Source organism: Neovison vison, chromosome 6 (assembly GCF_020171115.1).
Source record: "Neovison vison isolate M4711 chromosome 6, ASM_NN_V1, whole genome shotgun sequence".
Lineage (NCBI taxonomy): Eukaryota > Metazoa > Chordata > Mammalia > Carnivora > Mustelidae > Neogale > Neogale vison.
The window spans coordinates 12,125,978-12,413,221 of record NC_058096.1 but is presented as its reverse complement, the minus strand read 5'-3'; the positions used below and the strand labels follow the sequence as shown (position 1 = coordinate 12,413,221).

General features: G+C 48.2%; 4 protein-coding genes, 1 long non-coding RNA gene and 1 pseudogene across 6 annotated transcripts; 3 read left to right on the top strand and 3 right to left on the bottom strand.

Moving 5' to 3' along the window:
- Positions 1-58,512: 58,512 nt before the first annotated feature.
- MIS18A (MIS18 kinetochore protein A) lies at positions 58,513-70,071 on the bottom strand. Its single transcript, XM_044251025.1, has 5 exons — positions 69,709-70,071; positions 67,136-67,202; positions 62,414-62,536; positions 59,866-59,962; positions 58,513-58,795 (listed from the first exon to the last, which is right to left on the bottom strand). The coding sequence occupies exons 1-5, from the start codon at positions 70,052-70,054 to the stop codon at positions 58,715-58,717; spliced, it is 714 nt and encodes a 237-aa protein (XP_044106960.1). The 5' UTR covers positions 70,055-70,071; the 3' UTR covers positions 58,513-58,714.
- Positions 70,072-72,698: 2,627 nt separating this feature from the next.
- Positions 72,699-76,553, top strand: LOC122909996 (annotated as a pseudogene).
- Positions 76,554-86,347: 9,794 nt separating this feature from the next.
- LOC122910309 (melanocortin 2 receptor accessory protein) lies at positions 86,348-103,176 on the top strand. The gene is made up of 3 exons (XM_044254957.1): positions 86,348-86,631; positions 102,171-102,270; positions 102,621-103,176. Exons 1-3 carry the CDS (start codon positions 86,445-86,447, stop codon positions 102,748-102,750), a joined length of 417 nt encoding a protein of 138 aa, XP_044110892.1. The 5' UTR covers positions 86,348-86,444; the 3' UTR covers positions 102,751-103,176.
- Positions 103,177-104,466: 1,290 nt separating this feature from the next.
- On the bottom strand, positions 104,467-172,791 carry URB1 (URB1 ribosome biogenesis homolog). The gene is made up of 39 exons (XM_044251024.1): positions 172,564-172,791; positions 169,491-169,630; positions 168,517-168,668; positions 167,411-167,543; positions 162,108-162,204; positions 160,010-160,095; positions 158,238-158,363; positions 156,177-156,301; positions 152,659-152,854; positions 151,175-151,312; positions 148,596-148,769; positions 147,833-147,962; positions 147,139-147,255; positions 145,569-145,681; positions 143,831-143,950; positions 142,239-142,355; positions 141,640-141,778; positions 140,717-140,887; positions 139,537-139,730; positions 136,956-137,174; positions 136,025-136,204; positions 133,958-134,813; positions 132,617-132,818; positions 131,765-131,951; positions 129,853-129,911; positions 128,103-128,296; positions 126,972-127,082; positions 126,546-126,609; positions 124,676-124,847; positions 124,099-124,201; positions 113,655-113,815; positions 113,010-113,121; positions 111,601-111,707; positions 110,919-111,062; positions 109,364-109,473; positions 108,756-108,953; positions 107,312-107,553; positions 106,313-106,879; positions 104,467-105,240 (listed from the first exon to the last, which is right to left on the bottom strand). The coding sequence occupies exons 1-39, from the start codon at positions 172,703-172,705 to the stop codon at positions 105,059-105,061; spliced, it is 6,780 nt and encodes a 2,259-aa protein (XP_044106959.1). The 5' UTR covers positions 172,706-172,791; the 3' UTR covers positions 104,467-105,058.
- Positions 172,792-175,406: 2,615 nt separating this feature from the next.
- Positions 175,407-186,397, bottom strand: LOC122908339. Its single transcript, XR_006384956.1, has 3 exons — positions 185,524-186,397; positions 175,889-176,071; positions 175,407-175,750 (listed from the first exon to the last, which is right to left on the bottom strand). It is a non-coding gene; the product is annotated as an uncharacterized LOC122908339 (long non-coding RNA).
- A 6,275-nt stretch (positions 186,398-192,672) lies between these two features.
- EVA1C (eva-1 homolog C) lies at positions 192,673-261,828 on the top strand. Of its 2 annotated transcripts, XM_044251022.1 has the most exons (8): positions 192,673-193,122; positions 224,987-225,183; positions 227,973-228,096; positions 235,570-235,722; positions 246,875-247,018; positions 255,101-255,181; positions 256,539-256,628; positions 261,258-261,828. In XM_044251022.1, exons 1-8 carry the CDS (start codon positions 192,963-192,965, stop codon positions 261,632-261,634), a joined length of 1,326 nt encoding a protein of 441 aa, XP_044106957.1. In that variant the 5' UTR covers positions 192,673-192,962; the 3' UTR covers positions 261,635-261,828. The 2 variants fall into 2 exon arrangements, with proteins under 2 accessions (XP_044106957.1, XP_044106958.1); XM_044251023.1 differs by lacking the exons at positions 224,987-225,183; positions 227,973-228,096 and having other exon boundaries at positions 192,674-193,122.
- The last annotated feature ends 25,416 nt before the right edge of the window (positions 261,829-287,244 follow it).

Here is a 287,244-nt window from a genome sequence, read left to right as displayed (position 1 = left end):
TGACTCAGCACTAAGGTCTGCAGAAAATGGGAGAAGACAGAGATTTCAGGAGTTTGAGTGTGGAGTTGCCCTCCTCCTTCTTCTTCTTCTTCTTTTTTTTTTTTAAAAGATTTTATCTATTTGACAGACAGAGATCACAAGTAGGCAGAGAGGCAGGCAGAGAGAGAGGAAGGGAAGCAGGCTCCCTGCTGAGCAGAGAGCCTGACACGGGGCTCGATCCCAGGACCCTGAGACCATGACCTGAGCTGAAGGCAGAGGCTTTAACCCACTGAGCCACCCAGGTGCCCCTGGAGTTGCCCTTCTTGAAGTCATCCTGGGACCAGAGGAGTAGGGGAAAATCACCTCTTGATTACTATCTCTTTTCAGAACCAGTATGCGTAGTCTCTGCCTCAATCGAATCCAACACACATTTGCCAATTATCCACTATGTACCCCCAAAGTATCAGACGTTCTGGGACATACAAACAAAACTATTTAAGATGCAGTCCATCCCCTTAAAGTCAAAACTGACAGGCCAGCAGAAGAGACCCTCACACAATAAATCTCAATAACAGGACTCGAGCTATAAGAGGAATAAACATAGACAGCCACGGGGTCAGAGATGAGGGGGTAACTCCTTCTCCCTTGGAAAAAGCTTCCCAGAACTGTGATGGGTCTAAGGTTTTTCTGTTTCCAAGAACAGGTTAGCTGGTGTTATGAAGTGAATGTTTGTATCTCCTCCAAATTCACATGTTGAAGCCCTCATCCCCAACATGATGGTGTCTGGAGGTGTGACCTGCAAGAGGTAATTAAGTTTAGATGAGGTCATGAGAGTAGAACTCTCATCATGAGATCAGTGTCTTTATAATAACAGACCAGAGCTTTCCCTCTCCACCACGTGAGCACACAGCAAGAAGGCAGGCATCTACAAGCCAGGAAGTTGCTCTCACCAGGATCCAACCATGCTGGCACCTTGATCTCGGACCTCCAGCCTCCAGAACTGTGAGAAATAAATGTCTGTTGTCTAAGCTACCCAGTCTATGGTCTTTTTGTTATGGCTGATTGAGCTGATGAAGACAGCTGGCCAGTTTCATGGATGCTGCCCAAAGACACAAAACTCCTGAGTCAGAGACAAAAGATTTCCATCACTCACAGCAATAGCAGTGTTGGCTTCGATGAAGTTTCGCCAAACCCAGTCCCCACAGAGTGACACAAAGGAGGCCAAGCAGCCCTGGTACACATAAGAGAGTTACATTGCAAGAGAGGAACCCTGAGCTTAGGGAATCTGAAGCTTTTATAATGGGTAGTAAGTACACCTGGACTTTGCCCCAGAAAAAGTCATCCACTCTGACTCCCAAGGTTATTCACTCAATAAATATCCCCAAAAAGAGGGTCTAGAAAAAAAGATAGTGAGTGCCTCATTCACAGATGTGCAAAATTACACAAGAACTCTCCTGGGAAGAACTGACTCCCAACAGAGGCCATCAAACCCATGAATGTCAGTTGTCCACCAAATGATTTTCTAAAGCCAAAGACATGTTCAAAGAAAGAAACAGAAATTTCCTCAAGGTTGCATTTCTCTCACTTGGGCTAACTATAGGATCCCCTTGAAATACAATCCATGGTGAGACTTCTGGGATAAACCCTTGACTGTAACCCTATGAAATGTAGAAGGAGCCATGGAAAAGCAGGTGCAGAAAGCCACGTGGCTCAGCGTGCATGTGCAGAAGAAGTGAGACAGAAAGAGGCATTGCAGACCTTCATGAACTGCTCTTTGTCCAACTCCCCAGCCATATGTCTGGCAGCTTACTGCCTCATCCTCATACTGCAAGAGCTTTCCACTGCTGTGGTCTTGCTTCCAGACCTTGCTGTTTCTCTCACCCCTTGACCTTTTATCATGCAGTCCTTCTTGTCTTTCTTACCTCAAAACTCAGTTCCCTTGATTCACTCCTCCTTCTTTCAGACCCGGCTCCAGTGCTGTCACCTATCGGCAGCCCTCCTAAATCATCTCAGGCCTGTGAAGTGTCCTTCCCTGTGCTTCCTGGAATCCTCTGTGTCTACCTTTCTCACTGCCCTTCCACACCACTCTTGATTATCTGTGTCCTTCCCCCACATCGAATTCAGAGACACGTGGAACAAGGTAGTTTCCCTTTTGTGCCCCCATCATGGCCAGTAGTTAATCAACAAACCTTCACCAAAAATGACTCTCACTTTCACTTCTACTCTGTCCTTGACATCACAGGTCTGAGTCCACAAAGGTCTAAGATCATTAGCGAATGTGAATCTTACAGAACTCAACCACGTGCTACAGAAAATTCTATTTTTAAGGAGCCCCCCAAGTGTCATGAGGTAGTGAAATTTAGTTCTCTCCACTATTGTTCTTTTACTATTTCCCCTTCTTCCTCTCCTGAAAAGCAATCTTCAGTTATACCATCCCCCTCTCTGTGTCTCTCTTTTTCCTTTATTCCCTCTTCCCTGCGTGTGCACAATCATACCAGTTATATGCAACAGTATTGCATAATCCCCTGGAGGCATAAAGGAACCACCCACCTCTGCTGTACAGAAGAAAATATGAGAAGTGAAAGATGCTCGGTTGTCTGTCTGGTGGTTCCAAAGCTTTGTTTTTGTTTTCAGAGGTGATGGGCACTGGTGATAGAGAATCTGATGAATACACAGACCTTCTCTTCACCTGAATTTACATACCCACCTACCCTTAAAATTTTGCCAACAATTGCCTTGATAGAAGCCCATGGTCCCCTGGTTAAAAAAAAATAACAACAACAGCACTAAATAAAGTGCTCAGATTATGCCCCTTACTACTTTAATTTTCCTCGGCCCTGTGCCTCTGAAGAGACAGAACACAGAGCACACGTTCTCAGATGAGGGCTCAGGTCCTGTAGCTCTTTGTAAAGTAAACCAACCATAGGATATGACAGAAGCGACCAAGTAGCAGATGGTGTGTGACCTCTTGACAACTTTAGTCTCAGTGCATGAGGGTAATAAATAGGCAGAGAAGCCATGAAAATAATTTTCCATAATCTTTTGCTCTATGGAGGTTGGGCTTGACCTAGAAATTCTGCATTCATTAATTCTACCTCCTGCTCCTGGCCATTTTGGGGTTCTTCTGCTACTGTAAGTCTTACTGAGCCAGCAAAATTGAGCGATACGTGGCATATTCCCTGTGTGAGCCCCCAACCTCCAAAACACACAGATTTTTCTGAAAATAAAACAGGACAAATGTAGAATGAAGGAACTAGGCATCTTGTGTGTTGGATTTACAATCTGAGTTCAGCCAAAGGCACCTATCCAGCCCATGGGCTGTGAACCCTCTGAAGGTAGGGACCACCTTCATGTTCATGTCTGCATCCCCAGACCCAACATATAATAGATGTTCAACAAATAAGTGCCTGGTAAATGAATAAACAAGTGAAAGGATGTTTACAGTCTAAAGTTTACCATAAATTGCTGGGGTCACCAATGTCTTTTCTCTTCAAAGGTGCAAAAATTGACTATATTCCACAGCCCCAAATTCATCTCACATTTTCAACAAAAAAGCTCACACCACTCTTTTATCTATGCTCTTTCTTCCCAATTTAAGGGGGATACAAATGTTTGGGGACAACAGCAAAGCAAAACCCATCAGAGGAAAGTGAGACCATCAACAATGGCTGATGGACTGAATGTCCATCGGTCTGCTAAATCTTAACCCCTAATATGATGGCATTAGGAGGTGGGGCTTCAGGAGGTGATTAGATCATGAGGGTGGAGCCCTTATGATGGGATTAGTGCCCTTATAACAGAGACCCTAGAGAGCTCTTCACCCCTTTTGCCATGTGAGGACACAGAGAGAAGTTGGTCATCCATGAACAAGGAGTTGGGTTCTCATCAGACACCAAATCTACTGGCAACTTAATCTTGGGCTTTCCAGCCTACAGAATTGTGAGAAATAAATTCCTGTTATTTATAAGCCACTCAGTCTGTGGTATTTTTCCTTCAACCTTAACAGGCTAAGACACTGGTACTGATAGCACCTAGTTCATATTCTGCTTTCTGGGCTCTGTTGACTTCTACACCTGAACCCTCCTCTGCTCAGGGGCCCTGCGAGTCCCCCAGTCCTATCAGCCAGCCCAGATGGGATGAGCCATCCTGCACATGCATGTCCTAGATGGTCCTCCGTCCTAGACGCCCATGTACTCTAGTGACCTTCCTCCCAAATCTTCCACTTGACTGCACACGGGCAACAGCACCCCAGGCCTGCCCTGGGATCTCCCTGGGGTGTCTGACTTCTGCTCATGAACAATTTCATATCAGGCCTCCTTCATGTCTGTTCTGCCCTCTTTGACCCCATCCAGAGCTTGGCCAATTCTGCAGGGGACCCCAGACTCCCAGGGCTCTGAAGCCACCCTGGAGCTGTGGGAGAAGGACCAACCCCCTCCCCAACTCCCTCTGGACATGCTACAGTCTCACATTGTCTTTCCTGACTCACCTCCTTGGGCCCTTGCCCTAACTCCATGGCCCAAGAGATGTCAGGCCACATATCAGTGCAGAGTGGGGCATATGATGGAAATGCTAACACGTCCTTCTTCTCCGTGCACTCATGGTCCACGGGTCTCCCCTCCGCCCACCCAGGTGCCCCTTTGCTCTTCAGTCCTCTGAGAATCCAAAGAGCATGTCGGCTGAATAACCTCCTAAGAGGAAGAAGAGTCACCTGTCAGCCCACCTGAGCAGTGGGAGGTCGTTACCCGGCGCAGCTTGAAGGGTGCTTGAAGGGCCCCTAGGAACACGAGGCAGGCACCTGCAACTGCTTCCAGGTGGGCCCCCGCCCCTCTCTTGTTTACCTGATTAGGTCAGAGTAAATCAACATCAAGGGCTCCCCCTGGGCATATGAGAAAATAAGAGGAGCCGTACTTTGCTTTCATGATAATGAAAATGAGGGAAGACAGCAAAGGTCCTATGCCCAGAATCCGTCTCGGATTTTTGACTTTGATTTGTTTTATTTTAACATGAGCTGAAAGGGGCCCCTGGCTGCCTCCGCCCCGGGAGTGATCAGCACCATTTGGGAGAGAGCAGAGGAGGGCCAGGCCTGGGGCTGTGTGTGCTGGTCCATCCTTAACATCAGGGAGAAAAGGTCTCCCAAACCCTGAAGCATTCATGGCATAGATTTACATTCATCAGTGCTTCCAGCCACTGGAGCTGAGAGTCTGAGATCCACAGCTGGACGCTGCCCTGGCCATGGGAATAGGAGCCCACTGGTTTGGGCCCAGAGGGAAAGTATCTCGTTCCTTGTTACCAAAGTTCCCAGCAGTTGGTTCCTGACATGATAGACAGATGTTAGATGATACACAGGGGGTAAATAATAGTAATAATGATGATGATGATGATAGATAAAAGAGATTGATAGATGGATGGATGATAGACGGGGTTGCCTGAACGGTTCAGTCAGTTAAACGTCCAAGTCTTGATATTGGCTCAGGTCATGATCTTACGGTTGTGAAATCAAGTCCTGTGTTGTGTCAGCCTCTGTGCTGAGCACAGAGCTTGCTTGCAATTCTCTTTTTTCTCCCTTTGCCCCTCCTCCTGCTCAGGTGCTCACTCTCTCTCTCTTTCTCAAATAAAAAATAAATCTTTTTTTAAACAAAGATAGATAGATAGGTAGGTACCAACGTGCACTCAAGCTGAAACCATAGAGAACTCTGGAACTGCATGAATAACTTCAAGAGAACAATCTGGAGGAAGAAATGATCTCTGTTTCGCATCTTCCCTCCCTCAGCCCCCATTCCCTTCCTTTAAGACATGTCTTCTATTTAAGAAGGCTGCTGCTTCCAATGGTAATCTGTTAAACTCTCTTCTTTTGAGACAGCAGTGTTCATCACTGCTTTGGTCCTATTTTATTTTTCTGATGTTTGAGCACACGCCTTTGCAAATGGCCCAGGAAAGAGTTGGTGACAAATTTTGGCCTAAAATTCAGCAATGGTTTCTCAGGGTCAGCTCTCCTGATGTCTGGGACCCTGAGAGCTCACTGCCGTGGGGCTGTTCTGGGCTTGGCGGGATGTTCATCTCCACCCCTCACCTCCACCCACCAGAGGCCAGGAGTACCCTGCCTTGCCAGATGTGACAACCGACAGCAAGACTCCAGGGGGCACATAAATGTCTAAGGAGAAGAGCTTCCATACTGAAGGGACTTTGAGTCATCTGTCCACAAGCACAGTCTGAGGAGAGCAGGGTGCCTTCATTCAACCAGCATCCAACCAGCATGGAGATCAGCACCTTGCCCAGACGTGGATGCAGATGGATTATTCTACAAGGACAGGGAGGATCAAAGCAACGCATGAACGCTCATATCCGGCCAATGGGAACGGAGGCATCTGCTCTCTGTCTTACCTGCCCCATGACTCCTCTTGGCAGGAACTCTCTTTCCCTCCATGGGACTCCTTCAGTCTCCTGCCCTCTGGCGAAGCCTCTGGACCCCGCCTCAGAAAAATGTTTTAAAGTTTCTAAAATAAGGTTTTCCTTATAAGTTTCCCTTTGTAAACATAAGGTTGCAAAGGGAACTAATTATATCAAAAGACAGTTACCAAAAAGATTATAATCCATTGATAGAGTTCTATCCTTGTGTCTTTATCAATGCATTAGCTCACAGGGTCTGGGGACAGACCTAATAATTCTGGCACTTTTAGAGTGGTGAGGAGCACTCCTGATAGTTGGAGGCATCTGCCCTAATTGTAATGGGATACCAAATATGCCTGTGATTTCTCTTGTTTCAAAGTTGCAGGCACTCCTAATACTACCGGCCTATGTTTGTGGTTAAAAGAAACATTCCATTTCAGTTCAAGCATGGTTCAAAATGCAAGATCTCGGTTCAAGTTCACCAAACTCTCAGAATTCAGAGGCCCAAGGATTCCAGTGGGTTCTCTACGCTCGTGTAGGAGTTTGCCTCCCTCATTGCAGGGACCACCTGGTGCTCCACGCCGGCCCGTCGGATGTCCCCTCCCTTTGGACCTAGTGAGTTTCTCAGGGGCAGGTACCTGACCCAAACCAAGCCAACCAGAGACCTCTCTAGAACTTCCCTGGCAAAATTCTCAAGGAAGATTCTGTACATGGGGGATATTGAGGGTGTATTTATGTATTTTTTAATATGGATTTTGTGCTCCAGGGAAGCCTAGAAGAATGGAGGAAGGAGGGGGGTGCCTTACGATTCCATCCATCTGTGATGGTGAATGGTATGTGTCAATTTTCCTGGCCCATGGGAACCCAGATATTTGGCCAAATATTCTGAGTGTGTCTGTGAGGGTGTTTCTGAGTGAGATTAACGCTTGAAATGGTGTGACGCGTAGAGCGTAGAGCGGGGTCCTCCCCAGTATGGATGGCCTCATCCAAACCAGAAAAAAGACTGACGGAGGGAGGATTCATTCTCTCTGCCTGCCTTTTTTTTTTTTTTTTAAAGATTTATTTATTTGAGAGAGAGAGAGAGAGAGAGAGCGCAAGCACAAGCAGGGGGAGGGGCAAAAGAGAAGGAGAGAATCTGAAGCAGGAGATTGTCCTGCTGAGCAAGGAGCTGCACGCAGGGCTGCATTCCAGGACCGTGAAATCATGACCTGAGCGGAAACCTAGAGCCGCTGTTTAACTGACTACCTCACGCCGGCAGCTCCTCTGCCTGACTGTCTGAATGCTGGGGCCATCGATCGCCCTTGCCATCCGACTCGACTTGGACTGGAACTCCACCTTTAGCTCCTGGGTCCCCAGCTTGGACTTCGCAACCTCCATAATCACGTGAGCCAATTCCTTATAAGAAATCTCTAGATCTCTTAGGATATACATACATACATCTTATCGATTCTGTTTCTCTGAAGAACCCTGAGGAACAGACCAGTTGAGCCTAAAGTCCATGATACAAACGTGCTTGGTTAAGATGCCGTGAACATACACGGAAATGGGCTACAGGTTCACTTCTTAGGGTAGAGACCTATTCTTTATAATATCTTAACCCCAGGGCAGTAGGATTTCAAAAAGCAAACAAATAACCTTGCTGAGGACAACTGAACCCACCCTATGGAATGAACTAATGCGGATTTACCACGTGGCAAAGACATAATCCCATAAACTGAGAACAACCTACAGAGAGGTCCCAGGGTTAAGGACCAATCCCTTCATGTTATCGTGCTAGAAAATGTCTCAATCAGAGTAGCTAAGAAGCATGACTTGCCTGGTTCTGGAGAGATCCCTTGCCTCTTTCAGCCCCTGATCCTGACTCCCTGGCCCCCAGGAGAGATCCCAGCTTTCCCAGAGAGGGGCCATGGGGCTGCAGCTGAGGGTTTCTTTTGGGGGGGAGGGTATCTTGTCTGTAGGGAGCCAAGGCTGGTGGCCCAGATAAGGGGGAAGAGGAAGGCCAGAAGCAGGCATCATAAACTGGAGGGCAGATTCAGGGGCCAAAGGCTCGGAGAAGCTGCAGAGAAGGTCCAGGGGTCAAAAGAGTGAATGGGAGAGGTCCTGGGGGAGTCCTGTGATGCAGCTGCCATCTGGGTACCATCTATCATCCCAGCACAGAACGATGTGGAACACGGGACAACAGCTAGGAGTCAAGGGCCAGGCACTGGGGCACTGGGCTCAGGTGTGGACCCCACCCAACGCCCTGACCTGGAGCCATTTCGGGATCCAGCACTTTCTTCTCTCATGGTTGTCACCCAGAGAATAGAAATGCTTTGTCTCCCTATTGGTAATGAATCCCAACTCGGACTCAAGTCATGGGCTTGTCGTCTGCCATGTTTTTACAGCCCCCCTGAGCTTGGAATTCCCATCTGCGGCTGCACGACTCTGCACACTCAGGTGTGAGCCCCCCAGACAGCATTTGGGCAGTGCCTCACTTCTGTCTGAAACATAACGTTAAAAAATTAAAATAAAATAAAACCCTCCCAGCTCTGATGTAGTCCCCCGACACCTCATTTTCATTTTGTAAGTGAATAACAAGTTGTACAGTGTTTCAGGAGGGTCAGGACAGGAAAGTCCCCATTTAAGGACGTATGCTAACGTGACAATCTAAAAAAAAAAAAAATGACCTACTACGACTTCCTGTTTGTATCCAGGATTAGCATCTCTGCACTGTGTTAGACTCTCGGGGACTTTGGCCTTAGGACGGCTTTTGGAAAGAAGAAAATTTCTGAACCAAGCCCTCTCTTCACATTCTCTGTCCTCATTATTTCAAAGAAGACATTGCCTTGTGATTTCTTATGTCACCCCATGCAATTTCTCTCCATCGCTATTGCTCCCTGAGGTTCTCCTACCTGTTTCCCACCGACCCACTTTCGCCGTCCATCTGTGGGTGTTGTGTGATGCATAGGTTTGCGTCCCACCTCCATCAGTCAGGTCTAGCCACTGCCAAACAGATGATAAAGCCCAAGGACCAAAAAAAAAAAAAAAAAAAGTGTTGGTGGTGGTCGCTGCTTTGTCCTGTTTTCTGATCATTCCTGTCTCTACTAATGTCTGGCGAATTACATGGCCAGTAGACAGCTTCGGGTTATCTTCTGGAGATATCAATGATATGACAACACTGGGGATGGCTTGCCAGGAACAGTGACAAGATGCTAAGAGCCTCTCTACTGACATCATGATTATGTAATGTTCAGCTTGTGCCAAAAACTTTTAATGCTGATGAATGAGTTCTGAGCAGTTAGAAGGGAATGCGTTATCTGAGCTTGTTTTTTTTTTTTTTAAGATTTTATTTATTTATTTGACACAGAGAGAGAGAGAGATCACAAGGAGGCAGAGAGGCAGGCAGAGAGTGGGGAAGCAGGCTCCCTGCTGAGCAGAGAGCCCAATGAGGGGCTCAATCCCAGGACCCTGAGATCATGACCTGAGCCGAAGACAGCGGCTTGACCCACTGAGCCACCCAGGCGCCCCAGTTACCTGAACTTTTGCATAGACTCTGACATATGCATCAGGAAAGACATTTCTTGGGCCCAGAGGAGCTTGATAGTTGGTAAGACTTCTTCAAAAGGACAATGCTTCCCAGGTAGACAAAGGTTTCTCTACCACTTGATGGGACTGAGTCAGGGGTTATTTTGCAAGGAAACTGGGTTAAAGTGGCACCTGTGTGTACAAACGGCCAATCCTGCTGACCCCATGGGAGAGGTGAGCTCCACTTCTAGAACGCACATGGACCCTTAAGAAGGATGGGCCAAGAAAAGAAAGTTTTCGACTGATTCAGTATTGCCAGTTTGCTTGCGGCATCTAAGAAAAGGTCTCGGGATCCATAAGGCTGAAACTGCTTATTTGGGGCAACTTCACACAAAGGAAATAATCAAATCAAAATTAGAACTGTTTAGCTCATTCTGTAAAAGCCGTCTGCTGACTGTCTGATGAAAGCCCCACAGAGGAGAGTTTCCTGGTAATCTCCTCCCCTTTTCACCGGAGGGCGGGAAACACTTTTCAAAGATGTCTGGGGGCTGGAAGTCAAGGGAAGGACAGCGGTCGGGCACCTGAGGTCTAGGATGCACCTCCCAGCCGCAGAGCTGCCTCCCCCACTAGTGCCTCACGCTTGGCCCAAACCAGGCAGCCGTTGTTTCTAGTCCCTTGTCATGCTTCTAATTCCAAAGAAATGGCTATTTTGTTTGGCTTTTGCCCCATTTCTCATGCAGTGCAACATGTCTGTGTAGCCACATGTCCAAGAAAGTGAAATGGAAGAGATTAAAAACAGATTTGTCTGGTGAACAGGTGTTGAGCATTATCTAATAGCAAACTAAATATAAAAAGGGAGACTAATTAGAGTTCTGGCATCTCTCCGGCTGTTGGTTTCATAGCTCGTTAACTCTTGAAATGCTCCTCAGATGAGAAGACCAGAAAAGGAGACAGTGACTCACACTCCTGTATTTGGGGTGTGGAAGGGGTGAGGGGGGGGTCTGTGTCAGGGAAGGAAGAGGGTCAGGGAGGGTCAGCCTGATGATGCTAAACAATGAGGAACCCTGGTAAGAAGTTGCTGTTCTAGGGAGGAGAAGCCACTCTTCTAGAACCTTCCTCCTGAAGTACGGTCCTCCGACTAGCAGCACTGAATGCCCCAGGAGCCTGGGAAATGTAGTCTTGGCCCCATCCTAGAGGTACTGGATCAGAACCTGTATTTCCAACAACTGATTGCCAGTTGACTCATATGAATGTTAAAGTTTCCAGGAACTGAAATGGAGCTCATGGCGGGATGGGGATGGGGTAAGGCAAAGGAAGTGTTTCCTAAAGGCGCAGACCTGGGTGGGATTCTTGGTGGTTGTTAAGGCAGGGGTTCGCAAACTTCTTCTGTAAAGTCCAGAGGGTAATATGTAAACTTTGCTGGTCATACTTTCTCTATCACAACTATTCAGCTATATCACTGTGGGGCAAAAAAACAAAACAAAACAAACAAAAATGTCGGTCATGGACACTATGTAAACAAATGGGCATAACGGTGTTCCAGTGAAACTTTACAAAAATAGGAGCTGGGTCCAATTTGGTTCACGGGCAGTACTTTGTTGATCCCCGATCTAAGGGAACAAGTGTGCCTTCATACAGTATGGAATACTCTAGACCAGTTACAGGTTAGATTACATTTGATCCTTAAACTTGGGTTCTCACTAGGTTCTGAACACAGCTTTGTCAGTGAGACAGAATACTTAAATTGGACTTTTTGGGACACCTGGGTAGTTCAGTCAGTTAAGTGTCTGCCTTCAGCTCAGGTCATGGTCCCAGGGTCCTAGGATCAAGTCCCACATCAGGCTCCTTGCTCAGTGGAGAGCCTGCTTCTCCCTCTGCCTATTGCTCCCCTTGTGTGTGCTCTCTCTCTCACACACAAATAAATAAACAAAATTGTTTTAAAAAAGTCTCAAATTAAAAAAAAAAAGGCTTTTTCTTGAAAATTAGGAACATATGATCTAGCCCTGTTCCTCAAATATACTTCTTTTTTTAAATATATGTTTTAAGATTTTATCTATTTCTTTGAAAGAGGGAGAGAGAGCATAAGCAGGGGGAAGGGCAGAGGGAGAATCAGACTCCTTGCTGAGTAAAGAGCCTGACACAGGGCTCAATTCCAGGACCCTAAGATCATGACCTGAGCTGAAGCCAGATGCTTAACCAACTGAGCCACCCAGGCATCCCTCAAATATGCTTCTTATTGTAAGAAATGCTAAAAACTCAGATTATTGCACTGGCTGCTTGGTGCCCTTGTACTTATCTCCTGATATGACCCTCAGTACAGGAAGAAACCAGTTACCTAAGGTAAACCCCACTTAACTCACCAGAGCTTATAAACATTTTTATCCAGCTGTAAATTAGAGCTGGGGTTGATGTCCTTCCCATTCGCCTTTCATGGCCAACCTATTGGCTGTCCACAGCAACCCCCATCAAGATGTCTGCCGAGCTGGGTCTAATCCTGTTTCCTCCTTCTTAGCCTGCCACACGGAGGTCTAGATCACAGAGAGCTGTAGAAGAGGAAAATAATCACCAAAAAAAGACTGACAACCAGAAACTCTTTGATGTTGGGTTAGGCACCATCACCTAACATCATACTGCAAAGACTGATTTAGTTTTAGGCAAAGGGCCCACAAATACTTCTGGGCTTCTTTAACTTTCATGACCTCAAAACAACCCATGTAAAATTCCATTTCCTTGGTTTGGGTTCCCCCAGGAGCAAACGTCAAGACAGAGATTCTAGTGCAGGTAGTTTGTTTGTGAGGTGATCCCAGAAGACCCCAATAGGAGAGTGTGGAAGTGAGACAGTGAAGGGAAGGAAGCCACAAATGTACATGCTACCAAGACAGTTACTACTGAGGCTCAAATCTGAAATCCATGGGCTTCCTGGGAGCCGGTATGGAAACTGATTCAGAATCATCTCACCTGAGGGGCAAGGGAGCTGGGGTATTTATACACCAACCCCATCAGCCACTCATTGGAGGATACTCCCAAATGGTGAGAATGAAGGGAACATTAATTCCCTGCAACATCCTTCCAGACTGTCTCAGGTATAAACAGAACAGGGTCCAGTGGCTGGAGGAAGCCCTCAGGCAAAGTTGTGCTGGCCAGATGGAAATCAGGCTGCTCTACAGAGAAATGGCAAGCCCCGAGGGTGGCATCTGGGGCACCAACAGCATCTGCCAGGTCATGATAAACCACCACTTCTATATCACACTCTCTGAACATATAACTGAGCACAGATTCCTACCAACAAAGAAAACTGGCATCTGTGTGGGCTGCATTCAGTGGAAAAAAAAACAGAAAATGTGACTAAATAGAAGTTTTAATGTATTAGAGGTTTTGTTTTCTCACATAACAAGAAGTTCCTGAATCCATCAGATCTAACATGGCGACCCCCACAACGCCATCAGAGACCCAGCCTCCCTCCACCCTACTGTCAATCATCCTTATTGTATGACTGATCTCCTGTGGGTCAACTAATAGCTGCAAGATGGCAACTCCAGCCTTAGCACCCTGTCCATGGTGGAGGCAAGAATCAGGGAAATGGCAGAGGTCAAGGTCATGCCAGCTGACTGATCTCCATTTTGAATAGCTTTTCTACGAGTCCCACCCATTTGCATCCTATCCATCAGAAATCTCTTATCTGTAAAGGAGACTGGGAGATGGAGGTTTAATTTTATATAATTGCTGTCTGAAACAAAATTGAGGTTCTGTTGGTAGAGATGTAGAGGCCACATGTTGGGTAGGAAATTAACAGTTAGTGCCACAAAGTGTTTCCTGCACATACATCACGATGTTGATATTCTACGAACCTGAGGTTGGAGGTGGGAGGGAAAATAGATATCCTAGATATATCCTATATCCTTGAAAACTATGGACATTTTGGACTGAGGATAAAGAGAAGGGAAACTCATCTACACAAGACAAAATTCAAAAATCCTTAGGGCAGACAGCTAACTAGGGCAGGTTCTGTTACTGCAAATGTCATACCATTTGTTTGGTCACTTAAATGACTTACTTTGCAAGTTTGGCCCAACATTTGAATAAAGATGGCCAGTTTCTGTGAAATGGGGTGTGATGAATCCTAGTCAACGAATCACAAGCAAGAATGACATTGCTCTACTAATGCGGATGGTTTTTTAAGTCAATAGTTGTAACCTTTAGTTACACAGATTAACCTTGCAGATGATTCTTCTCTTGTTTCCAAAACTCCAAAAATGGCAGTAAAGGAAAAATTTTAATTGTAAACCACAAAGATTAAAAAGAATGGGGCAAGAGCCCAGATAATAGATTACGAAGTAGAAGGAGGGAGTTAAGCAATGAATACAGCTACCAAAGCTCCAGAAGACGTACAGAGAAGTAAGCCAACCCCATCTCATGAGCCATGGTGAATCCCAGGAAATGGAGACCCCCAAAGACACAGAGTGAAAGAGTCCGAAAGAGGAGGGCAGTCCAAAAGTACACACAGGATAGCTGCGTCTCTATTTTCCCACACTTATCGCTTAGAATGGATACAGGAAACTTGTTCTGTAGAGACATTGAACTGAAGAGGATGTCAACTCGAGCAAGCAGGAGGCAGATGGAGAAACACAGTTAAAAATATGAGACTTAAGTGAAAGTTTATTTACAAAGTGGGGGAATCCTTGTACCCTCCCCGACTCGGAACTCTGGTCGGCAATTATGCTTTCCTCTTGAGTGTCTGAAAAACACCAGAATAAAGACCTCCAGATGTTGACATTTTGGGATCCCCAACTGAAATAACTGCCTCGCTGTTCCCCGATTCTCTGGCGAAAACTGCCGATCAAAAATCACAGAAATTTCCGTTCAGTTTTGCATTACCTCACTCATATATGAATAGAAAGCTGGATGTTACCTGATATTCCAGGAAAGCCCTCGACATTAAAGACAAATAATACAACAAACTAGGGATTTAAAAACCCCAAGTTCTAGAGATACTGTTGGAAACAGAATATTATTTTTTTAAAGATTTTATTTATTTGACAGAGAGAGAGAGAGAGAGATGCTGAGAGAGGGAACATAAGCACAGAGAGTGGGAAAGGAGAAGCAGGCTTCCCACAGAGCAGGGAGCCTGATGGGGCTCGATCCCAGGACCCTGGGATCATGACCTGAGCTGAAGGCACTTGCTTAATGACTGAGCCACCCAGGCACTCCAGAATATTATTTTTTAATTTTTAATTTTAAGTAGGCTCCACACCCAGCATAGTGTCCAACACAGAGCCTCTCTCTGTGTGTCAAATAAATAAGTATTTTTTTAAAAAATAAAATAAAATAGCAGCAACCCTAAAGTACAACTTTTGATGGACAACAAGGGCTGATAGATAAATGACATTGCTTTCCATGCACTTGACAACCAATTCTGGGAGCCATTTTGTACATGATTCAGAAGCCCTGGAAGAATTAAGTCACCCTTGCTACCCCAATGACTTAACTAACACACCTTTACATGGGCTTATCCTTCTTCTGGGTAATTCTCCCCACTCCATCACTCTTGGTTTCTGGTATTGCATCCGAAAACAAACCCCACTTTCTTCTTCTTCCCCCACCCCTTACTTAAATCCACTCTACAGAAGCTAGTTTCTGTCCCACCATTTGAATGAAATCTAGAGCTGGTCCTCTGATTTGTATGCGTTTGGAGAAAGATGTCCCTATTAAGTGATATATAAGCTTTCTGGTCATCTATAATCATAAAAACATTTCATTTCAGTAATTGAAATTTCCAGACCTATCTAATGGTATGGCAGTCACTTAAATTGAAAGCTATGCCTCGTTGACTATTCGGGTCTATGATAGGTTGTCGGTCACAGGGGGTGGACACCCCAAGCTTAGGCTTCACCTCTCTGTTTTCAGTTTGCTAAGCAAGAGTTCTAGCCTTTTCAGGGTGGGAACAAGCGGAAGAAGAGAGAGATAAGAGGATAAGAAGGTCTCCCTTGGGGCACCTGGGTGGCTCAGTGGGTTAAGCCGCTGCCTTCGGCTCAGGTCATGATCTCAGGGTCCTGGGATCGAGTCCCGCATCGGGCTCTCTGCTCAGCAGGGAGCCTGCTTCCTCCTCTCTCTCTCTGCCTGCCTCTCTGCCTACTTATAATCTCTCTCTGTCAAATAAATAAATAAAATCTTTAAAAAAAAAAAAAGAAGGTCTCCCTTTCTTTTATTGTGATGGGTGATATCATGAGATGGTAAAGCTATTTCTGAGCTGGGTGTGCATTTAGAGATGATGCCTTCCTTTATGGGACACTTTGGTTGAGAGCAGAGATATCCCCACCCCAATAATTCTTGGGAGTTTCTCATCTGTAATTCTCTTGACAGAGGCAAATGACTTTCCCTGGCTGGCCACCTACTGTTTCCCCTTCATCTCCTGGGAATCCAGTGGTCTACCCGCTTTCAGGATCAAAATGCTCTTCCTCTTGGACGTAGGTGACCTCTCTTGTATGGGCCATCTGACCCAAGTGACATGTCCTTCTGCTTTTGCTCTGACAAACTCTGGGAGTGCAGGGAATCCTCAATGATGTCACCTTTTTTGTCCCTACCACCAAAACCACAAGGTCGCATCTTCAGATTTTTCAGGAGTGTTTCAGACACTAATAGGTGCCCTCAAGATCTTGGAGCCTCGGAACAGGCTCTGAGGGGACCCACAGAAGCTCCTTCTCTAGGCTGCAGTGAGGGGGAAAGTACCACCCATCACTCCCATATGTGTTGGTGTGGGATGGGGCTGGGTGACTGCTGGTGTTACAGTTCTCAACATTCTGATGGCTTGCCCCCAAAATACTCATTTAATTCCCAACTTCCTAGGTTTCTACAGCCCCTTTTCATGGACTAGAGCAGGGTGTCAGCTAAGGGCAAAATTTAGTTACTCGATTCTCCATTGTAATTCCTACTTAGGGGACCCCATGCCCCATTTTGAAAAGTGGGAATCATTATTATCCACTGCCTTGCAGATGTAGCCTAAATTTGAAGAAGAAAAGGGCGGGGGGCTTTTTAACATCCTATCTCACATCATATGCAAATTGGCTCAATAGTAAGTAATATTTACAAGGTCCTAATAATGTAAATGCTGAAGACTGATTTAACCAAAAATGATGATGGGAACATAATGGGAGTTGGGGAACAGACTCAGAGAGCTATTTCATCCACAAAGTGTGTAAGTCAAGGCTCCTAGATGCAAAGAACGGGCTTCACTCTGGCTTGTTGAAGCAGGAAATGAGGTTATCCGAGGATATAGCAGGTGAACTCCATAACCCCTGGAAGCCATGTCTGCCATACTACAGACTGCCCTGGCGGGCGCTCCATTCTCCAGGACCTGGCACCCAAGCTGCAGCCAGAACATCACACCACTGACACCCTGAACCATGTGTCCAAGCCCCTGCTGCTTTGGCCTCCCCAAAACCAGACCTACACGTCCATGGACGCCAGAAGACTCCTTCCTCTGCACGTCTTTTTCCTCATGTGCTCGCTTCCGAATCAAAATTTGAGCAGGTGCATATCATTGACGACGTCTAAATTACATTCCTGCACCCAGCTGTCAGGCAGCCTGAGAATGCGATTCTTATGGCTTCTATCTTGGGAATGCAGGAAATGCCCAACAGACGAGAAGTCTTCCGAAAACACCATGCCTGTACAAATGACAAATGCCTACTTTCAGAAGTCAACAGATAATGAAGAAAACTGATAAAGTCAAAAATTGCAGACAGGCATCTTATCCAGAAAAAAATGGTAGTCCACGCCACAAGAAACAACTTGAGCTGAAAGTCCTGGAAAGAAGGACGGGAAGTAAAAGGCAGTAGGTTAAGGGATAGCTGTTTTCTCATACCAGTCGTTGGGAAATGTGAATTTGCTTTATAGTATGTGTTTGTGATAGTTTGATCAATGTAGAACTGTTAAAGGGTCACATTTTATAAGCACCCGAATTTAAAGGTGACGCATCTCAGCTAGCCCAGGGCAGCTGGCTTGTAGAATCACACACTGCCAAAAACTGTTTGCTGCTAATCTGTCCCCAGTTATCAGCTGTGGACCATGCTCATGGATCTCTTACTAACAGTTCAGGGTTCGCATCAGAGGGGAAACAGATTGGCTCTCGCTGGATTTTTTTCATCCACAATACATAGGAAGACCATATTAAAGTTTAAAGAAAATTATAATACCAAGCTCACCAAACGTTTCTCAGTGCAGGGTATTACATTTTACAAGGCTATGGTTTCAAAGCCAGACCAGGAGAGCCCAAAGAGTCTCTTTGCCTCTCGTGCCCTGGGCCAGCTTCACAGGTGCACTAGCCGTGAACAAGGGCCTTACACTTGGTTTAATGGTCTGCTGCTGCAGTCTCAAAATCCTTAGTAAGTTTTTGACAGGAAGCCCCTGTATTTTCATCTGGCACTCAGTCCTGCAAACTCTGTAGCCAGTCCTGCACGTGCCTTAAAGTCCAAGACTAAATTTAAGGGTTGAACAAAGAAGACACATTAGTTGACGTTTTAATGTATTTCTATCTCTCTCATCTCTCTTTCTCTCTCTCTGCGATTCTTAATCTAAGGGCCCCTGAAATGGCACACAAACCTTTCCATATACTTGTAGACACACATACATGATTTTTCTCAAGTCTTCCTAGTCTTTATCAGATTCCCAAAAATTCCATGACTCCCAACAGCCTAAGAATCACCAAGATCATTTGACCTTCCAGTTCCTCTTTAACAATGCAGGATAAATGTGTAGTTCATCCTAAGTCATCTCTCAGTTTTGTTGACAATAGGTGGCGTGTAGATCATAATGACATAATGTGTTCATTCTGTAGGCTAAGCCATTCTGTAGGCTAAGAGATGCCATCATTACCAGGCATCTCTTCCAATGCAGGAGACAGTGCCAACAATGGGCAACCTTCCCTTGTTTAAAGTGGTTGGAAATGGCACAGCTGTTAGTCAGATTCTCTTCTCAGGCAAAAATTCAGGTGCTTAAAAAGCAAAGTTGTCTGTCTGGAAGGAGTCACTTTATATATGCAAGGCAGCCCATCAAAAGGAAAATTCATCTGATACAGTGTGGCTTTAAGAGTTACTTGCTTTTCATAGAATCCTCTTGATAATAATAAACTCAGAAAAAATAGAATCAAAGCATGTTAAAACTGGATGGGCTCCTAGAGACGGATGGGAGCTGCTCACACAAAAACTGAGCGTATGTTAAAGCATTTTAGGGACAGTTTGCCAAAGTTTACTTAGTCTTGTGATTTTGACAGGTTAAATGGACCTTTGAGATCTTTCTTCATCAAACACACAGGCTCACTTGCATCATTAACAGAGTCCCAGACGAGCAGGGGGTGGAGTTTCAGCTCCAACATCTTGCCTAGGATTCTAGGATAAACAGAGGGTTTTTGTATACCCAGATTACTATATTCCATCTTTTTGATACTCCTTGGGGTAAGAAACATCATTGCTGTTGTTCAGGTAAAGAAATCAAAACCCAGAGAAGTTGCATAACATGCCCAAGGCCATAGAATGGGGAGTGGTGTTGCTGACTCCCAACAAAATTCTCCTTCCCCGACCTCTCCAGCTTTGGGAGACATCCAGGCAGTGACACCTCCCCAGATGGGTTCTCCGCAAAGTTTTGGACTTTGCAGTTGAAAGCTGGGGGCCCTTCTTTTCACAACATCTGCATCATTGGTGTAAATACCCAGTAGTGCAATTGCAGGGTCATAGGGAAGCTCTATTTTTAATTTTTTGAGGAATCTCCACACTGTTTTCCAAAGTGGCTGCACTTACTTGCATTCCTACCAACAGTGTAAGAGGGTTCCCCTTTCTCCACATCCTTTCCAACACATGTTGTTTACTGTCTTGTTGATTTTGGCCATTCTAACTGGTATAAGGTGTGATCTCAATGTGGTTTTGATTTGAATCTCCCTGATGGCTAATGATGATGAACATTTTTTCATGTGTCTGTTAGCCATTTGTATGTCTTCTTTGGAGAAGTGTCTGTTCATGTCTTCTGCCCATTTTTTGATGTGATTATCTGTTTTGTGTGTGCTCAGTTTGAGGAGTTCTTTATGGATCTTGGATATCAGTCTTTTTTCTGTAGTTCCATTTGCAAATATGTTCTCCCATTCTGTGGGTTGCCTCTTTGACTGATTCCTTTGCTGTGCAGAAGCTTTTTTATCTTGATGAAGCCCCAAAAGTTCATTTTCGTTTTTGTTTCCCTTGCCTTTGGAGACATGTCTTGAAAGAAGTTGCTGTGGCCAATGTCGCAGGGGTTACTGCCTATGTGTTTCTCTAGGATTTTGATGGATTTCTGTCCCACATTGAGGTCCTTCAAACATTTTGAGTTTCTCTTTGTGTATGGTTTAAGAGAATGATCGAGTTTCATTCTTCTATACATGGTTCTCCAATTTTCCTAACACCATTTATTGAAGAGACAGTCTTTTTTCGAGTGGATATTTTTTCCTACTTTGTTGAAGATTAATTGACCATGAAGTTGAGGGTCCATACCTGGGCCGTCTACTCTCTTCCATTGATCTATGTGTCTATTTTTGTGCCAGTACTATGCTGTCTTGGTGATCACAGCTTTGTAATAAAGCTTGAAATCAGGCAACATGATGTCCTCAGCTTTGTTTTTCTTTTTAAACATTTACTTGGTGAGAAGAAGGGCCATATGTATTCCCAGTGTTCATAGCAGTAATGTCCACAATAACCAAACTGTGTAAAGAGCCGAGATACCTTTCAATGGACGAATGAATAAAGAAGATGTGGCCCATATATACAATGGAATATTACTCAGCCATCAGAAAGGATGAATCCCCAGATTTTGCATCAACATGGATGGGACCGAAGGAGATTATGCTGAATGAAATAAGCAAAGAAAATCATTTGTCGTGTGGTTTCACTTACTTGTGGAACATAAGGAATAACATGGAGGACATTAGGAGAAGGAAGGGAAAAGTGAAGGAGGGGGGAAATTGGAGGGGGAGAAGAACCATGAGAGACTGTGGACAACAAGAAACAAACTGAGGGTTTTAGAGGAGAAAGGGGTAGGAGGATGAGTGAGCCTGGTGGTGGGTATTAAGGAGGGCACATATTGCATGGAGCACTGGGTGTTGTATGTAAATAATCAATCTTGGGACACTACATCAAAAACTAACGATGTATGGTAACTAATATAACACAATAAAAATTTTTTTAAGAAGTTGGGTGTCTCTGAAGGTTCTAGTAGATGTCTCTGGCTCCCACTTCTTAGTTCTGTGACCTTAGGCAGGTCACTTAACCTCCCCATGCCTCAGTCTCTTTAACCTTATAATTGGAATAATAACACTACCCATCTCATAGAGTTTCCGTGAGAATTAAGTGAGTTTTTGTTTGTAAAGTGTTTTTTAAAAGTCCTAGCTCATAAGAAGCATCATGGTGTTCACTGATACTATTTGTGATAATATTTTAATAATTATTTTTTCATGTCACCAATATTGGAAATTATTTTTAAATAGCTTCCACAATTTGGAGACAAAAATGATGAGGAGACAAAAAAGAAGAATCTTCGTGTTGTTTCGATGCTACACTTGGAGACCTAGAGAGATGAACTCTTCTCTATTTGCCATTTATATTTATTTTGTGCATGGCCTAACTGTTTTTTCACGCATTTTTTTCCAAGATTTTACTTATTCATTTGAGAGAGAAAGCAAGAGAGCATGAATGGGGGAGGGGCAGAAGGAGAAGCAGATTCCCTGCTGAGCAGGGAGCCCGACGCAGGGCTAGATCCCAGGATGCTGGGATCATGAGCTGAGCTGAAGGCAGACGCTTAACTGACTGAGCCACAAGGTGCCTGTGCTCATGCATTTTTAATGAGCCAAGAAGGGCATTGGGTTGACAGTGTTGATTGAATGGGATTGGTATGTTTTAACGTGCCTGCTTCCTCCTCATTCTGTACATTGAACCGTGACACTAGGCTGTCATGAACACAAAGGTCTCCTGAAAATTAATTTCATTGTTCACTTGGAACAAAGTTTGAGGAGCAGAAATGCTGTCTCTGATAACTCAGATAAGCATTCCATGGTTGGGGAGAAGATGAACAATATGACCCATTCATTTCCCATCGAGGCATCAAGAGTGGATTGATTTTTATTTCTTCAAAAATGACTTTTAAAGTCACATGAAATCTGCTGTCCCTTTTTTGTCCAACCAGGCAGCAGTTCACACAAGCCAAGCAATGGGCAGGACTTTTAACTGGAAGAATGACAGAGTCGATGTATAACTGTTCAAGCAAATCACATCTCTCTCTTTCCCTTTACCAATTTCAATCAAGAAATTAAACGTGCCCCCTGCCAGCTGTGTTCTTTAACAGGAACCTCAGACCCCCAACTCCTAAAAACAGGATCTGTTCTTAGAGACGACTTACCCCTCGCTCTGACCCTGTTTGCAAGGTGCCTGGGAGATCCATATGCTCAGCAGCCCCTTGGCGACCTTTGAGCTTTGCTCTTAGGGACATCCTAGCAGGCAACCAACCCATGATGGAAGCCTGAGGGGAGGATCCAGTTTAGATGGGGGATTTGAAACTTCTCTTTATGGATTTCCCATTCTTATTGCTGATCCTTCGGTCAGACATTTTTCTGATGGACTTCAAAATAATGCAATTTTTGCAATAACAAAAAAAAAAAAAAGGAAAAAAAGATGAGGAGAATAGTATGTACAAAGAATGTAGCCTGAACTACATGATTTCATCCCCATCTGTATCGACAGCATCACTCTATATTTTGCAGAGACAAAGTATCTGGTAAGACCCGAGACTCCTTTTTCTCCTCTGCCCACCCCTCCCTATCTCCATAACCAACAACAGACTCCCCAGCTGCACTCCATCTCCCCATATACACTCCGATGTCAGCATAACAGATAGGGAACTATTGGCAAATAAGAACTCTTTGGTAAGAGAGGAGGTCTAAGAAGACTAATGCCTTTTAACCAAAGTGCGAATATGGGCTGATGACGGTACTCACGAAATAAACCTGCTGGGGACAGGACAGGAGGGAGGCAAGTCAGGCAAGAAGGCTAGCATCAAGGCAACCCGGGGTGCTTTTGGTCTGAGTAGCTCGTTGATCTTCCCTTATATAAAGTTGTTATTCAGATTACTAGGAGAGGTTTGATAAGTGTCAAATGCTAGGCAATCAGAAGACATGGCTTTAATGCATCCTGAAAATGCAGTCATGCCTTCATCCTTCTATATTCCAGGATTCACAGGAACACACAGCAGCTCACTGCCATTGTCCTGTCCCTGAGTGCCCTGGGCTTTGCTTCTCAGCTGCAAGGCCCTAAATTTTATCAAGCCATAACAGACGCTGGTCCAGAAAGAGCTGGAGAAGTCAGGCTCTCACACCCCCATCACCAGGAGATCTGAAAGCCAAGTGGGGAAGAGAGAGTGATGGCCTGCATCCAGAGGCCCCCATGGTCTAGGTAGGTGTGCAGCTTCCGGGGACACTGGGTAGGAGGCTCCCAGGCTGGGGCATTGGTGCCTCGCCCAGAGACCCAGTTCCTTTCTAGACCCACTCCCAGAGCTGCTCAAGGTCTCACAGTCCCACCTGTCAAGTTGTTAGAGAACATCATGTCAGATAACACACTGTGTCGCCAGGGCTTGGGAGATGCACACTTCCAAACACTGCTGCTGGGAGCGTGAATTACTACTATCTTGAAGGTGGGCATCTCAGCCATATCCAGCCAAATTAAAAAAAAAAAATGCAGCCACCCCTTGGGAGAGCCATCCCACATATACAACGTACAATATCACCAGGCTACCCACTACCATGCCATCTAAACTAGGAAGAAATCGCAAACATCCTAAATGTATCACTACATGACCGGTTGTGTAAATGACGACGCACATACAAAGGAAATCGACACTGTCATTACAAACAAGAATCACACCCTACACTCAATCCTTGATATGGGATTAGCTCCACAACACCACAAAGCAGGAAGAGAAAGGGCACGATACGGTGTATAACACGCTACTATTCGCCCACAGCGTACCTTTGTGCACGAACATGCTTGCGTGTGCACGGAATTAGGCTGGAAGTGTCCACAAGAAACAGACTGTCTGCAGTTCCTTCTAAGGAGAAGTCTGGGGTGCCTGGGAGACTGCAGAGGAGAGAGACTTTCTTTGCATTATGTATCCTTTTCCACCGTTCAGGTGTGGACCATAGTCAAATATTTTTTTTTTTTTTTTTTTTTTTTTTTTTTTTTTTTTAGCAAAACCCCTCACATTTAGCTATAAAAGGCATTATGATGGTGTCAGGAATTCTCCTAACATTCTCAAGTCAGAAGTCCAAAATTAGTCTCACTGGGCCACGGTCAAGGTAGGAGCAGGACTGGTTCTTTTCCAGAATCTCTGGAGGAGAATCCCTTTCCTGGCTTTTTGCAGCCTCGAGAGGCTGCCTGCCTTTCTTGGTCTGTGGCCATCTCCTCTCTGGCCTCTGCTTCCCTGGTCACATCTCCGGTCCGACTCAGACCCTCCCGACTCCCTCCTAGAAGGACACTTGTAATTAAATGGAGCCCAGGATTGTCCACAACAGTTCACAGGTTCTGGGGATCCGGACATGGACATCGCTGCCGTCCATTCTTCAGTCCAGGGCAGGGAGCATGGGAAAATGGGGGAAAAAAACCCACTCTGTTCTCTCTTCGTTATGTTTTGCACCTGTTCTCTTAGAAACGGGAGTGAGCACTCTGGTGAGCCTGGGCCGTTCACCAGCGGGTTCACTGCGTTAAAGACCTTGCCCTCTCACGCCCTTGGGTGCCTGTGTTCTTGACCCTTCGCTCCGCCACGTTTCTTCTCTGATGAGCACAACAGTCGGGTCCACCTGCAGGGCCCGGCAGCCTCCACCCTGAGACGGGACATTCGAGAATGTACTGCGTTCCCCTGGTGGTTTGCTCAGAGCTCCGCACCTCGGCAGCTGGTGAGGCCTCACCTGGATCATCCATTGCATCTGGGCCCTTGACGTTTCTGACAATGTCCGCTGCCCTGGCCAGAGCCCCCGAGGGTGAGACAGCTAGGATTTAGACAAGTCATAAGGGTCGCAGTACAGGCAATTTTGTGCCGCACTTTCCACCTTATTTTTTTTATTTTTTATTTTTTTTAAGGTATAAAAGGTTGACCAGTGACCCTTTTATTAATTTTCTTCTATCAGCTCTTGAGTTTTAAAAGCTTTCTTCTTCCAAACAATTTACATTTACTAAGTAGCAGCCCATGCATTTACTCACAAACTAAGGCATAATTTCCATTAAGCTTTCAAAAATATCCAAGAGTGGGGGCGCCTGGGTGGCTCAGTCAGTTAAGTGTCTGCCTTCGGCTCAGGTCATGATCTCAGGGTCTTAGGATGGAGCCCCTCATTGGGCTCTCTGCTCAGCAGGAGCCTGCTTCTCCTTCCCTCTCTGCCCCTCCACCTGCTCATTCTCTCTCTCTCTCTCCCATGTAAGTGAAATCTTAACAAACAAACAAACAAAAAGAAAACCACCCGACAGAAACACATAAACCTCCATTAACATATCTAAGTCCAAGAGTCTGGATGGGGAAGCAGCAGGTACAGAAACAACACAGAAGACAAGAGCAATGCTGGCTAATGGTAGTACCAAGAGCCCTGGGCAAGGGGGGGTGGGGAGTCAGGACGCCCAAAGCAGTCTTGGCTCTGGCCACCCACTAGCTGTGCAAAGTGGGGAAGTCACTTTCCGGTTCACGGCCTCGGGCTCCTTGCCCAAAATTCACCTCTTCCCAAGGCTCTGATTTAATTGGCCCAGAGTGGGATTCAGGCCTTGGTGTTCTTTAATGTTTCCCCAATGGTGGGAACATGAAGCCAGGGCTGAGACCACTGGCTGAACACCCCAGTCCCTGTCTGATAGCTGCTCCAGGATGCCTCGGACCTGGGGGCAGGGAAACAGTTGGGAAGGCGGGGGTGGGGGGTTCAGTCTCAGGGAGCAAAGCAGGCCACACAACACCTAGAGGCTGCAAACATTGACTCCCAGGGGCCTTGGGCCACCTGGTGAGGCCAAGCAGAAGCGCCCTTGGCAGTTCTGACATAGCTCATCAAGTCAGCAAGGGCCAGAGCCTAATGTGATTTGAAAGCTTCTGAAGGAGACATTGCAAATCAGGGTCACAGCCAGGGCCAGGAAGCAGGCTGCTGCCCAGGCTTGCCCTGCTGTTCCTCCCAAGGGGACATCTTCTGCCTGCACTCACCTTGTCTGAGCTGAATCATCTTTCCATCGAAACTTACAGGGGCAGCACTGGGGGGCAACATTTAGGAGAGAGCTCTGGCGCTGGCCTGGGTATTAACAGCTTCTCTGCTAGCTGTTCCTAAACAGGAAAGATAATGGCTTCCCCGCAAGGCTGATTTCCCAGACAGTGGGAGCCTGGTAGGCCCAGAGGCAAGGGACAGAGGTGGGTAGTGGGTTGTGTCTTGCGCAAATGTCAACTAGAGAACTTAAGCCTAGGACTTAAATGAGGCCGAGGTAGGGCGCAGTATGTCACCCTCGCTGAGACTGCAGAGGAAGCTGGTGTCCATCTCCGATGGAGATCTAGGGGGGAGGCAGAAGCAGGCTGGATGTAGAGCCTTTTTGTTGGGACACAAAATCAACTGCTGTCTTTCTTCTTTGCCCTGTTACTTATGCCCTTTGCCCTGTAAAGGCTCTGGAGGAGCCTCCCAGCTTATTTGGAGTCACCATTAGCCCCCTGATTCTCTGGCATATGATGGTTTTGTCCCATGATTACAGATTACAGTGATCTGATTTCTGAACCCAAAACTGAGAGACAGTTTGGTACACGTTGGTTTGATGGTAGGTTTTCTCATTATTTGAAATTCCATGTAAACAGAAAGATAGCAAGATAGAACACCAAAATCTAGACCATGACCAAAAAAAAAAAAAAATCTAACGTTCGAAGATGAGGTCCCAAGACTTTGTGGTGCCATTACCACAAAGGGGCACTGGAGCGGGGGGAATGTCAGCAAAAATGGTGGAATGCTACTGATGGTGCCCTGAGCGATAGGCCAGCCAAGAAGCGAGAAAGAAATAGCTAGGGAATGAGTGATTCAAGGGAGGTTTGAAAAGCTCCAGTGTTCCTGGGCTTCTAGAAAGCCACACAAACGCGTAGGATGGTAGCCATGCCCCACACTGTGTCACACTCAGAAAAGACTGAGGAGACCTTGTGCTCTCACCTCCGACTGACCTTGACGCTCTGTACAAGCAGGATGTGAAGGCTAAGGCAAAGCTGTAAACAGCTTGTCTGAGTGTTGAAGGGCTGCCCCCCCATACACGCACAGAGCTCCCCACCAAGTTTGAGAGACTCCCTGGTTCTAGACATTCAAGGAATCTCTGTCCCATCATGAGACTATCACCAAGCTAAATGCACACAGACGTCATGGCCATCTGTGATGGAGAATACAAACTTTACAGGATCCATTCAGAAAAGCCGCTAAAACAGCGCAACAATCCCTGGAGAGGGGCAAGAGTCTGATGCCCAGAGTTGGCACATGGTATTATCTAAAAGGTCCAGTGTGACTTATGCTACATCAACTCCTAGATATATATTCAAGGGAAATGAACATGTTCACTTAAAAACATATACACAAATGTTCCCTGCAGCCTCTTCATAATGAGTAAGAAGGAAGGAAGGAAGAAGGGAGTAAGGAAAAGAAGGAAAGAATGAATGAATTAAAGGAAGGAAGGAAAGGAAGAAAGGACCCAAATGTCCATCGATGGATGAATGGATAAATAAAATGTCATATATAAACACTATGAAATACTACTTGGCAGGAAAAAGGGAGGGAGCACAATCTCTATAACATGGATTAACCTCGAAAATACTATGCTAAAGAAAAGAGACAACCACAAAAACAGTGGCCTCAAAACTTTGCTCTTCCTCCCTTTTTCTCTGCAGGGTATTAGAGACCAGAAGAGTCATTGGGAACTTGGGAATCATCGTTTTCTCTCTCTTGTTCTGCTCTGACGTACCCAGCAAGACTGTTCCTTTATGACTATGTGATGTAGCCACAAAGAGGCAAGTGTCTAAGCTTCCTTAACCTTTCCAACCTATGCAAACAAATAATAGTCCGGCTTACAAAAGAGCAACAGGTTTCTTGAAATAGGCCAGAGTTTAACTGCTTTCCCGGATAAATTCTTTGTTTTCTAAATAAAGGCAAGAGTCAATGAATTCAATGAGTTCAGCTCAGTTCAGCAAGCACAGCTGTTTGCTGTGCAAATGACCTATTTAGAGATGAATTGAATTTCTGAATTTTCTTCAGTCGTTTTTAACCAAGGGTCTGGCACATCCGTTGTTCTGTAATCTTCGGGATGGAGGTGGGGGAGAAAAACAAAAGAAGTAACAAATTAATTGTATCTTGTAATCGGGAGGAAACTACCGTTTGGGGGTTTGCTATTTTGTTTACAGGCAAAAATTGCTATGTGCCATGACACGGTAATCAAAATGCCTAGTGATGGGGAAGGAATTTCGGGCGTACTGGCTTTTTTTAAAGCTTAGGCACGGAATAAAGTCTGTAAAAGCCATATATTTGGTTCTGGTCAGAATAACTCAGGTTTTTTCTCCGTAATTACCTGACCCTGGCCATCAGTTCTGTGCAGCTTCTTATTTTACTATTTGGGACACAGGCAATCATCTTGCTGGGAGTTGTAATTCGTGTCAGCTAATTTTGTAGAGAGAGGACCCTAATTAGATCACCAGGTTGCAGGCAGAGGCTTGGTGGCTGGGATTCACAAAGAACCCCCTCCCCCGCACCCCTACCTCCACTCCCATGTGCAGGTCTGCTTGCACCTTGCCCCTGGCGGTGGGCAGTTGGTCCAAGGAGGGAGGTGCTGGACTCAAACTGGGCCAAAATTTGAAAAGACACAAAGTGTAAGATGTGCTACAGAATACTTGACCGGAAGTAGACCTTCCAAGACCGGAAGTATTCCTCCAAACCATCAAAGTCATCAAAAACAAGGAAAGACTGAAAATCTTAGAGTGTAGAGGATCCTAAGATTTATACTACTAAATGTAATACAGTGTCCTAGAAAGGATCCTGGGACAGAAAAATGTCATTCGGTAAAAATATGGTTAAGTAAGGGGCACCTAGGTGGCTCAGTGGGTTAAGCGTCTGTCTTCTGGCTCAGGTAATGATCTCTGGATTGTGGGATCCATCCCCGCTTTGGGGTCCCTGCTCAGTGGAGAGTCTGCTTCTCCCTCTGCCCCTCCACCCCACTTGTGTGTGTGCTTGCTCTCTCAAATAAATAAACTCTTTTTAAAAAGTAATGTTGGGTAAAAAATAAGGAAATTTGAATAAACTATGGAGTTTTGTTAGCAGCAGGCTGTCAATATTGGTTCATTAGTTGTGACAAATGCACCATAGTCGTGTCAACAATAAGGAGATTGGATATGGGAACCCTTTCTAATGCTCTTACAACTTTTCAGTAAATCTGAATATATTCTAAGATCAAAAGTTGATTAAAAAGACAGAGAGACCAAAAGTGGTTGGAGCCGAGTGTTGCGAGTCCATCCTGAGCTGTCCATATGGTTCTGCAGTTGAGGAATAGCCCTAAATTCCTGGCCAGCCTTATGATTGTTCTCTGATTCCCCAAGTTCTTTCAGTTTCTTTCCCATATTCCGAACATACTGAAGTTAGCCAGGATGAATTCTGTTGCTCGCAACCAAAGGATCTTGCTATCCGTTCCTGCTTCTTAGTCCTCAGGAAAGAGGGAGTGCCGGTTCTCAATTTAGAAGGCAATGGTTGGGCCATAACATGAATCACGTTCTATCATTTCCACATAATTTCCTCCTGACTGAACTCTGTAGTAGTTTGACATGGAGCAGCACCTAGTTTAGCCCTTCCTCTTTTCACAGCATGAGACCTCTACACACTTCTCTACAGAAATGGTGCCTGTGCCCATGGCAGACATCACTAACACTCATTCTTGGAGCATGAACACAGAGTGATAGATGTTGGGGATGTTCCACCCAGAACCACTTCATCAGCGAGGATCCTTGTCCTTCTCCCAGCTGCCTTGAATGTCACCTACTAGAGGCTCACAGCTGCCCTCATCTCCAGAGAATTGCCCTCAACAAAATGAGAGGTGCCTCATCTGAGATAGCTTACCACCAACAACTGACAAGGGGCTAGGGACGTCCAGCCCTCTTGGTGGGACCAACTCTGAGATGTGAGTCATGTGCCTCGGGCCCCCCGTAGATCACACTGAAGCTAGGCTGCTGCTGAGAATCCATCTTCATGTAACTCCTTCCACTCACTATCTGGCTTCCTTTGCTCCCTTTCTCTGGAAATTCCTCCCCCAATAAACCCAGAGCATCGGAATCCTGTGTCAGTTTCTGCTTCAGGGAACCCACCAGGACATACGATGCAGAATCCTTCTCAACATCGTGGCCATGCTGCCAGTACCAAGATAGGAGTTGACATGCGAGGCTAAACCTATGGGACATCTTGGCCGGGAATATTATTAACAAACAGGAGAAATTATGCCAGCACAAAAGAAAACAATGACAAAGATGCCAGGAACCTAGATGAACTGTCAGTTTAACCACTGGCCTCTGCAAAGACAAAGGAGAGCCTACAGCCTGCAGAATGAACAGCCTGTGACTTTGTTGTTGAGATACAGGGCTTGGGTAAGGTTTGGAGACCTGTCCACCCATATTTCTTCTTCTTCAGTCCATCGCTCAGGACAAGTTTTTCTACAGAAAGGGGGTCTGCAAGACAAAGTTGGGAAAGGTGGTATTAAGGAGATAAGAGTCCTTATTGCAAGAAGCTGTCATGTTTAATAGCAGGAGACATTTCTCACTCTCTTTGGCCAAGCATTATAGTTAAGGAGCAGGTGTACTGTCTTAAGAGCATTCCTACAAATGGCATTGGGGAAGCATCACATGTGGGCATCGTTATTACTAAATATAACCTTGCTTTTTTCCATTCTATTGTTTAATGCCAGCTGAGTCTTACAAAAACGGAATGTATTGGGTAGGAAATGGGTAAGACTGCTAAAATACAAACCTAAAATAACAGTGGTGAAAAATAAATAAAAATCTATTTATCTCACATGCGGAAGGCCAGGCTGGTATGGTGGCTCAAGATCAAAAGATCTCCGGGGGGTACAAACTCCTTGTACTTTGCAGATCTGTCATCCCCTGGAATGTCCCTCCTGCCCACGGAGTATCCAACACAGTTCTAAATTTCAGACACCAGGAAGTGGCCAAGGGTAGAGGAGAGGGCATCTGTCTCTTCCTTGTAAGGGAATGATCTGGATTGCATATCACGGTGGCTCATTTTCTGTGGATTCAAGAGTTTGATAGACAACCACACCTAAAACCATGGGAAACTGGGGAAGAAAGGGTTTATACTTCTAGAGTCCAGCTAGAACTGAGCATTATTTTTACTGTGCAAGGAAAGAGAGTGGACATTAGGGGACAGTGAGCGAGGTGGTAAGATGTCAGGAACACAGGCAGTGACCTCAGGAACGAATGGCATCATCTTAGGGAAAGCAGGCTGACTGATGGTCGCGAATGCTTCAGGCCAGTGCCGCAGGCCACCAAATTCTGCTTTCCTCTCCTTCCACATCAACGTGCTTTGGCCAATGAAATGTGGACAGAAGTGATGTGTGTCACTTTCAGGCAGAAGCTTTAAAGGCCAGCACACCGTTCATGGTGTCTCTCTTCCCTCTACCATGAGACTGACTAGGGATGTTCTAGACAGAGGCTGCTGATGTGAACAGAGCCCCAGCTTCCCCAACGTGGGTTTATCCCATGAAAGAGAAATAAACCTCTATGTTTCTGGGAGCCAATGAGATTGCCAGGGTGCTGGTTATGGCAGCACAGCCCAGCCTAGCGGGACAGATTCAGCACCTGTGCCTTCCTGCCAGTGGATCTACAGTGGAATCCTTGTTCAAAAAATACAGCCCATTGATAGAACCATCATAGTACAAATGGATGCCTTTTATGGAACACTTACAATGAGCTAAGCCCAACAACATTATCATTAAACTTCGCTTGGTGTTGATAATCAGTTTACAGATGGCTCCTTCTGCTTGCACTTTGTAATTCATCACTTAAAGGTATACAGGTTACTGCTACTGGAAACGACCCTACTGGATGAATCATTTTATAAAACAAGTATCTTTGGGGAATAAGTTCTGCCCTTAAATACCTTTTCTGAGTTCAGCTTTTCACAAATGGCAAGACTATAAAATTCTATTTTCTGTAATTAGGAGAAAATGATGATATTAATGATTTTATTATGGATGGCTAGGATATTAGGACTGCAAGCAGGGGAAGAACCTGCTAAAAGTGGTTGAAATGAAAAGGAAAACTAATTCCATCAAAAGCAAAGAGGCAGGGAAGCTCCAGGGTTGGTTCACTGGCTCTGTGGTGTCATTGAGGTCTGAGATGCTTCCCATATTTTTGTTCTGCATCCTCAGAGTGTCAGTGATGTCTCCCCTCATGGCCCAACGAGGCTGCCACAGTCCCAAGCACCATATCCACTTACGAAAACCTCTGGCAAGAAAAGAGGGGAGAAAGGCAGCGTTGCCTCACTCGTCTTTTTTCCTAAGGCAGGAAAGCCATTTTCTGAAGCCCCACAGGAGATCCCCACCTGTGCTACACAGGCACATTGCCCACGCCAAGCCACAGACAAGATCAGGAAAGCAAAGTTCTGGTACGGTCAGCCTCTGCAGTGGGCACCTGCCGGGCTAGAGAGTCAGGACAGGATAGGTGTACCTGTGGTAACAACCACCCCCAAATCTCAATGACTTAATACAACTCACATTTGTTTCATACACTTACACTGAACGTCCGTGGAGTTTCTCAAGGATCCAGGGTGCACCGTTTGTAATGCAAGGGCTCCTTGCTCCCTACAGCAGAGGGAGAGGCAGCTGGAGTTACACACCAGCTCTCCTTTCCTTCAGTCTGAAAGTAATTCATGCTACTTCCACCTTCTTTAATCACACCTTGTCCTATGGCCCCACCTTGCTGCAAGCAAACAGGAATGTGTACAGGGGTGCATGAAACCCCATCTCTGCCACACGGGCATTTTCTTATTATCACCTCTCCCTTTCTTACTCTCTTACCCCTTCCTCAATCAACCCCAATACTAGCGCCCTTGTTTCTCTGGCCCATGTTATCTCTCCCTTCCTCAGATATCCTTGCGTCCAAGTTCTTCCTGAATCTTAACGACGTCTACTAAGTCAAAGCATTTGTTCTTATACGTGTTGTTGCTGTGGAGAAGAGGGAGGGATGGGACTAGGGCGGGTATGGATTGAAAACAAAGCACATCAGGAGTCTCCCATTTCAAGGTGAGGTTCACTTTTTCTTAAAATGTCTAAAGTGTCGTTCCAACCTCATACCACAAAGATTCATTTCCTGGAAAAAACAAACAAACAAACAACAACAACAAAAACCTTTCTCAGCTCTATGCAAGAGATGCAGATGCCCTCCTGTTGACATAACATCAACTTTATAATTTCAGTTGTATGAAAAAAAAACAAACCCTACATGTGCACTGGAGAGAAATCTTAGTAAAATATGGATAGCGTTTAAACCTATGCAATGGGATTATCAGTCATTTTAATTTTCTTCTTAACATACAAATGTAACCCTTTAATGATAGGAACAGGGGAGGGACTTTTTTTTTTTTTTTTTTAAAGAAGTCAAGATTCCTTCAGCATCAGGTGTTTCTTCCATACAGTTGTGCTCAGGGTGACCAGGAAAAGTTAATTCCCAGCACAGACATCCAGGAGTATAATTCTCAGGGATTCGTTGTCTGATGGGGAAGTAGGAGACAGGGACGGGGGAAGGGTATATTACCTAAACTTAAAGTTGAAACCACCTTCCAGCCTGTCTCAAAAATCTTCAGAGCCTAGCTGATACTAGTAAAGTTTGACAGAAAATCAAATTCCAGTCATTTTTGCCCCAAAATGTTGGCAAGAAAGCTGAAGAGGGTCAAGAATCTGCATCACCACAGGCTTTCTTGAGCGAGGTGTTTATAAGACTCTCACCCGGAAAAGGGGTCGACTCTCACCCCACGAAGGGGTAGATACAGGCAGGCACGTGTGAGCTGCCTTGGAAGAGAAATGAGATCTCTGACAGACTCCGGGCCATGGGAGGGAGGCTTTCATAATATTCTGGCCACAGAGAAGCCACGAGAAAGAAAAACAGAATGGGAGAAAGACTCAGATGAGATCCAACTTCTGGTTCCGTGTTTGCTGCTGCAAATAATAAAAGCTCACACTCCTGTCTCCGTGGAGGAAAAGTGCTATGGGACTGGCACATTTATGACACACTGGGGGCCCTTCTCCCAGGACAAAATCCTTCGTGGTTTGAAAGAAAAATACGGTGCAGTTCCTGGGTTCTTTGCGATCACATTTCCTCAACCACAGGCTTCTGCTTCTTTTTGATCCTGCAGAAACAAAGGCAGTTCTAACTAAAGAAACAGGGACCTTTGATGTTGGAATTGAATCTTAGTTGCTGGGAATCACGTAGAAATCAGAAGCCCATGTCTGAGGCGGGGGAGCAGTCAGTGACATCAGGGTCAGTGTGCCAGGAGGTTCTCGAAGCAAGCAGGACCAACACTGACCCGTTACGTGGCACTGGGCAAAATCAAGGTATAGAGCCAGACTCTGTTTTAATGTCTGTAAGATGGGGATAATAACAGCCCATGACATTGTTGTCAGGATTAAGTAAGGCTTGGGTATGCAGTATAAGTCGACTCCCTTTCCCTCCACAACAGATGCACATTTCCTCTCTCTACCTGGGATCCTGTCTTTGTATGTGCTATACATACAAACTGCCACAATCCTCGACGTCCCAGAGATTTACTCTTGTATCTATTACTATTATTATTATTCTTTTTTTATGTTTTTATTTATTTGAGAGAGAGAGAGAGAGAGACCATGTGAGCGTGGGGGAGGAGCAGAGGGAGACAGACAAACAGACTCCTAACTGAGTGTGGAGCCTGATGCAGGGCTCGAGCCAATGACCTTGAAATCCTGATCCAAAACCAAGAGTCAGACACTTAATCAACTGAACCATCCAGGCGCCCCATTATTATTTATTCTTAACGTCACAGTTTCATTGCTATTTTGGAGCATTGGTTTGTTTTCTTTTTTAATTTCTTACTCAAGAAAATTTATCCAGCAGTCACTTCTCAGTGAATTATTACTGCCAAGTCCATCTACACGCCTCCTCCCTGGGTTTATTTATTTGTGGTTTATTTTCCCAGCAGTTACTACAATGCCAGAACACAGGGAGTCTCGTTTGTGGCTCACTTCTGGGAGACTTGACAGAAGCTAGTTAAATATTTCAGAAATTTCTCTTTAAAGAAAGGAGCTAAAAAGAATGAGGTCACTCGAGCTGCTAAAATGTGGTCCTACATCTCAAAGTCACACTTAAATGTCAAGGTTGTATTTGGCTTTCAGTGTTTTTGGAGGAGCCACAGTAATTTTATATTTATGGTTTTCTTCAAGTCAGTACTATGCTCTTACCTATTCACAACCTTCATAAATAAGTTCATGGCTCTGAAAATCAAACATATAACTATTCACTTTCCAGTTCAAGTAGATCATTAGGTGTGGTTATCATGAAAGTGGGACTTCAAATTCTTCACCAACCAAAGAAAATACAATCACAATCCAAGCAACATTTCAGAAGAGCGCTGCTTTATCTGAAGAAGCAAAATGTCAGGCTGATGGTGAGATACACGCAAGAAGGGGAGAAGACCAGTTCCCATAGGTATGACACCACTGTGGTGCCTCGAAAGTGATCATTCACAGCAGTTCCCCATCAGGGAAGACGGTACACCAGCACAATGCATTAGATCCTGAGGATTTCCCTTTTTGCAGAAAGAAGAAACAGGGAGTCCTTGAGAAGTTAGAGAGTTTCCAAGCCAACCCCTCCAGGCTTGTCACTTGTCTCCTGGAGTTGACTGAAACATCGGAGAAGGAGAGGGAATTCTCAGGCTGGGTTTCTGACCCTCCCTGACCCCTGACACCAGTATGAAAATGGTCTTATCAAGTCATTTCCATGTCCCACAGAAGGCTGAAAGAAATTTTCTTTGTTGATCTCTTGGCGATCGATTGCTTACTAGAAAAACTCTTTACAATGGTAGGAAACAGCCTGACGCTGGTTTCCCAATATGAGCCACAACCCACTCTAGGATGAAGGAGGGTAAGTCTTCCAAAGACTGTCACTTCTCAGATATACCTGGATGTGGATGTTTGAGATAAAAAGCAGAGCCCATATGCTCGTCCACATTATTTTATTGAATAAAATAAGTAATATAAATACTAAAAAAATCATTTTCCCCCTCAGGATTTAATATAACCATTTCATTTTGATTGAAAAAAAAGTCATAAGCCATAAATATATTTCTTGATTGACTTGAATTGGGCTATCCTGCAACAAAAGCAAAAATAATTCTCACCACTGCAACACAGTAGAATGTCTGTCTGTTCCTCATTTGTGATAGCTCCCCTGTGAACAAAAAGCCTCCCTCTGAAGGTGACCTCTGGTCTGTCCTCTCGAATCCAGACGGCACTCAGCCCATCCAGGGTTAGTCATTTTATTCAACAAATGTCATTGAACACTGCTATATGACGGGTCCTGTACTGGGCTGATATAAAGGAATGCCACCATCCCTGACCTCAAGAAGCTCACAGGGGCTGGGGTGCCTGGTGCCTCTGTTGGTTAACCATCGGGCTCATAATTTCAGCTCAGGTCCTGATCTCAGTGTCAGGAGATCAAGGGCAGAGTTGGACTCCGTGCTGAGGATGAAGACTGCTGAAGAGTCTCTCTCTCCCTCTCCCTCTCCCTCTTCCCCTCCTCTATTCTCTGTCTCTCTCTTTCTCAGAAAAAAAAAAAAAAATTGAAGCTCACCAGGCTGTGGGCCTGAGTAGAGGGACCAGGGTTGCAAAGAGGCAAATGTGGAGAAGCCAGCTCTACCTGGTAAGGTTTCAAGAGAATTATTCCAATAAAAGTGTGAGCTCAGGCCTAACAAATGAGTGAACTCTCTTCATTCATCCATCTCCCCAAGACAGTGTGGTAGTAGTAGAACAAAACAGAGGAACTATACATAGACCCACATAAATATGACCAAGTGATTTTTTACAAAAGTGCAAAAGCAATTCAAAGGAAGAAGGGTGACCTTTTCAACAGACGGCACTGGAGAAACTGGATGTCCATAAACACCACAACAACAAAATCATAACTTCAGTATAAACCACTTACTTTCTACAAAAAAAATATTCAAATAGATGGTAACTCAAAATGAAAAATATAAAACTTTAAACTGTTAAGAAGAAAACATAGCAGAAAATCTTTGGGATCTGGGGTTAGCAAACCATTCTTAGGACACCAAAGAAAATAAAGTTGTTAAATTGGGCTTTAAAAGTTAAAATTAATTTTAAAATTTAAAAGTTCTGATCTGTGGGGTGCCTGGGTGGCTCAGTCATTAAGTGGCTGTCTTCGGCTCAAGATCGCAAGGTCCTGGGATTGGGTCCGCAGTCAGGCTTCCTGCTCAGTGGGAAGCCTGCTTCTCCTTTTCCACTCCCCCTGCTTGTGTTCCTTCTCTCACTCTGTCTCTCCTTGTCAAATAAATAAATAAAATCTTTTAAAAAAGTTTTAAAAGTCTGTGGAAACAGTTAAGCTACATATTTGAAAATCGCTTAATTGATCAAGGGGACTTGTATCTAGAATATATCAAGAACTCCTAAGAATCAGTAAGGAAACAAACAACTTTTAAAAAAATCAAAAAGCCTAAATAGACATTTTACCAAAAAATAATACAGGTGACAGATGAGTGCATGAACAGGTCTTCACCATTTGTCCTCAGGCAAATGTAAACACAAATGCCCACAAGGCACCACCACACACCTATTAAAAATCTGATAATAGCAAGTACTGGTGAAGATGTAGAGAAACCAGAACACACAAACATTTCTTATAAAGGTGAACATAAACTTCCCATATGACAATGACCCAGCAATCCAGACCTTAGGAATTTACCCACATTCCTAACCCAATTCCCAGACCCATAGGTCTACCCACAGATTTGTATAGAAATGTTAATCTGAAAAGGCTTGTTTGTTTTTATTTCTTTTTAAGATTTTATTTACTTATTTATTTGAGAGAGAGAGAAAGAGCAAGTGAGGAGAGGCAGAGGGAGATGAAGAAAGAATCAAGCAGGCTCTGCGCTCATCTCACGACCCTGAGATTAGGACCTGAGCCGAAACCAGGAGTCCTACGCTAACTGGCTGAGCCACCCAGGGACCCCTGAAGGTTTCTATTCATAACAGTTAGAAGCAGGAGACAGCCCAAAGGTGCTTCCAGCAGTGGATGGGAAACAAGGTGCAACAGTCACACAATGGTCATCACCAGCAGGAAAGAGGAACAGCCATGGCTTCCTACAGGGACATGGGTGATCCCAAAAGCATTACGCTAAGTGAAAAAAAGTCTGAGACTGAAGACGACAACCTGTAGGATTCCTTTACTACAAAATGCCAGAAAAGTACAAAACCCCACAGTGACAGAAGGAGGAAGAGCAAGCCAGGGGCCCGAGGTGAGGAGGGGATTGGTTGCCAAAGGGCACAAGGGAAGTTTTGGAGTAATAAAATATTCTTTATCATAACTAAAGGTAGTCACATGACTGTATCTATTTGTCAAAACTCTTCGAATTGTACAGTAACTTTAATCCCTCCAATTTTATTGCACTTAAGTTATACCTCAATAAGGCTGATCACAAAAAAAAAATCAATGGGAGGCAAAAACCCATAGGTGAAGCCAGAAGAGGTTAGAAAAGGCTTGCAATGGAAGAATGTGCTCTAAGAGATACCAAAGTACACCATAAGATGATCATCATTTTCAAAGTGTGCTATTGATACAGCACAAATAATCAACTGACATAGGTTCCAAAACCTGTACCATCCAGGTCAGCGTGCATTTCTAGTAAATACTTTGGAAGCAATTTAAATTAGTGGGGAAAGAATGGACTATTGAATAAGTTGAGTTAGAATCTGGATTCCATTTGGAAAAAGAATGAAGTTTGCTCCATAATTCACACCATTCTCAAAACTTAAATCATAATTGGTTGATTGGCCCTTGACTTAGCTTACAGGCTCACTTCATTGATCTCATTACCCTGTTAAATGCAGAGAGACCACTTAGCGCATTATGATAAGGTCTTACCGTAAATAAAAAGGATTCTACCAAACACCCACACTAACTGTAGGCACTTCTGCCTTCTGATGGGAGGTGGCATCCATCATCACAGTGGGAAAGTAATGATCTACGATTGTTCCCAGCCACCTGCCCAGACAAAGGACAGAAAAAGGGCAAAGTTCCTGGTAGTCCTTCTGAGATGCCAAAGGGTGAAATTCCAAGGAGACAGATGATCTCAGGTCACTCTGATGCTCCTTGGATGTCCAGGGAAGGGGGTGAACAGCTAAAATTCTCTCTGTGTAACAAAAGGAATTTTACAGAAGTCTCCTCAAAGAGCAGGGGGGCTGTAGTGTGGCGAGGAGGAAAGCAGGGAAGAATTCCTGGTGACGGGCTAGCCAAAGGACTTCCAAAGACAAAGCGGGCTAGCGGCTGATACGCAGTGTTAAGTTGTCGGCGTCCTGCAGTGCAACCTCCCTTCTGTCACATCAAGTGTCAGAAAGTCTTCTCACCCTGCATAGCTTGGGTGAGTGATCTTGGGGAGAGCAACAGGGTGGAGAAGGTTTTCTTCCTTATTCCTGTTTTTTCCTTTCGTGAGGCAGGCCATCCATCAGCAGAAGGCTCCTCCATCATTTGTTGGAAAGAGTTACGGGGTCATCACTCAGACCCTGGCTCCCTCTGTCATCCTTCAGAGCTGGCCAGATCGAGATCCGAGACACAGGGCGTTTGGTCTGTACCTCCTTACCATCCGTCTCATAGGCTTGTGTATGATTCTATCATTAATGTGCTCCTGGAGCACACGATCCTTCCCTTTTTCCTTATCCTCGGTTATTTCTGGATGCAGGCGAAGAGGGGAGGAGGAAATCCCTTGAGATCTCAAACTCCACCAAGAAATTCTGTGTGAAGTGAAAGCTCCAAGAGTCATCCAATTAAACAGTGAACCCAGGGCAGGCTCCTCGTGGGAACATTCCAGAACACAGAGTTGAGGAGATCTTCCTGGGGTTATCTTGGTCTGACTCCCATTCTAACTCCCTCACTTTGTTGCCAGCACCCTGGCAGACCCTTTCCAGAACCTTCTTTCCAGTAATTGGCCTTCAGAGTTTCCAGGGCACCATGTGGAGCTGCACTAAGACATCCCAGCTGTGTCGGTCACAGCTAGAGCCTGGCAGGCAGGATGATGACTGAGGGGAACAAGCTGAAACTGACTTTCTCTAAGACTTCCCCCCAAAGCATGTGCTGCTTTGGCTCCAAAGGGCAGAGTTTCTTTGTTTGGTTTTGAGGGTTGGGGGAGAAGCATGGAAGAAAAGGAGATGGGTTCCTTTTGACCAAAAAAGTCAGCCAGTCGTGGAGGATGGCTGGCTCCAACCCAGACTAAGATTATGGGAACCACCCAGTTCTGAGCAAGTACAAATGTTTTTTCAGTGACTCTAGCCAACACCAGTCACCACTCCTCACTTTGGCACCCTGCCCTTAACCACTGCAGGGTTCGGAGTCAACAAGCCCTTGCATCATGGAGTCTACTCACTTCTATTGACCCTCCCTATTTTACACCCAAGGAACTGACTTGAAATATAACATCTCGTACCCACTTGGTGAGCAGTGGCACAGCCCAGACTGAGAACCTGAACCCCTGAGTTCCAAGTCTGTGTCCTTCCCGTGGCTTGAGATTTCATGACTCCCCAGAGGAGGAGGAGCCCTGTGATAACAGATATCTCATGTTTTGCCCAGAAGAGAGGAGACAACTGACGTTTGAAAAGCGCCTACTACATTCTGGTCACTAGGGTAGGGGCGTTACTGAGTATACACTTTTGGACACGTCTCCCCAGGTCCCAGCAAGCCTCTTTGCTGGAGTGCATTGTTATGGGCTGAATTGTGTATGGTAAAAAGTTCACATATTGGAGTCCTAACCCCCAGTACCTCAGAATGTGACTATTTGGACAAAGGGTCTTTAAAGGGGTCGTTAAGTCAGAATGAAGGCATTTTATGGGCCCTGATCCAATATGACTGGTGTCCTCATAAGAGGAGATCAGGACACAGACACAACAGAAAAAAGACCACGGGGAGACACAGGGAGAGGACGGCCATCTACAAGCCACGGAGAGAGTCCTCAGAAAAAAACTGACTCAGGAAACAAACTGAGGGTTGCAGAAAGAGAGGTCCATGGGTGGATGGGGTAACTCAGTGATGGTCAATAAGGCGGGCACGTGATGTGACGAGCACTGGGTGTTATATGCAGCTGATGAGTCACTGAGCTTTATATCAAAAACTAATGATGTACTATACGTTGCCTAATTGAATTTAAATAAAAAATAAAAACCAAAAAGTTTTGGCATACTGGACTCCAATTCCAGAGGAGAACATATATGTACAGAGCAAAAAAATTATTAAATTTGCAAAAACAAAACAAAAACAAAAAAACCAAAACCCAAAAATCTACCAACATCTTGATCCCAGGCCTCTAGAATTGTGAGAAGGAATAAAGTTCGGTTGCGTACCCCACCCAGTCTGGTAATTTATCGTGACAGCGGTAGCAGACTAAGACTGGCATCCACTTCCCATCCTCCCCGAGCTCCTGGACTGGGACTCTGTCCTCCAGGCTGTAGCTAACTGAGCCAGGCAGACCCTTCACATTGAAGTGAGGATGAAGACAGTCGCTGACAGCAGCAGCCGGAGCAGAACCTTGAATATACTCCTGCTGCCAAGACCCCCACAACAGCCTGGGTCCCTGCCCTCTGTGCAGCCCCCCTGCTTTACCTTTCAGCAAATTCCAGAAGAGACCTCAATACCCTTCTATCACCCGACTCCCTTTCTTGGTTAAACATTTCCAGAGTGGGTTGTGTTCCTTGCTACCCAAAGCACTTTAACCATGATATTTACATATATTGTCTCATGTGGTTTAGTTTCTCCCATAGGTGTACCTGCCCCATCTTCCAGACAAAGGAACTGAGGTCCAGCACAGTAAATATCAGGTCATGGCCACAAGGTGGTGGAAATGGAGTTTGTGGTACTCATGCTCCTTCCACTGTCCACACTATGCTTGATGGCACATCCCCTCCATGTTCCCCCTGCAGGTATGCAGTAGGTGCTCAAAAAAAACCCTGTTAATCAGGGGCGCCTGGGTGGCTCAATCTGTTAAGCATCTGCCTTTGGGTCAGGTCATGATCCCAGGGTCCTGGGATGGAGCCCTGCATCAGGCTCCCTGCTCAGCGGGGGAGTCTGCTTCTCCTTCTCCCTCTGCCCCTCCCCTAGCTTGTGCGCATGCTCTAATAAATAAATAAAATCTTTTTTTTTAAGTCTTGTAATTAAATACACGGACTTCCGTTCTGTTCATACACCAAAGGATAGGTAAATATACAGTATGTTCAAACAATGAGAGCCAAAGGGAAATAAAACTCATGTGAGAATTTCATCCATCCTTCTACCCTTCTGCTCCGTTCAGGCTGAATGAGGTTGGAGATTATAAACTAGGTTTTCTGTGGAACTCTAACTCACTCGGGAAGACCCAGACAGTTTTGTCCCCACTGACCCCACGAGTCCTCTCTACTTCTTCCCCTACGTGGGATGTTTCTTCTTCTATGGACCAGGGCAGCTACTCCAGCAGTAGGATTTCAAATTCTCTAGAAGAAATCTCTGAACCCTGAGTCTCTCTTGCTTCCTGCTCCTGTCCCATTTGTCTTGTAGAAAAAAGATACACACCACCCTTTGTCCAGGACTGTAAACTTGCCTCTCATGGGGCTTGGGAAGTCAGAGGAATCAAGAAGATAGAACGAAAAAAGAAGAAGAAGAAGAAGAGGGAGAAGAAGAAGAAGAAGAAGAGGGAGAAGAAGAAGAAGAAGAGGGAGAAGGAGAAAGAGGAGGAGGAGGAGGAGAAAAAGAAGAAAGCTCTGGGTTGGCAAAGGATTTCTGGGCATTTTCCTCATCTTTATAAAAATAAAATTACTTTCCCCCCTCTTGCTTTGGAAAACCCCCAAAACAAATCCAAGATCACTTATATAGCTGTCACTAAACTTCCCTGGCAGACAAAGACTCCGAAGTTGGCTGGCAGGCAGAAGGATGGTGGATATGGCCTTGCCATCTTGTATTTCAACGGGGATGCCTGAAGTTCAGGAGGGGGCCCTGGCCCCTCACCACAGCCTCGTGGGGCCATGAGGGAGCTGTTCAGGATCCTCTGACATTTTGTAGACCAGGGGAGAAAGGCTGAGGGCGGGGGTCCTTTCCTCCATGGAGCTCTGTCCCAGGCCCCCCAGACCCGCTGCCTGGGCCTCCTGGTGGCCCACACTCTAACACAGGGTCTCAGAGTAAGAAAGGCAGCAGAAATGCAGTAAAACACTGAGCAGGTGCTCATTGACAATATTTGTGTTTCCGTTATCCAGAAGCCATAATTAACTGTGTAGGGATGACGGTTAATGGAAACACAAATGAAAGAATGAAGAATGATGAATAGTCCATCCTCAGCAGGGAGAAAAACACACGGGCGTGTGGGTCCGCGCGCTGCATTTATGTGGCAATTTACAAAGAGCAGTGTTTCTGGAGAGTTTTCTTAGCCTCTCAACCACTCTGTCGGGTGCCACGTAAACCTCTCAACCACCCCATTTTGCAGAGGGGAACACTGAGGCTCAGGAGACCGCTGCTGCCTGACAGAAAGGAGCAGGGCAGAAGCAAAAGCTCCTGTCTTCTGACTTCAAACTCAACCATCTCTCCCTTGCCTTCTGCCCAGCCTGGGAGCCGACCACCAGCAGAGGTCACACCAAGCCCCCAACCTCTGAACCTTATTAAGCCTTGATTCTTGCCCCCAACTTTCTTTTTCCAAAATGAAAATATCTGTAGTGGGTTTGTTTGTTTGTTTGTTTGTTTCCCGTAATTGTAAAATAAACACTTGCAAAAAAAATTGTTTTGAACGATATAGATGTTCTATACCAACCAAGCTTCCCCTGTCCCATAGCAAATCCCTAAATCCATCCACATTAGGAGGACCTCAGGTCTCTCCCGCTGTCCCCCTAGTTACTTCTCAGAGGTCCCCAGAGTACACACACGCATAGGCTGCCCCCCACCAAGGCCCACGGGACAGCGCCTGTCCCAACTCTCCAGCTCTGGTTCCTCCGGCCCACTGGGGTCCAGAGAAGCCCTTAGAGCTTCCAGAAAGCAGGCCTGAGCTTCTCGTAGGCTGACTGGATGGTGTAAAGTCTTAGCTCTCGCTAGATGTCCCATTTCTCTTGGCTGGGCCACTCTGGCACAAACCCTTGGGCAACCCCCTTCCTCATACTTCTTTCTCAGTTGAGAAAACCCCATTGAATTAAGAGCCCTGGATGAGACCAAGAAGGGAAAAGAAGGGCTTTAATCAGTTTCCTCCAAGGCTGTCCCTTAAGAGGTGACAAAGGACTATCAGTGAGCCTCTTTCTACCAGCATGAAAACTGCACTGAGGGACAATTTTCTAGGATGATTTTTGTGGCTCCTAAAGGTGCTACATCAGCTCACAGTCCCCTTCCCTCCCTCTATCACTCTCTCTCTCGTGCACTGTCTCTCTCTCCCTCTCCCTCTCTCTCACTTTCTCTTCCTTTCTTCCACACTCCCTGTCTTCAAGATGGCTGACCGCAAATCCTTAGGTCCCTAACTACCACCTCCCTTCAGAAACCACTCCCTTTAAGCACCTGATGCCCAGGTAGAGGCAGCTCCCAACATGACCTCTAATCTCTCACCCCCTACCTGGAGCTTCCGTATATCTCTTCTCCAACTTATCAGTAAAGAGAAGAAACCCACATAATATCTGTCCCTCTCCTAACGATTTGTTAACAACTGAAAAATGAAGTCAGCAAACAAAGACAGGAACTTGATCTTGGACAGTCACCCAAAAAGTGACCTATTTACTCCAAAGGAAGGCTTTTCCCAAACTCCACTGAAGGCAGGAGACCAGAGACCAGCTCTGTACAGGGGGATTAATCGCTCTCAGAAGCGCTTGTATTCTTCTGCCCATGGTTCACAGCAGAACCTTGCCTTTTCTGTTTATCAGGGACTACCAGCCTTTCTTTGCACTTAAATAGCAACTAAAGTAAAAGCCAGTCGTACCGGTACGCTTCCCCTCCTTACCCGTTCTCATCAGTAGTTTTGAAGACCCGGGGAAGCACGCTGCTACATTTACTCGGTCAGCATTATATACCGTATTTAAAACAGCTGGGAGAACTTAAAATAACTGCAGTGGAGATATTAGAGTTAGGCAAAGAAAGGGCTTCTAGAAGCCTGGCACTTGCCCGTCTCCACTCAAGCGGGATGGGGTGCTCCCGTCCCTTGGCCCCAGCACACGCGCTACCAGAAATGCCCTTCCCGCTGTGCTCCCCCTCTTGATTCCGTTGGCCGCCTGCTACATGGGACTCCTGTTTTTGAGTCATCTCCGGGGAAGAAAAGTATGTTCGCTTTACAACACACCTTTCAGTGAACTCGAAAATGTTGTCTTTACAGCGGGGCGTTTACCGTTTTCTCCCAAGGCAAGATGTCTTCCTGTGGGAGAGGGAGTGAACGTTGCTTTCTTTAGGGACCCTGAGAATTAAGGTGGAGCTCCCGCAAGCTACCTGGTGGGTGGGCTGGGTGGGAGACCCTCGGGCCCCCCCCCGACCCCCCCACCCCCGCTCTGGGGCCTCTACTGTTGGCTCAACCGTTCGGAGAGCGCCATGAGCACGTGCTCTGTGCTCCCTTTCCCCTAGCAGAGGCCCTTGGAGAAGGTGCTCACAGAACACCGTGTGAAGGGTGCCCCACCACAACCACCCCCACCGGTGTTGTGCACCCATGGCCTGTGGGGGAGGGTCGGAGGGAGGGAAGGTTCTGGGAATCCCCCCCCCCCTTCCTTTCCATCCCCTGGGTGAATGGCTGGTATGTGGGAGGCATACTTGGTTTCCAGCCGTAGTATTGCCTCTTTGGGGTTAAGTGAGGCTGCAAATTTCCATTCATGCTCCCCCCCCACTTGCCCCCGGGGGGCCCTCTCCAACTGGAGCTGGAATTCCCAGGATTCTTTGTTAAAATATTTCCCCCAGACTTCCCTTCCAACAGCCACTGTTATCTCTGACAGCAGGCTGGCCTCTGTCTCTCTCAGGCTGGACAGGATCAGCCCCAAACCACTCTCCAGTTTCAGAGCAGTCTCCGCACTGATGGGAGGGGGAGGCAGCGAGGGAGGTAGCTACTCATGCCTCCCCTCCCCATCGCCCCAACCCCAGATGGTGCACTAAAGGTTACTTCTTCCCAAAGCCTGTGCTCCCTCTGCCTTTGGTTCACGATCATTATCTGAAATGCGGGCAGGCAGGTGTCTGATTAGCCTGAGTTTCTAGTAGCTTCTCCCTGGAAGCGGTCATTCAGGCGCAGCAGCTTCTACATTTTGCGATGCTTGTCGGTTGGTTCATAAAAATCAGTTTTCCTAGAGAACTGGAAATAGTTTAAGTCGATGTAAATAGATTTTTTTAAAATAACATTTTGAAAAGAAAATAACAAATCTCTGTAAGTAAACTGCTTAAAGATTTTATTTACTTATTTGACAGAGCACACAAGCCGGGAGGAGGGGCAGAGGGAGAGAGGGAGAAGCAGGCTCCCCGCTGAGCCGGGAACCCAAAGTGGGGCTCGATCCCAGGACACTGGGATCATGACCTGAGCCAAAGGCAGACACTTACCTGGCTGAGCCACCCAGGCACCCCTTTATAACTTAAAATGGTTTTTCACAGGCACTTGCTGGATCAAATCCTTACAGTAACCCAGTTCAAGAAACAGGTGCATTGATAAGGTCTAATCTTTGCGCTGTTACAAAGCGGAACCCTGACACAGAGAGATGAAGGTGTGCACTCAGGTTATGCGCCTGGGCAGGACCGAGAACCCATGTCCCCTCCCTGTTTTTGTGGCGTGGGCATTCCACAAATCAGATCGTACACAGAGCCCAGAGTTAACGGGTCTCACACCGCCCACTGAAGTCACTCGTTCCAGAGTCACTCATTATATGTGCCCAGAGACATTCTACCAGAAGATGTTCCATACCCTGTTGTTTGTCATACAGAAAGTCTGGACACAGCCTCACACCTAACGCCAAGAATTTGGGTAAATGAACGATTTAATACTGTGAAATATTATCTAGTCTTTAAAACAATGGTGTATAAAGTACATTTGCTGATACGGAAAACTGTTCATAATGTGATCATTATTATTATTACAGCTATTGTTTAAATAATTATAGCTATAAATAAAATGCGTAACAAATGGTGTGCAAGGATACATACTAAAATCTGAATAATGCTTGGATTAAAGATGATTTTATTGTCTTCATTTCATTTATCCGCATCTGCTAATTTTTCTACAGCAGAAGTACATTTCTTGAGTACTTTGCAATGGACCGAAAGTTCTGTCACTCCCCAAATTCATGTTGAAATCATTTTTTTTTTTTTTTAAGGAGGCTTATGCCCAGCCTGGAGCCCAGTATGGTGCTTGAACTCAAGACCTTGTGATCAAAACCTGAGCTGAAACCAAGACTCGGGCCCTTAACCAACTGAGCCACCCCCAGGCGCCCCTAAAACACCCCTTTTAAAGTTTTAAGACGATTTCATCAGGAAAGCCCATCTGATTAAAGAACAAACATGAACGCTTTCACCCGAGGTAAGTATATTTAATATTATAAAAATATTTCAGTTTATTTTCAGTTTATTTTCTCCTATCATTAGCTTGCTATGTATGGTAAACTCAGTTTACCTTTCTGAGGGTAATAATAAACATATTTCATAAGCTTAGTGATGTCTACCGTTAGTGAATTTCTTTAGGAAAACAGGACAAATCATAAACCACATTGTTTTCATATGTATTGTGTTGGGATTTTTTTTCTTCCCAGAAATGTTATGTATTTCTGTTCAAACATAAATCGTAATTACTATACTCTTTACTGGACAAAGTCACCGAACTGCTGACTGAGGCCACCCCGAAGTGTGCTCCCTCGGATCCCACCTCAATGTCCTTTTTGTTCACTTCTGTTTGACTCCCTGTCCCCTTTCCCCAAATCGCCGCTGTCCAAGCCCTCGGACATTTCTCGGCTCCCCTATTCTGCTCCCACCAGACTGATCTCATCAGATGACCAGGATTCTCTATCTCTGGGGCCTGGTGAGTTTCCATCTCCACGGGCTGGAGGGATCTGCGTTTCCAAGGACTTCTAACCACGCAGCACACAAAGTAGGGTGACGTGCGCTGACTTGCCTCAGATGGTTTACGTCTGTCATCCCGGCTTCATTGTGAAATCTCTCCCTGTCCCTCTCTAACGCGCCCTGGTTTGGACAATACATCGTACAATCTCACCAACGATGGGAAAAACGGTACAAGACAGGAGCTGCTCTGGTCGGGGGCCATCGCCAGCCCTTTCTCCATGTCTTGGCTTCCCCACTCTTCCTTCCCTCCAAGCAGGGACAAAAATTATTTCTTTTTCCTGCCTCCATTACTTCCTCGCTGTTGGAAGGTCATCTAGGGATTCTCAGACCGGTGGTCTGTGTATATTTTTAAATCTGTTCTCGGCGGCTCCCCCCTGAAACAGTTCAATTCAAATTCAAGTCCTCCTTCCAGAACTGGAGCAAATAAATGTGAGTCAGCCTTCTCCTTCCAGAGGAAAATCAAAAACCGGACTGGAACCAGAGTCCAAGTCCACGGATTGTCTGGTCCTGCGTTGGTTCTCTCCAGAGCCTTGTCAGGGTACACTCTGGAAGACTCCCCTCCAGCCTGGGGAGAGAGACGGCAGGGGTTGCCTTGGAAACTGCGGGGTGGGCTGGCATCACGGGGTTTTCTGCTGGGCTTGCTCTGTGGCTGATATCCAGCCCTGACTAATTTTGGTTCTGGTTGGCTCTGGCTTGGAGAAGGGGATCCAGTAATGGGGGTCGGAGGGGAGACAGGAGAACAGGCACAAGGAAAATGACTCCAGCAGAGCATACGTCTTTTCCCTGCAAAGCAACTCAAGCAACGCCAAAGGAATCGCTCGTGTATTTTAAAGATTAATATTCTTGGAGCTCCTAGGGGCCTCAGTTGGTTGGGTGCCTGATTCATGGTCTCGGCTCAGGTCTTGATCTCAGGGCCGTGAGCTCAAGCCCTTCGTTGAGCTCCACGTTGGGCATGGAGCCTGATTAGGAAAAAAAAAAAAAAAAAAAGATGAATCTTCTTAATGAAATGGTGGTGACCAGAGATGCTGCTGTTAAATGAAGTGTTCACGTGCCATGTGTTAATTCTATTCAGAATTCTACGAGCTGATTCAAGAACATCTTCAAGACGCGCCACCTGCCAGCCACCTACGTCGGACTAAGCCGCAGTCTCGGCAAAGGTGGGCAGCGCTTCCATAGTGGTCTTGGTTCTCCAAAAGGCAGAGTCATTGCCGATGTCTGTCTGATTCCGGATGCTTAGTGTGCGCCACCAGGCATGGGCCTTGTTTGCCTTTTCAAGTCGATGCTTAATTAGAACAACAAAACACTTCTGATTGCTTTTACTAGATCAATGAAAGCAAGAACCTTACCAATCATTCTAGGCCAGCCTCCTCATTAGATGGGTGAGGAAACCAAGGCTAGGAGACGGGAAGCCAGGACAAGGCTTGCTCTGATAGCTGGACCCAGACCTCCAGGCTCTAGGCTGCCCAGTCTGCCTACCTTCTGTGGGGTAAAATAATTGAATGCTCGAGTATATACACACACATGCCTAAAAACGCCCGTTTCAGGTCTGACTTCAAATGGGATTTCCGAATTTACGTTAAGGTCTTGGAAAATGTATGAATCTGAATGAAATGCTTTGGATGCCTCATCCCGTAAAAAGATAATAGCATCCGTTCTTGTTTCCGGAGCAACGGACGGCATTAATACAGGCTGAGATTCCTGGGAAGTCCTGTGAGTCAGATCAGCCCAGTGACCAGAAGCGTGCTTTTTCAGGAAAGCCGACTCCTCTCGCTCGACAATTCCAAAGGGCTCTGGGAAACACCCCATTTAAGGACTGAGGCAACCTCGGGGGAGGGGGTTTAGTAATGAACCGGAGTCATGGAAACTCCAGAAGTGACTGTAAGAGAAAACATGATTAACTTCTCAGTGTAAAACTTCGGTGTCCTGGGGAAAATGCTCCTGTGAGTGTAGGTGTAGACGATTTCAGGAATGAAGACTGAGTAACCCAAGCTGGTGGCAATCTGGTGGCGGTTCACGGGGGTGGGTGGGGGGCCTTGAATGTGATTATAATTAAGGGGCTCCGTTAGGAAAGGGATTAGACTCCAGGTGGAGATGAGGGTACCCACCTGGGGAAGGGACCTCCTGCAGCCGCTCCGCCCCCGCGGGCCTGCGGGCCAGACGGGAGGAGTATTTATTTGGTGAAATGCGGCCCCTTGTGGTCAGATTGGGGGAAAATCCAACTCCAACAGGACAGTCCTAGGAACCCACTTCAACAGGGTGTCAGGAGGCCCAGCGAAAACAGCTATGGGATTCAGCGAACTTAATAATCGTGACAAAATACCACTAATGAGGTGTTTTATTCACTCTAAACCAACACATCCCCCATCCCAGCGTGCGCGGGGTTGTCCCCGGGCCAGGGGGTGGTGGCGGTGTCTTGCTGAACTTGGGTTCTGGGGCCCAGCAGACTAATGAGCTCCCCAGCAATGCCCCCGCTGTGAGTCTCCAGGGGCTGGAGAGAAGGCCCCTGCCCTCGGGTGGGCCAGGCCCGCACCATCGGACTCCGCTGCAGGGACCACAGGCCCCCGGAGAGCGTCCCCCGGGGGTCCCAACTCCCTGCCGCCCCAGACACCAGCACACCAGGACGACCACTTTTCTTTGGCCTCTGCAACCTCAACGGCCTGTCTACCCCAGTTCCCTGGTTATCCTCCCCCCACCCCCGCCCCCAGGAAAGGGTGTCCTGAGGCAAAGCCCACTCCTCAGCACCCTCCTATCTTATCAGAGAAAGCAGCTCTTTCAGGGTGGCCTAGGACCGTGCCTGTTGGATGTTCACGGGATTAAAAGCCAAGGTTTTCTTTCCTGGCTTTCCCGATCTCCGAACATCCCCGGCAGGATGTTTCCAGTGCCACCAATGTCCAAGTCTTCTTGCGATCTATGAGCGGGACTCCCCACCCGCCCAGCTTGCACCCCAGGGCGGGGTGTGTGTGGGGGGGTGCACCGCGAGTCCCACATTTTGTTTCAGGAGCAGGGTGGTCTTTGCACAGACAGGGTTCCAGGAATTCATTGTATTAGGTTAGGGAGAAAATGTTTGATACAAAGTATTTTTAACTTTGATGTGGGAGGAGAAAGAAGGAATAGGTAAGGCAGGAGAATGACCACAGGTGGGTAATTACACATGTAAATGAGCTCAATTTGCTAATTTCCCCTTGAATTCCTATTTACATGGTTAACGGGGAGTTCCAACCCCACCCCAGCACTGCATTTTGGGGTAGTTTCCTTTTATTCTTTTTTCTTTTTTTTTAGAGATTTTATTTATTTGAGAGGGAGAGAACGGGAGCACAAGCAGGGGCAGGGGGAGAGGGAGAAGCAAACTCCCCACTGAGCACAGAGCACAGGCTGGATCCCAGTATCCCTGGATGAGGGCCCCAGTGGAAGGCACATGCTTAATGGACCGAGCCACCCAGGCGCCCAGTTTGTTTTTATTCTCATACGTCACTTCTGAAATATTGAAAGCAATTTAGAATGCTTTGGCATAAACATTTTTCTCAGCTTAGTTTTTTTCTTTTCAGATTTTTTCAACTTATCATCACAACTGTACAAAGTAGACAGGGGATGAAAATTCTCTCTACATTTAACAGGTAAGTATTAATTACCTTCAGCATACAAGACCTGACAACGTGCTGGGCCTCTGGGGAAAAAAAAAAAAAAAAAAAAGAAGTTAGTCTTGCAGGAAAGTTACACACATAACTCTAGTCGAAATCAAAGGAGGCAAGAAAACATCCTTAAGTAATTTAGGAATGATGAAGTGGGAGAAATTACTTCTGAAAGAAATCAAGAAGGGCTTCCTGGAGGAAGTAACATCTCAGCAGGACCTTGAAGGACAAGTAAAAACTGTGGGTGTGTGGGTGTGTGGGTGTGGTTGTGTGTATGAGAGAGAGAGAGAGAGAGAGAGTTTTAATGTTTTATTTATCTGAGAGAGAGGGAGAGAGAGAGAGAGAGGGGCATAAGCATAAGCATAGGCATAAGCAGAGGGGCAGAGAGAGGCAGAGGAAGAAGCAGACTCCCTGCTGAGCAGGGAGCTGGACACGGGACTCGATCCCAGGACCCCAAGATCATGACCTGAGCTGAAGTAAGACACCCAACCAACGAAGCCATTCAGGCAACCCAAAACTGTATATATTTTTTAAATGGCATATGCGAGACATAGGAGTGTTCAGACTGGCAAAAGCTCAGAGTCCCCGGTAAGAAAAATGGGAGATAGAGACTGGAAGCCATCCGAGGCTCAGATGCCCATAAAGCTGGAGCGTGAGAGCACCCTGGTGTTTGGTTTGACAAGAACTTGCAAACGTGCACAGAAGCAAAGTCATCGTGAAGTCTCCATACCCCATCAAAGATGAGCATCAGTGATCAGTGACGTTGGCCACGCGCCCCCCACTTGCTGTGTGGCGACTTCCCTGGTCCATCGCGAAGCAGTTCCCCAGCCCCGTGGCATTTCAGCTTTGTTTCATCCCGCGCTGCTAAGAAACACGGGCAACTGAAAAGAGAATTCTAAAGGGGAGGGTGATTTTTTTTTTTTTTTAAGATTTTATTTGTTCATTTGAGAGACACAGAGAGCACAGAGAGACAGAGAGAGCACAGCACGGGGAGAGGCAGAGGGAGAGGGAAGCAGACTCCGGCTGAGCTGAGAGCCTGACGAGGGGCTCGATCCCAGGGCTTGGAGATCCTGACCTGAGCCAAGGCAGAGACCTTTAACCGCCTGAACCACCCAGGCACCCCAAGGTGGGAGGGGGGATTTAAAATGGTAAGTTTTGGGGATTTCAGACCAACAGGAACACTTGGTGGGAACACTGACTGGCAGCCCTCAAGAGACGGGTTTCGGCAAAACGTTCGCCATGGGCGACCAAAAGGCTTGTCGCCAGCCTGCACGGTTAGGGGTGGGGCGGCGGCTCCGGGAGCTGGCCGGGCCGCAGGGAGGCTGCTCGCCGCCAGACAGACGCCCGAGCGCCCTGTGCCGAGTCCGTGGCTAGAGGCACGAGGAAGCGGGTGGGCGACGCAGCGACAGGCGCCCCGCGGGGTGCTCAGAGCACCTGCCGAGCGGCCGCGTCCCTTCCGGCAGAGGCCACAGGACTGTGGGGATGACCGTGCGACAGAAAGACGATGGAGGGACGCACAAATGTAAAATAAAATCTGATGTGGGGGGCAGAGGGGTAAGCACAGTAAAGCAGAGAAACGACACAAAGGAGGTGGTGGGAGGGAGATGGAGCCAGGAGACAGCGGGAGAGGGAGAGCTTGCCCCAGGGCAGCCGGGGAATCTGAGCGTAGAGAGAAAGAATGTGCAGGGACGTCACCGCACAAGGGTTCAGTTAGCTTCATTTTATAGAAAAGGGAGACGTTCCTGACTTCTAAGGCCTTTAGGGGCTGAGGCTGCTAAGACTCCAGGAAGGGATTCCCCTCCCCTTAGGTGTTTCACTGCTAAGAGTCAAGGAGGCATCTGGCTGCAGCTTGGGCCACAGGGAGGAGGCAGCAGCAGTGCACTGCCAAGCCCTGGGAATTCGGGCTGGGACTTAACTTCTCTGGGCCTCAGTTTCCACACCTGTAAAATGGGAGGGAGGATTCCTATGAAAGAGGCTTTTGTGAGAAGCAGGTGCGCTTCCAGCTCCCAGCACAGTGCTTGGTATGTAGGAAACAATCCTTTGCGTGCTGGCTACCAAGGAGAAGAAGTCATCCCCCCACCCCCCGGGGAAGCAGCGACGGGGGAAAAAGCAGCTGTCTGTCCCCTTCAGGGAAGATCCTCTGCAGGTTTCAGAACATTTTTCTTCAAAATGGTGACCTTCTCTTACATTGGGTTTGAGAATTGTTACTCAACCAAACATGCGCCCAATTGTTCCAGAATTCCTGTGGCTCTGGGGAAGCCTCCAGGATTCTAAGCCCCCAGCTCCTGGTAAGTGGGAGCGGGAGTCCCACGGCGGTCAGCGGGAGACTCGTGAACGTGACAGCGTGTGTGGGGGAGAGAACTCAAGCTTGCGAAGTCAGCTCAGGGAGTCTCAGTGCCCCCTTAGAACTCTCTTCGTTTCCTTTTTCAGCTCCCATGAGCTAGGAGGCTGAAAGGGCCCTTGAGGGCACCTTGTCCCTCTCTGCCTTAAAGTCCGATGGAGGATATCTGAAACCATGGTGGTAATTGTTTAGGGGCGAAAAGTTAGGCTTACTTTAATTTTGTCCAGCTAGCAGAAGTCGATTGGAGCTAACTTGAACGAAATGAGGCCAGTTCTAGTTCAAATCACAGGTGAAACGTCACCCCTCCTACCCCTCCTTTCCCGTTGCCGTCTAATTATCACAAGCATTTAGACAAGTGTACACATTCTGAAGAGACTACAATTACATAGATTGACCTTGACTGCGGGCCGCTGTGATCACCTGCTTAGATAAACCCCTGCCAGATAGAGATGGAACTCAGCTCTTATTAAACAAAATTAATGATCAGTACCCAAACAAGTCTGGGTTAGATCAAAGAGTAAATGATCTTCCCTCAGTTCAAAGCAATTGCAAATGCGCGTCTGCTGCTTCACAGGCCTGCAACCGCCCACTATTTATTCAGGAAGAACAAAAAGAGATATACAGATATATATACATAACACTGACTATTTATACAAAATTTTAAGTCATTAGCTTTCAGGTACTTCGGCTTTTTCTCCAGGCAGTGAAGGATGTTGCTGTAGGGGTACCTGGGTGGCTCAGTGGGTTAAGCCTCTGCCTTCGGCTCAGGTCATGAGCTCAGGGTCCTGGGATCGAGCCCAGCATTGGGCTCTCTGCTCAGCAGGGAGCCTGCTTCCCCCTTCCCCTCTTCCTGCCTCTCTGCCTACTTGTGATTTCTGTCTGTCAAATAAATAAATAAAATCTTTAAAAAAGGAAAAAAAAAAGAATGTGGCTGTAATCACTAAAGTCTTAAGATACAGTGCTTCAATTTAGATTTATTAAATGAAAAGACATTAGGACGGAATCTTCTGGGTGACAAAAGGAGAATTCATTTTCCTTCCCTAAACTTTAAGACAAACAGTATGGAGGGAGATTCAAAATGCACAGTAATGTCCTGGGAAACCAGCTGGTGGCAGGGTGAAGCGGGCATTTTGGGTTCTTTAGCATGTGCTGATTTTTCTGGTATAAACACTCCCAGCCACGGCCAACAGGAAGCTACCAACAGTTTAACAACCAACTCAAAAAATTCCTGACAATTTAACAGCTGGCTCTCAGATCCTGCATGCCCTGGAGCCAGACGGAGGTAACTGGTTTAAGATTTCGCTCACACTTTCCCTCATATTCGACAAGTAAACTCAGTTGTTAAGCCACTGAAAGTGTGAATTTCATACCATATGATTGCACTTGAACAGATTTTAAAATAAATGTTTCCTTAAAAATAGGTGTTTACTAAAAATCAGGTATTTAATAATGCAGAAACATAGTTATGAAGTAGTTTAAGTGAAAACAGTATGTTTGGTATGGTTCCAAATTTGCATATAAAAATGACTATAAAGATATACCCCAAAAAGTGAATCATAATTCTTTTAGTTGTGAGATTATGTGCTTTATTTTCTTCTTTGTGCCATTGCTCTATTTTTTCAAAATTTCTGCAATGTTCATATGTTGTATTTGTAACTGGAGAAAGAAGTAAATGGTAATATATATATTTTTATTATGGTGTTTCAGATTTCTCCCTTTACACTCCTAGAATCTTAAGGGGATACTACGTTGGAAGGAATCAGATCAACTCTATTCTAAACAAGGCTATAAATCACTGTCATTTCATTTTTGTGATGCTTTAGTTTTCAAAGCACTCTCATAAGCATTACCTAATTTGATAATCTGTGATTCAGGGGAAGGTTATTATAGCCTCATTTTATAGACAAGGAAACAAAGGCTCAAAACGATTAAATAATTTGCTCAAGGTCACATGGGTGAAGAAAGTAGTTCGACTGGGATCCTGACCCAGGATTTCTGCTACCTGTGAGACCATCCCTCAAACGCAAGCTGAGGGAAGTCTCGCTCACAGCTTCTTTGTTCAGGAACTTCCCACTACATGTGTAGACCCAATTCTGCAAGGAGGCCTTCTCCTGATGCTGCCCATTTTACATGTCCAGAGCTTGACTAGAACCATCCAGACAGGGCGCATTCCATCCCGGCGCGGGTGCTACACAGAGCAATGACCGCAGTGGGCTCTCTGGCTTGGAAATTCAGAAACACGATGAGAGCATTTGCTGAGGACAGAACCCACACTCGGATGAAACTATAATGTTCTATGCAGACGTGGTTAGAAGAATCTAGAAAGGCATGTAATAGGTCCTGGTATCAGCTTCCAGAGCTTCTCCCTAAAGAACAGGGGAGCGCCCCTTTACAGGGATGGCTGACAGGACAATTTCTGGGTAGCTCTGCCTGAAGACTCTTATGAGTCTTTTGCAACTTGAGCCGGAATGTCCGTGTCTTGCTTCAGCACCCGCATTCCTGCCCACAAGCCGTGCTTCGTCAGAACTTGGCAAGCAGCAACGAGAGCACACTGTTTTCCAGTTACAAGAGACAGAAACAAGAACCCATTGCCTCGAGTCTTGTCGGTGACAGGATGCGTTTTCACAGCAGCGTTCTGAGACCTCAGGCTAAAGCCAGGAAAGCCAGGCTTCCCAGCCTTTGGGGAAACAGGAGAGGCTGGCCATTGGCGGGGGGGGGGGACCCTCCTCTTGCAGGTGTCACAGAGCAGCACACAGGGAGGACAATTCCCGCCCGGAGGCCTCGAGGTGAGCGGTCCGGGAACCTGAGCAGCTCTCTGGCAGAGGCAAGAACATCCCTCAGTGACATCACGGGCAGAGGCCAAAGACGCAGACTCCGCCTTACAAAATGCAACTGTCTCCTGGGATCTCCTTCCAGGGGCTTCAGTGCAGAGCGGGTGATGTAAGCTTGTGAGCTTCCCTCTGCACCCAGGAGTGTTCCGTTAGCTTCACCTCAAGGACAGCCTGACAGCAACGGCAACTGTGGCTAATCCAAGTCCCGCACCAGAGGCAGCCAGAGCACCTGAGCAGGACCCGTATCCTGATCCACAACAGATGCTCAGTCAGCACTGTGGATCTTAGAAATGATTTTTCACTGGTGAAATGAGCAGTTTTCAAGATGCGTGGATTGACTCAAAATCCTGCCCCAGTAGGAGCAGAGTAAAGGAATTAGGGAGCCAAACCACCCGTCTTTGGAACAGCCCTGAACGTGACCGCCGGCCTGCTGCCGCTGCACAACCAGGAAGTTAGAGGAATTCCTGCTCTTACCGCACTCGCCCACCTGCTCCGAATGAACTTGCGTGCAAGCTGCCCTGAAGCACCGGAGGGGACACACCGGGGGCTGCCTCGAGCTGACCGAGGCAAGACGACTGTGTCGCTGCCAGCAGGGACAAGTATGTGCTGTCTCGCTACCATATTCTACCTGGTCGCAAGTCTGCACGAGACAAGACCAAGGGGCTCACTAATCTCTAATTACCAGGGCTTACTGCCAACCTATCAAAAATAATAACTGTCAATGAGTCAGTCAATCCTTTTGTTGGGATACCTTTAAGTATTCTCAGAAATAATTAGGGAACTCCTGAGCAGAAACTGAGCTGAGTTCCTCATCCATACCGAGTACTAATGTTGTGCGGCCTCATCGGGACCCAAAACCAGAAAGGCGCCTGGAGAAATCTGGGTTACCTGTACAGTCCTGGGCAGGCTTTCACGGCGTCAGGATTTCTGAATTCAATTATATACCGCAACTCAGTCTTGTTGCAATCAATCTTAAAATACTTTGTTTTCATCTTTAGTCTCCTCCTGATTTTAAAGATAGCACAGGCTTACTCTAAGTCTCACGTTACAGACTATGGAAAATTCCCCAGAACCCCGCCCTCAGAGACTGACTACTGGTCTCTCTGGCAAATACTATTCCAGATTTTGGGGGGCATATAGTAGTAAACAAACAGACCCAGAGGAATTCTACTACCCTGAGACGCTATGCTGTTCGGCTCCTGTGCAAGTTTTCAAACAGTTCTGACAAGTGATTCAACTGACCGGTTTCTTCAGAGAGCTTTATGCATCCATTTTCAGAGACAGTCAGTCACACAGTGGGAGGAAAAACCCCTAAGATTTCCGTGCCATTCAATATTAAATATTTCCCAAAGTATTAAAGGTGAATGAAAATTTTTTGAAAGGAAATGAATAATGAACTCAGTACAGACAGAGGAGTTCAGAAGATCATGGCAGTTTCTTATCAACACAAAAGCTACTAAATTCCAGTTTCAGCAAGTATCATAAAATGGCTTTAAAATTCAACTTCAGGAAATAACCATCTCTTTACCATTTATTATACTGTAAAGTAGTTCTACAATTCTTCTCACTTGATCAAAACAAGAGAATACACACACAGCCCTTTAGAATTCCTTCCATTCTAGGTGAAATGAAATAATAACCAGAATCGCTACATATGAAAGAAGTGTCCATCAGCAGGGAGTCCAGAGTGGGGCACTTAGAAGATTTCAGTTTTTGCAACTGGTAAAGGACAATTTTGATTCAACCTCCCACAGCTTCGTTTGTAAGGCTTTCAAAACATCTTCCATCTATTGAATTAAAAAAATATTTTCAGATACACATAGATTATGATTAAAATCACACCTGATTAAAATACATATCATTAACAAAATTTATGAAAAGTTATGCATTTCTATACACATACACACACACACACACACACACGAATTAACAGTGGAATATTATACTGCCATCAGAAAGGCTGAGATCATGCCATTTGAGACAACATGGTTGGACCTACAGGCGACCAGGCTAAGTGAAATAAGTCAGGCTGAAAAAGACAAATATTATTGATTCCACTCATAAATGGAATCTAAAAATACGAATAAACAAACAAAGAGCAGAATTAAACTTATAAGTACAGAGAATGGACTGGCGGTTGCCGGGGCGGGGGCGTTGGGCAAAATGGGTGAAGGCCTCCAGTTAGGGAACGAGTAAGCCATGGCAGTAAGAGTAGAAGGAATACAGTCAACGATATTGTAATAGTGAGGTAATAGGACAGACAGTAGCTATACTTGTGGTGAACAAAGCATAATGTATCAACTTGTCAAAATACTTAAGTTGTACACCTGACACTAAAGTAATATTGTGTGCCAACTATACTCAAATTTTCTAAAAATAAAAGAAAAATAAGTTAACAACAAAAAAAAGTTATGCATTATACATGAAAGTGTTTAGAGGCATACTCTGAATTTTATGTAAATAAGGCATCGTTCTCAGCCTCTAACTTAGAGCTTCTATCCACTCCTCAGTACCTTGCCTGCCTGCCATGGGGCGACGTTAGCATTCAAAAACACTTGCAGGTTGTTTAGACCCGGAGAACTGAATCAAATGAAATATAGTTTACGAGTTTCTGGATCTATATGGTTTTGATTGAGACATGAAACGTCTTATAATTCTTTGGATAAAGCTTTAGCGTAAGTTTGGCTGACCCCCAAATCAACTTTGTTAACGCCTGAAATAAACCAGGCGCTCTTCCTTACCAGGAAAGTACTAAGACCAAACCAGATGCCGCTCCGAGGGCTGTCTGTACAGGAGCGCCTGCTCACCAACAGGAAGTTGTTCATACAAAGATAGAAAAAGTACAGAACAGAATTACCTGCTTTAGAGACTTTTCTATTTCAACTCTGCTTTCGAGATTAAAAAGTTCTTTATCTTCTGACACAATTTGCTTTTCCGAGGACCCTAAAATATAACTGCGGTAGAGCACAGTACAAAGTTAAAATATGAAAAAGAGACAAATATGAAATTCATGTTAGTTAATAACATTAACTCTATCTTACACTATGTATTTGTACCAAATGAACATAAAATAACGTTTTTGTTACTACTAACTTACACAGGAAGTTGTACCACCTAAAATCAAGTTTTTCTCCAAAATACCCTGGTCCGGGCATTGCTTTATATTATCCACAATTCTAAGTATTTCATTCCTAGAACAAACTTGGTCTTTAGTTAACCGAGTAGCAAAACATTAACATAGTTCAAAATTCCTTTTTTTAAAAAAAGATTTTATTTATTTGACAGAGATCACAAGTAGGCAGAAAGGCAGGCAGAAAGAGAGGAGGAAACAGGCTCCCCATGGAGCAGAGAGCCCAATGTGGGGCTCAATCCTGAGACCCCGGGATCATGACCTGAGCGGAAGGCAGAGGCTTTAACCCACTGAGCCAATCCAGGCGCCCCTCATAGCTCAAAATTCAATAATTAAAAAGTTTTAAAAGATTCTGAAGAAGCCACTGCTTTTTTGCTTTCTATAAGTTTTGGGAAACATGGGTACTTTCAAATTCGACTTTTAGTAAATAATATATGGAGTCAATTCTTGGTGACTTGGATTTGCCAACTTCAACAAATATCCTCCAAGTTATGTTTTGCTCAGCTCTCTCGGGTTAGGAGATGCCGCGGTGTAGAAAATATGAGACAAGAGAAGTGTTGGCCTGGAAACGAGGAAAACGGGCCCCAGGTTGGTAACCCAGTAAGTCTAAACAGGAAACAAGAAGGTGCTAGTATTTCTCCAAAGAACGTGGATGAATGGGCGTTTCCTCCAAAGTCTTTCCTCACACGCAGCCACTTCAGCAGGTCACTTCTTTCGTCAAATAAGACCAAGCTCCCCTTGGAAGCCTTAGTGATTATATTTCTGAAAAATGGCACGGGAGGTAAAATGGCAGCAGGCAATTACCATCCTGTTTAGGAAAGAAGAACGCCCTGAGGTGGGAAAGGAAGTGGCGCGGAGTAATTTACAGAACTGTAAACAGGGGCGCCCGCTGGCTCCGCGCGCAGAGCACGCGACTCTCCATCCCGGGGTCATGCGTTTGAGATAAAACTGGGTGTAGAAATTGCTTAAAAATAAAGGCTTTTGAAAAAAACCCCAAAAGTGTAAATAAACACTTCTAAAACCAACCAGGTTCCTTGGCATTAAAATTCTTTTCATTTTGGGGTGCCTGGATGGCTCAGTCCTTAAGCATCTGCCTTCAGCTCAGGTCATGGTCCCGGGGTCCTGGGATCCAGCCCCCGCATCGGGCTCCCTGCTCAGCGGGAAGCCTGCTTCTCCCACTCCCACTGCCCCTGCTTGTGTTCCCTCTCTCGCTGTGTCTCTCTGTCAAATAAATAAAATCTTAAAAAAAAATTCTTTTCTTCTTAAACTATCTTCTTTCCTGATGTATAAGGTTTTCAGGCATCTTTAAAGGCTTGAGGGTTACATCTTTTGCAGGATAAGTGAAAATACATTGGGGTCAAATAAGTGATTTAATTTCATGTTTCCTATTTTAAAAGGTTCATGAATTAGAAGGCAACTAAGATGCCTGAAACTCTTGGGTGCCTGGGTGGCTCAGTCAGTTATATGTCTGCCTTTGGCTCAGGTCATGATCCCAGGGTCCTGGGACTGAGCGCCATGTCAGGCTCAATGGGGAGGCTGCTTCTCCCTCTCCCTCTGTCCCTACCCCTTGTTCATGCATTCTTTCTCTCTCCAATATATAAAATCTTTAAAAAAAAATAAATAAAAATTGAAAATAAATAAAAGCTATCTGAAAACTCTTTAACTGACATCTGTCATCAGCCTCCTATCCGCCTTGTTTCCAAATGTCTACTTTTTACAGAAATCTTAGAGAATGAAGGCACTTCCTCGCATGCCTCAGGGAAAAAAAACAGGTGATTCCTTACTAGATGCAAGAAAATAAATAAAATCTTTTAAAAAGATTTTATTGGACTTTGTATTTCTGCTTTTCCAGAAGACCAAAGGGACTTCCTTCCTAACCAGTTTTGAAATTCCAAATCCTTCATATTCTAGATGGCTAAAAACTTGGGAGAGGGGGCTTGGAATAAAATGGACGACACATATTGATCCGCACAACCACTTAAAAAATCCTCTTAAACTAAATCAATTTTTATGGAAAACTGAACCTATTTTTATTCTGAAAAAAACATTCTCACAGTGACTTCTCCTTACAACTTATAATGTCTGATTTTCCAATACCAAATACATCAGGTCAAAACAAACAAAAAATCACCGGCTCTACTGTCAGAAATTATTACTTGAAAATATATTTTAACCAAACAGTGTTGATTTAGTTCTGATGTTTTCATACCAATTTTTCTGCAAACAACTTTCCAAGAAATCAGTTACAAGGTTTTCATTTATTCAGTATACTTACCTTTCAATGGCTTCCACACTGAGGCAAAACAAGTCTCTCTTGTAGTCTAGGCTCTTGGGTGTGCACCTGTACACGTAGCCAAGCCTGAGCGAGCACCCCGTGCAGGAGAGGGCCTCCAGAATGCTGCACAGAGGAAGGGCCATTGCTTCAGCCAGGGAAGGAGCAACTCGTTACCACAAAAATCCCACTGGTAAAACCCACAAACGCTTAGTATTTAAGTTGCTAAAATATGTTATTCCAACCCTACTAGGTCACATGTTATGTATAAAGAAGGAAAAAAATAATAGTGAGATATTTATATTAAAAAATGTAGACAGTCACCTCCAGGCTATACTGCCTGCAGGACCTAGTGACAAGGGACGTGCTAAAAAGTGACAAGGGAGGATACTGATGTGGTGTTTTTCTAGAATGTAAATGCCTCCATCTGGTATTAAGAAAAATTATCTAAAAATTAAAAATAAGACAAGGATTCCACATGCCCTTTTATTGGCACACTGTCCAACAAGCCCACCAAGCGTCACGAACGCTCGGGGACAAGGAGGCAGATTCCTTCCGCGATGATCTGGGAAACAAGTATCTTCGGTCTGTAGGCTGTGTGTGTCTGCTACAATGACTCACCTCTACTATTACAGCACAGAAGCAGCCACAGATAATACATAACTGAATCCACACCACGTCTATGTTCCAATAAAAATACACTTCCAAAATAAGTGCCTGGCCCATGGGCCATACTCTGCCCTCCCGGAAGGTCACACTGGTTGCTCAGTACTACTGATTAGGGCCCAGACTCTCCGAAGTTAGATGATAACTTATAGAAAGGAGATTAATAAGATTGACAGTTTGTAAAATCAGAAATAATTTTAGTCTGGTAGAGACACAAATGTTCTTGGCTATTAGAAAAGGTAACCTCAAAGGCTGAGGCTCTGTTGTCCCGCAGGACAGTAACTAGATTTGTTCTACAGAGACTCCTTCCCTAAACCAGCACTGGCAGGCTCCGACTCCCCCAGGAATGCGTTAAATAAATCTCTGACGTGTGCTCATCATCTATCTGTTAGGGTTGCCTTTCTTTCTTTCTTTCTTTTTTTTTTTTGAAGATTTTATTTATTTATTTGGCAGAGAGATAGAGAGCACAAGCAGGAGGAGCAGCGGGCAGAGGGAGAAGCAAGCTCCCTGCTGGGCAGAGAGCCTGATGTGGGACTCGATCCCAGAATCCTGGGATCATGACTGCCTTTCTCTTTTTAATTATACTTTGACCTAACACTCTTCTATCCACTACAGATATGTTGCACACAGACAACTCACAAATATTCTACTTGATGATCCAGGTTCTCCACATAATTGTTCCTTCATTCTAGTTACTTCTCATCTCAGGCTCTGCATATTTGAATATCATCTCCCCCACAATGTCAATTCGTATCTTCTTAAAATCTTGGAATCCAGTCACCCAAATGTCCTGTCAAGTTGACCTATCCAAACTTGCAGTTCTATAAGTATCTATAATAAATCACAGTCCCAACACATAGCAAACTGATAACTGAAGATTTAAATCTAGGGATCATAACATAATATACATCACAAAAGATGGCTATTATTTAAAAATTCCTATTGGTATTAGCCATTTGTAATAACTACAGAGCTATTCCTGTTATCAAAAAGTAGAGCCAACCAAGACTCAAACAATGTATCAGAGACTGCATTATTGTTTCCCTAAAGATAGAGACTTTTTTAACTATTGCAGCTACATATGGAACAAAGAACAAAATGCCCAATAAATGGTAAGTCCCTACTGGTGATATAATTAGCTAGACAATATGCCACTGGTCATATATTAAGTTTCTATATTTTTATATTTTAAAAAATATTATATTTTTTAATAGTTCAAATTTATAGTTCTTTTTTATTTTATATTTCTTAGTAAAGCCCAGGAGGGAACCCTATCCATACTACCAAGAGTGAACAGGAAGATGTCCATACTACATCTCGAACTTCATCATCCCTGTGTGGCTGCATACACAATTACCAAGATTGTGAACAAACATATGATGCAGGTGTAATCACCAAAAAGGATCCTTACATAAACCTAAAATTCAAAACACACTCATCACCAGATAACAGTGTCTTATCCCAGATTACCCAAATCAAAAAACAGCACTGAGGAATACACACGCAAACCCGTTCACACCTCCAGAGTGACCTTGTGAGGAACAATGCAGAGAGCAGGACAGTTACTGCCACGTCCTTCTGCTTTTCCCACCGGCCAGGATTTGGCCAGAACTCAGCCTTAACACTGAACAATACTGAGAAAGCAGTGCCAGAAATCCTAGGGTGATTTTTCAAAGAAAATGAGTTTTCGAAGAAAAGAGTGAGCATGTAAAAACCTTAGCGAATGACAGAAAAAAACCAGGAAACGGTGCTGCTAACTTCACGACACGTTTCTAAAACCCACGAGTGCCCCTGTTGGCCAGCTGCGGAATGGCTCAGGTGGCGACCCGGTCGGACAGGCCTATCAAAAACTTATGAGCATCCCAAGGCATTATGGCATTATTTCCCCAAGTGCAGAATATGGGACCCTAGTGAATGTCTTGAATTTAAATTTATGTGGAAAAGTGATAGGTTCGGGTGACACAAGTAAACAGGACTTTGTTATTTAAACAATGGCTCACAGAGTCGGAGTCAACTCCCCTTTTCAGTTCCCTATCAGTCCCAATTATGAAAAGAAAAGAAAGTCTCAGGCCAGGGCTAGGAAATCTTTTTTTTTAAATATTTTCTTTACTTCCTTCTCAGAGAGGGAGAGCGAACACATGCAGACAGAGTGGCAGGAAGAGACAGAGAGAGAAGCAGGCTCCCTGCTGAGCAGGGAGCCCGATGTGGGACTCGATCCCAGGACGCTGGGATCATGACCTGAGCTGAAAGCAGCCGCTTAACCAACTGAGCCACCCAGGCGCCCCTTCCCAGGGCTAGGAAATCTTTAACAAGAATCTCACAGCTGCAGATCTCTTAACAGTGAGAATCCAGACCTCAGGCCCAGAACCAGTCAGGTGATAGCCTCTCTGCTGGAGTTTAATAACAATTTGTTTTCACTGTGGTTAATTTCTAGTTCAAGCAAATGATATGACAGTAATATATCAGATTCCTTTTGAAATAAATTTAAATAAAAATCTGGAGTCAATGTAATGAAAGATCTTAAGCACACGATAGCAAAGCTAGTATGTGGATATGGCAAAAATGGTTACAGTGGCATCAAAAGACTAAAATTGGAAGAAAAGAAGAAAGAACACTTTCCAAGAAGGAAGGAGAGACAGGCACCTGGTGGCTCAGTTGGTTAAGCAACTGTCTTCAGCTCAGGTCATGATCCTGGAGTCCTGGGATCGAGTCCCGCATGAGGCTCCCAGCTCCACAGGGAGTCTGCTTCTCCCTCTGACCTTCTCCCCTCTCGTGTGCTCGCTCGCTCTCTCTCTCTCAAATAAATAAATAGTCTTTAAAAAAAAAAAAAAAACAAAAAAAGAAGGAAGGAAAGACATGGGCACCATCCTAGCTCTACTAAACAGTCTTATGGTTTAAGCAAACTTCTAATCTCGCCAGGTCTTTCTTTATCTACAGAATGAAAAATGATCTAAGGCTGGTTTTCCAGACTGAGGTCCCCTGTGTCCCCGCAGCACATCCACATACTACCTGTACTGTTATTAATTTAATTCTCCTTAAGGAGGGTAATTTTTAATTTTATTTATTTATTTATTTATTTGTTTGTTTGTTTTTAAAAAGATTTTATTTATTTATTTCAGAGAGAGAGAATGAGAGAGAGAGAGAGCATGAGAAGTGGGAGGGTCAGAGGGAGAAGCAGACTCCCCGCCGAGCAGAGAGCCCGATGCGGCACTCGATCCCGGGACTCCAGGACCATGATCTGAGCCGAAGGCAGTCGCCCAACCAACTGAGCCACCCAGGCAACCCAAGAGGGTAATTTTTTAAATTGAAATACACTTTATTTGAATAGGACCCTCCGGCACTATTTTAAAATGAAAAACGAGTATTTTTAAATACACACTAAAAAACAAATACATGATTATTAATTTCCGTTTAATACCACCTAAAGTTACTTAAAACAGATCAGTTAAGACACACTTTGGGCAACAATTATATAGGCAGAGCCTTCCATTCAGTCTACTGAGGATGCGGCTTATAGCAGTGGGTGGCGGGTACGCCAAGATGGTGATCCCTTCAACCCCTGGAGCTGCAGCACGAGCCTCGGACTGCTGCAGCCCCCGTGCTCGTTGCTTCAGGCCTTGTGCAGCCTTATCTGTTTACCTCAACAGGCCACATGTCCACGCATGTGAGTGTGACGCCAGCATTTTCTATGGGTAACATAACATTAAAAAAAAAGTAGGTAGCATTGGTCTAAGGCACCCTTTGGCTGCGATTTTATGATACAGATAATTTCTTTTTCTACTTTTATTTTCAACTTGCTTTAGCACTAAGCCCAAAGACCCAGAAGAGAGAGTCAGAACGTGACTTTAGAAATTCAGAAACTCTTTCATCACAATATCTAAAAATGACTACCATCACTCAAAAATTCTTACATTAAAATGACTGATTCTGTATTGATCACCATGAAGAAAGTTATATCCCAACTACTCTTACTGGTAATGACCTTAATAAAGATTTTTTAGTTGAAAAATAAACATTTTCTCTAATACATATATTCACACAGATAATAGCCTTACTCACCAACCATTTTCATTTTTACGTTTGGATAGTATCTGTTCCTTATCCACAGAAACATTACAGGAAACACCTAGAGCAAAGTAACAATAATGTTTTAATGTGGTTTGCTATAATACACCTGCAGATATTTAAAGAAACTCTAACTCAATTTTTACTTTAGCACTCAGAGAACCAGAAAAAATAAGAGCCCAGAGTCACATATAAACAAAGGTGGTTCAAAACTAAATGTACAGAGGTCTTCTGTAAAAAAGATGGCAGAATGAGAGTTACTTCTTTCTCTTCCCTGAAAACCACGGACATTAACAGAAGGAGTAAAATTAGCAGGGAAAATTCAACAGCCAGTAAAACCTGAAACAATTAGAACCTCAATCACAGACTGCGAAGAATACCTGCAAGGTATAATAAAAGTGGGAAAACCCCCAGAAAGATGCTAAAAGCCCAGGTTTCAAATGCAGAGTTCTTAGGGACATGGACAAAATCTTTTAATTAGACCATGTCTTGGATGGGGTCACAGTTGACCCCAGAAGCAGGAAACATTTCCAGAGGATCCAGGTCCAGGATGCACTAAAGGAAGGGATAGGGGATGGAGGAAAATGAAGAAGGGATATCACACCTAAAATGTCCACACTAACCTCAGGGCCTTTGCACTAGCTTCTCTCTGGCTGGAAAAAGCAAAGAGTGTGACCCCAGAATTGTACATGTAGTCAGGTTGCCATTCATGTATAGAGAGAACAGAAAGACATTTCCAACCATTCAAATTTGAAGTTTTCTTGGGGACTGGGGTGGGGGTGAAGAGTGTCTACTGAAGATAATGAAATAAACAACTCAGAAATGAGAAAGCTATTAATAAGCTTCCTTGTATTAATAAGAGTCCTGGAGTTAAAAAAACAAATTCATACAAGAAGGTATATTAAGGTTCAACAACCATGCTATGGCTACAGAACAGAGTAAGTGTTATAAACCTTGACAAACTAAAAATAATCAAACTAACTCAAACCGAGGCAGGAGGGAATAGAAATTAACCAAAGAATTCATTTCTTTTTTTTTTTTTTTTTAAAGATTTTATTTATTTATTTGAGAGAGAGAGAGACAGTGAGAGAGAGCACGAGCGAGGAGAAGGTCAGAGAGCGAAGCAGACTCCCCATGGAGCTGGGAGCCCGATGTGGGACTCGATCCCGGGACTCCAGGATCACGCCCTGAGCCGAAGGCAGTCGTCCAACCAACTGCGCCACCCAGGCGTCCCCAAAGAATTCATTTCTTTATCTTTCACAGCAGCAGTGATGAAGAGGGGGAGTAAATCGAATTATCTAAAGCTGATAAGTTTTTAAAGTTTTTTTTTTTTTTTAAGATTTTATTTATTTGAGAGAGAGAGCATGAAAGGGGCGAGGGGCAGAGGGAGAAGCCGGCTCCATGATGAGCAGAGGGCCTGACGTGGGACTCGATCCTGACACTCCAGGATCATGACCTGAGCCGAAGGCAGTTGCTTAACAAACTGAGCCACCCAGATGCCCCAAGTTTTCAAAAATTTAAAAACTGATGCAAAGTAAATGTGTTCATATATATATATATATATATATATTTTTTTTTTTTAAGGAAAAAAAAGTATGTGGCAAATGATAGAAGAGAGACTGTAAAAACAGAAAGTACAAATAAAATGAAAGGTTAAACACCAAATGTATTATTTCTTGCCTACTAAGAAAAAGAGATTCTCCTACAGAGAATCCAAGTACACACTGTTCTAATGGCAGCAACTCTGGAAACAATCTAGACCTCCAACAACAGACACAGATTGGGAGGATTAATGGTACCTCCCTAGTGAATTTCTTCCAAATATTTATAGAATTCAGACATAAATCTGATCTTGAAAACCACAAGTTCAAAAAGAATAGCCATTTTTACAGCCGTTCAGAAAAATACATGTGAACCACTCCCCTAAGGAAATACTATGAAATCAACAAAGCAGAGAAACATAGAGGTAACTGGCTATGTTCTCTCTAGAAGCTGGATTTCAAGCCACCTTCTTGACTTGTTTACAATTAACTCCTTCCTCTCCAGTTCTGAAGAGACTGTTAGTGTTTTTATTACAAATTTCCTTTAAAAAAAAATTCTGATAGTAATGTGTTCTGACAACTCTAACACAACTAAGATTCTAAGAAAAACCAATCCTGACATCCCCCTGCAGGCCTAAATAAACCATTAACATATTATTGACGAATTAACAGCTAGGTAATTTCTGTGCGGAGTAATAGAGAGTGGCCACATCCCAAATGCTTACAGTTTAGGTCACTTTTTACTGTACAATGCTCACAAAGACGCCGATTGAATCGCTGCTCTTCTGGGCTGGCGGAATCCCAGAAAAGGACCCATCATTCGTGAGCCCAAGGTGCAGGGGTGACCCTCCTCCTCCCTTTTTCCTGGGACAGCTCATCTTCTAAGATTTTTCTGCTTTTAAAAACCCTGGACGGCCCCAAACCAGCCGCCTCCCCTTCCCCTCCCGGGCCGTCCAGGTGCGGCACAAGCTCTTCCCCACCCCCTTCACCCCCACCCCGACTTCCCACCCGGGCGCGGCAACTGACAGCGCAGCAGGATGCAGTTGGTGTCCTCCTGGCTCGTCACCCAGCTCAGCGAGTCGCCCAGCGGCCGCCTGCAGCCGGAGCACAGAAACACCAGCGGCCTGTCCTCCTCCTCGGCGGGTTCCGCAGCCTCCTCGCGCCGCGTCGCCTCTGTACAGGCCACCGACGCGTCCGCGCTCACGGAGTTCCACATGTTTGCCCACTTCTGCAGCAGCTGGTGACGGTTCGAGTCTTCCGCGAGCCGCCTGCCCAACAGAGAGGAGTCGCTCCACTTGCCCTTGTCACCGCCACACGTACAGCTTGCAGAAGAGCATCCCTTGCAACAACTGGAAGGCCGAACGCCCGCCATTCCTCCAAATCGCCCGCGTCGCGGAGCGCCACGGGAAATGCGCGCCTGCGCCTGCGCGGGGCGGGGCAAGGAGGCGGAGGCCAGACGGGGGTGGGGCCTTAGGGGGCGGGGCCTGGGAGAGAAGACATGGCGGGCAACCTGCTAGTGCGCATGCTCTTTGGCGGGCTGAGCCGCGCGGGTTCATCTCTGGGGCTGTCAGATTTTCCATCTTTAGGAAATTGAAGCTGCTGGAGATGCGGCGGCCAGTCTACGTGGGGAGCGGTATTGAGCCCCTTTCCTAGTTACTAAAGTGAATACGCCGCCTCACACACCACCCAGGGAAGAGGAGTTGGGGAACACATCTGCTTTCTACAGCTTCATTCCCCCTCCTCCAGGCTGCAGCCCCTCAAATCTCAGCGCGCCCGGGGGTCACCAGGAAGCTGATGAAAACAGATTTCTCGGCCCTGTCCTCCCAAATCCAGCCAAGGGGTCGGGTGGGCCACGACGCAGTAACCATGAAGCAAACTGCGGAGAGTCTGTTGGCTCTCCTGGACTCTGATTCTTCATGGATTAATTGGGTCAGTACGGCACCGGGTTCTTGACGAGGATCCAGTGAGACGATGGGCTTGGAATGCTCTAAAGTGCCACGTCCGCGTCAATAAGCCTGCAATGGGGGGGCGGGGGGGGGGGACTGCCTTCTCTCCTTTGTGTGCAAGCAAGCTTGACTTCCCTGGACTGCACTTTTCAGGCACAGTAATATCTCCGGTACAACCCACATCTGTTCTTTAAGTAAGTGGATAGTAACTCGGAATTCAAAGGGGTGAGCTCCTTGCCCCAGACTTTGGGTTTTTATTGTCAACACTTACATTCTGTCGTGGGATATCACAGTAAAGAAGGAATGCGAAGAGGGGCTGCCTGATTAGTTTCTCACCCATGCACTTCTGCCTTAGTAGGCCCATTTCCCCATTAATAATAATAGTAATTATTATTATTATACAAATTATATTTTATAACTAGATTACTATAGAGATGAATATATATATTATATTAAAACATTTTCTTTGACCTTAAAGTTCCTTTTTCTCTTCTGATTTTAAAGGAAATTCAAACATTTTCATGGGGCTGTAAAAGTACCATGGCCCTAGGCACTGTGCCTAATGGAGAAGTCGGACCCAAGGCAAAATGAACCCCTCTGTTGTCACAAGTATGTTTGTATTATGAATATAAAGTATTTAGATCTCCACAAAACCGCATTTTATGTGGGGATGAAATTAGATGCTTGAGTAAGATGACCTTGGACTGGGTGGTGGCAGGTGCTTCCTGAACCGCCATTCCAACCCCTCCTCTTAGTTACACAACTGGGAGATTTGCACAAGGTTGAGTCCCACCCTCAAGTCCACTAACATCACCCCAAATTCCAGGAATGGATTAACCCAATTCAGGTAACCCATCTCTCTTCCACAGTCACAGTGCGGTGATGGCTCCTACCCAAGACTTGAACCAATCAATACACCGTGCTCGCCTGGTGATAAGGATTCACTCAAATTAACAGCTTGACCTAAGTTATCAAGTTTTGTCCAGTCAGAGTAAATCTCAAGACTCTTGTTCAGGAGTTGAGGGAAAAGATGTCCTCTTTGTTCCCTGGGTATGAACAAAAAAGCCCATACCCAGATTGCTTCTGGCAGCCATCTTGAAAACATGGAGAAGGGCAGAGCTGAGCAATCACAGAGATACGGCAGAGCATGCGACCTCCGGCCTCTTCCAGTTATGTGAACCAACAAATCCTCTTTATTGTGGAAGAAGGTTTGAACTGTCCTGTTTTATCTAGCAACTAAAAGTGTATGTAACCATCTGTTATGGTATCTTAAAATTGAGATTTTGACTGAGACTCCAAGATGGGGTAAAAATGACACACCAAAACATGTGTGAGACAGATTGCCTCCCTCCCCTGGAGGGATCCTCAGAGTGGATGTTGGAGAATTAAATCCCTCCTGCCCTAACCTGCCTCCCACATTTTGGCAATATTAAGGACTGGAGCAAATAGTGACCAAGATGACTTCATAAGAAGGATTTCCTTGGAGACGGGCTGGGCTGTGAGTTCCACTTCTGCCTGGTAGAGGAGGTGGAGGGTATCCCCTTGCCTCAGTTCAGCTGCGAGGAGACTTTGAGGAACCATTCTCAGGTCCTGTGGGTTCCCAGGTGTTTAGGGTTACAGTGACCAACAGGAGAGTCAGGCAGCTAAGCTGATTTGGTGGAACAACGAAGATGAGCCAGACAGGTTGTCAACCAGGTATGAGTTTGCTGATTTAAACTTCACCTGGAATCTTAAATTCTGCCCAATATAACCTGGAAGGATAATGATTTTCCAGAAGTGAGAATCCAAGTGTGAAAAGGCCCAAGGGGAGAACTTCCTGGGTCATGGGTGAGCAGCTTGGGGTGAGAGTGCAGGGAGCTTCTGAGGGGCCAGGAGATAGTTGGTTCTAACTACACCAGGCTAGAGGGCGCAAAACCAGGTTATGATGGAACCAAGTCAAGGGAAAACCATTCTTTCCATTTTGTCCCCCATTTCAACTTAGGAATGGAAATAGCCCAGAACAGGTAAGGTGAAAAAGAAAGCAGGGCCAGCCACACACCCTTCCCCTACTAAAGGAAGGTGTCCACCAACATGTACCACTTGGAGGAGAGGGGTAACAATTCTTGTCCTGGAGAGAAGACTGAAGCTTTGATTAATATCTTGGACTGGATACTATCATTCTGTCACTGAGATTCTGTTTGCAACTAAGTAGCTGTGTAACTGTTTACTCCCTAAGAGAGTACACCCAAATTGCAATAATATAGGGAGGGTTTCTTTACAAAGTGTCAAATGGGAAAGGTATAGACAGCATGTAGGAGAGATCCTCAGGGGATTAGGAACCCATGTTAACAGCCTTGACCCACAGGGGTGTGGAGAAGGCGTTCTCCCAAAGAAAGAGAGCTATGAAGAGCAAACCACCTTGGGAGGATTGCCCTTCAATCAAGGGATGAAGCCAGCTGAGTTGACCTCACAAGGAGAGAAGCAAGAGATTAAATTCTTTGACCTTGCTCTCGTCCGTTTGTCCAGTTTCTTGCTGGGGCTCCCCGTTGTCCAAGTTCAACAAGCATCCATAGGGCACATAGCATATTGATGTGGTCCACACGACTCTGGTTGATGAGTGGATCTTGAGGGGCAAATGGAGGCAACCCCAAACACAACCTGCCCTTGTCTTCATCCAGAGGCAAAGGAAAGGCTGTCCTTACCAAATAAGTTCTAAGGTCATAGTAGGAAGCAACATTCAAAATATTCCGTTTTGACTCCATCCTTCTTGCTCAACATACCGATTACTCAGACTACCTGATTATAGCTCTCATTTCTGGCTGCGTTCAAAAGTGTTGATGTCATTAACAAATGCTACTCTAATAAATATCAATGGCTAGCCACAGTAGAAAGAGAGAGACAAAACAAGAAAATTTAACTAGGGGAGAGAAGGAACCACCCCCCCCTGCAAAACCTCCCCCAAAACAAACAAATAAACAAACAAACAAAAAAAAAAATGGGGAGAAGAAACAAATGAGACCTTGACAATCTTGCTGGAAGCATTTATGCCTTTTGGACTGCGTTGGAGATTGAGGAAAATCAGAAATTAATGATTGCTAATTAAAATCATGGACTGGATTTTAATTGCTACACTTCCTTACTCGTACACAAGAATGACAATGAGGAGTAGTTGCAGGTCCCTGCAGTGAGTCAGCTGGCCCCGTTAGTATATAGCAAGCTGGCTGCATTTGAGGACCACTTGGTCCCACTCTTACTGGTGGAGATACTGGGATCCAAATGACATCCCCACTTGCCTTTCCTGACCATCTGGCACCAAGAGAATGCCATGGTAGGCACTCAGCCCCCGGGGGCCTTCTGGCACAATCAGAGCCCTCCTCATGGGGATAAAAATGGGCTGTGGGAAAAGTTTGGTTGGATATTTCTGTGCTTCAGGGGTGAAACTATGGGAAGATTCTTCACCTTCTTTAAAATCCTCAAAGGCAGGATGATCTTTAAATAGGTCTGTTTCCCTCTGCTATTTAATGTGTGGAATCACGCTTTTCTGGTCTCTAACAGAGATATTTAATTCTCATGCAAGTTAAAAAAGAATAAGGAAAAAACATGATTTTCAGTAAATTCATAATATATTTGGGCTGGGAAAGAATCATAGAGATGCTTCGTCTCTGTGTCTCACTCCACAAATAGAAAGGCTGAGGCCCAGCCTGGTTCGGAAGTCATGGATCTAATGAGTGGCAGGGATTGTGGACATCTGGGCTGTTACATGTCCAGCACCCTTCCCCTCTTCTTGGGAAAACTGCTCCACTCCCTCCCTCATTCCGGCAGTTTGGCTGAGGTAGGGCTGCCCATCTTGAAGGTCTTACCCAGTGTGTACCTCACCCCAGACCACCCCCTTCCTGGCCACAGAGATTGATTCTAGTGAGAACTAGAGCCAGTCTGAGTCCATCCCTGGAACTTTTCATGCCAAAGTTTGGAGGGAGAGTCCTCTGCTTACTCATTCCTCTTGAGTCATGACCCCAGAGCTGTCATCAGCCATGCCTCCCCACCCCAGCTATGTGAAACATCCTGACATGACCCTGACCTTCAGAGAGAAACAAAATATGAGGTGTAGATGAAGATCAAATGGTCGCCCTCCAGTTCTGTGGATATCCCTCACAGCATGTTCCCATTAAGAACCAGGTTTCTGTCACTTATTACCAAGAATCCTGATACACAGATTTCAGTCTAGAACCTAGGTCCCTAGACCGCAAGTACAGTAGTCACACCACTATACAAACTGTTGAAATATAATACCACGTGTTTATTGGTGCTTTGTAGTTTTCAAAATACAGTCTTTCAAGGCAACTAATTCAGGAGAATTACAATATCATGTAAGAGAAGAATGCTTTTCCAGCAAAAATTCATCAGTCTCTCACATTCTTTCCAAGAATTCCTTGTTTCCCTGGTTCTTTACACTTTTAAAAATATATATACAGCCAGAGGAAGGTCTCAGAGAATCAAGAGTCTTTAATGCCTGTACCAAATAGGCATTAAATCTCCCTTTTAACTAAGAGGAAGTCCTTTAATCTCAATGAAGACTGATCAAAAATGAAAGATTGTAACTCCTGAATCTGGAACAATACTAAAGAGACCATGTGTATCAAAGATGCAAGTTATGTATGTTAAGAGAGATCTGAGGCAAGGTTGCATTCACAGCAGAATTGGAAGGTAAAGTTTAAGAAAATTCACAGATTATAGTATAAAATAATTAAGAAATATAAAAGTTGGGAAAAAAGATAAAGTGTATGAGCAATCAGTCCAAGAGGTCCAACATCTGAACAATGCCAGATCAAGTAGACAGGGAAGACAAAATAAAGGAGAACAAATAATCAAATAAATAATACATGCCTAACGTGGAGCCCACTGAAATAAAATAAAATGCCAACTTCCCAGCCCAAGAAATGAAATAATCTCACACCAAGACTTAGCATTGTGAGATAACAGAACTCCAATGCTTCAGAGTCTAAAATTTCAAAAAGAGAAAAAAGTTGCAAGAATCAGAGTGGCATTACACATCTCATCAGCAACTCAACTTCAGAAGCTAGAAAGTTCAAAATTCAGAGGGCAATTATGTTTCAGACAAGAATTACATACCCAGTAAAATCATGATCTAGGTATGGTTGACATTTTCAGATGTAACTGAAGGTAGAAAATATATCTTCACCATATCCTTTCTTATTGGAATATGTGCTGCAACAAGAAATGTGAGATGTGAGGTTTCACTAAAAGAAAAGCAAATATTGGGGACTGACCTGAAGGATGCAGGTGTGGTGCCGGCGAGACCCAGGGAAGCGCCCAAGGACATCAGAATGGCAACATACACACCTGGTCAGCCCAGTCTTTCTCTGGAAGATCCAAAAACTCAGTAAACCAATGATCATCGAAATCATAGGGAAAAAATTGAATATCTTAGAAAAGAAAAGACTCTAAATATATATGGCACAGCATTCCTTGGAACAGCAGCTAGTTTCTCTGGAATAATGGCCAACTTCATTTTCAGACATTGCTTCAAGGTTAACCATGATGCTTTGAAGACATATGCATCACTGACTACACTTCCATTTTTGTCTACTGTAGTCACTTACAAGCTCCTTATAACGGATGCTTTGTATTTGGGCAATATAAGCCAGGAAAATTGTGTTCTGAGAAGTTCACTGATTAGCATAATATGTGGTGTTTTATATCCCTGTGGTTTGGCTTTCTCTAAAAATGGATGCCTTGCAGTCAAGTAGCATACTGTTCCATTGCCACCAAAAGGAAGGGTTTTACTTTACTGGTTCCTGCTTTGTCAGACAGAGATAAAAGCAATGATGATTCCTCTAGTCTTAGAGACGGCCTTTGGAATATTTAATGGTCTACAGCATTATGCAAGATTTGAAAGTAGATGAGAAAACTGTACATGAAGATTAATCAAAGAGTGAATGAATACTAAATCAGCACAATGGGGTTTTTTTATGATGAGGACTCAGGCATTGCTGAAGCAGTTAAAAGTAACTGGACAATTTGTTTCTGTTCCTTTGCCTGGTATACAGCATACTCAATAAATATTCAGTAATTCAGTAAAAAAAAAAAAAAGAAAAGCAAATATTTAATATATGGAAAGACACTCTCTGCCACATTTATTTTTAAACCACACTGAAAACCAATAGCTCACCTATAGATTGGATAAAATTTAGAAGATTGGCAACATAATTTGTTGTCCAGGAAAAGAGGTAGTTTGATACACTGCTGATAGAAATACAAGTTCTTATAACCTCTATGGAAAAGAATTTGTCAATATTGAACACAAGTACATTAGTATGTATCCTTTGACAGAATTCTCACTTTCAGGAATGGATTCCAAGAATATGATAAAAACATGAACACAAGGGAATTGCAGCACTATTTGCAATAGCAAGGACTGAAAACAATCCAAACATCCACCAGCTGGGAGCTGGGTGAATAAGCTGTACTATATCCACACAATATCAGCATTATACCTCTGAGAAAAAGAAAGATCTCTCCATGCAATAGAGATATCTCTAGAATAACTTGTTAAGTAAAAAATGCAAAATTTAAAAAAATGTGAGTTTTTTTAACATCTAAAAAATGGGAGGAGAGAAAGACTGAAATTTAAAATTTTAAATTGAAAAATGGGAGGAAAGAAAGAAAGAAATTTAAAAATTGAAGGATAAACAAAAAACTTTTAGAAAGTGCTCACTTGGGTGAAAGTCACAGTAAGGGAATACAGGAATAGAAGATAGAGTTCTACAAATATACCTTAATTTGTGCATTTGACTTTGGAATCATGTCAATATTTTATGTGAGTATAAAACTAAATGAAAAAAAATTTTCAAAAATTGAAATCGTTTATGTATTTAGTGGGTGGCAAACTGCATAGGGAAGAATTGTTTCAAGTGACTTTAAAACACAATTTTGATTGTACATATCTTATAGGAGATCCTCAAATAAGATACTCAAGTAACAATAACAAAAAATTGCCCCCTTCATAAAACATCTCAAATTGTTTTCAGTAATCATGTTGTTCCTATTGCTGATACTTAAACTGTTATTAAAGACTGTTTAAGTGTATATTGCATATTGAATAATTATGTTCGTATTGTTTGGAACAGGATTTTAACTTTTGGAGAAAAGAGATACCGCTAAGAAATATAAGGTTAAGTGAAACTTCTACAGCTTTAATTTTGAATTGGAAGTATTTGTATGAACTCATGGTATTTTTTATCTTAAAAAATAAATATATCCTAGCTCCCTGCATTGAATAGCTCCCTGCATGTAAGCACCCTTAGCACTCAGATTATGGTAGCTAAACACCATTTCCCATTAAAAGAAAACCAGGAGTCCTTGGGGAAATAGCTGAATCCATGGTCTGGGGTAAGAAATGTACAAAATGAGCCCGGACCATCTTGTCATTCCAGAAAACAAGGAAATTACAGAAACCAAGACAAAGCAAACTACTAATGTAACTAACATGAAGAAACTCTCACTGTTCAAATAGGTGATCTGTGCATCACTAATGGTAGTAGCTGTAATGGATTGGAACACAGCAAATAGATGTAATTACATTAACTCATAATGATTTAAAAAATTCCTTTCACTGTTCACTGGGAGGAGCTAGAAAGCCCAATAATTATTTTGAAAGCTGGCAATTAAACAGACAAGTAAATCACACACGTATCTCACCTTGGGGCACCTGGGTGATTCAGTTGGTTAAGTGTTGAACTCTCGATTTCAGCTCAGGTCATGATGTCAGGGTTATGAGATCGAGCCTGGTGTGTGGACTCCGTTCTGGGCATGGAGTTTGCTTAAGATTCTCTCTCTCCCTCTCCCTCTGCTGCTCCCCACCCTGCTTATGCTCTTTCTCTCTCTCACTCTCGCTCTCAAAAAAACAAACATTTATCCCACCTTGATATGAATTGTTCCTCAGGTAACTGAATAGATCGTGAAAGAAGGCTTTTCTTTTTTGTTCATTTTTAAAGGACAGTAGCTACTAAATGAAGAAGGAATAATAGAGGAAGGTGATCCCCATTCTTGCAAGGCTTAATGCATTAAAGAATTGCTGCAAGGACTATCACTGGCTAGTAATATCACAAAAAAAGAGACAACCAGACATTTTGTGTCTCTTGGACAATCTTGCCGAGAAAAAATCAAACCAAAGCCTCTAGATCTAACTTTACTTCCCAGGAAATACTAGGAATGGGGAATATGATGAGCTCCACTATGGTGTCCAAATGCCAAGCTCTTCAGGGCAAATAGCCCATTTCCTCAACAAATAAATTGCAAGTTGAAAAAAAGAAAGTGGGAGGAGGGAGAGAAAAATCTGTAAATTTAACTAGACTTCAGAGCCATAGCAACCAACTGCAACACATATGCTTTATTCTTTTGCTCCTGATTTGGGTAAATTGACTATAAAAGCAATTTTGAGACAAACTGGGAAAATTTGAACATTGAAGGGATATTTGATGCAATTAGATGATTATTATTATTAAATTCTAGGTAGGATAATAGTATTATGGTTTTATTTCTTTAAAAAAAGAATCCTCCTTGAGAGATACATATCAAAATATTTACAGATGAGAGGATATATTTAGAATTTGCTTTGCAGTCATCCAGAACACAGGGGAGTGGATGGGAGTCCAGATAAAACTAAATTTGTCACAACTTGATCATTGCTCAGGTTGAGTGGCCATTCCATGGAGTTCCATTGTGCTGTTTTTGCTGCTTTTGCAAATGTTTGAAGTTGTATACGACAAAAAAAAGTTTAAGTCATGTAAAGTTTGCATTCACTGTACTATACCTATGCTTATTAAAATGTTAACTCTTTACCAAAAATCACTCTGCTTTATTCCTATCCTTGAATGTAACTCTTAACCAAAAATCTTCGAAGAAAATGGACACTCTAGAGAAAAGTGCTGGGTTTATTTTAAAGATGTGTATACCCACAAGATAACATTGTCTGCTCACGTGTGGTAGCCTGAATAACAGCCCTCCCCAAATATCCCTATCTTTTTTTAAGATTTTATTTACTTATTTGTCAGAGACAGAGATCACAAGTAGGCAGGCAGGCAGAGAGAGGAGGGAAAGCAGGCTCCCTGCTGAGCAGAGAGCCCGATGTGGGGCTCGATCCCAGGACCCTGAGATCATGACCTGAGCTGAAGGCAGAGGCTTTAACCCACTGAGCCACCCAGGCACCCCCAAATATCCCTATCTTAATCCCGAAACTTGTGAATATCACTTTGTATGGCAAAAGGGACTTTGGAGATGTGACTAAATTAAGGACTTTGAGATGGGGAGACTCTCTGGGTGGGCCAAATGTAATCCTAAGTATCTTTATAAGAAGGAGGAATAGAGACATTTGACTACAGAAGAGGAAGATCACACGAGAGCAGAAGGCAATGTGATGTGGGACCACAAGCCAAGGAGTGAGGGCAGCCTCCAGAAGCTGAAAAAGGCAAGAAAACAAGTTCTCCCCTGTGGCCACCAGAAGCAACCATCCCTGGAAACACTTAGATTTTAGTACCCTAAGACTCATTTTCAGCTTCTGACTTCCAGGACCTTTAGATAATAAATCTGTGCTGCTCTAAGCCTGCAAATCTGTGGTCATTTGTTACGCCAGCCATAAGGCAGTAATACACCTCTGTTTGTGGATCCTGGGGGGTAGCTTGCAGGACACAACCACCTGGTTGTGTCCCAGCTCTCTGCCAGGAAAAGGGGGCTCCCAGCAGCTGAGGCAGAGTATTGTAAGCATCACACAAAGTGGACATAATACAGTGGCCTGCTCTGGTTATTGTCCAATAAATGTTTGTTCTCCCTTTTTAGGTTTCTTCCTTTTACCTTCTCCCCTTCACCTAATCTGTAAACACAATGACAGATAACAAGTGTGCACATTTCCTATAAAAGAAAGCACCATCAAAAAACAACTTCACCTTCAAGCTTCAGGTTATAAATTAGAGGAAAAAGAAAAACACTGCCAACAGATAAGGTCTTTGAGATATTTGCTAATAGAAATATGTGGTTACTATCTCAGAGAGTTGACCTTGATGAGTGTGTTAGTTCTTACTAATGATAAAGGGAGAAACACACTATTTTAATCTGTTTTTCTACCAGGGTACTTTCATGGGTATTTTAAAGTCAAGATTAATACCAAACCAAGAAATTCATTTTAATAATCAGTACTTGTCAGGTAAAAGTGAAAAATCCGAACTAGTGGAATTAAATTGTGTTCAATTTGAAAATGGATGAAGGAAGGAAGGAAGGGTTAGAGACAGTTATTTAGGTTCTAATTGGATACTGGAAGAAATGAGATAACAGGAAAGTCAGAGTCCTGTCCTGGCAGCATTCCACAAGAAGCCTATCAAGCCAGACAGGCCCAAGATGGCGGGTGCCATGACAGGAAACCCCTGACTAAATAAGGAAGAGAATGCAGGAAACCCGGCTTCCAAGAAATCCCGCCCCAAGTGACAGTATTATACCTCCTTGTTCGCAGCTGTCCCTGAACGATAGAAACCCATACCCAGGACGCAAAGCTCCCTCTCTGGACCTCACCTGTTCTCACAAGTCTAGAGTATATTTTCGTTTTAATAAACTTTCCTGCTCGGCTCGCCTCATGTTACTCATCTGCTGTATTGTGTCTGACCTTGAATTCTTTCTCCTTACAAGACCAAGAGTCTTTGGTGACATCTTTGGGACAGGCTTGGTCAAGCCTCCAGGGACAACAGGAGGAAGGGAGGGAGACAGAAGGAAGGAAGGAAGGGAGAGAGGGAGGGAAGGAGGGAGGGGGTACAGAGGGAGGGAAGAAGGAAAGAAAGAAGAAAGACAGAAGGTGCAAAGGTTAATTTTACGTGTTGACTTGATCACAGGATGCCTAGATATCTGGTTAAACACTATTTCTAGGTGTGTCTGTGTGTTTCCAGAGGAGGTTAGCATTGGAATCAGTTGACTGAGTAAAGCAGATGACCCTCCCCTAAGTAGATGGACGCTTTCAATCCACTGAGGGTCTGAGTAGAATGAAAAGCTTGAATTTGTTCCCTATCCAAGTGATGACCTGGGACCCAGATCCTCTGTGTGGCTCTCAGACCTCCAGTCTTAGTCTGGAATCTGTATCATCAGCTCACAGGCTCTCATGCTTTTTTGAACAATACCACTGGCTTTTCTAGGTCTTCAGCTTACACCAATGATTGATATTATTGGGATCTATCTATATGGAATATCTCTGTATGGGATCGATCGATCTATCTATCTCTCCTAAGGAGATTTATTTCAATAGATTGACTCCTTCAATACATTGGCTCTGTTTCTAATAGAGAACACTGACAGAAGGAAATAAATAATACAGAAGGAAGGAAAGAAAAGAAAAAGGTAAATTAATCCACAATTCCTTGATTTTAAAAAGGCTATGCAAAGATGTGAAAATCCTGCCCGAAGCCCCAAGCAGCCTCCCACTTTCAATCCACAGATTTACTTACACAAATTTGACAAGCTTTAGGAAAGTCTATAATCTTCTGGAAGCCTTGGCCCAGCCTCACTTCCCAGGTAGGTGTACACAGGGAGGAGACTAGGTTTCAGACCATGCAACAGGTTGGCTCAGCTGAGCGTGTGAGGTGCTTTCGAGCTGACTCTGCCACAACCTATGGACAGATTGTACTGTGAAGAGCACCTCAAAATCCATGCGTAAATTCTGATCATTTGCAGACATAATTCTTTAGAAAGAGGTCATTGACTTAAGCTGTTTGATTTTGGTTTGGGTTTGGGAAATGGTTCTTTTTAAAACAGCATTTATTTGGTTTACAGATCAGGTAAAATTTACCCACAGTGAAAAACATAAATCTTTTTGTTTGTTTTGCTTTTTTTTTTTTTTTTTAATTTTAGAGAGGGAGAGAGAGAGGGAGAGAGAGCGAGCTGTGGGGGAGGGGCAGAAAGAGAAGGAGAGAGAGACTCTTAAACAGGCCCCATGCCATGCGGGGCTCCATCCCACAACCCTGAGATCAGGACTTGAGCTGAACCCCTGAGTCTGATGCTTAAATGACTGAACCACCCAGGAGCCCCTGGAAAGCACCAATCTTAAATGTACAAATTGATGAGTTTTGAAAAATGTTTATACTTATGTAATTCACATCTGTGTTTAAATAGAAAACATTTCCATCACACCCAGAACGTTCCCTTTTGTCTCTCCCCAGTGTCTCCCCAACGGCAACTCCCAGAGGCAACCAGTTACAAAAATGATGTTTTTTGCTAGTTTTGCCCTTTTCAGCATCACACATATGGATAGTACTGTATGAGGTTGTATGTGCTTGGCTTCTTTCCTTCAAAGTCGTACCATTTTGCATTCCCGAGCAGTGCTTGAGATTTCCAGTTGTTCTATTTACTCACCAACATTTAGCACTGTCAGTATTTTTTTTTTTTAAGATTCATTTATTTATTTGAGGAGGGGAGGGGCAGAGGGAGAGAACTTGAAGCAGAGTCCTCACTGAACACAGAGCCTGATCCCGTGGGCTCAATCCCATGTCCCTGAGATCATGACCTGAGACGAAAGCAAGAGTCTAGCGCCCAACCAACGAAGCCACCCAGGCACCCCAACACTGTCAGTATTTTTAATTTTGCACAATCTGTCATATAGAGAGGTATCTCTTGGTTTCATTTGCATTTCCCTGATGACTAATGATGTTAAGCATTTTTTAATGTGTGTATTAGCTATTTCCATATCTTTCTTTGTGAAGTGTCTGAGTCTATTGTCATCTTTTAAATTGGGATTCTCTTTTCATTACTGAGTTATAGATTCTGTATAAAAATTCTTTATTGGGTCTATAACTTGTAAGTGTTTTCTTACAGTACCTGATTTGCCTATTTGTTTTCGGTTCAGGTCTTTGATGGACATATTTATAATAGTTGCTTTAAGGTCATCTTCCTTCCAAACCAGAAGTCCCAGTTTTCCTGTGTCTTTGTAATTCCAGTGTTGGGGTGTGTGTGTGTGTGTGTGTGTGTTTATGGAATTCCGACCACTGTGTCTTTGTAATTCCAGTGTTTTTTTTTTTTTTAAATGGAATTCTGAACACTGTGGATGACAAATCTTTTCCAGGTCAAAGCCCACAATTCTGAAAATTAGCTCAGCCAAGTGGTCAGTTCTGAAAATTAGCTCAGCCAAGTGGTCGTTGGGTTTTGCTATACTCACTCATAGGTCTGCAGTTAACAGCTGGTCATGGGTGCCTCCCCTCCCCCTCCCCCACTCACTCTCCCTCCTCCTTCTCCACTTCGCCTCCTCCTCCTCCTCCATCTCCTCCTCCTTCTTCTTCTTGTGGGGCCCAAAGCAGGGCTTGAACTCATGACCCAGAGATCAAGACCTGAGCTAGATCAAGAGTTGGATCCTTAACCAACCGAGCCACCTAGCCTGGAATTTCTTATACAGCTTCTTAACAGTTGTAGAAATCAAAGCCAAAACAAGTCACAAGGTCAACCCACACCTGAAGGATGGAGAAATGTGCTTTTAGCTTTGAGGGGGAGATACAAAGTCACTGTGTATACAGGAAAAGAACGGTAGCCATTTTTGCAATATGCCATACACGTATATTACTTTGTGGGAGTGTAAATTGGTGAACTGAGGCTTTTGAGGACTATTTAGCTTTGTACCTAGTAAAGCTATCTATTAGTTATACTTCTGATACATACTTAGGAGAAATTAGTGTCTATGTCCACTTACTCATAATAGTCAAACCCAGAAAACAATGCAAATGTTCATCAATAGAAAAGTGGAGAGATACATTATGGAATATTCACATGGCAGAATACCGTATGGAAAATAAAAGGACAAAGACCACTTCCTGTAGCAATATGGTGACTAAAAGGACCCGACACAAAAGGATACGTATTTAGTTGGGGTTTGAAATTGGGCAAAACTGATCTATAATGGTAGAACTCAGAACCTTGGTGTGAGGGGGAAAGAGGGGAGTTATCAGGCAGGAAGGAGCATGAGAGAGCCTGCCCGGGCACTGGAATGTTCTCTATCTTGATGTGAGTGATAGTTGTGTGTAAGTGTGTGGACTGTGTATGTGACATTTGTCAAGCTGTATCTGTGAAGTTTAGGCATTTAATTTATTGTAAGTTATTCACTCATTTAAAAATATATTTTAAAGATTTTATTTTTTAAAGTAATCTCTGCACCCAACGCGGGGCTTGAACTCCTGACCCTGAGATCAGGAGTCACATGCTCCTCTGACTGAGTCAGGCAGGCATCCCTAAAATAATTTTTAAAGGGTGGTGGTGATGCCAAGTTCATGTGGTTGGAGTAGAGAGGAGGAAAGGGCACTGGGGCCTGGCAGGACCAGAAATTGTTTTCGGCCAAGGGGAGCTTAAACTTGAAGGAGCCAAGATGGAGGGCGGTTTAGGAACTGGCAGACAGAAAGGCAAGAACTACCTCCTACCTGACTCAGCTACTCTCACACTCTACATCCAGTCCACCTGTTAACCTTTGTTGTTTTTTTAAAAAAATCATTTATTTGAGAGAGAGCACAAGCAGGGGGAGCTGCAGTCAGAGGGAGAGGGAGCAGCAAGCTCCCCACTGAGCAGGGAGGCCAACTTGAGGCTGGATTCCAGATCCCGGGATCAGGACCCCTGCTGAAGGAGACACTTAACCAACTGAGCCACCCAGGTGCCCCTCCACCTGCCAATCCCCCCAACTCCAACCTTCCAAACTTCTAAGTTCAGAATGAGAAAAGCAAAATATTATATAGTGACTCGGACAGAGAAATGTAATCTGGCTGAAATGTATAAAAATGCATACGACCCAAATTAAGGAAGAGCTGGTAGAAGAATTTTTCTGTGCAACACATCCTGCAAAGTCAGACACATCAAACCTGGTGTCCGGGCAAAAGCTTCAGTACCGGGCTGGGGATAGAGTGAGTCCTGGGCAAATGCACATGGGGACACGGATGCTGGGACATCTCAGCTTTGCCCTGGCGTGTAGAACAGTAACACTCCCAGCTGGGGTCTTGGAGCGAAAGGCTGCGTCATTCTGGAATTTGGGGCTTCTTGTGCATTCCCAGAGGCTCCTCTCCCATTCAGTCCTGCTCATTCCAACTATTCGGAATATTCCCCTCGATCGCATCCGTGGCTCTTAGAAAAATGAAGGGATAACTTAGAGGCTCTCCCTGCAGAAACGCCCCTGTCGTCAGCCAAGGGCTGGATGAACCCTCCGGCCCTATTGCCTAAGAGCCGGATCCGCGTGGGTGTCTGGTCCAGGCAAACAGCCTCTTCCATCGGAACAAATGCCGCCGATTGGTTCGTTCTTGGGGACTTTAGATAAAAGCTGGGAGGTGTTCTCAGCTCCGTCGGGACGAGAGGGTTCTTTCGGCTTAATTAATTGCCTCTGCGTACACGAGAGAGGCCACTAGTTCAGGGCTGACATCAGTCAATTTCTGCCCTTAGATAGTCGGTCTAAGTCAGCGATTCGCGGGTTGCTCAATAGGGCCCAGAACTGCCTTAATGTAAGTCAAGGGCACAGCCAGCCTTTCATTTTGGTCTGATTACTTTTTAAAGTCTTAAAGCAAAGAGTCCTATTCGGCACCTTGTCCTTCAAGGGGTCCAGGTACCGGTTTTCCTGTTCTCACGCGGAGGGGCACGCTCGGACCGGGCTGCAAACTCCGGACTCCTGCGTCGCTCTGTTTATCTTGGACTTTTATCAAGGAGGGCGGGGCGGAAAGTTCTGCGCGGGGGCTGAGCTGTCAGGCACAGCCCCCTGGCCTTTCTCCCAGCCAAACAGCTCTGATAAGTGGGCAGGCCTTGAGCCCGGAGACCCACAGACACACTTGGATGACTTTACGGAAATCGGTTGGCCAGTCCCTCCAAGGGCTTGGACCCGCTTCGGATGCGCCGCCTGCCAGCGCCGCAGACATGGCCAACAAGACCAACGCCTCCCGCCCGTACGACGGCTACGAGTATTACCTCGATTACCTGGACCTCATTCCCGTCGATGAGAGGAAGCTGAAAGCCAACAAATGTGAGTTGAGGCAGAACCTGGGGGGTTGGCCCAAGAGACTTTCTCCATTCACCTCCTGCTCCAACAGGTGTCAGAGATGAGCCCACACTTGACCCTGTACACGGAGACAGAAGGAAACAGGAGTCAAATGGCATCTGCTATCTTCTGAAATAGGCTTGAAACTAACCTGGGAAGAAACTCAGACACCTTGGGAGCAGAACATGCGTTTTAAGATAGATTTCCTTGATGCAGTTTGGTCTGTCTAGGCTTCCAGTGAGCTAGGTGAATTTCTTTGAATTGCTGATGTTGCATTGTGTCCAACCCTAAGATAAATGACTTACTAATTTCTATGAAAATACCCACCGATTTTAATCTTCATGGTCTCAGGAAGGACCACCAGAACAAACCAACCTCCTTTGGCTCATCTCTCTCTCTCTCAGTCTTTCTCTCTTGGGTAAGTTGGTGCTTTGGGAACAGTTGTCTCTGGTTATTCCAGCTACTGAGTCAAGATAACAAGTTAGCTGAGGAAATGACTGTGAGAAACAAGACAAAACAAAGTCCAAATACTGGGGACCCATTCTCTGCTGCCCCCACGTGTCGGGCTTCTCGGGTATTTCACGCCCTACAACCACAAAATCTGACAAAAAGTAAGTGTGGTCACTGGAAGGAGCAGGATGCTTTTTGTATGAAAAGCCAGAGAACGTGGTCACACACCAGCTCAACACTGAAATCCATTTGGATGTTATTGCTAATAAAAGGCAGATCTCTGGCTGAGCCTTTGGAGGAAGTCATCTAGAATGTTTTGTTAGGAGGACTTTCTGTTTCCAGTTTCCCTTACGACTTCCAGGAGGCCAGCTACTCACCCACATCTGCCCCAACATGGCACCAAAACTTTCTGCAGGGAGAACAATAGGTTTGGTGTGTTTTCTGCTGCAAGGTATATTATACTCATGAAAATGCAGATTTTTGCACTTACAGCTCAAAATAAGGAAGACATAGAGTTCTAGGGAGAACGTGTCAGGGTTGAAATAAAAGCCCATTCATATGTATCATCAGAAGCTCAAAACTTTAGGATACATAGAGATTTGGACAAAATGTCGATTCGGCTTTTTGGGTTTTTTTGTTGTTATTGTAATTTTGTTGTTTTCTTTTTTTTTTTCAAAATGTAGATTTGTATTCAGGAGAGTCTTTTTTAAATGAACATGAATTAAGTGCAATTCTGTGTTGGCTTTGGACACTCCCATCCTTTTGTGGGCCAGACACCCCACTTGGTCGCCCCCCACCCCCAGGCGCCAAAGCTCTCTTCCTTGCTTCGAGTAGGGACATCTTTTTGCAACTTTAAAACCTTCGAACCTACAGTCTCAGCCTTCTGCCCCATTCAGTCACCCACAAACAACTTCCATTTCTGGGGAAGGTGGCTGATGTGAGCTGTGTGTGAGGTTTGAAAAGAAAAAATGTTCTTTCTTGCACATGTGAACTTGAGATACAAATTTATAGCATGGTGGGCATACAAACGGAGGCAAATAAGAAACTCCTCCCCAAACTCCCCAATGCCATAAAGACCATCTCATTGAGGACACTTAGGGGGAGCTCAGTCGCTGGGTCCCCTCAGACACCCTACATGTCAGGAGCTTTTGACACCCATAGAGAGAGCTACTCCTTCTGACTTCTATTTCTGATGTAGTTCAGTCTTAGGTGTTCTCTGAACTTAATTTCCGCTTTCTCTCGAAAAGAAGTTTCAGACTAGACAAAAACTCTGTGCTAGGCTCTTTATGTCCTGTTGGGTAGCTCGCTCTAGAGGGTCAGCTGGGGGGCAGTGACCTACAGGTTAGAGGCCAGGCACGTGGGTTCCCAAGCCCGTCAGCTGCGGTTCCCATCTGAGCTCTGTCACTCACTAGCTCTGTGACTTTGGGCAAATCAGTTACCGAGGCCAGGCCAGATTCAGGAGGAGGGAATCAAAGCCCATCTTGCAATTAGAAAGGTGTTAACAATTCAAAGCAGTCTCTAATTCACGATGAATATGAAAAAATACAGCAGTTAGGAAAATAAAGCTAGAAGGATAGCGAGGTAGAGCAGGGGCGCAAAGAGGAACTGGAGCCTTGACTAGGCTGGTGAGTGAGGGGCTCCCCACGGCGACTGTGAGCCGGTGAGAGATCACGCATTGAGGATGGCCCTGGAAGGAGCCTTCGGGGCAGCGGGAACACCAAGGACCAAGGCTCCAAGGCAGGGGAATGAATGCCTGCCATATTCCAGGCATTCAAGCATGAAGACATGGATATTCAGAGTGTCCGGGAGGAAGTAGAGAAATGAGTATTGCCAGATATGGCGGATGAGATGAAAGTTGGGTTCATCATTTTGGAGAGCGGAGTTGCCGAGGACCAGACAAGTTGCAGATGCTCACAAGGCATAAACCAGGCGTCCCTCTCCCAGGTACCTTCAGGGAACCCTTGCACGCGCCCACAAGGATACACATATTTCAGCGTTCACTGCAGCACTGTTTGTGATAGTCAGAAATTGGGAAGGACATCATATCCATCAACAGGAGGAGGGATACACGAGTTATGATTGTATTACTACCACCAGTAATACAGAGCAGTTTTAACACATGAGCCAGATCTGCATGTGACAAGACGAGCAAACTGCTAAAGTATCATGAGGTAAAAAGCAATGGGCCAGGGGCGCCTGGGTGGCTCAGTCATTAAGCGGCTGCCTGCACCTCAGGTCATGATCCCAGGGTCCTGGGATCAAGCCCTGCATCAGGCTCCCTGCTCCACAGGAAGCCTGCTTCTCCCTCCCCCCCTGTTCTTGCTTGTGTCCCCTCTCCGCTAGGTCTCTCTGTCAAATAAATAAATAAAATCTTAAAAAAAAAAAAAAGCCATGAGGCAAATTATACATCCTACAGAATTAACTTCTGTTAACTTCTGTTCATGATCCTATTGATTATAATGACATCTCCTTAAATACCAATGAATTTGTTATAATTAATGATGCAATTAATATATATTAACTCGTAAACATAAAAACACGTATGTTCTTTCTTAGGGGGGTGCACACACGTAGGAAAATATAACAGCATACATCAGTTTCCCCTGGAGCGGAAGACCAGGAAGATGGGAAGGGCTCTGACTTTACCTGTAATCATTTAATATCCTTTTTCTGTAAAAGGATCTGAAGCAAATATTTGGTGGACACCTATTCTGTATTTCTCTACATATTTGGAACATTTATAATTCAGGTTTATAAAATTTATTTATTTATTAATTTGGGAGGGAGAGTGAGCATGTGTGTGCATGAGTTGGGGGGCACAGAGGGAGAAAGAATATCAAGCAGACTCCCCAGCTGAGTGTGGAGCCCTACATGGGGCTTGGTTCCAGGGCCCCAGGAGTCTGTGATGCGCTGAAACCAAGAGTCAGCTGTTTAACCCACTAATCCACCAAGGCCCCTTTAAAAATGTATATTTTAAAGGTTAAAAAATAATAAAGATTCATATGCTCTTAGTAAAAGATTCAGACAGCAAATTACTTCACTCTGCTACTTGGGAACCATCAGTGTTAGCATTTTGGTGCCTGGCCGACTAGGGTTTCTCTGTATCTTTTCATCCCTATACACAGACACACAGACACAGACACACACACACACATCTGTGTGCACACACAAAGGGACTCCTTGTCTGCATGCTGTCTGTAAGAACTCATGAGGGGAAATGGAGAACTCCCTTGAGTTCCCTCTCTTCCCCTTGGGCCTGTCAGTGACTGCATCGGGCAGGGCCCAGCTGGTGGTGAGTGGTTGTCTCTCTCTGGACGAGCTCAGCTGGGGAACAGGGAGCAAGGACCTGGAGCCTGCTGGAGGTTGGGGACAATAACTCCATGATCTGGGCAATTTGGCAGAATTATAAACATTCAGTTCATTTGGACAGGTACCCTCTTTTTTTCTAAACTGTGGTTACAGCAGCTTGAACTGACCTAGATCTTGCCTCACCCAAGTGGAACCATACCCTGTGTGACCTCTTGTGACTGGCTTGTTTCACTAAGTCTTCATCGTGACAAGGACCCTCTTGATAAGTGGGCCCTTTTGCCCATTCACAGAGCCACGTGGCAGAAAGAAATATATGGTGGGTTAGCCCAAGACCACAAAAATGACCTTGAGGTTGATCATCTCCTGACACCAGAAACAGAGACATTCCCAGTATGGTGGTTATATCCGAGCTCTCCAGAAGAACCGCACCAGTAGGATGTATGGATGTGTGTTTCCCTGAAACAACTTCACAGACACATCCAAGAATCCCGTTTGACCAGCTGTGTGGGCAGCCCTGAGCCCAGTCAACTTGACACATAAAATTAACCACCGTAGTGTGTCAACCAAGCTGGTTCTCAGAGGAGGAGCTTTAGTGGTATAGAGGGAATGTGGGAGCCCCTGGGGTCAGGAACAGTAGTCACTGCAGGACGTCCAGAGACCTGGTCACCAGAGTGGTGAATGGGCACAGGGGAACTGGCAGGGGGGCCCCAGCGCGGGGTGTCCACTTGTTATTTATACAAAATGCCATCATGTTTCCCCATAGCTCATCAGCTTAGTCTGGAGGACTCGCTTCTTCACCAGCATCTCTCTCCCTTTCCACTGGCTTCCTCCTTGCTGTCTAAAACATACCCGGGTCTGCATCCCTGCTGCTCTCTTGTACCATCAACCAAAGTCTCTCCCACCTGGGCTCTAAAGTTCTCCAAGTGGTGCCCACTTTCACCTTCTCTGGTCCTCTGCACCCACCATCATCTGAAACTGCCCCTTCCAAAAAATCACCCTGCACACTCACTTCCTTCCTCCCCCTGGTTTCTGTGTCTATCTTCTCTTCTGTCCCTCTCAACCTCCTTCTTCTTTCCCTAGGTGCACTCGTCTTAGGGTCACCAACCCCTAGGGTTGCCCAGGACCGTCACATGGATGAATCTTGGGGAACTGAGGCACTTCAGATGGTCATCTTGGTTCCCCTCTTCTCCTTCCAGTCCCACCTATGTAGGAAAAAAGCTGCCACTATCCTCAATCACAGAAATCAGAAAAAGACCCCTACTCTGTGAACACAGTTAATCACAATTCATCCAGGGGAAATTCCTTGAGCAGTGCACAACTTGTGTAACTCTTTATGGCATCCGTGCATAGGAGGGACTCCAGGTGCAACCATGCGCTCCTTGAACCATTCCCTGTCCCTGCCATCTCTGATGAGTCTAAGCCCCTTTTCCTCTCCATAGTCTCTCTGAAATTGAGTGCTGTCAATTTGGTCTTTCATCCATCTCAACAAACTCCATTTCCACATCATACCAGAAGCTCACCATACTGGTCTTATCTTCTTGCTTTTGCTCACGATTAACTCAACAATCAAAATTGTGTAACTATCCATGATAGCAGGCATTGCATGGGCAGCTGGAGGCACAAATGCCAAAAGACTAAATCCCTGTCCCTGATTTTTCTCAAGAACGATTTTATTTTTTGACCGTTGTTATCTATTTTACGATGATGCTGTATTTCCAAGCAGGTTACACACATCACAACATCCCTCCACCAAACCTCATAAGATAGTAACAAGTGAGAACATAACACTGTATCTAAACATTGCAATAATGGGGCCTCAGTGTCATCTAACACCCGGGGTACATTCAACTTTCCCCATTTCCAGTAAGGTGGCAGGTACACATCCTTAATAAGCTGTTACGTGATTCATGGTGTTATGCTGGAGATTTGCAGAAGTGGCCGGCAGAGCTCAGAGAGGGAAGACACAAGGAAAGCTTCACGGGGAAGATGGGCTAAGCTGAATCAAAAGACCCAAAGGGACCCTGCCCGATCCACAGGCGGGTGGCCCCAGGTGAGATAGACCAGTTACACTCTGCATAGGCAAGAGGTGCTTCCGGCAAGCACCACATGGAGGGTGTTTTTTGGGAAGAGTGACATGGTGACAAAATTCTTGCAGGCCAGCCTCAGAGGATTCATGGGAGCTTCAGGGAGTCATTTAAAATTGTAGGCAGAGAAGAGACAAGGTCCAGTTTGCTTGCTAAGACTATCCCTCTGGCGAATATATAAATTTGAGGTTTGGGTGGGTGGTGGGTGACACAGAGGCAGGAGACAGCCACATGCCACCCCTGGAAACATACAGTTGCCACGATCTCTACCCTCAGGAGTTGACAGTCTAGGAGGGAGGGGTCAGCATAAATAAATTAGGGTGCTGTAGTGTTGCAGCCATCAGAATATAAGTATGGGGGTCCCAGGGCCCAGAGAAGCCAAGTGACTTTCCCCAGGTCACCCAGCAAAATATTTGCAGAGCTGGGACTTCAATTCTAAGCTCTGATCCCTGGGGACTCTTTCCAGGACACTAGACATGATTAGTGGGCAGACTGTCAGCAGACCGGAGGAACCAACAGAGCGGGAACCTTCCTCTTGTCTTGCTCTCTCTAGCCCCAGTTCCTGAGTGGTGCCCGACATGATCTCTGCGGGCTGGATTGATAAACGCATGGGAAGTAGGCAGCTCCTGCACACACCATTAATTTTCATGATGGATAACTGTGTCAGTTATCAATTTACTGCCTTCAAAATACGCTCTGTGATAAATGATGGGATTCCTTTAAAGTGAGCTGGAAGTTAAGATTTCTCAGAACAGGGCCCTGGGAGTGGGGGATCTGTAGGGGGGTTGGGCTGTGGCTGGGGGTCAGCAGGGGTGTGTGAGGACACGTGGGGCAGTCGGCCCCTGTCACTGGCCCTGAACACAGTCCCTCTAAGATCTTGTGGCCTCACGTGGCAATAACCTCTCTGCGACCATCTGGACCTGGAAACTGAGGTCCCTAGGCATTCCGTGGCCCACAGGGGGTAGAAGTCACAAGCCCCTGACAGGGGGACCCCTACCAGCTGTTGGTCATTTGCACCCTGCCAGTGCTCTGGAGGGTGGCCGCTCGTTTGTCCAGCAGCTCCAGACCAGCTCAACATCTCTGCTATCCAGTGGCCAAACCACATCTCCACTGAGGTCTGAACCTCCCCAACTATGTCTCTCCTTGGTGTGATGGGCTAGACTGTGTCCCCCGCAAACCCAATTCCTATATCGAAATCCTAACCTCCGGTACTTAAGACCATGACCGTATTTGGAGAATGAGGTCTTTAAAGAGGTGATCGAATTATTCTGAGGTCATAAGGGTGAGTCCTAATCCAATATGACCAGTGTCCTTAGAGGACGAAATGAGGACACAGACACACACAGAGGGAAGGCCGTGTGAGGACAAGCCAAGGAGAGAGGCCTCAGGAAGGACCAAGCCTAGGAAGGACCAACTTCCAGCCTGCAGAATTGTGAGAAACTAAATTCCTCTTCTTTAAGCCACTGTCTTCATTGGTTCAGGCTGACATAACAAAATACTATAGATTGGGGGCTTATGAAGAACGAAGATGTATTTCTCGCAGTTCTGCAGGCTGGGAAGTCTAACACTTCCCCAACATGGTTGAGTTTGGGTGAGGGGCCTTCTCCTGTTTTGGGGATGACATCTTCTTGCTGCGTCCTCCCGGCGGGGGAAGGGGTGAGGGCATCGCTCTGCAGCCTGTCTTGTAAAGGCATCAATCTCATTCACGGGGCGGGGGCGGGGGGGGATCTGTCTGTGGCTTAAGCAGCTCCCAGAGGCCCCAGCACCATATACCATCCCCCTGGGAATTAGAATTGGGCAGATGAATTTAAGGAACCACAAATGTTCTGATCATAGCGCAGCCTAAGCAAACGGACACGCCTGGGTTCCCTCCTGGTTTGGGACCCCTGTTCGCTGGAGCAGGAAGGATGGAACGTGGTGACGGGCAGGGAGGACAGTAGGGTCTGTCGGCGAGGCAGCTCAGACTCTGATCTGGAAGGCGGCCAGGCACAGCAGCTGGGCCACGGAGGGTGATGTGTCCCAGCAGTGTCCGCTCCCCGTGGGGCCCGCAACCTGACTCCAGAACCCTGATCCTGTCAGTCTTGCCTCTCCCCTGCCATCAGCACCGGCCAGCCGGGGTCCTTGTGGGTTCCCTGGGACAGTGGTCACCCGCCCCGGCAACCTGTGTGTGGGAAAGTGACTTTCCTCTGTAGCTGCTGTTACTTCTTGAGTGAACTCGTACACTGGCCTCTTCACTGGCTGCCCTGCCCGCCAGCTGGACTGGCGCTGGTCCAGGCAGGGGTGTCCTCTTCCCCGGGGGGCGGGGGGCAGCAAGTCAAGCTGGGTCCTTCTTTCCTGGCAGGACCTTGGTGACATCTTCCATGGCAGGGGGTGGTGGGGATGCTCTTTCTGCTCTGCTAATGCTGATTGCCCTGTCTCTGGCTTTCAAGATTTTCTCGAGCACAGACTCCTGTCCTTTGTGTCCCACTAACTGCAAAGAACACGTGCAGAGCTCTCTGGAGTAGCCCTTTTGCTGGGTACCAACTACACTCTCATACAGGGTAAGGGTGGTGGGGGACGATCGACCGTCTCGAAAGAAAACCCCTTGGAGGGAAGCATCCCAAAAGTAGATTTGAAGCAGTCAACACCTATCTTAGTCTACTCCGGCTGCTGTAACAAAGTATTATAGACTGGGAGCTTAAACAACAGATATTCAGTTCCCACATTCTGGAGGCTGGGAGTCCAAGATCAAGGTCGCAGCAGATTTGCTGTCAGATGAGGACTTGCTTCATGCCTTGTAGACAGCCACTATCTTACTGTGGCCTCACGGGGCCTTTCTTCCAGGCCTGCAAATGAAGGAGAGAGGAGGGGGAGATGCAGCAGGAGGTTGAGGGGAGAGGGAGGGAGGGAGGGAGGCAGGCAAGGAGGAAGAGGGGAAGGCAGAGACTGAGAGGGAGGGAGAGTTTCTTCCTTTTCTTACAAAGACACTAATCCCGTCATGCTGCCAGACCCTCCTGATCTCTTCTAAACCCAATTACCTCTCAAAGACCCCACTTTCAAACACCATCCATCTGGAGACGAGGGTTTCCGCGCTGGGAGGTGGGGGAACATAGTCAATCCACAACATCGCCTTTCTACAGAGTCCACTATGATCGTCCTGTCTCCCCTAGAGTTTTCAAATAGGATCTGGGATATTTCAAATAGAATCTGGCTACACACACACACACACACACACACACACACACACACATTTAAGATTTTATTTATTTATTTGAGAAAGAAAACATGAGCTGGGGGAAAGGGGCAGAAGGAGAGGGAAAGAGGGAGAGCGAGAGAGAAGCAGATTCCCCACTGAGCAGAGAGCCCGATGCGGGGCTCAGTCCTAGGACCCTGAGATCATGACTTGAGCCAAATGCAGATGCTTAACCCACTGAGCCACCCAGGCACCCCAGGCTGTATATGCTGTTTTGTATTTTGCTCTTACCGACTTGATGATATTTTGTTTTCTTGTGTTGTTAAATATTCTTTCACAAAGATTTTGTAAACAACTGCATGGTGTGCTAGAAATTTCTATTTTTGAACATATAGAATGATTCCTGTTTTTTGCTGGTACAAGCAGTGGACTTGAGAAAAAAACTTCTGTTGTATGTCAAGTAAAGTTATCTCGCCTACTTTTGTCCACGGTATTTGAATTCAAGGAGGTTTATTTAAAAAAACAAACAGGAGCACCTGGGTGGCTCAGTCGTGTAAGCGTCTGCTTTAGGCTCAAGTCATGATCCCAGGGTCCTGGGATCAAGCCCCACATCCGGCTCCCTCCTCAGCAGTGAGTCTGCTTCTCTCTTTCCTTCTTTGGTCTCTCTCTCTCTCTCTCTCTCTCACTTGCTATCAAGTAAATAAATAAAATCTTTAAGAGAACAAACAAACAACACCACCCCCCCCACCACACACACACATGCAAAACCAGAAATCTCTACCATCCACTCTCTGTGCTACTGTTATCACGGTGTCAATTTTGTTTTCCATAATGAAAAAGCTGGCAAAAGGCAGCTTCTGGCGGGCTCAGAGATGCTCTATTACTTGGCTTTGAAGGTCGGGTAAGGCAAGCATGAGTCCGGGTGAGGAGGGACAGAGGTCACGCTGCAGAAAGAAGGTGAGCTTTTCTGTTAACAAATGCAGCTTTCTCTCCTCGCTAGTTCCTCCGGGTTGGATCTCTGACCAGTCAAACAGATCAGAGAGATTCACCCCCCAGTTCTTCACCTCGAAGCAGAGGTACACATCAAAGGCAGAAGGATGCTGGGAATGGAGCCATGAGCCAGGGATGCTTTATGGTGAGACAAAGAAGGTCACATGGTGTGGCTGGTTGAGATGCGGAAGATCAGGCTGGGTTCGACTCCTGTACCCAGTAGAAAGGGAGGCAAACAGAAGGAAAAGTACCCAGGCTCAGGTGTTTACCTAACAAGCAGAGGGGATTTTAAAGATTTTTGTGTTCGTGCCCATACACTGGAATTTATCCGTCATGGCTGGGCAGAGCGCTGGAAGCCTCCAGGGACTGATAGACATTTTATGGAGCAGTGCTGACGGGAAGGCTCTGGGTTGCTCTTTCCCAGGGCTGGCTTGAAATCTGGTGTGATTTTGTTAGAGGGACTTCACAAGGATCTGTACCCTTGTGATTTTCAGATATGACTTCTGTCTCAGGGAAAGATTAAGAATTTCCCCGACACTGTCGACAAAGTGGGAAATGCAAATTCGTTTCTTGAGGCTCTGCCTGAATGAATCATATGTTTGCTTTTCTAGCTGTCCCCCTTTCAGGGGCTAGGCTTAGGGGAAAACAGTTCCATATACCAATGTTACAGTTACAATATATACCAATGTTACATATTACTGTAACACAAGGACTCTCCAGATACGCCCTGATGCTCCCTTGCAGGGAGCCGCAAGATGGATTGATTTCCTTTGGGCAGGAAAGCTTTCATGGTAGGAAAGCCTGGCTTTCATGCTGTATTATTTGCTTCTCAGGTCAATATGTCTTCTTCCTTTAATTATGGCTTAGGAAAAATCTATCATATCTCATATCGACTTCCACTGATGTGCCGGCTCTGGCAGCTTCAATCAGAAGGCAGTCTGTTCATCTGCTGCTCCCAGAACAGAAACACACCACTAACCCATCTCTTTTGAACACAAGGCAGAGAACTCAGTGAAAAGATTGAGCCAAACACCTACATGTAACTCTTTTCTCCCATCAGAGCAATCAGTTTCATGTTACAAATTTAACCGAGACTACAAACTCTTCAGCAAAAGTCCAGCCTTATGGATAGGACATAAACAGTGAAAGTGATTTTGCGTCTTCGCTTGGCTCAGGTCATGATCTCAGGGTCCTGGGATCGAGCCCCACATCAGGCTCCCTGGTCAGTAGGGAGTCTGCTTCTCCCTCTCTCTCTGCCTGCCATCTCCCCTACTTATGCATTCTTTCTCTCTGTGCCAAATAAATAAATAAAATCTTTTTAAAATTTTTTTTAAAAAAGAGAAAGTGATTTAAATAAGATATGCCACTGTTTACCTCGGAACGAATATCCCATCAAGGTAGCCCCAGCTAGAGGTGCTACACATGAATGATTCCATTATTGCTCCCAAACTGCTTGGGGCTCTTCTTTTGGAACTGACTGTGGTAGTGACAGCATCTTCTATGGGACATCTACAGTGATAAACTATGTATCTCTTTCAAGGGTGGATTTGCTTTGGGGAAATAGTTAAGAGTGACCCTCAACCAATCAGGTGAATGGAAGGGATGACTAAGCTATTGGTACCGCCTGGGTGTTGAAAATAAAACATGATTTTACGAAGTAGCAGTACTTCGTAAAAATAAGTACTTCTACTTATTTTACAAAGTAGAAGTACTTTTACGAAGTAGTGTGTGTGTGTGTGTGTGCGCGTGCGCACACACGCTTGCCCTTGATGATAATCCCAAAAGAAAGCTTTACAAGTGTTTATGAATCTTTGGTAAATGTTTATAGATGTTTAATCAGGACATGTATTATTTCAGGAAGATTTATATGACTCTGTGATAGAAGATGATTATTGTGAAAGTCAGCATTCATTTGGATTTGTAAGTTTGGGTACGGTCATTTAAAAAGTCAGCTCTTTTTACTGATTCAGTGAAGAAGTTGGTTACAGTCAACAGCACCCGATGGAAGAGAAGTTGGTTTCTGTCTCACAGAGGAGTCTGTAGGACCCTGCGCAGGGTGGGCTCCATGAGTTCCTCAGAGACAGCTTCCTTCCAGCTCCTTGCTCTGCCGTACCCTGGATCTGCCCCTTATCCTCACCCCTCAGCCTTTCTCTGGGATTCACATCTAGGTTCCCACCAGCAAAATGGAATACAGAAATAGGAAGGGATACAATGTTATCTGAAATCCAGCAGGCTCTGCAGGAGGATGTCTAGCAGCAGTCCAGTAACCCCACTCACATCTCATTGGCCAGAACCTGTCACATGACCATATCTTGCTGACAGGGGGTCTGGGAAATGTAGTCTTTATTCCAGGCAGTGAAAGGCAGGGCTTCTCTTAACTATGTAAGAACCTGCAAACATTAGGATTCGCAACCAGCAGTCTGTACCGCGATTACCTTTACTCATACCCCATACTTCAGTGGAGCTTGAAGCACACAGTGGTATCACTTGCCCAACACCCTCTTAACAGAAAAAATAATTTTAGTTCTATTGATATATCATTTCACAACCATTAAACAAGGAACTATGCCATGGGCATTATATATACAAATTATTTAATCCACCTAAAAGTCTATCTAACACAGTCCATCATCCCATTTAATAGACTTAGAGATGCAAAAATCTCAGATTGCCTCAGATACCCCAGCTAGAAAATGGCCAAGTCAGAATTTGAGTTCAAAATCACCCACCTGCATCCCCTAGGTCCTTAACCCAGTTGTTGTTCCCCAAAGAAGGGAAAAGTCTTGGAGTGAATCTTCTATCAGGACTCTGGGACCCAAATGTTAGTAGCATTTGGAGGAATGCTAAAACTGAGGTTCAGCAGTTCACAAAATTGAACAGCTCCAAGGAAGGATGAGAAACTCCCCCCGCCCCACCCCCGGGTGAAGCCGTATCATTCCATCCGAGCCCCCTCTGCGGATGCCTCGCTCCCCTCATTCTGCCGGTGTGGGCTCAGAAGGGAAGGAGGGGAGGAGGGGAGGATGAGGGGGGAGGAGAAAAAGGAAGTAAATTAGGAAGGGGGAGGGAAAGGGGGAGGAGAAGAGAAGGGAGGGGGAGAAGAGAAGAGAAGGGAGGGGGAGAAGAGGAGAGAGGGGAGGAAGGTTTTCCATGGTTGGACCAGTTTCCTTGTCAAGCCAGCCTGGGGTTCCTTGTTGTAAAAACAAGCTCAGGGATGTTTAAACATTTCCAGCCCTGGGGAATGGTGTCTCTGGGGAATGATGTCTCTGGACCTGGAATGAAATGTTCTCGCCAAGCACTTTGAATCTTCAGTAGGAAGAGAAAAAGAACCCTGTTGTTATTATTATTATTATTGTTATTATTATTATTATTATTTTGGCCGCCCCTTTCAACAGAATGTAAGGAAAAAGAATTTAGTACTGGAAATGGTCAGTGGCTACTGATCCCCTTTACAGTCTGAAAACAATTCAGATCTCACTTCTCTGAAGACACTGTGTTCTGTGGAAGGTGTTACTTCTTTTCCTGTTCAGTATGTGGAGATAACTGACCACGGGCCAAGCAGACATGTGTGAGCCCAGCAGAAGGGGCGGGGGTGTCCCAGCGGCAGAACTTCTGAACCTGTTTTCTTAGAGGCCCCGACAGAACTTCTCTAGCTGCCGGAAGATCTCAAACCCTGTATGATTTTTATGGAGACAGAGCAGAGTGGTGTCTGCCTAAATCCAAAACATCCTTACAGAATAAAACCAAAACTTCTGAAAGCATTTATTCCGTGCCACTCCAAGGGTTATAAAAGAAATTGTGACTGGCCGGTGGAACCGAAGCAGGTGTTCTAGAATACTGAGTGAGCAGCCAGGGACTTTCAGGGGCTCCTTTTTGAAAGTCCTTCAGTTTCCTTCAGTTTCGGGCAGACAATAACAACCTCATTCCCTATTTCCTGGGAGCCCCTATACCCCTACAACTGGTCAGAGTTCTGGGGCACCACCAGCGTTTCTCAGGTCAAGGTCAGAGAGGAGAGAGGTTGTGGGAGCCAGGCTGGAGGTCTTCGTTGTCCTTGTCTTTCTGGGGTTGAGAAGGCCAAGTTGTTGGTGCTTCGTTACGAGGCAGTGGGGATCTGACTTCTTTGGCGAGAACTGCCTCCTTTCCTTGCAACTGTTTTTGATGCTGTCCAGGTCTAAAATGAACTCTTACGAGTCTTCGGTTTTTCTCCCTACCTGTCCCAGGTCATGGAGAGTGGAGGTGACACCCTTTACTCAAGTGCCATTGTTTACCGCCGGGGCCTTCACTTCCGGCTCTATGTAGATGACGAACAAATCTCTAGCTACCTCATTCATTCATTCAGTGATTCATCATTCATTCATTCATTCATTCATTCTGTTCATTTCCTCTTTTGCTTACCCATTCATAAACGTTTTTTTGTTTAACCGAACACAGCGTAAGTTTGGGCAGGCGATTCCCTGGAAGTACTGGAGGGTAGTGCAGAGGAGGCTGTAGGGGGAGGAGCATGTGGGAGAGAGGGACAGCCATTTCCGCTGTGCTCCTGTGGCCCCTCTGAGTCCTTCACAGCCCGTGGTGGCACCTGGCATGAGTGGGTGCTTAATAAATTCCTGTGGGTGATCAGCCTTCAGTAGCCTCCTTTGCTCACACGTGTATATGTCTAGCAGGTCCATCTGGGGGCCTCCGGGCCTGGGGGCACGAGTGTGTCTGGGATAAGATCCTCAAACACACTCACTACGAGCATAGTGTACTGTGCCCATAGCCATCGTCGATCACCAAGAAACACTACCGTATTGCAACAGTGCCTCGCAACTTGCAGAATGTTCCTGATCTGGAGTCCTGGAGGACAGCACCTCCTGGCCTGTCAGGTTCTGCCTAGGGCCTCCAAGAGGCTAACTATGTTTCCTAGTTTTCCTATCCCTTCAGCTTCTGGCCACAAATTCAGGCACAGGGTAGTCTGCACGCAGGTGATCTTCCCTCCTGTCACTGTCCTCCGTCCCCAAATTGGCCACGTGCCCCTGGAAGAAAGGGGCCAGTGAGGACTCGGTTAAAAGCTCCGCCCTGCCCACCACAGGAGTGTTCCAGCACCCCAGTCTCGCCCACCTCCTCCTAAATCTCTCGGTCTTGGGGTCTCTGAGGCAGCCCCTAATAGAGCAGTCCCCAAAGGCCCCTGCCACCCTCACAGGGGAGGGGAGGTTGGCTGTGTACGAGCTGCCCACAGCCCTTTCTTCTCCCTCTGAAGGAGAAGGGGAAGGAGGGGAGCAGCAGCAGCTGAAAAAGCAAATCCACGGGGTCCCTTCGTTTCACTGGCTGGTTTTCCCTCGGCAATCCCCTACCTGAGCCTGCTGCTCGTTGCTCTGGGAAAAAGTCCCTTTCGCTGCGGCCCTGGTGCTTGTGGAAAGGTCTTCCCAGGGGTGGCTGCTGAGAGGCAGGGAGAGGAGACAAGTCCTCTCCTCAGGCCCCACTGCCCGGAGCTGTGGGCTTCTGTGGCGTCACGCAGACATTGAGATGCCCCCCCCTTCCCACAGATTTCATCGTCATCACCTTCTGGGTGAGCCTGGCGTCCTTCGTCATGCTTCTGTTCCTCATCCTGCTCTACATGTCCTGGTCAGGCTCCTCACAGGGGAGGTGAGTATGGAGGGTGCCGGCACAGGTAAGTCACGGGCTGAACAGTGAGGGACCGCAGGTCCGCAGCGCGGGGTGCTGTGCTGTTCGGTCACGGTCACCACCGTGGTCACCGTGGTCAAGGTCACCACTGAGCACTGCTTAGTAACTTCCATTGCTCCACAGTGGTGACCCCACTGTGAACTGGGCTGACCCTCCCCCAGGGCCTGTTCCCTTAGCAGAAGGGCTCTTGTCCCATCTTGTCCCATGACATCTTCTCTGTGGGTTCTGGGCAGGCGGGATGGCGCAACAGGAAAGCACCCAGTACGTTCTCGCCAGCTTTGATGCCTGCCTCCCATCTGCTCTGTCCACAGGAACAACACCCAGCACCACACAACATGCCCCTGGAGTCACAGCCTCCATCTCCCCCTCTGCATCCGGGGGCAGCCCCCCGGCTCCACGGAGCTCGGCCGGAGCCCCAGGCGGCAGAGCACACAGTCCTGAGCGGCAGCAGCGGTCATGAGCCCCTGCACTTGCCCCACTCTGCCCCCGCACCCACCCTGCTCTCCTCCCAGAACTGGCCTTCGACAGGGACCCCCACAGCATCAGGTGATGTCGGGAACAACTGGGGTGAGCCTCCCCCTGAAGACAGAACCTCTCAACTGTAGAAGCGACACCAGCAAATCAGTGAACTCAGCCTGAATGCACGGCTGCCTTCGGAAAGCCTACTTACGTGCAGCCGGAAGCGCAGGCCAGGATGTACTCTACGAGGGGACACAAGTACACGTGACCCAGGGCTCAGAGTACCCCGCCTAGCACAGGGAAGCGGCCCCAGAGAGTGCGGATTTCCAGTGCATTTTACCTGCAAACGTACTTCTTATGTTCACTTTGGGAAGGGTAGAAAATAAAACATATACGAATTAATTTTTAAAAATATGTGCTTGGTATTACTGGGCCACTTTATAGCTTCAACTATTACTGCTGTGATATGTTTTTTTAAAGATTTATTTGAGAAAGAGAGAGTGGGTGTGCACGTGTGCAGTGAGGGGAGGTGGGGAGGGGCAGAGAGAGAGGGAGACAAGCAGACTCCTCGCTGAGCATCACGGGAGGGGGTGGGCGGCGGGGAGGGGCCTCCATCCCAGGACCGAAACCAAGTCTGATGCTTCACCACCCAAGCCACCCAGGCGCCCCGTACTGCTGTAATATTTACCAACCCTGAGTTTCAGGCGGATCTGAACCTTCTTTAGGACACCCCGGGAGGGCACCCCCGTCCCCCACTGTCTCCCACCTTTACTAAGACAGGGCAGTGCAGGCCCCACCAGCCCCGCTGACTGCAGTCAAGGGACCTAAGTCACACTCCCGAACTCCCCAAATCCTTTAAAAGGCAGAACCCAAGGGGAGAGGGGTGCACTGGAACGGTGTCACAGGACGTCTCTGAGCTGGTAGGATGAGAGCCACCTGGGTGACGTTACAGGACCTCTGGTCTGAGTCCTCTGAAGGACCCAGTCCTTCAGTGCCCAACAGCCTGGCCCTGGCAGACGGAAAGTACAAAGCCCCAGAACCCACACCTCACCCCGGGTGGACTGAAATATCCCCCAGACGGGGGTGGGCTCAGCCTTCCCTGACTTGGGGGCAGTGGGCTGGAAAGGAAGCGGAGGGCGGGGAGACGGAGCTCCAGAGACACAGAAATGGGGCGAGAAAGAACTCGTGGACTTTCTTACTTGAACCTAAAAGCACAAGTCTGATTTGGGAATGGTCTCAAAACACACTGTTCAGGTGTTTGGGGTGTGGGGGAGGGGAGGCAGCCACACCCTGCTTTCTAGACAAGGAGCCCGGACTGGGTAAGGGGGCTGGAGGCAGACAAGCACTACCCTTATCCCGGTCAAAAATCCTCAATCGTGAAAGACCACCAGAACCCAGTCCAAGGAATGCCGCAGGAACATCAACGTGTCAACGTTTAAGCGGAGGCCGAGGGACTGGGAAGGCCGCCGTGCGGTCCTGTGACTGAGGCCAAGCAGCAATCCCCCGCTTGGCCCCCACCCCGCACGGGAGGGCGGTGGGCACACGCGGAGCGCTAACCGCACGCACCAGGGCTCTCCAGGTTTGCCGGCTGCTGCGCCAATTAACACAGAAACCTTAAAAGTCAAATCTTGACCTTTAAAATGCACGTTTCTGTGAAATAAAATGGCCTGTTAATACCAATTAAGCAAAACACAAACGTCTAACAAAAATAGAGATTTATTAACAAGTTACAAAATCCCAAGACCCCGCTTTGAAACAAATAAAAAAAATACAGGCTTTCTTTCCAAAGCAGAGGTCGAATCCATTTTACACTGTAAGGGTCTAGTGTAACGCCCTTTTACGTACTAAGATAATTAACACTGGCCCGAGCTCACTCACTCACAAAGCTATACACAGCTCTGTAAGACTTCTCATGCGAAGAAAAGCTGAAACATCTCTCTTCACCCTCTTAGCTGACATACTGTATTCTTGAACATTTTGGCTTTAACATGCACAAATCTCTTCCGTGCTCGGAAGTGTCACCTCAACTTGACGTGTATTCTCTGGAGAGCGACGAAGCCAAGAGGAAGGGTCTTGCCTGTCTGAACAGTGAACGGGCTTGCGGCCCGGAAGGCCCCCCGCCCACTACAGCTCCGACTACCCTGTGTGCGCTCCGTGCCTGCTGGTGCATTAAATGAGTCAACGTCACTTGTCAGGAAACGCAGTGACCGCAGACAGAACTTTTGCATGAAAACCTTGACTCAATCGAACTTCTAGAACCTGGGGTCAGGAGGCATCAGGAGGCAGGGCGTCACGTGCTGGGGACTGAGGCGGCGATGTCCTTGCAGAGGATGACGATGGCCTCTTCGTCGCCACTTAGCGTGTCCTCTGTGGCGTCACAGATCATTTGGACATGGGTTAGGAGGGTGTCTGGCTGCTGGGCCCCCAGCCAGATGTCTTTAATGTACAGAGACGCCAGGAACGCTGCGGTGGCTGAGGAAGAGGTGGACAACAGGGCCATTAGGACACAGGCTACTTCGCTGGAAAATAGGTCACTTCCCCCCAATGCCCCTCCCCCCACGCATGGGGACACAGAGGCTTTGCTCAATGCCCAATGAACTGTGGCAAAAGGAGGCGAGCAAATGTTTAAGAAAAATTAATTTTGCCTTTGCTTAACTTTGGGGTTAATCTTCTTTGCTCTAAAATTAATCTTTTTTTTGATCAATGTGTGTAAAATGTAAGGAAAGCTATTACAACCCAAGTTTCTTCTTGGTTCTGGTCACCTGTGCCAAGAATCAGAATTAAGGTCTGAGGGGGCGCCTGGGTGGCTCAGTGGGTTAAGCCTCTGCCTTCAGCTCAGGTCATGATCCCAAGGTCCTGGGATCGAGCCCCGCATCGGGCTCTCTGCTCAGCAGGGAGCCTGCCTCCACCTCTCTCTCTGCCTGCCTCTCTGCCTACTTGTGATCTCTGTCTGTCAAATAAATAAATAAAATCTTAAAAAAAAAAAAAAGAAAGAATTAAGGTTCCGAGATAATTTCACGTCATTTCATCAATGGCACGGGGGAGGGGACAGGGTTTCCCAGGTCCAGACTCAACTTCCCGAAAGCATCCAGACGAGAGAAGTCATCCCTCCACTCCTGCCCCTGGGAGGTCACCTGCTTGGGCTGCTGGTTTAGCTATCCTCCCTTCCTGCTCCCCTCCCATCCCTGGGGAAAGGACGGGGGAAAGGACGGCACGTGTGCGTGCCCGGGCGTGAGCGTGCAAGTCCGCTCACGTGTGCACCTGCAGCCACGGGTACCCCGGGTGCCCTGAACACCCCAAACACCTGAGAAGGAAGTCCTCGCAGGAGGAAGGCTGGGAACGGAGGACAGCTGGCGCCCCGCAGTGGGCCAGAGCGGGCACTTGTCCGCATACACACGGCCGCCCCTGGGCTCTCTCCTGAGCAAAGGCAAAGGCCTCTGCTCCCTTCACGTCCGGGCCGATGGCAGCTATGAGCCCGGCACTCTGGCTCGGCTGCGTGAGTGCTACATCCCGAGTCCCCGACAGGCTCGACGCGGCACCTCACCTGCAGTGGCTCCATCGTCCTCCTGCAGGGAGGCAAGGCAGAGGCGCTGGACCGCCGGGTGGCAGGGGCTCCGCGCGGGGCCCTGGGCCGCCAGCAGCTGCAGCAGGACCTCGCTGAACAGGCAGGCCAGGCTCCGCGCGGGCCCCGCCAGCTCCCCGGCGCTGCAGAACCGGCTGTACAGCTTGAAGATGCTACTCCTCACGGCGCTGTCCCCGAGCAGCTCGGCCACGACCCCCGGCTGCGGCAGAACGTGGCTCTTCAGCCAGCCCAGCAGTCCTGCGGCCTCCGCCCTGCTCGGCGGACACTCCGCCACCGACCGCAGCGCCCAGCGGACCGCCAGGGACGTGGCAGCACACGCCAGGCCCGGTGCAGTGCTCTCGGGGGCGGCCCCGACCGCGGGCCCCCAGTGGGTCAGTATGGACCTCAGGAGGCCCCTGCACGTCTCCAGGGCAGCTGCCTGCGCCTCAGGGTCGGCCGACTCCTCTGCCTCTCCGGGCCTCTTCTTCCGGCCCCGTGGGCCTCGGGCTCGGGCTGGCACGACAGGCTTGTTCTTGTCCTTGAGCATCTCTGTCACCCACCCAGAGAGGAAGGCAGTGAGCCTGACGCCCTCTTCCCCACACGGATGGGGGGCAGGTGGGTAATGGAGGGGGGAAGAGGGAGAGGTCCCGAGCGCTGGCCCCTGCTCGGCTCCCATAGGACATGCTCCTACCCCTGGAGCCCTGCGAGAGCTCCACATTGGACCGGACTGTGACGGTCACCGCTGCTCTCAGGACAAACCCCGTCCGTCCTCACCACAACCAAAGCCCCCCGCTGGCCCTCCCCGGGAGCAATGACAGTGGCAAGGAGAGCTCCAAGCCAGGTCTGCCCAAGGATGGGGGACCCGCCCTCGGGACCTCAGCAGCTTCGGCCACGCTGCTCAGAGAGGGCGCGTGCCGGCGGCTCTGCGGGGGACATGAGCACAGTTTGGGGAACACCACACGGTCGGGTCCCGACACTCACTCAGGAGCTCCCTAACTTGGAATTTCTCAATGGCCGATCTCAGGTCCTCTTGGAGCTTCACGTCTCTCTCGAGGAGACTCCATTTGTGCAGGAGGACGAGGACGTCCCTGGTGGACAGCACCGTCTCGTTCACGGTGAAGCGGTTCATGTCCTTGAAGGCCTGCATGACAGTGGCCCGGTACCTGAGCACGGAGTTGAGCGCCGCGAAGAAGCTGGTCAGCTGGGCGGAGGCCAAGGTCGGCCTGTAGGGAGCCAACGTCACAAACTGAGCGAAAGCTGCCTCCTCATCCTCCAGCCCAGGACCAGGGCGGCTGGACAATGCCACAGACCCAGAGGGGCTTAAGGTCCACCTGCGACTCGGGTGTCCCTTCACAACAAACACAGGGGCATGGAGCCCACTACCAAGAATAGGAAAAAGCAAGCCGCTCCAGTGGAGGTTCGGTGGGGACCCGAGTCTCCCCTCCGTGCTAAAGGCATAGAAATCTCCTGGAAACCATGGCTAACCGGGAGAGCGAGGCGGAGAGGCCGTGAGGGTCAGGGCGCCAGCCGCCTGACAAGCACCACAGGACGGCCGACGCCCCTGGGCCTCAGAGCCTCACAGCCTCAGCCCCACCCACGGCCAAACCCGACCGTGGGCTCCCGCAGGAAATCCGCCCTGATCTCCAGGGAACTGAAGATTCAGTACCAGCTGCTCCACACGATATTAAAAATTATTTTAAATAGTAATCAGTTCTCAAACACCAGTGTATCTTTCAACAGCCCCGGAATAAGAAAGCAGTCTGTCGGCACTGATTTCGTAATTCAGAGCAACCAAAGACCACACGCTCTCAGATTTATCAAGAAAGTCTTCACTGAGATGATCATCCATTGGCGATCAGTTCTTCCGGCTCCACTCAGCACTGCCTCCGACCCTAAGCCAGAACTCCAAGCTCACAGGCTGTATTTTCTCTAAGACAGTGGAATCTGGGGAGCAGTCAGCAGTCTGAGGAACCGAGGAGCACTATTCCCAGGAGCCAGATGGAAATGCTGGAATTTTCAAGGAGAGTCTCAGACAAGTGAGTCTGTGCGGGCTGGCGAAGGCAGAGGCAAGTCTGGGAACAGCCTGCCTTTCTTAGGTTTAAAGTCATGGGAAAGATGTTCTTTCTACAAGACACCACTTGAAGTGCTTGAATCAAATTATCAAGTTGTTTGCCGCTAAAAATGATCTGCTATGACACGTTTTAGGTTTCCAGAGTGTCAGGTTCTCAGGGTCGTGAAAGGAGCCTCCCGAAGTTGAAGCAGAAAAGAGGAAACAGCTAAAATAGCTTTTCTGACATCATCCATGGCTGACAGCAGCCCTCGGGCCCACAGCCCCACCTGTGGAGCCAGGACCGAGGGGACCACTGAGAGGGGGCGTCCACAGAGGCCCCACGCTACGGGCCGCGCCGGTGGGGCAGGCGCTTACCTCAGGTGCCTCGTGAGCGCAACGAGAACATACAGGAACTCGTTGACCAAGTGCAGGGCGAGCAGCTTCTGAGGCTCCTGGGACCCTGGCTGGCAGGAAGCCGGGCCCTCCGACGCCACTCCTTTGTCCCCCAGGTTGGTCACCCACAGTGTGTGTAGCAACGAGATGATGCCGGACAGCAGCTGGGTCTCCAGAAACCTGCGACCAAGCACGGAACGCTCGCTGCCGTGTCCTCTCCTCTCGGTGACCCTGGCTGGAGCAGGGGTGGGGGAGCCACGGGACAGACTCTGCCCGCAGGGGCCGCCCCTGACAGTGGGGGGGCAGGCTGGCCCCGCTCCCAGCAATCCGGAACCTGCTCACCCCCACCGCAGCCCCCAAAGGCACAGCATCCAAGTCAAAACAGCGGGCAGGCCACACCAACGAGGCTTCGGCACGGGCTGGGGCGGGGCGTGATTCTCCTTTCTAGCTCCGCCATCCCCTGAAGTCCCAGCGAGAGAGTCTGGATTCTACTGCCCATCTCCCAGCCACACCGAAGCCCGCAGCGGACTCCACGGTCTCCACCGCACTCTCTTCCCACCCAACACACGTCTCACACACGAGGTGCTCACCTGCTCTCAAGGATGTGCAAAATCCACGTTAAAAGGCTATAGTCCCGCAGGATCTCATAGGCGGACTGGGCATCCCGGGCAGCGTTCTGCAGAATTTCGAGAATCCAATTCTGAAAACCCAAAACTAAGAGTTACTTCTCAGTACGAAAACCAAGTTTACTGGATCAAAGGAACAAGTTAAACAATATGACGGTCTGTTCCGTTCCCAGGCGGCGGCAGACGAAGCTTGCCTGGCTAAGTCTGGGAGTGTGGTGGAGATGTTGGCCAGACACAGGCTCCACAGCCACTGCCCACCCTGGGGGAGCCCACGCCTGCGAGCCCATCCTAAGGAACCAACCCACGGGCCTCAAGTCCTGGCTCAGAAACCACATGGCCCATGGGACGCCTGGGTGGCTCAGTTGGTTGAGCAGCTGCCTTCGGCTCAGGTCATGATCCCAGCGTCCTGGGATCGAGTCCCGCATCGGGCTCCTTGCTTGGCAGGGAGCCTGCTTCTCCCTCTGCCTCTGCCTGCCACTCTGTCTGCCTGTGCTTGCTCTCGCTTCTCTCTCTATGACAAATAAATAAAATCTTTAAAAAAAAAAAAGAAACCACATGGCCCAGATGTGAGGCTGGGAGAGAACATGGACCCACTTCGTCCGGAGAAACAGCTAGTGGCCCCTTTTGTCCCTTCGGTTTTACCACCTGGAAAGGCAGACAGAAACACGGGACTGCCCCTTGAACGGTGAATTGGGCGTTTTAGAGTTCTCCCATGCCATAAAAAATAAAAAACTACCATATCCAAATTCAGTTTATTCTGACATGTTTCTCCCTTCTGACCTGCTCACATTTACCCACATTTTATACACCATCAGACACAAAAGCTGACGGGGCTAGAAATTAATCCAAATACTGTGGCTTAACCTAGTTACTCCTTCCAGCCACCCTTGGCCTTTAGAACACTCAAACATGAGCTCTTGGTCAAGGGCATTCCCTCGTTGGCTCTGACACTGTTGGTTTTGACTCCAACTCTTGTTTCCTAGCTGAGTTTTGGGAATCTACAGCTTCTGTGCATTTAGTGACATTCTGGTGGCTCCAAAGGCTCACAGTTACTGGGTAGCTCTACTAGCAGGCCAAGCCACAGCGGAGGGGCCACGACAAACAGCACATCACCCGAGGATGGATGGCAGTGAGTGCCAGCCCACAGCCTCTACAGGAAACGCATTCGTGGGATCTCATTCTCCCTCGTGGAAAGTCAGCTTGTTGTCACATTGGTAGGTCGGTCATGTCCAGGCTGGGATTAGAATGCACAGATTTCACTTGCAAATAAAACCTTCCGAAAACGGGGCAGCCCTGGGTGGCTCAGCGTCTGACTCTTGGTTTTGGTTCAGGTCACGATCTCAAGGTCATGAGACCGAGTCCCTCATCCAGCTCCGTGCTGAGCCTGGGGTCGGCTTGAGATTCTCTCTCCCTCTCTGCCTCTTCCCGTTCATTCTCTCTCTACAACCCGCCCTCCCCCCAAGCCACCTTGAGAAGCAGCACAGCCCCGCTGCGCTCAGACAGACTGGGCGCCGCCTACCTGGGCCTCGTCGTCACACAGCGGGCTGTTGAAGAAGGACAGGACGATGTGGAAGACGCCTCGCCGGGCACAGAGCTCGTAGCAGTGCCTGTCCCGCATGCCCTGCCGCAGGATCTCGAACAGCCATTCCCGTTCTGTCTTTTGCTGTAACCCAGGCAAGCAGGAGACTGCTGTTCCCGACGCAGAAGCCCTGTGACCCGAGGGCCCTGCGGACCCCACCACTCCCGAGTGCCGGCAGCACAGCAACAGCCACAGCCGCAAAAACGTTTGTCTGTTGTTGGCTGTGTCGTTGAAGAGCCTTAGGATTTGACTTGGCTTCTTTAGGCCAAGTTTAAACACTGCCCTGCATCGACTCACGCGGACAGTCTACAAAATCACATTTAATACTGACCCCAGCCCTTCACCAAGGACACAGAATGAGCGTGCCATAAAACGTAGGCCTCTTAAGGACTGTTTTGACCGTGTGAGAAGCCACCTAAGAATTAACACATGGCATGCAAAGCATTTCTGCAAGTGAGCCTGCGTGACCTTTCGCTTTCCTGACCGTCTCACTCCAACACCGTCTGCGCAACTGGGCTGCCGGCCGCCAACAGCACCCGGGGTAGAGTTCCAGAGTGACGGCAGGGGCTCATGAGCCAACGGAGGAGTCTCCGCGGGCCCTCGGGGACTTCAGAAGCCTCACCTCCAAGTCTGAGCTGTAGAAGAACTGGTAGAAGCCCGGAACTTTGCTCATATTCAAGTACTCGTGTGACAGCAGGAACTTGTTGATCTTCAAGTACATGTGGTCCTCTGAGAACAAAGGCAGACAGTCGCTCAGAGCAGGCTCCGGCGGGACCCCCACACGCCGCTGGAGTTGGGGAGCAGGAGCTGGGGATCACAAATCCGTACCCCCCACGGAGCTTTTGTATCCTTACTCCGAGTCTCGGTTCTCGGGAACCAGACTGCAGCAAGAGGACACCCAGCTCCAGGCTGCCCACGGTTCGGAAACCACAGAGGGTGTTGGCCTGCCAGCAGCCCACCGCATGAGCTCCGATCGGCTGGGGTGCAGAGGGGGGCTGGTGCCCACCCCGACGGCCTCTAGCTGAAGGGCAGTGTCCCAGCACGGGAGCCTCAGACGCCCCCCGGGTCACTCTGGGATGCAATGAGGCCGATGTGGACACACGTCTCCTCCCCTGCTGCCGCCCACCCTCTGATCACTGCCTCCGACCTATCCTGACTGCCTGGATCCTCGGAGGCCACCCCCTGACCACTGCTGCCTGTGCTCCCGACCCTGACATTGGTCTGAGATGGCACAGGCCGGACCAATCACCCTAGCCTCTGCTAGGATAATTTCTCAGAAGTGTCTCTTTCTTTAGAGTCTACAAATGACTGATTACCCCCTCTCCTCCTGTAATTTCTAAAAGAAAAACCATGAAATAAGAACTATACGGAGAAGATGGAAACTAGATCTGAATTCTAACAGCAATGCGACTGGAGAGGACCTGCGGGACCCTGGACAGGCTATCTGACATGGGGGGCCTCGGATGAGGGGGGTGCTGCTTCTGCATCAGAACCCTGTGGCCCCAACACAGCCAACACCTGTCCTCAGGCTACCTTGGCAGTGGTGCCCGTGGCCGCCGCACAAGGAGCCGTGTGTTCTCGGACCCAGGATGGCACCTGCATGGTGACGGCTTCCAGGCCAAACACCTTCTAGCTCAGGACCCACGAGCTGTGCAGACTCAGTTCCGTGTACGGACCCACAACTACTGTAGACAGACTTCCTGCGTCAGGCACCCTGCAGGTGCTGGACCCCCGTGCCCCCTCACAGCAGCCCCAGGGGGCAGGTACCACGACAGGCGTGTCCTGTGGCGTCCCAGGCCCACAGCGAAAGCGAGGACACATCCCACGCCCCCTCACACACACTGCTCTGCGCTGGGCTTCCTCACTGGGCTTCTTTCTGATCTTAGCCACGGCGCCCGGAAAGAGCTTCCTCACAGCCTTGCTTTACTCACTGCCCGTGCCCGCGGACACGCCCGCAGCTCACTGGACACGGCCTTATTCACACGCGTGGCGGATCACGCTGGTGGGATTAATGCCGACATGCGGCGGTACCTGGTTTCAAAATCTGCGAAGCTGCTTTGGCAATGAAGAGAGTCAAGGTAAAGGTGAGTCTCATGTTCTGAGTTCGGATCCCATTCCGGACTACATCCAACAGGTAGAGTAGCTTAAAACCAAGAAAACAGAAGAAGGGGGTAAAAAAAAAAAAGAATTTTCAGAACTTGTGCAGCTGAAACTACAGCTCTGCTGGGTGGCCTACTCTTCCCATCCCAGGGGCCACCAGAGATGATGCCCGGAATGGCAGTGTCCCCGATCACTTCCTCGAGGAGTCGGGCACGTACCCAAGGGCAGAGGAGACAAGTGAGGCTCCTCCTGTTCCCTGCCGCCTTGGAGCCCAGGCTTCTGGGGCTCGGTGTGTTCTGGGTAACAGCTGCCTTAACCACTGAGTTCAGACCAAAGAAACTGAACTGCTTTGCCCACCTACACACAAGAAGTGTTAGGAAGGGTAGAGCTTTCTCAGTCTCCACGAGAGCTAAGAACCAGAGGTAACCCCCAGCATCACTCCCTACAAGGGAATGGACCTTGCTTCTCTGTCAGCAGTCTCCTTCCAACATGCTTCTGTGCTCCCCAGAAATGCTGCTACCAGACTCAGCAGAAAGCTAGCTCCAGAGGTCCACCAGGACCCTCAGCCCCACTCACCTGGGACTGCTCTCGGAACCGCGCCCCCTCCAGCTGTGAGTAGTAGGCCGCCAGCACGTAGTAGGCCGCAGCCCGCATCTGGGGGTCATAGCTGCTGAGGGCCGCGACAGTTAGGCCCAGAGCATTGGAATCCAAAAATTTTCGACAATCCACCACAAATTCTATGGAAGTAAAATACAGCATTAAATACACACACACAAGGAATGATCATGATGCTTGTGTAACATGGGGAATTAAATTTCCTTTTGCATTTTGCCAACATCAGCGATGAACACATACATACAGCACGATCACGATGCTTGTGGAACATGGGGAATTAAGTCTCCCCTTGCCAACATCAGCTATGAGTGGGAGACACAAGAAATGTAAGTCTCTCCAGCTCCCTTTAACTTCTGCTGAAGTTGGATTAAAGCCTATCTTCCCCTGCATGGCAATAACCCCTACTTGCAGCTTCTAGAATGCTTGTCAATCCCAATTGGGATTATTTCATGACTTCTCACAAATACTCAACGAGCCAGAGAAGAATGAGGTGCCATTTAGACCTGAGACACGAGATCCCAGCAGGCTGGAGGCCTGGGGAACACGACTGGGCAGCTGGCTGAGAAAACCAATTTCCTGTCTCTACCCTGCTCAGCCCACAGCTTCTGAATTCCTAGCCACGAACACCAGTAAGGAAAACATGAAAGGCAGGGAAGCTGGAAAGTTCAGCCAGGGCAAACCTGTCTGACCTGGCCCAACAATTTTTTTTTTAAATTTTGAAGATTTTATTGACTATTTGACAGAGAGATACAGAGAGACAAGCAGGGTTGAATGGCAGGGAGAGGGAGAAGTAGACTCCCCACTGAGCAGAGAGCCTGACTCAGGATTTCATCCCAGGTTCCTGTGATGGAGACCCGAGCAGATGCTCAACTGACTGAGCCACCCAGGCACCTTCGACTCAACAATTTTAGTAAAAACCTACAACCACTTCAGGAAATGACGTGACCGAGAGAGAAGGTCAAATATACACAGGGACCCACCTGACCACAACTTAAAGGGCCTGATTACCAATAACAAAATTCAGGACACTTAGAATCCTCTTTAATAAAGATCTGAGGCTTTTTACAACATAAATACTGTCATGAATTTTAAGATAAAAATTGACGAAAAACCTTAGAACAGGGACAGGTCACTGTGTTTAAAAACAACTAAGTGGCAGGTTTGGTCACGGAAATCACCCACGCAGATTCTCTGTAGACCAAGGGACTGGTGAGCTGGTGTTCCTGTTAAATCAGGAACCCAACACAAACCAACGGAAGTGACGACCCCCAGTGCGTCATTTTGGAATGTACTGTCAATTAAAGAAATGCCACCAGTGTTTTTAAAAAGTCAAACTCTTTTTTTCTTCTCTTCCTAACGTTAGATTTTTAAAAGGTAATTCTGGCAATTAAAAAAACCCGAGAATCAACAATAAGAAGAAAAATTGCAATAATAAGCTACTTCTCTATAATTCCAAGATGTCCACAAGCACAGAATAGTCTCCAAATGGGTGGCCGCCCACGAGCACAGAAATCCCTTTACACCATCAAGTGTCCTTGTCCCTCAGAAGCGGCAGAGCTCCCTAGACCTTCCACCAGCATCTCCCCTGAAGGGTGAGTGATGGGGGCACAGATGCACGCATACAGTTCCCTTCCTCTTTCTCAATGTTTATCAAGGAATAACCAGGATTTCCACTTCCACCCAAGACAGTGGCAGAAACCTGAATTACCTGTCCACCAGAAGTGACTAAAAACTAGAAACGAAACAAGGTTTTTCAAGACATTGGACCCGAGGCAACAAATGGCTGTGATCTCCAAGAGAGAAAACAAGATGAACCTTCTGATCATCCCAGCTCGAAGCCTGGAGATTTCTAGGCCAAGGCCCAGGGAGGACAAACCAGGCAGAGAATGGAGAATGCTGAGTTATGCAGACAAGAGCGCCCAGCTGGGAGGCCAAGGTGGCCAGAATTCACACAGGAGAGCCCCGGGGAAGAGAGCTCCACTGCAGAGCGCCATTCGGCAAGAGGGTATGAGGAAGCCGGCCGAGGCTGAGGAACAGGGACAACCCCAGGCTCGTGCCTGCCTGGAAACAGTTCCCGTCCCCACCAGCAGGGCAACATCCTCCCAGTTCACAGGGAAAAGGGAGACTGCTCAGAACAATTTAATGTCAGCTGTGGGGCAAAGCTCGCACCTGACTAAAACACTGCTTTGGTGCCACCTAACAGAAATTCAAAGCAAGACTGGAGGGATCGGACCATTCCTAAGTAGCTCAAATGTGTCCTAGATCAAAGCTCAAGAACATTCACAGGAATATAAAAATATCCAGGATCAAACAAGATAAAATTCACCATGTCTGGTTTACAATAAAAAATTACCAGACATTCAAATAAGCACGAATATAGCCCATCCCATCAGAAGAGGAGAATCTACCCTGTGAAAAGGACTCAGATATGACAAAGGTAACAGAACTACTGTTGTAGTTGTTGTAACTACTTTTGTAACTACTACAACTGCACTCTACATGTTCAAGAAGCTAGAAGAAACACTGAGCATGTTAAATGGACACACAGAAGATACAAGAACTCAAACCAAGTTTCCAGAGGTGAAAATTAAAATGTCTGAGATGAAAAATGCATTGGAAGAGATTATTAGCAGATTAGACATTATAGACAAAGAGGTTAGTGAACTCTAAGACAGCAACAGAAATGATCCAAATTGAAACACACAGAGGAAAAAAAAATTGAAACCTGGAACAGAACATCATGGAGCTGTGGGACAATTTTCCAGCAGGATAATATACGTGTAATGAGAGTCCCTGAAAAGTTTCAAGAAATAATGGCCAAAACTTTTCCAAATTTGATAAGAACTACAAACCTACAGAGCCAAGAAGCTCAATGAACACCCCAAATATAAGAAACATGAAAGAAAATTACACTAAAGCACATTCTAATTAAACTGCTTGAAACCAATGATAAAAAACTATCTGCAGAGCAATCACACAACATACAGAGACACAAAAGAACGAACAATGGTAGATTTATTTTCCTTCCTTCCTCTCTTTTTTTTTCCTTTCTTCCCCTCTTCCTTCCTTCTTTCCTTTTCTTTCTTTCTTAAGTAGACCCATGCCCAGTGTGGAGCCCAATGCAGGGCTTGAACTCATGACCCTGGATCAAGAGCTGGGCTGAGATCAAGAGTCGGATGCTCAACCCACAGTCATGCTGGCCCCTAACAGCAGATTTCTTGTTAGAAACACTGCAATCCAAAATCAAGCAGCAACATCTTTCAAGTACAGTAAGAGGGGGGAAAAACCTGTCAGCCTAGAATTTTATACCCTGTGAAAACCGTTCAAAAGTTAAGCTCTTTTTTCTACAAAAGAACTGAAAGAACTGATCAGCAGATGTGAACTGCAAGAATTCTTAAAGGAAGTATTTGAGGCAGAAGGAAAATGACAGAAGATGGAAATCTGGGTCTACACAGAGGAATTACCAGAACCAGAAAGGGTGACTGTAAGATAGTGAATATAAGCTGTTTAAATCTCCTTAAAAGGTAACTGACAATTTGAAGCAAAAAGAACATATTGTGAGTTTTACAACATACAGCAGTAAAATATCTGGTAAGAACAGCACACAAAGCCAGAAGGGGCAGAAACAGATCGATACCGCTGTAAGGGACTTCTACTAACTGTGAGGTGGTATAGCCTCACATTGTGTAATGTAATACATTCAAGGTGAGCACGATATACCCTAAAGCAACACACACGTGCACTGTAGCTAAAAGCCAACAAAGAAAATAAAACCAGAATCAGATCAATAATCACATTAAACGTAAATGATGTACACATTCCAATTAAAAGGGAGAGATGGCCAGACTGGATTTTAAAAAGGCAAAACCCAAATACGTCTATCAACAGAAACACCACTTTTAATATCCAGATGCAAATTAAAAGGATGAAAAAAGAATCATCTTGGGCTCCAACAGTGTACAGACTAAATTTCCTCATTTCTAACAAGTGACTGCTTTTGATGAAAAGGGGGAAAAAACCCTAAAGCTTTAGAAAAGCATCCAACCATGGGATAACGCTGTTTTGGAAAAGATGAGATGTGTTAAGATACACCTACATACCTATACACCAAACACACACAAATGGAATATATTTGGGAAAGAGAACAGTCTAAACATTTAATATTACACTCACTAAAAACAGCTAGTACTCAGCTGGCTAGGGTATTTTTAGTAATCACTGACATTCTCCAGGACAAGTGGGTTTTCCACGTGTCCCTGAGGAAAAGTCAATTTCATGTCCGTGGTCATGTGCTATTCTCTGAAGTCTTGGCTTTGTCACCCTTCAGGAAAAGAGCCACCCTGGGGTGCGGAAAGTGTAACAGGCTATCAAAACACGGATATAAACACCACTCTCTGTTTCAGGAACCTCATAAATAGCAATTTGGCCTTCTGATAACACATCTTCTGATTGAAATGGCCAAACCAGCACAAGGATCAAGGATTAAAATAAAAAGCACCCCATGTTTCATGGGGCTTCAGCAGTTAGTACAACTGTGCCCCAGAGCCCAAGGAGCTCCTTCTCCCGCCCCCTCCTCTACTCCTTCCTCGGGGGTGGTCTGGCAGGGGACTGAGGAGTCCACGGGGTTTGTGTCCCCGTGACCTGGGGACGAGGCTCAGAGAGCTGCACACCGGCCTCTCCATTCTGTGATGTTCGTGCACGACGAGCTGCAGATAGCCATCCAGCTCTGCCGAGGACAAGAACTCGCTGTGGAAAAAGCATCTGTCACTGCCACTGCTAACAGCCCCGGCTGACCCTGTTTCTCAGCCAAGGACTCGGGAGAAGGGAGGCAGTAAGGTTAGGAAAACAGGTTCCCGGTTGCAGCAAAGGCTGTAATGGAACAAAGAGACCAGAGTTTCTCTGAAGTCTGGCAGCCACACTTAAAAACCAATTATCTGCCCAATTGAGGCATGCAAGATTTTTTTTTTTAAAGATTTTTGTGTATTTATTTGACAGAGACACAGTGAGAGAGAGAACACAAACAGGGGGAAGTGGGAGAGGGAGAAGCAGGCTTCCCGCTGAGCAGGGAGCCCGATGTAGGGCTCAATCCCAGGACGCCGGGACCATGGCCCAAGCCAAAGGAAGACACACCCAACGACTGAGCCACCCAGGCACCCTGAGGACTGCAAGATGTTAGCAGCACAGGGTTGTTAACAGTACAGGGCGTAAGAACGCTGCTGAGAACCTCTGCCCCACACACAGGATGAAGGAATCTCACAAACACAGTATGGGTCATGGAGAGCTAAGACAAAGGACACAGAGGGCCTAGCACCATTCACAGAAAGTTCAAATATAGGGTCCTGGCTCCTGCTGGACAGGGAGGGGCACTGCCTAGAAAGGGGCGCCCACTACGTGCTGCTCCTTGATCCAGCTGGTGGTGATTTCGCCCAAACTCCCACCATACACGCATGATTCATGGTCATTTTTTTCTTTTCTTTTCCTTTTTTTAAAAATATTTTATTTATTTATTTGACAGATAGAGATCACAAGTAGGCAGAGAGGCAGAGAGAGATGGGGGAAGCAGGCTCCCCACTGAGGAGAGAGCCCAATGCGGGGCTCGATCCCATGATCCTGATCCCATGATCATGGGATCCTGAGATCAGGACCTGAGCTGAAGGCAGAGGCTCAACCCACTGAGCCACGCAGGCGCCCCTCGTGGTCATTTCTATTTACGCCACTTCAGCAAGAGTTCGCTCAAGACATTCTTCATGCTTACTTTTCCACCAAGGGCAGAAGCAAAAAGAAAAACACACGTTAAAAATAACATGAAAAATAAATTCATGGTTTAATTCAATAACAATAAACCTAGCCTACACTGGCCATATGCTGTTCGCAGATTTCTGTTCTGTTCAACTTACCATTTTACTGCTAGAAATTTCTCTCTCCCTACAAACTGGTATGCTTCCTTCTATAAGACAACAACATTTGTTTAAAACATTATGCTTCTACTTTTTGTTCTGGATGACAAGTATTCCTGAGCAAAATTTAATGACCTAGTTTTTCTTATCTGGTTTTTTTTTCCCTTTTAACTTTCATATTTACATCTGTATTCACCTCTCTGCTTTTAAAAATTTTCTACTTCGCTGTGAATGATTTTAGTGTAATTGGTATTTTAAGCTACCACAAATCCTTTTTAGGGTGGCTATGCTTTGCAAATTTTCCTACGTGTATTATGCCTATAAAATAGGCATAATAAAAAATAGGCTGTATGTAGCGATTTCCCTAACTTCAAAGAGCATTTACAAGTTCCTTCTCTTCACAAAAGGTCTCCCAGACACTCTCCTCCCCACCCAAAAAAGGGCAGTAGGCAAGATCCTGAGAACAACACTGTGTCCTAATTTTAGTATTTTTTTATTAGTGTTTTTCCAAGCCTTTGCCTTCTGTCTCTTAAAAGCTCTCTTAAGAGCCTGAGCAACAGACTAAGTGATTTGTTATAATCCACTCAAGTTACCTCATGTTTTCAGACTCTGGAAAATCTATTTTTGTGCTGGATGAGAAACAGACCTCGCCAGGGCTGAAGGCAGGGGGAAGCAGGAGAGCGTCTGGGCCGCACGCTGGTCCTGGTTTCTCTGTTAGGCTTACCGGGGAGTCCCCAGGAACCGTGAAGATCTCTGCCAGCCGTGGTGGTGACTGTATGCAGGCCTGAAATGCCCCTGCTCTCCAGCAAATAAGACCTAGCTCAGGGGCGCCTGGGTGGCTCAGTGGGTTAAAGCCTCTGCCTTCGGCTCTGGTCATGATTCCAGGGTCCTGGGATCACGCCCTGCATCAGGCTCTCTGCTCAGCGGGGAGCCTGCTTCCTCCTCTCTCTCAGCCTGCCTCTCTGCCTACTTGTGATCTCTGTCAAATAAATAAATAAAATCTTCAAAAAAAAAAGACCTAGCTCAGCCACAGAACATTGTGCTCACGGAGGCCGGGGGGCCACAGCAACTTCCACCAGTGAGGAAGCCCCGAGGAGACCCAACCCTGCCACTCTGTTAGGAGAGGCAGCGGTGGGGGAGCAGCACATCCGTTCACATGTAGGAGCGCTGGAACATACAAGGACAACTAACGGTGCTGGGAAAAAGGGACAGCCATGGGTGGAAAAATGACACTGGACTGTCTCCTCACATCACACACAGATAGATTCAAAATGGATGAAAGACCTCAATGTGAGACAGGAATCCATTAAAATCCTTCAGAACACAGGCGGTAACCTCTCCGACCTCAGCCGCAGCAACTTCTTCCTAGACACATCGCCAACGGCAAGGGTAGCAAGGGCAAAAATGAACTAGTGAGGTTTCATCAAGATAAAAAGCTTCTGCACAGCAGAGGAAACAGTCAACAAAACCAAAAGATAACTGACAGAATGGGAGAAGATATTTGCAAATGACATATCAGATAAAGGGATAGTATCCAAGATCTATAAAGAACTCATCAAACTCAACACCCAAAGAACAAATAATCCAATCAAGAAACAGGCAGAAGACATGAACAGACATGTCTGCCAAGAAGACATTCAGATGGCCAACAGACACATGAGAAAGTGCTCCACATCACTCGGCATCGGGGAAATACAAATCCAAATCACAATGAGACACCACCTCACACCAGTCAGAATGGCTAAAATTAACCCATCAGGAGGTGTTGGTGAGGTTGTGGAGAAAGGGGAGCCGTCCTACCCTGTTGATGGGAATGCCAGCTGGTGCAGCCACTCTGGGCAACAGGATGGAGGTTCCTCAAAAAGTTGAAAATAGAGCTATGCTACGACCCAGCAATCACACTACAGAGTATTTACCCTAAAGATACAAATGTAGGGATCCGAAGGGGCACGTGCACCCGAATGTTTATAGCAGCAATGTCCACGATAGGCAAACTGTGGAAAGAGCCCAGATGTCCACCAACAGATGAATGGATAAAGAAGATGTGGTATATCTATACACAATGGAATACTATGCAGCCATCAAAAATTTGAAATCTTGGGGCACCTGGGTGGCTCAGGGGAGTAAAGCCTCTGCCTTCGGTGTGGGTCAAGACCCCAGGACCTGGGAGCCCACATTGGGCTCTCTGCTCAGCAGGGAGCCTGCTTCCTCCTCTCTCTCTCTCTTTCTCTACGTTCCTCTATTTGTGATCCCTATCTGTCAAATAAATAAATAAAATCTTTAAAAAAAAATTTGAATTTTTTTGCCATTTGCAAGGATATGGATAGAACTAGAAGCTATTATGCTAGATGAAATAAATCAATCAAAAAAAGACAATTATGTGATCTCTCAGATATGAGAAATTTGAGAAATTAGGCAGAGGATCACAGGGGAAGGGAGGAAAAAAATCAAACAAGTTGAAATCAGAAAGGGAGACAGAGACTCAATCTCAGGTAACAAACTGAGGGCTGCTGAAGGGGAGGTGGGTGGGAGGGAGGGATGGGGGGTCTGGGTGATGGAGTTGGGGAGGGTATGTGCTATGTGAGTCCTGTGTATTGTGTAAGACTGATGATTCACAGACCTGTACCCCCGAAACAAATAATACCTCACATGTTATCCAAAAATAAATAAATAAAAATAAAGCCTTAAGAAAAAAAAGACAACTGTAGTTGAAAAGGAACAAAACAGCACAAATGAGGACATGGTGTCCCAGTGCAGCTAAATTAAGTCCAGCAGGAAGCAGCCTGGGGGTCCTGAAGGCATCACACCAGCCACACCAATGGGGAGAGCCACAGAACACAGGCCTTGCCCCGTTCCCCACACCCACCCCCGGTGCCCTCTGTGTAGGCCTGACTGCAGCTGCGACAGGCCACGAGGGAGCAAGCTGGGCCCGGGAGCACTTGCAAGAAGCAGCTAACATGTTCCCGCCGGGAGGAAACAGAGGCCAGAGGTTGGGTGGGAAGAGAGTTTCAGCGCAGACCCTCCGGTACCACCTAAATTTTGAACTTGTGAATATATCAGCTAATGTTAAAAATCACTTAAATTAGATGCGTAGCTCTGGGGAGATGGAGTGGACACAGTTTCTCTATTTCTAGCAGTACGCACAAACGAAAAATCCTGGACAGATGTAAGACGACCCTGAAAGGTGGAAAGGAAGCTGACCAGCCGGGGGCTCAGGTGAGCTCCCCGTGTTTTCTTTCTGCCCCTGGTGTCCCGGACTCTGAGCTGAGGAAGCCAGCGGCCCAGGAAACCAACAGGCACTGATAAAGCCTGAACAAAAGGCTGCTCTCTCTAGGCTCTAGAAGGAAGGCTAGAAGAGAAGCAGCCTAGCAAGACAAAATGTGGACAGTAGCTGCTCCGCTCCAGCCGAAGACCTCAGAGGAAGCCGCGGCCCTGCTCCCACCCACCCCAGCGAAGGCGCGGTGTGGCGCCCGGCAGGCTGTGAGACGGGACCCCAAGTCCCCTGCTAGAGTGACGCTGTCGGGGAGGCTAAGAGGGGGCTGGGGGGCAGTACGAGAGGCCCCTCCTGCTCCTCACTGAGCACCAGCGGAGGCCTCCTCAGGGGAGGCCCCACGAGGAGCAGTCACGAGCCGCTCCTGACTCTCCCGGCCCCGAGCATCAGCACAGACGTGATCCATGAAAGCAGAAACTGATCCACGGGACTTGCTCAAAATGAAAAACCTGGGCTCGGTGAAAGGCTCTGTCCTGAGGATGACAAAAGCTACAGACTGGGAGAAAATAATCGCTGGAATATCTGGAATATATAAAGAACCCCCAAACCTCACGGGGAAAAAACGCGAAAAAAGATCCCATTAGAAAATGGGCAAACGACATGCCCTGACACTTCAATAAAGAGGACATACAGAGCGCCGACGAACCTCAAGACGCTGGACACCATCAGCCATCAGGAAATGCAAATGAAAACCACAGTGAGGTATCACGACACGCCTATCAGTGACAAAACGCCGCACACCAATAGACCCGCCACGCCCTGTGCAGCCCGCGTCCTGTGTCCCGCCTACCTTAGCTCACAAACACTCCCGCCCTCCGGCTACTCGACACTTAATTTCAAAATCACACTTACTCCAACAAAAAGCCAACCTCGGCAGGCTCTCCCTCATTTTCAAAGAGAAAACCTGGTGGCATTTGATCACTATCTAGTGGCAATTCAGAAAAGGCTCTTGCCATTGAAAATTAGGAAAACCAGCAAGGATGAAAGAATACTCCCAGGATTTAAGATTATAAACGGCCTTATTTTTTTTTTTTTTTTAAGTCACTGTATATTCAAAACATTCACTGTTACTCTTCTAAAAGTCTCGGAATGAAAAGGTAGAAGGCAGATGGAGATACTCTAGGATGAGTAACAAACTTCCGTTACCATGGTCGTCACCCCCACGAGAAAGCTGATACGGTCCGGCCCCGCGCCCCGGTCCGGCCCCGCGCCCTGGCCCGCGGAAGGCCGCACTCACCTGGCCTGGTGAGCTCGCTGAAGAGATGCAGGAGAAAGCAGGGGTCATAAAGGTCATCGAGATCCACTGTGCTCCGGTCTCTAAAGATCAGTTCCTCTGCATCCTGAGACAGCCCGAAACAAACAGAATGTGAGGTCTGGTCTCATAAATGTAAAAACACATGAGTGCTTAGCCACTAATCTAGAGTTTAAATGATTTTGAATATTCAAAAGCATAAGAAAACAGCGCTTCTAACACAAAACAGCTATTATGGGATGGTTGGCATCTGTATCCCCATTTTGCAAAAACCAGTGTTTTTGCCGGGGCTCGGGGGTGTGTGCAGGGCAGTTCTGAAGGACACGGGCATGGCCAGTGACGATAACGGCTGAGGCGGAGTGACAGGTGTACGGCAGCCCTGTCTCGGTCCCTCTGTGTACAGCTGGAACTGTACGGAACGCGATGTCAACAGCCCGTAAGAGAAACAGCGTGTGTTTCACAGGATGCTGAAGCCGAGGGGGCCGACGGACTCCCCAGCAGGGCGAGCAGGACTCGCTGCTGCTGAGAATGCCCCCCGCTGGCTCTGCCCCCAGCCCCGCACCTCGGGGGGCAGCAGCTTCCGCTTCTGGGGGAAGTGGAGGATGGTCTTCATCATGCGGTCCCGATCCAGCAGGCGGAGGATGTCCCCGACGCTCGGCTGCTGCCACAGTGACTTGCCCAGGCTCCGGCACGTCTTGTGATGCTCCACCGCCGCGGGGCCCCACAGCAGGACTCTAGAGCCAGGTGGGATGACAAAGACGGGTCACGCCTCCCCCCGGGACAGAATGCACGATGGGGACAATGGCCAGCAAGGGCAGCTCTGCCAAGCAGCCAGCACACGCCAGGCACTGTCCGGAGCATGGGACGAGAGCGCCGTCATCTAGTCCCCCTAACAAAGGGGGAGGGGCGCGTGGCAGAGAGGCTAGCTGTGATGGGGGCGGTGACAGTGTGTGGGGGGACACCTGCACGGAGCTTACGACGTGCCCCTTACTGTGCCCCTTACTCGAAGCCCTTCCATCTACTAGTCCCACTGTATCTGTGGGACAACCCCAGGACGGGGGTACCATCATTATCCCCATTTTGCAAATGGGGGAAGCGATCCCGGGAGGATTAATCAAGTTGCTCAGCTGGCCACTTGCCCAGCTGGTCGGTGGCAGAGCTGCAATGTCAAGCGGGGAAGTCTGGCTCCAGAGTCCAGATGCCGGGCCACAGCTGGAGAATCCCGGCTGCTCCGTGATGCTTCCAGATTCAAACCCCTCCCGAGTCACAGGCGGCCACGAGCCCCGCAGGCCTGACCCAACGGCCTTGGCCGTGGCTGCCTCGAGTCTACCATGTAAACGCCTCAACCTGTTAGCACCAACACCCACTGCAGCGGCCCCAGAGATCGCCTCCCCTTCCTCTTCCTTTTCTCCCCACTCCCGCCCACCCACCTCCCCACTGGCGGGAGGTGCTCCGTGAAAGCCCGGCTCTGACGGGGAGCACTTCTCTGCCCCCAGAGGTCTATCAGCTGTCTCTCTCCTGGATGGAAATGAAAGTCTTTCAGTCTGATCCTTACAGTCCCGACCAGCCAGGCTGTCTGGCCTTCCCACTGCCTCTTCCCTCTGCTTATCTCGTGATGCACACAAGCTCAGCTGCTCACCATTCCCAGGAACGTGCTGACTTTCCCAACTCCCAGCCATGGTGACCCTGGTCCTTCCACGTGGTGTCCCCAGGCTCCTCACCGACCCCTCACGTCCATCAAATCCCTCCAGTGCCAACCGGGTCACGGAGCTTTCCCTGACGCCCCCTCGGGAGACGGTACTCCCATGAGCTCCCCTGACAGCTGGGTCACGCCACCAAACGCCAATTACGAAGAGTTACGTTCACAGTCACTGATCCCCTTAACAGACACGGCAAGACCGTGTCTTACCCCTCTAGGTGCTCCCAACAGCGCTGGGCCCAGCGCCTTGTAAACAGCAGGCGCTCAGTGAACATCTACTTAACGAAGACTTCTAAACTGAACTCCAAACACACACTCCTTTCTGCGCAGGCCAGCAGGAGTCATTCGAGTCACAAAATAAATTAGCTATTTCAGGGGGCTGTTCTCTGGCGGGTAGAGGAAGCAGACAAGCAGCAGACCCCCTGGATCCATCGGTCAAGCGGGCACGGTGTGCTGGTGTGAGGGCTGCCTGCTGAACGCCCACAGAGCGCCGCGTGGGCCCCCTCACTCAGGCCTGCTCCTTCAGGGATGGCCACGGACCATCCTTAGAGCGTGAGGCCAGGCCTTCCGCGGGAGCCGGGGTATGACGGAAGGGAGCCCCTCCATCGAGCTCTCCCCGAGAACCACAAAGGTACGAGAGAAAAGCTGGGGAGCTTGCTGTCGGGACACGCTCCCCAAGTCTCAGGACGGCACCTTCAAAGGCTGCCACTCGCCCCTCCAGGCCCAACGTCACCTGAAGTTCACGAGGCTGAGGTCATTTTGTTCATACGCCCGGAGGAGAAGTAAAATCTTCTGGTCTAGAAGTCAAACCAAGGCCCATTTAGAAAGCTGAACCATCACATGCTCCTCCCATCCTGTCACACCGCCTGATCTCATGCTCCCAAGTCACACGGCCTGGTCCCCTCACACTCCCGGGTCACACGGCCTGGTCCCCTCACATTCCCCGGTCACTCAGCCTCATCCCCTCACACTCCCCAGTCACAGTGCCTGCCTGGTCCCCTCACACTCCCCGGTCACACAGTCACACGGCCTGGTTCCCTCACACTCCCCAATCGCAGGGCCTGCCTGGTCCCCACACTCCCTGGTCACACCGTCTAGTTACAACACCTGCCTGGTCCCCACACTCCCTGGCCATACCACCCAGGCCCCACCCCCTTACCCAGGACGCTGAGAGTGGCACCATAGGCCCCAAGGAGCACGGCAAAGTGACTGCTTTCACAGACAGAGGGACACATCTTCACCACCAGGGACATCAGATCCACCAGCGCTTCTGGAAGGAAACAAGACTGAACTGCGCAGCAGCGCAAGGGGATGTGCACACGAGAAGAAAAGCAGAAGAGGAAGCATCTCGGGAACATTTAAATGCTTGAAATATCTTCTCTGAACAATATCGGTCTCTGGCCTGAGCCTCCTCTTCTCTCTCCTTCTTAGAAGAAGCCCATCTTCACCACCATGTCTCTCCCCAGGGCTGTGGCAAGGCTGTCGCCGCTCTCTTCGCTCCCCCTCCCACACCTGAAGCCGCCCAAGATTTTCAAGTCTAAGCAGCTCCGAGACCGTGCTGGCAAACTCTGCAGCTCTACCCCTGCCGAAATAAACAGCGGGGCCTTCGTGCTTTTCCCACCCCCATTCCAGGAACTCGGGGGTCGGCTCTCTTCAGTCAGCCGTGGTCACAGACCGACCGCGGGGACTTCTACCGCCTGAGCATGTTCATGTTGTCTCTGAGCAGAGCGTGGCTTCAAGGGGACAGGACCCTTCGGACCATCTCCTCTGACCTCTCCCACAGCCTACACCAAACTCGGGGTCACGGGCGCTAAAATAAACCCTACTGAACTGCGACAGAGCTTCCAGAACCTGGCCTTTCTGACAGCTTCCTGGCAGGGAACTGTTAACTGGTACGTTCAAACTCTTCACCCTTGAGGAAGGTTTCAATCTTCTGTTTAAAGCATTTCACACAACTAAACAGCTTCTCTTAGGGCAGACACACAATGAACTTCCCCCAATTCCCAGATTTTAACACTTGCCCGTGGCATGGACGTTAAGACCTGAAACGTGACTTCTAGAAGCCAGAACAGACTTTGAAGAGAAGTCTGTATTTGCTGCTTGGCCCGAAGTCAGAGGAAACACTTCTTGAGCTTGGATTTGAGAGAAACAAAATACCCTAACGCCATTCTGGTAACGCTTCCTTAGCTCTGAAAACGCATCGGTGCTAAATCTTGGTGCGCAGCGAGCGCCACAAATCAAGAAATAAAATCTGTTTCTGAAATGGGACGGTGGGGGCGGGGGGGGTCACCTTTTACTTGATTGTCCGGGTTTTCCTCTTCTTCAGATTTCAGCAGAGTTGGCAAAAACAGAGAGTGCTGCGTGAGCATCATGTGGACCACGGGGAGCTGGATGAGCTTCGCGCACACAGAGTTTTCCGGAAGATACAGGTGCTGTATGGCAGCGTGGAGGGCCTTCAAAAATGCGTGGTCCTGATACCGAAATCTAGGAGGCAAGCATCGGGGATGCGGTGGGGAAGAGCTTCATATAGGGGAGTTTTATTTCACAGGAGACAATAAAAAACCTTTTTCTCGGCATTTTCCGAAGATAAATTTCTAACACACCGTAAAGATGAAAATTCTACAGCGCGCACCTGTCTACCCGTGGTGATCCCACTACCGCCACCGTAGGACACTCGCTTGATCACCCTCCTAGCCCTCCACGTGCGGCAGGGGGCACTTCTGAAACCAGGGACAGGATGCGTTCATTTTCCCGCAGTGCGAACACCAAACCAACCTCCTATTCAGCTAAAGTGCCAGGAGGCAGAATCCTGCACCTGAACCAAGACCACTCGCGCCTCAGCCCGCCCTGCCACGGCAGCCTCCCTCCTTCCTCACATCCAGCAACTGGGAAACCCCATCCGGGGCTTCAGAGGCCTCCTCGGTCTTAAACCCTTCAGAACCCACTGAAGGCATGAAAGCATCCTGCTCTCGAACAAAGCAGCTTTTCTGTCATGTGGGACTCACTGACATTAAGAATCACTTAACGTACAGGGGGCATTCTAGAAATACACATTAGCCAAAGTCTGGGAGAAATGTCACCATTTCAGGATGGTAATCCTCGGGGGTCATCGATCTGTGACCCGCCTTCACGTCTTTCTCTCCTCTTGGACAGTATTTTTCTGTTTCAACGTGGTGACTCATCAGGGAAGAGAAAATCAGAGGCACAACGAGAAAGTTTCGTGACTACCTGACTGCTGGAAACCGAAGAGTCTGACCCTATCAAGTGTGAATGAGGATGTAGGAAAACGCACGCTAGGGGAGCTCGGAAACTGTAGACAGCGAGTGGAAAATCTAGTAAAACTGAAGCTGTGGCCACACTCCCCACCAGCGAGCGCCCCTTCCTGAGAAAACCAGGCACAAGGCACGAGGCGGTGCACAGCCTTCACTGCGGGCATGAGAGGGACGGGGGGGAGGGAGGAAGGCGTCCACGGGCGGGGGCTGACGACAGAACTAGACCCCACCGCGCAGCAAAAACAAATGGGCTGAGATCTGTGTGTATCAGCTTGGGTAACTCAAAAGCACTTGAGCGCAAAAAAAAAAAAAACCACATAAGGTGATAGACACATTGGTACAGGAAGTCAGGAAGTGAAGCCAACTAAAATAATGTCATTACTGCTTAGAGACAGGCTGGCATGCAACCAAGGTAGGAAAACACCCACGGCAGTGACAAAGCCTGACCTCAGGAGAGTGACGCTTTCTGGGGAGGGAGGGGGATCGGGACAAACACAGGAAGCTGTCGGCACTTATTCAGTCTGGGTGCTGCTCTAGTATTCTCTGCACACTTCTGGTTTCTAAAAATTATTTCATTTTTTAAAGGCCTCCTCTGTCCTCATCTCCAGAAGCCAACTCCATGTCAGTGGGCAAATCGTCCAGCCGCACTGGCATCCCACACCCCGTCATCTGTGAACCGGGAGCGCCGTGTGGTCCCCAAACCCCGCGGGCTCGGTGTCGCACGCTCACGCCCGCGCTGAATCACCCCGACAGAGCAAACGGACGCACTTGAGTCCAGTCTTCACGAATTTCTGCCAATCACCAGGATCAACTTCGTTAAGGGAACTCTGTGAATAAAAGAAGCAAGAAATATTCAGGGTTCATCTCCAATTAATTTAAAATTGAAAATACAGAGCTTAAATGAGAGCCATCCAGGAAACACGGAATTCGGTGACCTAAGCAAGCCACAAAAGCACACAGCTGTTTTTTTCTTGGATTTTTTTCTAAGCTGTTTTATTCCTTCTGTGAGTAGCTCTGTCATTTCATTAGCGTGTCTATAGTCACCAAATAGCAGGAAAAAAAGTCCTGACAGCCCTGTTACCTTTCCCTTTGTCCACCAATTCAGAAGGCGCTTGTGGCCTACGTCACACACGGGGGCCAGACACACATGGCTTACATACCGGACAGCACCTCTCCCCAGGGGAAGACCGTTGCCCCACGGGCAGGGCCGGTGCTGACCCACAGTCCCTGAGGTAGAGAAAACCTCCAAATACGGCGCCCAGTTAAATCAGAGGGCTGGGTGCTCTGGAGGGACGGGAACCTCGTGGAATGATGAAAATCTCTGACAGGAGTGTGGGCACAAGGTCTATGTGCATTTGTTAACACTAAGCCCCATGCTTAACAGCCTGTATTTCTCTCTCTCTCTCTCTCTCTCTCACACACACACACACACACACACACACGGAGCTGTATTTCACAATACAGGCTGGGCTGTTCCATGTGCCCCCCTCATTCTGCCATATTTGGGCTCCTAGTAACCTTGAATGCACAAACCTGTAACAAGGAATTAAGGCTGAGATACGGGTTATGAAGTCTCTTGATACAAGGTAAGCAACTGCTTGATCTATAAACTATGAATCTATTTATCACATTACTGTCACCTGGGGTTATTTTCCTGAGGATTATTTTTTAAATTTGGGTCCAGACTTCAAACGCAAGTCACAGACCTTATGAGTTTTAGTGTAATTTTACATCATGCACTGAGGAATAATTCATATGCTTCAAGATGTTATTTCTGTGCAAAAAAATAAATAATTCTTTTTAAAAGGATGTTTCAATAGAAGGGAATAATGACCAAAAATGAGAGCTATTTCCAAATATCATGACAGCTCTAGACTCACAGTGGCAAGAAGCCCCGGAAACCCCAATCACAAGAATCTTAAAACTACTCGAAGGCACATCACGATCACGTTGCTTTAAACAACGTTAAAAAAAAGATCCTAAGGGAGGGGAACAAAGGTTAAGAATGACAGACTTATCGAGAACAATGTATGCCAGAAGGCAGGAAAGCAATGCTTCAAAATGCTCACAGGAAATACAAAACCTGGAATGAAACTTCCCAACTCATTCTCAGGGCTGTGTTACCCGATCCTAAAACCTGACAAAGAACAGCTGCCAGAAAATGAAATCATAAACAGATAACCCACATGCACACAGAAGGAAAAATTCTTAATAAAATATCACCATCAAAAATAAAATCTTAATAAAATTCTTAATAAAATAAAAATTCTTAATAAAATATCACCAATAAAGATATTAAAATATCTTAATAAAATATCAAATCCAATAATACGGAAAAACCGTAATACACTGCCATCAAGCAGGTGTATCCCGGGAATGTGAAGTTCATTTAACCACCAAAAGCCAATTAATGTAAGTCATCTTATTAACAGACTAAGTAAGAAAAAAAACCCCAGAAACCGTTCCAGTAGAAGTGAAGCGTGCTTAACCAAATCCCACATCTGTTCACGGAAGAAGGCGGCACAGTCCCGGGGCCTCCCCCAGCGGCCGCTTTGCCTCTCGGACTTGACCGTGCTCAGCTCCCGCTAGTTCTGGGAGCACGGCCGTGAACTCTGCTGTCTATTCCACTCTTCCCCTTCAAAGTGCAGTCAGGCCCTCCACGGAAAGGAAAGACCCCTACCAGCAGCTCACGGAACCTCAGCAGCATCTGCCGCTCCTGATCCCGGGCGCTGTCGAGGTCGTGCTGGCCCCCACTGAGAGACGCGATCAGCCATTTCACACAGGACTCCAACAGAGCCGTCCTCCAGGCACGCAGCTCTCCGGCCGACCCCTCCAGCACTGCCGACACAGAGTCGGCCACACTCCAACTGCAGCAGGGGACAAAAGGCAGAGTCAGGGGCATGGCCGAAATGCCTCCAGCTTAAGTGTCCCTCACATTACAGTGGGCCACCTGGGACAGGTGCCCTGAGTCCCACTGCCCCGCAGCACCCAAGCACCGGAGCCCCTGGCTGCCCTGGCCATTGTTCTACCCTCTAGATGCCAGAAGTGACAACCACCCCTACTGGCCACCCACTGAGTTGTGATAATAAAAAATGTCAGACGTGGCCAACTGTCCCCAGGAGGGGAGCAAAATCACCCCCGGCTGAGAACTGCTGCTCTCAGGGCGTCAGACCCAGCCGTCCACTCAGGGACATGTGCTCGCTCCAGGCAGGATGGCTGGAGGAAGACTTCCTGGAGGAGGCGCCTTCTCATCGATGGGCATGACAGCAGTGCGGCAACTTTCCACTAGCTTATAAAACTACTGCGGTGCGGCGCCTGGGTGGCTCAGTGGGTTAAAGCCTCTGCCTCTGGCTCAGGTCGTGATCCCAGGGTCCTGGGACTGAGCCCCACATTGGGCTCTCTGCTCAGCAGGGAGCCTGCCTCCTCCTCTCTCTGCCTACTTGTGATCTCTGTCAAATAAATAAAATCTTCAAAAACAAAACAAAACAACTACTGGGAAAAGTGAAGCAGAGACGGACGCAGGCCTTCCTACCTCTCGTGCCTGCCTGGAGTCTGCAGCAAGTCCGGCAAATGGTCCACGAGGACAGCAAGGTCCTTGGCTTTTGCAAACGGGACCAGCTGGGCCAGGACCTCCTGATGCAGCCCGGACGCTGGGGGCCCCTCTGTGCTGAGAAGCCTGGTCTGCAGCCGTCTCCACAGGGCCTTCCTCATGACAGGAATGACAGCAGAGGACACTAGGTAGAGACAAAAAGGAGAAACCGTCACACGCTGTGTCCAGGACCAGCATGTACCAGCTCACAGAGCCCACGGCTAACTTTCAGGAACTTGTGACTGGCTGGGGTCACGCTCGTAGCTTGAGGCTGGCCGGGGCAGAAGCACGGATGCCACGGAGACCGGCAAACAGCTGGCAAAGGCCAGTTGGTTAAACGCTGCCCAGCACGTCACTGGTCCTCTGGCAGTCAACCCTCCAACACGGCCCTGAGCGTAGGCCTAGCTCCAAGCTGGGCATGGGACTCTGAGGACCAAAGCTCTGGACTCACTCAGGACTCGTGCCTCAAAGGCATGGGAACGGGAGAGGCACGTCAGAAGTGCCCCAAGAGTCACTGACTAAAGGGGGCGCCTGGGTGGCTCAGTTGGGTAAGCATCCAACTGTTGGGTTCAGCTCAGGTCGCGATCTCCTGGGTTGTGAGATCGAGCCCTCCGCCGGGCTCCCTGCTCAGTGTGGAGTCCGCTGGACATTCTCTCTCTCCCGCTCTCTCTGCCCCTCCCACTCGTTCCCCTCCACCTGCCCCTCAAGTAAATAAATCTTAAAAAAAAAAAGAGGAATCACTGATTTAAAGCAGGTTCTGTTACTTTTAAAAACGTCTGTCACTGCTGCTATGAAGTCATGACACCCTGAGGGAAAGCAGTAAGTGAACAATCATTCATATACACAATAAAAAAAATAAATAAAGTAATTTCAGGTGAATAAAAAGTGCCTCAGCCCCGAAAGCCTGCAGGTGGAAGACGAGGGCTGGGCCCAAGCCGCCTCCACTCAGCATCACTGTCACCACTGCTGGTGGGGACAAGGAACAGGACAAAGGGAGGTCACCCCGAATGCCTCCCTTGCCCCGGGGCGGACCTTCCTCAACCCAGCCCGCCCCAGCTTCCCGTGGGGGTCTTGGGGTGGACGGGAGCGTGGGGGCAGCACCTCACACCACAGGCTGAGATGTGGGGCGCTGAGTGCGAATGTCTCCTGTCTCTCCATCTGCAGAGCTGGGTCAGTGTCTGGGGGGGAGAGCACTTCGCCCACACCCCAAACGTGGAAATTCCAGGTCAGAAACGGCCCTCTGCCTTAGCACCGCCGGCTGCCCAAAGCCCGCAGCTCCCGTACCTCCCGCCGGGCGTGCGAAGCGTCCCTGCGTCCTGGCCTGGAGGTAGGCGTGGAGGAGCGGGAGGAAGTCGTCCAGCCGCTCCTGCAGGCAGAGCCCCGCGCCGGGCCGCGCGCACCACAGCTCGAAGCGCAGGACGTGGGTGCAGCTCAGCGGCAGGAGCAGGGCGGCGACGCCGAGGGCCGCCTGCGTCCGCCGGGCCAGGCAGTAGTCCAGCACGTCGACCCCGACGGCGGGGGCCAGCGCGGGCTCTCTCTGCAGGGTGTGCAGCAACACGGCGTCCAGCTCGTCCACGGCCAGCGCGGGGAGCAGAGCCCCCAGGCCTCTCACAAACTCAGAGGCCCAAAGGAGCTCGCCGCTCTGCAGCGGGTCCTGGGGGCTGCTGGCCAACAGCTGGACCAGGGTCTTGCCGAGCACGTTCAGGTGTCTCTCCTTCCCGGGAGACTTTGGGAGCCGCTGGGCCACCAGCTGGGCCTCAGGCAGGCTCAGCAGGGCCAGGGTGACCTCTCGAAGCTGGGCGCCCTCCATGTAGGGATGCAGCCCCTGCAGGGCCTCCAGCTGCGGGAGCGTCTTTGGCGGCGCCGTAGCCGAGCCTGTCCTCCGGTGTCGCAGCTCCTTCAGCACGCTCTGAGTGATGGCCTCGGAGTACTTGGCCAGCAGACCCCGCTGACCCGTGCGCTGGAGGACCGGGGCGCTGGCCAGCAGCAGCTGCAGGACCCCGGCGCTGAGGTGGGCCGCCAGGAGTTTCACAAGGACAGGGCTGAGGGTGTGCGGCGGGATGGCCTGTTGCTCCAGGGCCAGGAACCAGCCCTCCAGCGTGGGGTGTCTGAGGATGGCCACAAGCACCTCCTCCAGCGTCTGAAATACAGCGACAAGGCACAGACCTCACACACGGCCCAGGGCCAGCCCGCTGTAGGATGGACGGAGGACAACGGCATCCCTGAGCCCTTCTATCCGCAAGCCCGAGCTCTCCCACAGCGCCCCAACCCAAGCCCAGTCAAAGCTGTATCCCGACCGCAGAGCACCCGACCAGCACCACCCCCCAGCCCCTGGGGCGACTGTGACAGCTGATGGAGACGGGGCTGGTGCCCCACCCACAGGGGCAGGGGCTGGCCAATTCAGCCGGAACAAACAGATCAACCATACAACCGGGCTTGGCTACGCAGCAAAGCCCAGCGTGCGGAAGGCCGGTCACCCGGCTCCTGCTTAGCGGCCCTGCCCTCCGACGACGGTCTGACTGAGGGACACGGGCATCCCAGGAGCAGCGGGGTCACGGCACAGGAGAGACCCCACATCTGGGAACGGCGGATGGGGATCAAGCAGCTGGGCGAGCCCGGGAGCAGGAACTGAAGGTCACATGCAGGTAGGGGCTGAGCCCAGAGTGACCCCCGGGAAACCAGCTCTGACCCCCCACTGTGTTCAGAGCACCCAGCGGAAAGCGGCTGCGTGCCCCCGCCGGGTGACAGGATAATCTGATCCAGTCGTTGTAAGTAGCCGTGGGGAACACGGTTCCTAGCCCTCGGAGTGACCAAAGAGATCAGACAGGCCATCCGTGAGAAGCGAGGCGTGAAGAGCGCGGCTGCTTCCCGAGCCCAGTGGAACAGCGAACACAACGGGTGACAGAGAGACACACCCTGGCCCCATGTCAGCAGCGGCCTGGGGGTCCCCAGCAGGGGAGAGGCTGCCTCCCGAGGCCATGAGCTCCTGCTCTGGAGCTACCGGGCCAGCCATACCCACCGCCCAGCCTTCGTTCGACCCAGGCCGCGACTGCTCCAAAGGAGAACGTTCCCGGTTTCTCAAGATGCTCACATCGCCCAGTGTGAGGGCAACTGCTCGGGGGGAAGGCGACTGGAAAGCTGCACGCCACGTTATACCGTGCTTCTCTGCGGGCGCAGGGGTTAGGGGTCAGGGGCTAAGGTGGGGGCATACAGTGTCTCTTTTGCAATGTTCTGTCCTTATTTATTTGCTACGAACATGTCCTCACGTTGGATCAGAAGGAGAGGGAGGGCCAGGGTCCGAGATGCAACAGGCACAGGCTAACGAGACCCACAGCAGGACAGCAACGGTACCTTGTCACCGGCCAGCTCCAGCGAGGCCATGCACTCCATGTCCAAAAAGAGGTCGGATTCGGCCTGGGCGGCCTCGCATTTCTGCTGGTTCTGTGCATCCAGCTGCACACAGTGGACAACCAGGCGCCGGAGGAGGTCCAGGAGGAGCTGCAGGACGGCGGGGCCTGCGCTTCGGCCCAGCTGTGAGGACGAGAGCCGCACGATTGCTCGGGGGCCAGGAAAAGCCTCGCAGTCACCATGACCATGACTACCCCGTCCCCGCGTGACCAGAAACAAGGACTGAGGAGAGAAACAGGCTGGAGTGGCAACTCCTCATAAAACACCAAGAAGCTCAAATTCCTCTCCAGTAAGATGTGCCCCCGAACCTTGCTGATGCACGGGGGTTTATCTTGACCAAGGTGAGGGAAACCCAAACTGCAACTTCGTAAACCACACTGGGAACAGAAAGCTCACCAGTGAAGGACAAAATTACAACTTATGAAAGACGGTGGGTCTGGCAGTGCACTGATCCAGGCTGCTGTGAGGAGAGGTCGGCCTGATGGGCGGCGGCCCCAGCAGCAGGGTCAGCCATGGCAGCTCCCGGTCTGCAGCTGTCTGGGGGGGACAGCTGTGCTGAGGGGGCCAGATTCTGTGAGGATACTGAGGCCTGCAGAAAATGGGTGCCCAGCCCACCTCTGCACGTCTGCTCCAGGAAAAAACAGCAGCCCAGGAGAGAGGGGCAGGCCGTGAACTAGCAGCCAAGACTCCCCAGCTGCGGGGGGACCTCACGGCCCTGTGTATGTCACGTCACGAAGTCTCCTCGTGAGCAACGGGGTGACAGTGAGACTCCACCAACACCGCCAAGCGGTCTGGACCCGACTCCAAGGGGGCTGCTCTGGAGGCAGAGATGTGGGGACACGCGGGGTCTGCGGGAGAGGGGCGCAGCGCTGACCTGGCCGAAGTTCTCCACGGTGCTCCGGAGGTAGAGCAGCAGGTGTTTGGCCGAGCGCAGGAGCCGGGGCATCGGGACGTGCGGGAGGGCGGCCCGCAGCTGTGCCTGGACCTGCTCGTCCAGGAGCGCGCCCTCGCTCTCGTAGGCCGTCTGCAGCAGGGCGGCGAAGGAGGCGGCGGGAGGACCCCGCGGGGCGAGGCTGCCTGGCATCTGAAGGGGCTTGGGGAGGCAGCAAAAGCCCGGAGAGGAGGACACACAAACAACCACAGATGAAAAAGGTACACGGTCAGCTAAGAGAGGTACAGGGTGACGTTCACAACAATCACGTCCTAATACTAAAAAATATGGGACTGCATGCCGTTTTATTTCGGTCAATTAAGCCGCAGTGTTCAGTCACTCGTTTGTCCCTAGAGGGTGTTAACACGAAGGCACTGGATGGGGAAGGCGCTCACATGCGGGGGAACGTGTGTCTGGAGCTGCATGCGACAGACATTTCCCTCAGAAGACGCACTGTGCGGCCAAGCACCCGACTCGCGATGTCGGCTCAGGTCCTGATCTCGAGCCCCACGTCAGGCTCTGCGCTCCGTGGGGAGAGCGCCTCTCCCTCTGCCCCTCCCCTCACTCATGCTCGCTCGCTCTCTCAACTACATAAATAAATAACATCTTAAAAAGCAGCGTCACTGTGAAAGTGGCAGGAAAGTGGGAGGTCCGTGCAGGAGCCAGCTCGGTAAGCCCCGGCCTTCCAGAGTCCCGCCGGCTCCCCAGCAGCCCAGGGCAGAGTACCTTGTTGGGAGACTAACAAGACAGTGGACAGAATGAAGACAAATTTCTGGAGTTCTACCTCAAACCGAAGTTGTTGATTTCTTCTCTGACAACCACTCTGCCTTTTCTGGTGACCCTCAGGCACCTTGTACTACCGTAACTCCACACACTCCACTTCCCAAGCCAGTGAAACGAGGCTGTGTGTCCGGAAACCAGCAGGTGTCCTGGCAGGGTCCCGGGACCAGTAGCCACACTGCTAGGAACCACAGAGAGAGGCCAACCCCCGGGACCGGCGGTGGGCCTGTGAACCGAACACCCTCAGGGAGGAGCCCAGAGACCACATCTGATGCCCCCTGGAGCGTGAGAAGCACTGCTGACTACTCGACAGAGAGGGGACGTCTTCCTTTGAGCACCCAGCAAGTGCAGCCCTGAACTGCGACATGTCCCCTGAGCTCTGACCGGCCACCCCCCAGTCTGAAGCACAGCCTAGCCCCCAGAGAAAGGTGACATCGGCTGGGAAGGGGGTGGATACTGGAGTGCACTGCCTGGCTGGAATCCTGACCCTGCCCCCACTGCTGCCTCGTGACAGAACCACTGTGCCTCAGTTTCCCCGTGTGTATACTAAGGCCAGTAAGTCCTGACCTTCTCGGAGTTGCTGTGAGGATTAAGTGACTTGAAAGGCCATCGTATCCCCTAGCAGCGGGCCCTGATGGACGGAAATGTGCAACCACCACAGACATGGCTACAGATGCCACAAGACAAGGAGGCCCTGAGCTGCCTTTTTCAAGAACAGCTAAAAACTTAGTGTATTAAAAAAATGCACACCGGGACGCCTGGGTGGCTCAGTTGGTTGGACGACTGCCTTCGGCTCAGGGCGTGATCCTGGAGTCCCGGGATCGAGTCCCACATCAGGCTCCCAGCTCCATGGGGAGTCTGCTTCGCTCTCTGACCTTCTCCTCGCTCATGCTCTCTCTCACTGTCTCTCTCTCTCAAATAAATAAATAAAATCTTAAAAAAAAAAAAAAAAATGCACACCACACTTAACTGCTCCCCAGGCCCTCCAACATTCATAAATAGTCTGCACTGGGGCCAGACCTACAGCACCCATTACAAAAATGTAGTCCCCCTGGGGCGCCTGCGTGGCTCAGTGGGTTAAGCTGCTGCCTTCGGCTCAGGTCATGATCTCAGGGTCCTGGGATCGAGTCCCGCATCAGGCTCTCTGCTCAGTGGGGAGCCTGCTTCCTCCTCTCTCTCTGCCTGCCTCTCTGCCTACTCGTGATCTCTGACAAATAAATAACTTTAAAAAAAAGACAAACAAACAAACAAAAATGTAGTCCCCACATAAAGAAAATTCTTTGTTTCCACTTTCCCAGTCTTCAAGAATGGAGCCTACTGGGGGCCGCCACGGCCCGGGCTGACAGCTGAGCCCGCATGGCTGAGGGGCGTGCTAAGGCCCGCCGAGGCAAGCTAGGACCCAGGCATACCAAATCAACTGGTAGGGGAAAAGACAACCTCCCTCCTGACCCAAGCTGGCACAGTGACAAGGCAGCCATGCAGCTCGCGGGAAACTCAGTCCCCGCATCCCTGACGCGCCCATGGGTATGTGGGTAGCCATCCACCCACCTAGCCGCTGGGCCGCCGTGGTGCCCTGAGCTCCTTCTCCCGTGCAGGGAGAGCAGAAGGTTAACAAGCTCCTCCCTGGAAACCGAGCAGCCGGACAGCCATCCGGCAGGGGCACAGCCAGCGTGGCCCACGGATGACACCGGGGTTTCCCAGGCCAAGGCCTGGCCTCCGTGGGAGCAGCGAGGCCGCAGCTCACCAAGGCCTCTCGGGCGGGCTCCGGGATCCAGCGGCTGTAGTACCCGTGGAACCGGGCCAGCTGATGACCGCAAGACGGGACCGGAGGCTCCAACTTGTCGTAAGCCTGAAGCAGCAGACACAGAGCCAGAGGGTCTCTCTGGGTGTGCAGGAGGTCTGTCAGCACTGCCGTCAGGTACGCCACGACGCTCTCTCCTGCAGGGGAGTGAGACGCGTGAGCGTGGCTGCTGGGACCACCCTTCTGTGACCCATCAATCACACCAACCCCCACACGTATCCCAGACCCGCAAAATGCACGCCAGAAAGGCAGATGCTGTCACTGCAGAGCACACCCAGGCCCCGTCCCGTTGATGTGTGACACACACACTCAGGCTTCTGGTCCCAAGGCCTGGAAGTGCAGACGCAGGCGCAGAAGCGGTGGTGCAGAAGCCACGGGGGCCAGGCCTCGCTCGGTGCTCCCCAATCGATTTCCCGTCCTTGGCACACGGGCCTCCCCTGTGGGGAGGCTGTGACCATGTGACTGATGTCACCACTTCCAGACCTGGGCAGACCAGCCTCTGCCTCACTGCCCACTCTCTCTTCCTCTTCCACACTGACCTCAGATGCCACGTTGAGATGGCACAGCTACCAGATGGGAGTGGCCTGGGTCCCTGAGCTACCTCCTAGAGGACAGTCACCCAAGAGAGCAACATGACCTGAGCTGGACTACGCCAAGGTCTAGAAGAACACCTTTCCTCGTTAAACCACGGCATGTCAGGGCTTATTTGTTCCTGCAGCAAAGCGTGAGCAAGCCTGACTAAGGGCACCATTGTGATCTGTGAGTACTTCCTTGGTTCTTAGTTCCAGCAATTTCCACCAAGTATGAAGGACTTGTAGCCTAGCATCGTGATAAGAATAAACGATGAAGAGAAAACATCAGTGTTGTAGCAGGGCTCTCTGCGGCCATGCAAATGACTATGGATTTATCCTCAAATGACCACTCTCCACAAGTCCAGCCAGCCCCTAGATTCTTATCCCTACATGCTTAGCTCTGGAGACCAGGAAGCTATCACGTTGGTGGGTCTGAATCTTGTTGCCTTGGAGTTTCAGCAATTATTCCTGGAGCCCCTGGACTCACAGCACCTACCCCAAGAGACCCAGCCGGACGACATACCCAGGGTATCCCGACGACACACAGGTACCTGTTTCACTTTCCGTCCCGAGGAGCAACTTATTCCTGGCTTCCAGGGCAGCGGGCACCACAGCACTGAATGGGAACGTGAGTAGGATCATGTCTTCATTCAGTAAGAATCCAATTTCCTCGTCCAAGCCTTCACTGCCCTCCACCAGGACGTCCACCATGTCGAGAACATCTGAGTCAGAAAAGGGAGAGTCAAACCAAGGCCAAGAGCCCCCGAAGGAACCCACTGCAAAGAGCTCCACAGGAAGGGAGAATGTTTGATAAAAGCTAAATGTTTCTGGGGGAAAAAGCTTAACATGAAGGCTGATTCTAAACCGGTCGGGACATCGCCTATGAAATCTTGAGATCTTTGCCAGACAAAATGCAGGCTCTCCAGCTCAGGTGGTAAGAGACTGAAGTTTCCTCAAGTGACACAGACAAGCTCCCAAACCTTAACCTGGATATTCAGGCAAACAGAGGAAAATCTGAGAAGCAAAAAGGGTAAGGGTTGAAGCGTAGACCAGAGCCAATGACCGGATTAAAACCCTGACTTTCCTAGGTACTAGCTGTGTGACTTCAGCTAATTACCTAACCTCTCTGTGCCTCGGCTGCCTTATCACTGTACAAAATGAGGATAAGGACACCTGCCCTGTAGGGTGGGTCACAAGGTTGCAGGAGGAAGATTCATGAAGAGCTGAGGTCAGCACCTGGCACAGAGAAACACTGCACAAACAAAAATTACCCAGCAAACAGACTCTGTACCTACTCCTTGTTCTACGAGCGAATAAGGCTATTTTCATTTCCAGAGTAGGCTGATCTCTGACTCAAAGAAACAGGTGTGTGCACTCCGCATAAGACACGAATGCGATTCTCATTTTCATCACTAACTGGCCACGGTGGCTCGATCTTCGGAAGCCCGAGGAGCACAGAGGCAGGGGCGCCTACCGTCGATGTGAGAGATGGGAATGCTGACATCATCGGCATCCTGCTTCGTCCCGGTGGCCTGCAGCGTGCTGGCTTCCTGGACAAAGTCCGAGGCTTTGTCTGTGTAGGAATAGGGATTCGCCACCAACGTCAGCAAAACCTGGGCATTGAAGAGTCAAGCAGAAAACACTGAGATGGTCACAAATGAAATGCAAATATGCCCCAAAATCTGACCGGTAAAATAAGGGAAGAGTTAACATGTCAGCAGTCCTCCATAAGAACAATAATTTTTCCCCAAAGTTTTTTTTTAACTTTTTGTTATAGAATTAAAAAAAAAAAAATTCCATTTAGTATAAACCATTGCTTTTAATATCGCGCTAAGCATACCACTATCCTCTGTCCAAAAGCAGATCCTCAAAAGGAAACTAAAACAGTCCATGGTAATACAGTCCCATTTTACAGTTTCGACAACGAAGCGAATTCTGACATCTCAGCAGAATTAGGAAGTAAGCCAGAAACAGGGCATTCGGCACCAGGGCATCAAAAATGCCTTAATTATACTAAAGCGCAATTGGCATATTTACTAATGTGCTCCTCTAACACCGGAAATAGGTGCCTACCCGTTCCAAAAACTGAATCACGGTCTCTCGCTTCTCCTCCGCGGTGTCCTCTAGGTGCTCCAGCCACAGCTCCAGCTCCCTCCAGGTGTGCTCGAACACCCCCGTGTCCCGCAGAATCTGTCAGGAAGCACACCCGGGGGGCAGCGTTGGTGGGTAGGGGGCAGGACGGAGGCTGCACTCCGTGGGAGCCCAAGGAGCACAACACGGAGACCCAAGGGCACAGAGGGGGTCAAAGTCTCATGTGCAGCTCTACTCCAAAGCCACTCTTTGAAAGCAGCACTCCCGAGGTTGAGGGAAACAAGGAAGAGACATCATCCCGCGCCCCGTGAGCGATCACAGCATCTCTGGTCTTGCTGTCTCCTATTCCTTTCTGTCACTCCTAAATAATAAAAAGAAAAAAGCCTCCAGCTGCTACTTAGGAGTCTGGTTTTTCTATCTGAATTTTCACAAAGACCCCAAGTAGACATGCATGACTCAGCCCCTCACAGCAGCCCACCATCAGCCTGCATGAAATTCTCCAAGGAGACACACCGCTCCTATCACACTGGGTCGCGTCGGATCGCGTCGCGTTGCGTCACATCACGTCACCACAGTGTGGCCCCTGAAGCCTCAGACCTGGGGCAAGGAGCACCAGCATTTCTAAGAGCACAGAATGTGTTAAGGAGCAGGATCTTGAACCAGGGGGATTAAATGATGTCCCCAAATGGCCCGATGCCAGACTGAGCGTCTGAGTAGTCCCAGTGCACGAGCCCTGCCCCGAAGGGAGACGTGATGGTGCCAATCCCGCCTATGTGCAGCCAGCGATCCCGAAATCGGGCCGGGGTCAAGAGCAGGCCTACAGGGAAATGGCAACTAGCAGAGGTCAAGACCCAGACATTCACGTTGTTCGAGCAGCTCAGGTGAGAAGGTTATAAGGCAGCAAGACAATCGGCCCCTCAAATAAAGGCAGAATCTCTGCATCCGAGAAGCCACCAGGAATTCTGTAGCACCCATGAGACGCCCGCTGCACAGCAGAAACAAGGAATGCGATTTCCTACAGCTACACCAAGTGTAAGACCGAGAAGCTGACAGTCCAACTCTCTGTTCCCTTCCACTGACTCTGACACCCGTGCTGTGGGTGACCGAGGAGGTCAGGACAGCTGAGCCCCGGAGAAGGCTGGAAGAAGGAAGAGGGATCGTCTATTTGAACAGTTCCCCGAAGGGCCAGAAATCCATTTATTGAGTCCACACGCCCTACAGCATGATCACAAGTCCTCTCCCCTGCAATCCGACCATTTCATCATTCCCGTTCATCACGGGAACACGACGTCCGGGGAGGCTGAGGGACCTGTCCGGTGCCACCCAGGAAGGAGCAGAACCAAGACGCAGATCTGGGAACAGAACCTCAAGGCCCGCATTTCCCACTTCGCCATGCTGCCTCTCGGGAACGCAGCTGGGTTTAGATGTCAGAAATTACAACTGTCAAATAACCTCCTATTTTTAAATTGAAAGAGGCCCTGATACACCCTTCAATCAACAACTGTTTACCAAGTACCTTCCATAACAAAGAGTGAAAATGCCCTCAGAATCAGGGACTGGTAGAACAGCCTCACCTTTATGATCAGGAGTCTGGTGGATGACTTGAGCTGCAGGTGGCTGCTGGTCACGAACATTTTCATCAGTAAGTAAAATACTGATCGCTCTCCACCGACAATGTCTGCATCGGGCCCTTCCTGGAGTTTGAAGAGCGGCACGTGATCAACACTGCAAGGGCCTCAGGACACGGAGCAAGCAGGTACCGCAGGCCGCCCCCCCACCCCCTTTACTCCCAGGCCTCTGATCTCCTCTAGCTGTAACCGCAAGCCGGCAAGACTGCTGGGATCTTAGACTGGGAGCCTCAGGACCTCAACGAAACCCCTGACCAGCAGCTGGGCCAGCTGCATTTCAGCACGATGCCGGTGTGGGCACAACCGACCCTTTAGACACAATTTAGCCTCTCGCAAAGGCTTCTGAGCTTTGAATGCGCATCTCAGCGGAAAATGCGGCTCCAGATCCCTGGACCCAGTGCCATCAAGGCTGTCTGGCTGGGGTGTCCCTGCAGCCCCTGGCAATGATGGTGAACCCGAACACGAGAAGGGCTTGGTGTTCGCGAAGCCCAGCAGACATCACCTTGCAGGCAGACGGCGGCACATGGAACATAAGTTAACAGTGGAACACCAGTTCTTGTGAAGTTGAGAGGCTTCCCTCTGTTCACTTTCCAAATAAATCATCAGGATCCCGTTGGCCCTGTTCAGCTGAGGTGAACAACTCAACGACACCCCTGACCAGTCACCTCTCTGGGGTCCATGGCAGTGACCTCGCAGTGAGGCGCAGAGGCCGAGAGCTGGGCTGTAGGCGACATGGCCTGGGGCCAGTCCTGGGTCCTCCGACTACGGCTGGCCCCTGCACAGGTGCCCCGGCTGCCCCGTCTTTAAGTGCTATAAGGGGTGGACACAGGGAGCACATGTGTCAAACCTCAACTATGATGCCCGTGAACCTGAGGAGAGGACCTGGGGGAAAGGCACAGACTCCAGCACTCCCCACATTCTCAGGCCTTTCCAGAAATACAACACGTAAAAATGCCCACTTCCATTGCCACGCTATTGGTTCCATAAGATTTTAAGTAAGATCTAAGTTACTGAAAAACCAGCGATCTGAGCCACTGAGACACATTCTGACAATGTTGTTTTCCCTGGTCATTTCTCCTTCGGATAGAAGCCACAGGCATCCCGTGCTTAAATACACAGGTTAAGTATCTGCCCCATGTTGTCTTGAGTTCACTTTGATTCAAAGTTATATTCTCCAGAAAGTTCTAGAAGATGTTCTTAAGGGCAGAAAAAAATGCCAACAATTTTTACAGATTCTTCCGTCAGCCTCAATCCTTTCCTGGCTTGGTGTCTATTTCTGTATCTCTGTCTTACCTTCTTCCAGGATAAGGACAAAGGAGAAGAAATGTATTTTATTTATTTCCAAAAAGGTTTTAAAATAATAAGCAAAAGGTAAAGCCTTCAATATTAATAAAAGCAAAATAATAATTTTTTTAAAAACCCCAAACTCTCAATAACCAGCAAGGATACTGCTTCAGTCAGGACACACGAAAACACCCCATTTCGCAAAAGCAGAGACTCCAAAGCCTCCTGGTTCACCATCAGGCCCTGGCCTCTGCTCTGAGTGCGTCTGAGAGGGGACGCGTGAATGCTGTCTTGGAAACCAACAGTCGGGTTCTGATCCAGTCAGCAATTTCCAGGCCTTTTAAAACACCAGCATGCCTGCGAGTTAGTTAACAGATGGTGGAAACTCTCTGCTTCCTACCTGTGCCTTTAACCACAAAAACTTGCTGGCGGGCAGCTCCAGGGCCACTTTGAGAATGTGATGCTGCAGAATGGGGGGCACCGGGTCTCGGAGGCCCTGCTCGGAGATGACGCCTGTGGGCAGGAGAGAGGAAGACAGACAGGAAGTCCCGCGGAGGAAGGTGCCCAGCCCCTGTTGCCCTGGTCCAAGGGGACTGGAGAAGGACTCCACTGGCAGAGATAAGAAGGGCCATCTGGGGCTCTGTCCTCCCTTGTCCCAGCCCATCTTCTGCCTGCCCCCCGCCAGCCCCACACTGTGGCCAAACCTTCAGCAAAGAGTCTGAACTCCCACCTGCCCCGAGCAGCCCACTGGCCCCCACTGACCTCTCCCTACAGCCTGAAGCGCAGCCCTCATGCCCCCGGCGTGCCGTCTCTGACCAATGTCAGCCCGGCGGGACGCACCAGCCTCATCCCCCAAACTGCCGAGATGTCAGGAGCACACTGTGGCCAACAGAGCCCCAGCCTGGGTCCTTATCCTCTGCCCTGCAGTCTGGGTTTCTCTTCGCTTGGGAACGACACAGTACTAAACAGTACATGGTCAATTCCATATTCCCACAGCAGAGAGAACCTTTTGCCTTCAAACAATTAAGAAGTTAATTATAGTTTTTCATCAGGATTATTCCAATAGCTTATATAAACCCCAGGAATGATATTTCTGCAAGCTTTCTTCGGTAGGCCCAATTACGAAATCGATTTTATTAGACAAACTTTTCCATCATGGAAACGTGACCAGGCAAGCATAACGTTACTTTTACAAGATGCGGTTTGAACCTGCCTCACTGGGGAGAACGTGAGTCAGTGATGTCAGAAGTGCCTCTGTGCAGATGGGACATCCCTTCTCAGTGGCTCTCAGTTCTTTTTTTTTTAATTAATTGATTTATTTTTATTTAAATTCAATTAACACTTAATGTGCTATTGGTTTCAGAGGCAGAGGCCGGTGATTCATCAGTGTTCTACAACAGTCAGCGCTCACTACATCAGGCACCCTCTGATCCCTGCACCCTGCGCCTTTGAAAAGAAGCTTCAGACTTAACGTCACACGATCAGATTTGTCACTCCTCCCCAGCAGACAGCTCGGGCTGCCTGCCTTCTCCCGTCTCCACCTGCTGCTAAGTGTTCATCTCATGTTTACTTAAGGAAGACCGACTATTTAAAATACATAAGTCCAGGGAACCTGGGTGGCTCGGGGGGTTAAAGCCTCTACCTTCGGCTCAGGTCATGATCCTAGCATCCTGGGATAGGGCCCCGCATCAGGCTCTCTGCTCAGTGGGAAGCCTGCTTCCTCCTCTCTCTCTGCCTGCCTCTCTGCCTACTTGTGATCTCTGTCTATCAAATAAATAAATAAAATCTTTAAAATATATTAATCTAAACACACACAACCGGACTGGGGGCTCAGCCATGCCGGTGAAGCTGCCCACGAGCTCTCCTGGCCCCAGTTCCGGGGCTCTGCTCTGGCTTAGCCGGGTTTCCTCCCTGAACACCCCCCCACAACACCCCCAGCGGAGGAGTGCCTGCGGTCTCGGGGGACGTACCTTTCAGGAGCTTGCTGAAGTCAAAGTGGTACTGCATGACCACATGTGGGACCACCTTCTGGTAAAGGCACAGGACCTGGAGCAGAGCGGCCTTCAGAAGAATGGTTTCTGCATCATCTGAACCAAGATCAGACACATTACAGAATGAAACGCACTTGTTCTCTGTCCTTCATCAGCCTCGAGCCACCCGTGACCCACTGCAGTCAACCCCACGCCAAATGCAGAAGCTGCAGACGGATCCCTGCGAAGCCAGCTTGGTCAAGACCGTCCAAACAGACTGGGCTTAAGTCCCGATGTTGGTGCTGTGACCTGAGACAGGTCACAGCTGCTCTGACTCTCTGTGCTTGGGTGCCCTTGATGAACAATGGGGACATAACAGCACCTCCCCGCTCAGGGCCACCGTAAGGACTGAGAAGCACAGAGACAAGATATGAGACCCACTGCCCGGCAGGCTAACGACAAGATCTGAGTTGATGTGTCTCATTACTGGGGGGACTGTGTAGCCCACTCCTATCTGCAGAGCAAAAAGGCCAAGAGTATGTGGCACCCATCATTCAGGTCTCTAGAGAGTCATGGTCCTTGCATAAAGCTTGGGCGCATTTCCAACAGATCCCTTGAAAGCGCCTGCAGGCAGGCAGTGTCCCCGGCTGCCCGTACCCCCTGTCGGCACACAGCAGAGCCCCACAATCCTCACCGCCCTCGGGAGCCACGCAGGTGGCCGGAGTCCGGCCGTCCTTCTTCTTTCCTTTCTCGTCATCCTGTTTCGCGTCCTGCTTTCGAAGGGACTGCCAGACCCACACGATGGTGTTGAGGTCTGGTAAAATCTAAAAGGGAAAACAAACAATTCAACAAGGGATGGAAACAAATGAAATGGACCTACTAACGAGAAGCGGAAACAAAGGGAGGATTGGAGCACACGTGGGTGTGTGTGAGTGTGTAAGAGACGGGGGGTGGGGGGGACACAGGCCCACATCCTCTGTGAGTTCTGCCCTGTGCTGCCTCCCGCGACTGTATGGCAAGGACTTGGTGGAAAAACAAGCACCCATATTTACAATAAAACCCAAAAATTCATTTGCCTGAGCAAGACACTGGGAAAAGGAAACCGGCTTCGGGCCCCGCCCAGCATGACCTTGGCTCCTTTGGGGCGGGAGCCCCGTCTGCAGACGCGACTGCCCTTACTAGAAGAGGCCCCGGGGAGGAAGACATACGAGGGGCCTCGCGGCCACCCCCACTCCGGGCCCCAGTCCAATGTGCGCGTGGCAGCTGGGGAGGGAAGAACCATCCACTTCCGAGGAGCCTGGAGGTCCAGGAGCACCAGAACCCTCCACGGCGCTGCGTTTCACACCCAGCCTCCGTGCTCCCGGGACTGTCTCTTCCCCTGGTGTGCTGGCCTGTGACGGCTGCAAAGAAGGCTCCAGAACCTCATCCGGAATGGCCACCGCTGCTGCCGCGCCTACCTTGCTCAGAGCTTCTCTGAAGAGCCGCACAAATTCCTCCATCAGCGCGGCCGTGTACACACCTGACCCTTGCCACACCTCTTTATCCAGGCAGTGGTCGATGGTTTTCAGTGCTCTTTTCAAAATGACGGAAATAAGGGAGAAAGCGGTGTGTTTCACCGATTTGCTGTCCAACTGGGAAGAAAAAGAGGTAAATCCACATGTGTGGAGGCGGCACTGGCGGACACAGACCTCCCAAGCCATGGGTCTGGCTGGCCCTTGCCTCTCCTGGGGTCGCTGGCAGGGAGAGCCGCACGAGCTGGGCAGTCTGGGGACCCAGACCTCCTGACCTCCTGCAGACCTTGCCTCAGCAGTGGCTAAGGAGATGGCAACTACAAGGAAAATCTGATAGTTATTTTCAGTTCTGTTTCCGCGTCTGTGTTCAGTAAGTCTTTCCCGATAACCACCGAGCTCACGCAGATGGTCCGCATCAGGAAGAGTTCCTCTCTCAGCAGAACCCCACCAGGCCCTGGAAGAGCTCTCCATGTCGGGTGTCCCAGTGACAAGAAAAGGCCCCACGTCCTGAGTAGGAAAAGCCACCTCCAGGCTTGGGAAGCGTGCAGCCTGCAACCCAGGCCTCCAACAACCAGCCTCTCCACTGGGATTCAGAAGGACACCCAAGAGACTGAGCCGAATCCTCACTCGCTGCAGAGACAGAATAAAATTCAAGAACCTGAGCTATTACCAAAACGAGGGTGCCTCCAGAGAGACACAGTCCCCGGTCGGCCCGGGGCCAAGTCCTTTAGGCCCAGGCGCACCTCAGGCGCAGCACAGGCTGGGACGCACCCTGACCCTGGACGGACAGGCTGGTGACACAACCACGACACCCCTCCCCCCGCCTTCTTATCAGCTGGGGGCGCACTTCACATGTACGCTGGGCCCAAGAGGAGCACGACCTGAAATGCCCTAGGCCAGCAATGACTCCCTCCCCATAATCGCTTCAAAGGCAGGGCCCAAACAGGGGTTCATGGGCCCACGCTGCCTCCCAATGATTTCTTTCCAGTTTCTGAAATAAGCTCTTTTCTTGGTGATTCTGAAATCAGAAATTATGCTACTATAAAATTCCGGATAATACTGTAAAGAAAACACAAACGTGGAACACACACAGGGAGTCCACAGTCATCATGCCCATGTCGCTGCCCACCCCCCGTCACAGTCAGGAAGGGCCACTGAGGACGAGACAAAGCCGTGCGCCTACACGGGATGGCGGTACTGATGGACAGAAAGGATGTCCCCTCCTCCACCAGCAGCCACCCCGCCTGGGGGACAGACACCCCGGGGGCTCCCTCCGCGGTCCTGAAATGCCAGTCCGTCCGAGAAGGAGCGGCTGGCCTTCCATCTCAGACTGCCTGCGGGAGCCGCTCCCAGGGGGCAGGGACACGGCCACGGGCGACGCGGTCTTCCACCCAGAAAGCGGCCGCATCCGACATCCGCCCTTCAGCTCTGTTTCCTCAACAGCCCCTCGAGATCGAACAGTCTGTGCCTCCCACCAGACTGATGTGCAAGTGAGCTGGGTCCTCACTGTGGTTATTATGATTTGGCACCCAGAAGAGAAGGCCCTTCTGCCCGGCCCACACCGGCCTCCTCACTGTTCCTCGCCCCCAGCCCATTCTCAGCACAGACCCCGGACAGGCATCAGAAATGCCGAGCCCCACTGCACACTCTCCCCGGGAGTCCTCGCCACTCTGCGCCGACTGCCCGTCACTGCCGGGGCCCCCTCGCTCCCGTGTGACCCACCACGGCAGACCCTGGTCCTACTGTGTCCATCCGACAACCCAGCCAGCCTGCAGGGTGGGGACTCCTCCTGCCCCAAAGACACCAGTCTGCCTCCTCCAGCTAAGACTTGAAGCGACCTGGGAACAGGAGGGCCTGGCAGAGCCCACGACCCACATGTGCCAACAATTCACAGCAGTTTACTTAAGGCCTCGGAGCTGTGCTGAAAGATGCATGCGCCCCTCAGAACGCAGCTTCTGCAGGGACTTGGGGACCTTTATAACATATAATGACAGGAAATTTAATTTTTCTGTGAACGTGCCCAATTTTTTCCATGAACTTGTCCTCCCAAGAGGACAGCCTAAAACAGCTGATCCTCCAAGTTAACATTCCCCAGAAATTTTAACACTATTCACTTTCACCACAAAAGACAGGATCTGCCAGGCCAATTTCAGTCCTACCCCAGCCACAGATCCTTAACTAATACCTTCTTACATGACAGTGGACAGCAGCTGGACACACTGCCCTGTGTCAGAGTCCAATAGGCTCTCACCCTCAGGCAGGTGCAGGGAGCCATGCGGGGGGCTATGGTCCTGGCTCTGTGCTGGAGCAGTAAAATCAGCAGCTGGGATGTTCCTCAGGCTCCAGCCCTGGCTGGAATGTTCCTCAGGCTCCAGGGCGCCTTGCCCAGGTAAGTGCACATGGAAAGCCTGAGGCTCATTGACAAAACACCATCCAGTAAATCCAGGCAGGCATTCTCAGAATGATCCCCAGAAAGGCCAGTGCGGTGAACAGGAGAAAGTTCCAGAAGAAAGGCAACCACTTACATTTAACGCCTGGGTGAACATGATCTTATTGCACACCAGGGGCACGGTGGTCACCATCACCATGGCCAGGAGCCGAGGCAAGGGGATGAACTCTCTGGTCTGAAAAGCCCGGGAAATGTCCGGCTGAGCCTCATAGATCTATGAACGAGAGAACAGAGAATGAGGTGGCGCAGGTTCCGTTTCAGAGCGGCGGGTAACCGTAGGCACCCCACAGTGAAGCTGTTCCAATGAAACGATTACAGTGATAAAGGTCCAAGGCCGGCCGAAGAACAGGGTCCGGAAGATTAACCCCTAAATCTACTTATTAGAGTAAAGTCAGGTCACGAGACTGTTTGTTACCAGGGCAATGACCTTCAGAGCAGAGCCCAGCCTACAGCCTGGGGAGCCCCTTAAAACCTCTGATGGCAAATAAGTCATTGCCGGAACTAACAATCGTGTTCCTCACCAGCTACTGCACTCGACGGGCACCTGACAGATTACGTCATCTTTTTAATACTTCGTGACAGCCCTTTGAGGTAGGGATATTTTACACTAAAATAAAAAATGTTACTGCATGACAAAATTGGACATCAATAAGGTTAAGTGATTTCCCAGGGGCAAATGCCTAGGGAGCAGTGAAGCAAGGACTCGCACCCAGGCCTGCGAAGGCCAGGCACTTGCCCCCGCCCTTCCCTGGGGAGACCAGCACCATAGGACCTCCCCACAGGGGTCGTGGCCACAAGGCTACCTTCCCCAGAATGAGGGGCAAAATGCCTTCTTCTCATCCCAAGATACACACAGGGATTGTATGCACACATACCTGAGAGATAAGAGGGAATACTTGAAAAAAAGCTTGTTTTATGGATAACGCCATGCCCAGGTCGAGGCACAAGAAAACAGTCCTAGATATTTCATCATGAAGCAGGCCACAGATCAGAGCTTAACCGAGCCCGGCAGTACTGCCAAAGAATGTGCAGCAGGTACTCCCACTGTGGTGGGTAAAAGGAAGCCGAGGTCTGAGACTAGACGGACGTTAACAGGGGAGCCTGGGTGGCTCGGCTGATTACGCGGCTGACCCTGGGTTTCGGCTCAGGTCATGATCTCAGGGTCCTGGGATCGAGCCCCACATTGGGCTCTCTGCTCAGCAGGGAGCCTGCTTCCCCCTCTCTGCCTGCCTCTCTGCCTACTTGTGATCTTTCTCTCTCTGTCAAATAAATAAAGTCTTTAAAAAAATCTGGATGAAGGAGAGGAATTCAGCTTAATAAATTCAAAAGGCATCCACCTCCAAACTCAGCTCCGTTAAAAGCAGAATGTCCTCAGAGAACCAGGACCCCACCCTGACACTATCTAAACTACCCCACGAAGAAAGGCTGAAGGAGTTCTCCGTCCTGAAGTTCATGGGCATTTCCCTCTCTCCCCGCCCCGGCCACCTCCCCTCGGCCCCCACCCCTGCTGCTGACGCCCCGCTCACCACCTAACCCCCTCCACAGCGGCAGGGCTGTCACCTTGTTCAGTAGTTTGATGTTATTGGACCACGTGGACTTCGCTCTCGGGAGAAAGGAAAACGTGACTTCCTTGAAGTACTTGTTCAGCAAGTCCGGGCACACCCTGAGGATGCTCACCACGAGCTCGGCCACCAGCTCGTCTTCCGCGGCGGTCTTCAGACCCAGCAGGAAGTGCAGGAGGGTCAGGTTCCCGCCTCTGTCGGAGGACAGGAGAGGAAGGTCTGCAGGGAACTCTCACACGGTGCTGAGAGCTCGGGGTAATAACGCAGCTCCTCGAAATCGCCCTCAGCAAACACAGCTGTAACTCAAGTGACGGGCAAATTGCACCTGTGACTCGCCCTCGAGACACAAGGTTTTCACGGCCTGGGGGGTCACTCCCTCTCCAACAAAGCGCTGGAATTTCACCTCTCTATTGCTGAGTGGCTCAGAAAGTCTCCACTTGGTCCTGTTGGCCATCTCTCCTTCCCTCCCTCCAGTTCCATTTGACTTTCAAGGAGGAAGAAATGCCCTCTCTCTACCCCACCCACCTACCAGTCTGCCCAGCGGTCAAGGCCAGTGTAAAGAGACGGCCAGACCCACAGGGAGGAAACCACTCCCAGGATTTCCCTGTGAAATTTTACTGACCTCTCTCCTCCTACAGCACATAAAAAAGCACGTAGGTAAATTAATATACCTGGGAGTATGAAGTATAAAAAATACAGAGGATGTGTTTTCTTTTGAAAAGATTTTTTTATAGGAAGTGCTCATAAGCTGCCCCAAGTCCACAGCGCCCCAAAATTATTTCTAAAGCAAGACAAAATGGCACAAGGTTTTTCCACAGATTTTCTGCCTCCTCTGTTTCTAACTTAATTCAAATTCCTATGCTTTTACATAGTAGGTGCAAGAAGATAATACAAGGGAAAAAATCTACTGTATAAAAATATTAAAAACTTGTCCCAAAGTAGGCAATTTTCAAAAGTATAAAATCATAAAAAGAAGAATCAGGAAAACCCATGGGCATTAAAACTTCCCCTGGGAAGTCATAAAATCCAGAAAATCTGAGAATTTACCATAAAGCATGCCATGCTGATAGCTTCTAGGATCCTCACTGTTCTGTACTCCCTTATAAACCAAAACTAAGATAAAATATGCTGCTTTACATATAATTAAAAAAACCTCAAAAATTGAATCAGAGTATAATTTTGATCAGAAACCTATCCTTCAAAAAGCTCAAAATTCTTGTGGCACCTGGGTGGTTCAGTCGGTTACGAGTCTGCCTTCAGCTCAGGTCTTGATCCCAGGGTCCTGGGATCGAGTCCTGCATTGGGTTCCCTGCTCGGCGGGGAGCCTGCTTCTTCCTCTGCCCCTCTCCCTGCCCCTGCTCATGCCTGTGCATGCTCTCTCTTTCTCTCTGGTAAATAAAATCTTGGAAAAAAAAAAAGAAGTAAAATTCGTAATATGAAAATTTCATAAGCAAAACAGTTCATGCTGCATGCTGTCAAATGAACACAACGCTAATTCCACAAAGTGCACTACAAATACTACACACATCCCCGTCATTTCAGGCAACAATGTCATCAAATGAATGACACTGCTATTTACACAGCGTGCAACCCGTGCCGGCCACCGCTCCTGGCAGTCCCCATACCCTACCTCCCTCTGAGGTGGATGCCAGTTTTGTTTCCATTTTACAGATGAGGCAACAGAGGCAGCGAGAAGTACTGTGGAGGTCTCAAAGCTAACTCCAGAATCTATTCTCTTAACCTCCATGCCAGGGGCTGGCAAATTATGGTCCACCCTCTGTCTTTATAAATAAAACTTTATTGGAACAGTTACACCCATTTATGTCCACAGCCGCACGGGTACTCTGATGGCACAGCTGAGCGGTCACGATGCAGACTGAATGGCACACCAAGCCTGAATACTTACTATCTTTCCCTTAGAGAAGAAGTTCACTAAGCCCTGCTTACGCCAGAATTCCAAACAGAATTCCAAACACCCACTGGGTGCTGGGCACTGTCCTGGACAGACCAGCCTCTTGTTCTCACGGATGCTCGTCTACTGGGTGACGAACAAGTAAATAAATAAATGTGCAAGGTGGCGGGACGTCACTGTCAAAAGCAAGAGCCGGGCAGAAGGACAGTGACAGTGGAAATTTAAAGGGCTGCCAGGGAAGGCCTCCCGGAGGTGGCGACATGTGCAGGGAGCCCTGACTGGAGCGAGGGCACGAGCCTTAGCAACTATGGGGGGACGACACACTTCAGTTTTCTCAAAGCTTTCCGTCCACATCCCCACAAGCAGAATTCCCTTCCTCTCCCCTGAGGGCAAACATTTGCTTTGGCCCCTGGCTTCAAAGAACTGACATAATCCAGAACTTATCTGAACAGACTTACATCCCACACATTGACTCCTATATGCTCATCAAATGATGGTCTATTTTATGGGTCCTACTTAAGGGGAGAAACACATGTGTTTGAGGCATCGCATTATCTGCTGTTACCTTTTAGCAGGCAAGTGAGCTGATTTTTGATGATGAGAGAAAAGGTACACTATCATAAAATGAGGTTAAAAGAAAAAAAAATGATGTGGCAAGTTAATTCATAATAACGTCAGAATCAAAACAAGTCACAAGGAGAGAGGAAAATTTTCACTGTATTATCCTATTCTGAAGAAATCGTCATTTCTTGCCTGGGTGAAACTAAACCAAACCATCTATATCTTTATAATAAAATGTTACAGAGGTGAAAAGAAAAAAATAAAGGCTATTCACAATGACCAGAAAACATACCCAATACTTTTACTGTCCATGAGAAAAAAGCAGGTTGATAAATCCGATGGTAGGCTATTTTGGTCATTAAAAACTAGCAATAGATATGTACTATAGTGAGACTAAAAGAAAGTCTAAAAGGACATAATCCAACCACCAGCTGTGGACTTCATTTCCTCACTCATGAAATGTCACCATCATCATGCAACATGAAACAAAGTGTAAAAAACCGAATTGTGAAAACCTTGCTCACTAGCAGCTGTTTCTGAGGAGAGGAAGAACTATTTTGCTGTTACCAGGTTGGGCTTGGAACCAGATTCCCTGGGTTTAAAACTGAACTCTGCCACTCACAAGCTGAGTGACCCGACCTCTCTGTGCCCACTGCCCTTACCCGCTAAAATGGGGTAACGGTGCCTACCACCTCAGGACCACGCTGAGGCCTGCAGAGCGGCCCACCCTCTCTGGGGAGGTGGCTGTTAGGACTTATCCTCAGACCCCGCCAACGCCATAGTGTTGAGCGAAACCCGCAGCCCCTCGCTGGGTGAGACAGCCCTAGTCAGTGTCTAAGTCAACAGCTACCCTGAGCCCTGCGCCCCGAGGGCAGCACAGAGCAGCCGCTTTCTGGGTCTCCAAACGTTCATCCCTAAGAGGAGTTCCTCAGTTGTGAGCCACCACCATGCCATCATTCCAAAGACGTCCCCAGGGAAGTCACGGACGAACGTGACGACTACTGAAGGACAAGCACTCGGGGTTCACCAGGCCCCCGCCTTACCTGCCGAGGGTGCCGAGGGACGCGTCATAAAAATTAATCCCGTGCTTGAGAGAACAGCACAGATCCATCAGGAATGAGTGAACAAGCTCCCTCACCATGGTTTTCCCCGCATCCTCAGCAGAAGCCTGCAAGGGTTTTTTTAAAAAACTCAATGACAAGCTCAAGTTCATAAGCCTCGGCAACAACTACAGAGTAAAAACTGGACAATCCCACACACCTGATGATGACTTAGAGCTAACATTTTAAACACTTGGTATCATTCAAACACCAATCAAGATTTTTTAAAAACCTCTTAATACAAGGACTCTAGAAAGAAATAATAAATTCAATAAACAAGAAACTAAAGAAAAAAGCAAACGAACTCGTACAGAGAACAGACTGGCGGTTGCCAGAGGTGGGGGGGTGAGGGGGGTTGAAAGAAATGGATGAACTGTTTTTGTTCTAAATAAACTGAAAAAGAAATATTTCCTTTTCAAGTTGGACAAACAGGGAGTTGCTGGAGCAAGGAAGCACAGATAACCAGACATTTCGTGTCGTTTCTTATTGTTTCCAAGCACTTGGCAATGTGGGTTCTCATTCCGTCTTTACAGCTGCCCCATGCGTCTGGCAGGACAGCAATGACCCACCCCGCCTCTCCCGCCACCCCGAACGCAGGAGCAAATTGTGCACGGCACAGCTGAGCTCCCCGATGGCTTAGCGAGAGCAGGGCAGGCCAGCATCGGTCCCTGTTATTAAAAAGTCTCTCTTTACAGCATATACTTCAGTTACAAAATCATTTTTTTAAGCTTCTCTTTGCTTGTGTGCTGTGATACTGGGGACGAGTAAGAAATAAATACGGTTGACCTTTGAACAACACAGGTTTGAACTGCACAGTTGTGCTTCTGTGGACCGCTGGCCTCAAATACAGCACAGTACTATAAATGTATTTTCTCTTATGATTTCCCTAATATTTACTTTTCTCCAGCTTACCCCAGCAAAACAATACAGTATATAATACACGTTAACATACAAAATATGTGTGGATCCACTGTTTATGTTATGGGTAAGGCTGTCAGTCAACAGTCGGCTATTAGTAGCTGAGTTTCTGGGGGGAGTCAGAGGTCATACACGGATTTTTGACTGCACAGGGCTGGTCTCCCTAAACTTGAATTTGAATGTCCTCACCTATAAAGGAGAACCATTAAGGAAAAAAAAAGATTAAAAAATACTCTTAAGAGGGGCAAGTTTAAACCTGTATTTTTAAACGAGCTTAAGAATGACTTAATTTCTCTTGTTCTTTTGAATAAAATTCCACATTTGGGAGTGTTTTTATGAAGCCTCCAAGGCTTCCTGGTCACAGAGCATACAAAACATGTTCAAAACAAGAGGACGTGGGCAATTCACAGAGATAAAAGGAGGTAAAACACAGGGCCCTTGAGGGGTAAATTACTCTAAAGTTCACAGGAAGTCTGAGCGCTCACCACTCTGGCCAAGTCCACGTTCAGAAACACCCTGAGGAAAACTGAAATGAGGAAGATTAAAAGGTACACGGGACTTGGGTCAACTTGAGATCAACTGGTCTAATTCGACACTTGAGTAACGATTACAAAATAAATTACACATATCAGGGGGTGAGGAAATTGGGGTTTTCCTAGACACTCAGGATCCTGAAGAAAAACCAACAGGCCTTGAAATTCCAAAAGCTGGTATGGAAAGAAGGAAAAGAGGATGCCAGTGAGAGGCGGAAGAGACCCTAGATCAACACCACACACGTACTGGGCAGCCCCGCAGGATTAAGACCAGCAAGTCATTCAACCAAAGGAAGAAAGAGTATCCTCTTTAAGGAGAAAAAAAAAAAAATCTAATATCATAATACCTCAGAGATTAGAGAAAAAATTCTTATAAAAAAAATAAAACTTAAGAGATCATATTTCATCTAAGTGGAGAATTAACAGAACTATAAGCCAAGAGAAACAGATCAGACGGGAGGCCTTTTTTTTTTAAGGTGGTAGATTCCTCAGTCGCCAGCTGTGAGGACCACACGCTAACGGCGAGGTCAACTCAAACCCAACAGGACAGTACCTTGACATTGTCCAGGCTCACGTCAACAATCCCATTCCAGCTGTAGAGACCTGCTATGTGGTTCAGGAACTGCCCGGTAAAGAACCGCACCTTCTGGGTTTTGGTGATATTTTTATTGTGAACTACCTGAAAACAATAAAACCAATCAATTTCAAGGAAATTGATTTTTTTTTTAAGATTTTATTTATTTACTTGACAGACATAGATCACAAGTAGGCAGAGAGGCAGGCAGAGAGAGAGGAAGGGAAGCAGGCTCCCTGCTGAGCAGAGAGCCCGATGCGGGGCTCCATCCTAGAACCCTGACACCATGACCTGAGCTGAAGGCAGAGGTTTTAACCCACTAAGCCACCCAGGTGCCCCAAGCAACTTGATTTTTAAGAGTGTTCCTTGTGTCTCATTGTTACAAAAATCATGCAGGCCTATGGCAAAATGTGTGACCAAAAAAAAGGGAGAAACATAAAAAATAAAACTCAACAACCTTCGAAGCATCCTAGGCCACGCACAGTGGGCATGGCGGTTCATCTCCTTTCCGTGCCTACCGCCCCACCCTGCAACATGTACTACATATGCCTACATACCGTTTCGTTTAGGTTTTTTGCCTCTTTGAGACTATACTTACAGTTTCCTGCCTACTTTTACTTATATAGCATGAGCTTTTCCTGTATTAGAAAAAAATCCTTTAGAACCTCTTTTTGGAGGGCTGAATATCACTCTAGTCCACGAATGACCCTAATTCCACCATTCCCCGGGGTGGGGACCATTAGGCTGTTTCTACTTTGGCCGTCATCAGCATCTCTGTACAGTCTTCCCTGCATCCCTGATCACAGGCTTGGAAATGCGGCACCCGTTCTCAGCTCCCCCCTCCACTCCCAGAACCTCTGGGGATTGGCCTGGGTGTGTTTCAGATTTGCTTCCTGGGTGGTTCTCAGGGAACCTCCCACCACCCCCAAGTCTGGGAACATTTTTAAGACCTCTGGTACATTCGGCCAGACCTGCTCTGACACTTCCTCCAGGAAAGTACCTGATTCAAAACATCTCTGCTAGCACCGAATCTGTTATAAAAGGTCAAGGCTAACTTGACAGGTGAAAAAAACCCGTATCTCCTGGATTCTCAACCTCAGCACTAATGATGTTTCAGCCCTAATAACTGGTGTAGGGGACTGTCTTGGGCACTGTAGGAGGCTGAGGGGCATCCCTGGCCTCTACCCACTAGATGCTCCTGGACTTCTCCAGCCATGACGACCCAAAATGTTTCCAGACCCTTCCGAACGTCCCATGGTGGGGGAGGGGGGTGGTGTCACAAAACCACTCCCAGCTGAGAACCACAGTATTAAATATACTATGCCGATTAGCTGTTTTTATGTGGACTGCCAGTTCATGGTTTTCACAACTTTTTCTGTTGGGAGGGTCATAGACTTTTTCTAAATGATCACTTAAGTTGCTTCTGTATGGAAGACAGCAATTCAGCAGGTTTTAAAATTCCTACAAGATGCTTGTAAGAGGCAGAATAGGCAAAGTAATTCAAAATGACATTTTGGTAGGTGTGTAAATGAAAAACAGCTCTAATTTACGGCTCACAATTAATCCAACGGCTTCCCGTGAAATAGTGAGCAACAGGTTTTCTCCTGAGGGGATGATACGGCAGCCTTAGGAAACAAACTTCCATTCCACCTATACAACAACCCCTGTGTTCTAAACCATTACAGCTCTAGGGTCTTGCCAAATACGGGAGCAGAACAACAACAGGAACTCAGAGTAAAAACACGTTGTACCTTTGTTTTCAGCGTGGATAACAAAATATTGATAGTAGAAATCCTGTCTTCCTTGATGCCTGAGCTAAAAATGCAAGGAATAAATTCTGCAAGTAAAAAGTTCAATGCATTAAACTCAGAAATATTTTGAACATGAGAACAGATGCAAGAACGTTACTTCTTAAAATGGCACAGCACACGTGCTATTTTCTCCCCCCCCCTTTTTTTAAGGTTTTGTGTTTTTTTTCAATTCTACAAGTTCACAGTAGGATAACCACTTCATGACATAGGAAATTAGTATCCGTAGGTAAAACAATGATAGAATCATTAAAAAAGTTCAGAAGTTCTGGTGTTTTACTTTCCTCTTCTCACATTAAGGTAAATAAAATTAATTCTGTAGGAACCATTTGAGAGCACACCATGATCACAATTTTGCTAAATGTCTCTCCCTTTGCTTAGACTTAATCAGCTGTATTTTAAATCATTTTATTGACTGGGGGCAGAATTCGGGATGATCTGTTCGCTTTCTTTTCATACTTCTGGATCCCCAAGGACTCAGCCCCCACAGCCGGACACCAGGCACGAACATGCTGGTGACACTGGGCAGAAACATGCAAACAGTTATAATCTCACTTGTTCCACTGGTGCTCAGTGGGCACGCCGACTTTCTACAAAAGCAAAGTCATTCTCGAAAGAAGAAAAACTGGAAAATGCCAGACAAACCGAAAGAATGAAATCTGCAGGGAACCATCCCTCTGCTACCCCGAGGTTAACGCTGTTAATATCCGGGCTACTAGTTAACTGTTAGCCTTCTGCTAGAACCTGTTGCGTTCATGTTTTTATTAAAATGGGATACTCGACGATTTCACAACTGAGTTTATATCCAATCACATACTGTTCAAAGGCTGGCGGCAGGAAGCCTATTTCTACCCCAGTTTTAACCGCTGCTTTCACGTCAGCACTAGTCCTCGGTTCGCGCACTCAGTCCTTTGCTGGAGGCCAGTCAGAAGTCCAAGTTCCGGCTAACATGAGAAAACAGTCCCTAAGAAAACCTCGACTCGCCTCCTTCATTCTTCCCTTAGGAGAAATGACTAGACATGAAATGGCTGATCAAACCCTTTTAAAGTTCTGATGCCTTTGGCCAGAGTGCGTCGCCAAAACACGAACCGAAGTGCATCCCTGCCCCATGAGCAGGGTCCGGGAATAAGCCCAAATCACCGTCCTTTCAGGCTAGATGGCTGGGAGGCCCCAGGGGAATTCTGCAGAACTTCGAGCCCTGGCAGGAGGCAGCCACAAGCAGGAAAGGCGACTCGCCCACGGGGCTGCTTCCCCAGGGCAATGCGGCTCCCCGCACCGATCAGGGCTGACGACATAGAAGGTGACCAGCACCCACACCCTATTCTTAAATGGTCCCTGGCAGTCACCTGGGGAGAGCTCAGGTCTCCCACCCTGGGGGAGGTGAGGGAAGGGCTGGAGATCTGACCACACGGGGCCACAGGGATCACGCCGTTCCTCCAACAACTCCCAGAGCTCCGCAGGGACAGCCCCCCACCTGCAGACAGGGCTCCATTCCGGGGGACCGTGCGGAACGACGGCCGTGTGCTAACTGCAGGCTAGGGCTGCCACTCTGTCTTACGGAAGCTCTGGATAAAATGCAAGTGGCCCTAACAGCCTGGCTCTAGGGGGACAGCCACCAGAAAGCGGCCCGGCTGGAACTCTTTAGCTCTGTTAGCGATGTTCTGGTAACACACGGCAAAGTTCCTGAAGTCATTAGCCTTCAGTTCTTCAAACGCAGTTACTAAAGAAAGCCAGGCAGCCAGGCTACGGATCTGCGCAGGGTCTGGAGCCAGAAAGCCTCCTTCGTGCGGGGGAGTCTCTGAAGCCTGCATCCCTCCTTCGTTAGGACATCGCTCGGCATTCCAGAGCGCAGAGCAGGAGTCCCTCGGCCACTCCGAGCCGCACTGACGGAAGCTTCGCCGCACGCGCCCTTCAAACTCGTGCGCGCGGCGACTGCAAAAGCCGCAACCTGGGCTTTCCAACCTGGGAAAAACGCTTTGCGGGAGACTTTCCGAAACCAGCCGCAATCGGGCTTTGCTACGAGACCAAGAGGCGTACGTACCTTTCAACTCCAGCACCTGCACTATCGTGCTGTCGTCGCCGGCGATGAGAAAGGAGAGAGCGAACTGAATGTAGGCCAGCCGGACGTCGTGCGCGCCCTAGGGGACGAAGGAGACTGCCAGTCACTCGTGGATCCACACGCCGACCCCCAAGGAAGCAGGGACTTGGCGGCTCACGCGCCCTTCCCATCCCCGTGGCAGAGAGGCCTCCAGGCTTGTGCCATCAAAAGGCTCAGAGTCTAAAACCAGGAGTCATCTGGGTGCCTGGGTGGCCCAGTCGGTTAAACGTCTGCTTTCGGCTTGGGTCATGATGCTGGAGTCCTGGGATCGAGTCCCACATCGGGCCCCCTGCGCAGAGAGGGGTCTTCTTCTCCCTCTCCCTGTGTGCTCGCGCACACCCTCTCTCTCAAATAAATAAATAAATCGTAAAAACCAGCAGTCACCTCTCTGTGGGAGCCTGGGTTTTTTTCTTTTGCTCTTTTCCCTCCACCTTCTGGTCTACTTTTCTTGCTCTTTCAAGAAGTTTCTAAATACAGAAGTATGGAGCGCCTGGGTGGCTCAATGGGTTAAGCATCAGACTCTTGATTTGGGCTCAGGTCCCGATCTCAGGGTCGTGAGATGGAGCCTTCCACTGGGTTCCCCCCCAACCGGGTGTGGCAGCTGCTTAAGATTCTCTCTCTCCCCCCTGCTCCTCCCCCTTCTCCCTCTCTCAAAAAAGATAAACGTCAAGAAATGGGCCGAAAGTACAGAAAAAAATTTATTGAGATGTCTATCTGAAATACCGATATTCATCCACCATGCTTAAAAGCAACAGCATAGTGGCTCACTGCTTAATACACACAGAAGTACGGTTCAGTATAGTTGTGTTCCCTCCCCCCGGCACACATGACCACTTGTGGTTTATGGACCACTTTGGTATAGAGCAGAAGATTCTCAGCCCATCTAGATCCCATCGACTTCACTTGCCAGTGAAATCATACACACATTTTTGAAAATCCAGAGCCAATGGAAAGACCAGTGCTGCTTTTGCTGACGCCAGTGAGGTGGTGTCTGGGTTTTATCAGGTAGTATAAAGTCACACCAAACACCAAAGCCCACATGCTGCCGTATTACAAACCCAGTGTGGCCTTCCCCGGACGGCCATCTGCAGGGTCCCGCAGGATGCAGCCATGCCCCAGGCCAGTGGGCATCCTTAAGGAGGGCCCACCAGTCATGACCACTCTCAACACTTCAAGGGAAGTGACGGGGGCCATCCGATCAACTCTTCCTCCCAGTAATTTTAAGACGCACTGTGTCCTGTCATCCATTTCCCACCGTGCTGGACGGTCAGGCGCGCTGCTCATCTGTGGTACCAGCACCAGCTCAGACACTGGGGTCCTCCACTGCTTCAACCGTACTCTCCTCCCCACTTTAGTTATTTCAAAGATACCTTAATTTGCTGCCAAGAAATAAGTTAATACCACGGAGAATGACTGTCCTGGATGCCTGGAAAAGATTAAGAAGTCTGCCTTCGAGATCGTTCCATTCTGGTTAGTAGTGGCAGTGTAGTGGTGGTGGTGGTGAGGAGGAAGAGACCCATGTCATTTACTGAGCACTTACTGTACGTCAGATACCAAATCAAAGGCTGACATCTGTGACATCATTTACTCCTTACAACAGCTTGAGGGGGAGATGCCTTCTACACCCATTTCACAGATGAGGAAACAGAGGTTTTAAAAATCATTCAAGGTCCCACAGCTACTAAGTGAGTATGTACTAGAATCAGAAAGTATGAAACAACTTTACAAACATACTGCTTCACGCCCAACTTTCCATCAGACTATAGAGAAGTGCTTTCTTCTTGGAGCTTCCAGGCCATTTACATTTCACTTGTTGTCAAGATGCAAGACCACACTTGGAAGCACTTAGGCTTCTACGTAAGTATTTAATTAATTCTGTCTCATAATTTCAGATGTATGCTTTTCAGGGAGAAGAGAAAGGCCATCGGACCCACACTCTGCCATATGCGGACGGAGGCCTCGCACACTGACTGCACTCATGGGTCTCTACCTCTGTCCACGCCCCACAGTATTTCAGCAAGGCCCATCAGACCGATGCTGGCTTGTTCCAAATACAACAAGAGCTCAAAACTATCCTCCCCATTCTGGGGACTTCCCCTGCGGACCTCCTCACAATACGGAGTTTGGGTACAATGGTCACTAAAGTCTTGAAAATGCGCTGCATTTCATACCAGCAGTGTTTCAGAGCCTTCAAAAACTTACCAATACAATGTTGTTCAAACACCAATTATATTCAAGATGCCATCATCTCAGGTCCAGACAGGACACAAAGATGACTAAGATATTGTCCCTGTCCTCCAGAAGCTTAACGTAACCACTGCTCCCAAGCTCTCCAGATGTCACCTCCTTGAAAGAAACAGGTCAACTAATTCGAGCAGTTAACCTGCTGTCCTGATCTATGCATGCCTCATGTTTCAAAAGAACGGTGAGATGCCAAAACTTGCCAGTAAGATTAAATTAGGTTCTGTGCTTTGCTAGCTAGTTAGAAAGGTTCCACAAGTTTTGGGTTTTGTTTGTTTGTTTTTGCTTTTTTTTTTCTGTCCACTTAAGTACTGGAAGTCAGGGCTCTGGAATGCAGGTCCCAGTTATGTGCCATTCGAGATCTTTCTCTCCTGCTTGTACATAGCAGTTGGGACTAGATGCCCTTGAGGGTCCCTCCAGCAATGTATTTTGAACTGACATGAAATGCAGTCCTCACCTCTGGTATCCATCTTGTATATCCCAGCCAACCCCAAATTTCAGGTTCCTGACACCGTGAACAAATCAAGACCTCAAGACAGAGCACCCGCCACACTCCAAGCAGCCACGGCCATGCCTCCCGCTCATCACCGCCACCACCACCCCCCACCCCGGCCAGACAGCCCCTCACTGTCTCCTGGGCCTCCACCCTCCGTCTCCAGCAAGCTCCATCAAAGGCAAGAGGGTCACACGCCTACTCCTCATTCCTACCCCGTGACTTCACAGTGCTATTATCCAGGAAGAAAGCATCCTGAAGTCTTTATGGCTTGTTCTGCAAAACAACGGTCTAAAATAGACCAAAACATATTTGGTAAAACTGCTCTTTGGCAAACAGTATAAACAGTGCTTTCTTTGGCTGCATGAAAAAGAACCATAATCCTCTCTCTTCTTGAGGCTTTAATAATTTCCTCTAAAATGTTAAAACACATTTATTAAAAAAAAGATCTAGATATCCATCAGCTCCTTCAAAAACTAAACAGAATGAAAAAAAAAAAAGCTGGGGGGGTGTGGGGACAGAAAACTCAATGATATGAAAATATTGAAGAAACAGACCCACGAAACACAATATGTAGCCCTTGTTTGGATCCCAATTTGAACGACGAAGTCTAAAGACAGGGAGTGGGGGGAAAACTAAGACCGAGCTGGGCGTTCGGTGATATTAACAGTGATGAACGGTATCCGGTACGGGGATGGTACTGTGGTTTTGTGTTTTAGAAGGTCGCTTTCTGTTAGAGACCCACACTGAAACACGCATGAGGGAATACGGTTCTCGTGTGGGATCTGCTCTGACTGCCTCGACTGCCCCCCAAACCAACCAACACATGGCAGAGGTAACTGTGTCTGCAGCTGGATGATGGGTATGTGGGGGTTCTCTGTGCAGCTAGTTTTTAATGTCCCTAACATTCGTTAGGGACATTGTCTAAAAATCATTCCCGGGGCACCTGGGTGGCTCAGTGGGTTAAGCCTCTGCCCTCGGCTCAGGTCATGATCTCAGGGTCCTGGGATCGAGCCCCACAACGGGCTCTCTGCTTAGCAGGGAGCCTGCCTCCTCCCCTCTCTCTGCCTGCCTCTCTGCCTACTTGTGACCTCTATCAAATAAATAAAATCTTCAAAATAAATAAATAAATATTCCCAACAACTAAATATTTAATGTACACCCTAAAGTAAAAATACTTTCGTCCTGACAATAATTCCCATTTTACAGACCAAGGAGACGTAATATGTAACTTGCCAAGAGGACCTTGCAGTGAAACAGGCCCGCACAGCCTACAGCCTGTGCTCCGTCCCTCGCTGTGACTCCGACGTGGGTGGTCGGGGTCCTGACATATTTTACTTCCAGGGCTGAGCTGGCTGAGGTCAAGAGAGACGGGGTGGAAGTGGGAGGGGACTCTGATGGATAAGTACAGGCAGGCCGACTGCCAAGTGAGACCAAAGACCCATGACATCTGCCCTAGTGTGCAAACAGGACGCAAATTCTTTTTATGAGGAACGCATTTAACTGTCAGCAGCCGTTCCTCAATGAACGGAATCTGTTGACACACCCATAGTGTGTAAATAACTCCTGATAATAAAGACGAGTATCCATGAGACACTAAGACCTGGAATTTTTTCCTCAGAAGAACACCTTATTTGTCGTGCCGGGAAAACCCTAACTCCAGGCCTCACAGCCTCACGGAGCCAGGAAAGTCACCAGCGTCACGAGGATTAACTTCCAGTCTAGGGCCTGGCAGAGTGGAAACTTACTCACTTCCTGGGGACAGACAGGACAGGGCGCGGGAGTAAATCACGCTAGCGGGCTTCGCCACCTCAGCGGACAGGCTGGCTGTCGGTCGGCTGGCTGTCGGTCTGCTGTCTGTGCTGAGGAAGGGGGGTGGGAAAGGGGCCCCGGCTGCTCCCCGCACGGCCGCGCCAGCAACGAGGCCCGAGACAGCCTGCAGCCGGCACGCGGCCCCTCCCTCCGGCTTCCGAGTCCTCAAACTTGTGCTCCTCAAGAACCTTTCTAAACCCAAGTGGAACTTCTGGAGCTACCCAGAAACTTCTTTTGTTAACAGCTCTCCTGAAAACCATTCCCACTTCCATTCTCTTTGGCAAATTCTAGCACCCAGTCATCAGACATACTGACGGGAGACACGGGAAACATTAAAAAGTCATAAATGTCCTCTTGGATGATGTCACTGGTTTAAACTTTCAAAGGATTTCTCCGAAGTGAACAGAATAGGAACAGGACTGGGACGCCCCACAGGGTCCACACCACAAGGCACATGGAGATGATTTCCTTTACTCCATGAAGACACTCACAAGCCAAGCACCACAAGGCTGAGCCCCCAGAGACACTGTCCTCAGATGTCCCTGTCGTTCAGGCTCTGCCATACATTTCTGCACACACTGGCCTCTTACTCCACCCACGTGGGGACCAAGGCCAGAGAAAGAACGACAAACAAACCATTGTGACCCTCCAAAGGGAAAAAGAAATACCCAGGAGGTACGAGATGATCAGAACTCCTCACCTTGGAATCCCTCTTGGACGCCAGGGTGTACAAGGTCTTTTTATTCAAATCAAAATGGCTGCAGACGTCCCTGGCAGCCTCGGGACCCTGGGTCACCATGGCAGCCATCAGGTTCAGACAGGCTCGAGCCATCCTACAGGGGGACAAGGAAATCAGGCATATTAGAGACAGCAGAAGCACAAAATCAGCTGTGCTCCTGGTTGTGGGGTCTGCCATGCCCAAGCCAGAAAGAGAAAGGAAAGAGACATGCAGACGTGCTTTAAAAAAACAAAACCAAAAAAAAAACACGATTTAACAAAATCTCCAAATAAAGCTTAAAAGCTGGCCGACAAGAACCCAAGAATACAAAATATGACACAAAGAAGATGGCGGTTTCTCTCTGCAGTAAATCGTCCTATAACCGGGTGCCCCGCGGCTCATCCCCCGCAAAGGCAGACTGCAGGGGAAGACTTCTCTGCAGTGCGCATCTCCAACAGCAAGCTCTCCGCGGCCTTTCCATTCCATGGCCACCTGGCATCCGTGGCTTACTGCACACCCACCACACTCCAGGCACTGTTCTAGGAAAACTGCACCTTCTTGAACAGTCAAGGCCCCCACCTGCGCGCCCCTTTTATTCGAGTGGACAGAAACAGTCAACGGACGGACATGGAGCATTATGTCCAATGTCCAGCTGCACAAACAGACCTACAAACAGACACTTCTGTCCACAAACCGGCAGACAGAAAGGGACAGTGGACGGGGGAGGTGACGAAACAAGGACTCCCGGAGACGACAACTGCTCACTGCGAAGTCCTGAAGTGGAGAGGGAGCGAGAGATCACCACAGAGAACCACCGGGCAGAAGGATGGGCAATGGAGAGAATGTCTGCAGTCACAGGTTCCCACGACAGCAAGGGGACAGCAGGGTAGGAGGGGGACGGACGCACAGGAGGAGTTGGCGACAGCAAGGAGCTGGTCAACAGGGGCAGCAGGGGCAGAGCCACCGCCTCAAGGGCCTCAGGAACCGCTCAGCTCTGCTTTCCGAGTGGAGGGAAGGTCAAGTGCACTCCGGGACAGCTGAACGCAGACCGCGCCTGTGGCCAGTCCTGCCGCAGAAGGGCAACTCACCTGTAGCCCGAGGCATACAGGGACTCGCAGATGAGCTTCATGTGATTGTTCATCAGCTTCTTCACGATGTTGGTCCCCACAACGTGAAAATGGGAAAGGTCACTTGCTGTCCGCAACAGGATGGCCTCGAAAACCTGGAATATTAGTAGCATCTGCAAGGACAGAATTGAAACGCTTACCAATCAGTTCCTTTGTTTTTTGCCTCGGTACCTATGTTCCTCTTGTCTTAGCTACAGACACTTTAAAACCTTCAACAGATCCTGAGCCAGAGGCGAGAAGGTGGCAGCTTAGCGGGCGGCCCTGAAGACCCCGGGCTCTGCAATCAGTCTAGCTCCCACAGTCCAGCTAAACAGAGACTTGCTCGCTTACAATTATGCCAAATGAAATGAAAAGACAAAATATCTACTCGTGGTCAGGCCTCACCGCTTTGGGGATATTCAGGTCTACAGCCTTACAGCAATAACCCTGAGATTGTAACAAGTCCATAAACATCCCGAATTTTGAACCTCTTTGGAACCAGAAAACCACAGTCAACTCAGTATGTGTCTGCAACCACGACACACAGTTTCTATTCCCTCTTTGTTAAAGCAAATCACATCAAGGGGGTACCTGACCTGCTCAGTCAATACAGCGTGCGACTCCTGATCTTGGGGCTGCCAGTTTGAGCCCCACGTTGGGTGTAGAGATAATTTAAAAACAAACAATGTCAAAGCCAAGTGCATTTGCAGTAAGAATCTAGGATCCTTCCTCTTGGTATCATTCACCAATAAGAAGGGAGCGCTTTCCCCTAAAATGCTTTACGAAGTCATGGTGCAAAACTGAATGTATTCCTACAACACAGGCACAAAGCACTGTCTTCTCTAGAAAGCTGGAAATGTCCTAGAAATTTCTGTCACATCTCTCTTCCTCAAGCTTAACACAATAGTGGCATGAACTTTTCTCCTCTTCAGCAAGCCAGGTAAGGAATAACCTACTTCACTTTCTGGTCGCTTCTCCCCACTCAGGAGCTGGAACATCTCGGCACACTCAACAGAAATCTTGATGTAGCCTTCCACAACGTCATACACGTCTTCTTGCGGCAGCTTCTTGGCAGCAGCGACAAATGCTTCCAAGGCTGAAATAAGAAGAATGTTCCAATTTAACAAGGACCATCTCCTGAGCAACAATCACAAGCCAGAGGCGGACCCCCGGCAGGAGCATCCAGGCGACTGAACTGCCCCTTACTGGGAGGGAGAACACAGCAGCAATGTGGAGACGGGGACGGCGAGAGTTCTGACTCGGCCTTTTCTCTATCCCCAGTGAGGGAACAGGCAACAGCTTCCAAAGGAACTGCTTTAGAGCCCAACCCTTCTCGATGCAGTGATCCTCCCTGAACCTGCCATCCATCCGCTTCCGGGCACCCTCTGGGTCTTGACCAATCTAACCCTGAAGTTCTCCTCCCACCCCCTGGGGGTACCATCAGAGAAGAGATCAAGAAAATGTGGTATATCTAGATCTATATGTAGATCTACATACAATGGAATGTTCTTCACCCTGAAAAGGGGGGAAATTCTGCCTTTTGCAACACTCAGGGGCCTTTGAGAGCACTGAGCAAAATCACTTAGAGAAAAACAGATACTGGATGTTCTACCTATATGGGGAACCTAAAAGAGCCAAACTCATAGAAAAAGCCAGCAGAAGGGCACGTAGGAGGCTCAGTCAGTTAAGCGTCTGCCTTCAGCTCAGGTCATGGTCCCGGGGTCCTGGGATCAAGCCCCACACTGGGCTCCTTGCTCAGTGGGGTGTTTCTACCTCTCCCTCTGCCCCTCCTTGTGCTGGTTCTCTCTCCTTCTCTGAAATTGACAAATAAAATCTTAAAAAAAAAGAGAAAGAAAGAAAAAGAGAGCAGAACGGTGGTTGCCAGGGGCTGAGTCAAAGGGTTAAAACTTCCAGCTATAAGATGAGTTAAGTTCTGGGGCACCTGGCTGATTCAGTAGGTAGAGCATGTGACTTTTCATCTCGGGGTTGTGAGTTTGAGCCCCACACTGGGGGCAGAGTTTACTTAAAAAATAGTAAGATGAGTAAGTTCTGGGGATCTATTGTACAGCATGGTGACTATAATTAACAGTACTGTATCATATACTAGGAAGATATTCAGAGCGTAGATCTTAAATGCTATCGCACACAAAAAAACAGTAATTATGTGAGGGGATGGAGGTGTTGACTAAGCTTATTGTGGTAATCATTTCACAGTATACGGGTGTCAGCAGCCTACTGTATACCTTAAACTTCCATCAGTTATGTCAATAATATCTCAATAAAGCTGGGAAAAGAACAACACAAAAATAACAATGGATGCAAACAAAACCCTGACATCTGTCAATTCCTCTTTTCTGATCTTTCCAACAGGAGATCTCATCACAGGAAGTTATGAGAACATATCAACAGGGAAGGAGAATCCAAGATAGAGACCAGATTCAAAGATAAATGCAACACACCCTCATTCAAATGATTCACCACCTGTCCCCCTCTGACTTCAGTTTTGCCCCATCTTTCAACTACTTCTTCTGTACCCATCTCCTGTCAACCTGAGTTTCCTTGGGAAACCTATTCAAATGAAGCAACCGAAGGCCACGGAGCTCTCTGAGCAAAATCATGAATATGTACACGAATACAATCTTTTAAGTAATTAAGCGTGCTCTTTCTTCTGCCACAAAAGTTCCAATCCCTGTTCCTACCCCATCCTACAACTCCACTGAAAAGCCACTGCCTCTGGGAAGACTTCTTTGATCTCCCAGATTAGGTCTGAGGCAGAGGACTGGTACGGAGAACTCTTCCTATGTGATTTTTTTTTTTTTTTAAGATTCTATTTATTGACAGAGAGAGAGAGATCACAAGCAGGCAGAGAGGCGGGGGGTGGGGGGAGCAGGCTGCCCGCTGAGCAGACAGCCAGACGCAGAGATCGATCCCAGGACTCCGAGATTACAACCTGAGCTGAAGGCAGGGGCCTAACCCACTGAGTCACCCAGGCGCCCCTTCCTCTGTGATTTTATTGACTGACATCCATCTTCACTACTGCACTACTCATATACTCCATAACTGAAGCACCTGTCTGACTTTTTACTCATCATTTTATCTCTACCCAGCAAATAACAGCCCCTAGTAAATAATGAATAAATAAATGAATGAAATGTTTAATTCTGAGCTAAAGCAGGTATCATCTTCATAGCACTGGCTGCCCGCTGCAGACATCAAATGTTTGAAAGCAAAATGTACGGAAGACAAGTTATTAACTGGGGCTACTCTGGCCATCAGCTTAACCTGAGAGACACGCTTACTGTCTTACTCTGACGGAGTACCAGTGTCTCCCCATACTGGCATATTCGATCACACTTTTACTCCCTCCTCACCTACATTTCTTCCTAACGGATTACAAGAAGCTGTGAAGAAGGGTGATCACACTTTTCAGAACGTGAAATTACAGAATCGGCTCCATCTTGGTCACTAGTCCGATCCTGGTCAACTGACAAGTCCTTGTGGGGCTTCAGGCAGTAGCTTTACTTCGTGTCATCAGATTGGCGTGAGAGCTGGAGGGTCAAAGCTACTGAAAACAGCGCTGACGGCCGGAGAAGTAGCAAAAGGCCTCCCTGAGCAGCCCCGAGCTGACTCACAGTTGCGACTCGGTAAGCAGTTTTAAGGACCGTCCGTTGGGTGACGGTGAGTATTTGCTTCCCTGACAACTGCAATGAGAAAAGTCTTAGGGCCTGCTGGGGGATACTGCCTGGTCACGGCAGGCGGGCAGTCGCGTGGCACTGTCACAACCGAGCAAGGCGGCCTCCGGCCGTCCCTGACAGCCCAGGGTAAGGAAGTACCTGCAGCGTGCGGCCCTACAGCGGCCCCGGCCCCCGGGACTCAGGAGGCCCGAGCGCCGCGGCCTCGGTTTGCCCGTCTGCCAACCAAAAGTACATGGGAACAGCTGCACATGGGAAGGCTGAGCCTGGCACAGGGCAGCGGCCGGGACCCGCCTCGCTCGCACGTGCTCCCCGCCCCGGCTGGCGCCGCACTCACCCGGCTCGGCGCCCTTCGGGTCCCGCAGCTGAGCCTTGAAGCGCACCCCCGTGAGCTCTTCGGAGCGGGCCCGCTTGGCTGCGCCCAAGCGGGGACCCGCGCCGTCCTGGCCGCTCGGGGCCTTCCTCTTGGGAACCCCCATGGCCGAGAGCGCAACGACGCACCGGGATCCACACACACCGCGACCCGGCAAGGGACGCGCGGAAAACGATGCAGCGCCTCCCGGGGTCCCTGTCCACACGTGCGCCGGAAGAGGCGGGCCTTACGAGGGGGGCGGTGTCAGGGGCGGGGATGCAAGGGCCCGGACAGGCGGAAGGGGCGGGTACTGGGTCGGGGAGGGGCGGGTACTGGGCGGGGAGGGGCGGGTACTGGGCGAGGAGGGGCGGGGCCTGAGGGAAAGCCGGAAGCAGGTTCGCTGTAGGGGAGGTGGCGGTGACACAGCCTCTGAGCTCCCAGTTTTCTCCCGTTTCTGGGGTGTCCGCCGGCTGGCTCGCTTCCTAGGACGAGCGGACACCCCCTGGCACTCCCGCCCGGCCGCGGTGAGGAGGAGCCTCCAGCCCCCGCAGCCCTCCCGAGGGTTCTCGGCAGGTAGAGCCCCGGGGGCCCTCCATTCCCCGAGGGCGCGAGCTCCCGGGCGTCGCGGCTGCACACCAGGACCAGTTCTGGACCTGAGGGCGCCCTGACGCTGCCAGCAGAAACGCTTGCTTGACACGCAGTGGGATTGGATGCTTTGCCTGTTTGAGGCCCTGCGAGTTGGCCGGGAGGGTGGATGCCCCTGGCTAGGTACCGGGCGGTCTTGGGCGGAAGATCCTCCCTCGCGCGCCCAGGCCGAGGGTCGTGCGTGTGCCCCTAACTCCGACCGCGCCCTGTGTCGCAGCCCGAACCAGATGGGTTGTCTGGTGGGGTGCAGCCCCACAATGGCCTCCATCCCAGTCTTCCTCAAATGGGTGGGAGGACGTGAACCCTTCGGGCCAAGCAGGTGCGGGGAGACGCTTAACTTCTGGAAAACCCTTCTTGGACAGTACAGCGGCTTCCACATCCAAGCTCCCATCCTTGAAGTGGAGCCGGCAGATCCAGCCCTACCTAGTCTCCGGGGCTGTCCCCCCGGCCCCCACCCCCGCCCTCGCTGAGAAAATGATGCAGTGTATGAAAAACTGCTTTGATGGGAAATAAAGCCCCGTGTTTTGTAAGCTGTCAATGACTTGAGAGTCGTATTAAATGCTTTGCTAATAAAATAAAGGTTTAAATGAATGAGTAAAAACAGACTGGTCCATTTCTTAATATGGTTTCATCAATACTTGTTTATGTGTTTAAATAAATCATGAACCAGCTCATTAATTGAGTGACTTGGTGATTCCTGGAATTCTCCGTGAGGTTGTCTCCTAGTCTGAGGTAATAGGGTCCTGTGTTCTGTAAACAGATGTGTAATGAACATCCATTAGTGTGGCCTGCTGCGGCCTGTTGGGATTTAGAATCTCTAACAGAAAAAGCCCCCGTGTTGACCCTGAACCTCAGACCTGGCAAGTGAGGGAACCCATGGAAGTGCCTGTGTTGTGGGCAAGTCAAATGGAGTCCTGAATGGCAGATTTGAGCTGATGTGGCGGTATTAAGAGACAACAATATGCTCAAAATTCAAGCTGTAAAGGGCAACACTCTAATCAGTAAAGAGAGACTTAACTCTTAATTGTCTGCACTGGTGCTCTTCTGTGGTTAATTGCCAACCACCAACTTTGTTTGCAACCAGGGTGACCCAAAGAGGCAGCAGGGAAAGAGATCAAACAATCAGAAGCCCTATATTCAGTTTCTGCCTGTGTGACCTTGGGCAAATCATCGTCTCTCTTTACAAAGACTAAGAGAGGGTGAGGGAACGTGCCAGTATTACCCAGCTAATAAGTGTTGGAAACACTCATCCAGTTTATCCTAACTCCAGTGACTGTCCTCAGTTTAAGAGCAAAAAAAAAGGTTGTCCCTAACCAATCCAGCCTTATCCAGAGATATGCCTGGTGAGGCATGGCTCAGGAACATGGCTAGATGCTTCAGACCAGCCTGATGCTGTGAATTATTGCCACCAGTTAGCTAACCCCACTCGTTCAGATATCAGGCTTACCGAACAACCTCCAGGTAGTGACATGGCTTTCTGTATTAAAGGCCTGCATGGAGGGAAAGGGCATTACTTGCCCCGAAGAACATTCTAGTCTACTGATGATAAACACCACTGTTGTCATGATGTACCAGGCTGGTATCTACTCAGGAGTCTTTGCACTTGCTGCTTTCCCTAAAACTCTGCCCAGACCTCATATGACTCATACTTTCATCTCATGTGGGCTCTTCCTATCCACGTCTCCCCTTCTTCTTATCCTCTTCTGTTTTCCTTTATTACCTTTAATACCAGCGGTGGTCTTAGATATTCACTTGTTTGTCAAGCTCCTTTATTGAAACGTACACTCTATAACAGCACAAAACAAAGTTCTGTGTGCTGCTCTCACTGCCCAGAACAGATGGTACATCACAAGGTTCAATAAATATTTATTGAATACGTAAATGTCTTTAATGTCAGCCTATTCTAAAAGTTTGTCTCTTGGATCAAAAAGCCTCAGGATGCAGGATTTTGAGTCTACAACCTTATGAACTGGCCCTTGGACTGTATTGAATTAGCCAATGGAAGCGTCCAACCTCTAATAGCCAACCAATTCATCTCTAGTCACAACACTTCTTACTCACAGCTGGGGTGTGTGTGTGTGTGTGTGTGTGTGTGTCTTCTATTTCAGTCTTAGAAGTTTAATTTCAAATTCTGGAAAGGGGTAAAAGAAGAAACTGAATCAGAGCCCCTATCAAGTTCATATTAAAGCATGTTTATTGCAGACACTCAGAAGGTGAGCGGCAGACATTGCTGTACACAAGAAAAAGTTATCAAGATGGCTTACCCTGTATTATTTCATCTGGTTAAAAGCTTGCTAATGCATTCACGTAGAGAGGAGAGATATGGAATTTCTTCATTCTGGTGCAAGTTTTTCTCTCTTTAGTGATGAGTGTTTTGATGCAGTCCTTATTGAGATCAAGACAGTTCCATCATCGGCTTGCTTAGCAGTGAGCAAAATGAAGTATTTTTTCAAAGGCAGTGAGCAAAATGAAGTATTTTTTCAAAGACAGCCACTTTGTCTCAGGTGAAGGACACTGTGTACATAAGCTAGAAAAGGTAAGTAAACCTAGAGTTTCTCAATTCAAGTCAACAAAACACCAATATCCACCAATATTTGTTGTGTGCTTTGCACGATACAACCAGCTGTAATAGATTGAAAAAAAAAGTGTAACACAGTATACCTACCCCCAAGGGACTTAAAGTATCACCAAGAACATGTCACATCTGGCAAGTTCAACAGCAATAAAGAATTCAGCCATGAGCCCAAGGTGATATATTCAAGAGCCTTCTGCTAATTGCAAATGAATTATTTGACAAATAGACACGTCACATTAGTATGATCCAGGTTTTATCACTGGGGGCTTCTTACTGAAATGACAATGAAACAGAGAAGAAAACAGGAGCATAAAATTTGCCTTCTTTTCTTCTCTAAAGCAAAATTGAAGAAAAGTAGAAGATGTTGCCCTCTTGTCTGATATGGTATAAATGAGCTGTAAGTTCGAGGCTCATCTTGATAAAAAACTGATGAAGTTTGTCTTCTTGAATCTCCCAAGTCCAGTCTCTGCTTGCCCGCTTCCCCATGCCTGTCTGCCCAGCACCTTCTTGCTGCACACCCCCCCCCCCCGTCTTCCTAAAGCCCCAGCTGCAGCAGCTGGCCCAGACGTCATCTCCTTGGAAAACGCCCCTCTCTAGTATTCTCTTTTTCGGCTCCCTCCTTGTGCTAGTCCACCTTCATCCCTGTCCTTCCTCCATAACCTTTTCCCTAGCAAAATTGTCTCTAGCCAACCAGCGGAAAACAGAGAAATCTGATACATTCACCATTGAAAGTTGGAGAATAATAGCGATTTGTAGCCAACTTGTGAAAATATTTTTATACTTTAAAAGAGGACACCTGGAGATCTCAACCTCCAAAACGAATTTCTAGTAGTTGTGACATTGAATGGGAATGGGAGCGGGGGTGGGGGGACATGAAGAGGGCATGGGCCAGAAGGAGAGGAGCTTCTGACCCTGGTGCATGAATTTGCGTGTGAACTCCAGCCATTATCCCATAAGTTACATTTTATAATTGGGGGACATGACTCAGTTTTTAAAAATAGACTTCCAAATCCATTTAGGAAGGATGCACTGATTCTACCAGGACAATACATACGAGACTCAAGTCCTCAATAAATATGTTGGTGACAAGGGTCTTAGACCTGACCACTCAAAGTACTAGGTTATTGAATTAACAGCCTTATTCTTCGAACAGCAAAATGTAGCAAAATTCATACCCAATTTAGATGGTAAAATATCAAATGATAAACTTTAAAGAAATTATGCAGACCAGCCTACCATCTTATCATTACACAGAAATATGAGAAAATATAGAAAATTTGAATAACAATGCACTCAAATTGATAGGTAGTAATAGAACTTTATACCTACAGAGAATATGTGTTCTTTTGAAATAATATGGAAGTCATAAAAATTGACCACATTCTAGGCTAAAAAGGAGGTCACAATAAACTAAAAAAAAAAAAAAAAATTTACAGACCATGTCCTCTGAACACCAAGCAATAAAATGTAACCTCGATAATAAGAGGATAGGTTTTTTAAAACCCCATAAGGCTGGGGGCGTGGGAGGGAACTTTTACTAAGTAATCCTTGGGAAGCATATGAGAAGTTATGAAAGATTTGGAATGTAGCAAAATGAAGACTTTATACATCAAAGTCTGTGGGGCATAGTGCTAGAAGGAAAATTTATAGCTTAAAATACTTTTATCAGAAATCAAGAACAATTGAAAACAAATGAGCTAATAATTAATAATGCATGTTCAGAACAAGAACTTTTTCCAAGAACTGGAAAAAGTAGAACAGAAACAAGCCAAAGAAATAAGAAGGGAAAAGAAGCAAAAACAAGGAGGGAAATTGATTACAAAGAGAATGAAAAAACAACAGTAACAACAGCTAAAGAATATCCAGACTCCAAACGCCGTTCATTCTTGTTTTTTTTTTTTTTAAGTTTTTATCTATCTATTTATTTATTTATTTGACAGACAGAGATCACAAGGAGGCAGAGAGGCAGGCAGAGAGCGAGAGAGAGGAGGAAGCAGGCTCCCCGCGAGCAGAGAGCTTGACTCAGCGCTCTGATCCCAGGACCCTGGGACCACGACCTGAGTGGAAGGCAGAGGCTTTAACCCACTGAGCCACCCAGGCACCCAGGTGCCCCGTTCTTGTTTTTTAGGTTAAGTAAACAAACCCATGGGAGGATTTTAAATAATAAAAAAATTATAAACAACTATTCTCAAAAACTTTCAAAACAAAAAGGAACAGATATATTTCCGGAAAAGGTCAAAAATACCAAAATTGGTACAAAAGGCACCAGAAAGTTTCAATAGAATTAATTAAACTAAATTAAATGACATTAAATAAAGGAAAATGATATTAAATAAAATGAATAAATAAATAAAAGAATTAAATTAAATTAAATGACATTGAATAAAATCACATGATAATCTAATTTTTCTCAAGGCACAGAAGATTTTTCAGGTAAATGGTAGCAATCTTTTAGGAAACAGATAATCTCTATTTTACTCAGTTTGGTCCATAAAACAAGAGAGAAGGAAAGCATCCTAACATCTTGTATGAGGCTAATACAACTTAAATGCAAAACTAGCTAAAGATAATACAAAGTAAGAAAATGATGGGCTTATTTCCCTTAGGGATATAAATGTGTTTAAATAAAATATTAGCTAACCGGAACCAACCCTGTTCTTAAAAAACAAGAAATACAAGGATGGCTCTATGTCATTTACCACATTAATGAATTAAAGCAGAAAAGCCAATTATTATCTCAATAGATGGAAAAAAACATTCGAGGGGTGCCTGGGTGGCTCAGTCGGTTAGGCATCTGCCTTCGGCTCGGGTCATGATCCCGGGGTCCTGAGATTGAGCCCTGTGCCAGGCTCTCCACTCATTGATGAGACTGCTTCTCCCTCTCCCTCTTTCCCTACCTCCCACTTCCCACTCATGTTCTCTCTTTCTCTGAAATAACTAAATAAAATCTTTTAAAAAATACATTTGAAAAAAATCTCTATGATTTTTAAAATCCCCATAAAACTAGGAATAGAAAAATCTTCCTTAACTTGATAATCACTGTATGTAGAGTAAGCCTGCAACAACCATCATGTGTAATAGGAAAACTGTTGGTACACTTGAACTGTGACCGAGAACAATAGAAAAGACGGGGATGCCCATTATCTGCGCTGCTATCTATTACTAAAGGTCTTGGGTAATGAGATGAGGTAAGAACAACAACAACAAAAATATGAAAGAATTAACAGAGATAAAACTGTCATCTTCTTAGAAAATTCAACAGAAACACTAACTAGAGTTGCACAAGGTTGTCAGAAGTGAGATCAAATTACCACCTCAATGTCATCACCTCTATTTTAGCAATAGCTATTTAAAAGTATAGTAGATGAATCACTAAACTCTACCTCTGAAACTAATAAGACACTACATGTGAATTAATTGAATTTAAATGACAAATAAAAATCCTCTCTTATTAAAAAATTTTAAAAAACCCTAGTAGAAAACAGGACACCATTCACAAAGAGGGCGAAAACCACAGAATTATCTCAGAATTAAACTAAAAAATACTGCACAGCATGGTCAAGGAGAACACTGTGAAAGACTATCTAACTGAATGAAGAGCCATATTATGTTTACAGAAGAATGTCTTCACGTTGTAAATCTTTAACTCTTCCTAAATCAAGCTATAAAACCTCTGCCATTTCAGTCAAAATTAAGAAACTCAAAAAATCCTGATAACTTTGTATGGAAAAATAAAAGTCTGTGAATGATTAAGTCAAAAAGAATAACAGGGTCTTCCTTATCACGCACAAAGACATATTCAAGGTTTTAATGATCAAATTACACTGGTGATGGTAAGAGACCTGACAAATAGCCCAGGGGAACAGGACGCAGACTCAAAGACAGAGCCATGTTATGGCAGTATAGGTTAACAACTCCCAGACTGCTTTGTGTGCCTCCTGGGGTTGAACAAATAAGTAAATGGATGGGGGATAATGCGGGCCAGGCTTCCCACTGTTGGAGAGGAAAGTTACATACGACCAGGAAGGCTGGGGTAGAAAGAACCCTGTGGGACTGGACTGGAATTAGAGACATCAGTATGATCTCATGTTTAGCTGAGTATGAACAGAGATGGATAGATACAGAAGTACGTGAACGCATGTATTCTACCTCGGTTGGTTGGTACATATGCATACATTTCTTAGCTCTCTTCACTGATGGGACCTAAAAGTAGGGGCACTCCAGTAGTAATTACCACACCTGGTGCCCAGATCTTGGTTTTTGTTTTTGTTTTAAAGATTTTATTTATTTTTGCAAGAGAGAGAGAGGAAGAGAGGGTGCACACATGTGCACATGCACGTGCATGAGGGGGAGGGGCAGAGGGAGAAGCAGATACCTTTCACCCCCTACCCCAGCCTCGAGCAGGGAGCCTGACATGGGACTGGATTCCAGGACCCCAGGATCACGACCTGAGCCAAAGGCAGATGCTCAACCGACTGAGCCACCCAGGTGCCCCCTGATCTTGGTTTTTTATATCATTAGCAAATAAAAGGAACCAGGACTCCCTGGCGAAGTGGCTGATACTATGGCTGGGAGAGAGAGCACATGAAATGAGCCTGGAGCATCTCATAGCATCATAAAGTACAAAATATGAGAGGAAAAAATAGAGGGGAGGGAAGGAATAAGTCAAAGGGATACAGGAACCAACCTGAAATAATTCCCAGTAGAATAATCTAAGTGACAAAATAATGAACATAGTATTAGATTATCATCTACAGTATAAAACAAATATACCTAAGTCTATTGTGATATAAAAAAATGATTGAATAAAGAAATGGGGGAGAAAATCTTCCTTACAAAGTAAGTTTCCTTACAAATCTTTCTGACAAAAATAATCCAAATAATATGTGTAGGTATTCCCTGCTTCAAGAAATGGAGCTTAATTCATACACACAGCCCCACCAGTGGAGACTTAGTGCATAACTTCCAAAGATTAGATTAGGATAGAGGGAAATTGGTAAATCATAGTGGAGAAACATGGCCAACACTACCTTAACTGAGTGGTCAAGATTAACATCACCAGTGATATGTTCCATTGCTCTCATGTACCCTTGATGTGATAAATGAGAAGGACATCACCTTTGGAGTACCCTTTCCCAAACCCTTAACCTCAGCCCAAACACACAAAAGATGTCAGACAAATCCCAAATCACCTGTACCTTAAAACTGTCAAGGTCACGACAAAGAAAGACTTGGAAACTGTCACAGATGAGTTAAGACCGGGGAGACATGACAACACAATGCCCTTTGATACCCTGGACTGGATCCTGGAACAGAAAAAGGACCTCAGGGGAAAAGCTGGTGAACTGCGAATCCAGCCTGGGCTTTACTTAGTAACAGTGTACCAATGAGGTTTCTTAGTTTTAACAAATGTATCATATAAGCATGCAAAGTACAGATATTACAGGAAACTGGGTGACGATGTACAGAATCCCTCTCTTTTTGAATTTTCTGTAAGTCTGGAATATTCCATCCTAAAAAGTTTATTTGAAATGAAGATCTCTGCCTATATAGCAACTTGACGCACAAGAAACATGGCACTGCTCTTTTGCGATGGGTTTGCCATCAGAACATGGGTGTTGTGAAAACCACTGCTGAAGCTAAGCCAGATGGGACAGGAAAGGTTCCTATCAACACCACCATCACTAGACACATAGATCAGGCAAGTCCACCCTACCAGTCATCTGATCGACACGTGAGGTAGGATCCACAAGAGACGCATTGAAGAATTAAAGGGAGGCTTCTGAGATGGGGAAGGGGCCCTTCAAGGATGCCTTGGGGCTTGGGTATGCTTAAAGTTGAACAACTAAGCTGGTATCCCCATTGATATCTCTCCGTGGAAATTGGAGACCAGCAAGTATTACGTGACCAGCATTGATGCCCCAGGACATGGAGGCTTTATCAAAAACGTGATCATAGCACCTCTCAAGCTGACTGTACTGTCCTAATTGTTGCTGCTGGCGTCGGTGACTTTGAAGCAGGTATCTCGGAGAATGGGCAGACCCAGGAGGATACCCTCTGGCTCGTACAGTGGGCATGAAACAACTAATTACTGATATTAACAAGAGGAATTTCTTCAGCCAGAAGAGGTATGTGGAAATCGGTAAGGAAGTCAGCACCTACATTTTAAAAAGTTGGCTACAACCCCGACACAGTAGCATTTTGTGCCAATTTCTGGTTGGAATGGTGACAACGTGCTGCAGCGCACGCCTTGGCTCGAGGGATGGAAAGTCACCCGTAAAGATTGCAATGCCAGTGGGACCATGCCACGTGAAAATCCGCGTGACATTCTGCCACGTCTCATCCGACCGGCAAGCCCTTTGGTCTGGCCCTATAAGGACATCCACAACATTAGAGGTATTGGTGCTGTCCCTGTGGGCCAAGTGGCGCCTGGTGTTCTCAGACCTGGCGTGATGGTCACCTTTGCTCCAGTCAACATTATAACTGAAGTCAAGAGTGTTGAAATGTACCATGAAGTCTTGAGAGACTCTCCAGCTTTTCCTGGGGACACCGTGGGCTTCAATGCCAAGAATGCCCCCGTCAAAAATGTTCCTCATGGCAACCTGTCTGGTGAGAGCAAAAAGGACCCACCAAGGCAAGCAGCTGGTGGCATGGTTCAGGGGATTATCCAGAACCATCCAGACCAGATCAGTGCTGGCTATGCACCTGTGCTGGATTCTCACACAGCTCACACTGCTTGCCAAGTGTGCTGGGCTGAAAGAGACTGATTGCGGTTGGAGTGGGTGGGGGGCAGGCGGGGCGGGAAGCTGGAAGATGCTCCCACTTTCTCGAAATCTGGTGATGCAGCCATTGTTAATATAGTTGCTGACAAACCCATGTGGGTTGAGCATTTCTCTGACTATCCTCCTCTGTGTTATTTTGCTGTTCCTGACGTGAGACAGAGAGTTTTTGTGGGTGTCATAGGAGCAGTGGCCAAGAAGGCTACAGGAACTAGTTAAGGTCACCAAGTCTGCCCAGAACACTCGGGAGGCTAAATAAATATTATCCCGAATAGTTACACAGCACTGCCCCGCCCCTGTCCTAGTCAGTGGCGGAAGAATGGTCTCAATTAGCCATTTAAATTTAATTGTAGAAGACTGTTTAGTGATAATAATGTACCATAAAACCTCCAGAAGGAAGGGAGACTGTTTTGTGGACCGTGTGTGTGTGTGTGTGTGTGTGTGTGTGTGTGTGTGTGAGAGAGAGAGAGAGAGAGAGAGAGAGGGAGAAGGAGAGGGAGTTTTAAGTAGTTTTTACAATCACTACTTTTTTTTTCTTTTTTAAGATTTCACCTATTTGCTTGCCACACAGAGAGAGATCACAAGTAGGCAGAGTGGCAGGCAGAGGGAAAGAGAGAAGCAAGCTCCTCACTGGGCAGGGAGCCTGATGCTGGGATCATGACTTGAGCCAAAGGCAGACACTTAACCGACTGAGTCACTCATGAACCCCTAGAATCAGCTCTCTTTAATGGAAACAACTGGACCAAAAATCTGTCACAGAATAAGGGGCTCCAAAAAGCAAAAGGAAAAAGATGGTGCGGTAGATTGCAGAATATGGCCACAAATCCCTCCCGGCCCTGGTATGTATGCCGTTAGCAATGTGACTTTGTGCTTCCTCCCTCAGGAGGTGGAGGCATTTCTTCACATGCCCAGCAGGCTTCGGGATTTTGAAGTCTCCCAGCAGCTCAGTGCTGCAACACTGTCATCTCCTCCGCTCACATCCCCTCTCAGAACATCCCTGGCTTGCTGGTTTAAATTGTGACAATGTTGCCCAATTGCATTATTTCCTTTACTGTCATTGGTCTTTATGTTTCAGTTTACCTCTTTTTGCATTTGTTAACATTGAATTACATCCCCAGTGCCATTTAGGGATGTAATGTCATCCCCATTCCTGGATCACTAATTTCCAACCTAACTGTATTTTCAGAGGGGCTTATTTTGGGCAAATCACCCAGAGTGCAGGAAGATGGATAGAATGGCAAGCTAGTCACCATGAGTGCTCTGAAGATACCTATAGTGGGTCATGGTGATTCACGTGGACAGAGAAGGGCAGATGCTGAAAGATTAGGGAGAAGAACCATGGCAACCCATGAAGAAAGAACATTCTAGGTAGGAGCTATAGAAAATGCAAAGGCCCTGAGGCGGGAAGGTGATCAGAGAGCTCCAGAAACAGCACAGGGGCTGGTGTGTGTGCAATCAAGTTCAGCTGGAGAGTCGGGTGGGAACCACTCATGGAACCCTTGAACTAGCAAAGTGAGGTCTTCACTGTATTTGAATCCTCTGGGTTTGCAGTTCCCAAACTGGGGTTCCAAAGGACTGAGAACACCACAGGAGACTCACGAGTTGGAATATTTTTATAAGTTAAAGGAAGTACAGCAATTCCTGACATCTTTGCCAACTACTAACTCAAGGTAGCTCATGGTTTCAACATTAGGCTGTATTACTTGTTTCCAAAATTCCTCAGAGACTTAGGCTCTCCCTAAACACCTCCCAACTTGCAAGTATATCATGGGCCACTCCGCATGACCCCAGTGCAGCTCTTTCTGCCCGCAGGTCCTGTCCCCATGCTTTCATAAAACCATCTTTTTGCACCGAAGACATCTCAAGAATTCTTCCTGGCTGTCGGCTTCAAACCCTAACATCTTTCCTACACCAGTTACATAAGAACACATTTAAAATACTTCCTTTCAATAAACATGTATTGTCTCCCAAACAATAAATTGTTGGAGCATAGATACTTTTTATTGAGTTTGGCTCTAGCTATTTAATCAACAGAGCAGTTCAGGCTTTTGTTCTTGTTTTTGTTTTGACATAGGGGTTCTGTGAAAAACCAATGAGGCATTAAGGGCACCATGAGCCAAGTTCTGCGACCTCTGCTCTGTGTCCTTAATCGGAACTCACTTTTGTTGATCCTGCATTCCTAACAACGGACTTTGAATTTTTTTTTTTTTCCTTTTGGTACACTCTCTCTTGGGAATGACCATTTAAATTAAAAAAAAATTTTTTTTTGGCATACACCTATATTCATAGCGACATTATTCGCCATAGCCAAGAGATGAAAGGGACCCAAGTGTCCATGGATAGACGACAGGATAAACGAAATGTGATATATCCATTCAATGGAATATTTTCAACATCAGAAAGGAGGGACATTCTGACACCTACTACAGCATAGCTGAATGTTGAGGACATTCTCCTAAGTGAAATAAGCCAGTTACAAAAGGACAAATACTGTATGATTCCACTCATGGGAGGTACCAAGAGTCGACAAAGTCATAGACATGGAAAGTGGAATGGTGGTTCCTGGGCACCGAGGGGAGGAGAAAAGGGGGGTTAGTGCGTAACGTGTTTTTGAGGATGACAAAGTTCTGGAGGCGGATGGATGGAATGGTTGCATAACCATACAGATGTACTGAAGACCACTCAACTCTGTGCTTAAAAATGGCTAGAATGGTAAATTTTACCTTATACATATTTGACCACAATAAAAAATTATTTTTTGAAATTCATGGGCTCCTGTCACCATTACTGACCTAAGTTGAGACTCTCACCTACAGAGGGCACCATTTGACAGATCCTCATGGCATCTCCTGGCCTGGTATGCAGGAGCTGGACCTTGGGAAGCTGTAGTGTTCCCCTTCCCCAGCGCCTCTGCAACAGTCCTGGGTCCCCCAGCCGAGCGCTCACCTTCCTGAGGTTTTTGCTGAAGGGTTTTTACCGCTGCTGACCAAAGGGAAACCATCTGGGCATGTGCGTGACCGTTCCCTTTTCTTCTTTAGGAGAGAGACGAAGTCCCTAGAGGGGGTAAGGTAATGCGTACATACAACGGGCAGAATGTTACTCCGCCTTGAAAAAGAAGAAGACTCTGACACGTGCTACAACACGGATGCATCTTGAGGACGTTATGCTACGTGAAACAGGCCAGCCACAAAAGAACAGCTACACGGGCACGTAAGGTAGTCAAACTCATAGAGACAGAAAGTAGAATAGTGTTCGTGAGGTCCTGGAAGAAGGGGTGACTGGACAGCTCGTGTTTAATGGCGACAGAGTTTCAGTTTTGCAAGATGAAAAAGTTCTGGAGGTTGGCGTCGGGTTTGGCTGCCATTTTGGAGGAAAGCCAGGTGTCAAGCACTCGGGTGTATCACAGTGGGTTGGGGGACAGGGACCATTCTGGGCAGAGGAAGAGGGGAGGAGGTGAGCCAGCTCTGAGGAGACTGACAAAGTGGAAAAGAGGTGGGAAGAAAAGGAGAATATTCAAAAACCAGGATCAGGGACGATGTTCTAGCCAGTTCACAGGAGAAAGAAAACAGAATATGGTATTAAAACCCATTCCAGTGTCCCACGAGGGGACCAGGGCACTGTCATTGAGATGGATACGTTGGAAACTACTTTCATCCTTGCCTAAGAAAGGAAAGTGTGTTTGGTCACAGGGACAGTCCCAGTGGTTCAAGTGGAAATCAAACACTGTCTTAGGCTTAATAAAAATAATACACTAACTCTACCACGAAATGGCTATATTTATTTTCATGGCTACCACCGATGAGGCATCTACTCTGACTAGTCTTTTGGCTATATTAGCTCTAAACGGCACCACTATCCACACATGAGAGCTGGGATTCGAACAGCTGTGCCTGAGGTCGGACTGTGGGACCCATACAACTAGCCTTTGCCCTATGCTCTGCCAGCCTGCAGGGCAAGCTTGGTTTTCAGAGCTATGCATGCTTCTTTCCAACATAGTACAGAGCTTTCTTCCATCAGCCTGCTTTCCTTTCTGATAGCAGAGCTCTGGGTAGGAAGGGCGCCCGAACCCCAGCAGGAAAGGGACGAGAAGACAAAAGGATGGAGAGGAGGGTAGGGGTCTCTGGTGGAAACTCGGGTCTCTCTCAGGCAGACCCAGCTTCCTGCAGTGTCTGCTGAAGGCAGCAGGGAGCAACCTTAGAGCTTCTGTGGGGACCCAGCACCTTCTAGTCTTGAGACGGAAGCGTGTGCTCTCTTTCAGAAACAGAGCTCTGGGAATTTTCACTCTGGAATCTCCCATGGCTCAGAATTCAGTCATCCCCTGTGCTCCAAGAACCCCCAGAAGTTTGCTTGCATTGCATTCTTCTTTTAGAAAGAGAAAAATATGGTTGGCATTGAAACAGACTGGTAGTCTATACAGAAATGAATGAAACAATGCATTTGAGAAAACATCAAGGAAGCTCAAGGACTCATCTAGATTTAGCCCAATTTCCTGAAATCCTACATCTAATTTAAATAGGTTATGGGCTTTTGGAGCCCCAAACGGACTTTACAGCCCAAGCTTTTCATTTTGCATGCGCGGAGAATGAGGGCAGGGAGGTCAAATGCTTCTGCGTGTGGCAGAGTGGACACTATTGCTGCTGATGCCTTTGACCTTGGACGGACTGCCGTACAGACATCAGTCGGCATATTCTTAAAGTCCTCCTTCCATAGACTTCAGGGCCAACATCCCCCACACAACCTTCCTAGTGCCTCCCCAGTCTTCAGTCCTCAGTGAGCAGGCTCTTTGCTTTTGATGTCGCTCTTTGGTGCCAGCTCTATAAACAAACCACCGTTTGTTGCTTTCTAAAAATAAGCCTTTTTAGCTCTGGACAACATTCGGCTTCACTCTCATGGGCTGAAAGGTTGGTTTCTTTGAGGCTGACAAATGGTGGCTTGTGTCTTCTGAGAATGGCTGCTGCCTGTCTTCGCTGAAAGGCCAGAACTTTACCTTGATGGCGTAGGAGACAGAGGTGAGGTGCAGGGCTGGAGTCCGAGCACGCAGCACAAAACACAGCCTCCAATATAGGCTTGGGTCTGCGGAAACGGAAGGAGTCAGGGTCTCAAAAAAGGAGGCGAAGAGGCATGTCCCTTAGAGCTGGAAAGAATGGACAGGATTGCTTCAAAAGAGGACGGGGGGGAGGGGGGGAAGCATGGGATTAACCATGTCCCGCAAAGGATGTCTCTTACACAGAATGGGGGTGGCCAGTACAGAGGCACTTCTCACACCTGTGTGCAAGGACCACACAATGGTGCCACCCCACAGAAAGGAACGCCTTTACTCCATACCAGCAGCCATCCCGGATTTCTGTGTCTTCGTTGTTTAAGAAAGCTTCAGATTCCGCCCCAAATGATGTGCAGGAGTTCGTGTGGTCAGTTTCCACGTCTGAGGTCTAGAGACAATCATTGCATCATGGTCAGCTTCACGGGGACGTGAGCTTTGCCGTTGCTCCAGACCACATGCTCGAAGAGCCCACACTTGGCTCACGGGCTCTGCTGTCGCTCTCTTGAAATTCTTCATAATTTTTGGACAAGAAACCCCAAGTTTTTATGTTGCACTAGGCCAGCGAGAATGGTAGCTGGATCCTAGGTAGTACCTGTCTCAAAGGGCCGCTGTGAGGAGTGACATTTCAGGAGCCCTCTTGCCGGACTTGGTGGGAAAGGTCATTCCTCTTCTGGACCCCACACTTCCAAGTCCCTTTGGGTCCCCAACAAAGGAAAACCACTTACTGCCTATGCCCTCATTCCCCCCTCTCTAAATATTATAGTCAAACACCTCAACTCTGGGGCACCATAAAAACTCTATGGACAGGAAATGACCTACAGGAAATGAATACTACATTATAAATTTTCTGAAGTTGTAAAAACCTATAGAATTTGCCATTTTAAGGGCACAGTTCAGTGGTGTTAATTACTTTCACCATGTTGGGCAACCATCTCCACTATCTATTTCCAGAACTTTTTCATTACCACAAACAACAGCTCTGGACCCATTAGGCACTAATTCTCCATTCTCCCTTCTTTTAGTAACCTCCAATTCACTTTTCATTTCCATGAATTCGCCTTTTCTAGGTAGCTCATGTAAGTGGAATCATACGTGTTTATCATCTTGTGTCTGGCTTGTCTCACCTTGTACAATATTTGGAGGAATCAGAAATCGTTCCTTTTTATGGCTGAATACTAGCCCACATTTTGGTTCATCTACTCATCTGCCAGTGGGTACTGGGGTTGCTTCTACCTTTGGGCTCTTGTGGAAAATGCTGCAGAAAATATTGTCTGACAAGTATCTGTTTGAGTCCCTGCTTTCACTTCTTTTGGGGATAAAATCCTGGACCCATATTTGACCCCTCCAGTCCAGGGACACTCAGGGGCCAGGCCAGTCTTTTACCAACACACACCTGATCGCCTCACTCATCTCCTAACAACCTTTTGGTGGCTTAGGATAAAGATAGGAACGCTCCCAAGGACTTAGGGTAAGGATGCAAGTGCTCACCAAAGTCTCTGGATCCCTGAGCACTGGCTGCCAGCCTCTCCACATCAGCATGTCCCGCCCTTTGATTTCTGCCCTGCCTGCTCTAGACTTCTCTCCATTCTTCCATGGAACTATGCTCCTTTTGGATTTCTGGTCTCCCTTCCTTCGCTCCTTTCTTCCCTCTTCCCTCCCTCCCTTTTTTATTTTAAGTAGGCTCCAAAGCAGGGCTTGAATTCAAGACCCTGAGATGGCGACCTGAGCTGAGATCAAGAGTCAGATGCTTAACGGACCGAGACACCCAGGTGCCCCACAGGTGCCTTTCTCTACAATGTTCACCCTCCCTAACACCTAGGTTTGGCTAGCTTTTTCTTGGCAAACTGTTCCCATCTTTCCTATCCATCTTGCCTTAAAAACAAAACAAAATAACAAATGAACAAACTAAAAATCAGAAACAGACGCATAAATACGGAGAACAAATTCGTGGTTGCCAGAAGGGAGGGGGCTGAGAGGATGAGGGAAGTGGGTGAAGGGGATTAAAAGGTACAAACTTGGGATGACTGGGTGGCTCAGTCAGCAGGATGTCTGCCTTCAGTTCAGGTCACCATCCCTGGAACCTGGGATGGAGTCCCACAGTGGGCTCCTTGCTCAGCGGGGAGCCTGCTTCTCCCTCTGCCGGCTGCTCCCCCGGCTTGTGCTCTCTCTCTCTCTCTGACAAATAAATAAATACAATCTTATTTTAAAAGATTGTATTTATTTATTTGACAGACAGAGATCACAAGTAGGCAGAGGCAGGCTAAGAGAGAGAGGGTATCAGAGCAGGGAGCCCTATGCGGGGCTGGATCCCAGGACCCTGAGATCATGACCTGAGCTGAAGGCAGAGGCTTAACCCACTGAGCCACCCAGGTGCCCCTAAATAAAATCTTTTAAAAAATAAGTAAAAGGTATAGACTTCCAGTTATAAAATAAATCAGTCGTGGAGATGAAAAGGACAGTATGGGAAATATAGTCAATAATACTGTGACAACATGTGGTGACAGATGGGACTATACTTATTGTGACAAGCATTTTGTAATACAGAGAATTGTCCCATTGCTATGTTGTGCACCTGAAAATAACAAAACATAGTATGTCAACTATACGCCAATAAAACAATTTTTACTATCACTCAGCTCCCCCCTCTTCTGCTCTGTGTCCCCTTTTAGTTTATGATTCTCCAGTCACTGTCCTCCTGTCTGTATTAATGACTAATATTTTTAAAGAGATTTTATTTATTTGACAGAAAGAGAGAGCAAGAGAAAGAACACAAGCAGGGGGAGAGGGAGAGAGAGAGAAGCAGGCTTCCCGCTGAGCAGGGAGCACAAGTAGGCAGAGAGGCAGGCAGAGAGAGGAGGAAGCAGGCTCCCCGCTGAGAAGGGAGCCCGACTCGGGGCTCGATCCCAGGACCCTGGGATCATGACTTGAGCTGGAGGCAGAGGATTAACAACTGAGCCACCCAGGTGCCTAATAATGACTAATATTGACCAAGCATTTACCAGCTTCAGACCCTGTCCTACCCAGGTCACGTGTATTAACTAATTAAAGGGTCGCAAGCCTGAGACTTTATAGAGAAGGAAACCATGGGTGTGCATGGTCAGCAACAGAGCCCACACTGGCGCCTGGAAACAAGTTTATGCCTACACAACCTTAGCAGGAGGCCCTCTCCGCCCCCCAACCATGTGGGAGCCAGTTTCCCTGACTGAGCAAGCCCCCACATCCCCTAGCTCTTACCAGTTCATACTGAAACCAGACAAGTGAATGGCTGGGACTCCAGCTCAAAACTCGGGGATCCGAGTTTTGAGCAAACAATACTTACTTACTCAGTGGCTCCTAGTGCTAGGCATCCTTACCTACATTCCCAGCCTCAGTTTCCCCAACCTAGAAAATGCATTCTAATACTTATGACCAAAAGTTATTGAGAAGGTTGAGGGTTTTTTTTTTAAGACAAAAAAAGAATTAATATTCTCTACACCCAACATGGGGCGGGAATTCACAACCTGGAGATCAAGAGTTGCACGTTCTACAGACTGAGCCGGCCAGGCGCCCGGAGAAGGCTGAGTATTTTTTTTAAAAGATTTTATTTATTTGACAGACAGAGATCACAAGTAGGCAGAGAAGCAGGCAGAGAGAGAGAGGGAAGCAGGCTCCCTGCTGAGCAGAGAGCGCGATGCGGGGCTCAATCCCAGGACCCTGAGATCATGACCTGAGCCAAAGGAAGAGGCTTAACCCACTGCACCACCCAAGCGCCCCAAGCTTGAGTATTTTAACACAGATTCTAAATCACTGCGCCCGGTAGAATGGGTCCCACTGTACAAGGATTGAGGTTTAGCCCTTGCCACCCCACCTGCAGACTGGGAGGAAGGGGACAGAAATACCAGTTCCTCCGACGGAGCGCCTGCTGGAGCACTGTGGGGTTCCAAGCGATCCAGCCCTCCTGGATCCTTGCTGCGCATCTCCTCGACGTTCCCACAGGTAGACCGGCGCGGCCGGGTTTTCCTGTCCCCAAGCCTCCAGGCCGCCGCACTGTGCGGCGCTGGCAGTGCCGTTGGGAGCCGACTGGGGCAGTGCGCCTGGTCCCGCCCTTGGGCCTCATTATCTACGTTTCCGCGTCAGGCCCGCCGAGAACTTGGCAGGGCCTCCCCGCGGTGTTCGGGAACACTTTGTGCCGAGCGCCCGCCGGCCCAGCCCTCCTCCCTGCCGCCGGCGCCGCCCGGCCGGGACGCTCGCGCAGTCCGCGGGTTCTGGGTTGCTGGGGCCCCCAGGTTCCCGCACCCGGGGCTCAGCTACGAGCCCCCACGCGCTCCCACGCATTTGTCCTCTGTATCCCCGAGCCCCGGCCACGTAGTCCGCTCCTCGCCCACGGGCTGGGCCTAGGTCACACCGCGCGTAATTGAGAGGTTTAGAAAGATGCGGTGGCCCATTTTAAAACAAAGCCCAATTATTAGCGCTCGGTGCTATTTATGCCGGGCCAGTGTCAGATCCTCCGAGGGCTGCGGACAACCAGTACCCAAAGGAAACGTAGTCGGAGAAAGAAGAAAGAAACCGGCCCTGGAGCCATCTGACCCGCTTTGAAATCCTCCTCCCCAAACCCTTCTCCTTCCCGTCCTGGCTGCGTTAGCTTGGGCAAAGCTCGGGGCCTCAGTCTCTTCCTCCGTGAAATGGGGTAACTGCGTGCTTGGTGAGTCTACACGAGGAGCGACGCAGGTCGCAGGGACGTCAGTGCTGGGGTCCTACACCTCCAGGACCCCACCTTCCCACGGCCCCTACCTCCGCCCGGCCCCGGGAGCTCTTGGGCTCAACGCGCGACGCTCGTTCCAAAGTGCGTCACGGGCACCGGCCGCGCTCCTCCCGCAGCCAGGGCGAGGCTGGCGCCGGGCCAGCGCGGGCCGGGCCAGGGGTGCCGGGCAGTCTCCGGGGCGGGGACCAAGGCGTGAAAGGCGCTCAAGTTGCGCGGTCCTTGGTGCGCTGTTGGGGGCGCCCTCCGCGGCGGGCAGCTCGCCAGGGACCGGCCCCCGCAGCCGCCCGGCGCGCGAGGGCTGCACTTTCCCTTCGGCCCCCCTCGTTTCCTCCCGCGGGGAGGCAGCGGAGATTTCCTCTCGGGGAAACTACGCGGATCCTTCCCGGGGCTCCTCGCCCCGCCCCACTTCTCCGCCCCCTCCCCTTTGCTGGGGAGCCGGGGCTGGCCTGCGCTGGGAAAAGGCTCTGGCAGCCTGAGCCGGGAGGTGGCGGGGGGCCGCGGAGCCGCAGGCCAACGACTCGCCCCGCCATGTGACGCTGCCCTCTGCCCAGGGACCCCCATCGCGCCCCGGGCCCGCGCCCGCTCTAGGTCGCGCCGGGCACCATGCTTCTGCCTGGACACGCGCGCCCGCCGCCCGCGCCGCAGCCCGCGCAGCATCCTGGACCCCGCAGGCAGGTAGAACCTCCCGGGCAGCTCCTGCGCCTCTTCTACTGCACTGTCCTGGTCTGTTCCAAAGAGATCGCAGCGCTCACGGACTTCTCCGGTAAGAAGCAACCTCCCTCGCCCTGCGCCCCCGGCGCCACAGTGCGCCCAGGTGAGCCCTCGGCTGGCGGCAGCCACCCGAGGGGGCACAGCCGGGTTGGATTGACGTTGAGGCACGCTTATAGCCAGTTTTCTTGCCTGGTGTGAGCCTTTGGCATAGAGGTGGCTGCGTGTGGAGTGATGGCACAGGAGGTCCTCCCCTCCCCAAGGAAGGGTGGGTAACCTATTGGGAGTTTCTCGCCCTGCTGTTTACCTCGTCAATTTCCCATCATCGGCTCCTGGCATCAGGGACCCGACTCTGACGGATACGTGTCCCCTGGAGGCTCCTAAACCCTGAGCCGCGCCCAGCGCTCTACATTACACGTGCTGGTCCGCGGAGTTGCACTTGGTTTGCCACGCGCATGGTCCGGGTGCGCCCCAGCCAGCTTCCCGGGTGCCCATGTATGGAGACTAGCCCGAGGGACGTCTGACCTGAAGTCTGGCCGGCAGACAGGGAGGGCAGCCGGCCGGCAGGTCCGTGTGCCAGATGAGCAGAAGTTTGCAGAACAGAGACTGGGCGTGGGGGAGGGTCTTGACTTTACCGCCAAAAGGTACCAGCGCCCCCCTTCCCCCTCCAGTCCCAGTCTTCTTTACATAAAATAATGACTCCCTCCTCCCAGTAAACGGTGAGGCTTTCCTTTGGGGAGAGAAACTCACACCAAAGCTCCCCGTAGCTGATCTCAGTTCTGGGGTGGTAGGTGTGGCTCCACGAAGTGAGAGAAGTTTCTGGGTTGATGATGGCTGGCGGAGCCACATTCTTGTTTTACCGCTGCACTTGCTTAACAGACCTGGGTCTCCCTCTGGTGAAGTTGGAGGCCTTCACCCTTTCCCAGCCTCTGCCCAGCCCAGGGGGCAACTCTGAACCCCACTCTCCCCCTTCTCCAGGGATCTTCTGCCAAGTCCGAGCTTTTGCAGGCAGGGTCCTTTGCAATCTAATCATGGTAAATGGAGTCACTTCTCCCCCTGCTCTGCAGTAGACTGGTACGTGGCAGAGAACACTGGCAAACCAGGAGCTGAGCTGGGTTTCTAGTTTACTTACAGAGAATGTCATTGTTAGCTGAGAGCCCTTAGGTCAGAGGTTCTTTGCTTTGAATATTTAATATCAAGGCAGTGTTTCTACCTAGCAAAGGGAGCCAAGATATGCCTATTTGGCAAGCAAACTGCGGTCCTTAAAATTGAACACTGTGGGGTCAGAATGCTGCAGTAAATGTCCTAGGGAAATGCTTTTCAAATGCTATTGACTTTTTTCTTTTTTTTTTTTTTTTTGGTAACAGAACTTTCTTGGCTGTTAGGAAAGTTTCGTATTTGCTGATTTAAGCTATGGAAAGCGGTCCTGAATCCGCCACCCTCTAGCTCTGAATATTGTGGAGAAAGCATTGAAAGCTGACAAACCTTTTTTTTTTCCCCCCGGTGACATCACTGCAACTGAACAAATATTGCTTTAGGTAAATTGCAGTGTAACCATTAGATTGTTTTCACAGATTATAGACACTTGGAGTTTGTTTCTTTAGTGAAACAGTTGCAGTGTTTGCTGCTGTCTGTAGGTTACCACCCAAGTTTGGAATTGTCTGTATGTAGCGACCGTTCTAGAAGGCGTGTTGGGGCTATCCAATAGGGATGCCACATCCTAAGCGAAATGGGTATTTTGATACATGTTCTTCTAAATGACAGTAAATGATAAAAAGAGGTATTTCCTTCTGCTTTTGGTGTGAACCCGAATTCCAGGATTTAAAACTCCCTGCGCCGCTGGGAAATGGTGATTTGGCCAAGTTGTCCACAAGCAGCCTCCATTTTAATTCTGATCAGCCTTTCTCCTCAGGGATCTGAGGGCTAGGGAGAGAGTGTCAGGGAGCCTTTTTGGGAGAAGAAAGAAAAAAAATTACATCCTCCTAAAGCACAGACACGTTCAGGTTTAAATCTAAATGCTATATTGTGTGGCATCGGGGAAACATTAGAGAAGGTTCAGAAAGAAAGATAGAATCTTTTGAAGTTGATTGATTTGACTCGAAACCTTTAAGGACCCCCTAACTCTGTGATATACAGCATTGAGAAAAATTCCCAAGCTCCAGAGGTGGCCATCTGAGGGTTCATTCGACTGCTTTAGTCAAAGCAGTGGATACTCATCATGTAATTCCAAAACCCTCTCCACCCCGCACCCTGGGGGCCTTAAAAACCCTGATGCTTGCTTTCCTGGGGACAGGTGGTCCTGCTCTTTTTTACGAACTGGGAGGCATTAGAAACCAGAGGTCTGTAAGGAGGTAGTGCCCCCCATTTCCCCACAGAGCCTTACAAGAATTGCCCAGCACTGGGGAGCAGCCTTTGACAATGCAGATAGTACTTGTTTCCTCTAAACAAGGGAAACATCAAAAACTGAAGCTGGGAGGTTGGTGGGGGGGGTGGGGGGACTTGGGAGCCCTTTGCCCTGGGAAGAAGGGGATGGAAGAAGGATGGTGTTTCCACATGAAAGAAAGTACCAGAATGTCAGGGGTCCCAGCCATTGTGTGTACAGTATAGGGCCTCCCAGATTAACAGAGCAGAGTTTTGGAAAGTTACTTAAGCCTTTCTCTTCTTTGCAACTCTTCCTTGAGCCTTTTCCTGGGGCTGTCAGCTGGTGTAGTTTTCCTGGGTCATTGATTTTTTTTTTTTTTTTTTTTGCTTTGAGGATTCCAGCATCAGATCTCACTCTTAATAAGCCAGGGGCTGCATGGTGGCCTCCTCCTCCCCCTCCATGCTCGTGACTTGTGCTAATCACCTCCAAGCTTGCTGGGAAAAAGGCTTCCCAAACACCCCCTTCCCTCTCATCCCTGGAGATACTGAGATGCTGCCAGCAGCCACTGGAAGGCTATCATCACTGCATTAAAAACATATCCCAGGAAGACAAGAACAGTTCATGCAAAACCAGTGCCTATGATCCTTAATCCCATACTCAAATACACTTGGCTTTCAAAGGTTTTCCTTCTTGGGATGGAGTTCTGGTTTTTTGTTTTGTTTTTACTTCATTCCCAAATCAGGGATTTGGCCAGAGAGGTCCAAATTGATCGTTGATTTTTTTTTTTCAAACAGAAGTGTAATGTCAGCATCATCTTTGTTCAAAGAAGAAGGCAGGGATGAAGGTCGAGAGGAGGGAGGGATGCCATCTTGGTTTCCGGCCATAGAAAGCAAAGGATCTTCCACATTTTGTCCTGCTTTGAAGAGCAATTTTCCAGTGTGTCTCTCAAACTTATTTTGCTGAGTCCGGTTTCTCAGGTCTTGCTCGTTTTTTTTTCCTTGGTGACTTTTCTCCCCATGTCTCTCTGCTGAAGGCCAGAGAAATGGCAGCTCTTGTCTCCTTGTGTACCCCCTTTCTTCCTTTTCTTTCTTCTCAAAGAAGTTCAGAGAGATTGATGGGCTTGTTGAGAGGGATGGAGAGGGATGGGGGGAGGGAAGGGGTGGAAAATTGTTCTAGTTCCCACTCGGAGTCCTAGAAAACTCTACACTTTTGACAGAGTAGGCATAAGCCAATGTCCACACATTTGGTTTCACCCTGGGGCACATAATGGTGAATGTGGGAAGCAGAAGGGAAGGGAAATGAGACACAAGAAGAGCAGGGCAGCCTTTAAGGTCTTCGTTGTAGCAAACTGTCCCTAGACCTCGAAGATGGAAGGGGTTGTCTGGGCCAATGTCCTGCTCCCTCCCGAAGCAAACCAGTAACCCAAGCCAACAAGAAGTGGTGTTTGTTAGCAGATCATTTGCAGCCCAGCAAATAAACCCAATCCTAGCTCCTTATTTCACTGGCCAAGAATTTCGGAATGTAGAAAAATGGTAAGTCAATCACTCTTAAAGCCTCAGGGGTGGGAACCAGGTCCTGATGGAGGGGACACAGTTGTTCATTTAGGAGAGAACGAACCTTCCTGTTCTGCTCAGATAAGCAGTGGCTCTCCACCCTGACAGCACAGGAGAATGGCTTCAGTCTGAACAAATGGGGGGACGCTCAATCAGCACCCCAGGGCTTCTCGCGTAACCAGTCTGTGGGGGGCGTCAGGCACTGGCATCATTTTGAAAGCTCCCAGGCAACTCAGGACAGCCAGAGTTGAGAAGCACTGCTCTTACGTTCAGAGGGCAGGACTACCTCCCACGTGCATGGGTTCATTCAGGGTGCGCAGGTGTGACTGGGTGTCCCTCCACCCCTCCCCCAAGGCTCCCTACCAGGGAGACTGGGACTGTATATTCCCAGCCACTCATATGTCTCTGCACCCCAGCACACACATACAGAGTTCAGCATTTGCTCGTGCCTTAGTCACATCGCCCTTTTATTCAGGGACTGTCTTTACTTGTCACAGATTTTATGGGATGAAAAGCCGGCTCATAACGAAAGAAAAACAAGCCCAATGTCTGAAGGGGTTGCCCAGCTGTCACAGAAGAGAGATGAAGAGAGGCATCTGAAACTGCTAGTCCGTTTCCATGGGAAGTAACTACATTTGAAAAGTGTTCTGCTGGCTCTTTCCGTAGCAGGGAAGAGGAGTCTGGGCTTGCGAGGGACTCCATTATTGATGACTTTGCTCTCGCAGGCACTTTATTGGAAAGGGCAGCCTAACAGCAGTTTCGGGGAAGGGACAGAAAGGCAGGGAGTAAAAGTTAATTGAACACTGTGTTATCTGATTTCCAACTCATCGCAGCCCCACGAAGTGAACATTAGCCTCACTTTCCAGATGGGAACCAAGTCCCAGAGGCGTTAGCTGACCTGCCCAAGACCACCCGGCTGGGACACAGAGCAGAGGCAGACTCTGACATGAGCCTGGGGGAGGGGGTGGCTTGGCCTGTGCGGGTGCTGGGTGGGGAGCAAGCCAGGGACCGGGGAAGGTGTCACAGTCTGCCTAAACTTTCTAGATAGTTCATGGAGTGGTCACAGCTGCATCAGTTGCCCACTGAGTAGACTGACCTTGCCCCATTCTGCCCTTCAGTACCTCTTCGACCCAGTCCATCCAAAGTGGCTGCACATGAGGTGATCCAGCGGATGTAGGAGGAAAAAATTCTGTTCATTCATAGTGGCTTCCTTTCAATCTTAAAAAAAAAAAGTCACATAAAAATCCACATTTGAACAGTACACAGTTTGTACATCTATTGGAGATGTATTCCCAAAAATTTTATGCTAATGGTGTTCATGATATTAAGGATTTGGAGGTCACTGGTCTTAGGCACCCTGTTGACATCTTTAAAATTCTTGAAAAGGCACCACTTTGGGGGTAATATGCTCTCCCATTACCTATCCCTGCTCCCTATCTTGCTGCCTATCCCAGCTCTACGCCTGCTAGTAAAATTGAGAGGCAGGATTTGAACCAACTAACTGGTTTCCAAAATCCATATGCTTGTCATTCCAGCTAAGTAATGGACCTAAAAGCTGAGGTGAGGGCTTTCTGAAGTTTTATGATACAAAGTCATTATTCTAATGAGGCTGGTGTGCTTTTATCATTCTGGAAGGAAACAGCTTTTCTTAGTAATACAAACCCTGCAGTCACCAAGATTTTAGTATTTGGTCGCCAGAATTTAGAAGGACTATCTCAGAGGGGAGGCTGACCACGTGACTCTAGTCTGTTCTCTGAGTCTCTCCTCCTCCCTGGGGGTGCCTAATTCTGGAACCCATTAGCTGACCCGGATGTGTGCACCATCTCATTTAAGACTCTGGTCCAGCTGGGTGTGGCTTGCCTTAGCACAAGTGAGAGAAGTTGGTGAGTTGAAAATTCTATTAGTGTATTAAGCACATTACAGCACCATGTGCCAGACACTGTTCTAAGAACTTTATGTTTATTATCCCATTTGATCCTCACCACCTGTGAAATGGATGCTATGATAATAAATTGAAGAAACTGATGCAAAGGAAAGTGAAGTAATTTAGGGAGATTTGAACCCAGGCAGCTCCTCTAATACAAAACCAAATACAGTAGTTTAAAGCAATGCCATTTCTGTAATGTTTGTCTCCTAATCCACCAGACCCAAGTTTTTGCCAGGATATGTGGAAAATACCTATAAAGGTATTATCCATGCCACGTCCTGTCTAAAGGTTTTACTATACAGTCCCAAGGAACTGAATACAGAATAAGATCTGTAATCCATTTCTGGAAATATGATAGAACTGTTGATCTGTAATTATTTCTCCAGCAAAACATCTAGAGCTGCTGAGTGAAATATAACAGACATCCTTTAAATGTTTGAGTGACTATATATAGGGGATACACAGGGAACAAACATGAAGAGGGATCAGAGACCTGAAGAAGTTAGCTGGCACTGCCCCTGTGGTTACACTGGGACCTTCTGATCATCTTTACAACCAGTATTTAACAGGTGCATGAAGGCAAGAGATGTGGCATTAGACCAACGTAAAGTGAGAAGTTGGAATAAAGATCTTCCTATAAAACTGGGACCTGGAAGGGTTAAACATTCATTTAAAAAGTGGGTGAGAAAAAAATCAGTTTTCTTGCAAAGAAAACCAGCAAGAAAACTTGTCTCAGCCTGGGCTAAGGTTCAGAGAAAAAAATTAATCTCCCTCAAGAATATGTAATCACAAGTCTGCCTTTTCAAGAGTCTGGGTTTTAAGCTCACATTATCTTTACCAAGAAACCTCATTTGAGAATCTAACAAAATTGTCCAAGATTTGTTGTGCCTCAGGACACTTGGCAAAACACACACACACACACACACACACACACACACACACACATCCTCCCTGCATAAAGACATCATCACAAGCTCCAGAAGATTCCAACTGATAAAATATTGCTGATTATGAACACACAATCCAAAATTACATTCTCTGAGCAACAGTCAGCAGTAAAAAGAATAGAGTTCTTAATAAATAACAGAGGAGAACTAAAACAGAAGAACAAATAAAAGAGCAAGTCTAAAACATGACTAAAGAATGAAAGGCTATAAATATTTAAAAAAGAAGAAAATATATCTGTTAGCTCTACTAATACTACTATACTAATGAAAATGTATTCATTGAAATTAAAGCTTAATGGATAGATCATATATTGCTGAAGAGAGAAACAATGAACTGGAACATAAAGCTGGGGAAATTATCTAGAATGCAGCAAAAAAGGTGAAGACATGGAAAACATGGAAACAAGTTCGTAAGACATGGAGGATGGAATGAAGGTTCAACATACATTGGATCAGTATTCCAGAGAGAGTAGGGAAATGAGGGAGTGGCAACACTCAAAGTGATAATATCTTGGAATCTGTTTTCAAGAATTAATGAAAGATTCAGATTGAAGCATCCCAAGCAAGATAAATAAAAATAAAATTATGCCTATCATATTTAAACTATAAAATACTAAGACAAAAGTGACAGTCTTGGAAAAAATCAGAGAAAGAGAGAGAGAGAAAAAATGTCATCTATAAAGTCTTTGCAACAACAATAGTGAAATCTAGAAGCCAAGGAAATATTTTTCCAGGTTTTGGAAAAACAAAACAGAACAAAACAGAACAGAACAAGTTGTCAGAGCAGAACTATATACCCAGCTAAACTATCAAGACAGAGTGTAGAGATTATAAAACATAAATTAAAAAAAGAAGAGCAGGAAATCAGGCTGTGTTTACCACTGATAAACACTTACTGAAAGAACTCCCAGAGGATGTACTTTGTGGAGAAGGACACTGAGTCTAGAAGGAAGGACTGAGTTATAAAGAAAAAAATTGGTACAAATGTTGGCACTATACCTATATACCTTGCTCTGTCTTCCTTCTTGGAGAATGCCATCTTCTTGCCTGGAGAGAGATTTCTCAAAGATATCTTGTCCTTTTGGCAGACAAAGCCAAGGGACAAATTTTTTACTCAATTGAGCTCTTCCACTGTCTTAGGACTTCCAGTCTGAGGTACCCAAGCTTGGTGCCCAGGTGGCCATCAGTTCCACAGTGACTATACAACAGGAGTTTTCTGTCAAAGAACAGGAAATGTGCAAGTCTTTCCAGTACCAGATGCTGTGTGAGGTATGACACAGAGCTACCCTAAAGAGTCAGCCCTGTCCTGGGGAAGCTTCCTTCAGTGGGTTCATGCACAGACAGGAACAAATAGCTTGAAGGGTGAATGGTAGATTTGGCAGGTGGCATTCTCCAAATGGTACCCACACTGCAGAGCATGGAACTGAGGATTTAGCTGTGTGCTCTTGAACCTACCAGACAATTCTGCCTGGGCATAAATTTTTCATTTCTATACCTGTATTTCTGGATACAGGTATCCAGAAATCCTATACCACTTGCTCACTCAGGCTCCCCCTTCCCCACCAAACTGAATTTCTCCTGGATTTATAAGCTAGGGAATGAAGTGATGTTTGGGGTTAGTTTTGACCGGAGGGCCAAGTTTTACACACACAGAGAACCAGACAACATTTAAATTCAAAACTCAGGCCACTGAATCTGAAATGTATGTTTGCAAACTGTCTGATTTCATGTCTGCCTCAGATGTCTCGTGAATACAAATCGCCTCATTTGGGGTCGGAGGAGCAGGGAGAAGGAAACCTAAGAATGATCTCCAAAACAAATCTTTAATTCGGATGAGTATAATAGAATGTAATCCCGTTTCAAGTCTGTCAGCATTCCTTTGATGATTACAAATGAGTCCCTTTTCCCCTGCAACGTGGGGGAATAATCTGGATAAAATAACCCTTTTTGTCTGCAAGAGCCAGTGTGATGCACACTCGTGACAGCCTACAGAGCAGCGTTTCAGGGTCTGGGAAGAGCACTGTGCCACCAAGTTCTTCCTTTCTTTCTCTGGGCTCAGAAGATTTTTCACTCTTTTTATGTGCACCAGCATCTGAAGTTCTCAGGTGTAGAAATCATAAATCATCCTAGTGTCCTCTGGGACAGAAGAGATCTGGGTCCCCAGCCCTGTCCCCTCTGCCTGTTTGTTGGGAAGCAGGTGGAAATGAGAAGACACCATCTCATCGAGAAGGCCAGCCTGTACGGCTTTTGAGAGATATGCTTTAGGGAATGCGCACCATTTTATAGGCCCTTTTCTACTGGGAAAAAAATAATGTACCTCAACCCCAGATCAGACTTACACACTTCTTTTTGTCAATTTGGTAGTGACATTAAGGGGAGGTGTTTTTAAAGACTCCTTCCTCCATTCTCCAAGGCCTGAACCACACAACACACCTTCCAGAGGTAGCAGGTGCTTTTTGGGCAGGTGAGACAGAATGCAAAGATGGCCCCATCTGTAGCCTCAGGATGAAAAGTGGTCTCAATGGCCCAGAGCTATAGGACCCACTCTGTGGAACTGGTTATGGCACGCTGTGGAGAATTCTGCTGGGCAGGTCTCTAGTGATTATTCTGCGTCTTTAACTCCTGGAGTTCAAGTGTGAGCACCTCTCTTCTGATTTACTTTTTTTTTTTTTTTTAAAGCTAGATCCCCAGGATTTTATTTCTCCATAATTCTGTCTATCTGTTTGTCTATCTATCTATCCATCTCTGCATCTATCTGTCTGTCTATCTAGAAAGGGGGGGGCAGGGATGGAGGGAGAGGAAGAAAGAGAATTTTAAGAATCTTAAGAGGGGGAGAGAGAATCTTAAGCACTGACCTCGATCTCAGGACCCTGGGATCATGACCTGAGCCGAAATCAAGAGTCAGATGCTTAGCAGACTGAGCCACCCAGGCGCCCCCTCTCCAGAATTCTCTTTAAATAGTCATGACTCCCTATAGCCATGAATCAGTGCTTTGAGCTGAAAGGCCTGCCCATCTCAGACTTCTGAGTTTGTCTCTGGTTGGTTCAGGCATGTTATCTGGGGTTGTCAACCTTGACCCCCAATGCCATCTGGTCCTTTAATAGATGACTGTCTTTAACTGGTGAAAACTCAGCTTGCCCTAATGTTTCCTCTAAACCAGCAGCTCTCGGTCCAGGGAGATTTCATTCCCTCCCTCCCAGAAATACTTGGCAATGTCTGGAGGTAATTTTATTTGCCACAACTAGTGGTGTTACCCGCGTCTAGTGACGGGAGCCAGGGATGTTACTAAACTTCCCAGGACACTCATACAGCTCCCCCTACAAGGAATGACCCCGTCCTCATGCTGGCCTTGAGGAACGCGGAGCTGCACCAGCTGGCATGTCCTCATTTTATTTTCTACACATTCAGAATCCGATAAGGGTGAGGAAAATTCGTAGTAACCAAAGGTGAGTCTGGAAATCCTAGAAACACCTCTTTGGCACTCTTCTTCAAGGCCAGCTTGCCTCCTGCAGCCACCAAGAAGTGTCCAGTTCTTGAAAGCCAAGGAAATGGACATCCAGCTGCTGTGAGGGTCCCTCCTGGGGCCCGTGGCTCCCCACCCTACCCCTTTCCTCTAGGGAACTTGCCTGTGCCCCTGGCCCTTCTGCCCTCCTGATTTCCAGCTCACACATTGGCTATCGTTACTGTCAAATTCAATAGCACTCAGGAGAGGTGTTCGGACTTGAAGTCGGTTGCTCACTCGCAGTACGGGGATGCGTTTGCAGCGCCTCCCAATTATTTCACAACTCAGTGGAGCAATCATGGGGGGCGGGGGGCACAGTCTGATTTGAATTTTTAAAAGAGAGAGGGTAAGTCGTGAAAATGTGAAAACTGCTTTTCCTCGGCACCTCCCACTGCCTCCTCCTCCTTTGCTCCTCCCCCACCCCTGCCCCCCCTCTCCCAGCGCTACCCTCATCCCACCCTCCACTGCCCACCGGGTTCAGAAAGCTCCTGGCAGGTTCATGCCCAAAGGACGGGTCTGTGAAACATTGTGTCCCCGTCTCTGTGCTGCCTGTTACAATGTGTTACAGTGTTTCGAGATGTTTCTAAGAGCACTAATTGGGAGAGCAGTGTTATTCCAGAGCAACACTGGTTAGGGCGGTGCTGAATGTCATACCCTTAGCCGGGAGCACGTGAAGCCATGTGGACGTGGGGCTGAGCACCACGGCAGCGCCCACGTGGGGTAGGAGGAACACCAGCAGATCTTTCTGAAATGACAACTGTCACTGCGGCTCAGAGGCCACCAGATCAAAGGTCACCCACTTTCAGACCTGACCCTCCCGGTCGCTCCTCTTTCAGACAGGTCGGAACTCAAATGAAAATATCTTTCCTTCTGCCAAACACAGAAGATGTGGTAGAGTTTCCGAAAGGGTGAACGGGACCCCAGCAGGAATGGGTGTGCTGTATTTGTACAGTTTGGTGACTCAGTACATCTGAATCTCCAGGCATTTTAAGAGCTTTGTCCAAAAAAAAAAAAAAAAAAGGTCTATTGTGTAGCTGTTGGCACTGAAGAAAATAGCAGGCCTGTCAGAACTCTGTTTCAGATTTAATTTTAAAGTGGGTGATGTAAGAACGCCGTCCAGCGGGAGGGCTGTGCTCTTTTCCTCCTTCCTACCTGTTTGTTGCGGTAGAAATAGAGTTTTTGAGAATCAGTTCATGTATGAAAATCAAAGCACCTCCCCTTGACACCCTTTTTATAAAAAGGCATCATGTTCTGAAGCAAAGACCGGGATGTTTTTTAAATGAATATGGCTTCTTGCAATGAAAGTAAAAACATATTTGTGTTTATATATACATAGACATACCTGTACATGCTTATATATGTGAAAATTTTGACTATCCACCTAACTCTTTATGGGCATATGTGTATTTTTTTCAGAGTATCCTCTTACAAGATCTTACTTTTCTTTTTTTCAAGACAACTTTTGAAATGTAAGTCTAGAGTCATTATTGATTTTCCCAAATGCCTCATGCATTTGATATTTACTTCTGGGTATTGATGTTACAAAAATAAGCAGGAAAACTATTAGGAAAAAGCTTTTTCCTAGTTGTTTCCTTCCCAGGACACTAAACAATGAACAGTAATTTTTATAAAAAATACATATGTATTTTAACATAGAGGACATGTTTCATTCTCTCTGTCCCTGCCTTCTCTTGGCCATAGGGATCATATACTATATGTAAAAAAAAAAAAAAAAAGACAGAACGAAAGTATCATATTCAGCCTCAAGATTCATCTGAACAATGAACAGGTTGTAATTTTCTGAGCTGGGAAAGTTTCTCACAATGTTCTCAAGCATTCCCATCCATGTTATGGGAATGACTGTGTGTCCATATCAGTCACTTGGGTCCTATACCCGAACCACCAGACCTCAGCAAAAAGTCTCTTGTTTTTTTCTTGCCGGTTTCCAGAAAAGTCCCTTCGGGACTTAGGGACCTGAAGAATCACTAAATTTAAGGGGTTTTTTTGTTTTCATTTTTAAACATGGAGACTTTATACACAACATGGATTATACCAGACTGAGTCCAGGATAAAATCAGACCATGGAGAAGAAGATCCATCTCTGGAAACAGAACACAGATGCACCCACCTCAGCATTCCATGGCCCGAGGCCTATGAGTGTGAGGAAGTCTTGAGCAGAGGGAATGTCTTAATTAATTACTGCTGTCCTTGTAGCTAAAACACACACACACAGAAGGGAAGGGACTCTTATCCTTAGAAGGCAGTCGGTCAGTGACATGCAAACCAAACCCAAATGGAAGGGTTCCCTGGAATCTTGTGGAACCTTCTGGAATGCAGACTTGAGTCTTCTCTGTACTATTTATCTTTAGCACCTACATCTTCTCTTTCCGTAAGAAGCTAAAGCATGAGCGGGCGTGCACAAGATCCAGTGAATTAATAGAAAGCTTTACTTTAAGGTGTCAAATTGAAAAAAGAATGCCAGACATTTGTGGTTCAGTCTCATAGATGGGGTTAAAATCACAGTGTTGAGTGTTAGGACGTAAATTAATATAATTATCAATTTGTAGTTCAAGCCTCTGCGAGGAATGGACGTTACCTGACAGTATCTGTGCTTCAGTGCGCTGTGCGGGGCAATCAGCTGGAATCACTGAATCCTGAGAACCACAGGGAAAAGTTTTAGCGGTTCTCACTGCATGGCTTTTGGGATCTGGGGCTGACGCTATCACGACCAAACCCTTCCTCCTTTAGACCATCGTATAATTCTACCAGGGTGACCCGTTGCAAAGGACAATACAGAGATGTCAGAACAGAGTTGTGCAAGGCAAGTATGGCGCGATACCCACGTGTAATTCTAAATATTCTAGAATATTCTAGTAGCCACATTGGAAATAGTGAGAGAAAGAAGTGAAATGAATTTCCGTAGTAAATTGTTTTTAACCCAAAGTATCCAAAGCATCATCATTTCAACATTAGTAAATGTGTTACAAAAATTTTTTTCCTACATTTATTTATTTGAGAGAGAGTGTGAGAGCACACAAGAGCGAGCCCAAGCAGGGGGAGGGGCAGAGAGAGAGGGAGAAGCAGACTCCCTGCTGAACCCACCCACCCGCTGACCTTGAGGCTCTGTCCCAGGACCCTGAGATCATGGCCTGAGCTGAAGGCAGATGCTTAACCGACAGAAACACCCAGATGCCCCAATATGTTCAAAATTGTTAATGAAACTTTCACAGTTCTTTTTGGCTCCTAAACACTGGGAAATCTGATGTGCCTATGACATAGCACATCTCAGTTCTGACCCTCGACGTCTCAAGTGCTCGGTAGCCGTGTGTGGCCGGGGCCGCCATCCTGAGCAGAGCAGTATTAGAAGGGCGCGGGTCTAGAGCAGGGCAGAGGTTGAGATCTGGGATCAGGACAGAACCTCAGGCCTTTCTTAGCACATTCTTCCCACAGAGCCTCAGTCAGGCCTGCCTCATGAAAGGGCCGGTGTCAGGTGCCCAGCTGTCCTTTGGGAGCCTGGCCTCCCCCGCTTGCTCCCTGTCACTTGGTGGAGGACTCGTGTACTCTTGCCTCCTCCAGCACCTTTCCTGAGAACCCTCTCAGACTCCAGTCCTTGCGAAGGGGGTGGGGAGCTGGCAGGGAGTCACGAAAACTGTGATCGAACCTGCCAGCAATGCCAGAAGTCGGTCAGCCCTCCTTACCCATTTCTTTTCCTGCCACCTGGATGTCGCAAGGATTTGGGTAAACCTACCTCAGGGCACTGGGGCCCAGAGAGGCAAGTGTCATTGAATCATTTTGCCTCGAGGCAGCTGTTGGTCAGTCTCTTCCAGAAGGGAGAGAATGCAGGTCGGGCACCAGTAAGGGACTGGCCAGGATGCTTCCCAGCTTATTGGTGGCAGGGCCAAGACTGGACCCAGGATCCTGCTCTGGTTTTGAATCACCGTGTTGCTCCCAGGATCAGCTCTCAGGGCACCCAAAGCTGAGGGGGCTCAGAGGAACCTCAGCTCAGAGCCCACACACCCCCATCTGACAGTACCACAGGCTGTTGGTCATTCCTCTGGGCTGCTAGTGTCACCCTGGGGGCGCTTTTCTGATGTACTAATGTCTGGAGCTTTGCCCCAGGCTGAGTGAATGCGCATCTCTGGGCTGGAACCTGGGCATCAATATTTTTAAATCTCCTGAGATGTCTCTGATGTATAGCCAAGGCTGAGACCGATGGGGAAGCACTGCACACTTTTTAATCCGTGTGTTTATTAAATGTCAATCCTTATTGTTATTTTTCCAGACACAGAACATTTGCGAGAATGGGACAGAGCCTTCCTTTACATTCTTCACTCAGATTCCCCAAATGTTGCCATTTTATCACAGTTGTTTTATTCCTATGTCACAAGCAAGATGTCCTTTACTCCTAAACCCTTCTGTGTGTCCCACAGGAACAGGGACTTACCTAACGGAGAACAGCGATCAAAATCAGGAGATTAACCCAACGAAATACTGTTTTCTAATGTACAGACTCATTCGGGTTTCACTGGTCGTCCCCGTAACGTACATTAGAGCAAAAGAAAATCCCGGCTCACTGCTCTTTTCCGCTGTCACATCTCTTTAGCGTCCTTGCGACCTGGGAACAGTCCTTCAGTCTTTATCTATCCCGATGCTAACGTTTGTGAAGATTCCAAGACAGTTCCATTATAGGATGTCCTGAGTTTGGATCCGTCTGATGTTTCTTCTTGGTTTTATTCGCATGCCTTTGTGCTGGACCGTCACCACTGTGACCTTGTGCTCTGAGGGCATCACACAGGGAGGAATGTGGTGTCCCGTCACTCACGATTCCCGCGTGAGCTTTGATGTCTGGTGCAGGTGGGCGTGGCCCTCTTGTAGATTACACGTGCCCGCATCAGCCATACTCACGCGGGTTCCTGCATCCTTTCCGTGGGCAGTATGTCTAGCAAAGCTGTGGGGGTCTTCCGTGCAGGATAAGCAGGTCTTAGAGCAGGAGAAGGGGAAGATGGAAAGGTTCTGGAACCTGGAGCTTTGCCAAGGGGAAGAGCTCTAGAGAAGGCGGTGTGGCTCCTGGCATTGGGATGAGGAGATAGGACAGCATGGGACTGGGGGGGGGGTTGGATTAGGGAGGGAGGCACAGAGGAGAGACTGCTTGCCCCTGGCTTTGCTGAGAGCCGCCCTGTTGCCCCACAGATGACTTCCACGATTCCCTTCCCAAACCCCTGCCGACGTCAGAGTGCCGCTCACTCGCTCTCTAAGCTTTGACCCATCTCCTGGCTCCAGCTGTCTTTTCCTTTGGGGTTGATGACTTCGAGATTCGCCCCAGAAATACCTTCTAGGAAGGTGATACCCAGCTTGACACCTCCAGTGACTCCCTCTGTTACTACCTGTTGCTTATCTTGAGATCAGATGCGGGGACTCTCACCGCTTCTAACATCAGCACTTGGTTAGTAGAAGTGCTTCACTTGGCAGCTGGCTCAGAAGACCTTTTTACTCCGCAGAGTACACCTATTATTTATTTAAATAAATTATCAAAATCTGGTTTTCCTTCTATGCACCTGTAGAGAACAGTGTATCGCCTGAAGTCGAGAGGGGCTGGTGTTTATTTCTGTCCACCTATGTCCCTGTCCCCCTGGGCAGCGCTGGGAGAGCCACGACAGTGAGTGACCTTCCCTCTCTGCTTTGTTGTGAGTGTTTCTGCCCAGGGTTGTCTTTGGCTCATTACCAGAATGTGTCGTTCCTTTTTCTTTGTTCCCCCTCCTTGTTTCACATATTTACCTTCCCCGGGCAGCTGCGTGCTGCTTGAGAGACGTCATGTTGTCATGGAGATCGTGGCCACAACACGTGTGGGTTCCCCAAACTCAAGCTGCCCCTCGTTGGTCTCTTCCTCATAACTTTGAATAGAACAAGAACGAATGGAAGCAATTATGGTAAAGGAGAATGTTTGTGTAGCGTTGACTCTGGGGAGAGCACTCGGGGTTGAATCATGTCCTCTCGTCCCTGCCACTGGGAAGATGTGTCCGAGTCCTAACCCGGCTACCTCAGAACGGGACCTCCCTGGTAGAGAGTCTTTGTGGAAGTAATGGAGTTAAGACAAAGTTATAGAGGTGGGGGGGAGGCAATCTAATATGACCAGTGTCCTTGGAAAGAGGAAATCCGGAGGTAGAGACATGAGCAAGGAGAACCCCATGTGAAGGTTACAGTGATGCCCCCACAGGTTGAGGAAGGACCAGAAGCTGGGAGCACTTACTGAGCACTCCTCATAAGTTACTGAGCACTCCTCATAAGCGATCACTTCTGGGATCACTTCTCATGACCCTCATTGTATATGTGCCCTCCTGAGGCAAGGAGAGACTGGGCACTTGGCCCACAGCCACTCGAGCTAACAGAGCCCCACTTGGGTCAACTCTCTAATATTTGCCCCTCCCCCACAGCCACCCTGAGCCTTTCCCTTCCTTCTGTGGCCCTTTCCGTCAGACTTCTTTCTGGAGCCTTCTTTGTTGCCCCACCTCTTGAATTCTTGAATGTCTGCATGCCTTCCTTCTCCCCCGCCCCACTGGCCCCTGCCCACGTTTCTTCTACCAGCCATTACCTGTGGCGTCAGCCACCACCTCCAGGGACCCTCCAGGAGTGTCCGCTCCGGGGCCCTCTGCCGGATGCCCACGGGTGCTGCGGAAAGACCCGCAGAGCCTGCATTCCAGAGCTGAGTTTCCCGGATGGACGTATCACCAGTTTCAAACCTGGACTCATCGTCACGTCTTCCCTGTCCCCCATGCCACATCCCCCCCCAACCCCGGCTCCACTTCCCTTGTCACCTGCTCCCACTCAATCTACGACCAAAATCACTGTCGTTTCAGTCTGGACAAGCTGCATAATTTGCAGGGCCTGGTGCAAAATGAACACGGGGGCCCCTTGCTCAGAAATCAGGGGGGATGTGCTAAAGGCACTGAAATAGGAAGTCTTCTCCTTCCTTCTGTGGTCTCTCTCCTAACTTGTCATGGTGTTTGTATTTGCTCTCCACGCTGTCCTGAGGAAAGAAAATGAGCATTTGAAGTTATTAGCATGGATTTGCTGTTCATCTTCATGTGGGGTGAGGGAGGTTTTTTTTTAAAGGTTTATTTATTTATTTTTAGAGAGACAGCTAGGTGGAAAGGGGTAGAGGGAGAGAGGGCATCTCCAGCAGACTCTGCACTGAGCGTGGAGCCCGATATGGGGCTCGATCTTACAACCCTGAGATCATGATCTGAGCCGGAACCGAGAGGCAGACACTCAACCATCTGAGCCCCCAGGTGCCACAGGTGATGCCGGTTTTAAGTGCAGATCTAGGGGCACTGAGCGTATCTATGGGATTACAGAAATGACCCAACTCCAACCCTGCTCATCACTGCACATTCATTACCACTCTCTACCTTTGTCATATGGATGCAGGAGGAAGGATTGAAAGGCCCCCCTACTTTCCCGTCCCTCCCCCCTCCTCATTTCCAGCACAGGCAGTGGGATCACACAGCGAGTAACACAAGGAAGGATGGATGTGACAGGGCTCCCTGGCCGTTCCTCATTCTCCCAGTGCCGTTGCCTCGTTCTTGGTACAAAGCCATTTCTGATTCTCGCCGATGCTGTGGTGACTCCCTGTTTGCCGTCCCCATCTCTGTTTACCGTCCTAGGTGAAGTATGCCTTTCTGATGCTCCCCTTGGGTTTCATGGGTGCATCACCATTGTGGGTCCCCCAGAATTCTATGCTCAGGGCATTTCAATCACCACGAGAACGAGGCACAAAGGCACGGTGGCAGCTCATAGTGTGGGTGCCTCCTTTACCCACGCACGTGCCCCATTGCCCTACGAAGCTTCGCTTACAAAACACAAGTTCAAAGGTTAAATTATGAAGAATTTCAATATGGTGACAGCGGAGTGTTAAACCAAGTGGGGAGCCCTTCTGAGCGTGGGGCTGTACGCAATGCTCGGGTTGTGCACCCGTGATGTTGACTCTGGTCTCAGCTGTTCTCACCCCATCTCCAAGACTTGCATTAAAGCTCCCCGGCAGGATTGCAACCACCCTAATTTCATCATGGGTCTCTCCAATCCGTCTAGCACAGACTTCTAGAAGGATTTCTCTGAACTATAGATCTGACCAGCATCACTCCCTTGCATCCAAGTCAGCAGTAGCTCCCATCTGCCTTTAGGTGGAAGTTCAGACTCATTGGCAAGGCACCGCTTCCTTCTCCAGCCTTTGACCTTGACCTCATACCCTGCATACTGGTCGCTGGTCGGCTGTGCAGAATGTCTCCACAAGCCCTCTGAGCCTTCGCACATCTGCCCCTGGTGCCTGAGGCTTATGTTCACTTGGCTGGTTCCTGCTCTCTCTGCAGGTGTCACCTCCCACTTGGAAGCCTTCTGTCACCTGCTGGTTTTATTGTCCCTCTTTCTGCCCCCGGTATTTTAAACACTCCCTGTGCTTCCTCTACCCCAGCATTAAGCATAATATCACAACAAAGTGTAGAGGGAGAAGTGGCAAGCAGTTCTTCCTTCATTCAGAGTCCTGGATTCAGAGTTAGTGGGGAGTCCCTTGAACCCGGAGAAGAGATTCTGGACCAGGAGTTGGAGTGGAGCCTTGTTCTGGCCCCATTACCAGCTGGCTGTGCCACCTCTTTGCACAGCCAGAAGAAAAACACTTCCCTGACATCTCTGAGAGCCAGTATCAGGGTCATAAGAGCCAGGAGATGACAAGGATTTTTTTTTAAAGGTTGTAGATTTTTATAAAAACAGCAGGAATGAATATAATTATATTCTTTTAGAAATCAAAGACAAAGTCCTGCCACACTGAGATGTGCTCTGAAGGCAATCCCAGAAAGTGATTCTGCATGTTTGAATTATACATGAACAGGAACCACTTGGGAGGCTAGCAATCACATGGATATACAAATTCTACTGTATCTCGTGTATAAGATTGATTCCTTTATTTGTGTGTGTGTGAGAGAGAGAGCATGCAAAAGCACGGGGAGGGGCAGGCAGAGGAAGAGGGGGAAGGAGACCCCCACTGAACAAGGAGCTCGATGCGGAACTCGATCCCAGGACCCTGGGATCATGACCTGAGCTGAAGGTAGATGTTTAATGGACTGAGCCACCCAGGTGCCCCAGGACACTTGTGTTTTTTGTTTGTGTTTTTGTTTTTGTTTTAAAGATTTTGTTCACTTATTTGACAGACATAGATTACAAGTAGGCAGAGAGGCAGGCAGAGAGAGAGGGGGAAGCAGGCTCCCTGTTGAGCAAAGAGCATGATGCGGGGCTCGATCCCAGGACCCTGAGATCATGACCTGAGCCAAAGGCAGAGGCTTTAACCCACTGAGTGACCCAGGCGCCCCAGGACACTTGTTTTTGATAAGAGAACTAAACCCAGAAGGCAAAGTGTCACTTCGTGCTTCCTCAGCTGGGATGGTGCCTGTTGGGGACAAAAACGTTTTGAGCTGGGGACGCGCTGCAACTGTTATTCTGGGAGTTACAAATAAATGTTAGTGTATAGGTGAATTTGCAAATATGGAATCTGTGAATAATGAGGATCGGCTGCCTATACCACAGACCAGAGTCAGATTTTTCTTCAAACTAACCATCCAGAAGACGGCTAGGAGCCAACAACTAGGGAAGGACTCTGGGGGTGGGTAGAGAATAAAGGAGACCAGATGGGGCTCAAAAGTGAGAGGCGGCCTCACTCAGCAGGTGCCTAAATGATTGTTTACAAAATTAGGTAACAGATTAAGAAGAGCAAAGCATACCAAGATGAGGACAGTCAGAAAAAAAATATATGCAAAGGAGGGAGACAGAAGTGAATAAGCAGCTCCTGGTGGAATTAAGGAAGTGTGGGCCCCCAGGGCGGTCTGAAGCCTGCTGGGGAAGTTTTAAACCCGCCCCAGGGTGGGGGAGTGGAGGGGGGAGCGTGCCAGGGACTCAATTAAGGATAAATACCAAGAGCAAGGCCAGGTGAGCCCAATTACTGTGTGGGCGCCCGTATTTCTTTACAATTGTCCAGCCTCCCCTGTGTCTGTGAAATACAAAGGGAGAAATATGGTTACCTCCCCTAATTCTAAGGTGAAAGAAAGGGGAAGCCAAACGATCCATCTGAGATCCTCCACTGGTCCAGAGAGGAGGCTGTAAGGGACAGAGGGGTCACCCAGCCTGTTCCCAAATGCAGTGTCTGAGATACGCTGTTTACGTTTGTTTCAACTTTTAGAAACTTGCCTGCTCTGGTTTTGTTCCAGGGAACCAAACCCATTCACCAACCAACCCAAACAGCAAACCTGTTTTGCTTCTACATCTAATCGTTACAACCTTCCAAATGGCTTTCTGAGGTTTACGGGGCTACTCACCAAACACCATCACTTCTAAGGTGTGAGGGGGAAAAAAAAGTTTCATTATTACAAGCAGTGAAATCACTCTATAATTTTCCAATTAACTGAATGAAGCACAAAATGCATGCCCTGGAGTCTTCCCCTCGCCCTTGAACGGATCCCACGTCCCTTGATCATCCTACACATTTCGGCGGTGGGCAGACGGGGTCTAGGCAATCTGAAGTTGAAAGGCTCTTTACCGGGCGGCAGGGAGGGCAGCACCTGTCCATCCCCACGGCTGGCTGTGCGGGGCGTTCTGGTTGGTCAGCTTCCCTGAGTATTTCTGAGAGCCTTTTGTTGTCCCTGGGGATAGAGCCGCTAATTTGGCCAGTTCCGAGCAGGGAAGATCAAGTGTAGATTTCATATCTGAGTTTCAAGTGCTGCTTAAAGAGTTGCATTAAGTTATCAAATGCACGGCGGCCCCCCGCCTTCATCAGCAAGGAGCTCTGTCGTCGGGGGGTTCCTCTGCACCCCAAAGAAAAGGAAAACTATTCCGGTTAGGTGCTTGAGGCCAATGGGGGTCGATCCCGTTACCTTCACACTAATCTAATCCAGATGGTCGCTCACTGGATAACTTTCTGGGTTTAGTTCCTGGTTACCAAACAAGGCGTTCCTTTTTGTAGGATGTGAAACCTTTGGTGGAAAGCAGGAAGGAGCTCCTACCAGACCTGTTCAAAATAAAATAGTGAATGTAATCATACGATTGTAATTCAAGTCCAACACAGCATGCTTGGAGTCATTTTTAATCAGTTGATTTGTACCCTTCTCTTTCTGTGTATATGTATATAAATATGTATGTGTATTATTGTCTATATATGTTATATGTATGCACATATGTATATATAATATAGTATATTACTGTGTTGTAAACTCAGGAGTAAGTTCTCCAGGGATCACTCCATCATGGTCATGGAAATTATATTTGGGAAGGCATATGAAATTAAAGGGTTTATTATACTCACGGGTCTTCCAGGAAAGAGGCATCGTGGCCCCACAGGGAGCCACATGGGAGCAGTGCCCAGGGAGCAGCCCAACCAAGCAGGTGGGGAGCTGAGAGAGAGAGGACTTGTAGGCAAGTGCCTTTATTGCGGGTTAGTTGGAGTACATAAGCAAAGGCATGAGGCTTTTATCGATGTGTTTGAATGTGACTAGGTCATGGTCCTTTCCACACAGAAAAATCCACTTGAAAATATGTATATGATTCTAAAGGGGAAAGTCTGGGGCTTGATAAATCACAGGGTAGGTGTGTAGAAAGAGAAAACAAGGGGGAATTAGGAGAGAAAATAACAAGATAGAAGATACTTGGGTAAGTGACTCCCAGAAACTAGCATTGGAAACAAGAATTCCAAGTCCCAGGACAATGCGAAAGTGTCTGTGTATGTAGAAGCTGGTGACTGGGTGCCATGTGGCTCTCCTGTAAGACACAGGATGTTATTTCTCAAAGCAGAAAAGTCACAGAGCGAGCCAGGGAACATTGTCAATTTCCTCAGCAAAAGTTCGCAGTCAGCTTCCAGATTTAATTTTTTCCCATATCTGATTAGAAATTTGAGAACATTTTAATCAATACAATTTGAGATTCCTCTAAATGCTCTTGGAACAATAGCAAACAAGGGAAGTTTGTAGGTTCGATGTTTTTGAAAATAGTACTTTAGTTGGCTTTAAGAAAACCAAGCAGTGTTGTTCTCAAAGAGAATCGCTCACTTTGTTGAGAAAAAAATAGTCAGAGACTGGATTTCAAGAATTTGTAGGCTGAGAAGTGGCTTATCAGAAGCCAGCAAATTTACCCAAATTAGCACTTAGCTGGTCCTTTTCAGGGATTGTTGCACTTATTTCTGCCAAAAATGTTTCCACAGCACCCTGAAACCTGAGGACCAGTAATTGATGGCATGAGAATCAATTGTTGAGCTCCTCCTTGGGGGCAATTTATAGACTATGAAAGCAAACACTTTCTACTCTTTCACCAGATGTCTTTGTCCCAAGACCAAACCAAGGTGGAGTTGGGAAGAAGTGGATTTAGAGTACTCCTTGTCCTTGCCTTCTTTGGGGCTCTCTTCCAGAGATTGGACTGCCTGTCTCTTTTCCTTCTGGTACGCACACGCTCTCCTCTGGGAAGAGAAATTACCTATTGACCACCATATAAGGTGCCCTACTTATGCTGACTCTCATCACTTGGGCATCAACCCTCTAAAGTATGCATAACTCTCTGATTTTAGAGCTGAGGTCTAAAGAGGTTCTACTCAACATCCTCAAGGACGCATCTGATGTGAGCAGGTTCAGAGCCTGAATTCCTCTTGTTGTAGCCTGTGGCCACCACCTCTGTGCTTTGGAGCTACTGATCCAGGCCCAGCACTCTCTGGAGTGGAGAACACACACCACAGTGTGTGTGCACGGCCCCACACCATTTCCCACACCCATTAGTATATAGAAACAAGTATATTGCCTGTCTGGGAGCATTTTGTCCAAGCCTACTAGTATCTTCTTTCCACTTTTGCTAATGCAGTTTATAAAAGTCAGTGGCATTGTGGAACGTGGTGACTAATTAATGAGACCTCTAGTCCCTTGTAACTCGTTAGTAATTTAACTCACTTTAATTGTAGCAAGGTTTTAACTTAGATGACTTCCCAGATGAGAACTGGAGGCCATGTGGAATGGTGTCAACAATACACATCACAAGCCAATGAGGTGTGTTTGGTGAAAGTTTTTGGTACTTCTCAAAGTCCTGCCAGCTTTCTACTTAACATAATACCAATTGAGAAAATGCTGGAGTATTAGACCAGGTAGTCTAGCTGCTGAAATAAACAACTCCCAAATCTTAGGGGACTAACAAAATAAAGGATTAGTTCTTACTCATGCTGTGCTCCAGTGTAATTGGAAAAAGGGGAACGCTATGCTCCATGCGGTCATTCAGGGACCCGATGCCTTCCATCTTGTGCCTCCCCCATCTTTTCTGGGTCCTCAGAGCTGTCCTTGTCCCTTCTGTCTTCCGTATGTGACAGCAGATGGGGAGAGAGGGAGTAGAGGTCACACAATCTCAAGGGCCAGATCTGAAAGTGACAAACATCACTTCTGCTGCCTTTCCATTGGCCAGAACTTTCCACTGGCCCACACGATGGTAAGTGGGAGTGGGAAATATGCCCCTCCCCCATGCTCAGGAGAAAATATATGGTCCCTACCCCATCTAGACCCTCAGTTCACCTTCTGTCCTCCTCTATTCTCTTTTGGGACCAGGATCTAAGCTCATCACTTAAGTTCAGAGAGCTACCTTTGGAGGTCCCTAGCCTTTGTGATTCCCCCTCAAACACCCAAGACACACGCTGATGGCTCTTGTTGTCTTCATAATTAACCTCCAGGTTCAACTTTCCTGTGGAAACCTGGGCCTAGAGAAACGACTTAAAGTGACTTCACTTTTTGTTCTTAACGCTCTTGGGTGTTTGGTGCCCAGTCATGAGCCCTTCATCCATTGTGGGGCCTTTCCTGCACTCTTCAAGACTCTGACTCACTGCCCTAAAGCCTCGTGGACTGCCCCCTTGTTCCTGCTTTTGCCAATTCTCTAAACACACTCACAAACACAAAAGAAAAAAAAAAAACCTTTTCTGGAAAAGAACTTCAAACATGTAGAAACACCTTTGAATATTTGTGAATAAAAGGGTGTGGTCTCTTATCTAAAGCATTAATGGATTGGAGGGTTCTGCTCTATTAAGTAAGTGGAGGAGGGTAGCAGGGCCAGCAGAATTGAATTCTACCCTCTTCCCAGAAGGAAGGTGGGGAAATTGGCCTCTCGTGATTAGGGGACTTTAGCATACGGATGTTGGGCCAGCAACTGATGTACTTGTATCCTGTGCTTAGAGTGACTCAGCATCAGCCCCGGGGAAACCTGGACTCTCGCGGAAGGGCTCTGACTTCAGAAAGGAAAGGAGGAAGAATTTGCAGCTTCTTTGGCCTGTTCTAAATCTTAGTAATATTGTAAACCTTAATTATTCTTTAAAGGTTTTGTTTTTGAGTAATCTTTACACCTAATGTGGGGCTCGAGCTTTGAGCGGCGAGATCAAGAATCTCATGTTCCACTGACCGAGCCAGCCAGGTGTCCCATAAACCTTAATTATTTTGAAAAAGGAAAGAGAGAAGAAGAAGAGAGGAAGAGGTAGAAAGGAAGGGAAGGAGAAAGGGAAGGAAGGAGGGAGGGAGGAAAGGGGGAAAGAAGGAAGGAAGGAAGGAAGGAAGGAAGGAAAGAAGGAAGGAAGGAAGGAAAATTTTCCTTTCCCCTCAAGCTGAGCAATGAATGACATTTCTGGACTATGATGGTAGCTACTGGGCTATGTACTTGTCTCTGAATTGATTGTCTTACCATCACTGCTCAGAGCAGACAAGGCTGACAGTGAATACGGTTTGATTTGCAAGCCACCCAAGAGTTCTGTGTAAATTTGTGTTCCTCAGGGCTGACAGTACAATAAAAATTCCCTCAGCTGGTATTGTGGGTTATGGCTGGTAAAATGCTGGGCCATTATGTCATCTGATCATCACCATAAAACACGACACCAATGCTGAGAGGGGGTGGCACAGTCACACACCTTAATCCCACTATAAACCCTGCACTTGGGCATCTCATCCTCTGCCCCCTGCTCCTTCTCCCTGTCCCCCAACACTGCAGGATGATTCTGAAACCATATGGGATTCTGAAGAGCCTTCTGAAATCATGCAACTTAAATCAGCTGTCAGCACTGGCTGTGGTATATGAAACTCTGTTTCCTTAAGAATGATGTGTTTGGGGAAGCCTGGGTGGTGCAGTCAGTTAAACACCTGACAGTTGGTTTTTGGCTCAGGTTGTGACCTCAGGGTCGTGAACTCAGGGTCGTAAGATCGAGCCCCACATCAGGATCCATGCTCAGTGTGGAGTCTGCTTGGGATTCTCTCCCTCCCTCCCTCTCCCTCTTCCCTTCCTGCTGTGCTCTCTTTCAAATAAATAAATCTTTAAAAAGGAATGATGTGCTTAACAATAACACTCAGATTCATGCAAAAGAATAAGAAGGGAGGGCTGGTCAATTATGAGTAAGGGAATCTACCTCCCATTTTTGATATTTGACAGCTGCTGTACACATTGGCATATCTGAAGTCCTACAGGGAAAGAACTGTGTTTGCCTTGTTTTAACCCATACACCCCAAGCTTATTTTGCTATAACACCTCCTTTCTCCCCTGCATAATGTTTCTTCCTCTCGTAGAACACTTCGGGGGACACATCCATGATGCCTTGAAAATCAGTCATTTACATTCTGGTCATTCTCAGGTCACTAGAATATTTCTGGATAAATGGGTTTTCCTTGTAAAGGTGATGGGAATGAGAATCTTAAGAGAGACTTCCCCTCGTCTTTCTGAAGACAGAGGAGAGCTCCTGTCACTCTTAGGGACTCCTTCTACATGAAATATCCATCTACATTTTTAAAAAGGAAAACATAAAAGCCTTTATGTAAACTATTCTAAGATCTGCCCAATCCAACCAGGCCTTTCAAGATGATCTTTGAGGAAAGTCCTAGCCATAGGACTAGCTGTGGGAACTTCTGCTGGTACACAGAGTGAGGATTCATCAGGAGAGGATCTTGGAGTTAAACATAAGTTGCACCTTGGCCCCTCAACTATGTGACGCTAACAAGGATCCACAGAATGAATGAATGAATGAATGAATGAATGAAATATTTTTTTAAAGGGATCCACAGAGCATTTCCAGGCCAAGCCAGGCTTTAAGGACTGATTTCTTATCAGTTTGCTCTTCTGCCGTCCTTCAGGGCAGTAAATACTGGCCCACATATATAAAGTGTGACCCAGAGCTCTGGCTGAGCCTAATAAGAAATAAAGCATTTTTGACTGATCCAGCATGATGCAGCGTTTGAGAGAGAACCATGAACAGGAAGCTACAGTGATAGTCATTCTTTAAAAGGGATCTCATTTGAACCAGCCAAGAAACCAAGGTGTGCTAAGCGCTGGAGTCTGAATGTTAGTCTGAATCTTGGAGTCCCTCCAAAATTCGTAGGTTGAGATCCTAACCCCCAAAGATGATGCTATTAGGTGATTAGGTCATTGGGGTGGAGTCTTTATGAGATTCCCTCATCCCATAATGTCTTAAAAAAGACATGCTACAGAGTTCCCTAGCCCCTGTGCCATGTGAGGACAAGGCAAGATGGCCCTAGCTCTGAACCAGGAAGAGGGGCCTAACTAAAATGCAATCGTGCTGGTACCTTGATCTTGGGCTTTCTGCCTCTAGATCTATGAGAAATGAATCTCTGTTGCTTATAAGCCACCTGATCTGTGGTAGTTTGTTACAGCAGCTTGAACGGACTAAAACACTAAGTAATGTATTGACTCTGCCTGATGCAATGGAAAGAGTGTGTGCTCACAGCACACTTGAAAGATTGGGAGAGGGTCATCTGTCATCTGCCTCTTGTTAGAGGTCAACCTTGGCAGACGGCTCCTGTTCCATCCCAGCTCTAGCCTTTATATAGGGAGATGCCTGTTCCAGAGGTCGCCCTCATTTCCAGCAACCTTCCTTTCCATCCACTTGTCACACTCTCTTCCATGGCCATCTCTTGGACATTTCCATTGTCTACAACTGCTCCACCTTGAAATCACTTGGGGCACAAGATCTTACCTCTCCAGCCTGCTGGGGTGGTTGCACCCAATCTCACCTTGTTGGGTCTCAGTACACCTCTATGCCCTTGGGCCTCCCCAGTACTCATTTCCTAGCTTGGAGCCCACACTCCAATATTGCGACCACCATCTTGCTAAGAGCACTTTTGAATGTGTTCTACGTCAACTTCAGTAAAAAATATAATTTACAAACGACATAGGACTCATCTACATATGTATTTACACACAGAGATGCATACCTAGGTCTCTCCTAGCTTTAACTCGATCATAATTACTTAAAAATCTGATCCCAGACACCAGTTCTTATAACTTTAGCCCCGTGTCTCTTCTCATCTTTACCAAGATGTCGCAAGAGTCGTTTGAATAAACTGTGCTGTTTCCTAGGGCTGCTGTGACAGATCATCTCACACTTGGTGGCTTAAAACAGAAGAGATTTATTTTCTTACAGCTCTGGAAATCAGAGGTCTAAAATCAGGGTTCCCTTGCCTTTTTCATTTTCTGGAAACCACCTGCATTCTTGGGCTCATGGCTGTGGAACCACCTCTGGTTCCACTGCCACATCTTTTTATCAACTTTGACCTTTTTAGGAGGACCTTGGTGACTATATGGAGCCTTTCAGATCCTCCAGGATCACCTTCCCATTTCCGGATTTCTAACTGAATCACAACCTCAGAGTCCCAGATTTTTTTTTTTTTTAAGATTTATTTATTTATTTGACCGAGAGAGAGAGAGAGAGAGAGGGAGACAGAGATTACAAGTAGGACCCTGAGATCATGACCTGAGCTGAAGGCTGAGGCTTAACCCACTGAGCCACCCAGGCGCCCCCGCCCTTTCCAGATTTCTAACTTAATCAGCACTCAGAGTCCCTTTTACAATGAAAAGAAACATGTTTCTAGGCTCTAGGGATGGGGATCTGGGGACATCGGTGGGAGGGCACTATTCTGTCTACCTCAAGAGCCATCTGGGATTTCCTCAATTTCCACTTGCTTTTCAACCTTTTCCAACCTGGTTGGTGTCCCGCCTCACCACCCCAAGTGTCTCTCAAAAGGTTCTTGATGTCGTCTGTGTTGCTGAAAACCAGGGGTAGTTCCAATGTGTCCTTCTTCCTGACATCTTAGCAGCTTCTGACATTGTGGGCCAATCAGAAGGAGGTGCGGGAAGCACCCTGAGGTGTGAGGGCCAGTGGCCTGTCTTCATGAGGGCATCTTCCACCATTATTCTAGAGTACATCTGGCGTGGATATGATCAGCTGTAGAACATGCTCCCACCACTGCCCTTGACCTATCAATCCTCCATAGGCTGCACAGTGTCTAGACTTTCTTCATTGGTTAAAGCGCTTTGGTCAGATAACTGTAGGTAAAGCGTTTTTTTCTAAACAGTTTTATTTATCCACCAAAAAGTGCACCTATCACAAACGTGTAGCTAGGTGAACTTTCACAAAGTAAAACATGTATCCACCCTTTGGATCGAAAAAAAGTTTTGCCAGCTCATCCTCCTGTCCCCTCCCTGTCACGAACCCCTCTCCTCCCAAAGGTAACACTCTTCTGGGGAAGCCTGGTGGTTTTAATTTTTTTCTTTTAAATAGACTTTCATTTGTCGAATAGTTTTAGGTGCATGACAAAATTGAATGGAAGATACAGAGAATTCCCAAATACCCATAGTCCCTATGCAGGCACAGCCTCCCCCTTGCCCCCCTGCCCCCCTGCCCCATCCCTGCTATCAACATTCCCCATCAGAGTGGTAGATGTATTACAATGGATGAACCTGCATTGACACATCTTAACATGGACCAAAGTCCATAGTTTACCGTGGGCTCCCTCTTGGTGCTGTGTGTTCTGTAGGTTTTGACAATGCGTCATGACTTGTGTCCGTCCCCACAGGATTGTGCAGACTAGTTCTCTTGCCCTGAAATCCTCCATGCTCCCCCTGCTCATCCCTCCCTTCCCCCAATCCTCTGAAGACCCCTGTCCTTTTTTTCACCATCGCCATAGTTTTGCCTTTTCCACAATGTCATGTCCCTGGACTCGTAGAGTCTGTAGCCTTTTCAGATTAGCTTCTTTCACTTAATAATATGCATTGACATTTCCTCTGTGTCTTTTTGCAGTTTCATATCTACTTTTGTTTTAGTGCTGAATAATATTCCATTGTCTGGACAAACACATAGGAACTGGACTGACTCTGGAGCAGATTTTACTGGTGGGGTATCTTCTTTGTACCTCCTGGTGTTAGGACTGACACACTGGCAGAAGGGCCCGGGAGGCCTCCAGAGTCCATTCTCTGCAGTGAGCTTCTGCCTCCAGCACATCGCTCTCAGAATACCAGTATGGCGCGCAGTGGGGCTCAGGTCACTGCAATGCACTCAGTCGTGTTTTGATGTAAATGACCCCGGGGAGATCAAGTTCTGCTCACAGGGGACAGACTGCGTGACAAATAGAAGAAAAACAATGGCCCAAACAGCACAGGTTTCTTTTCCACCCATGTAACAGATTGTGGAGAAAGCTCAGAGAATCTTGTCCCTGAATCTGGGACCCAGGCCCCTTCAGTCTTGTGCCTCTGACACCCCCACAGCCTTCTCATTTCCTTCTTCTAGTTAGAGTAGACTAGACTGTTGGACAAGCCATGAAGCCGAAGTCATGCTCCCAGGATTAATTTAACATCTTAGTTGGCGGGTCATCTGGCATGGTCCTGGTGAACGATATGGTAATGGGTGGATGAGAAAGTTTTACTGATGAGTTTGAAGAGGTCCAGGGGTGGGGGTACCAGCCTGGGGAGTTTTGGGGTGGGTGCTGGCCTGGGACAGCATCAGGGCGACTCTGAATTCCTGGTGTGGCTCATAAAGGCTCATGGCTTTACCAAGGTCCGCCCGTGTTTCCTGCAGGAAGTTGCTGACCTGCCATTGGACCACCTAGGGGTCTCTGCCCAGCGTCTCTCAGCGGCTGGCAGGGAGCACGGTGAGAGTGAGGACATCGCTCCAACAAGCAGGACCCTGACTTACAGCCCCAGGCCTGATGTCAGTTCTGCTGCTTGAGCTAGGGTCCGCTTTTCCCAGGGAAACCAACTCAGGGTAGCTGACCTCTTGCCTTCTTCTTTCAAGGGTGGGAAGGAAAAAGGGAGTTGCGGTGAGAGACCTCGGGTCTGGGTTACCTGTAAAGTGGGCACTCCCACTCTTCGTCTTTAAGTGGGCAAGTGTGACCCTCCTATGGCAGATGTCACAGTCCCTTTCACTGTGACTTTCGGGCAAGGTCAGGGAGCGACAGTGGGTGCCCTTTGCAGAAAACCATGGTCAGAGAGGATTTTGAAAGTTCGTCAGGGAGGACTTCAGCGCAGGCCGTCTGTGTGGGAATAGGGGAGTTCTGAAACTGCCTTCCTCGGCAACCCCTCCACCCCCTCAGAGGCCACGGGCTGCCAAAGCTGGCTCCCACACACCTCACCAGAAAGTCCCTGGCTCCCTTCCCAGCTGCCTTGCAACTGACCTCATGAGGTGTGAGAAGGAGGAAAGGAATCTACATTTCAGATGAACCTTCCTTCCTCCGTTCTGAGAAGTGGTCCATGCCGCCAGAACGTGCCAGGCCATGCACACAGCTCCTCAGAGCCCAAGGCTCTGTAGCTTGTCCAGCCTGCATGAGAAGTGGCCTGGGACCCTGGGATGAGGAGCTTGTGTTGGTTTTTTCAGGGCTGCTGTAACAAGGAACTGCAGGCTGGGATGGCTGAAAACAGCAGAAATTCACTCCCTGAGAGCTCTGGAGGTGAGAAGCCTCCGATAAAGGTGTGCCAGGGCCAGGCTGCCTCCGGAAGGTTCTACAGAAGAACATTTCCTTGCCTTTTCCAGCTCATGGTGGCTGCTAGCAATCCTGGGCTTCCTTGGCTTTTAGATCACTCCAGTCTTTACACGGCTGTCTTCCCTCTGTCTCTTCTCTTCCTGTAAGGACATCATCACACCTGTCAAGGACCAGCCTGCTCCATTATGACCTCATCTTAACTAATCACAATTGCAAGGACCCTATTTCCAAATAAGGGGGTACCTGAGGTTCCCAGTGAACATGAACTTGTGGTGGGACATTGTCCAACCGGTGACAGAGCCCCACCATCCACCCCTTCCCCTCCCTTCAGAGCAGGCCCTTAGCTCGAGCAGGGTGCCCTGCCTTGCTTTTCTCTCCAGGGCCCAGGAGCGATCACCCCAAAATAAAATGGCATCCTGCCCTTTCAGGAAGGCACAGCCTAGCTAGAGGGAGATCAGAGAACCCAAATCTCTTCAGGGACAGGCATCTCCATGTCCAGGGGACACCCACTTGGGATTTTTTCCAGCTGCGTAGAAATGGTTCAGGATTTCTTGGCTCCTGGCCAGTCCCAAAGGGAACGAGACTTCTGAGCCTTCCAATGGGCCATTCCAGACCCAAGCTTTACAACCCAGATGGGAAAATTGGCACCCTCTCCTTTAGCTTCACCTTGAGCCCCTTTTGGGGTCTTCTCCCTGGGAGCTGCTAAGGAAGCTCTGTCCCCCAACTTCCTGACTGACCAACCCCTTCTCTGGGGGGAGCCGAGGTCCTCCTTTTCAGAAAGCTGGGAAGGAGGGGTGAGTTCTGGGCCTCTAGTAACCCAGCTGAATATTTTCCAGGTTATCTAACCAAACTCCTGCAAAACCACACCGCCTATGCCTGTGATGGGGACCATTTGAATCTACAGTGCCCTCGGCATTCTACGATAAGTGTCCAATCAGCATTTTATGGGCAAGATTATCAAATGTGTAGTGCCCAGCAGCCTGCCTCCCAGAGGGAAGACCACGTGGCCTGTGTGGCTCCCACCACATTGCAGGTACTGCCCTTTGTAGATGCTTTAAGATGATGAAACGGTTCTCTCTCCCTCCCTCACTTCCTCCCTCCCTCCCTCCCTCCCTCTCCCCATCACACTCTCTCTTTCTCTGTATATATGCTTGTGATTACATAGTTCACTCACAGCAAACCTGATCCACAAAAACCTCAGTTCATACGAATCCTCAATTTCACGGGTGAGCTATTTGCTTCTCAAAAGGATTCGTCACCAGACAAGTCTAAATGGAATTCCTCCTTCCTGGAGAGCTCCCTTAGCACACGTGCAGTATGAATTTATCCAGAGGCGTAGTCCCCACTGTGGTAAAGCCAAGTACAGTCAAGTTGGGCTTTGACCTCTGGGACCACCCCTCCCGTCGATTCCCCAGCAAAGAAAGCTGGGGATGCTTTAGTGGGAACCACAGGTCCCCGTGAGGCTGACGGCCAAGGTCATATCAACTTCTCAGAGAAGCACTGGAGGAAGGGAAACCTCAGTCACGGTTGTTCTTCACAAAATGGTCTTCTTCTCCAGTTGTAGATGAGGACATTATTCTGGTTTTAAGCTACTTTGGGCAGCCTCTGCTGATTTGTTCTTCTGTTGGAGAGTACCAGGAATTTGCAGAGAGCACCTACTCTCTCTTTCTTTCTTTCTTTCTTTCTTTCTTTCTTGTTGGCATTAAGGGAAAGATCTGGTATAGGAGGAGGCCAGAGCCAATATTTCAATGGGAATTTTAGACTCCTCCTGGCTCTTTGATTTTTCTCAGCCACAGGAAATGTGGGCGAAAATAAATTGTTGAGGAAGACTAAGGAATAATGGAATTAGCATAAGGCTGTGTAGCTCTCCCTAAGGCCCAAAGAGAAGCCCAAATAGTATGGTAATGTAAGGGGTTTTTGTTTTCTCCCCACCACTTGCTGCTTCCATTCCAAGCATCTTAGTATCTGGAAAGTCATGTGGTTGCCAAAGGTACCTGCTGAGTAGCCAAATGAATGTGTCTGAGTGACTTCCCAGAGGCCACATGTTGTTTCTGGAGACGAAGTTACTTTCCGTGTGTCCCCCACCACATTCTGTAGCCCTCGTGGCCTGTGCCCAGTCCTTACCCAACTTCCCTGCCCAGCCTGCCCTGGCGCCCGGGGCCTCTGCTGCTCTCCTAGGTGCATAAGACGAGCACTGGCCAGTGCCAATGGGACGGGAGTGCCTGCTCTGTGACGGAGCGACCCCCTGGCACCCTGAGCTCCCACGCACAGGCGCCGCCCTCCCCGCCCAGCATGGGTGCCTGGCTCTGCCAGGCAGGCCCGAGGGAAGAGGATGTTTCCAGAGCCAAGCAGACAAGTTAGCATTTGTGAACCCGGTTCTGATGTTGTGCAGAAGGTTTGTCTGTCAGAGGCGTCCCCGTGCGCTGCTCTTTCATCCAGAGATCAAGAGAGCCTCTATGTCGTGTCTTTTGACTGGGGCCTGGGAGCTGTGGCAAGGGGCTTCCTCTCCCTCGGAGGGAGGGTGCCTGATGTGGGAGACAACAGGTATCAACGTCCACCCAGAAGCCCCTCAGTGGATCTGGCCCATGGCTGAGGGTCACCAGGAAGGTCTCCCCCCCCCCCCCAATGCGGTTTTTAGCCAGGACACAGTTCGGGAACAGTCCTGCCTTGAGTCCCGCGCTGTGGCTGTGATACGGACATTGGAGACCCCCAGGGGCTGAGTCATTTCATGATGACCCTTGGCCACGAGAACATGTCCCGTCATCGGAGGGTCCTCAGGGTTTCCCCTGGACATGTTTCCTGATTTCATACACGTCCGCTGGACCCCTTGAGGGACTACCTGGTAGGGCCGGCCTTCCCCTCGGAGCTGCGCCATGAGCTACTAGGAGAGGGCGCGACGCGGACAGCCTCGTGACTGCGCCAAACTCAGTCCAATGGGAATAAGTAAATTCTTGGGAAATGTTCATCGGACTTGGTGTCCCCGAGTGTAAGTCTTCTGTGACTGTCGTGGGCTCCGTTTGGAAATGGAAGAGGGGCAGCGAAGTGCTAGGCTTCTCTGGGACCCCGTGTACGGTCCTCGGCGAGCTTCTCTGGACCAGGTTCATTCACAAAGGAGTGAGCTGCCCGGAAAAAAAATTGAGAGCAAGAGACAGTTGAGGGAAAACGTCTAAGCCCAATGCTCACCAGCAACGCCTGAGCATTCCACAGAGAAAATCGCTCCAAAGGGAACACGTGGGTCCTGTGCCCTTGAGGTTGGCAAGGCTGGGAATCGGCTTTTCAGTTTTTATCAGTTGGCCCGTGTTTGGGTTGGGTCTCCAAGGCGTCCCCCAAACACTGAGTAGTTCTCTGTGGTCTGTGCCCGGCTGTTTTCTGCGGTGGGGAGCTCTGGCTGTGATTCCTGACCCCCACAGCGCTCCCGCAGCCCTCCTGGGGGGGGACCTCCGAGGCCCGTCTCACCTGCGCTCTGAGCTGCTCAGCAATTGCCCATGTTTCCTGGGGACTCCACGATGAGGAACTTTTGCTGAAACTGTGCACAGCACTTCCAGCAGAGACAGATGGCGGGGGGGGGGGTTGCTGGCCTTCCGATGGGGTCTGCCACGGGTGGGTCAGGTGTCTTGTTCTGGGAAGGACAGGGAGACGCGGAGCAGACCTGATCACGCCCGTACGCGAGCTCTCGGCTTAGACCCAGCTCAGCGCAGCTCGAAGGTTCTTTGGGTGGACACCCAGGCCAGACAGACGGAGCCCAGAGCCGCCCGGGGGTGGGATCTCCCAGACACTGTGTGTGGTTTTCAAGTCTATCCCTTTTCTACCCCCTCCTTTTAGAAGGTGCTGGACGAATGCCAGAACCAGCGGGCCTGCCACCTCCTGGTCAATAGCCGTGTTTTCGGACCTGACCTTTGTCCAGGAAGCAGTAAATACCTCCTGGTCTCCTTTAAATGCCAACCTAGTAAGTAACGTCTGAGGGGCACAGTGTGTTTCGGGTATGGCTTCCCTGTTTCATTCACAGCCCTCACGGGGGATCTCTGCCAGAGGGTGATAGTCCCGCTTAGAAACTTGTTAATAGAGATGTCCTACCTGTTTTTGTAATAGTTTATGTGTGTTTGTGTGTGTGTGTGTGCCCCATATATCCACGTGCATTCTTACAAACCCCTGAGTTTAAAAAATCCTTCGTGCTATGGAAACCCCAGTTGTACCGTGCTAAAGCTATCAGGGGTGGCAAGAGTCTGTAATTGCTTCCCCCCAAACGAAGAACCACTTCTCCTTTTCAGAGGAAGCCCACCGCCAGCTGCGGGGCTCCTTGCTCTCACGAGAGGGCACAGCTGCCCCCAGAGCCCCTGGTTCCAGATCTCGATGAACTCGCCTCTTTGCTTTCACTAAAGCAGGGACTCCGTACCCAGTGTCTCTTCCTCGAGGAGAAAGAAAGTGGAAAGGTCTCTGGGGGGAGCAGCCTCCTCCACTCTGATTCTCGCCTTTCTCTCTCTGTTGACTTGTATCACCTGTAACGCACGTTAGTTTTGTGATCAACCCATTGCCAGCCAAAAGGAACGGCTTTCTGGGGCGCAGGTCACACGTAGGGGCCTGGCGGGCCAGCCCGAGAGAGGCCACAGGCAAGGGCAATGTTAGAGGCTCCTGGGAATCCTTGAAAAAAACGTGTTGAAAACAAAACAGTGTTATAGCAACAGCGTTTAACTAAAGAATTATATACATGGCCATCCCGACACATCGTTTTTGGGTTTTTTGCCTTTTGTTCTCTGTGGGTTTCTGCCTCTGGAGACCAGCAGCTTCCCATTGGCAGCCAGGGTGCCGGGGGTCGGTGAGGCTTCGGGTCACACGCGTGTCGCGTGTGGTCTCCGGTGCGCACTTGCAGAGAAAGCAGGAGATCCAGCTTTGCGTCTTTAACCCTTTCCTTGCTGGGGCGCGGACACCTCTGAACGGCCCCTCTGGCTCTTCCCCCTTACTGGGTGTTCAAACGCACGTTCACGCTCACACACACATACACACCACCACACACTTATAGGGTACGCACAGTCGCTCGTACATACACAATAGCATGCCTGTGTATGCTGTCACATGCATAGACACTGTCGCACATGTACTCGTGATCACGAAGACCCAAAGCTGACCCCAACTTTGCACCCCGGCCGGGGTCTCCCCGAGAAGTCAGGAAGTCATGGCAACTCCTGCCTCACTCGGACACATCCCTTCTAGATCTCTGTGTTCTCAGTCATGTCCTTCCCATGGCTAAGTCTCCAAAGCAGCCGTCCTCGTCCTCCTTCCGTGGTGGGGGAGACAACCCCCTTTTAAAGGGGCCCTTGTTCACAATGTCAAGGATTGGAGAATCTGGGTGGTGGGAATATGCCCGTCTATTGTGATATTCTCTCACATTTTCTATACTTCGGAAGTTTTCCGTAATCAAAAGGTCCTTTTAGAGGACCAGCCTCTAAAAGAGGTAAAAAGGCCCTCATGAGATTGGCAGAACTTTGACTCTAAGTTAGGGCCGGACCACAGCCTTATTCCCGCAGCGAGCAAGTAGGTCTGATCGCTGATTTTGTTTCAGCAAAACACTTACGGAGCCTCTGCTGTGCACGGGTGTCAGGCCAGCTGCTGGGCGGGGAGACGGCTCTCGGGTTTTGCAGAAGTTTCTTGGATGGGGTTCCGTGTGGGACAGCTCCCAGCACCATTTACTGCATCTTCACACAGCTGCTTCCTTGTTGTCCTTTAGGTTCTAGCAACCGTCACCTTTCTCGGGAAAGACCAGACCCGTCCAAAAAACATCTCAGCGGGAGCCCTGCTGTCTTGGTACTGGGCAGGTCCATCTGGGGGAGTTGACCCCAGCCGGGGTGTAGAGAAGGCATTCCTGGCAGGTGATGGTGGGGCTGAATACGGCAGGTTGAGGGGCGAGAATAGAAGGAGCGCTCCCTGTGGAAGCCTGTGGCCAGAAGAAGCATTGGGGGTCAAGCAGGAGCACCGGCCGGGGAGCCATTGCAGGATCCCCAGGGCCCTGATGGCCTAGGAAGGAGGTGGATTCTTTCTTTAAACAGGGATGAGGGACGCCTGGGTGGCGCAGTTGGTTAAACGACTGCCTCCGGCTCAGGGCGTGATCCTGGAGTCCCGGGATCGAGTCCCACATCAGGCTCCCAGCTCCATGGGGAGTCTGCTTCTCCCTCTGACCTTCTCCTCGCTCATGCTCTCTCTCACTGTCTCTCTCTCTCAAATAAATAAAATAAAATCTTAAAAAAAAAAAAAAAGGTGCTAATGTGTCTTTAGCACTTAAAAAAAAAAAAAAAAACAGGGATGGTGTGTGGGTGCGGTTTTAAAATGGCCTCTGGTTGGCCTGTGTGGTAATAGATGAGGGGCAGAGCCCTTGTGTCTTACTCTGTTTGAGCTAGTGTAACAAAATGCTGTAAACCGGGAGGCTTATAATCAACAGAAGTTCATTCCTTGTTGTTCTGGGGGCTGTGAAGACCAAGATCGAGGTGCTGGCCGATTGGGTATCTGCCGAGGGCCCCTTTCCTCCACCAGTGGTTGTCTTTTTGCTCTAACTACCTTGGCAGAAGGGATAAGAAATCTCTCTGGGGTCTCTCTCATGAAGGACACTAATCCCCTCGCGACCTAAGCCCCTCCCAAAGGCCCCATCCCCTAACACCGTCAAGTTGGGCATTAGGATTTCAACTTGAGTTGAAAGGGGGCGCAGCGGTTCGGACCAGAGGACTTTGGGTAACGGAGACATCGGTGACCCGAGGTCCTGCAGGTTAGGAGACGCCCCTGCTGCTTCTGTGAGTGGGGAAGGAGGAAGGGAAGGGCCCCCACATGCTCCAGACTCTTTTTCTGCCACCCTCCTAGCCCGGAGGCCCTTTGTCTCTGGTGCCAGCCCGAACGTGACACTGACTGTTCGAAGGGGTACCCGGCTGCACCCGGGGCTGCGGGGACCCAGCCCTCATCCCCAGTGCCAACTATGCGCATCTCTCCCCGGCCCTGCCTGTGGGCAGTGAAACCTGCCACCGTGGGAGCCTTTACACCGGGGAGCTGGGCCAACACCGCCTACCGGGGCTGGCCTGTTGGCTGGTCTGGGAGCTGTTTTACAGGGACGCTGGCTCCGTGAATCAAATGTCAAGTGAGGATAATGCACTTCCCGCACGGGGGTAAGGAGTGTGTGAGTGCAGTGCTGTGTAGACGAAAACTACACTGCGGCTTGTAAGAGGCTTAGCCTGGGCTTGTCATGCGGGTGCTCTCAGGGACCAGCGACCGACCGACCGACCGTCATTCCAGGGGGCAGATTCAAGTCGTCCTTGCTGAGGATGCGAGTAACTGGAAGGCAGTGAGACACCAGGTGTTGGGGGCTGGGCTGGGGTCTGCCCTGGGTGCGGGCAAGAGGAGGACACACTGCCTGTAGAGAATTTAAAACACACACACACACACACACACACACATTAGAAGTGACTAAATCTCTGTGTGTTGAGAACATCACCACGCGTGACCGTCCTAAGGAACATCAGTGACCGCACAGGCGACGCTGCCCACCCGCTCTGAAGGGCCCTGCGGATATGCAGGTGCGTATCTGTGTTATTAAGGAGGACCCGCCTAGCCCCTGCTTGGCAGAATTGGAGGGGGGTCTTGCTACTGTCGTCCTTGATGAAATGTCCTGGCGGTTCTTCTGCCCGGGCTCCTGTCACTCTCCCCACTTCTGGAAGGCTCCCCACCCCCACCCCGACCCCTGCCCCACCCCACCTTGTCCAATTTGAGGCCATCGAGCACTCTCACCCAGCTCCAAAACAAATTCTCTTTCTCTACCCAAAGTAGCAATTGGTAGCGGTCTCATTGTTTTTAGGACCCAGAAGTGTCTTAGGTGACACTCTTAGTGTCTTAGGTCACTCTTAGGTGACAGTGAATCAGCACATTCCTAAGGAACCAAGTGACTCAACAACACACAGGCTAACCCCAAGCTTGTAATGTGACACTCACCGGGCCCTCCATTCCAGGAGATGATTGGCCCGTAATCTGGGGACAGTATCACCAGAGGCCTTAGAGTACGGGTGTTGTGGTGTTGTGTTTCTCTGGGTGAGTCTGGCCCGCGTGGAGACCTCTTTAGTGAATGGGCCTTAGTACTTCCGAGAGGCGGTGGCTGAGAAGTACACATCATGACAAGCCTTGAAAAATCTCTTCTAATTTTTAAAAATTCTGAGAAAGGGAGGAAGGAAGGGAGAGAGGGAGGGAGGGGAAGGAAAGGCATAGGAGGAGAAGGGAGGGAGGAAGGAAAAGAAAGGAAAAGAAAAGCAAAGGAAAAGAAAAAAAGAAAAGAAAAGAAGCCAATCCTGTTGCAAAGGAAAGCTTCCAATTTGCTAGATTAGGCTTGGTTTTCATCCTTTTTGGCGAGCTCTGCCCCTGGAAGGCATTCTTAACATTCTTCAGTATTCTCCCAGGCAGATGGGGGCTTGGGCTCTCTTGGTGTGTCTACTCCTGCCCTCTGTTCTGCATCAAAGGCCATCGTTCATTCTGGGCCTTTGAAGTAAGGCAGTATTTTGGTGTTGGTGGGATTTAGCATTTACTCGCCAAAAACACTGAAAACCTCACCCCAGTGCGGATGTGACTCACCAGAATCAAACCCTCCGATGTCAGGGTCAGACTCAGTGTCTTTTCTGTTTAGCAAAAGAAAACAAAGCTTTTCTTGGCTTTAGGTCCAGCGACTGGGTGAAGGGCATCCTAGACATCGCTTCGTCACCACTTAGATTTTCCCTCCTCCGTTAGTTCCTCGTGTGTTCAACCACACGCATCTGCAACCCGGTTTCTGTTTCATGCCTTTCATTAATCTTGAGTGTTCCATCACCACAGATTAAGGGACTGTGTCGAAATTTATCAGCTGATGGTGTACTGAGATCCTGAATTTCCAATTTCCATCCGAAGTGAGATTTCCTCCCTGTTCTTCTCCTCTTGGTGTAGAAAGGCGTGGGAATTCACGCGTTACAGAAAAAGGTAGACTTTACATTTGGGGAATATTTTTTTTCGTGTTTTAAGTTTGGGGCTTGAGCATCAGCGATGCCAGGATATGAAGTCCCACGACCAGGCCACCGTTGCCCTAGTGTTTACCCCTCCTGACTTCCTGGAAGGCTGCTCAGGGGTACTTTCAAACTGGTTTGATTACAAGGCATAGTAAGGAAACAATTTTACATTTTGGCCCAGCACAACACACACGCGACTCAAAAGATTTTTTTTTTTTTTTAGTTATAAAATAGTGTTATTCCTTGTTTGCATGATGCACTTTGATGCTTTCTAAACTCTTCTTTGTTTTTTTTTAAATTGCAGGTCACAAATGACTAAACTGATATCCTGAATAGAATAGAATAGAATAGGCCTCAAATCACAGTTTGAAAAACTTTTGCTTGAGGTGTTTGAGGGATCTGGGTGGGAATGGCCTGCACCTTCCGTCCAAAAACATGAGTGAGTCAGAGAAGTGAAAGTGGGGGTTGGGGAGTGGTCATGGGGGGTGGTCATGGGGGATAGTCTTCGGGGATGGCCATGGTGGTAGTGATCATCGGGGTGGTCGTGGGGATTGGTCATAGGGGTGGGAATGGAAAATGGCCCCGGAGGGTGGTCAGGAAGGAAGGTCATCAGGGTGGTCATGGGAATGTTCATGGGGGGTGGTCATGGAGATGGTCATGGGGGGTGGTCATGGGGAATGGCCATAGGAGGGGTGGTAGTGGGAGGGATAGTCGTGGGAGAGTAGATATGGGGGCTGCTATTTTTCTTTCTTCTTGACACTTTCTTCTTTCCCATCCCAGACAGCCCCAACGGCAGCCTGAGTAGCTCCTACAATTTAGCTCCTGTTGGCTTGTTTGGCTCAAAAATGTTCCCATTTGCTCTGCAGTTGCCATTTCAAAGTAGAAAAATCTAGGAGTAATACAGGATCTTTTTTTTTTTTTTCCTTACAAAATGTTGGGGAGGTGGGGAGAGGAGACCCACACATGCAAACAAATGACCATAGTCTCCTTTGTGTTTTGCTTTGTTTTGATTTGCGAAGTTTAAGGTAAGTGGCAGACTAGGAAAAGATACTCGTAATACCTAATAGAGGAAAGTTAGCATCCAGAACATACGAATCACTGCTGCAGTGTCTAAAAATCCCAAACACAACACACCAAGGATATGAAGAGGGGGTTCCCAAGAGAGTTGTTCTGAAGATTAGATTCACTGATACATTTAAAGATCTTAGAACAGGGCTTAATCCAGAGGAGGAGCTCAGTAAATAGTAGCTTTTGTAATTTTTGAAATATCTTTATTGAAGTACGATTTATATAGCATAAATTTCACTGATTGTAAGTGTGCCATTCAGTGATTTTCAGCAAATGGGCTAAGTCATGCCACCATCACCACTGTCCAGCTGTAGAACATTTTCATCATCTCAAAAATGTCCTGTGTTCATTGTTGTCGTTTCCCTTTGATCCCAAACCTCAGCCCCAATAGAACCACTCACCTACATTCTGTCTCTATGGGTTTGCCTTTCTGGAGATCTCAACAAAATAGAGTCATACAATACCTGATCCTTTGTGTCTGGAGTGTTAACAATGATTGCTTTTAAAAACCAAATCATCATGAAACAAGGTTATTAATGGAATGCTTTTCCAGTATGGTCTTTAAAAAAAAACAATCAACTCTATTTTCATCAGCAGTGCATGTACAATGTGAATGCTGTGTGACATTGCGAAGAGAAATGTTACTGTGGTCGGTGAATTACACAGATGCACAGACCTTTCCCTAAATTCTTTGGGAACAAACCTGGTGTGGGTTGTCATAAGGTAGCACAGACCACAGCAGCCAAGCCTCGTTTGCTCCTGGATCACCAGACTGGGGGCAGGAAAAAGGGACTCTTCATAAGACACATGCCCTGTTCTTTCCCTCTCCTAGCCAAGGAAATCATTTGCTTTTACATCCTCTCTCTTTTTATATATGGAAATGGGGGTGCTAGGATGTTGGGAAATCTGGTGGTGTGGTTTAATTGGGCTCTCTCCTGAAGTTTAATCTGCAATCAGGTAATTCCTGATCTTTACTCATATGGGTCTAAGTCAACATTTGGGGAAAGGCTCCCTTCAATTAAGGAATGTGTGACCTCAAGTGGAGAGAGAGAGAGAGAGAGAGACACATCCTTTATGGCCAGGCCCATCCCCAAACCGAGCCCAACGAGGCCAGTGAGCCCTGTCTTCCCCTATACTTGGCCCCTGTCTCCTCTGCCTTCCTCTTCCTGTCATTCCCACCTCTTCCTGCAGAGGGCTCTTATTCCAGGGTCAGACCCCACCACCGGTGGGGCTGTTCCCACTGTCCTTCCCAGGAAGCAGCTCCAGGCGGTGGATGAGCGGCCAGGGGTTGGGCAGAACTCCCCGATTCCTCCCGAGAGAAGCTGAGGGTGCTGTTAATTTTTTTTCTGCTTCAGATGAATTAAAAAACAAAACCGTATGTGAAGACCAAGAGCTGAAACTGCACTGTCACCCTTCCAAGTTTCTCAACATCTACTCCGCGAGCTACGGCAGGAGGACCCAGGAGAGGGACACCTGCGCCTCAGAAGCAGAGCGGCTCCCCCCCTTTGGTATGTGGCTTCATGGGGCTATCTCTATCGGTGCCAAGGGGATTGGGACTCTGACCAGTACCTGGATTAGAGGGAAAGTCAAGGGCAGGGAGGAACCATCCCAGGGTACCACCTCCTTTTGCCCCACATTCCCAAATTTGTCCATTGTTTAGTCATTTCACATCAAGTAGTTATTGAGCACCGACTGTATGCAGGGTCCTGTTCTATGGGTGGAGGAGTCGTCAGTGACCAACACAGGATCTTCATGGAACCTCATGGAATTTCCAGCTGTGCACAAAGTGGTCGTGAGAGAATGAGCAAAAGAAAGGAGTTCACTTGCTGTATCTCAGGTGCACTCAAGTGCTCAGGGGTAAAGCACGCTGTGGAAGGGAAATAGGGGAGGCTGGGGTGTGCTTCAGAGAGGCCTGGCATTGCAGGGTCACTGGTACGCTCAGCAGAGACTTAAAGGAGGACACCTGCGGATACCTGGGGATGGCGTTTGGGTAGGGAGAAGAGCCTGGACCATAACTGGTTGTGTAGGGTTGAGGCAAGCTCAGGGAGTCATTCTTCTTAGGAGTCTGCAGTCTAGAGCCAAGAGGTGATGGCCGGGATGTGGGGCTGGAAGCTGCCCCCATCGAAGTCACCCGATGTTATGATTAGTCAGGGCTTCCCAGAGAAACAGAACCAACAGGACAGACATGCATATATTTGGAGAGATTGATGCTAAGGAATTGGCTTACATAGTGGTGGTGCTTGGCAAATCCAAAACCTGTACGGTGGGTTGGCATTCTGGGAACCTAGGTAAGGCTTGGTGTTCAGTCTTGAGTCTGAATTCTGCGGGATGGCAGGCTGGAAGCAGGCAGATTTTCTGTGCTGCAGCCTGGAGGGAAATCCATTTTTCAGAAAACCTGTATTTGCCCTTCAGGCCTTCAACTGATGGGTTGGGGCCCACCCCCACCAGGAAGAATAATCTGCTTTACTCAGAGTCTACTTTGCATATGAAATGTTAGTCCTATCTTTAAAATATCTTCATGACCACATCTAGACTGGTGATTCATCATAGCATCGCTGAACTGAGACATAAAATTAACCATCCTATATCCCAGTCTCCAGCAGAGAAGCAACCTGATCTCTACCCTCCATATTATCCAAGAGAACAGGCCCCAAGGGGACATAGCACAGAGAGCTGCACTTGATTCATCAAAATCTAAAGTGAGCTCCAAGGAGGGCACATGATGTGATGAGCACTGGGTGTTACATGCAACTAATAAATCATTAAACACTACCCCCAAAACTAATGATGTCCTATACGTTGGCCAATTGAATTTAAATTTAAAAAATAATAATAATAAATGAAAATAAAATGAGCTCCAAAATGTATTAAACTGCTATATTCACATGTGAAATTAAACATTAATTTTAAAAAGAAATTCGTATTAAACCAATATCTCAGATCTGGGGGGCGAGCGGTGGAGAACATAAAGTGACTGACTGTCCAGGCAAACTCTCACGCAAGACTAGAGAGAGAACAAAAACCAGTTCAAGAGGAACATGTGCCCCCGCCCCCGCCAAGGCCCCCAGCCCAGTGTTCTGGGAAGAAAGGCCCCTCGGCGGCTAAGGGCAAAGAGAGGCTGAAGTGGGCATCTAGCTGCACTTGATTAGCTCTGGGCAGAGGACTCCTGTTTAACGGGCTTGGCTGCAAAATGGGGCAGTGAGGTCCTTGTGGGCGTGGCTTCCCATTGTATGTCCTGGCACCACCCCACGCCCCACACCCTGGTGAATGACCTGGGAGTTCCTGACACTCCAGTCTCCCTCGCATGTAACCCTTGCGTGTTTTCAGAACATCTTCACCCACTCCTGCCTTGGTCCCACTACTGCATCAGCTCAGGGACCACTGTCTGGTCATTGAAGTCTCCCTGCTCCCCGGCTGGGCTTCCCCTCACCCCCAGGTGGCCAGAGGCATCCTTCTAAAGGGCCAGTGTGATCCCTGTTCTTCCAAACATCCTGCAAGGACACTTCTTATGACCTCAGCTGGGTAAGGGGCCCTTGGTGATCTGACCTATTTCTGCAAAAAAAGGGGCTCTCCTTCTTGATACTGGGGTGGGGCCGCCCATTTCTCAAGCTTGTGAAATCTAACTGAGCCACCTGTGTTTGGGGAGGCGGCCCTAAGCCCCAACAGTTTCAGCCGTTGTTTTGAGCAGAAGTCGGTCCGCGAAGCAGACGGACAGGTACGCAGGCTGATTTATGTACCGTGGGTACCGCGCTGCCTTAGGTTCCTGGGAAGCTAGGAGTGGGGCTGAGAGGGAAACGTAACCAGCCAAAGAAAATGTTCGCAGACATCACGGCTAAAGCACAGGTTTCCACAGAGACTTCGAGGAATCCTTTGGTCAGCCAGCTGTGCCCGTGCCACGAATAACCCTTGTGGACGCGAGAAAGGTCTCTGAATGGAAGACCATGCCCCTTGCTCAGGGGTTCAGTTTGAAACGTCTGAGCCCCGGCAAAGTCTCCCGGCAGAAACAACCTGCTCGTCCCGCCCCCATTCCCTTGCATCCCTCACGGTCAAGGGCTCCCGTCCCTCGCCAGTGGACTACACGTGAGGTTGAGGGGCAGGCTGTTCTCTGCATTCAGGAACCGCTGCCAAATGCCGAGGGGCGTCCTGCCCCTGTGCTCTGCAGGGGAGAGGCTTGCAGGGAAGAGGAGAGGCCCTTGGGAGGGCTTCTCATCCTCCGTTCACCCCCAGCCTCACGCGGAGACCTGGACTGTGCCCGCCTTCCAGGTCAACATCAAGGCCAGACCCTTGCACGTGTGCGCACAGACCACTGGCTGCCCGTGCTGACGTATCTCCCCATCTCGCCGAGTGCTGAAAACTCTTTCCCTCCTTGGCCCCAGGGAGACTCTCCATAAGGTTTTAACCTGTGCTGAGCGTGTTCTCCCCCCGAGCCCTCCTTCCATCCCTCTTCTGTAAACACTTTACCATTACCCGCCTTTTGCCCAGCCGCCTCCTGCTGACTCGCCCGCACTGAGAGCCTCTCACCGGCAGCTCTGCTCCCCGCTTCTGGGCATCTCTAACCTGGACCCCCCAGACCAGACTGGCCTCTCAGCCTCCCTTCTCCCCGATTCCCTCCCTCAGTCCCTTCCTCACTTAGCAGCCGGAGAGAGATTATTAAAATAAGGCAGATCACAACACCTGCGCACGCACCGTAATTAGAAACCACCCGTTCTCCCACCTGCGGTTGTGTCCTCCCTTCCCTTACAAACCGTGGATGGGGCACTGCACACTCACTCATAGCCTGAGGTCTTTGCACAAGCTCTTCCCTTGGTCTGGAATGTTCTCACCCCACCATGCAGGAATCAAGTCAGGCATCCTTCTCAGACGGGGTTCCCGGGGCTCCCTGCCAGCGTGGGACCTTGTCTCTGCAGTGCCAAGCAGCACCCCTGTTGGAGTGTCTTCATATCACGGAAACCATCACTTACCTGCCTCGGGTCTCTTTCCCCAGGGGAGGGCAAGCGCTCGTAGAGACGGTGTCTGTTGCTCCCCGCAGAATTCCCAGCATCCCAAGCTGTGCCTGGCACAGAGTGGGTGTCCACGTGAACCCTGACGTGCGCGAATGAATCAGAACCCCTCCTAAGGGAGGTGTCCCCACAGGGCTCCCCCAGGTGCCGACCCGGTGTCGTCATGGCTTCCAACCCCTCATGAGATGCTGGAAATCCAGACGCTTTTTTTTTCTTTCTTTCTTTTAATGTGAAATGTTCCAACTTTTAAAACAGTGTGTGAGCCAAACAAAACATGCCTCCGGGCCACATCCGGTCTCTGAGCTGCCAGTTACTAAGTTACTATGGCTTGGCCACATTCGCTTTGAAGAAGAGAAAAAGGCTATTCATTCTCAACCCTGGGACCTGACATGAGCTTGGTGGGATGACCATCTAGGGCCGGGTGGTCAGGCCTCACCACAGCCTCTGGAAGGTGATGGGTGTACCTTTCCTCTCGGGGATAAGCCGCCGCCTGGTGGAACCGAGAATTCTCCAGCCTCCGTGCCTCCCGGCAACACGCGTGGTGAGAGCCGGCTGCGAGGTCAGGAAGCACTGCTGAGCTGGGCTTTTGTTCCCAAATACGGAGAGGTCATTTCCAGTTCTTTCCTAAAAGTGACTAGTGGGATCCCTGTTAGTGTCCTGCACCAGAGCCCTAAGGACATTTAAGGGACATAAGAAAACAGTGCAGCCATAAGTGTTACCCAACAAACGAGAAGCTTTTTCCTTCTCAGGGTCTCCTCCAAGTCCTGATGTCTGAGCGTAGGACCGTTTTTACATAATGGCAATTCTAAAACAGATACATTTGATTCACTTGATACATTTGATTCATACATTCATTTGATTCATACATTTGAAATGTAACTTTATACCCTGGGTGGTCTCCCACGTGTCCACCCAAATGCCAACAATGCCAGTCATTTCTTCATATCTTGTTGAAGGGATGTAGCATAGCACGCAATTAACCATGCCCCAGTGACATATTTTACTGCTTCTGATCTTCAGATATTCTAAGTGGTGTGTGATGAACTTGTGCTTGTAGCATTTTCTTTCCTCCGGGTTGTTTCCTTGGGATAAATTCCCAGAAGTTTTATACTGAAAGAGGGTGTGGGCATGTTTACAATTCTTTAAGTGTATCCCCAGACTTCTTTCCAAAAACTTCTTGTTCCAATTCATGTGTGTAAACAGCGACGTTCACTCCTGGGTTTCCTTGCAACTCTGGTAGAGGCATGTATGATTCTTCTTCGTGGTTCCAATTTAATAGATGTAAAACAGTCTTCTTATTTGCCTTTCTTTGTCTGTGAATGCTTTGAACATTTCCCATGTTTTTGTGGCTCTTGTATTTACACTCGCTCCCACTATCTCTCTAGCCTTTGTCCTTTTTTTCCCCCCCTGGTGGGACCCTTATTATTTTTTTTTTCATAAATTTTAACATGACAGAGAAAAGATGTTAATCCTTGACATGCTTTTTCCTGCTGCCCGTCTCCCGCCCCACAGTATATTTTTTCCTGGACTTACAGTTTGGTTTTGTTATAGGCTGGTTTGTTGCTTTTTTGATTCTGTGTGCTTTGTACATCGGATGGGATCAAGAGGAAGGGGCTTCATGGCAGTGGGGAGGAGGACATCCCTGGTGGGGGTCAGGGCATCTGCACATAACCTCACACTCGACTGTCATGTGTGACGTCATCACGATCCCCTGAGCTTCTTCAGGGCTGCCCACGGCCTGACTGACGGTACCTACCCTAGTGGGACCCAAGCTCATGCCAGACATCCCAAAAGATATAAGGGGCTGCATTCCTGTCTGCAGCAAAGGCTCTGAGACCCCACCTGAAGGAGGGCAAACAGAGCCTCCATTCTGTGTACAGTGCCCTAAGCTGGTCCCGTCTGGAATGCACCAGGCAGGCAAGGCCATGGTGAGGCATTGGCTACATGCTACAGGATGACCTTGGACTGTGCTTCCCAGCCTTTTCCTTCAGAAAATTCTATTTGCATGGCACAGTGGGGTGAAGGACGGCACTGCCCAACTCCAAAACCAATAGCTGGGGGACATCGGGGGGCCTGAGGGAAATATTCAGCATACTTGCACTCATTTACTTTGAAGTTGGGAAGTTCTACTCTGAGATGCACTTGGCCTCTGGGTGCAAAGCTAACCAACACTGGGCTTCTCCTCAAGGCCTTAGACTCTCACTAACACTTTCCTCAAGGTCATCTCAACTTATGCTCGAAGTTCACCCACATTTTGAGGAACTCTTTGTATGCCAGAAACTCACTTTTAAGTGTGAAAATATGCACTTATTTTCTGTTGCTGTGGCAACATACCCTGAAATTTAATAGCTTAAAATATAAACAAATATTTATTCCCTCACAGTTTCTACGAAGCAGGAATTCTGGGGTGGTTTGGGTGGTGGTTATGACTTAGGGTCGCACGTGTTCTGGTGAGGTCTCAGATGGGACACTGGCTGGGGCGACAGTCACCTGAAGGCTGAGCTTCCAGGGTGGGTCTCTTATATGGCAGATTGAGTCAGTATTGTTGTTGGCGGAGATAGGGGTCACGTGGACTGGCTCTGATTCACTGTGGGAGGAGGGTACACAGGGGTATGAGTTCCAGAAGCTGGTGATGACTAGGGATCATCTTGAAGGCTGTTAGGGGCTGAGTTCTGTGTCCCTAAATTTTATAGGCTAAAGTCCTAAACCCCAGTACCCCAAAATGCAACTGCATTTGAGGAGAGGGTCTTTAAAGAGGTGTTTAAGTCAGATTAAGGTCTGATGGGTGCTAATCCAATATAACTTGTGTCCTTATAAGAAGAGGAGGTTAGGACACAGACATACACAGAGGAAGACCATGTGAGGATACATGGTCTTGCCATCTGCAAGCCAAGGAGAGAGGCCTCAGAAGGTACAACCCTACTGTCATCTCAGGCTTCTAGCTTCCAGAATGGAATGGAAATACACTTCTGCTGTTTAAGCGCCCAAGGGGTGGTACTTGTTACAGCAGCTGTAAGAAACTAATACTTTGCAATAACCCTGAACTATGAAATAAAGGGGAAGACATGAAAGACCAATGACTAAGCTAGCTGTGAGGCCATCTTCAAAAAAGTGGTATCTTTTGGCCACATGAGTTCAAACAAAGCAATATCTGCAGTCTTGTCTTGAGGGTGCAGACCCTTCAAAGACATGCCTGAAAGAGCTTCCAGCAGGTCGGTTCCATCAGAATCTATGTCTTGTCAAGTGGAAGGGAAAGGAGTGTGTGAAAGTGACTGATCGCTGTTGGTCCCACATGAACACCAGTGAAACTACATCTTAACACAGGGCAGGGTGAGCCTTCCCACAGACCTGGGCATGAACTTCGGGAAGGTCTCCTGGCTGGGCATCCATTGTGACGTGTCATTTCCTGCTGCAGTTACGTTTTCTGGGTGGGCTCCAGGGATCCTGCTGTTTCCTTAGAAACCACCCAGTGGGCCTCAAGGTCTGGGCTAAGGCCATCCCAAGGCCAAGTGTGGGTGGACCTCGACTTTCTAGCCAAAGATTAAGGTGCCAGGGGACCCGTGCTGCCAAGAGCAGCCTAATTATCCAAATAAGCAGACGTTGTAAAGATTAATTAACTTCAGTTTCAGTGTTGAACAATAGCTAAAAAAAAAAAAAAAATTAAACGGTGGAATATCATGTTATCAGATGGGTTGGGGGCGGAGGATGATTTGCCAGGAAGAGAGGGTGCAAATAAAATCAGCCTGAGAGGGAGATAATCACTTGAGAAAAAAGTCCTGGAAACAGCCCAGAGCTCAGTGTCAACAAGGATATGGTCAGACCTGAGTCAGACCTGAATTACCTTGGGCCTCTTCCTGAAAACACACTGTGGGTTTCACTCTGACCAAGATAAACTCTTTTGCTTCCAGGGAACTCTAAGAGTGCAGAAGCACGCCTCTCTAAATCACGCTCGCCGAAAGACCTCCTGGGTCAAAGAGGGTTGTGGGCTTATAGATGAAAAGGGTTTCTTTTTCCTTCCTCTGTTAGCCTGAAAGAATATGGTCAGGCACACATCCTAAGAAAATATAAGGTTTCTAGGGCAGTCATACAATTCTGCCGGGAGTATGAATCAGAAATTTTCTGGGTAACAGTTGGGCGGTGTGTATCAAAAGCCTTAATATTTTAAGCAGTCTTTGACAAAGCAATGTACTTCCAGGAATTCCTGTGGAAACTATCGTGCTCATGTGCAAATATTTAGCCCTAAGGATGTTCCACAAAGAACTGTTTCTATTTATTTATTTGAGAGAAAGAAAGCGCGAGTTTGGGCGGGGGCGAGGCAGAAGGAGAGAGAGACCCTCCAATGGACTCCCCACTGAGCGTGGGCTCCACTTCAGGACCCTGAGATCAGGATACAAGCCAAAATCAAGAGTCCGATACCTAACTGACTGAGTCACCCAGGTGCCTCACACTGCACTGCTTCTAATGTTCAAAACCGGAAATCATCTGAACAATGATTGCATTGGGTATTGTAAATAGAGCTGGCACATTCGTACAATGAAAAACTATGCAATTCTTTAAAATTATGTTCATGTTAAAATTTTGCAGATATACTAAATGGGAAAAAATAGCCTACAAAGGGATAAGTGTATGACACCACTGAGGGGGAAGGACCTTCCCACACAGAAAAGTGGTGGAAAGAGGTTCCTTAAAGATTGATAGTTTTTTTGTTTTTGTTTTTTAAGATATTATGTATTTATTTGACAGGGAGAAATCACAAGTAGATGGAGAGGCAGGCAGAGAGAGAGAGGGAAGCAGGCTCCCTGCTGAGCAGAGAGCCCGATGCGGGACTCGATCCCAGGACCCTGAGATCATGACCTGAGCCAAAGGCAGCGGCTTAACCCACTGAGTCACCCAGGCACCCCGAGATTGATAGGTTTTTGTTTTGTTTAGTTTTGTTTTTTTCCTGGATTTATAGGCATTTTTATTTTTCTAGTTTTAGCTTATCTGTGATTTTTGAGTTTTCAACTACAAACACATATTTCCTTTGTAACAGAATAAACAATAGTTACATCAGACTTCTAAGAAAAATTTCATAATTCAGACCGTTACCTCGTCCCAGTGCAGAAATCGTACATCCCATTCTCGGATCTCTTGACTGTGAATTCTGAAGGGTTTAGGGAAAGGCTAGGGGACCCTCTAGACTTTTGGAAATGAAATGGCTGAGTGCCAAGATGTGAAATGTGTCAACTTAAAAGGTGCCGGTGTATGCTCCACAGTTTACCCTCTCCCAGCTGTGCTCAAGAGTTTCCATTGATTTGTATCTTCTTCAACACTTGGGATAGTCGGTCTTCTTAAGTTTTGTTGATCTAGAAAGTGCAAAATATTATTTTCATCATGGTCTTAATCTGTATTTCCCTGATTTGTATATTATATAAGCAAACTATTATATATAACTTATTGTAACATATTACATATATGATGAACAACCTGTGTCCCGGCAAAGCACTGGGGACACCCCATCAGTTGACGGGCAAGTGTTGAGAGCTGCCTGTCATGTGAGCTGTTGTTGTAAGTGAACGGAACTTTGTAAGGACTCTAAAATTCTCTCCTCTGTTCTCTGCTCTCCAAGTTCTAAATTCCTCCCAGTGTGTATTATTTTTTCAAAGGTTTTATTTATCTATTTATTTATTTGGTGGGGGAGGGGCAGAAGGAGAAGGAGAGAGAACATCTCCCGCAGACTCCCCGCTGAGCAAGGAGCCCCGCACTGGGCTCAGTCTTAGGACTCTGAGATCACGACCAGAGCCAAAAACCAAGAGTCAGAAACTCAACCAACTGAGCCCCCCGGCCCCCCACCCCGTATGTATTATTAAAATTGCTTCCAAGCTGAGTTTGGTTCCCTTCTGCTCCCAGGGCTTCCCATACACCGTCCCTAAAGGACAACAGCATGAGGCCGTGTCTCTAGGCTGCATGTCACTAGCGGAATAAAGTCTGCCTTTGGCTAAGCGTTCCCAGGCAAACTCAGTCTGTCTCCAGGTTCCTTTTCCCTGCTCGTTCTCTGTGGCTTCCCCGTCCACACCCCACTATTCCAGCTCACGGTCAGCCCCCTGGACTCCCCTTAAGTGACGCTACTTTGGTGTTTATGCGTTTCTGTCTTGCTCGTTTCTACCCCGTTACGCACCTTCTCCTGTGACCAAGTCTCTAACCCCCGCAAGCCCGTCATGACCGTGAAGGTCCACACTCCTCTCTCCCAACACGGACCCTAGCACCCCTCGTCCTCGCCTTGCACTGGCGACACTCACGCCCTGTTTCACGTGGCTGGACATCAGGTCCCACGTGTGGGTTTTGTCTGCAGCTCCAGCACACTCTGTGAAAGCAAGGTAGACTTCTTCTGACTTGTTTCTCTTACAGCCCTAAGCGCCTCGGCACCTCACCTCTGTACGTGTGAAATTCATATTGACTAATTGTGCTGGCGTTGCGCCAGGTGCTGAAGAACCTGTCCTCGTGTTTATTTAGTCCATTTCATTCATTCATTCTTCAGTTATTTACTGGGTTTCTGCACTGGGCCAGGATATGGGCATTGATGACAAACAAGACAGAAAGAGTCTCTGTCCTCTCGGGGCTTGTGTTCACGCAGGGGAGATGCCTTCTCAAAGTGGACAAATAGGGGTGCCTGGGGGGCTCAGTTGGTGAAGGGTCTGACTCTTGATTTCAGGTCACTATCTCAGGGTCTTGAAATCAAGCCCCATATCTAGCTCCGCTCTGAGTGGGGATCCTGCTTAAGATTCTCTCTCTTCCTCAGGGCACCTGGGTGGCTCAGTCAGTTAAGCGTCTGCTTCTGAACTCAGGTCATGATCCCAGGGCCCTAGGATCAAGCCCAGCGTCAGGCTCCTGGCTCAGCGGGAAACCTGTTTCTCCTTCTCCCTTGGCTACTCCCCTCGCTCATGCTCTGTCTTGTGCTCTCTCTCTAATAAATTTCTCAGTTGGTTGGACGACTGCCTTCGGCTCGGGGCGTGATCCTGGAGTCCCGGGATCGAGTCCCGCATCAGGCTCCCAGCTCCATGGGGAGTCTGCTTCGCTCTCTGACCTTCTCCTCACTCGTGCTCTCTCTCACTGTCTCTCTCTCTCTCAAATAAATAAATAAAATCTTTTAAAAAAATTATAAAAAAAAATCTTAAAAAAGAAAAAGAGAGACTCTCTCTCTTCCTCTCCCTCTGTACCACTTCCCTGCCCACTCTCTCTCTCTTAAAAAAAAAAAAAAAGCAAATGAAGTATTTCAAGGCGTGATAAGGGGCATAAAAGAAATAGTCTTCATTCAGCGTTCTACATATTTACAAGGCCAGTTACATTATTTGTGGGGATTGGTACAAAATGAAAATGTAGGACCCCTTGCTCAAAAATATGTAAGAATTTCAAGACAGTAAGACCAGAGCGTCACAGCAAGCTCACGGCCCTGCTAGCACCTGTCCAGAAGCCTGCTCTGCCTATAAAGGACTTAGCCCATATGACTTATATGGTAAAGCATCCCGGGGACATTAATGAGACAGAAAATTTTCCGAGAAACTATGTCCATGAACTTGAAATCCAGCTCAGTGTATTTCCTTAACAGAAAATAGCAAAAGCCCCGTGGTTAGCCAGATACGGATGCAACCTGAAATTCTTGTTGGCGTTCCCTGCCTTTCAGACTGCCTGTCTTACTGGGCTTTGCAAGTATTATCCAGGAGGTGCTACGGGAAGCAGAGATGCAAAATCATGGTCAACGATCACCATTTCGGGAGCCCCTGTCCGCCAAGAGTGAAAAAATACCTCACTGTCACCTATGCCTGTGGTAAGAATATACACCCCCCCGCAACCTGCTCTAAGACCCACGTCTTTGGGAGGCAGTGATTGTGGGAAAAGGTGTTTTCATGCAACAAACCAAACAATGTTACTCCTGAAGCAGTGTTGTCACCCCAGATATTCCAGACTACTTTTTTTTTCATCCTTTATTCCTGTCTAGGATGTTCACATGAAATAAGCAATACAAGTTCTTTGGTCACAATTCGTTTTGAAAGCACGTTCAGCGATCAGATCGGCCACAAACGGGAAGAGAACAGAAAGTACAAGCACATGGGAGAAGGGTGATTCTAATCTGGGTGCTTAGGAGGCTCTGAAATTTATGGGTATATGACGCAAGCTCGCAGAAGTATTCTTTGGCTCCCGCTTATCCTTGCAGTCTTGGTTTTAGGCTCTAAATGACTAACTGTCTATGCCGCCAACAGCCATATTATCTGCATACCCACCGCGGTGAGTCAACAGATCAAATGCTCACCCGAAAACAATTAAAAGTGTTACATGACAGCAGACTTGATTTTCCCAGCATCTTCAAACAAGAAAATGCAACGCCTGGTCCATTAGAGTCCAATTTTCCAGAGCTGCCTGAAAGTGAAAGGGCAGTAATGATTCTCGGAGGGTAGGGCGGATTTCTGGTTTGTCAGCCTGACACGGGGACCGTTCGTTTTGAAATGATCGTGGGAGCCAAGGGAGCGCAAAGAGAACCGTATCTGCAAAACCCGATGTGTGTGCTCCTGGAAACCCCTTCTCCCGCCAGATCTCCCCACCTTGTTCTTTGTGTAACAGCTTGAATGAGCTATATAATTCACAGGTCATCTGGTTCGCCTCCTAAGGCACACGAATCAGTGGTTTTAGCATTTTAGTTTATTCTCGGGATTTATTTTTGTTCACAGAATCATGCAACCATCGCCACAATTAACTTAGGAACATTCTCATTATCCCCCAAAGAAACTCTGCTCCCTTAACTGTCACCCCCCCAACGCACCCCCACAACCCCACCCCAGGCCACCACCCACCTACTTTCTGTCTCGATGGATTTGCCTCTTGTACGTCTCATATAAATGATATCATGCAGGATGTAAGGATTTTCTTTATTGTTTCGTTTTGTTTTTCGTGATTGGCGCCTCTTTACCTAGCGTGTTTGCAAGGTTCATCCATGCTGTGATCTAATCATCCTTTTTGTGATCTAATAATATTCCAGTGCATTCCCCAGCCTTTTATATCCTGAGCTAAACATGTCCTCTGTGGTGTCAGAGCCGTAATTGGTACAATAAGGTGGCGGCATGAATGCATTTCCAAGCTAACAGCAGCCACACGTGCACTGCAGGAAATGTGATGTGACTTCCCCTCTCGGCCTTTATTCCCGCTCCCATGCCGGAGCAGCTCTGGGGTTCCTCCAAGAAGCCACACAGAGCACCCTGCAGGTCTAGGAGCGTCTGGCCTCTCCAGCTGAGAGTTGAAGGAGGGTAGCCTGCAAACGAGGTGAATTTCCTGCTGTGCCTTCAAGGAGGAGCTCACAGCTCCCAGGGTGGGGGCTTTTCTTAGTGGAGAGAAGGTAGGCTCTTGGGGCCTCGAGGTCCTGCTCCGGTTCAAGCTGCTTCTCCCATGTCCATTCATTCAGTGCACTGAGGGCATGTGCTCAGCGTCTATGGCCAGTGCCAAGAATTGGGTAGTTTTAAAAAAAAAAAAGGAGTATAGTTCTTGTCCTTGGCATTATCAGTTGAGGGCTAGAGAGGGCCACTTAACAAACGAGCAGGTAAATCCGCCAGGTGAATCCGGGCAGCCCATGCCAAGTCCCAAGTGGGGGGAGGGGCAGAACTGGTGAGGTCAAGGTGGCGTGAAATCGCCCAGGAGCGGCCAGGACCCGGTCCTGTGGGGTCCTGGGGGAAAGTGCCAGTGGAGGGCTCGCGGTGGGGGAGTCAGACCGCCGTGATGACTGGACTTTTAAGAGACCAGTCTGTGGGGCGTGGGGTGGGGAGTGGGCCGGAGTGGGCTGGGGGTGGGCGCCAGCCGAAACAAGAGCGAGTAAAAACCGGATGGATTTGAGAAAGGTTTGGAAAGCGGGAAGATGCAGGAGACGCTGAGGCCACCTGCCTGGGAAAGACTGGGGGCACCCAGAGGAGGCAGAGGGACGGGGGTGAAGGATGTTTCCTTGTCACAGCGGGGCGGGAGGCTCTGGGAGTGGGTGGGGGCTTGCTGTTCAGTCTCGGGGCCTGTCTTCTCTGGCAAGAGACGAGGTCATCAGCCCCGAGGACCGGGAAGGGAAGGGGGTTTGAGAAGACAAGAGAAGGTATTAAGGAAGGGCTGCGGGGGGCGGAGGCTACTGCCAGAGTTGTCGGGGACATTGGTCTGCTTGCTGGTATGGTTCTTCCCAGTGCGGCCAGCTGCTTGAGGGGTCCTCGAGGCTCACCGGTCAATGACAAAGAAGGGAGAGAGTCGGGGTGCCCCCAGCTGAGTGATCACAGTGGTGGGTAGAGGAATCCGAGCTGCAGCTAGGCATTGGTGGTTCAGTGGTAGAATTCTCGCCTGCCGAGCTGCAGCTAGGAGGGGCTTCGGGAAGAAGGGAGAGTGGGAGGGTCAGTGGAGGGGTCTGGGTGAGGTTGAGGAGGGCAGAGGGAAGCACTTCAAAGAGTCAGTTGAGGACTGAAGGCTGAGGTCAGGAAGAGGGCTTGCAACTTGGTTTTGGGTGTGGGGCTCTGGAGGAAATGGGGCGTTGACAGTGTTCTCCCACCCCCCTAGGACAACGCCCCTTTGTCCAGCAGTGTGGCCCCCAGGACTTATTCCAAAGGTGGGGCGGGTGCCTGGGACCGTGAGGCAAGTTCGTGCCTATTCGCCCCCCCCCACCCCCGTAGATGCTTTCTAATCACCTTCTAAGTGGTTGGCATTTTTAAAATATACTCTCCCCCTTAGGGGCGCCTGGGTGGCTCAGTGGGTTAAAGCCTCTGGTTTTGGCTCAGGCCATGATCCCACGGTCCTGGGATCAAGCCCCGCATCAGGCTCTCTGCTCCATGGAAAGCCTGCTTCCTCCTCTCTCTCTCCCTGCCTGCCTCTCTTGCCTACTTGTAATCTCTCTCTGTCAAATAAATAGATAAAATCTTTAAAAATATATATACTCTCCTCCACCCCCCGCCAGATGGCTCTTTACTCTGCAACCTGAATCATTAAAAAATGATTTGTAATGTCTGAATATTTTATAGGTCACCAAATGGGAATGCAGGGTTTTACATTTTTTTAAAAATGTCTCCCAACCGATGTGGAAGTTGATATGAAGTCCAAGGTTGTCAATAATTCATTTCTAAGCAAATCAGTCTTAGTTAGCACTCTTTGGATGTGAGTGTAAGAACCAGTGTGAGCTGGTTTAAGCCAAAAGGAGGTGGAGGGGGGTAGAGTCAGGCCATGGGAGCCAGGGCACGGAAGCAAGGCTTCAACCTGAAGCTCCAAGATCATGGTAAACCTCTGTCATCCCTCTTCTCTGCTTCTCCTGGCACTTTTGCTCCCTTATTCTCTCTCTTACTCTCGATCTTTCTCCTCCCGCACCCAGCCTCCCCGTGAGCCTGCTGGATGGCACATGGCCACCCCCACAGCCTCAGTGATTTTTATGTTCTGTGTCCAACGATTATGGAGACCTGCAGTCTGAAATCTCAATTCCAAATTTCTAACAAAAAGATATTTAATTGGCCCGGCTGGGGTCAGGTAGCCCTCCTCCCTTGATCAGCCCTGGGCAGAGACCATGTGATGTGATTATAGACATGGCTTCCTAGGGAGGGGCCCGGCCAAACCCTCAAGTCAAGATGCTCTTACATAAGAGGCTCAGGAAAGATCACCCCAGAGACGTCTGTTCTAATACTCTGCTTCCTACTGCAGCGTCTGACCCGGATTTGCTCTTCCACCCGGAGACCTTGCTGTGCCCACACCGGGGTCAGGACACCCCACTCCTGGAGGGGAGGGAAGAGGGCATTAGGGACAAGTACTGAACATCCAGCCCTGGACCCTCATTTCTATAGAACACGGACCACCCATCTCCAACATGACCCAGGCAGTGGGGCAGAGATGCCTCACCCTTAGGAACCCTGACTGCACCCCTTGCCAGGGGCTAGGGAAATGACAGTGAGCAGTATGATCTCTGCTTGGAGACTTGAGGGACCAGGAGGGCTTCCTGGGGAAGGTGGCATTAGAGGCAAGTGAGACCAGTTGTGTAGGAGTCAGAAAACTGAAGGTGGGGGGAGGGAAGGGCAGGCAGAAGGAACAGCACAGGCAAAGGGACGAGGTGAGCACCGCAGTAAAACTGGAGAGACCTACTCTCTCCAGTGAAAGTAGGTGTTTCCAGGGGATGGGAGTTTAGGCTAGGCTTTTACCCAAGGGCAGGGAGCCCCTGGCAAGCTGTCTCAGGGGACATAATCAATTTGCATTTTAAAAAGAACTCTCCTCCCTATTTTAAAGAGCTTCGTTTAATCCCGGCTCTCTTCCCTGCGGGGGTTTGGGCTGGGCAGAGACTTTCACCTCTCAGTGGAGCCCTGGGGTATGTTTCAGGCTGCGGGCCTTCTGCTCTTGGAACTGTAGGCAGCACGTCTGGCTAATGTCAGACCACTCGGCCCAGAGCGTTTGATGGGGCTGGGATGCTTTCCTCCGGTATTCATTAGTGCATTGCTAAATGAGGTCCTCTCTCTGTGTTCCCTCCGAGTTTAACCATTAGCCTCACTTCTTGATCAAGCTGGATTTCAGATTTTCCTCCTCATAGGAGAAGCCAGACCTGGAAAACTCAGCCCACTGTCCCCCTCACATGTGCAGGGAGGACTCCTCTCCGTGTCCATAGCCACCAGCACTCAAGGGTCACCGGGACAGAGGCACAGCCGGCATTCCCACACCGATAATGCCTGAGAGGCAAGAGAGACGTGTGGACCTCCTCCTAGGGCCCTCACAGCTCCTCCCAGAAGCTGGAGCAGGCAGGCAGGTGCCAGGATTTGGGGACAGGCGGGATGGTGGCACCAAGATTAGGGGCAAGGGGAGTAGGTGCCAGGATTAGGGGGCAGTGGGGAAGGGGGGTTATTAGGATTGGGGGCAGGAGGGAAGGGAGGTACCAAGCTTGGGGGAGAGGAGGGATAGAAAATGCTAGAATTAGGGATGGGAGGAGTAGGTGATGCAGGGTTTGGGGACAGCAAGATAGGGGTGTGCCTAGATTTACCGGCGCTGATGCAGTCTAGGCTCCTACTGAGAAGGAGGGCAAGTTAAGTAGAGATACCGTGTTTGTCTCTGACACGCAGAATCTTTCTGAGCCCTAAGTTCGACTTCTAGAGACTTCTTTCTTAAAGTCTGCCTGACCCAACCTTGACACTGAAGATTTATTCAGGGGGGAAAGAAAAGAAGTCGAAGTGGGTACCCTGCCCAAAATTAGCGAATTGTGTTCTGTGGTTTTCCCTAAACAGACTCACAGGGATTGTCCGAGCGGAAATCTTTTTGCCATCTTTATAATCCTTTATCCAGCTTCCAGAGGCTGAGTGTCCCCCGGACAGCACAGCATCAGGGAAAAATCAAGGGCACCTGTGCACAAGACCAGGCATTGAGACGCTCCCCCTTCCGAAGGGGATGGTCATCTCGGAGCCTCAGTTGTCCCATCGGCAGGAATGGGAATGATACACATCTTCACGGGGCACTGGGGCCCCTGCACAAGACGCACTGTTTAAACGTGAGCCCAGGGTCCGATGTATTAAGAGCTCCATGAAGAATGGTGTGCTGTGTTTTCACGATGTATCTAAAATGGAGAGAGGTGGGTTTGAAGGGCAGCCGTACGTAAGTCACACCCCAACGCCATCTTCATTCTTGCAACAAGGACATGCAAGAATCCGACAGGTGCATTGACACCTGTTATTTTCAAGTTCCTAAAGAGTCTCCCACTAGCAGGGCCATTTTCATGTAGGAAATGGGCAAGTGTCCTGATGTGAGCCTGTATCACACACGGCAGTTTAATGTCTTATAAGGGCCTGGTTATTCTGCAAAGCTCGTCTAGACTGTCCTTCCTGTCTGAGCTCTTAACTCCTTCCCAAACCGTAAAACCTCTAGCATTTGCAGTGAGCCCCCGGGGGGTATAACTCAGGGGTAGAGCATTTGACTGCAGTGAGCCCCCTGGCTGAGGCTGTGTCTTGACAACAAGCCAAGAGACAGATGTCCAAGACATGCCACTCCTGGTAGGGAGGACTTACTCCTGCCAAGGAATCAGGGGCGAACTTCTCAGGGTGCAGCCTGACCAAGAGGCTGTTTTCATCAGAAAGCATTTTGTTGTAACACAGTTCAGCAATCTGGGGCACTCCTCCGCTCCCAGAATCAGCGGTGTGCCCGCCATCAGCCGAGGGGCCCTCCTCAGGGTCCTTGGACAGCTTCCACCGCCTCCTGTCATCGTCACCTTACAGCCCTGGATGTGACTCTCACTGCCAATGGGCACCAAGGCGCCAGGGTGTCCTGCGCACAGAAAAAGCACAATTGAGGAATGCTCTCTGGTTGTCGGTCCTGAGACATCCCTAAAAGAATTTAGTTAAACACTTTGAGAAAGAAAATGAGGTGTTCTTGCTGTGGAAGATGTCTTACCAGCTCTTTAAAAAAAAAAAAAATCAGTGCCGTTGAACTTGCACAGTTTATGTTGGCTCCCTCCTGTTTCCTGTTGCCACTTCTCCCAGATACCAGCTGAGCCAAAGAACAAACAAAAATAAGCAATATTCTGCAGCAAAAATATTTGGTTTCCTCTCCCTTCTCCTGGCCGGCTGCGGCGCCCTTGGCCTTCGGAATTCTTGCTTGGCCCTCTGCGTGCTACTATCCTGTCCGCTCTCCCTGGGGCGCCTTGAGATGGGATGGTTTATTCTGAGGGTCAGTTCTGCAGAATCTCTGACCACCTTCTGTTATACTGCTCTCCTCTCGTGTTCCTACTTTCCTTAAAATACTTCGAGCAGCATTCTTTTGTTCTTGCGTGCAGTCTTAGAATTCCCTTCAGGCTCATTAAGGAGGCAAGGACTCAGAGCGGTGGGTGAAAAGCAGAGTTGGAATCAGGGAAAGAGGTCTGTGGTGGATTCTGAGTCAATTACAGACATTCTGTTTCACTACATGGAAGGGAAGTTCACGTTCAGAGTTACAGTGTTGTTGTTTTTTATTTTTTATTTTTTTAGAGAGAGAGTGAAAGAGATCATGAGTGAGGGGGGAAGACCAGAGGGGGAATGAATCCCAAGCTCCGACCCCGATGGGGGCTCGATCTCGTGACCCTGAGATCATAACCTGAGCCCATACCAAGAGTCAGGACTCCACCAACTGTGCCATCCAGGTGTCCCCAAAATTATCAGTGTTATTGAGCTGTGATTTCCATGCTCTAAGAATCACCCCCCCCTTTTTTTTTTAAATATCAGGCTTCCCACTCCGCAGGGAGCCCGACATGGGACTTGATCCCAGGACTGGGATCAAGACCTGAGCCGAAGGCAGATGCTTAACCATCTGAGCCACCCAGGCGCCCCTAAGATTCACCCATGTTAAACAAAAACGATTCAAGGAGTTCTAGTAAATTTACAGAGCTAGCCGTACGACAATCACCGTGCTCCAATTTTAAAACACGTCCGTGATCCCCAAAGTTCCCTGACACCCGTTTGCAGTCAGTCCCCATCTCCACCCCTGATCCTTGGTAAGGTAAGGTAATAGAACTTAGCTTCTGTCTCTGTGCATTCACCTGTTCTGGGTATTTCCTATTAATGGGATCATACCATGTGTCGGCTTTTGTGTCTGGCTCCTTTATGCTGGTCATCAGGTTTTTGAGGCCCACCCAGGTTGTAGCAGATGTTAGGACTTTGGTTTTTGTTATGGCTAACTATTCTGTTGGGTATATACACCATAGCTCGTTTACTTCTCCTCCAAAATTTACCTTTCTGGGACATTTGATGGTCACATTGGTACCATTGGTATAGGTGTGTGAGTGTCTCTGACAAGTAGAGTGAGTAATTTATATATTGATTTGAAAATGGATTTTTTTTGGTAACTTATCCACATGGCAGTTAAAAATTATATTAAGTGTACAAAGTTTTTAAAATATTTATTTTCTGGTTTTTAGTTCCCAAGAACATACTCTCAGCGATTGATCCAGCCGTCGCTAACGTAAAACCTTCTTTGAAGCAGAAAGATGGTGAACATGGTAATTTTTATGGCTTACTACCAGCATTTCTCTTTAAGTAAAGGTAAACAGCCCCATGTGACCATAGTCGGTTGCACACTGGTTGGAATGAAAGGGTATGTCAGGAGGTGAGCTGGAGTTCCCAGCTCTGACCATGGCAACGTTGTTGCAGTGGATTGCAAATGGTGGCCAATATCTTGTTTTGTTTTACAAATTATAAGTGGAATAAATCTTCCTTCCATTCCCCTCTGATTTCGCAAGTGAAATATCACTTGAAAAAAAGAGATCGGCTCAGAAACAAATTTGGGGTTCCTGGATTCTATGATCAGCTTGTTGGAAAGATGACCCGAACCAGGAACCAAGCTGGACCTGAGGGTTTCCAACACATGCCCCCTCTGCCCTTGGGTTTTCACTGGGCTGTTCTGAGCAGGAGGGGGATGAACACTTTCGTTTTCTTATCAAGTATAAAATGGAATCAGATTCTTGGGGCTTCTGATGGAAACTGCAAAGTTTCTGTAGTACATCTAAGATATTATACTTTGTGTGTTCAAAGTTTGTTTTGCATTACTTTTATTACATTTGTGAGGTCTTTTGCTTCTAAGTATAAAGGTAAAGTATGCCTGACGTGGGAAACAGGAAAGTAGCAAGAAAAAGAACTTGCCCCTAGACTCAAAGCTTAAACCTAAGTATTGTTAATGTTCTGTTCTTCTAGTTCCCCCATACCTGCTCTCTCTCTCTGCCAGGCTCTGCATCTCCCAACACCACTGCTCTTTCTAACAGGGCTCCCCCGGACCTCATTGTATCCTGGTCCCCCAGCAGTGGAGACCCGAGAGCTCTGTGCCACCCTTCCTCCGAGCTGTCTGACATCCCGTAGGGTCCCCAAAGCTCTAAGACTGCATATCACGAGCTCCCTAAGCTCCATCACAACAATGTAACCAGGCATCTGAAACCAGACCTGCCCTGCATTTTGCTGACATTTCCAAAAAAGTAGCCCCACACAATCTCCCTCCATAACCTCCCTCCCTTCTTATCTATGGTCAACAGTGCAGACAGCAGCTCTGTGATTAGATAAGCCATTATTAAGCCTCCCAGAGGCCTGACGAATGGGAAAATCCATTGTTCCCTTCTGGACTGGAGTGGATGAGTGGCTCTTGAAGTTTGAACCAGCACATTTTAGAATTTCTAAATCCCTCTTATCACTTAATATTTTCAGACTATTTAGTAAATGATCCTCCTGGCTTGGTCTTCTATAATTCAGTCAGAGGCCCACTTATTTGATTTCTATGACTTTTTATTTATTATAGCAGTCCTGGGTTGGGAGCAGAAGGCATACTGTGAACAGCTATGATTAATCGGTTTTGAATTTTTTATGAAACAGGTATAAACTTTGACCCAAGCAAACCGGGGGTTCTGAGGAAAGACGGCATTATTGTTAGCAACTCTCTGGCAGCATTTGCTTACATTAGAGGTAGGTCAATGAATCGAAGCTTCCTGGAATGCTAACGGCTTTACGGAAGTCTCACTAACAGATGCAACGTTTAATTACAACACTTAGCTGAAGAAAAATGACTTTAAGTTTGGCTCAGCACCTGCAGTCTTGCTATGATTTGGATACACAGAGGCTTGGCCTCAGGTGCAGGGCCATCCAGGCTACCCACAAGAGGACCATGTGGGGAGGAGGTGAACAGATAAAGTCACACTGTTCAGGAGTTGGGCTCCATGAGCATTTACCGTTTTTGAAAAGCAGGAACCCGAGGAATGCGCATTCCCCAGCTTTAAAATCTGGGAAGGGCAGAGGATTCGTGAATCCCACTCCTGGCTGGAAAAAAATGGAGTTAAAGGATCACCTAGTAAAGAAAACAGGTCAAGCCCTGTGAAGGCAGAGTCCCTTCCTGAGTCACCCCGTGTTACCTCTCACAGTTGCCAAATTCTCCCTGATAATCTTCCCCTCGAGGATCAGTGGGACTCAGCCCTCCCTACCTGGCAGAGCAGAAACTCTCATCAGGGAGGGGATGGTGCCTGTCGTCTCTCATCACCCCCGTCTGCTCACCTTATGTTGACCGTATTTTAAAATATAGACTCTGCAAGTATCAGCGGTGCCCCCTGACTGTTCAGGAAGCCCCAGACCTCTGAGGCCTTTGGTAAAATTCGGATTAATATACGGCATTACGGCATTACTCTTCAAGGCCTGCCGGGGCTGGGCTCTTTCAAGTAAGCCTTCCTCAGACGAAAATAAAGCTGGAAGGAAACAACCCAACACAGGAGATACAGAGGACAGTCTTGGGATCCAGCATGGGTCCCTCGTGTTCCATCGTCTTCCTGCATCCATCGTCCTCCTGAATGTTTGTTGTGTGCTTGTTAGTTTCCTCTAAGAATCTTCTGTCTCCAAACCACCCTCCCACTTCCACGTCTGGCTCTTCCTAATAACACGTATGAGGTCTTTCCCTCCCTTACGTATAGAAGTAGAATGTGCTTGAAGTGGAAAACACAGGAAAGAACCAAGAAATAGGACTTGCCCATAGTCTCAAAGCTTAAACATAACTATTGTTAATGTTCTGTTCTTCTGGTTCCCCCATACCTGCTCTCTCTCTCTGCCAGGCTCTGCATCTCCCAAGCCCACTGCTCTTTCTAACAGGGCTCTGCCCAGCTCCCATGCATATCCTGGTCCCCCAGCAGTGGGGGCCCGAGAGCTCTTGTGCCACAGTTGTCAGAGTTAAGAGATGCAAGCATTTTTAATGTCAGAAATATCCCCATATTTTCAAAGTCCCTGGAGAGCCCCCTGGAGGAAAGGCATCATGAAAATCCTTCAGGGAAATAATGATTAACTGGAGGCAATGATGACTTTGCTCGCTGGTCCGTGGCCATGATGGGCCTCATCACTTCCTCTCGACAACTGGGTTGGTCAGCTCCAGCCATCATGACAAGACACTAGGCTGGCATCTGGTAGCTTCAACAGCCGAAATTCATTTTCTCACAGTTCTGGAGGCTGGAAGTCCAAGGTCAAGGTACTAGCAGTGTCTGTTTCTAGTGAGAGTTCACTTCTTGGCTTGGAGACAGCTGCCTTCTCAAATGAGAGGGAGAAAGAAAGAGCGAGAGAGAGATTGATGGAGGAAGGGAGAGAGAGAGGAAGAGAGAAGGAGGAAGGAGGGGAGGGAGGAAAGGAGAGTAAGAGGGAGAGAGAAAAAGAGAATGTTCTCTGGCATCCCTTCTTATAAAGACATGGATCCTGTTGGATTAGGGCCGTACCCTTAATGACCTCATTCAACCTTAATTACTTCCTTCTAAGTCCTATCACCACATATTTTGGGGTAAGCCTCCAACACATGAGTCTGGGGTGGGGAGGACACAATTTAGTCCATAGCAAAGACCCTGAACGAGAGGACTCTGATCCCCCATCCTGCACACAAGGAAGCGAAGGATCAGAGGAACTGAGCCATTTGCCTGAGGCCACAGCATGGATATCAGCTGAGTCATGATCAGATTCAACAGATACAAGACCTCTGCTCTGGTTTCTCTGCCCAGAAAGGATGCCCTTCAGAATGCTGAAGGATAGATGTTATCTGAATTACTCCCTTCCATCCTTGTCTACCATTTTGTACACTCATTACTCCCGGAAATCGAGAGATTTATTCATTAGCATCCGTCTCTCTGCTGAACCTTAAGCATCATAGGAGCAGGTTTTTTTTTCTCTTGTTGTCATGCCCCAGGGCCCAGGAGAGGCTGGCGCAAGGCACTCGCTCAGTTAGTAACTGACAAATGAGCAGATGATGAATCTTCATGTGGTGTCACAAGCTGTCCGGCTCCTTATTACCACCTCATATTTGTTATTTCTAGGTCCTCCATTTTAAAGAAATGTAAGGATGTTGTGGCCTTTATTTGGTTTTGTTGAGTGTTGTTTAGGCACATCCATCCCCAAAAGGCACAGAGAGGAGACCTGTTTGAAGGAGAAGTCACCAGTAGGAGCAGCTGGAGCTGCGAGTGGGTGGGCAGCTTCTAGAAAATTCCACCCTATACTCAGTAGATTGGGTGACTCCAAAAGGACATTCTCCCAGGTCAAGCTGCAAGTGGCTTTGACACATTGGCACAGTCCTATACCCACAGGGCACAAGTCAGCTGGAAACCAAAACCGAGGGTCTTGTCCTGGGATGTTGGAACACAGGGATTGGCGGAATGGACGCGAGAATGTCCAGGGGTCCCTGATGAACGGTTTCTTTTTTGGCCATTTAACCAATCTATGAACCCTTCCCCAAAAGTGAAGTTGGGACATCGTTTTAGGCATGCGTGGGCTTTACTCGTCTCCTAACTGTGTAGACCTTGATCATTCTAGATCATTCTAGGATCTAGATCATGGGTTTGAAGAAGCCCATAGAAAAATTCTGAAATTAGAGAAACAGAAAGGGTGTGTGTGTGTGTGTGTGTGTGTGTGTGTGTGTGTTGGAGGTTTTAAGAAAGCAGTTTATTAGCTGGCTTAGCCATTGGGCCCCAGCAGACTGTGCCCAAGGAGCCTCATCTAGACAATGTTGCTCAGAAGCTGACTCTTGCTTCAACTAACTAGTGTTTCACCAACATCTTCTTGTGTGTGTCCCACATCTGCCGGCAGGCATGCCTTTGGTGCCCTAATATTTACATCGCTTGCCTCTACTTCTGTCTTCAGCCCTGTGGAAGAGCTTGCTGTGGTCTGTCTGGGGCACAGGGTGTCTGGGGTAACTGGGGTAGCTGGGGTCACACGTCAGGAAGCAGAGCTTCTCCTGAGATGCGGAGGCATCATTGTTCTCTACGAAAGGAATCCTAGGCGACCAGAGGAACCCACACGGAAATAGAAGGATACTAACACGTTCCAAAGTCAGAGTTACATGATCCCCTGTCAGGGAGCATGACTGGATATCAGCACCGCCTTGTCACATAGGTGTGGATTCTGCTGTGTTCCCACGGTCTCTAATCTTTGGTTCTGTCAGAAAGTTATTATTGCATCTGTAAGTGCTGTCAGACCAGAGTCCGCTCTCCTTTGTGCTTTCACCCAACAGCAGCAGGGCCCCAGGTGGTGGAGCCCTGGCCCCGGCCTCTTGGTGTCTTATTTGGACCCGGTAAGCTGGAGCTGGAGCTTGTGCTGGCTCTAGACCAGAGATCTGAGGGTCAGGGGACCTTAAAGGCCTTAGGGCACCGCGGAGAGACTCTTGCAGGCTTTTGTGCTAAAAGGCAGAGTAGAATAGTTGCCACACACACTGTACGGCCCACAGAGCCTAAGGTACTCTGTACCTGGTCCTTTCCAGAGAAAGTCTGCCAGCTCCTGTTTTATATTTTGAGGGAGTTTGCTGGATTATTATTTCCCAAAGAGGGAATGCTTAACCCCTCAATGGTACATAATTAAAAAACGGGGAGAGTGATAGTCCTTTCTACGTAGGGTTAATGTAAGGATTAAACCAATTAAAGATTTAGACAAGAATATGTTGTACAAATTAGTATCGTTTATATTTATATTATTATTACCCTACAATCATTTGGATATTGGAAAATGTACCAGAACTTTTATTCATATTTAGTTTTGAATCTAAAGAAATTAAGTTTTGTTAACATCTACTGTTATTAGTACTTACATTCGTATGTGTATATATATTTTTATATATGTTAATTTTTCATAATTTACTCCCAATAGTAAACAGCTTTATTGAGCATTTATTATGTGTCAGTGAAAGTTACAAGAGCGTTACTGGAATTAACTGTATAGCAGGAAGGTGCTATCAGCCCCATTTTATAGGTGGGGAAACTGGAGCACAGAGGGGTTATGTAACTTTCCAAAAATCACACAGCTAATGAGTAGCAGATCAGAGTTTGCACTCAGGGGTCCAGCTTCTGAGTCCCCCTGCTATGTGTCCTCTCATGTGCATACCTATCTCAACTATATGTGCTCAAAAACTTTTTTTTTTCCTTAACCAAGGAGAGCACAGGATCAGGTAGGTGAGGATGGTCTCCAAGATCCCGTCTGGCACTGGCATTCTGCATTAGCTGCCAGTTAGGGCAGACATCTGCTTCTGTGGGACTTTGGATTGGTGAAGCCTGACAGCTCTTCCTGGGTCCTGACTTGTCCTTTCCCCCACAGCCCACCCAGAGAGAGCCGCGCTGCTGTTCGTGTCCAGCATCTGCATTGGTCTGGCACTCACGTTGTGCGCCTTGGTCGTCAAAGTGTCCTGCACCAAGGACTTCAGGGAGCTGCAGCTGGCGAGGGAGCATCTGGTGCCAGAAAGTGACAAGGCTGAGGAAGACAGCGAGGATGAGGACGGGGAGGAGGACTCCTCTGACTCTGATTTTCCAGGAGAACGGTCTGGGTTCTGTAGGACTTCTTATCCTGTCTACAGTTCCATAGAGGCTGCAGAGCTGGCAGAAAGGATTGAGCGCAGGGAACAAATCATCCAGGAAATATGGATGAACAGTGGTTTGGACACTTCACTCCCAAGAAACATGGGCCAGTTCTACTGAGAAAGAGACATGTCTTCATGTGACCACACTTTCTGAAGAGGGAAGGATCCAAAATGCCCCTCCAGTTCTGTTTCACTTGTACCTTCTATGAAGGAGTATTTGTCATGTCATCCAATACTGGTGAAGCCAGAAGCCATTAAAGGGACATTTCAAACAGTTTACAGCACATTTCAAAATAAAATAGGAGGGAAGTCTCTGTTTTCTGTATTTATTTACATTCATCTTTATACATTAACATACAGAGCACATCTACTGAGTACTTAAAATGCCACAGGCTGCTCTAGCTGCTTTTTCTTGTATTAAGTCATTTAATCCCCACAACACCTTCATGAGATAGCACTGTCATCCCCATTTTACAGATGAGTAAAAAGGAGGTCCCCTACACCCATAAAAAAAAGTGGACTGACATACAGAACAGCAGGCCTGAGTCTGGTGGTGGATTTTAACCACTCACATTATTTGTTTAGAACAGGGGTCAGCAAAGTTTTTCTTTAGGGGCAAGATAATATTTTAGGCATGGTTCATGCCATGAATGCTCGACTCTGCCACTGCAGCTCACAGGTCGCCATCCATAGCTAATCCATCATGAACTAACTGAGCTGTGTTTCAATAAAGTTTTATTGATAGACACTGGAATTTTGAATTTGAATTTCATTTTCATGTGTCGCATATTATTCTTTGTTTTTTATCCATCACTTTAAAATATAAAAACCTTTCTTGGCTCACAAAAATGGGGAGCAGGCATTTGCCTGATTTTGTAAATAATGTATGGTCCACAAGGTTTAAAATACTCTCTTGCCCTTTAGAGAAAAAGTATGCCAACTCCTGATTTAGAATTTAAAGCTGCAGAGCTTCTAGTGGTAAAAGTGATCAACCAGATCACCCAGAAATCCTTTGATCCAATGGAGTTATTTTCCTTTCAAACCACATCAGGAGAGAAGAGAAAAAAAAGGTAAGGAAACCGATTCCTAATGGGAAGACTGGTGGGGGGGGGTCCTTTGGACAGCTCCCCCTGGTGGACAGGAGGCTTATAGCTGTGGAGTGGAATAAGATTTTTTTCTTCTTTGTCCCAGTCAGACTCAGGGCATAAAAATGATGTTGTTATATCCATCTCAGATGTCCGCTGTGAACAAACTCTTTGCCTTCTCTTATTTCTCACCTCTAAGCACCATCCCATTAGGCATTAGGGTTTGACATACGGGATTGGAAGAATACAAACATTAAGCATATAGCAGAGCTGAAATTCCCATAAAGTAAAACTAACCATCTCAAAGTGTACCGCCCAATGACATATGGCATATTCACCATGCTGTGCAGCCACAGATTCTAGTTCCAAACCGTTTCAGCTCCTGAAAATAAAAGCCCCTACCCTAAGGTGTCACTCCTCATCCTTCCCTCCCTCCAGCCCACGACCCCCCCAGCAAATACCAATCTGCCTTTTGTCTGGCTTTACTTATTCTGGAAAGTTCATATAAATGGAATCACAGACTATGTAGCCTTTAGTGACTGGCTTCTTTCACTTAGCATCGTGTCTTCAAGATTTGTGCATGTTGTAGTGTTTGTCAGGACTCCATGCCTTCTCATGGCGGAGTAATACTCCATTGTATGAAGAGACTGCGTTCTGTCCATTCATGCATCTGGGTTGTGTCCACTCTTGGCTGCCGTGGCTATGTGGCTATAAACATCCCTGTGCCGTATTTTATTTTATTTAAAGAGATCACAAGCAGGCAGAGAGGCAAGCGAGGTGGTGGGGGAGCAGGGTGCCCACCGAGCAGAGAGTCCGATGCAGGGCTCGATCCCAGGACCCTGAGATCATGACCTGAGCTGAAGGCAGAGGCTTTAACCCACCGAGGCACCCGGGTGCCATATTTTAACAGCAGTGAGTCTGCACACAAATTGAGTACCGCAGACTTGTCAAGAAATCCCATAGTTTCCACCCAACAGAGGGAAGGGAGGGGGAGGTGAGTCAGAGTGACATCCCCTCTCTTACCCTCTACTTCTGCTAATTTCAAAATGAACCTCCCTGGGGCGCCTGGGTGGCTCATTGGGTTAAGCCTCTGCCTTCGGCTCAGGTCATGATTCCAGGGTTCTGGGATAGAGTCTGGCATCAGGCTCTCTGCTCAGCAAGAAGCCTGCTTTCTTATCTCTTTCTCTGCCTGCCTCTCTGTCTACTTGTGATCTCTGACAAATAAATAAATAAATAAAATCTTTAAAAAAAAAAAAAAAAAGAACCTCCCTTACACTGACCCCCAAGAAGGTGGGAGACTAGGGATTTTGGTCAAGAGAGGTATCTATGTACAGGTTGTGATGGTTTGGGCAGAGGCTAAAACTCCTTGGGATTGCCAGGTAACTGAGCCTTCTGTAATATAGGGTCCTGGGAGAGGTCCACAGGGCTGGCAGTGACACGTCTTAAATCTGTCATTAGAGAGAAATCTCTTCTAGGTCATGGCGGGGAATGAAATGAACACACGGCCTCATTGTCTAACTTTTTCACGAGAATTTTGTTCTGATCAGAGAGAACCCTTGTCCTTTCAGTTCGCTGAGCCCAGCAAGGAACACTTTGGTATTGTCCCAGCTCTTGGAGCAGCCTGTCCCCATTGTCTCTGGATCTAGCTTTCAAGCAGCCCATCTTCTCTGGCTCCCTGAACGTAAACACTGTCCCTCTGATGACGGTCTTCTTGGGGCTGTAGAGAGATGGCCACTGATGGTTTTCACTTTGCAGTTGGCGAAAGAGTTTTGCCCACGTGGACCTCAGTCATAAAGCTTGTGTTGAATGTCACAGTGGGTTTTCCATTATCTGAGTCTTCCCCAACTCCCAGTCCTCACACGTGTGCACACTCCTCCCAGGACCCCTGAGGAGGTATTGGAGGGCAGGCCCACAGAGGCGAGGGCCAATCTTTGGCCTGTGCAAATGTGGTGAGCTGTTTATTTGAATTTTCTGAGCCTCACAGAAGAATGCCATGTTCTTCTCATGGACAGAGCCTGAAGGATCCTGCTGAGAAAGTGTTTGGATGGGCACTGAGCCCAGGAGGAAGAGGACCAGACCAGATTTGGATGAAGGGTTGCTGATGAAGCATGGTGGTGGAGAAAGCTCCAGATTGGAAGTCACCCAGCGAGTGTGGGACGCACACGGCTGCCCCTCTTCGGCTTTGTGCATCTCTGGGCAACAGACATCCCTCTGTTTCCAAGCTGTGGGGTCCCAGAAGTCCCATGACAAGAAGCCAGCCCTCTGTGGGAGGTTTGCCCATGTCACTACCTCGGTTACTTGCTGCAAACACTGACTCTCCAGACATGAGCTGCCTGCTAGAAAATTCGGCCCTCCTGGATTCAGGGAGCTTGTTAGCAGGACCGCTGGTACGTTGTAGGTGCCAAGCATTTGGGGCCACTTTGGGGAGAAGCAGCACACACCCTGGCCCCAAGCAAGCACAGGGAAGCCCCAAAATCTGTCCCACAGCTGAGCCCACAAATGTGCAGTGCACAACGCTGTGCCTGCCCAGACCCCTGCACCAGGCAGCCCACAGTCGCCCTTTTCTGCAGAGAACTGGCCCTCATCATTTTTGTCTTAGTCTACTCAGGCTGCTATAACAAAATGCCAGAGGTGGGCAGCATAGAAACAACATTAATTTCTTTCTCACAGTACTGGAGGCTGGAGCTCCAGGCTCTGGGAGCCAGCATGGTCGGGTGGGGCCCCCTTCCTGGCTCAGGGCCAGCACCTTCTCACACAGGGGAAGGTCCAGGGAAACTCTCTGGAGCCCCTTTCATAAGGGCACAAATCCCATTTTTGAGAGCTCTATCCTCGGGGCCTAAACACCACCCAAAGGCCTCCCCTCCTAATTCCACCATATCTGGGGGTTAGGATTTCTGCAAATGACTTATGGTTGTGGGGGAGACACATTCATTCTGGATGGAGTGATTTCTTACGAGAATTTCTCCTGAGAGCACGCCTTTAACAAATCACTCACGCAAGAATCTCCATCTCGGGAAACTGACCCCACTGCCCAGGGGTGCGTGGGGTACGTGGGGCTCCTGTCCGCCCACACCAGGGGCACAGCGTCACCAGCAGTGTCAGCAGGAACCAGCCCCAAAGGGTCATCAGGAACCCTTCCCGCAATCAGGTGTTGCCAGGAAAAGAGCCAGCATCATATCTGGTAAGTCTTGGAAGGGGACCCTCACGGGAGCTCCCTCTCACTCTGCCCCTGGCCTTCTGTGTGGGCCCCAGAGACCAGCTTAGGCTCCAGGTTACCTGGGGAACCAAAGCCTGAGGCTGAGTCCTCCCTGGCGGGTGGGGGAGTGGAGTGAGTGCTCTTGCCCACACTGCCCACTGGGGACCTCCTGGAAAGCTCAGCTGCCCTGAAGCTTTCCCCCTACTCCCTGCCCTCACCTGGACACTGAAACACAGAGGCCAACCATAGTGGGCATGACTCTGTCCCAGATTCAGGGGTCCCCTCCTGCCCTCTTGCCTCCCAGCTTCTACTTTGATTTGGTCCTAGTTTGATCTCGGGGTCCCTCAGTTTCTTCATCCATAAAATGGCCATAATAACAACACCTCCTTCCTAGTGGTGTTGAGGGCTTCACATGCTTCCCATCCAGTAAGAAGAACAGTGAAGGTAAGTTTTTATCATTAATTACTCTTCCTCCTGAGTGGCAGCATCCAGTCCAGCCAAGGCCGTGTCACTTAGCACTTAGGGGATCTGAGAGAATTCAAGGGCAAAGTAAGACCAAGCTGCTGAGGGAGAGGATCAGGCAACCCCCTTCAACCCTGCTACCAAGAAGAATTTCTAGAGGAGGAACAACTATCTGCAGGACTCGGAGGAAAGTGTCCAGGCCAGAGATTCCTTGGATTCTCTGCCTAAGCCCACGGTGAAGGCTTCCACGCATGGACTTAAAAGGCCATGCCTGGTTCTGGCAGGGTAGTTATGAACCCGGAACTATGGTCATTGGGTTTTAAGAAGCCCATTGTAAGCCTGACCACCAGTGCAGAGTTGGCCAAACTCCATCCCAAGACTGGACGGTAGCCCAGGAGATTAAATCCTAAATAAATATTCCAACTAACTGCCTTGCCGACTGGAAGCCATACTGGTCTATAGTTGGAAATAAGGCAAGAAAGAGCCATGATAACATCAACCACACAAGGGAGAATTCAGGAAGCCTGCTAATAACCCGAGGTCACCACATCCTTTTTAGGAATTTCAAATCGGCAGGCACCTCCTGGGAAGGGGGCGGTGGTATGTGCTTGCTCCCTGGGGAGTAAAGGAACTGGTGTCTAACCGCATCGCAGGTGTAGACCATCCAAGGCAATGCTGTCCAGCATGGAGCCACTGGCCACATGTCGTTACATAAGTTTAAATTTGAACCAGTTGATGAAATATAAAAGTCAGCTTTTCAGTTACACCAGTCACATTCTCAAGTGCTGAGGAGCCACGTGGCCTGTGGCTACTGTCTTGGACATTGTGGACCATTCTGTTGGGCGATGCTGAGCTAGTAGGTCATTCAGACACAGACACGAGCCCAACTCACCGCAATGAATGGAACATGTGTTTCCCTGAGCCTTGCTGACCACGGGTGTCATCAGATCAAAATCCCAAGCACAGACATGTGGGATCCGGGGACCACCTACCCCACCCCCGCTCACCTTCTGGAGATGACCCTACAATGTCCCTGGTCTCCAGGCCTGAAGCCTCTGTTGCCGTGCAGTGCCTTGATGCACAAGCCCACAGCTGGAGCTCCAGCCCAACCTTTGTGAGCTCCCACCACTGCAGAGCCACAGCCTCGGGCACGCCGGCCACCTCTCCTGCCCTGGCCACTTATCCTGGGACAGCTGCTGCCACCAGCACTTCCTTTGGGAATCATGGCTGCTACCAATTCCCCTTCCTCTGTCCCTTGGAAAGAATGGGGCTTACCTAGCTGAGTGGCCACCCCTGCCCCCATCCAGCAACCTCTCAGCACCGCCTAGGAACAGTCCAGAGAAAAGTCAGGCCAGGCCTTTTGAACCCTGTCCCCATGCCCCAGACATCCCTGCAGGGTCACCATGACTACACCACCTTCCGTCCCTCCTCTTCCTCTTGCTTCAGTATCTCACACCTCCACTGAACCCAGGAACAGAGCCGGCTCTTTCCTTTATGCTTCGGATGTCCTGGCTTCTCAAGACAGGGAGTAAGAATGACAGTAAGTGATCACAGCAGGAGGGCTGGGAGCAAAGAGAAGATGCCAGAGGTGCTCAGCCTGGTCCTTAAAGAAGGAGCAGAACTTTGAAAGGTGAATCAAGGTGGGGAGGAGCAGAGATGAGCAGCAGTGTTGGGCCAGGAGGTGGGGGCCAGAAGGGCATGTTTGGAAATGGAGAATAGCCAGAGCGGGGAGGGGCCGTGGGAAAACAGGCGGAAGGTGCAGGCCCCCCGGGGCTGGGTCTGTGCTCCAGACCATGGGACTTGTTTGACACCTGGCAGTAAGGATGGCGTCACCTTCTCTGGGCAGCACCCTCCCCTTCCACCTCCCAGTGCAGAGAAGGGACTTGTCTCTTCAGCCCACCCTCAGCCGGCGGGGCCTGGCCTCAAACCTTGGCCTTCTGACTCTTGGAACTGCCATTGCTCCTGATTTTACTGATCACTATTCAGTTACTTATAATATTGTGGAAAATACAAACAGCAGCTTAATTCTCTTGGAGAAATGAAAATCAACACACGTAGAAAGCGAGCCTAGTGACGGACTCACGTGGGTGCTTTAAGATGTAATTAGGATCAAGGGCACAACAGATTATTCTCGCGGAGCCCCTTTTCGAAAAGTTCCCAATCTTTGCTTGAAGACTGCTCACAGCCTAATTGCATTTCAGCGTGGTCCAACAGAAAATCCAACTGCGAATTTATCTTGAGGTGAACAGGCCGCCTTCCTGCCTTTAAGCAAACTCTCTGGGATATCGTGAGCTCAGCCCACAGGACTCGGCAGAACAAAGAGAGGAAAGTTGGTCACTTCCTATTGGGGGTACATATGCATTCCCCGTACTTTCTCTGTTCCAACTCATGACTCCATGGATTGAGTCCTTTCAAGAAAAGAAAAATAGACCTTGTCATTTCCTATTGTTTCAAAGACAGAATCCAGCCTGGGAAAGATTAAGGCAAGAGGAAGGGGGACTCATGTCCAGATGACTAAACACCAATCTGACCTGGAAAATGCTCGATTAGTTTCTGAGGAAGGGAGGGAGCTGCAATTAGAGGCTTGTGTAAAATCGTGACGTTACTTCACTAAAAGAGAAAAAGGAAAGCGCTCCCAACTCCGCTCACAATGAACTAGCAAGAGAATGTGTTACTAATCTATGAGGAATGTGCAGACCCAGTGAGCTGCCTCCCAGGTCTGAGCTCCCAAACTTCCTTCCTTAGAAACTGACCTCTGACTGGAAACCCTCCAGATGCTGGGAGCGTGAGGTGTGTGCCGTCCCCGGAGGGAGGGTTGCAGGAACAAGCCAGGTTGTCTCCGCGGAGGTTCCTATTACATCCATCTTGCCTATATCTCTGTGCACATGAGCAAAGCTTCTTTTCTTATTGAAGATGTCTTGGGAAGAATTCCAGCTGTTCTGGGGAAAAAAATAATAAAGATGCATTGTATTCGCTGTTCAAACAAAGTGGATAGATCTCTATGTAGTGACACAAAAAATACTTGAAGTCCTATTATTAAGTGAAAAGGGCAAATTGTAAACAACAAAATAAAAAACATACATCATGATTCCATTTACGTAAAAGACTCAAAATAAGACTGGTTTTCCTTTGTATGTGTAGAAATCAGTAGGTCTGTCCCTAACATTTGCAGGGTCTGAGAGAAGAAATCACATACCATAAAGCCAAATATTAAAATCAAGACGAAGAAGAAAAGTTACATAAAATATGTAACTTCTTGGGGCGCCTGGGTGGTTCAGTGGGTTAAAGCCTTTGCCTTCGGCTCAGGTCATGGTCACAGGGTCCTGGGATCGAGCCCCGCATCGGGTTCTCTGCTCAGCAGGGAGCCTGCTTCCTCCTCTCTCTCTCTCTGCCTACTTGTGATCTCTCTCTCTGCCAAATAAATAAATAAATAAATAAATAAAATCTTTTTAAAAAATATGTAACTTTTTCTACTTTGACAAATATACCTTTATAAGAACCTTGAAGACCAGATTCGAACTTAAAGTACTCAAACTCTTCAATGTTTGGTGTAGAGGTGGCCACACAGCGTCGGGTATGGGGAGATAAAGGGAAGCTCAGCCTTTGGCGCCTGGCCCAGCTTTCTCTTCACACCCCACCCCTGTTCCTCTCTGTGAAGGGCCTCACATGTGCATCCACTCATCCCTTCAAATAGCCACCACCCCTTGACATGGCATGGGACCAGTGACATGCACACCAGCATCAAGGACAGACTCTGAGAGATAGCTTTGTGGGCCCTGGAAGCAATGTTTTGTTCTGGACAGGGGAATAATTGCCTTTCCTGTCCAGCATCAAAGCAATTTTTAAATAATCTTAAATTGTTGGAGTACCCAGGTGGCTCAGTTAAGCATCTGCCTTTGGCTGAGGTCATGATCCCAGGGTCCTCGGATCATGTCCCACATCAGGCTCCTTGCTCAGCGGGGAGTCTGCTTCTCCCTCTGCCTGCTGCTTCTTTGCTTGTGCTCTCTCCCTCTCTCTGACAAATAAATAAGTAAAATCTTTTTTAAAAAAATGCAATTTTTAATATTCTTAAATTGTTGGGGTGCCTAGGTGGCTTAGTCAGTTAAGCATCTGCCATCAGCTCAGGTCATGATCTTGGGGTCTGCTTCTCCCTCTCCCTCTGCCCTTCTGCCCTGCTCATACTCTCTCTCTCTCTTTCAAATAAATAAGCATTATTTTCTCTCTACCTCTCTTAGAGCATTAGCCAGGCACCAAGCTGGGCACTTGGAATATAAAGAATAAGACAGATTCCTTCCCTTGGAAAGCTCAAAATCCAGCAAGAGATGGTAGGCAAGTGTAACATAACATTTGAAAAATATGTGATAGAAAAATAATAATGATATAGGATGACCTTTCTTGGGTACTTACTCGGTACCAGGCACTGAGTTCAGCATTATACAGTGTTGTTCACCATTGAACCCATCTGGGCTTGGGCTTTTTTTTTTTTTTTAAGATTTTATTTATTTATTTGACAGAGATCACAAGTAGGCAGAGAGGCAGGCAGGGAGAGAGAGGAAGGGAAGCAGGTTCCCCACTTAGCAGGGAGCCCAACGTGGGGCTCGATCCCAGGACCCTGAGATCATGACCTGAGCAGAAGGCAGAGGCTTTAACCCACTGAGCCACCCAGGTGCCCCTGGGCTTGGGCTTTTTGTGGAATTCTTAAATTACTAACTCAATGTCTTTACCCAAAATCTATTCAGATTTTCTATTTCTTTTTGAGTCAGGTTTAGTAGTTTGTGTCTTTGTTCATTTCACCTAAGTTACCTCATTTGTTATGGTTTTGGTTTGCATGGTATATCTTTTTTCATCTCTTACTTTTAATCTTTGTATCGTTGAATAAAAAGTGTCTCCTGCAGACAGTATATAATTAGATCATAGATTTTTTTTTTCAGTCTGTCAGTCTCTGCCTTTTGGTTAAATTGTTTAATCCGTTCCCGTTTAATGTTATTAATATGGTTGGATGTCTGCCATTCTGCTTTTCTTTACATTTTTTCTGTAGCTTCTAACTACTTTGTCACTCTATTCCTCCTTCATACCTCTTGTCTTAAGTGGATATTTTCTACTGTACAATTTTCATTTCCTTAATGAATTTAACTTTTGTTTTTGTTTTCTAAGTCCATTCCATGCCCAGGATGGAGCCCAACGTGGGCCCTGAACTAGTGACCTGAGATCAAGACGTGAGCTGAGATCAAGTCTCAGCAGATTAACTGACTGAACCATCCAGCCAGCCACCCATGCTTTCCCTAGCTCTCACAATACACATCTTAACTTACCACAGTCCACCTCATATTTGCACTGACTTAATTCCACAAAGTTACAGAAAATTAATTCCATCCCCTACTCTCTTTCTGTGCTATCATTGTTACCCATATCATGTCTATATACACCCAACAATATATTGTTAAGTGTAATGTTATAAACCCAACTATACAGTATTTTGGTCATTGCTTTATATACTATTAAGTCTTTTAAAAGACTAACAGAATAGGGGCGCCTGGGTGGCTCAGTGGGTTGGGCCTCTGCCTTCATAGGCTCAGTCGTGATCTCAGGGTCCTGGGGTTGAGTCCCGCATCAAGCTCTCCAGGGAGCCTCTCCCTGCTCCCCCCACCCCCGACCTGCCTCTCTGCCTACTTGTGATCTCTCTGTCAAATAATTATTATAAACGAAATCTTAAAAAAAAAAAAAAAAAAGGACTAACGGAATAAAGAATATAAATGCATTTCACCAAGTTTTCTTAAGTGTTAACCTTCTTAATTACCATTTTTAATTGTCTTTATTTCTTCCTATGGATTCAAGTTACAATCTGATGTCGCCTCCTCATTCCAAATATAGCTTCACTCCCACCTCCCTCTTTTATGTTTCTATTTACTTCTTTGCCCAGCATTTGGCCACCAAGGGGCTGAAAACTTGAAGGGGCCTAACCCTACTATGATGAGCTCAAAGACTTAGTAGCTCTTCCCCAGATTTCTACTGGTCTAAGACTCAAGTGGAACTCGGTGACTCACCAGGTCCAGTCAGCTTAATGGTTGGCACTAGAGGAAAGGAGGAAAGAAAATGAAATGTCTCTACTCTCTTGTAAAGAGATTTAGAAATCACCAGCCCACTGAAGTTTTTTCAGCCCATCATATGCAACATTTGTAAGTATGAACTTCCTCTTCGCTCTCTCTCCTCCTCTGCTCGGCTCGTAGCACTTAATTCCAGGAGCGCGTGTCTGTATTTACATTCTATGTTTCTAACATCGTGAGTCCTGAGGAGCCTAGCAAGGAGAGAGACCGAAAATAATGTTGCTGCTTTATTGTAAGAGAGTTGTTGTCCATGGATGACCTGGGGTTATTTCCAGACAGTTAAATGGAAATCATACAGGGACCCACCATCTGGCTATAATGGTTAATGAAAATATCAAGTTACTTTGCTTTAGGCTAGAATGATCTCAACCTAATGATCTCATACTGATAAGAAAGGCAATCAAAGAGTTACAGATGGCTTTAGTTAAAAAAAATATGCAAATAGGTAGATTACTCCTAACATTATTTGCCGAACTAACACTTTCAAAGTGTGGGGTCTATGGACAAGAGGGGAAATTAATAAGAAGGGTCCTGGTGATGAAGAAGTTGGGCACCCCTGGCTGGTTTGCGTAAATCCTACCCCTGCACCCCACTTCTCTATCCCTCCTTGACTACTTTTCACCTCTAGGCTCTGGGATCAAAGCTTACCTCCATGTTAATTTAAACTGACAAAAGATTTTTGTCATGACCAATTTTGGATCAGGAAGCACCTGCCATTCCCAGATTGTATGAAAGCCTCATAGCTCTGCACAAGGTACTAAGCCCCCTGCTCTCCCAGACCCAGGACAGGGTGGCCTCTTTCTCATTCCTTCTTCCTTTGCCTGAGGCTGTGTCCGCCTCCCTTCTGTCAGTTCCTTCTTGGTTCATTCATTCTACAAATGTCCTGTACTTGGCCCAGGGCACTGTGGAAAGCCCTGGAAACACAGTGGTGATCAAAGTGTGGTGTCTGCCTTTAGGGAGTCCACGTTCTGGTCAGGGAGACAGACATTACACAAACAGACGCTATAAAAAAATACAACTCCCAACTGTGAAGAGAAGATGCACACTAGGAGAGGGGTGTAGGGAGATGGCTCCCCCCAGGGAAAGCATCCTGAAGAGAACATTTGAACCGGGCTCAATTCCAACCCCTACCCATCCACATGACTCGGTTAAGGGAGTCTGGCCCTCCACCAGCTCAGAGAGGAAAGTCACCCTCTGCTCTGAACCTCAGCTCTCGATAGGAGGGAAGGCACAGCTCATATGGAGGTCAGAGTCTGATCCTGGGGTCCTGGTCTTGGAAGCGGATTCCCTCCTGAAGAGTTGCAGAGTCTACACCCCCAGCCCAGCACGGCCGCACTGATTAACTGATTAGTCACTCCAGATTCTCAGTGGGAGAGACCACACGCGCAGGCTGGGGAGGGGGCCCGCAGTGGGATCGGAGCCGGAGATTCACCTGTAACCAGGGAAGGCCGCCCGGAGAGTGAGGTTTAGACCTGGTCCACTCAGCCTGGGCTCCTTTCAAGCTGGGGCCTCAGGCCGTCATGGGAGTGGTGGTGGGGGAACCAGAGCTGTTCCCCTCGCCAGCAGCACGTGGCTCTTCTGTTTCACATCAGGTTGAGTTAGGAAGGTTGGCACTGTCCTTCTGTGCCCGTCGTCAGTCATGTTCATCTGTCAGGTCTGGTACCTGCTCCCATTGTTAAAGCCCAAACAATGCCCTGTGCCCTGGGATCCCCTCCCTCCTGTTCACTCCTCTGTAAAGAGGCCCTCCTGAAGGGTTCCAAAGTGAATGTGCCTTCTGCTTCCTGTCGGGGCCCCAATGTCCCAGTGCCTGGGGATTCATCCCCATCCCGTGCCCACTTCCCAGTACTGGGATTGTGCTGGGCTCCTCCTTCAAGGCCAGGGGGTTCCCCAGAGAGGAAGGGAACAGGTCCTTAAATTCTGCATCCTAGGTGCCTCTCTTGTCTTCCCTTAGCTTTAGCCTTGTTTTCCCTCCCTGTCTCACCTGCCCGGGGCCCTGTCCCGAGTCCCTGCTGACCGACAGGCTCCCCTGTGCGATGCCCGGATCTCCCGGCCTCGTCCCTTGCTGCCCCGTCCTGTGCACCTGTGCTTCCAGCCCTTGTGCGTCCGTTGCGGCTGGGTGTTCGTGCCGTCGGCCTGATGAAATGTGCTCCTTTCCCGGACTTCTAATCCTGGGGTTTGTGAACTCTTGGGAAAACCATGAGGCTCTTCCAGAGGTCCACAAACCCCCTGAAAGCCCAAACAAAGGTTTGTGGATCTGAGAGTGTGCCTCTTTCTGGCTTTCTCCAGGACTGAAATACGCATCGAAGGAGATCATAGAAAGGGCATCTTTGACCGTTGACAATGGCCGTGCGGCCTGCTAAGTGCTCCACAAAGACGAGATATCATCATCACAGCAGGTTGGGAGAAGTTAAAGTGTATCTCTCTGGGTGAACAGTGTTTGGGAAACTCTTCTTGGAGTGGGCCACGAGGTGGGTGTGGAACGTGTGTGGGCACTGAGACAGGGCTGTGGTCGTTAGAATAAGGGGGGCTCTAGCTTCTGGGAGGTCACAGGGAACGGGCCATCCTTAGAGGTGCCAGTCTGGTTAGAGAATGTGTCGTTTCTGGAAGAGAGTGTACATGGGTGCAAAAGAAGAGACCCCAAGGTTGAGGATGGGAATATAAGAGAACATTTGCTCTTATCCAGAAAGCAACCATAAAAGCAAAATAGAAACATTTGCAGTGAGGGGTCTTTTTGTTCATTGGTTGTGATTGGCGTCAAGCCGTCTTTGAGACTTTTCTTCTCCACATGAGAGGGAAAGCACTATCTGTGGTTCCTACTGTAGGGATTTGGTGGTGAGTTAAACCATGTCCCTTCGGGGTGCCTGGGTGGCTCCGTCAGTTAAGCGTCTGCTTTTGGCTCGGGTCAGGACCCCAGAGTCCTGGGATTGAGCCCCATGTCAGGGTCCCTGCTAGGCAGGGAGCCTGCTTCTCCCTCTCCATCTTCTTCTACCGTTCCCCTTCCTCCTTGTGCTCTCTGGCTCGCTCTGTCTCTGCCAAATAAATAAAAATAAAATCTTTGAAAAATAAAAATAAACAGTGTCCCTTTCTTCCACTCCTAACCACCTGGAACCTCAGAAGGTGACCTTATTTGGAAACAGGGTCTTTGTGGATACAATTAATTAAGATGAGGTCATACTGGATTAGGGAGGGTTCTAGGGTTGGGACGCCAGTGAGAAGAGAAGAAGATATAGAGAAGTACGTAGGGGGAGAAAGGCCATGTGAAGGCAGAGACAGGCCCTGGAGTGCTGTACTTATAAACCAAGAAATGCCAAGGATTGCCAGGAGCCAAGAAACAAGGAAGGGTTCTCCCCGTCAACCTTCGGAGGGATTTGGCCTGCCAGCACCTCGATTGCAGACTTCTGGCTCCCAGAACAGTGAGAGAATGGATTTGTTGTTTTAAGCCATCCGGTTTGTGTTAATTTGTTACAGCAGCCGCTGGAGGCTAATACGGATTGATTCCACAGCAGCTCAAGGGGAACTAACGTAGACCAAGCATGACTAGTCACTGGCAGGAAGCAGATGGGACGTTCAAGCTGGGATAACTCCAGGAAGTTTACGTACAAAGGGTGAGCAGCTGAGCCCTGTTCTGTGCCACGCACCATGCTGGGCTGGGGTACACAACCAGTGGCCAGGTAGAAAAAGTCCTGATTTGTAGCATTTGTAGATGTCCATGGTATAAATACTCCCTCTATGGCCAACGGAAGCTGCCAGTGTAGGATCCCTGGCACAGTGGGGAAGAGAGGCCCCACAGCACCCCGCCATCCTGCTTTCCCCTCCCAGACACGGCAGGGGTAAATAACGTTAAGAGTATGGATAATGATAAAGTAAGGTGAAATGATTAGGAAGTGATACATTTGGATGTTACCACGTTTGCATCTAACTTAATCTATTTAACAGTTAGCTGACATGATTTAATCTTTAATGGTGGCTGTGTTTAACAACCAGCTTGTGACATTGCTGAAATGTTTAATGGTTAGCTCTCACAAGCAGGTGTCTGCACACAGCTGGCTGGAAGGAGTCCAGCTGTGGAAGAGACACTCAGTGAACATAACCGCCCCATCATGGGGCTTGCCATGAGGCAATCTGGCCCCGTTGGACTCAGGAAGATCCTCTTGGAACATCTCCAGTTCTGGTGGCCGCAAAGTGGCCTGAAGAAGAGAGATCACAGAGCACTCTTGGGATTCAGTTCCGAACTAAACCAGCCAGCAGGGTCAGTGAAGGATGGTATGTCAGTGATGCCCAGCCACACCAGCTTGTGTCTGGGATCTCTCGGGATGCCTGCTGATCCTCAGGGGCCGGGGGCTGGCACAGGAGGCAGGAGAAGGTGAGGGTTGGACAGTCTCCAAAATAATTGTCCAGGAGACACCAGCCAGGACTTACACGTGGGTAAAGGACTGGGTGGGGGGAGGGGAATGAGGACACACTCTAGGGTGACCACCAGTGGCAGTCAGCATTTACCTGCCCCAAGCTTAGCACTGGGGAAGATTGGGGGGACTGTGGAGGCTGGTTATGCTGGGCGCCAGCCTTGCCTTCTGACATCTCTCTCTCATTCTCCCTCAGGCGGGCATACACACGCTCCTCTTTGTACCTTTGCCATGACAGTTCTGTCCAGTGCAAGAGCCACTGATTCATTGGGTCATTGGAAGGAGGCCATCACTAGTTGAGGTCATTCTTCAGGAAGGAGGCCATCACTAGGAATATTAACATGACGAAGGCAGAGTCCCTGCCGTCCAGCTGCCTACCCTTGTCTAGCACGAGGCCTGCGTCCTCTGTCTAATTCTGGGACTCACTGAAGCCTTTGTTGTCACACAGCTCTGCCCTGGTCCCCACTCACTGCTCTATCTGTCCTGAAGGCGACAGGTGATTCTCAGTTAGCTAGAACCAGGCTGGGACATAAGGCCTTATCTCTTGAGGCTTCTAAAATCCCTGCACTTGGCATTGCATACAGTTCTTGATGTCAATGTTGCCTCTTGATACGGGGCACGATGACATTGAATTGACAGGGACACTGGGTCATCTGGGCTGGGTTGAGTGGGGTTGTATGAGCACTTCTCTTATCCGTAGTAATCTCAACTCGGAGGACCAACCACCCCGGTTCCTTGTGGGGATGGAGGGGTTTTCTGCAACACGGGACTCTCAGTGCTAAAACCAGGATGCAGGCTGGCAACCGGGATGAATGGTCACCTGCGTTTGCCCCTCTTCTGACCGTGCAGGTTTGAATCCCGAGGCCAGTAAGGATAGAAATCTCAGATCACAATAAACAGCCACCGGGTTCTAAATCTCACTTTCCCTAAATCTGTGTTCCTGAGAAATATTATAGCATTTTATAAGAGATGTTGAAAAATAGCCATTCATTTCTAAATCCTTCTTTTCAGTCACTTTTAATATTCTTTTTTTAAAGAAAGAAAGAGAAAAGGCTTTTGGGGACTAAAACTTCACCTACTTGGATGAAACCCAAAGGTGAATAGTTATTTCAGCAAAATTCATTCAGGGTCTTGAAAGTCAAGTGTGTGAATATAAAATACACCTTTTGAGTCTCAAATAATGCCCTTTTCTGCTCTTGGATGGCTGAACTGCCAAATGTCAGGTTGACATATTCAGTGCTCCCAGGAATGTGACTCTGGGCAGGGGCGGGGGGAGTGTGGTGGTTATAGAGCCAGCAGGCTCCTCGGGGTCCGGTCAGCCAAACGGGGGTTCCAAGAGGGTTCAGTCCATTGGCCTCACCCTGTTGAGCCTCCCGTATTATTCCATGGGGCTCTTCCCGCTCATGGGGGTCTGCTGAAACTCTCCTGCCCAGGCATGGTTACCCTTGAGCCTGCCCTGATCCTAACAGGGGGACCTCACAAGATGCTTCCGTGGGGTGGGAGTGGAGGTAGGGAGGGTCTATCAACACCTTCAAATACCAGCCCTGTCAATGCTCAACCAGAGCACCGTGTCCTCCCTCCCACAGACATTACCCTGCTCAGAGCAGCAGAAACCGTGCTGGGAGTGAGTGAGGGAAGAGGAGAGCTGGGGAACCCGCCCTGAGCTTCCCGACATTTCCAGGTGGGATGGCCAAGCCCAGCAAGGCAGGACTCTTGTGCAGGGGACTGACCCCAACGTGGGGCTTCTGTCCTACACTGTGGACAAGAGCCCCACCAGAGCAGGTTCAAGCAAAAACGGGAGGAGGGACGGCAGGTGTGGACAACTCTCTACAGCAGTAAAGGATGGCCCTGAAGGGAGGCAATAGTTAGAGAAGGATGGCAAGTCAAGAAAGGATTTTTTAGGGGCGCCTGGGTGGCTCAGTGGGCTAAAGCCTTGGCCTTTGGCTCAGGTCATGATCCCAGGGTCCTGGGATCGAGCCCCACATCGGGCTCTCTCCTCCATGGGGAGCCTGCTTCCTCCTCTCTCTCTGCCTACCTCTCTGCCTACTTGTGATCTCTGTCTGTCAAATCAATAAATAAAATCTTTTAAAAAAAGGATTTTTTAATGTGACATTTATTTGTTTATTATGCAAATGAGCTCATATTTATATATTTTTGGCAAGCAATTTTCTTTGGGCAACCAAATGCTGCAACTGTCTTCCCATGTTATTTACCATACTACTACAACAGAATTTTAAACTTTTTTCCTTCTTTTAAAACACACATGACAGGGAAATTTGCCATTTTAACCATTTTCTAGTGTACAGTTCGGTGGCATAAAGTATATTCCCATTGTTGTGCAAAAGTCACCACCATCCATCTCCAGGAATCTTCTCATCTTGCAAAAGTGAAAGTCCGTCCACATCAAACAGTCTCCCTTCCTCAGTCCCTGACAACGACCATCCTGCTTTCTGTCTCTGATTTCAACTACTATAAATACCTCATGTGAGTGGAATTGTACACTGTTTGTCCTTCTGTGACTGGCTTATTTCACTGAGCATGATGTGGTTAGGGTCCGTCTGTGTAAGTAGCAAGTGTCCAAGTCCCCCCCTTCCAAGGCTGAGCAACATTCCATTGTCTGCATCGACCACATTTTGTTTACCCAGTCATCTGTCAGAGGGCATTTCTGTTGCCTGCCGCCTTTTGGCTACTTTGTGAATCATGGGTATATGTGTATCACTGTGTATCAGCTGGCTCTGTGTTTTAGGAAGAGGGGACTTCAAAAGGTACAAGAGAGCCTGCAGGGAACGCAGGACTCCATCCCACCCCTGCCTCCCTCTAGTTTGAATCATGTGGCCACTATTAACAGTGTCTAGCGAACCTTCCACAAATGCTCTTTGATATATAAGCATACATGTATTTCTTTCTTTTGAAATAAACAGAAGAGTATAGACACTGTTTTATACCCGAGTTTTTCTCTGAGTCGGTACATAGATCGTGGCCTTTCTCCTCTTAACGGTTGCAGGGAATCCCACTGTGCAGGTGGACAGTAGTTCACTCATCCAGTCTTTTTTGATGGACGTTCAAGATGTCACCAGCATCTCATCAACACAGTGTTGCCCAGCACGGCAGACTGAGTGGTGTCCACCCAGATGTCAAAGAGATCCTGTTTCCTGGAACCCGAGAATATTACTCGATATGGGGGAAAGTTCTTGTGGGTGTGATTAGATTAGGCTTCTTGAGACTGGGAGAGAGTACTGGTTTCTCTGGGTGTGATCACAAATGTATTTAGAAGGACACATACAGAAGAGAAAGCATACACATGGAGAAAGGGATATGGAGATGGAGGAAAGGGCTGGAATGCCAGCAGCCCCCAGAGGCTACAAGAGGGGCAGAAGGATTCCCTCCAGAGCCTTCACATGGCCCTGCCGACCCCTTGCAGCAGGTCCGCCGATGCTAATTTTGGACTTCTGGCCTCCAGAACTGAGAGAGAATAAATTTCTGTTGTCAAAGTCAGCAGGTTTGTGGTCATTTGAATCCACAGCCAGGGGAAGTCAATATATGAGATATGTCCTTAAAATGTAAATACATGTATTTGTGAATATAACCACAGTGAAAATTGCTAGAAGTGAGGTTATGAGGTCAAAGGATATGCAATCTTGTTAAATGGGAGAGATTGTTAGTAGGATGTCCTCGATCCCATTGTCCTACTTCTCGCTCCCACTGCTACAAACAAGATTGCCCGCCCCTGTTTCCTCCTCTGTGGGGCTGCTGCCCATTCCCCTCCTGGGCTCACATGCATCTGCAGACAAGTGAAGTCCTAAGTCTAGCTCAGGCCTACAGAATGTGAACAGAAGTGAGGTGTGTCACATTCAGAGTAATTTAGTAAAGGGTGTGTACCCCCTCTTTTTTTTTTTTTTTTTTTTTTGCCAGCTGGAAGCCAGTTTCAAGGTCCCACGGAACTCCAGAGACCACAGGAGGGAGGGAAGCTGAGCCCCTGAATCACCAAACAAAGGAATACTGTCCACCCACCAGAAACATATAGGACTGTTACACGAGGCAGAAATATCTTCCTACGGTAATAAACCTCTGAAATGTTGGTGTTTGTTACATTACCCTAACTCATACACCACAATACCATTTTTTACATAAAAACCAGATCTGTTTTTCCTGAGGACACACTTGGCAAGTGTTGTTCACAGACCTCAGACTTGAATATGACATTAGCTGCTCTTTATTCCTTATCATGCTGAGAAAGTATCCTTCATTTCATGGGTTACCAAGAGCTGTTTTTGTTTCTTTTATCAAGAATGGGTATTGATTTATCAAATTCCCTTGTAGTATTTGTGGAATTAATAAGCTTTTTCCCCTTTGACCTATTAAGACACTATATCCCATTACTATTTCCTAAGGTTGAAATAGCCACATGTTCTTAAAAGCCATGGATATGGCTACGGAAATACCATGGATATGGTAGTTTTTACAGGCTGCTGAATGCAGAAGAATCATCAGAACAAAACAATAGATTGGTGAATTCTTTAAACATGATTTTTTAATTTGTAAATTTTAAATTTCATTTGAGGGAGCAAAAAAACAGAGGAGAACTTCTGACAGTCAATTTCATTAGGTGAAGCAAGAGGATTTGTTTGAAGAGGGGACGATTGCCCCATGTTTATTTATGAATGGGGCGATGCTGTGGGAGAGGAAGCTGGAAGCAGTGTGTCCTTGCAGGGGACAGAATTACATGAACAAGGCCCAAGATGGCCTTGGCTGGAGCCTGGGCAGCTTGTCCCTGAAATGGGGGACAGGTGCCCAGTGGTAGGGGGGCCCCATGCAGCATCTCTGAGACTAGCCAGTCTCCTGTTTGCTCGGTGAGTCAGGAAGCAGGGGAGCATGGGGGGAGGACCGGAGATCTGGTGACAGTTGGCTTGATGCTGGTGTTGAAGAGAGAAGCTCCAGGACCAGGGGTGTCTGGCCCTCTCCCCATGACCTTGATTTTGGGGTTCTGTCCACCATGCAAAGCTGGAATGTTGTTCTAACGATGGTTGGGGTTTTGCCAAACACATCTGCCAAACACAATGCAGTGTGGGAGCTGACTGGGCCCGTGGGTAGTTTAGAGGTATTCCGAGGTCGATAAGGCGGGATGCAGATAAGGGGGACAGCAAAAAACTTCACTTCTTATGAAGTTCCTCATTCGACAACTTTCTACTGAAATTTAACCTTGTGGCAGGAATGCTGAGACCCCAGCCAGACCCAGGTTTCAAGATCGAGGCCATGATATGCCTAGTCCGTCATTTCCCTACATTCAGGAAAGCTCAGCCGTCACTTGGCTTCTGATGGGTTTAACTATCTTCAAATGAGGTCTCCGTAAGCTGTGAATAGTAACAGGAATGTTCGGAACCCTTTCTCTGTGATGCGCTAAATGTTTTTTTAAGATTATTTATTTATTTGACAGAAATCACAAGTAGGCAGAGAGGCAGGCAGAGGGGGAGGGGGAAGCAGGCTCCCTGCTGAGCAGAGAGCCCGATGCGGGGCTCGATCCCAGGACCCCTGAGATCATGACCAGAGCCAAAGGCAGAGGCTTTAACCCACTGAGCCACCCAGGCGCCCCTACTAAATGCTTTTATAAGGAGTATTTCGTTTCATCTACATAACAACCTCATGAAGGTAAGTACTACCGTCATTCCCATTTTACAGATGAGGAAACTCAGGCCGACAAAGTTAAATTAACTGGCTCAGATCTCACAGCTGCCAGTTGGTTGCATTAGGATTTGAACACGAGTCTATAGTCCCTAGTCTTCACCCAAAGCACCAAAAATGCCTAAACTTTCTCAGGTAAGGGGTGCTGCTCAAGGCCCCAACTCCAGAGCTTCAAAGACTTCTTCTTTGATTCAGGAATTCCTTCCTAACCTCCCCACAGAGGAAGCTTTTGGCCATCAGCCCCTCATCGTTTGCTCCTCTCTCAGGGCTAAAGGGTTGGCTGATGCTCACAGAGGCAACGGATCATTTCAAGACGGCCAGCAGAAAGTACTCAGTAGAGGAAAAAGAGAAGGTTGCCAGATGAGATGTTGATTCGGGAACAATAAGTGATTCCCACATTTGTCAATCGGACAGTCTGGCACCACAGCCTCTGGCTCATTTCTCCTTTAAAGAGTGGAACTCAGGAAGATACTCAGAAGTGTTCCCTGGTTTTTCTCTGGCAGGCAGGGGCTCTTCAGGCTGTTGACATCCCAGCTCAAGGCATGGGCTCAGTCCCTCAATCCCCTGTGGATTGTCCACAGCCCTAGGCAACTTTATCAACTCTGATTTTGCATTTTCTTCTTTACACTGTTAGGCAGTGCGGAAATGGGGCATAATTGCCGTGAGAGAACGTGAGTGTCACCACACCAATTACACTGGGTTCATCTCTAAGGAACCCAGGCCTGAAATAGTATCTTAACCAGTAGAATAACATATACAGGGAATCCTGAGTTTTATGGGGGCCCATGATCTCATGGACACAGACTCCTTCTTCTTCCTTTCTTTTCTTTTTTTTTTAGATGTATTTTAGCAGGGAGGGGCAGAGGGAGAGGGAGAACGAGTCTCAAGCAGACTCTGCACTGAGCATGAAGCCCAAGGCAGGGCTCAATCTCACGACCCTAAGATCATGACCTGAACCAAAGCCAAGAGCAGGATGCTTAACTGACTAGCACCATCCAGGTGCCCCGACCCAGGCTCCTTCTATCTTGTTGCTCTGCCACATGTAGCTTTCTTTTACAAGGTCATCTCATAGTCCAACATGACTGCTGGAGTCCAGCCATTACATATGCCTTCCGGGAGTCAGAAAGGAGAAAAGAAAAGAGGAAGCAGTCACTTTAAAAGAGATGTCCCAGGGGCGCCTGGGTGACTCAGTTAGTTAAGCCTCTGACTCTTGATTTCAGCACAGGTCGTAATCTCAGGGTTGTAAGATTGAGCCCTGTGTCAAGCTCCACACTGGGCTCTGCTCCTCCACTCCCCCTCCAATAGACAGATGGATAGATAGATAGAAAGACAGACAGACAGGTAACAGAGATGTCCCGGTGTTATTCTCCTTTCACTTTAATGTCCTTGTCTAGGGTTTGATCCTGTGGCTCCCCCTAGCTGTAATAAATGCTAGGAATGTGTTGTTTTAGTTAGTAGCCCTGTGTTCAGCTTTTCAACTTAATTAGTGCTCTTTCACTCAGGGAAAGGAAAGAATCACTATTTGGAGGCAGGTAGATGGCTTTGTTATGGTCATCCTGCTGAATTGTAACAAAGACGGTCCAGAACCCTCAGCAGTGATGACCACAGGGAAGATGGGCAGTTCCACGGGGTACAGGAAGGGAAGGATGGAGTTCCCCATGTCACCGAGGCACGGCACCGAGTAATGGCTAACTGGCCCAGGTCACTCAGCGGATGGGGTTTGAGCACCTGCTGTGACCCAGGCCTGGCCTTTCCCATCAGATGAGGAGCTTGAACCGAACTGTGAATTCAAGGGGAGCCCGAGAGGTGCCCCCGAAGCGTGGGGCTCATGGCGGGATGTAGACAGAACTGCCGTGGAGAGAAATGATGGCAGCTGTCCACTTTGGAGACCACAACATACAATAAGACCCAAGTCGCCTTCTCGGTCACCCAAAACAAATGATATTTAGTACAGTTTCCAGTGACTGATGTGCTTTATTACAATTCTTTAAACATTGGCATTTTAATGACAGTAGATCCAGAGTGAGCATAATATTTGATTACGGGAGCCCTTTGAGGGGTGCCAGGAGATCCCAGGTGGTTGAGCTTCTGACTCTTGATTTTGGCTCAGGTCATGATCTCAGGGTCGTGGGATCAAGCCCCATGTCAGGCTCCATGCTGGGCATAGAGCCTGCTTAAGATTCTCTCTCTCCCTCTCTCTCTGTCCTCAGGCACCTGTTTGGGGAATGTCTTTGGTTGGGATCCCTAGAAACAGAACCTCAGAAAACCCCCGCCTCCGTCCTTCTCTCTCTCTTAAAAAATAGAGGGGCCCCTTGAGACTTCTCCACTTCTCCACTTCTGGCCCCTGCTGTGATGCAGCACAGGGAGGGACACCCAGGGGAGCCCAGCAGATAAGCTGGTGTGAGATGGAAGCCTCACCTCTGACCCCAGTTTGATCACTTCTGGGGGAGCTACTCCTCTGGAGTAGGTGGTTCTCCAAATCCAAGGACCCGGGTCAGCCCAGAACAGGCTTCTGTCCCCTCCGATGTCGCTCAGCTCACACATATTCTTGAGAGTCGGCTGGTCTCCAGGGATCGAATGTCTGTCACTGAGACAAAATCCTGAGACACTGCGTAACGGGGCTGCGTTTGTATCCAAGGAAGTGCTACATTTCCCACAGCTTTATATAAACTTCCTCTCATTAAAACAGCTCAGAACGCATCTGCGTTCACAGGCTGTGAGCGCTGCTTTGAGGTTCTAAACTTAGCAGCATCTTTTCTCCTTGGTTCCCCAAATATGGGTTCAGACAGAGGCTGTGCTCTGGGAGGCAGAATGTCTAGTCACTGCACGCCAGGCTTCCCTCCCGCCGCCCGCAATGTGACCAGGAGGGGGGGGGGTGGGCGGGGCCGTGGGGCAGGGCTCAGGTCCCGCTGTGGGGAATGGCATCCAAGAAGCGCCCCCCCCCATGCCAGGGGAGGGACAGGTGTGCAGGCATCCCCCCACGAATCCCGTCCTGAGGGAGAGGGTGTGCCCTTCAGCACTGGGCAGAGGCAGGGAGCAGATCTGAGGCCCACGATCTCGGCGGGACCCCCCTAGAGCACCACTGTTCTCCATAAGCCTGCGCCTTCCTATACTTTTCTTCCATCCTCTTGCCTTAAAAGGTAGGCTTTATGATGACGACGAGGGGCAGTGAGGCCATTGGATCAGGAGACAACGACCACTGAGGAGCTTGTGACTCAGTTCCCCGGAATAGGGGACACCCAGGCGCCACGCAGGGCCACTCGGGGAAGCACAGGGGCTGGTCAGGAGGCAGAGGAAGTCAGGGGAAAGGCGGGCAAGAGCCTTCACCATGGTTTAGCAGGAAGGTATGAGGGTGAGGGGGGCAGGCAGTCTGCGGGCTGGTTTGGGGAACTTGAGCAGGTACCAGCGTATAGGGCTGTCCCTGGGCATGGTTAGGACAGGGGATAAGTGGCCCGGAGTGTCAGAACCCAGTAAAGGAGGCAGCTGGGGCGTGGGCTCTGGACTGGCTCGTTTGCCTAGAAAAGGTGGGCTCCCAGCTGTGTGGTTGGCTCTCTCTGGGAATCGGCTCCTCCTGGCAGGGCCCCTTCCTCTGTGGTGGGCGAGGCCCACATGTCAAAGTGTCAGAAATGCAGGGAGGCGCCAAATTTCGATTTTGACCAGGTCAGATCTGGATCCAGTGCTCCTTCCTTCCACTGATGCAGCAATCACGGTTTTGTACACCTGCTGTCCGTGGACCTCGGGCATTGGATAAAAGACCATGTTTCATGCTATCACGGCCCCTACTTGTTTGTCTTGCTTCAAGACCAGCACCCTCGGCAGCCCGGAGGTTGGGGACAGCAAGCGTGAAGATGTCCGATGTTTGTGCTCCCTCTCCTCCTTACCAGCAGACCTCCAGTTTCGTCCAAGGTGGCGATTTTCCCGGCTGAAACACCGACCCCTCCACCCTCCTTCACAGCTGGCGTGCATGAAGCAATCAGTCCCCAACAATGAGACACGAAGGAAAGTCGCCCAGGGCGGTGGTAGGAGGGGCACCCACCAGGGGCGCCCACGCTGTGGCCTCTTGCCTTTTCTCTCTCCTCCGTCCTTCTGCCTGATACACAAGCGCGGTCCTTCGAGGCACAACAGCCATCTTGCATCACGAAGGAGACAGCTGCAGGCCAACGGTAGTGGCGATGGCACGGGAAAGCCAGGAGGAGCCTGGGTCCGCGGTGGGTCACGCTGTCCTAGTGGACGAGGTGGGCAATGCCGTTAGTCCCATTGCACAGAGCAGCAAACCGTTAGTCCCATTGCACAGAGCAGCAAACTGAGGCTTGTCGGGTTAATAAACTACCCAAGATCTTGCAGATCTTAGATGACAGCCTGCTGTGGGCTGAACTGTGCGCTCTCCGAATTCATACGTGGAAAGCCTTGCCCTTCTAGTACCTTTGACTGTGAGCACGTTTGGAAATAAGATCAGATGAGATCACTGTGGTGTGCCGGTCTCCTCAGCCCACCAGATACCCGTGCTGTGGTTGGACAAGCCCTCGTGGCTCGGACTGCGATCGCACGATGTCCTTCGGCAGCGCTCATCGGGAAACTTGGAAATAAAGGTTTTATTGCTTACAGGACCTGGAATTTTCACATCGCACCTGGGGACCACGCAGCGAGGTCTCAGGGAGAGAGCAAGTGAGCGAGGGAGAGCACAGGCCTGGGGATCTGCTTTTAGTGGGGGTGAGGGGAGAGGCTGGGGTTTTGAGAGTTCATTCTCTACGGGTGATTAGAAGAGCGGGAATTTAAATATATACATGTATTATATAAAT

Coding starts and splice junctions, on each gene's coding strand:
- MIS18A (XM_044251025.1), bottom strand. CDS start 70,054: ATGGCGGGCGTTCGGCCTTCCAGTTGTTGCAAGGGATGCTCTTCTGCA. Junction 62,537..67,135: donor CGTAAAAATGAAAATGGTTG/GTGAGTAAGGCT, acceptor TCCTCTGTGCAG/CATTCTGGAGGCCCTCTCCT. Junction 59,963..62,413: donor AGTGTGGAAGCCATTGAAAG/GTAAGTATACTG, acceptor GCTCTACCGCAG/TTATATTTTAGGGTCCTCGG.
- LOC122910309 (XM_044254957.1), top strand. CDS start 86,445: ATGACTTTACGGAAATCGGTTGGCCAGTCCCTCCAAGGGCTTGGACCC. Junction 86,632..102,170: donor GAAGCTGAAAGCCAACAAAT/GTGAGTTGAGGC, acceptor CCCTTCCCACAG/ATTTCATCGTCATCACCTTC. Junction 102,271..102,620: donor TCAGGCTCCTCACAGGGGAG/GTGAGTATGGAG, acceptor CTCTGTCCACAG/GAACAACACCCAGCACCACA.
- URB1 (XM_044251024.1), bottom strand. CDS start 172,705: ATGGGGGTTCCCAAGAGGAAGGCCCCGAGCGGCCAGGACGGCGCGGGT. Junction 147,963..148,595: donor TCAGAGAAGCTCTGAGCAAG/GTAGGCGCGGCA, acceptor TTTCCCTTTTAG/ATTTTACCAGACCTCAACAC. Junction 105,241..106,312: donor GGACGATGGAGCCACTGCAG/GTGAGGTGCCGC, acceptor CCTCTTCCTCAG/CCACCGCAGCGTTCCTGGCG.
- EVA1C (XM_044251022.1), top strand. CDS start 192,963: ATGCTTCTGCCTGGACACGCGCGCCCGCCGCCCGCGCCGCAGCCCGCG. Junction 193,123..224,986: donor AGCGCTCACGGACTTCTCCG/GTAAGAAGCAAC, acceptor AATATTTTCCAG/GTTATCTAACCAAACTCCTG. Junction 256,629..261,257: donor AGCATTTGCTTACATTAGAG/GTAGGTCAATGA, acceptor TTTCCCCCACAG/CCCACCCAGAGAGAGCCGCG.